Consider the following 273,458-nt stretch of genomic DNA (forward strand, 5'->3'; position numbering starts at 1 on the left):
AATATTGCACCGTTTGATATTTGATGAATTAAAATCAAGGTATTTGAATATTAAAGTTAAATTGTTAAGATAATTTGACGTAAAATCCTTTTTGGTGAAAATTTGAAATCTTTAGGTGAAAGAATTATGATGACAATATTAGCTTGTGTGGGATTTAATGTGGCCTCATAAAGATTATCTGCATTTGTAGTAAATCAGTAAAGTTTATTTCAATATATATATATTACTTCTTCAACCTTGTGTTTATTGATTACAGGTGATATTTAGTAAGGCAAAAGATAATGAAGGGTTTTTTTTTTTTTTTTTACAATTTTTCAGTTGTTGATAACTTTTTTTATTTTATAAATATAGATCTATGGGATTATTTTTGCAAGATTTGAAATTTGAATGATATTGTTTTGCAATGGGGATGAAAATCTCACCTTAAACGCTGTCTTAAAGTGTTAGTCTTTTTGACAAACCATAGTGAAGGAATAAACGAGGCATTTGTGATGGTGAAGGCTACAAATATTATTCTAATTCATCCAAATGAAAATAATCAATGGTGTTTACCGGGAGAAATTTTGGAATCTGCATGGATCATGAAATTTTAATGCACCATGTAAGACAAAGCATGAAAGCATGTAAGAAGAGATTGTGTCATGTTGAAATAAATTCATCAGATGTTTTTTAACCCTAAAATAATTATTTTGACTGGAAACCAGTAAATTATTTTCTTAATTAAAACTGAAATAAAATAAATTCAATGTCTATTGCAATTGCACTTGATGTTCCAACTCCCATCATGTCTAGAGTTTCTCTTCTAAAAAATCCCCATGAAAGGACCAATAGGTGGAGAGTCATTGTGAGGGTTATTAAGAGTTCCGAAAGGAATCATGTGCAGTATTTAATTGGTAAATTTGTTTTGCATGTTTGAACGGTTAAATTACTCTGTTTCTGCAATTGTTTATTTGTATCGTGTTCTTTCAAATGTAGTGGTTTTTGTCCAGTTAATTGCTTCTCTTGAAGAGTATAAGAATCATAATAAAACAAAACATATGTTACGGATGCTTCATTTCTCCTTTATCACTGAATCTATTAACTTATTAATTATTAATATTAAATGAAGTAATGAGAATTAGCTGGATAATAATTTTGGACGGATAATTATATATTTATATGTTATTTGCATTCATATCTACTTATATTTATGATTATAATTTAATTATAATTATAAATTATAATTTAATTATCATATAATAATATGTGTAATATTACATATTACTATTAAGTCATGCGTGTTTGTAGTTGATGTTATGAACATTAGTTATTTAGTAGCTTAGTACAATTTTTGTAGTGTTTTTTATTTTTATCGTGGATGTTCAATAGATTAGTTTAAGTTTTTGGAGATGTGACTGTGAATTAGTTATTTTGTACTATATTTTGTTTTAATATTGATTCTATTTATAAGATATTATTTATAAATTATAAATAAAATAAAATTTTATAATTAGAATTAGAGATAATATTTATAATATTTGCCTTGCTTCCCGTGCAACGCACGGGATATTTAGTGCTAGTTGCTTCCAATAACATCTTATTTGTCAGTGCTAAATAATACACAAGGCCACTGTTTAGCTCAATTCCAAACATATTTTGAACTCGAATTGTATAATCATCATTCGTCAACCACACTATGTTGCGGACCTGGGGTTGTTTGGTCCAGTTATCCTCATATTTTGGATCGTGCTTTCGCAATGAGCTCTCTTCTTAGAATTTTTCCAGACGCCGTCTTAGGAACAGCGTTGATGAATGTCACCCTTCGCAGTCTTTTGTAAGGTGCAACCTGCAAACCAAAAGCAGGACGAGTGACAGCTCACACGCACAAAAGGCAAATCGTTTATCTATAGATGATTATTTGAACACAAAAAGTGAACCCATATTTTCCTTCATTGACCAAAGAATCCGCCATAGATCAGTTCCAGTTCCAAGTAAATTTGGTTGCTTTCATGCTCATGCACAACACCAAAATTTGTAGAGGAAAAGCTTAACACTATATAACCATAAGAGATTAGAAGAGATGATCAATTTTCTTATTCTTGATAAAGCAAGCATTTCCTTAAATCCCCAAGCTAAAACTTTCAGTTCCCGGAGTTTTAACTAACATGGCGTAGTTTAGGTATCTTAATTTTCCGGCTGCTTAATGGTGACCAAGCACATTTTTCAGATTTCTCTTACCTGATCAGCAATAAACTTCTGAACGTCTTCTTCAGTCAGAGAACCATTGGGCGAACGAACAACATAGGCAACTGGGACTTCACCAGCCTCAGCATCAGGATATCTGAAGAAAAGATAAAAAGTATGCATTTCTTAATTCTTATCGCCAAGCAAATCAGGTAGAACTAAATCATAAATCTTCTATTTGTTACTTACGGGATGACAACAGCATCCAATATCTCAGGGTGAGAAACAAGAAGTCCTTCAAGTTCTGCTGGCGCAACCTGGTTATAACAGCAACTTAGATAACACAATTCATCAAGAAAGCTCATAGGAAATGAAGGAAAGAAAGAGACAAGGAAGGAAATCAAAGAGGAAAGACAAAAGAATAGAGTTTGGGTTAATTAACTGTCAAGGCATCCCCCTTACACTCTCACTCGTCCCTTATATAGCCACAGATCACTAACAGCTAACAGACAGACTAACTAAAATCATCGACATCTAACAATCATAGAAAAATAGTGCATATAATTTTTTAAAAATCAAGAGGTTAATTGATTGCCCCAACAAAATACATGCACATCATCATTAACCCCATATTTGACAGTTGACTAGACACAATTAGAGGGCTGAAACCAATTTTAATCAGACAAAACTGAATATTGACTTTCCAAATTCTGAAACTAAACTGAACCTCAAGACTTCCATCTTAGAGGAGGTTTGAGACATGTGACAGGGTATTTATGTATGCATGGCATTCAGTGTATAGTTCTCTATATTATATATACAGCTGTTGGGTTACGAACCTGAAAACCTTTATACTTGATGAGTTCTTTGATACGGTCAACAACATAAAGTTGCCCTTCCCCATCAAAATATCCCAGATCTCCAGTATGCACCCATCCCAGTTTATCTATAGTTAAGCTGGTGGCCTGGGGATTCTTGTAATAACCTGTAATTTTTTTTGTGAAACTGGTATTAATTTCATGACATCACCTACCAAATATAAAATGTCGCCAAACTGCTTTCGAAGAAAAGTGAAGAAAGTTCACAACTTGTAAATCTTGATGCAAAATAAAAGAAAACATTTAAAAGAATCCGCAAAAACCATCAAACGGGAAACGGTTAGCGCATAGGTTAGAGGAAAGACTCTCCAGCAGAGAGCAAACATTTGTGACTTCGCCGTATGGTAGTAATATGTTACCAAACAACTTAGTCATATTTTCAGAATCTCGTCAGAACCCCGGCCTTTTTTTTTTTTTTAAAGTTCTAAAATGTCAACATCCTTAGGGACCTGGGGTTGGGAACTATAATATTTCTTTACTTCTAACAAAGGAAAAGAACAGCAATGTAGAATTGAATAAAAAGGAATTAGCCTGTGTCAGCCATAAATTGTGCTAACCGAACAGATATACCACAGTTTAGAACATAATTGTTATAACAGTAGTGACAAAGCCGTCTGGCCTTAAGAATTCTCAATGCTACGGCTTAAGATTCGAGGGCAGTGAAATATAATAACATAGTGCAGCTCACTATGACACAGTAACTAACTCTACCTCGCATCATATTAGGACCCCGTACCCATATCTCACCCAACTGACGAGGAGGGAGGGGCTTCAGCGTATCCACGCTGATTATTTGAGCCTCAACTCCTGAAACAAGCATTCCTGCGGAACCACCATGACGAATACCCATTCTTGGATTCTCCACAGAAACAATGCCGCAAGTTTCCGTCATACCATAGCCCTGAAAACACAAGAATAAGTCCCAGATAAAATAAGAAGACGCAGAGAATTACATCAACCCCTGCACATCGTCAGCTATAACTTGCTAAATGCCTCGCTTTCTATATTAACGTTACCAGTTTGTTTCAACGATACATTCACGAAATATTGTCAATTGTAGTGTGTTTCATGTAATACGTAAACGAACTTCTCATCAAGTGTCCTCAAGTATTCCGTCTAATTACTCAATTAAAACATAGCTGAGTATTATGAGTTAAAAACCCAGGAGGTTTCCAGCAAAGAACAGTAACTCCATAGTCCGTTTTATAAAATATGATCTGCAAAAGATGTCGAGTTTATGATATTATAATTTCCTGTTCGAATTTAGTCGGCCAGCATAGAAGTTACCTGCATAACCAAAGCTTGAGGGAAATTTTTACCACACTCTTCCATCAATTCTTTCCCCAGAGGAGCAGCTCCGGAACCAATTTGCTTCAGTGACGAAAGATTATACTTCTTCACCACGCTCTGCTTTGCCAGAGCAAGGATGATTGGAGGCACAACCCACAAACGAGTCACGCTATACTTTTCAACTGCCCTTAACATCATCTCGAACTCAAATTTCTTCATAGACACGACTGCATTGCCCCTCTGAAGCTGCGAGTATACAATGATAGCAAGCCCGAAAATATGAAACATCGGGAGAACGCAAAGAAAGACATCGTCTCTCTCGTTAGCCAGCTCGTCATCCACGCCCACCATAAGAGAAGCGGATATGAAATTCTTATGCGTAAGAATCACACCCTTACTCACCCCCGTGGTACCCGAGGAATACAGAAGAGCCGCCGTATCGCTCTGTTTGACGTTACTTGCAGGAAGTTCCGTGGGGGACCCGGCAAGCTCAAGCAATTCATCAAAGGTGGTAATCTTCGACTCAGGCGCGACAAGGGACGGGGCTTGGGAACCCAAAATCACCGACGGGATATTGAAGCCCTTCACTTTTTCCCACAGTTCAGGAACAGTAATTACGAGCTTGGGATTGGAATCTTTCACTTGCTTGACAATCTCGGCGACCGTGTAGATAGGGTTGGCGGTGGAGGCTATGGCGCCAACCGCCGTGACCCCGAGGAAGCAGACAGGGTAGAGGATGGTGTTGGGCGCAAACAAGAGGACAACATCGTTTTTCTTGATGCCCAGGCGCAGAAAGCCATGGGAGACTTTCACTACTAAGGACTTGAGCTGAGCGAAGGACAGAGATTGGGAGGAATCAGCGTCAAACAAGGCAGGTTTGGTGGGAAAAGAGGCGACGTTTCCAAAGAGAAATGAAACGAGAGAGAGATTCTCGTCCCTGGGAAACACGGGAGAGGGCCTGAGAGACCTGTAAATTCCATCACGGCCATATCCAGATCTCTGCATCGCTCGCTCGCCCGCCCGACCGCGTGATACAGATTTAGACGGAAGGCCTATTTTGCCCCTTCGTTCTTCCGTCGAAAAATTTGGCACGCACGTCGCAAAATCTCATATGCATTTATCTCCAGCTTTAAGTGCTAAAATCGACTCGTCAAAAAAATTGCCAAAAGGGACATTTCAATGTATACTTCTAGTGTCTGAGTCCAAAAAAAAAAAATGTATACTTCTAGTGTCTAACTGCGTTGAATTTTACTATAGGACGAAATCACCTTTGGTCACGTCACATCTAGGAAACGATATTAATTTTTTTTTTTTGGTTTGCGGAAACGATATTAATATTGTTGTTATTAATAATAGTAATACTTTTCCTGAGTCGACGAGAGAGTAGAGACACTGTGAGGGAGGGAGAGGGCGCTCCAAAACGGCTGGATAGAATGAGGGAGTTAATGTGGGCATGGCGAGGAATACTTTAAAAAAAAAAAAACAAGAAAAACAATAAGAAGACGAAGAAGAAGGAAAGGAAGAAACCAAAAGGGCTGGTTCCTGAAGAAAGGAAAGGAGGAAATGGAAGAGCGAAAGAAGGAGGAAATGGAAGAGCGAAAGAAGGAGGATATGAACAAAGGGAGCACGCGGGCATGAGGCTGACAAAATGATGAACACAAATAAGTGGGCGGAGGGAGCAAAGGCACTGGGATGCTCACAACTAACAACAGTAGTTGGCACATTCCCTTGTTAAATGGCATGTGAGAAAATAATAAATAATCTAGCTTAGCATATTAAACTTTTATTTAATTACTCGTCTCACCAGTTTATCAACGGAATCCTGAACTATTGACTTTTTTATTCATTGACTTTTTAAACATTTGTATTGCAAATGGGATCAACTAAGCAATTGTGAGTTTCATTTGTAATTATTATGCATGATATGTACAGACTTAATTGAAAAAATTATCTCACCCCAAGAGAAATTAGCTTATACTACTTCCGGTCTTAATTATAAGAGCTAGTTAACTAATTTAAGAAGATTAAGAAAAGAAGTTGAGTTAGTTATTTGTAATAAATAGGTGTTGTTTTTCCTAAAATATCCTTGCTAATCAAATATATTGGCTAGAACTATTATTGTTAGAAGGACTACCTCAGAAAAAAATACATAAATATGAGAGATAAAATGAATTGAGATCTTATATTTATGATCAAAATAGAAATCAAATAAGATCTTATATTAAAGATTGGACATAATGTTATCGATGAACGAGAGACTCCTGCTTCTTTAGAAAAACAACAATTCAAAGTTTTAAATAAACTTTTTCTTTTTGGGGCCATCACACACAATTCAAAGTTTTAAATGAACTTTTTCTTTTTGGGGCCATCACACACAATTCAAAGTTTTAGACAGCAATATCATAATCATACTCTATCCGGAGCAGCCACGTAGTTTTCTTCATGATTTATAATACTGGTTATTTACTTATTTCTGATTCCATCTTTTTCAATGAAAGTGATTTGCCAATTAAGATTTGAACAATAACAGTGACAAAAACCTACTAGTATTATGATTTTTTACACTATCAAAATTTCATAATAACAAAAATATTGGTTTAATAAAAGAGTTTGCCCATATCTCATGATCTTTAGCCACAAATATAAATACTATGTTGGCGAGGGATATGAATACTCCTCTCCTCTGGTCTGTTAGAAAGAGACTTTTTTTTTTGGACATATTTACAAGTTATCTTATACTAAAATTTTAATGTAAATATACTATTTCACTGCATATTGTTGTTTTCTTAAAATTTTGATAAATTTTAAGATATAGTTAATGAGATTTATTTATTTTTTTAGTTCTTTAGTTCCGACATATTAAAATTAATTTATAAATAGAATGTGACGGAGGATACAGTGTTACTTCTGTCTCGGTGTCTCCTCTTTAAAACTCGCATCCCTTGGATTCCATTTGAATTAAAGATGCCAAGTGGTAACTATTCATTGAATATAATATTTCAATGATAATTAATACCTATGGCTTCGGATAACATCAAGTGGCGAGAACTTGAGCAAATAATGACGTAAGAGATATAATAGATCTGGGGGGCATGTGGCAGAATTATAGCAAAAGTCATGGTTGTATATAATGATAATGACATGATAATATGAAAAAGAGGCATTTCCTAAGATACCCTCTTTGATAATTCGCATTAAAAAATTTTCTTATTAATAAAAATCTCACTCCATAGCATTCGTGACTAATAGGATTGTTTTAAAAAAATTCTAAATATGCCAGATATATTAAATTGAGATTTTTATAATATATATTCATCCTAAAAGCTACCTATCAACTAGTTTTTACATTAACAATAAGAAGAAGTGCCATAGGAACTGAAAATTAACGTATTAATTCTTTTAAAAAATTTGGCATAAAAATCTACAGATAATTTCTCTTAGTTTAAGAGAATATCACATATGGCATAATTTTTAAAGCAGTTTTGCATGCAAATGACTATTTAAACAAAAATGATAATAAATTAACATATAAATTCTTATAAAATACATATGCCATGCACATAAAATAATCATAGCTAACACTACAAAGACGGATGCAAATTATCATAAACATACCAATTTAAAAACAAATCGTATTCACACATTTGCTCTATTTTTCAAAATATTTATAGTTCCAGGAGAAAATTGCTTCAACAATTTATTAAAATTACATATACTGCAGCATAGATGGTTGGTATGAATGCCTTTTAAATGTAATAATGAAAATTCAACACTAAAAAAATAGCACATGCACATATGTAACACAATATAGAGCGCTGTTTCCGGGTGGGTATTGTTTGAACTTGTTAGACTTAGCTGCACTATTGAGTTTGGTAAAAAGATTTCATTTCTAATATCATTTTTTGAAAATTGGTAACTAGATTGTTGGACTTAAAAGATCATGGCATATTATTACTACCTAAAAAAAAAAACACAGCACTGTTATATTTTTAATTTAATACTGCAGCACCAATTGAGGTGTATGATACAAAATTCATCGCCGGCCTAAAAATGCTCATCGAATCCGTTTAGTGGTTTGGGCTTCAGCCATTCACAAAGTAAAGCACTAAATTTGATTGCCTTGAGAACTGCTATGGGTACTTGGGTAGCTTGACACGTTAGCCTCCTACACGTGGCCGAACCGCGAAAGGCCCAAACCCTGCATCTGACCATGGCGGCTTTCTCTTCGTTCGCCACTGCCTTGTACCGTGTGGGTGTTTCCCGGTTTCGAATCATCGCCAAGCCCGAATCTTTTTTCCATTCGCATTCAACTCCGCTCTCATTCACTGGCAAAACAAAGGCACAACGAAAATCTCCTCTTTTACTAATTTTTTCCCCCTGTCAATCACTGGTTTAAATACTCTTACTTCAATGTCTGTGTGAACTTCCCCTTCCTGCAGAAATCGTGCGGATTCCGATTGATTTCAATGGCTGCGGAACCCAAAGAGTCACCTGCCAACAACCCCGGTCTTCAGGCGACCCCTGATGAAGCTACCAAGGGATACTTTATGCAGCAGACTGTGAGCTTATCCATTCACACCACAAATTTCTGTATGACTGTGGTTACTTCATCGGTTTTCGGTTATAACTTCAAATTTTTTTTTTTTCAAACTCTGAATTGCAGATGTTTAGAATCAGGGACCCAAAAGTCAGCCTTGATTTTTATTCTCGCGTCTTGGGAATGTCGTAAGTGATTCTTTTGAGCAAAATTTCTGAAATGATTATTAATGCGCGAAAGTAGAATCATTATCACTAACTTTAGTAGCAGTAATGGACTATAAGTATTTATTTCTCTTTTGATATTCAAGAGGCGTATCCCAGTGTACTTGCCTCTTCTCTTTTGTGCAAGTTGAACTGTAAGTAGTGTTTATTTGCTATCAGATTTTCATTCAAAATCATGGCAAACAGCGGCAAATAGAGATGTTTTTATGCCTTAGCTCTGTATGATATAACAAGCTTTACCCTAGCTCAATTCGTTTTGTGTAAATACTGATCGGAAATGTATTTAATCGTCTTATTTCCCATTTTGTTGTTATTTGCTGAGACTGCATTATACCTATGCATATTTATTTCGCGTTGCACAGAGCTTTTATGTTGTTTGAGGTGTAAGGCGTTGCATTTTTTTGATTTATATAACTGCAACCATCATATGCTCAACAACTAAACCTGGAACTTATTTGAATTCGTCAATAGTGACAGAAATGTTGTGTCATGGATGATGGTACTATTTCTCAATGATTCAGGTTGCTTAAGAGGTTGGATTTTCCTGATATGAAGTTTAGCCTGTACTTTTTGGGCTATGAGGTAAGACACATATTCCCTTTTCCTCCTTCAGTTAGGTACTGACTATTTGGCTGCATGAAGTAACTCATTAAGGTAATATGCATATGCTACCCGTTTCTATCAGTGCTTGTTGAGTAATATCAAAAATTTTAGGAGAAATTTAAGCAATTGACTGTATAGATTCTCTAAATTCAGTTGAAGAAGTCACGAGTAATCTGCATTTTCAAGTTTTAACTTTATAGAGATGTTCCTGATCTTTTTTACCTGTTTTGTGGTGTAGGATCCAGCCACAGCTCCCAGCAATTCAGTTGATAGAACTGTGTGGACTTTTGCTAAGAAAGCTACAATAGAGCTGACACAGTAGGGAATATAACTTTCTCATTCTTTTTTATCTCAGTGTTTCTTAAAATCAGCTACTAATAGAACAATGTACAGCAATTGGGGTACTGAAAGTGATCCAGAGTTCAAAGGATACCACAATGGCAATTCAGAACCTCGTGGCTTTGGTATGTAACACTTTTATCTAATCCTAAAATATCTGGACTTGTATAATTTGGCTCAAAACCTTTGGCCCTCTTTTTTTTTTTTTTTTTTTTTTGGTGAACACCTTTGGCCCTCTTTGCTTGGCCGGAACCTTGAGTCAGGAAAAGGGAGATGGAAACTAGACTTTTCGTTGTTTGATATCCATCACTGTCTTCCCAGCAAGCCTCTTGCCATCAAAATGATGGAAGAAGTCTTCCAAAGGGGTTGCTTGTGAACTTAGATGGTTTCCTCGGAAGCAATTTTTTTGGACCAATTTACCCCTATGTTCCAACTGATTTGACCAAAATGCCCTCCCACCCAAATCTTTTTCGCAAAATTTTTTATAGGTTTCACACTTTGGTTCGTGATTTCGCATTGCAATTTCATTAGCCATAACTTAACACACTCAATCTCAGTGGCCATTACGTAATTTGGGGAAAATGTGAGGCTAATGGTCATGACGGTGATTAGATTTCTTGCTCGTATACCATCAAAAATGCTTCTAACCAACCAAGCAGAGCCTTAGTCCTTATTTATTTTCTGATCGAACATTTTGAGTCAATTTTTATGAAATAACAGACTTTGATTCTTGCCCTTTTATATAGATGCAACGGTTAGGTCCTTATTTGGTGCAGGATTTGGCCCTTTTTTTAGTCGATTTTTCAGCAAATGTGCCATATGAAGCAGCTTAAGTCGTATATACCTAGTATTTAATTTCTTTCTCGCCAAGCACTCTTTTAGAGATGAGTTCAGGGGGGCATTTAAGTTAGTCAATGATTAACTTAGTCTCAAGATTGTGGTGGCGCTAGTGGGCCGTATTTTATTAATGTTTATGTTCCCTAGATGCTGGTGAGGGTTGGAACCGGAAGTTCAAAGATTTCTTGAGTTGGTATTGGTCATATCATATGACACGTTTCAGCTTGAATTCCTACACTTGGTAAAACATCATTAAAACACATCTGAACAAAAGAACATCACAGTTCCCAGCGTAAATAACCGAGAGAAAGAGAGAGGAAGAAGGACATTCAAGGATTACTACTTTTGTTTTTTTGGTTTGCATTACCCAGAAAAAATACAGAGATAGAGTGACTTTATAATCTATGCAGTTGATCTTTCATTAAATTTTCTCTGTTTCAGGACACATTGGCGTTACTGTTGATGACACATACAAGGCATGTGAAAGATTTGAGCGTCTGGGAGTTGAATTTGTTAAGAAACCAGATGATGGTAACAAGCTTCTGTTCATTTTAGAAGCGTATGGAACTCTGGATAATTGCATGGAAATAGCATCACCCTCGTAAAGTACTTTGCAAACCTGAATTTTTAGGATGATTTGTGTACATTTTGGCCAAAAAAAAAAAGGATGATTTGTGTACATGGTCTGTTAATGCAGGAAGCCAGCGCCCTCAAGTACTTGTCCATGTGGCAGTATGATAATATGATATTACCTAGGCATGGTTATCAAGTGAAATATAAGAGTAAATTAAGGATGTGGGATGGATTCTAACTATAGCAAGTTGGATCTAAATTTAGTAGGCTGGTCATTGGCCTTCGCCATGTTAATCTGTTTGGGTTTCAATAATTTCTGAGTAATAATGTGCAGGGAAAATGAAAGGGATAGCATTTATAAATGATCCGGATGGATATTGGATTGAAATCTTTGATCTAAAAACGATTGGAAATATAACTGCTGGTGGTGCTTAAGTTGGTCTCATGCCACCTACAGGTAGAGAATTTGGTTTTCCTTTCTTTCAGTATTATTATAAACATTATTGCTATGTTGCTGTTGATGATGGTAGGGATGAAAAAGAAGACGATGACATTTTTGTTGTTTGTATTAAAAGTTTATGTTCTTTGTTGCAGGTGGGAGGACTGCTTTGAGCAGATCGGGTTTCATCTTGTCTCTGCTCACATGTTGGAGTTGGGGGTTACTGCTTGGCTGTTATTGCTTCTATAGCACTTGTTTTGTGTAACTTCTTTTCGTGGGGTACGATTTGTACTCATATGAGAGATTGCCATTCTTGTATTCCTGATTTTTGAATCTGCGATTATCTATGTGACGTTTGGAGAGTCTATAATACTTCCATCTATCTTTTGACCCCAAAAAAAAAATCCCTCTGGTATTTATAAAGCTTTTATATATAAAGCTCTAGTAAAATAATTGAACATTGAAATTTGTTCACAATTTTTGGAAAGTACTTTTTCATTGTTATAGTTAATCGAGAGTAAATGGAAAAGTCATTAGTAATTTAAGAGTGAAAGAGATAAGCCCACTTTTGAAAATAAGTAATAGATATTTTATTAAATCTTGTATCAGGAGCTAATGGGTATAAGTATTGACACAAAGTGCATATTTGGCAAAATCTTACCAATTTCTTTGGATAGGGTTTTTTTTTTTTAATGATATTCTCTATATTTTATGAGTCTAATAAACCACCAAACTTGTCTGGAAAGTGGCAAGCCACTTGACCAGAGTTATCTTCACGGATTTCACTGAACACACAGAGGGGCTAAATTGGAAGGTCCAAGACTCACCTCTCACGGTCCAAGTTTGAGAGGCGCAATATATCCTGGTGGAAATCATGAAGTTGTCGTCTGTGATATGATCTGAGAAGAAGAGACAAGAATTTGGGAGGTGCAACCAGTCCCAAGAAAAACTGATTATGACATTTTTGACAATAAAGCTTGTCCGCTGTTCACAATACCTTCTTCCCTCTGCCATACCTGAAATCTAAAATGTGCTCGAATCATTCCCAAAGTCAATGCTTCAACAGCTTTGACTTCTTTTTTTGGTTTTCCAAGAAGTAAAAGTCTCCATCCATCTTTTAACTAAAAATTATGCTCTCTGATCAATTTTCTCTCTCTATCTAACCCTCGTGCTAAGCTCAGGTTAATTGCTTGCATTAGCAAGCCATGTCCATACCTGCCGCTCTATAGTGCTCACATCCATGTCAACTTTTCATATCCCTTTTTAATCTTTTCTTTAATCCAGATATCTTTGTTAATTCTTGTGAAAGATCCAGGCAACATGTAAAAAGGTCGTGCCCAACACCATTATGAGATTATCAGTCCTACATGTCGGCTATACAATTTTCAAACCCCATCGCAAATTACACAAGACTGTGTTTGGTCAGATTTTCTTAAAAAATAATATTTTTAGACTCCCTCTTCCAATGAATAATTCAAAAGACGTATTCTTTGTTATTGGGTGATCGGCAGAAATTCAAAATATACTTTTGTTCTGTTCATGGTCATAATATTATTAGCAGTGAAGCAAGACCGTAATTTTTATCGCTCGATCATTGTCACTGAAAATGCAAGGACTTGAACTGTATTAAAACAGATGGTGCAAATTCATAATTTCACAACAATAGAGGGGGCAGAGTTATCAAATTAATTAAAAAAAATGAAATCAGCTCTAATCCAATCGGACTAACTATAGATTAGTATGAAGGAAATTAATTAAATAAGCAAGGAATAGTTGTTCTCGCCGAAGCAATCTTTGTCCCAATGATATATGGAAAGTACTGTATGAACTGTTTGAAATTGGGTGGGATGAACAGGAAAAAACCAGATGACTATAGGTCGCAGACAATGGTCAATCAGAGTCCACCAGCTGGATTGGTTTTTTAGACCTAATAACACGCACTAATTAATTCATAGGCGGATCCAAGATAGAATTTCTGATTCTCTTTTTTCTTTAATTAAAAAAAAAAACTCCCAACACACTCATAATATAATACTATAATATAATGAATAAATTAAAAGCCTCCGGTGCCTATGAGGCAATTATCGAAAGGTGTACTATTCTGGTAATTTATCTGTATTTGTTGACAACTAATACAATCTTAATCATTGATTAGACCAAACAAACGTGAAGGTTATTATATACATGTATTTAATCTGTCAGACTGTACCTTGGGCCATACCTTTTGACCTTTACACTTCACTAGAAAAGACATTCCCTGAATGAAGAAAAAAATAAAACTTTTATAATATCCTATACAACCAAAGAGCAACCCTGTACATTGTTTAAGAAAATGTGACAGTACAGCATAGGATTTAACGCAGCTGGCAGCCTATAAATAGTTTTCTTTTTCCGCCAGAATGGTAATCTAAATAGTTTTATTAAGAATGGCGGGGGGATTTTGCACAGGTAGCTAATTAGTTAACACGTTATTCAACCCCGCATAGCTTGCTATTCTTGTTCACCAAATAAAAGCTAATGTATTCTCAGCCTCGTGCTTTCTTTTCAACTTCTTGCAAGACTTTCTTTGAAAATTAACTAAAGTTCATTTAATTAATACCCCAAATATATACATATAAAAGGTGAATCAAATTTAAAAGGATTTGATATCCCTTAAATAGGTTATTTACGTATGAATTTGAGAAATCATGTCAGGAAACCTTCTCTCATTTACATCTTGACGTGGTCTGAATCTTGATCATTTGATCGATGATGATAAATATATATCAAATGGCTGTAAAAAGAGTTCATTCACATCCACTAAGATGATTGGGAAAAACGCTACACAGGTTTTTTTTTTTTTTTGGTGTATTGTACGTGAGGAATAAGCTTCACAATTCACGACTGAAAAGCATCCCTGGTTATAAATTTTACATTATATATATAAGGATTAATATAAATTTTGATCCCTCAATTTTACTCTTATTTTGATTTTGGTCTTTCAAGTTTTGAATTATAGATTTTGGTCTCTTAAATTTTTTGTATCAAAAATATTGGTCTTTAGAATCTAATAAAAACTTTAACCATTTTACTACTTGAATGATCAAAACTCATGATTTGAAATTTAAGAGACTAAAAGTAAAATGAGGACAAACTTGAAGGACCAAAAATTATATTAACCCTATACATGAAATTACTTCAATGATTCATGTGGTTTTCACAATAGACAAAAATATTAATAACGACTAATCAAGAATTACAATGATTAGACGAGTCCCATTTATATTTCAGCATGCTTACATTAAATTATACATTTTTGCCGTCTGTCAAGGGAGGTTACCAGGTTGTGGCGCTATATTTGAATTAGGGTTCACGATTTTTAGTTACTTAAATGATGATCGATCAAAATTTCATTAATCTGGAATAAGAGGCCTCTTTGTTGAATATGCTCCCGGTAATATACATATTAATTATTGTTCGTTGAACTGATAACACCGTGTGTTTGACAAAGAATGATGAATGAGAAAGGAGTCGATAGAATTTGCTTTCTGAGTTGTATTGATTCTAAGAAAATTTCCCGGAGTTCACATATGATAATTTAAATTATATGGCGGGAACATTTCCTGCAGCCTTGAGCCTATGTAAATGGAAAGAAAAATGACACTTCGAATCTGGTAGGAAGAATAATGAGAGTTAATTAATTAAGAACTCTGACTGGGAAGTAACTAAATCTCAGTTCAAAATAAAATATAGTTGAAAATTATGAGAGCTCAAATGAAAATAGTTAATAATATTAACTGTCTTGATTCTTTTTTGTTTTTTTAAATAACACTATCGCTAAAGTCGCAAAGTGTTATTTTCCCCCCGCATGAAATTCCACACAAGACTCCAAAATTTTGCCAGCCACTTCATCGCTTTCTGTTTATCTAGGTTTATGTTGAAATTTGTGGCAAACAAGCTCTTGATGACTGAGTCACACAGTTCACATAAGATTCTTCCGTAAGGTCCTGGATTCGTTTTTCTGGTTCTTTTTGTATAAAAGTACCCATCGATGAAAGGGGAAAAGAGACATGCTGGGGGAAAATTAAATTACTTTATTTTCTCTAATAATAAAAGGAAGGTTTAATATATATATATATACGTGCTCATTTAGAAATTTAATTTTACGATAACTAACATTAAAGATATAATTGGTGATAACGTCTTTTCACTGTATATAATCATCTCATTGCAGTAATAGAACACACTTGCCAGACGTCAGTATTAGCATAATATTTGAATAATTATGAACTATAATTGATAAGAAAAATCATAACGTATTGTACCATTACGCTAACTTGTTTATTTAACGTGCGCAACTAAATAAAGTAAGGCACTACAGATATATGCTAAAATAATGTACGGGGCGGGGAAGGAGAGCAGGCTAATCGGCTTTGTTTCTTTCTTCGCCTTTCTTTTGCAGTTCGTACCACTAAAGATGTTAATAAAGAGAAAGGAGAAAAGTTACTCAATTGTATAGTTTTCAGAACGTAATTTGTGCTTGGGGTTTGCGCAAAAGAGGATAGTTACAAAAATCTAACATCATTGTCATGGTCACAGATTCGAGAGGGATATACACAACAATAAAAAAGGGAAGGGTATTACCATGTACTGTCACAATAATAAGATATGTTTGATTTCATCAATACACACACTTTCACACAGAACCCCAGAAACTCAAAGTCTTTTCTGAAATCTCTCCTCCCTTACCCCATCATATCTTTCTGATTTTACTACTTCCAGTCACTCATCAGTTGCGCTCAGAGACTCATCAGTAGTAGCAGTACATCATCCCCTTCTCCTCTCTCTTGTTTTCCTCAATGTTATTATATATCCCGTTATTACCACTGATCATCTGCTTTATCTCCTCAATTCCATAATCCATTAATGGGGTTTGCCCAAAGTACCCACTTGGCTTCTCTGTCCACTGGTTAATACTACTTTCACCTCCGGGCATGAACTTACTGCTCAACTGATCAAACCCACAGCCATTGGACATGTAATTGTGATGGAATTGAAAACCCATTTCTTCCGGTTTGGCGTCCCCTCGGCCATGGCTGATTTGACTGCAGCTTCCATCCGATGAGGTGCTGCAACTTCCTTCACTTCCAAACATGTAGTAATACTGCATCGGACCACCAGCCAAGGAGGCCTCTTGGTTTTGAAAATAAGGAAAATTGGTGGCTGTTGATGATGTTGAATTGTTATAAGTTGAAGGCACAAGAGAAGTGGACTCGAGGCCGTTGAAGGATATAGTTGATGATGGGCTAGGGTAGTAAGAGCTTAAGTCTCTGTATGATGATTGCCAAGTAAATGGTGGGTTTTGATCATGATGAGAGGATTGAAATAATGCTGGAGGCTTCCTGATCTGATGATTGGATGGAGGAAGCAAACCCATGAGCTTCTTCTTGAGCTTGGTGTTCCAGTAGTTCTTAATATCATTGTCTGTCCTGCCTGGCAACTGAGCTGCTATAATTGACCACCTGCAATTTAAATTATTATTTATTCAAGTTAATAACTTTCCAGAAAAGAACGAAGCCTGTTATGTTTACACCGTCTAAGCTTGAAGTTTAGAACTTTAATTAAACCCCAGCTTATGCAAGGGGATGCTGGTGTGCTAAATCTATCTAACTTGACGTGCATGCGGAAGAACTGTCCAATATATATCGGCAGGTTCTAGATAGCTATAAGGTTTCAGAATGAGGGGGGGAAACCTAGTTTATTACCGGCGTGTCTTTTCTTTTCTTTTTACCCTTTTAAGATGGATTTTATCACCATTTCACCAGCGCATGCAATTGATATAACTGAACGCACAAGGGAAAAATAATTCTCCGTGAGGTTGTTACCCAGAGAGCAAAAAACAAAGTTCGCAGATTCATACGAGTCTACTGAATAAAAATGGCAAAGTGCTAGTACCTGCTTCCGATATTAGCGTAGAGGGTGCATATTATTCTGTCTTCCTCATCGGAGAATTCTCCGTGCTTAATGTTGGGCCTCAGATAGTTGAGCCACCTCAATCTGCAACTTTTCCCACACCTTTTTAGACCTGAAAAGATCGAACACCAAAGTTAGGAGATCTCAGTGGGAGAGAAATAGAGATATTTAATTAATAAGAAAAGGCGAGAGCTTTATTTATATTTGCGTCTTTACCTGCTTTCTGAGGAAGAGCGATCCAATTGCCTCCTGTTCCGTTCTTCTCTATGTACTCCTTCAGCTTGGTGTCTTCTTCTGGTGACCATGGCCCCTTCTTCACATTTGCTTTGTCACAGCAAGGAGCTCTCCCCATCTCTCCTCCTCGTCCTCGTCTTCTGGTTCTTCTCTTCTTCTTCTTCTTCCGTTCTCTTCTCTCTCTCTCTCTCTCTCCCCCCGGCTCTCTCTCTCTCTTTCTATGATAACTTGATGTTCCGAAGCCTCGCTTTTCTAAATGAACTTTGGCGGATAGAGAGATTGTACCTTATAACAAGAGACCTGAGTTTTGGACAGTTTGAAAAAATATTTTATAATAGATGGATAGAGAGAGGCGTGCCCAAGTCAAATGAAAGCAATGGCTGGGCAAATTAATTTCAACTCTTATGGCTGTTCAGTTTGATTAGAGACAAAACTTTATATACTCACACATATAAATTTTTTGAATAAAGTTTCTAATCAAAATATATAATAAATAATTTTTATTGCAGTATATTATGATTAAGTATTTTGAAAAAATATTTAAAATATTTAAAAGAAAATATTTGATTAGAAATCTGTATCTGACTCGCTAGCTCTTTGATTAATTGGATGGAGGCAGCTAATTAAATTAATAGAACATCAAAATGTTCAACGCTGGCGCCCCATGAGAAAATTCACACCCTTCCTTCTCTCAAAAGAATCCAAAGTTTGTCATACATACTCAGAGAAAAACATAACAGGGAAATTGAATTGATAGCTACAGCTACCAGAATATGGTGACACTTTCCAAGCACAAGGCCCAAATGATGACCTAGTTTTCTTCTGCTTAGTGGCGTTCCCTTCATATTTTATTTATTTTTCTAGAATAATGCATTGACACCCTGCTAAAAAGTAACACAGCCATATATAATATATGTAGTTAAGGGAAACAGAACAAGACAAACGCAAGAGACTTTAAAGGTACGCGTAATTATACTGTAAAGTAGCCTTACACATTACTAGCTAGCTAATTAACTCCATATAATGATAATGCAAAGTTATTGAGAAAAACCGTTCTATCATGAGTCTGAAACGCAATGATTTTGAAAAAAGCAAATAATTCATCTGGGCAATTAATTATTAGACTATTCATGAATTGTTGTGGAGGCATAGTTATTTGGAAAGCACAGTAGAAAAGGAAGTAGAGTAAGCACTGTGCATGTTCTAGAGAAGGTAAGTGATGAGAATGATCATAAAGGTAGGTATATATTTGGATGGAATCAGATTCTGTGGTGGCTTTGGATTGAATATATATTTCATCTGATCAGGTGGTGGGGATTGACTAATCAATGCTGTGATGGCTTGTGCACATCATCGTTTGAGTAATGACAGATCGATGAGGGAGAGGAGATGAGAACCAGAAACATTGTGAAAATTTGGCAGAACAGTTCTCATAGATTTGGGCTGCCTCATTATGACGTTCCTTCTTGGGAGAACCTCTTGTTTGCATAGGAATAGAGACCTAAGCACTTTCTGCAACACCCTCCCATGTAGCTACTTCGGTTTCGTAGGCCATGAGATGACGAACCATTGAACTAAACCTCACCCCGTTCTATTATTATATATTCATGTATTTTTCACTCCCCCCCCCCCGGGGGGGGGGATCATATTATAATTATTTCTTTTAGAGCCTCCGTTAAAATTTTGTTGGCTGGACCATCGCTATGCCAGAGACAGGGAGGGGAGGGCGGGGGGGAGAGAGTAAAGGCTGAATAATTCTGTGGGGCATGAGGTGTCTAACTTAGATCTATGGCTGAAGTTCTCAAAATTTGCTCATAATCCATACACGCATATATATAGGTGAATTATTAGCTTCATAATCTTTTTTTTTTTGTAAGTGGATTTGCAGTTGGCAGGATCAGTGCTTAATTATTGCAAATATAACCAATCATTAAGAGTATTCTTATTTTAAAATAATAGTGTAGATGTATCCCCCGGCGGTACAGATTGGTGAAGTCAAGATCACACATGTTTATCGCCATCAATTAAATGGATTAGAATATAGAAGAGTGAGTTCCGTATACTCCTTCTCAACTGAATAAACTGTGATTTTCAAATAATCATAACTCATAATTAAGATTTGGATATTTTCAACCATCTAACATCATTATATAAGTGTGTATATATATAAGGAAATTGCTCCAACATAATCAATTACAAAGAGACAAGAATAAAAACCTCTTGTATTGTATCTATTATTTTTATCGCTTGTTCAACATCATATAACACGCGAGATAATTGAAATTCGGGACGATTTGTATAATATATAAACAATACGAACTAAATATTATTATATTTTCTCAGCTGGACAAAACTCAACAAGTGTAATAACAAGCGTGATGAATTTATATGAAATGGGATTAACTAGTAAAGATATGAATGAAATGATTGATATGTAAAAAATCAGACTACTGGATACTGTGATGGTCTTGTTTATATATTTAATTTAACTTAATGAACTTTCTTCATTAGTTGTGTCATTGCTAACGTGATCCTACATGCATAGTGCTGCCAACCACCTCTATACTGGGGCGTGCAGCTCTGTCTGAATCCTAACTTTAAAATTCCATGATAAATATTATAGACTTAATAAATACGCGATGCATATACATATTAAATTTTATCCAAATATCCAATCCCATAATATTAATTAATTCCTCGTGTGGAAACATTCTTCTTTTATTATGCTTCCCCGCTTTGTCTGTTGGACCCGCGGCGAAGTACTTCTCCAGTGACCCAGTGTAAGGTTGTATTTCCCAGGATATAATGCCAGTACGCATCAACCTTTGATCTTTCAGACATTGCATTTTTCTGATTCATCAAGTTTTATGTGGCAATCGCAGGGCCGTTCATGCATGTACGATAGCTAATTTTATCAGGGTTATTACATGGGGGGTGGGTGTCGAAACTCGAAAGGTATATAATCTATCCAGGATTTTTTTTCCTTTTTTTTTTAATAAAAAAAGAGGTTTGCTTTGGGAATATTTTTTGAACAGTTTTCTTTGTGAATCTATAATTTTATATTTATATGTAATCTCATGCCAGGATTTTGAAGTCCTCAAGCAATTGGCCCAAAGTAAGGTCGGTACAGTTAAAATTGTATATGCGTTTCCCGCATGTTTCACCTTTTATGTCTTGTTTCACTCAGAGATAATGAAAGGCAGACAGGAAGATCATTGTTGCTAAAAGGAGAATATATATAATGGTCGCATAAAGTGAACTTTAATTTATTTAGATTAAAGCAACGAACATAATCAACATTAGGAGGCAGGTTCTCGGAAGATGGAGATGTACGCTTTGCGCTTTGCATTTAATCCATCTATTCGTGTTAGCCATATAATACCTGCATATTTGTTTGCACTTTGCTATATATCACTGTGCATAGTGCTTGCTTACAGTGACATTTCCTGCTTGTTGACCACTATCTCTAATAATTATAAGGCAATGATTATCTCAAATTGAAACTTTTCGCCCTCTGCGTATAACCTTACCCGCACGATTAAACATAAAGTCACTCCATATCTTTGTGACCACTCCTAGCTCTCGTCGACTCTTCATTCTTATTTATATATTTTGTCCTTTCTTTTGCACTAGTTTTTTCAGAATATATTGCTCTTAGAATCAGCCTAGCTAGAGGTAAACTTGATTCCGCATCCAGCTGGTGAGAACTTGCGCCAACAACTGGGTTGGCGGACAGAGAAGTTGTCCTTTTTTCTTTCAGTTTCTCTCTGTCTAATGTATATATATCGGACTGAAATTTGCTTCTGCTTTTTCCCTCGACAATGTTACAAAAGAAAGATGACCAGATAATAATAAATACCCATGACACTCTATAGGTATGCGTCTACCAGGTTTAGGGTCTATATATCTGTATTGGACTAAATCTCTTGCTTGTGTACTCAAAATTTCAGTCCTTTGATAGAATGTGATGCTGTATAAAGTTGTGACAAGTAGCAGCATCAATCTGGTAGCAGGTTATGGAGCAGCGATATATATAATATTTATATTATGTATTAAATTTACATGCCCTCGGTTAATGCCGAAATTGTGATTACATATTAACTAGTAATTGTTTTTTACGACCAAGTGGGTTATTCCTATTATGTAGCTAGCCATTAGCGACCAAGAAATATTAATTAATGGGTAATTGGCTATGTACAATTAATCATAGACTTGAATAGTGCATGCATGTGCATTTAATGATGTGAATGACCAGTTCAGATACTATTGCCAATTAGTTTAATTTGCATCTTAATCAACATACACAGACAGATGAGAATGGACCCCAAATCAAATGTTTGTATCCACCGAGATATGCTGCAAAATAATAAAGAAAAGTATCTAACAGAGCACTGATTTGGCATTTATATATAACAAAAAGAAAAAGTGAGAGCTATTCTTCGTAGAGTTCTAACTCGAAGTTTTTGTCAAGCAAGCAAGTTGATCTCTGTCTTCCGTCCTTTTCCACCCCCTTGGGGAATCTTGGACTTGAAAAACACTATGGGTCTTCGTCATCCAATTCAAATATTAGACACAAATTCTTGAAATTATTACTAATAAATCGTTCCATCGTATTCACGCAAACCAGTTAATCAATTAAGTAATGAAAAGCTCAAGTGTCATAGTCATCCACATTGACTCTCGAACAGCAAACCATCGTCTCACTTTCTCAACGGTTGGCAAACTAAGCTGGACATTTTCGTAGGCTTTGATCGTTTTCCCATTATTGCAATATTAAAACTGATGAGCAGTATCATGGTCGCTTAATTTTCCCCTAGCTTGTCTCATATATTTGCATATGTGCCCTTCTTTTCTCACTTGTTTCGATCAAACTTAATCCGTAACACGGAAGACACTGGAAATTATGTCGGTTTCGTACGTATGTATAACGTATGATGAAGCTCATCATTTGGGTTGAACTTGAAGAACTTGGAAGGAGGAACCCGGTTATAGAGGGAAAGACACAGGTTGTTGGAGAGACGCGTGTAAGCAGATTTTGTGATGAAAAACAATCGTATCTGGAAATTCTGAGGTGGCATTTTGACAAAAGACAACGTTGTGGGGAAAGTTCAGATGAGATGCAAATTGCTCTTGAAACTACCCAATGTTTAGTGGGAAGATGCACATAATCCTCAGTGTGAGCGCGCGTTCACACAACTTTTAAATATAGTCTAAACAAGAGAACATCATCTATTAGAGTGCTTTTTTTTTTCCTTCATCTTCGAAAGTTTGTTCTCACATAGGAAACACGCAATAAGGATTAGTAAAAATTTAGTGGGACATAGAAAGGATGGTGGCGTTTGACAAAAGATGATGGAAAGACGGAAACTTTGTACTTCAAAAGATGGTATTTAATCAGTGGGAAGATGCACATAATAATAACCGTGTGTTCAAACGACTTTTAATGAGCAGTCTAAACAAAAGATAATGGCGAAAGGAAATAAACGCATTTGCTTTAATGCTTTTTCCACAGCAGAAGTCTGATCTCGCGTAAGAAACACGCATTACGTATTACAATCACAGATTTATAAGTTTTTTTCTTTTTGGGTAGAAGATTTAGAAATAATTTGAATTTTGAAGACCAATGTAACTTTGGAAACCAATCTTTAAAAGTCCTGGGGGCAAATACATCAAAATATACAATTTATATTACTTAGAAATTACGAGTACAATTAAGGAAGATTTTATACGGTTGAAGGAAATAACATGTAGACTCTTAGCAACTAAAAGTAGTATAACTTCTTCTTTTTTTGGGAAGAAAATATTTTGGAAACTAGAGGAGCTTTTCACCAAAAGGTTAAAAAGGGGTAGCAAGGAAGGGTCTGAACGTGAAAAATGAGACCATAGGGTAAGGTATGGGAATAAAAGACAAGGGAATGGCTTTTTTTTTTTTTTTGGAAAAAAAAAAAGAGGAAAAGGAAAAGGAGCATAGGGAGATGGGATGGTAAGAGAAGAAAGGAAAATTTCAAAAAAGTCAAAGAAGAAGCAAGTGAGATTCGCTGGCAGAGGAAGGTGACGTCATAAGTTACGCCCTGTGTCTGCCACGGAGGAGGTACTCGTCTTCCACGCCACATGTCTCACTTCCCTCCCCATCCCGCTTCCACAGCTGGTCTCTCTCTCTCTCTCTCTACCCCTAATTTAATTTGATGTTTTTTTTCTTACTTTAAAGAAATGTTAAAAGCTTGGTATCTGATTTGTTCAGGGAATTAAATGTTGGGAGTTAATAAATAATAGGCCGCACGTGCATGCACTGTAGAAGTCTCCCACCGTAAATAACAGCCACACCAAAGTACGTGTCTGGTCAGAAGTAGAAGCAAGCATAGATGAACATTGTGATGGGGCTTCTGGTTTGATTTGTTGGAGGGCATAATATATATAAACAGATCAGAGGTGGATGTGTTTGCTCTGTTTTGGGTAGTTGAGGTGAGAGGGCTTGGGGGGGGGGTGTTGATGGATGAGATGTGAGAAGAGTGAGAATGGAAAATGGACCAATCAATCAGTCACCTCAAAGTGTGGGTTTTCCTACTCCTTACCTTCACTAACGTTGTTTCTCGATATTATTCATCTGCTACCTTCTGAGTTCAACATAATTAAAGGTAAAACCCACAGCTTTGCTTGCCATACCAAACAACTTCCATTTAATCTGTTTGATGAGAGGTTGGTGAAGATTGGTTTTGCCTACTTTTGAATTTCATGCCTTCTTCCATTTGTTGCCTGCTTCCTCTTCACTATCAAACAAACACAGCATTCCTTCTCTGCACCCACTCTTTAGTACCGTCACACTAACACTGAGGTAACCTCCTCTCATCTTTTGCTAGGTGTCATCTCCACATTGTACCTCCTGTCATTTAAAAATGTTAACAACAATACATTTTTAACATGATGTCTTCTTCTACTAAACATAACTGAACTAAATTAATCATGACGTTTCGGCCAAAGAAAAACTTCAACCTTAGCTGACTTCTTTTTTTTTGGCCCAGAGTATCCTCCCATTCAAACAGTAGGAGACAAACCTCTTGGAGTACTGTCAAGTGCCATAACAAGGATCTCTCTCAACATTGGTTTTTTTCATACACCGCCCTAAAGATCAAATTCAAAATATAATGTTTAAGGTATCCAAAGTCTTTCTACTTGGACCAACACTTGTTGGTCCTAGCTGGCTTTAGTTTCAATATCATCGTTAACTAACTGTTAGCCAGCCCAGACGACTTGATCGACTCCGCAACTATAGTGTTCGCGTGGCGGGAAGCAGGCCTTATAAACAGTACTATTTTGAGCTAAAGCCCAAGCCATGTGTTCAACCATTGGGTCTATTTTCATTGTTTGAGTCCAATTGAAGCCCACATTGTGGCCCTAAATTTGCATCATAGAGCTAAAGCCCAAGCCATGTGTTCAGCCATTGGGTCTATTTTCATTGTTTGAGTCCAATTGAAGCCCACATTGTGGCCCTAAATTTGCATCATAGTCCAACGTGGCATTGCAACTCAGTCATTGGTTCTGGTTCTGGATCTGGATCGTCCCAACGTGGGCAATTCTTTCCAGTGAAATGACGCTCCAACGACCTTTTGCCTTTGACAAGTAGTTCTATGTAACTCATAGAGTTATGAGTTTGAATTCGCCGTTAGATCTTATTAGCGAATGATATGCAAATGTTCTGTAAGCCTTCTGTGAGTCTGCTGGTGATTCTCCTCCGCCACCCAATTTACCTAAAAAAACTTGTTGGGAAAAAAAAAAAAAAGACGACCTTATGCCTTGGTCAATGGCCCCCATCTAATCCAACGCCATCTCACTTCCTAGTTCATATACGACTTTCGAGCTCCATTTCACTTCAACAATGAAGAAGAAGGCGAGGACATTCTCTTGCACTGGCCACCATCCTCAGGTCAACATCTCAGATTGCTTGCTTCCAATTTTTCAAATCCCCGCCATAATACTCCTCCTTGCTATCTGTTTCGTCCCTTCATCTTCTTCTTCGACGTCGAATCGCAAGCCCGCTCCTCCTCCTCTTCCCATTTTGCCTATCCCCAATGCGTTCCAGCTCCAATGGCAGCTGGGCGAGATGGCCCTCTTCCTCCACTTTGGAATGAACACCTTCACTGACTCGGAATGGGGTACCGGTCGGGTCAACCCCTCCGTCTTCAACCCATCCAAGCTCAATGCTACTCAGTGGGTTCGAGTCGCCAAGGAATACGGATTTTCGCGAATACTTTTAACTGCGAAACACCATGACGGTTTCTGCTTGTGGCCCTCTGACTATACTGATTACTCTGTGCGGGCGAGCAAGTGGAGGAACGGGACCGGCGATGTCGTCGCCGAGTTGGCTGCCGCTGCCATGGACGCTGGCATTGGTCTTGGGCTTTACCTTTCGCCCTGGGATCGGCACGAGCCATGTTACGGGAAGACTCTGGAGTATAACGAGCATTACCTGGCGCAAATGACTGAGCTACTCACTAGGTAATTCGGTTCGAGCTTCGTTTTCGAGTTCATTCTAGTAAATTGCCCCGATTCTCGGATTCGATTTATGAGTATTGTGTTGTCTATTGGTGATTGTGGTTGTTTCTTTTATGTTGATATGTGATCCATGGTGTGCTAGTTTTGCTTTCAGTGCTAACAAAATTAGGAACACCAAGTCCGTCTAGAAGTCACCACCGTATAAATACATCAATACCTCGGACTCATTTCAATTGATACAATGTCTTTATCTTTTCATTCCTCAGTAGTTCCCGCAGGTTTTTTAATTAGGTTCTTGTTCTCCTTGTATCTGGTGATTTTATGACTTTGCAGTGGCTTTTGCCATGGTAGAATTCATATTTCATTTCATATTACGCCCCTATGAAACGACCTTTACTTTGTATTACTGGCTATTGCTTGTAAACTGCATATGACTATACGGATTATGAATTTGAGTTGTGCTTGTGTCTTAGCGTAGGTGAAATCTTATATTCGGTTCAACCTGACTAGGATTTTGATTGCCCCTCCTGAATAGTCTTTGACAATCTCCTACTCTCGTGCGTTACATTTTTTGACAAATAATTCAAATATCCAGTCCGTTTTAAACCAGGTACGGAGAGATTAAGAATGTATTTTTGGATGGTGCAAAAGGGAAAGGAGAGAAGGACATGAAATATTTATTTGAAGGTTGGTTTTCTCTGATTCATCAGCTCCAACCGGGGGCTTTGATTTTTTCTGATGCTGGTCCGGACACCAGGTGGATTGGTGATGAAGCCGGTGTTGCTGGGTCCACTTGTTGGTCTATATTCAACAAGAGTGCGATTGAAATTGGTGATTATAAACCCCAGTGAGTGCTCTTTCGCTCAACATTCCTAAATATAATTGTCTCTTCTTTACAATGGGGTATATATTTTTCTCATTTAGTTCTCCTTCTCCATTTAAATGATATGGTCATCACTTATCACTGAGCAACATAAAGTTGCCTGGTGCATGGTCGCGCCCTCTTTGTCTTCACTGAAGAGCGACAAGATGGATAGTTTTTTCGGTCAACAATAAAGATGGAGATTTAACGATTATGATTTTCACATTTAACAGATACTCTGGCAGAGGAGATCCATTTGGTCATGATTGGGTGCCTGCTGAGTGTGATGTTTCTATCAGACATGGTTGGTTTTGGCATGCTTCTGAAGTTCCAAAATCTGCAAGGACTCTACTTGACATATACTACAAATCAGTTGGTCGAAACTGTCATCTATTACTCAATTTACCCCCTAACTCTTCAGGCCTTATTTCAGATGAGGACATACAAGTGCTTCAAGAGTTCAGTGACATCCGCAGCTCCATATTTTCCCATAATTTGGCTCTGAATGCTCTTCTTCGTGCTAGCAGCACCCGAGGAGGGACTCAAGATTTTCGTTTCAGTCCTTACAATGTTCTTGAAGAAGGCATACAAACGTACTGGGCCCCTGGGGTGAATCAATCGACTTGGGTACTGTATATAGATCTTCAAAGGTTAGTATCATTCAACGTTGTGAAATTACAAGAGCCTATTCAAATGGGACAACGGGTGATTGAGTTTCACCTGGAGACGCTTGATAAAGGGGTATGGAAGAGAGTTGCAAACGGAACCACTATTGGATATCAGAGGCTGTTGCGATTTCCAGAACTAAAATCTCAGCGCTTGAAGCTTCAGATAGACAAGTCTCGTGCAGAACCATTGATTGCATATTTTGGAATTTACATGGATCGAGTATCCATATCAAGCGACATGTCTGACGGAAATTTAGTAGCCCGTTTCAATGGCAGCCAAGTTGTTCGCAGTGCCACACAAAACTATTCCCAAGTTGCAGCAACGTAGAGCTTATCCCATTTCTTTCTGTGGTTGTAATTTGTAAACATCGCACATGAAAAATATGAATTCAATTTTGCTTCTTGCACAAATCCTTAATTATGGAGAAGATAGAAGAGCATGATCTTAAAACCATGTCAACTCTCCGTCTCCTAGCTGTTTTTCTTTTTTCCGACGGGCGGATAATATACCTGGGTAACTATTTCCCAATACTTGATTTTTCTTAGGAAAAAATACTAGCGTAATCCTTATAAAGGACGAATATTTAACACTAATCTGTGCTTCATGGAACATAATTCACTCATGCATTCTCACGTCAAGTAGAAAGTTAATTTGACAAGTGCAAGGTGCTTTGGCACGGTTCAAATTTACGCAAATGCTTTCTAGTTCTGGCATGTTGAATTTTGCAGCTCCACAGAAAACAAAAATTCGGGCTCATGCGATACAAATTTGTCATTAATAATAAAACTGAGCAGACGACTCTTAGAATCATGTTATGTTTACGTCTCGCAACATCCTTGCAGCCATCGAGCCATATCTCCTGACTTCCCAGTCACTGAGTTTTGTGTTCGGGGGGATTGTCTCAACTTTTTCTCCTGCAATATCAGACCCTTTTTCTTCGGCAACATTTTCCTCATTAGTTTTGTCTTCCCCACTAGTTTCAACGCCATCAACTTTCTCGGCAGTGGTGAGAGCAGAGTTTTCTAGGCGCTCTACTGCAGGTTTTGATCCCATGATGAAGAGCTGAATACTAGGATGTTGGAACGTTTCATCCATCTGAACATATTGAACTCTTTAGTGCCACTCCAAACATTTCATTAAGGTTGAACTCACCCTATATCCATTTATCAATGCATCTGAATGCGTGGCCGCACACAGACAGTTGCACATCATTAAACTGTACAACCGAATAAATAAAATACCTTGGACTTTGGAACAGTCTTGACATCAAAGGTTTTTTTCCACATCTGAAGCATCTGCTCGTGGACAATGGTGGAACGGATCTCATAGCCCAGCTTCATGATTTAAAAAAAAAAAAAATCGCGAGCTAATAAGTGAAGAATGAATTATTCATGTCTCCATGGTGAAATAAACACATGACATCAAAATAATACCAAAACTGTAGTCCTTGGTCCAGATAAAGCAACGATTGTCTGCAGCAGAGGCTCCAACAAATGCTCTACATAAACCTAAAGAGGGTTAAGCTTTTTTTTTTTTTGGGAGGGGGGGTGTTAGAACAACAGAAAGCTAGATGAAACATTGCATGCCAAAAGAGTAAAAATAACAAGTAACAATGCCCATTTTACAGTTCGGTTATGAGACAGGTTACCTACCGAAGGGACCATGAGCCCAAGTACTCACCATAAACCCTTCCTCATCCACATTATATGCTTCAAAGTATATGACATCAACAAAGAATGAATGCTTGTGCAAGCATTATTGAACATGGAAGTGACATTTACTCTGCCTTGCATGCAGAAAGGTGAGGTTAGCACTTACAACGTCAGTACCAATAATGAAGTCAAAGGGAGGATTGACGGCCCTAATTTGATCACTGTCTCCCCACTGTAACTCTGAAACCTTGATTGAACCAAATAAATCTATAAAAGAAGTCTTCGTCAGATGCTACAATTCTAATTTGCAGGATGGTAAATAGGCTAAGACCAAGCACATGCTTGAAAAGCAACCCTTTCCAAAACGAAACACGTTGTACAAGTTCAGAAAGATATTCAACTCCCACTTTTCACAAAGCACACCACATGGCACATGGCAATGTAGATGTCTCAAAAGTTTTCAAAACATACCAGGATTTTGCTGCATAACCCTTGAAATATTTCGCTCGACATTTCTCTGTAGTATTGGCAATACCTCTTTTTGGTCAGTCAATACAACATCACACCCCAGCAAAGCCATGCCTGCAAATGAAGTACGGATCAGACCAGGCATCACCATTCCACCAAAGCAGGGGAGCTAGAACAATTCCAACCAAGGAATACAAGTAGGTAGCCTGAATTAATTCAAGGAACAGATTCTAATTTCTTGACTATAATATTAAAACCCACCAAATCCAGAAACTCCACAACCAGCTCCAAGTTCAATTACACGTTTTCCTTTTAGTTTAGCCGGGGAAAACTTTCCCTTTCTGCAATTTTTTTCCTGAATCAATACAAGATGCAGCCTGGGAGTTAAAATCATTGAAATTCAGAGATATCACTAGATGTTTCAAAATATACAATTTTCGCAGAACCAAATGGCAACATCTAAAGAAATTGAAAATTTTGATCATGCTCTAGCTTGACAGGATCTAACTTCAAATTAGGAAGACATTATTGCTCTAGTCTGACAGCTACGCAGTGTTGGTCTTCTCTCTCTATCTAGTACTTCCTCAGTTCCTCCGAGTCAAAGAGATATAACATATAGCTCCTAAAATCATAGCATCAGAAAAAGAAATTGAAGATGAAAAATGGCAGTGACCGTCATGGAGGTATTTTCCAGCCCTTTAGATATTATTAAGATCCTAGGATATATTCAATCAAGGCTTACATTTATTTCTTTACTTCATCAAAAGAGGCCCAAAAAATACACACTAAGTTTCACCAATGCTTTAGGAATCAGGAGTATGAAGAACGAAGCAACTAAGTTCCAGAAATGTCCAAAAATTAAAGATGCAACAAAAGTTATACGTTCATGGAAAGATAAAAAGGAATTCAACTTACTAGAAACTTGACAAACACAAGTGATGCATCCCATACAGTAGTTCCCAAGTGCTTGGAATTAGGATCCTACCTCAGTCACAACCCATCTACATTGTCAGAGAATTCATGGAAAGAGACACAAGAATATATAGCACCAAAGATCACACACACACACACACACACACACACACACAGAACAACCTTTGATCAAAGCATCATCAAGTTTTATAAACTTCTGTGGATGTTTATGTCTGTTTCACTGAATAAAGTATAAATGCCTCACCTGGCATTAGCCTATTAATCTACGAGCATTTCAAGCTTTAAAAAACTCAGATGCCATAGGCCTTAAACAGCAGAAATTATACCTGAGAAAACTGCAACTCATGGCCCAAAATCTCCAATGGCATTTCGAATGTTGTTGGGGAATTTAATCTGCAATGAAGATAATAGATATTAGGAAAGACAAGTTTAAGAACACAACAAATTCTAGCTAGAACAGGAAGCGGGACAATAATCTTCATAATCCCATAATCATTACAACTCTACGTTTACAAATACAAATTATTGTCTGATAAATAGGAGTAACGTTATCTATCATAATTCGTTTTAATTCATATACCTCGTTACAAAACGTACCTGTCAGGCTCCATAGGGCCACTGTCTGTAAAACAACGATCGTGCAACAAAGGCAATTCTAGAAGCTTAATCACCGAAGTGAGGTCATATTTTGCTCAGAACCGACTGCAAGAAAATAAGCAACATCGATTAGTCAGAACATAAACGCATTCCAAAAAGAGGGGAGGAGGAAACACTATATCTCTGATGGACTTGGGGTCTAGCCCCCAGTAACTTCAAGCGTGAAGATTCTTTCTTTTGATGACCTCAGATCGTTAGTAAAATAGATTCTAAGGTCGTATCCTCACTAAGTAATCCACCGTAATAACATATTCCATGACTCGCGTTTCGAACTATATGCTTAATTTATCAGAATGTTTCGTCCTACACATACGATTCCCTGACGTTAAATCCTAACTTGGTCCATTCCTGAGCACAATCGAAACCAAAGCATTAAAAGTTCACTACTTTTTTTTTCCCGGTCACTACTCATATGTCAAATTGGTATATAATACTCATATATCATTAACAGGCGACAAAATGGGAAAATACATAGAATCAACAGCGAAAACGAAAAGAAGGGAGATTAAATGAACCTTCGTGTTGCCCTAAAGCTTGAACCGCCGATTGACCTTAACGAATAAGCAAATTAGCTGTTTTTTAACTGAAACTGTGCGAAGCTTGAATGTCGTTATGGTTATCTCGGGGCATTAAAAGCAAATATCGATGTAGAAATTCAAATGAACAAGACGGTCAACCCAATCGAGATTGAAGTTTTTCACTTACTAAGGTAGGTTGGATCAGAGTCTCGGAGATGAATACTTTCCCAGTCCTGCCGTCCGATTGCTACAGTTCGCGCGCATTAATCCTTCTTTACCATATGGTATATGCTTCCATCTTCTCCATATCTTTTTTTTGACCAAAAAATCTTCTCCATATCTCATGCACTGAAAAAATGTTTTTACACAATTCAAGATAATTTTTTTTGGCCAGCTACACAATTCAAGATAAATTCCCATCACAAATTTGCCTTAATATAAGATTATTTAAAATAAGTTGATTTAAACACTATTTGCTTCTTTTAAAGTTTATAAATTCATCAATATCCTTTGTGTCCCAACAATAGTCAACACTTTTTCTTAAAATTTTTTAAACTGAAGCAACCGTAATTGAAGAATACAGCCACGAAGAAGTTGAGTTGGATCATGGATGCACCTACTTTCCCACAACCAGAAGTTGAATTTGAATATGTAATTTCACTACAAATTTTTGCTTATTTCAAGTCACATGTTTCATTGTATAAGATATTTTACCAATTTTGAAGATGATAACATTTTTTGTCACAAAAAATATAGATAATCAACGTTTTCAGCTTGATTGTTAAGGAAGGATGATATTTTTATTTAACAAATAAAACGGGTGGAACAAACAATTATATATTATGAATCTAAATTCTTTATTAGCGGCTAATGGGAGGACTAATTGCGTTGATCAAACGGCGTCGTTCCTCCCGTGTGCAGTTTGGCCCGTCGCTCTTGCTAACGGATGAGATCGCTCCTTGCTGGCCCAAACTCGCGCTTTGGAGGCAGCGGGCGCGCGGAGAAAGGAAAGGTCGGAGTCGGAGAGGGGGAGACAGACCAAATGCGAAAGGAGGGAACTTTTGATCGTCCAGAAAGTCGGAGGCATATACAACTCCCAGACAACTGAAAACAAATGCAATGGAAGGTCAAGAATCGACGACGATAATGTGCACAATTCTAGCTATAGACCACACCAATCTCACTTACAAAGCCTGCCATGTTTGTGAAAGGACTCAACTTGACTCCTCCTCTTCTTCTACTAACCTTTCGTCTGTCTGCAAATTCTGCGACTCCAAATCCCTCAACCCTTCCTCCTGCTCATCGGCCTCTTTCAAACGACTATTTCGAGTCCTGGTTCGTTAATTTTCCCTACTGATAAAAACAAAAGGAAGAAAAAAAGCATCGCTGTGGAGTTCTTATTTCGAAATTTCTTTTCTGGTTCATCTGAAAGATGGGGAGTCGCGTTCATCTGATTTAACGTTTTGGGTTTTTGTCTGTGTTTTGCAGATGTCGATTGCAACTGACACCAAGGTTATCACGGTCATTTGCTTCGATAGGGTTGCGAGGGTTCTGTTTGGATGCTCTGCCGATGAATTTTTTGACTTTGCCAAGCTTCACCCATTGTCTGGTAAATTTTTCTACATTTCGATGCTTGTTTTTACTGCTTAATATAGGTAGGAAACAGCAGTCTCTAAGAATCTAGCTCTTGTCCTGCATTTGCCTTTAGATTTGTTTTAGGTCTACTTGGCTGAGCTGCAAATGAACACAAGAAAAATGGAAAACGCCAAAATTTTGAAATGAAGATTACTCCACACTTTCTTGGCAGATTAAAAATGCAGGATCTTGTTTGGAGCAGAAAAACTTTGGGTTGAAAGTGGACAAAGTGTGCTTACTTTTTTGTTTTTGAAAACCTTATATACCTGACACCAAAACTCTGTATCTTTGTTCTTCAGTGTTATCTGCCTTGTCGGAATCACTTCTATTTATTACTGCAGGCCCGATGGTTAATGAAATTCTAGAGGGAGAGATGTTCAGAATGACACTATCAAAGCCAAAAAATGGTAATGCGCGACATTTACGAGTTGTATCAGCTATTCCTTTGAGGACTGGATTTAGGCCGGCAATTGAAGCCTTGAGAGAATACCACCGACGTTGACAAGGTCTCTATTGTCTTAGGGATCTACTTCCATCTAATCTTAGCTTCCCGGTATAGTGGTGTTATTAGATAATTCATACTCGGCTTATGAGATCTTTTCTGTTATACTACCTCCGGTCCTTAATATAAGACCATATTTGACTTTTATTTTGGTCCTAGATATAAGACTTAATTCATTTTGTCTCTCATATTTATTTTTTTTTTTTCAAAGTAGCTCTTCTAACAATGATAGTTCTAGTTAATACATTTGACTAGTAAGGGTATTTTAGGAAAAATAACATATATTTAGGACAAATAACTAACTCAACTTACTTCTTTAATCTTCTTAAATTAGTCAACTGACTCTTATAATTAAAACCGAAGGTAGTAAGTTGAAGAATGGACTCCCGAGTTATCGTTACGTAGATGCTCTGAAAAAACATCTCAAGTTAAAACATAACAGCGACATGACAAATTTTTGAGTCCTTTTTAATTTGGGTTGTGTTGGGTATATAGATTGTTTGTTTTAAACAAAATATAATTGCATGTAAAAGTGCGCGGTGAGTTAATATGCGTGGAAGATTTACAGCATAACCTTCAATACACAGTTCTCTATCCCGGAGATGATATAAGCATAGAGAAGTCAAGAAGAGCGAACTATATCAGAAATTATAAATAAATAAAAAAAGAAGTAAAAAATGAATCTTATTCCCCTCTTAAAATATCAATACACGAAGCCATGTACACATGAAGAAGCCAACAATTTCCATTCAAGAGGAGGATGGTTTTAGCTTTAGTTTAGTTTTTGGGTTTTGAAGCCATCACTTTGGAGAGGCATGATCTCCTCCTGTCGAGATTAGTTTTCCCTGCATCCAGCTTCTCAGCATTTGAAGTGCAGCTTTTGGTTGATCCATTGGGACCATATGCCCTGCCTCATGTACCTGTTTCACGGTACCCAAGTTATGAAAAAGTGAACAACTAATCATTAATGCATTTCTAAAGGGTTTCTGTCAGAATTTTAATAAAATTATACCATGCAAGGAATTTTTTAAAGAGACAACAATCTAGTTTTTGGAAAATATTCCCATGTTATATTTTTATAATTGAATCTCAACAAACCTTGAGGAAAGTGAGAGGTCCGTGGCCTTTGAGCAATCCTGCCTTGGTTCCATCAACTGTGAATGGAATTGTAGGTGATGCCCCGAATTGTTTTTGACCTGACCATTCCATGGCATGAACCCACCTTGAGTTCCCTGTTCATTCAGAAGCACATTACGAAAGTTAACTGATGATAAAATCTGGTGGCTGACACTTGAGGAATATGGGTCCAAGATGATTCCAATGGACTTACCAAGCCAATTACAGATGAGATCATCTTCTCCAGCGTACACAAGCACCTTGATTCCATCCTCAAGAAGGGAAGGAATGCCCACTTCCAGATTTCTCATCCAGTCCTTCAACATAGCATCATACACTGTGCTACTGCATGACACGAAGTCCAAGTCCCCAACTCCTAAAGCACTTCTTACTTCCTTCTTGTTCAAGAATGTCTCCATGTTTGAGAAGTCATAGCACAGATCTCCTTCACATTTCTTCTTAATGTCATAGTACTGCAGTTTGCATATCAGCATGCATTAAAACTCAGTCAATTTGGAATAAGGTATTATCATTCAGAATCAAATCTCAAATAGCCACATGATTAAGTTAAAAGCAGTGTTCTTCGTTGGTTTCTTACATTGATGTTGCCTGAGAGGGACAATATCTCATTGAATATGTTGTTGCAAACAATATATGAGGATACACAGGCTTCTCCACCATCAACGCCTGGAAATCAAACACCAAGTCACCAATCAAGAATAATGTCAATAAACATAAATAATTTATTTCATTTCTTTATTTTTTTTCACCGGAAGATATTTGGGTGAATGAGCAAGGATGTAGATACCGCAAGTTTTTATTGCATGAAGACATGGAGGGAGCAACTTGCTGATATTCTCATAATCAGCCTTGTTAATCAAACCTCTGTCTAACGCATAGTCTGTATAAGCAGGGTATTGCATTTCTGGGTTGGTTAGCCCATTTCCAATGGCAAATCCCTGTTTAAACATCACATCAGATTAGAAAAATCGATACGTTGAAGTTGAAGCAATCAGCATCTAAGACAGATGCTTGTCTGAGAAACAAGGCAAGACCTTAAGGTTTATGTGGAGTCCTTGTTTCTCTTTGTTTCCTTGGTGAACTCTGGAAGCAAGAGCTGGAATGTAATGCCCAGCATATGATTCTCCAGTGATGTAGAAGTCATTCTTAGCAAATTGAGGATGCTCCTTGAAAAATGCCTGCCACGATCGTTGCGTATTTTGAATCTTATTGCAGCATATCATACAATCTTTCTTTTTTTTCATTTATTTATCGCAGTATTTTGGTTTATAGTATTTCGCATACATGACTTCTGTTTTGGACTAAAATTAAATTTTTTGCAATTTCAAAAGTCCCCTATACATTAACTTGAGTCAAGTTAATAAATAAGATCAATAATTCCTCTTTCTCAAGCGAACGAGCTATTACACTAAAGAAAAAGAAAAGAAGAAAGGCATCTCTTGCTTTACGTTTTGATCCGAAGAAAAGGGAGAGGTTATATATATTACCTGCAAAAAGTCGTACAAGTCATTGCTAACACCATCTTCGTCGTGACGAATGTCATTTTCATCAGAAGTATAGCTAAAACCAGTCCCAACGGGTTGGTCAACGTACAAAAGATTTGAGGCCTACGAATTGAGAAAATATCAGTAAATGGGAATTAGAAAATTCAAGTTGGTTCAACAACTTTGATCCTCTTTTGACCTACAATCAATAAATCAATAAATAACAGAAAAGCTTGATTCTCTAGGCTAAGAGATTCCCATAGTGAAATATGAACAGGTATGTATATAGTAACTACCTAATTTTTTTGAGACATGCCTTTATAAAAGAGATCGTGGGCACCGCAAAACAGAGAGAAATTGTCGGAGGTGGTTATAAAGAGTGGGTAATAAAGTCCAGAAAAAAACAAGAAGAAATGATAGGGCACCTTATCCCAGCCATATTCATTCCAAGAAAGAGACAAGTTGTTTGTGATCTGAAAAGGGCCATTCTCGTAAAACATGGCCAGCTCACTGCTACATCCTGGTCCTCCAGTCAACCATATGACCACAGGATCATCCTTACTGCTCCGAGATTCGAAGAATAAGTAAAACATCCTGCAAACACACATAGAATAGATTTGTGAGGCCCCTCAAGCCTTCAATACAATCCTGGACCAAAGTATTTGCCAACAATCATGTACAAAAGGACAAATTTTACGCCTTTGTTCTGCCCCATATGTTATGTACGCACAAAGCCAAATAACTTTCTTGAGCCAATTACGCGGGCAGGATTGATGGCTATAAAATGAAAATCACATGGCCTTGTGAACGCAAGTTGTGATCATAATATGCAAATGGGACTAAAAGTAAAAGTTAAGTGCTTAGCTTTCCAAGATTCCAAGAACATCTACCTGTAAAGAAAAACAGTGGGGTTGCTAGAGTCGTTTCCGCGTTAATAATTATTAAGAGGAAGTATTTTCCTTTCTTTTCGAATATTAATGATCATTTGATATGGATTTGGGTTGTGTATGCATACTTTTGAACAGGATATTATTTGTCTTCACGCCACCTCTGTCAACTTTTCCCACCGAACTTGGAATATCTGGCCACTTTATTGATCAATTTGGATCTAAATGATCGCTTAACATCACAGAAAAGAATTCCAGAACTGTCTACCTAACTTGAACAAACAACTCTGGACTGGGGAGAATAAAACAGAGGAAATGGCAAACCAAATTTTGAACATAAAGACAAAATAAATCAGAGTAAAGTTACGGACCTGGCAGCTTTTGAATGAGGAAGACGATAATACCCTGCATGGTGACCGAGCTCTTCCGCAGAAGGCCCACCAGAAACAGCACCAAGATTAGGAAATGTGAACTTCTTCTCCACAATCTTTCCAGGGGAAAACAGAGGATCGCTAGATCGTGTGTTGACTGATTCTTTTGGGAACAAGTTAAGTTCTCTTATGAGCTTTTCTGCTTGTAGCTTTGGGAGGTAGGCCGTGGAAGATAAACGAAGGTCATTGCTAGTGGCGGTAGGAGAAGTTGCGGAGCAGAATGGTGAAATAATGAAAAGAAGAAACAGAAGAGAAGACAGAGAGGTTAAAGACGACGATTCCATTGTTGGTTTGGTGGTTTGTGAGGAGTGAGGGAATGGCTGTGGAATTTATAGTGCTTGGCCTCAAAGACCGTAAAGTTATTGACGAAAAGGTTGAGTATCAGAGGGTTAACGGTCTCCATCACCGATCACTTTTCTCCTTTGATTATTAATTAATTTTCTTTTCTTTCTACTAATAAAACCTCTCTTTTCTTCTTTTCTGCAAGCTTTTGTTCTTTTTCAAAATCTGGTTTCGCAAAATATTCCCTGGCAACTCAGAAATATTATGTCTTAATCAATCGTTATTTTTAGTCTGCCTTGTATGAGATATTGGTCTTTTTATTTATAATATTGTATTAATTTGAAGTGAGAACAAATTCAACTCCGGTCATGTCTGAACCCTGATGATGTTATGGAAGTATGATATCACGCAATCAGAGAGGAAGAAAGGAAATAAATAATATTATATAACCGAAGACAATTTAAAATACCCAGAACGATATATGAATTAAGAAGCAATGATTGTTTATTTTTATTCTGGTCATAAATTATTGAAATTAAATCATGCAGGCCATTTCTGTACTCAAGAGGTGAGATAGAAGAACTAGTTAACATGACTTGTAAGGATGGTCTTCTTCCCCACACCACATCCTTCAAAGGATCATTTGCTACACTTAACATGTCTTCCAAGGATAATGAAACGATGTAGTGTGGTGAACAATTGAAAAAACAATAATCAAAGGTTGTGCTGTCTGATATTCCTGCTTACTAAAATGAGTCACTGTATGATAGGGCAACATCCTAATTAATGTTTGGATATGCTTTTCACATTATGGCAACCTAAGACCATTTCTCTCCTGTCTGTAATGGACTAATGGTGAAAAAGCCACAATGTGCAACCCAACCTAAACCACGTGTTGCGTGTAAGATGCCACCCTAGTGCCTTGAACACATACACAACCAAATTTGACCAAATCAGAACTAAGAGAAATGAACCTACTTTGCTGCTTGGTCCACACAAACCTTATCAAACTCATTTTTGTTTCATAATAACAATGATTAAGCCTAATCAAATACAAGCACTGGGAGTTTAGTATTCTAGCTGTTATGATTATGAGTGACGTAGAAGATAACCCTTATCGTCGGCATATACTTTGAGACGTCCTTGTGCATCAATGTGCGCCACAAAATAACGTAGTGGTACCTTGCACACAGTATTTTGGTGATCTTCTTATCAAGATAAAAAGATGTCTGCTTCATATGGGATTATTGACGGTTGACATCATCCAACTCAGTTACATATTTTTTTTAGGGTCATTATTTTTTCAAAGAAAAATTAGTTATAATAATATTAATAACAGGGGGGAAAAACCAAGTGTAGTCAAACATGGGATCGTAATCTGTTGCCTCTAATATTCGAATTTATTATATGTTTTGATCCTAAACTTTGCGATACTGGGATGTAAAAGATAAGATGTATTTAATTGCTAATGGTTTCAAACTTACGCATTGTGGTTTTCTGAGGACACAAGAAATGCAAAAACAAAAAGTTTTAACCAAAACTTACGTCAACTTTTGTTGTTTTTTGCGTGTTTTCAGATAACTGCTTCTCTTTTGGTTGATTCTCCGTCACAGAAACCACTACATCATGATTTTCTGATCTGTTAAACCACTTGCTTATAGCATTTGAGATCCGTGACTGTTTATATGTTCTCTTGGCGTCATAAACCATTAAGGTACGTATTAATGCAAATTTTAGACAGCGTTCATCATTTGATCATACGAAGCTTTACCCATTAAAGGATCCCGTCGTGAACTGTGCTTCGTGCGCCACCAAGGAGTTACGATGGGTTTCCCACTTGCATATTTCTTTCAAGACGGACCTCTCATAATCAGATGTAGAAGCGGAACAAGTGATGGGGTAAATAAAACGTAGAAACGAGCGATGGATAATAATAGGTTTCACAGTTCGATATATTGATGATCCTCTGTTCCATTCATCCATTTGTTCCATTTTTATCTTCAACAAATGGATCTTGAATTGCACATTTGGTCATAGATAGGTATTAATAGATCCGCTCTTATTTACAACTCAGCTACGAACATGGTCGCACTGGGGCATTTCTTGCTTTACCAAATTGGCATAACTTTTGCACGAAGGGACTTATCAGACTTGAGGTATCTCACTGCATTAATAATAGTAAAGAATTAAAATAAAATATTCTTGATTATTGATTTGGGACGGCTCAATATCTACTCATCCGAGTTTTATGGATCAGAAAAAGCTGTGAAGGAGATTTCACATGCTGCAAACAACTATTCAGCATGTGACACCCTTTCTCCAGCAACAGCAACACTTCTTTTTATATGATAATAAGAAAGTGATACATTCAAGTCATCCCACGTTGCATGGAAGCTTGATTCTTTATATATAAAAATCAGTCTTGACCACCATTCGCGAGTCGTGGAAAATGTTAGCCGTCGGTGGCACCAAAAATAAAAGGGAACCAGCTTCTCTCCTCTGTAAAAGCGGGTCACTGGCGATTTGAGCGTTCCACGAATTAGTGAGCATGAACATTTAATTATCAAACTTAGTTTAATGCTCAATTGCAAAACACTGCAAAATATCTCAACCAAGGATAAACCAAGCTCATAAATTTTGGTGCTCTTCCAAGAACTTCAGTGTTATTTACACAAGATACCGCTGCTGCCAGGATCTTCTTTTCTAGGCGTAACTTTGGTTTTGCCCTTTTCAATCTAAATACATCAAGTAGGATACAAATCTGTCGTTATCTCCTTGTAATACACCAGATAGGCTGCAGGAATCCAGTTAAGCTTATGACCTAACTTTAGCAAGTCGAGCCCTAATTTCTTCCATTTCCTCTTCATCATCAACTCCCTCAGCTATAGCATCTTCCTGCGAAGGATAAACACATGGCATGGTTAGTTTGACTCCGAGGAAGACAAGACTTCTAGAGAAAAGAAAAACCACACAAAGCTCGTGTATTGCACATGCCTCTGTAGCTTCGACACTTTGAGCAGGTTGCTTCACCTTGTCCTTCCTGACAGCTTCTGGAAGCTGTGCAGCTGTCTCACCAGCAATTGCAGTTAAGACTTTATCAACTTCTTCTTCAATCTCATCTTCTATGTCCTCAGAATCTAGGGCTGTGTCAACAGCATCACTTACTATCTCCTCGATTACCCCTGCCTACGAATAAAATAAGTAAATTACTCACTGATCAGATAGGCACATCATCAAATTTACAATTGTTTGGTAAATAAATATAAGTAAATGACAAAAACGGAATGAAAAAAGTAACTCTGTGGACAAGAAATAACCCCTCATAGGTATTGCATATCTCTGTTTTTAACAAGAGAAGCACAGAGGCCGTTTCCCTCCCAATACTTAATATTATAAAATTAGTACAGAGTCCAAACTCGTAGCAAAATGTCATAGTCATGGTCACCTGAAATGACAATGACTATTTAGTCGCAATGAAGAACCACTAAGTTTGTAACATCGTATGCAGCTCATCAGGTCGCCTTTTATATATAAAAATGCCAGGCATCAACTAAACACTATCCTGGACTAACTGATTAATTTTGTTTAGCATCTACAGGGTGGATATAGTAGAAGCATTCACTTTTTTCAAGTCACAGGCCAGGAAAATTCTGTGTCTTGCACTCTCGTGTTCACTGTTATCATTCATAAGACTTCTTTACACACTTAGTTCTGTTGCGCATAAACAAAAGTCTCTTAATGCATTTGTGTGTAGACATTTGGGATTTGTCATGTCTGAAACCACGATTATGTTTTCCGATCTGACTTCAGCCTCCAAAGGTCCGGTATACAATCATCTATCCATAACCTATTCCTAAAGCATTTTGCGTTTGCACAGAGCTATAAAAGGATACCTAATTTTTATACCGAAAATGAAACAAGCCCTGTTTCAGTGAAGTATCATGTGTTTGCAAACAGAAAATACCAATCCATGATGCAATATATCAGGGGGAATTAATATAAGTTGATGAACCTCAAATTTACTGTGTATAGGGTACGAAAATTCTAAATCTGAGCTCAGGAAAACTATTATCGGGGCTAAGCTGAGATGGCCAAGTTCTAAAGTCAAGCAACATATTATTCATGCCAAAACATTACAACTCCTACATCAGAAAATTAAATAACACCTTTAAGTGATGAAAAAGTTCTTTGCAGCCCTTAATCTTTTATTAACCCTCAAAACTGATTCATTGAACCTAAAACTAAGCAGGTACAGGTAAGCTCCAACCAATAACATGATTAAAACTTAGCCAGTATAGACAGTTCTAGAAACAGGTGACAACAATATTATTAAAAAGTTAGTTTCTTCCAGCCAGTTACAATCATACTGGGCATTTCAGTTATTGCTCTAACAAACCCTGAAGGGAGCTATTCGATCCTGATAATTCGACACTCAAGCAAAATCCAAAACCATAACCCCCGGCCGTTTGGCCTAGTGGTATGCGTGTGTGTGTGGGGGTGTGCGTGCGGGTTCGATCCTGCCCCTTGTAACCAAAAAAAAAAAAAATCCAAAACCATAATTCACTCATCTAACTTTTCATAATAAACATTCCTCCCACTTGACTGCTTGTAAAAATATACAAGTAGAAAGAAAACAACTCAATAAAGAATTGGGTGTGACCCCGCCATGGGCAGGGGGTTACTGCCTTCCTCCATGTTAACAAGTACCACTGCTGCAAGCATACCTTTGTCATTTCTTTGCTAAATTCTTGCATTGTCACAGCCACCTCAGGAGCCTTCATGAGGTTGTTGACAAGCTTCATAACCTCAGCACTCTTGGATAAATGTCCCACAGTACGAGCAATTGCTGCCAATGCAACCAAAAAATAAAATACTCAAGTCTGTCATAATGACTCATAAAAAGAGAATTCGTGGTGAAAGGACTACTTAATTGAATTCAAATCATCAACTTATCATACTAAATTACGAAAACTATAATAGATGCAGAAAAATGTTGCATGCAAATGCAAACTAAACTAGCATGAGGGATGGTAAAAGCATGCTTATTAAATCAGGGCCACGTAAATGATCACCATATACAAGTGCCTGTATGCATGTATGCTTTGTCATACACGCCATTTAATCAGTGAATAGAAAACTACAGGTAAAACAAAAAACAAAACTTGCACCAGTCCATTGTTGATTTTTTCCCAGGTTGGTCCTCGAGTTTAGAAAGTGATAATAGCATGCACCGGGATAAGAAATAGGACAAAGAATATTTGTTTTGACATCTGTTTTATAGCTAGTGAAAGGTAGCACAGCCTACCAACACTTTCCCCAAGATGCATTGATATTGAATTCAACTGTGCTTTATTTTCGTAAAGACGATTCACTGTTTTCCTAGATCTTACAAGTTCCTTTGCAAGTGCCTGCAAATTGCAAAAACAACACAGGAAGGAAATGAGTCTTTAGTAAAAGTATGCCTTAGGTCTCAAAAGAGGAAAATCAGATGCTCAAAAGTCCTATCTGAAGGTCCCAAATTGCAGCCAATAACGGTCCGTTTCTGTTTTCACTTTTTAATACTAAGCTCATGCATCATCCTACGTGATGCTTTTTTACGTCTAGCATGGAAATACTAAAAAAGATACAATGAATTAAGTGCCCATTTCTCAAATCCAAACCCAAGCTCCCTTCCCCTGACGAGCTTGGATGGTCGAGAGGAATTCACTCTTTGTTTTACTTTCGCAAGTGGTCACGCCACAGCTCAAAAAGCACTTGGGACATGGTTAACCAACAATGACAGTAAATACTCCTCTGGTTCTATTTATAGAGCAGATAAAAAAGACATTTTTTGGTCATATTTATAAGATACTAAGAGAAATTTTTTGTATAGATGTACAATTTTACTCTACATTTATTATTGTGTTGACTTTGTTTACATGAAGTATAATATATATTAAATAGGGATAAAATTGAAAAGTTGTTGAATTTTAAATGAGAGTTAATGAAGTTTAAGATTTTTCTTGGTCTGTATGAAACATGTTGGAAGTGACTTATAAATAAGACCAGAGGAGTATTTCGAAACAATATTCACTAATAACTTGTATGTTATGGGAGCAAAACATCCCACGAAAAGGAAGGCTTTATTAGGATCTCCTCCACATCCACTCATGCTAAAAGTGAATACTATATTAGAACGTGTAAATACATCTTTCTGAGTAAGACCATACAAAATTACACAACTTTTGCAATTGGACACGGATTGCAACTTCTTCCCAAATCCTTGAAGTATAATAGCATATCTAAATTCTAGAGCTATATGGTCAAATTGATCACTGGGTAAGAGGTTTGGCCGTTTGAATAGAAGTCCTAGATTCATCTGCAATTTGTAAAAGAAAAAAAAATAACTGGCCAACAACTCATGTTAAACCCGAGATCAGAAATCACCAAATCCACTGGTACTCCCCTACAAACACGATCACACACACAGTCCTTAAAAAAACCAGATTGCTTGACATTGCCTAAACTTCCTCACTGCACTAATTACAGCAAAACAACTGCAACTAAACAGAATTAACATAACCATAAATTTCCAAATACCTTTGCTGAACCCATGTCATTTCTCTTAGCTGCCTCCCTTATCGCCTTCTGTACGTTTTTTTCTTCTCTTTGTATATCTGATCGAACCCATAATTATAAATCAATCATAACAGCAACTAGAACAACAATACAGATTCGAAAAAGACTGAGATCATCACCTCGGATTTGGCGTTCAATGTTGCGACACTCTTGACGAAGCTTGCGCTGCCAATCTCTCAATAGCTGTTGCGGATTTGGCTTCGGTCTGAGTACATTCATCACCTTCTCCATTTTCTCCACAATCCCAAATCCTCGATTTCTGCTGTCCAAGCAACGATTGCTTCAAAATCTCGTCTTTTATGTCTGCAGCCGCTAATTCAACTAGGATTATTCGTTTTCGCTGCTGGGCGTACAAATCCTCCGGGAAAAAGGATGCCCTGTGCAATTCACCGTCTGCTTTGACCTCACGCGTCTTCCGCAAAAAGGTAACTCCCAAAAAACCGAGGAAAAAAAAACTCAAAGCGGGATAATATTTATCAGCCGTAAATGCAAATTGACGTCAGATTTACACCAACAAAAACAACAGTAATAAGCGTATCTTTTTTTTAATCACCTCTTAACTCTTCAATTTGGCCTAAAAAAATTCTTCACAACTAATAAAAGTCATTGTATAACATCATTGGGTTTTAGTTTCCTTTATATCTTCGGGGGGGAAAAAAGTTAACTTTATATCTTTTTTTATAAAATTAAAGATAAAGACACTTTGCTTAACACTATCCTTTTATAGTAAAACCTCTATATTGTGTTTCTTCACAAATCTTTGAAACATATTAAACATTTTTTTAACTGAAATTTTTTTTTAAAAAAACTATTTTGTTTTATTATATTAAATGACTCCTAAGTTCAGAAGCATAAGAAATTAAGAATGATATGTTGAATTTATACATAAATAATCTTTTGATCCTAAATGCTTCTAATGCTGAACCTTGTTATTTTCCAAACAGATTCCAAACATCATTAGAGTCTAAAGGTCCTAATTCAGTTTTGGAATCCCGATTCTTATGCTGTTTGGTTGTTTTTCCTGGATTAAGGGCTGGTTTGTATAGTTTTTGGTCGGCCCAAACTATATTTGTATCCAAAAAGATAGTCATAAACTTAAAAAATGTTAAGATAGAAGTTGTTAATTAATGGTCTTTCGTCAAAACATTAGTTAATTTTAAAGCTGATTTGACTTTGGTAGCTTTTTGGTCCGTTGTAGTAATTGGCAAAAAAAAAAAATTCAGGCCAAAAAAAAAAATTGGCCAAAATTCAATATATTTTAAAAAATTTTAACAACCCAAATTATCCTTCCCTTCCTGCATATGCCTAGTTAGTTCAAAATGAGATTTTTACCATCGGCAATTTATATGTATTAAATACAACTAATTATATTTTGTTTAATATTTAAACATATCTTTTTCAATAATATGCTGAATATTTTTTATAATTATATTTTTTAATTTTAAGAATTTTTTTAAAAAATAAATCACATGCATATAATATATATTATAAAATTTATATCCTTTTCTGTCATTATATATTTAATTTTATTTTAATCACAAATTTCAATTGGTCAAACCGTGAAAGCACATAATCACACTATGTTGATTTAGTTTCGGCCCAATTTTAATTTGTAAAAAGTAATTTATGAAAATTTCAGGTTTATAAATATTAATCCGAAATATTTACTAGGGAAAAACCTGCCACAACAGTCTTGAGTCACGGAAGATGGAAGGAAGCAGTTGGAAGAGGCGATTCGATTCGATTCGGTAGCTCCACTTCTCCACTCCCGAGTAGGAAACTAATCCCTTTGCTTCATGGACTCGCAACCTTCTTCTGCCTTTGCCATCAGGAAGCCGCTCAGAATTTTCTTTCTTTTTCTCGGGTTAGGTTTTTCTCTTATACAAATCAACCAAAAGATGGAAGTAGCTTCATTTTAGATTCATAAAGGAAAGAAGTATGAGATGATGATAGAGTCAGTTCAAGTGAGAAGGTATTTAACGACTTACCGCAGACTCGAGAACAGAGTTTATAACTTACGGTAACAAATTACAAACCTTAAACAAGACAGAGTCTGTGATGCAAATATCATTGCTAAGCGGTGGTTAAGATCACCACGTGATCACTAAAACCATCAAACACAACATTAAACAACATATATATAATTCAAGTTACTCTGAACATCATTAGGTAACAGTTATTTCAGTATTATTATTTGCCAGTAACATAGCTGTGGATGCGTCCTATTCCGAATGCCACTGTCACAGATTAGAATGCGGAAACAGAGGCAAGCCTCACCTCCTATACGTAGGGTCACAGATAGGCTTCAAGCCATACACAACGCTTATATGCAATAGAAAAATCTGAGCAGAAGAATGAGGACATGGATCCAATCGGAACTAGTTTCGGAGCACCATCTGATGAGCTTGTGGTGCTCATCAAAATGATGAGTACCGAAACTGATGCTTGTTTAAAATCGCTGGCTTGGCTTCTAGAAAGCTAAGCACTAATATGAACTATGCCTATCTCCATGAAGCGAACTCAGCTCAATACCGTTTTATTCACTTGTGAGGAAATATTAATGCGATTCCTCTCTTTCTTTGACGAGTTGTTGAGTGTTCAACAGGTTTGAAGTTTCATTGTGTTTGTGTTTTCCTTTTCTCTTCTTTAAATTCTCTGCACCAATGAATTATACTTGCATTGCCTTTTTTTTTTGCTCTTTTTTTTATGTTCTTTGCATGAAAATATTGGAGAATGGAATGGAAATCTGAATTATGATCTGTAACGTACTTAAATGTTTGAAATGATCATTAACAACCCCCTCCTAATGCATTGGATTATATCAGAAAATGCGAATATAAAGAATGCCAGGTAAAAATGGAACATAAAACAATTGCCACCAGCTTCTATTGTTTCTATATCTTACTGGTTATTTAATTTAATTTCAATTTTTGTTTATCTTCCCGTTTCATCTAGGTTGAAGCTTTTAATCATATGCTTATTTTGAGTGATGAAAAAACTCGATGTATTCAAAATTTCTGGTGCAGGGGCCCTATCAAAACTGTCGGCAGAGGGCAGCTAAGGAGGAGAGTTCCGAGTAGAGTGGAAGGGCCATTCATTTCTTTATTCAGCTTTCATTACGCATATAGTGACCGTTCGTTCGAATAATTGAACTCCAAAACTTTCTATGATTGGATTACTCCGAATGGTCTGTGCTCTGTAGCTCACAATATCAAACTAGAGTCCAAAATGAATGCAGAGAATGTACTATTGATGTGGAGGAATCACCTTCTTCAATTAGTTGAAATGTTCTGGTCAGGATCTACAGTGTTCGTGGACTTCAAATCCCGTTCAAAATAAAGATTTCAAATCATGAGATCTTTTAGAAGATATGGTTAATGATATGTACTTCACAGGCAAAATTCTCATTTCATATTCAGCAGAGAACACTAACGTCAACGTGGCGGGGAGGATGGCTTTTTATTTCCTTTTTTGTATAATGATTCGGACTCTAACGCAATTATGTAACCAATTATTGCTATTCTTCTTTTCCCATTAGTGATGTAATAAAAAGGTTTCTTTTCTTCAATAATGTGTCTATAGATTAGTGGGAATATAATCCTGCAACGAAATAAACAAATTTGAGATAATGTGGTTCAATTATAGAAACGCCCGACACTAATTTGTCTTTAGAAGTTTTGATGCTTTGTGCTGGCCCACTCCTAAATTAGCATTAACCAATAGTTTTGCAATTTTCTGCATTCGGTTTACGCTAAGATTTTCCCCTTTTCTTTGGAGTTTTATGTCAAGCTTCTTTTTCTCTTATTGGTTTAGATTATGATTAGATCCTACCAATCATATATTACCCCCAACTCAATCTCTTCTTTCTTGCCGGTAATCTTAATCGCTCTATTTTAAGGCTCTAAATCTTTATCTCAAATAGTCTTTGCAAATTGCACTTAATTGTTGCAAACTTGAAAACGCAACCTATCCAAAATCGTAAGCAAGCTTGCTTTCTGTCTTCTTGCTTCTTCCCCGCACACATCTCCACATACAGAACAGGGAAATCTAATATGGATCGAACTCTTATCTTCTTGTCTGCTCTCTGATATATCTTCTCCGTCATTAAGGGAAGAGATATGAATGACTGAAAATTGGAGGAGGGAAAAAGGTAAGATAATGATAATGACTAGATTGCTTGCTTAGCTAAAACACAACATTTATCCATGAAAATGCGATTGCCCTATTGCTAACCATTACATACATTCAATGTAATTTTGATGCCACAGAATAACGTTGCAGAGAGTTAATTGTCTCTGTGGCCTGACGGCTCCATGATGCGAACCAAAACAGGGGCATTAAATCGACAACTCCACAAGCCCTTTTGTCCCATCTTCACAGTGAAGTCTAAAAAAGAGGCTGAGTCATTGAACACTTCAATATTGATTCTAAATACTACTTCCTCCTATTCTAAATATGAGACTTACTTAAGAGATTTGTCTTGATCCTACCTTAATCTTCTTTAGCTTTCGTAACTTAGTTAACTAAATTCTATATTTAAGACAAAAAAAGGGCTATTGATGTCTAATTTGGATAACAATGGAATACCTTTCGCTTAGGGATACCATAATCTTTGTTTTTTCTCACGTCCTTTCAGTTAGCTTCACATTTTGATGTCCACTTTGAGACAAGCTTCCTTTGGAAATCACGCCATAAGTTGAACCGTTAATTTCAACAGCTAAGCTAGTATTGGTTAAGATTTGATCCTGATTGCTTTCTTTTAGTTAAAGGGCAGTTAGGTACAGTTGATTAGCCGTGCAGTTAGATAGCTAACTCCCAGGGAAATTGATTTTGCAGACAACACAGTCATGAAGTCATGGGTTTAAGTAACTGTAGCCACTAACCATGACCGTGAAAGGTGCTTCAAATAGTTTTTCCAAATCTCGAAATAGTCAGACAGGCAAAATAATACTACCTCCTGTTCTTAATATAAGACCCTGTTTGACTTTTATTTTGGTCCTAAATATAAGACCCCAATCCATTTTGTCTCTCACATTTATTCAATTTTTTCCAAGATAATCCTTCTAATAATTATAGTTATAGTTAATACACTTGATTAGTAAGGATATTTTAAGAAAGACAACACATATTTAGGACAAATAACTAACTCAACTTACTTCCTTAATCTTTTCAAATTAATCAACTGGCTCTTATAAATAGAACCGGAGGTAGTAAAAGAACACGATCTGGTTGTTCTGGTTGTTGCAAGTTGTTGAATAAGTTTTGACAAAAAAACATCAATATATTTTATCAATACTTCCTCTCTCCATAATACAAGTCATTTTCTTTCAAGTTGGCCTAGTGAGTTACCAAAAAAAAAAAGCACATCTATGTTTATGAAACAAAATTATATATATTTATATATCTCATATATCACAAAATCACTTAAAATAACTTCAATTTGATAATAAATTTAGAATATTGAGCGTTTGTTTTCTTATTTTGTAATTCTATACCATTAAACTTTATAAGGAATTACATTATAAGACTTTTTTAAGGGCAAATAGCTCCTTATTCTGTGTGATTTTGGCAATTGCCTTCTATATTTAGGGGAGAGGGGAGTATGCTATATTGTTATGTGTCCATAATTACATATGTAACCATCTTCTCCTTCGCCGGGATCAATGCAAATTGCTTTAATGGCTTAACAACCTTAATTGTATTAACTGCATCTGGAGAATTAAATGGAACGATGACAGTCTTGAATTGTTACGAGTTATCATTTCCCATCACATTTCTCAAAGAAAACAATGAGATAGAATGAGATGAGCTTCCACGTTGTTCTTTTCAACATATCCCTTGTCCAATTGTACTATGATCATGTTTATGATTTGGAAAGGTTCACTGAACCATAAACATTTCCCAAGTTGTGTGTCCACCCTCTCTGTTACATTGTCAGAGGTAACTAGAATGATGTCATACAAAGAGGAAACAGGTAAAGGTTACAACTTTACAGAACTAATGTGAAACAGACGTCAAGCATCACAGATTGAAAAAGAAAAAAATAAAGACAAAGCTAGCTTGTTAACCACTTCCTAAGAGCTATATGACTGCACGTATCTACTAATAATAATTCTTTTCCTTAATTCAAAATTCACGTCAAGAGCTGTATATGGAATAGAGGGAGAGTTGATGGCTGCTGATTTGACAGTAATGAGGACGAATAAAATGCACGCTCCATAAATTAAATTAATTTTCCGTATTGTTTATCTCAAATGTGAAAAATTTTTGTTGCGTTAATAACTCTGCCATCAACTGAATTCCTATATATATATCAACTTCGTATAGCCTTGCCTGGTCATGATCTCCAAGTGGCACTGATCTTCCACTATAGCAGAGTCACTCTGTTTTCGTTTCGCTTCAATGCCATCATCATCGCTTTCCTCTTTCCTCCTCATGTCTCCTTTCTTCTCTTTTCTTCTGCTTCCTCTCATAATTTCTTCAAGTAATGCTCAGGGTCCACCTTCACCAGATTACTTCCCAAGTTCCCAAATTAGCCCTCTTGGCTTTGATCAAGGGTTCAGAAACCTCTGGGGTCCTCAGCATCAGAGACTTGACCAGGGTTCATTAACAATCTGGCTTGACTCTAAATCAGGTATTCCATATTTTATAGTGCCAGTGTCTGCTTTCCTGTGTCTCTTTATCAGTATTTGGTCTTCTCAGCTCTTATTTGTGCATTTTTGAACTTAGGGAGTGGATTCAAGTCACTGCAATCTTATCAATCTGGGTACTTTGGTGCTGCAATTAAGCTGCAACCAGGTTATACTGCAGGAGTCATTACATCATTCTATGTGAGGATTATTATTACTCTGTATATGTCTTTAATGAATGTTGAAGACTTAGTTCATTAGTTTTCGAGAGAATTTATTCAGACTCTTTTTCTTGTTTGTGACATTTGGGATTTGTAGTTATCAAACAACCAAGACCACCCCGGAAACCATGATGAAATTGATATTGAGTTCCTTGGTACTACGCCGGATAAGCCCTACGTCTTGCAGACAAACGTATATATCAGGGGCAGTGGGGATGGAAATATCATAGGCAGAGAATTGAGGTTTCATCTTTGGTTCGACCCAACAGAAGATTTTCACAACTACGCTATTCTATGGAAACCCAGTGAGATCATGTAATTTTATTCATTCAAAATCGTGCTCAATTTTACCCGTCCGTCAATAGCCATGTCTGCATTATTAAACTGACTTTTATTGGCAAGGATAATTTTTTCCCTCATAAGATAATAATTAAGTAATTAACATATGTCACTTTAAAGTTGATGCCGATGGCATACGTGAATCCCTTTTAATGTTAAGTTGAAAAGCTAATTTCATACAATAATTGCATGTGGTCCCCCTCTTGCAATTACTTTTTACTTTATTTCTGAACAGAGTCAGAAAACTCATTCATAGTTTTGTTGCTTCTGTTCTGTATGAGCAACCTGCTCACTCATAATGAGAAAATCTTGCCTTTGTGGTGCGGTATTTGGTTTGGTATGTAGCTTAGTAGCTTACGAGTTTGTCTTATAATGGAAAAACTGTCATGCAGATTCCTAGTTGACGATATCCCCATAAGGAGGTATCCTAGGAAGAACGATGCCACATACCCTACCAGACCAATGTATGTGTACGGATCAATATGGGATGCTTCGTCCTGGGCTACAGAGGATGGAAAATACAAAGCTGATTACAAATACCAACCCTTTGTTGGTAGGTACAAAAACTTCAAGCTCAAAGGTTGCACCAGTAATGGCCCTTCCTCCTGCCAACCACCCTCTGTCTCCCCTTCTGGCTATAGCAGCCTGACACCTCAGCAATACGCCACCATGCAATGGGTCCAAAATAACTACTTGGTCTATAACTATTGCCATGACCCTAAGAGAGATCATACGCTCATTCCAGAGTGCTAAGGTCAAGATTCTCACATGCATTGTTTGTATCAGCTCGCTGAACAAGAGCAAGTAAGATCGTAAAAGTCAGCTTTTTTTATTCACGGTTTAAAGTCTTTTGTGAGATCAAAGTGTTTATATCACGAGGGGTGGTTTTATGAGATGGTCCCACTGTGCAAGTGTAGTTTGCAAGAGCAGCTGAGCGTCCAGCACTACCCCGCACAAAAGATTGGAATGTTTTTGTTGTCTATGTGATTTGTGTAATTGTGATGTACTATTGCTTTTGATTTTATTAATGATGAAATAAAATGGTTAAAGTGTTTTCTAATACGTGTCTGGATTCTGCTGTGGACGAGTGCGACCTTGTCCCCTAGTGCGCAATATGGCTGAATTAACTTCCTCCAGATAGAGCTTTGTTGCTCATTTTTGGACCACCAGAACAATTATGGTTCGGATTTGATGCTATTAGAATGGTTAAGTAGTGTGCTGATATTATCACGGAAATGACCCCTTGCCAGGGACAGTTCATCAGCAACAATGATAGGAGAACGTGACCCACTAACTTATTGCGCGTCATACATGTTTTACAGTTTTCTGGATTCATGAGCCAATTGCAGAGGTCGAGTTGATGAGTAACGGCCTACCATTTCTTTGCGTAAAAGAATAAACTATGAACAGATGCATAAAGCAGACACATGAACAGAAGAGACGGAAGAAAGAATATACTACCTCATGTCCTAAATATAAGAGCTAGTTAACTAATTTAAGTGGATTAAGAAAACAAGTTAAATTAGTTATTTGTAATAAATAGATGTTGTTTTTTCTAAAATATCCTTGCTAATAAGTGTATTAGCTAGAATTATTATTATTATTAGATGGAGTACCTTAAAAAAATAGATAAATATGAGAAACAAAGTAGATTGGAGTTATATATTTAAGACCAAAATAAAAATTAAACTAGGTCTTATATTAAGAACCGGAGATAATAAGAAATAAGGATAAGGCAAACAAAAGGACGAAGGGAACACCATGCACAAAAGGCCAATTTGTTAAGAGACGTTAGAGAATAGAGCCTCATGAAGTTACAGTGTTTTCCAGAGACTGTTTAAAATCTCACGTGATTGAAGCTTCTGCAGTAAGTGGGTTCATGAACTCAAAAAAGATGCCTTAATGGAGTATAGTCGTGGAATTTAAAATTGTTAGGCAGCCATACTTTACGTAAAGAACCTCGGTGAAAGGTATCTAACCCTATACTTTCGGCTCTCCTTGAATCACGTCTTACAGTATGGTGGTGTCAAATTCGATTTCATCTCGTGAATGATCTGAAACAGTATGTGTTGTCGTCTTCTTCCTTGGCTACGCACGGTATTGGTCAAAATGAAATCACAGGGTGAACAGGGAATACAAACTGGGGAGAATATTTTGGAATTTTACGAGAAAACAACCCTAATAGTTTTATATTTACATGCATAAGAAAGTTCAAGTGGGGCCTTTCACTCACATGAATGCATCTGTATAATTGTAACATTAATTCAATTTCCGTGATGTATTGTTTTCCGCCTCCGAAATTTGACGGCTATCAAACTTTTCATTCTTACCTCAGTCCCTCAATTCATTAGGGAGCTGGACAGACAAAAGTGGATGATGGTAACAACATAGTGTCAAGTTCGGTGATGACAAGCTAAACCACAACCTTGAAAATTAACTCTGGTAATTAAGTTTAATCAGGGCCCCCACCTTTCTTTTTCATCTTGTGATGTTAGATTATGAATTCGATGACAAGAACATACCTTCGGTAACCAACCAAATAATAATAATAATAATAGAATAAAAGGGAAGTTGGAAGAAATTGATTAAAATATCTTGAAACTTGAAGGTACGAACGTGAAAACGAGATGAAGGGGAAGAAATCGATGATCCCAAATACGGGAGGAAAGAGGACAGACAAGTTACTGTGTTGGTGAAAGTAGTTATCATGTGACGGTACAGGGCAGATTCTTATCAAATTGACATGTAAACCCAGACCAACACAGAAAAACCAGCTCTAATATTCACAGCAATTCTATTAAAATTGGCTCGTCTCTTGTATTCATATACCACTAATTGGTTCATGCCAAAAGGGATCGCACATCTCATCCCCCTCCCCCCCCAAAAAAAAAAAGCTCATATACACCCATGTTTACAACATTTGACAAATGATATAAATGACATGTATAGGTTAATGACACATAATTAAGAGGTTATCTTCATTTTAGATTTGTTCCATATTAAAATAATTATCTTGAACAAATAAAAAAAATCAAATCCTAACCATCCAAATGAGAGATGAATAGTTCAGAGTGCTTATCACTTAAACTGGTTCCAATATGTACTTGCTGTGTTCACGTGGCTGTAATAATTCCAGAACGTAAAATTGAAGGACATAACTCATTAACTATGGAACCCTTATTTTCGGCGTGTTATAATGTTCTGGTAACAGCCATGTCAAATTAAATGTTCATCCGTCCTACTGAAAGTAATTGATGTAAAATTGAAATGCAGCAATTATGCTTAATCAAAGGGCCTATCCCACTAAATTTAATGGGCAACAGCGGTCTTCAAAATTCTTAGATATTCAAAGATCGGCAATGAGTTCCGGCGGCAGTGTCACGCGTCATCAAAAATATGTTTATGACCGGTTTCAGAAATTTGTGACATTATTATTGATTTTTCATGGGAAAATATTTGTTTTTGTCCGATGGAAAAAAAATCTGGAAATTGGGAAACAAGAATAAGAATTTAGTCAGGAAGAACGAGAGTTTGGGCCTAGAATTCCGCAGAATGACGTGGCCCATTAAAAACCATCTTTTGTAAATCGCGAATCTCCTGGTCTTAAGAGGGCACGCATAAGCCCAAAAAAACATAAGCGTTGACAAGTGAAAGTTTGCAGTTATGAAGAAGCTGAGCCAGCGCCTGTGTGGTACAGTGTTAGGGTTCGCAAGCAATGCTTGCATCCCCCCCAAAAAAAAGAAAAAAAAAAAAGAAGTTATGAAGGAGCTAAATGTAAATTGGCAAAAATAAAAATAAAGAAGGATCCTAAACAATAGATAGAATTATAAATTCAAGTTTGAAAAGGAGTAGAATTATAAGTCTGATCCCTCCCCTGACAATGATTCACGTCTACCTGCTGATGCTCCCAGCGATTCAAGAGGCATGAAAGTTAAGAGGGAAAATAATTATTAGAATTGAGGGGGAAAGAAAACGTGAGTAAACAAGTGGTGATCATCATAATTCACGAGTATATTATTATAACTTAATGGTCATCGTAGTTTACCCAAGGTCGTTGCCAGTACCAGGATACATGACTTGTGAATAATAATAATAATGATGATACTTTTATTCTCACAGAAAGAGGATGTCAACCTTCAATTTTGAGTCGCAGTTCAGCCATCCCCACCTTTACGGTTTGGTTAGAGTTGAAGGGGCCAGGATTATAGGAGGGGATGAATAGGGAGAATAATTGGATAAAATAAGGTGCCAGTAAGAAACAAAATTAGTTTGTTGTATTATGTTAATAAAATTAAAGTGGGGGGGGGGGGACGATGAGATGGAAGAAGGACGAAAGGCTCCATAAAAGCTGCTCTTGAATGGTTGGAGTGTGTGTTGGCCTTATGAGCCCTATACCGTACCCGTGACCCCTGACACCTGAGCCCTCCCACTTCCTCCCAAATAATCACTCCCCCCGTTTTATATCATTCTCCTCAGTTTTCACACTCTTCGCTCCTCTCCTGCGCCCTCTTACCCACCCTGCACCCAAACACATCACAAGCCAACACTGCCATTTCACCCACGTCTTCATCTTATTCCCATGTCCAAAAGAATTTCACCTTTCCTCTTTTTAAAAAATTATTTACATCACGTATCAAAGAATAATTAATAAAAAAAAATCTTCTTTACAGTTTACACCTTTTACCCATATCTCCATGCCCGTATTTCCACTCCGGTCAACTTTCGCTCTGACACACCGCCTGTCCCACCAATGAATGTTACCCCCCTCCCCTTTCAAATCTCCATTCCTCTGCTCTTCTGGGGCCCACCTCCCCCCGCCTATCAGATTCCTTCTCCCCCCTCCCCCCTCCCAATCCAGCTGTCTTCCATTGTGCCACCCGCCGAGGCCCGGTCCACGTCGGAAACACCCTGCTCCCCCTCTTACGTGTCGCTCTCTAATTGGCCCGAAACCCTCGACCTCCTGTACGACCTGTCCAGCTTCTTGCTCAGCGCTGTCAGCACCTGCCATGTGGCGTCGCCTTCCTCCATCTCATTGTTGAACAGCAGGGCCCGCTTCGTGCGCGGGTCCCACAGCTTCCTCTGTATCGCGCTCAGATTGGTCGCCGCCACCTCCTCCAGTATCTCCCCCAGCCTCTCCACGTCCTTCTCCGCCACGGTCACCGAGATCTCCCCCCACCCCACCTCCGATCCGAATGGCAGCCGGATCCCGTCAGCGATTATCACCGGCACGCACCCCAATGCCACTGATTCCACCAGCCGTGGGCTCCACGGGGCCCACCCCAGCGGGCACAGGCAGAACACTGACCGAGCTATCTCTGACTGGTAGCCCGCAAACCTATGCCTCCGCAGGTAAAATCTCCGGTCGCCGTTGTATCTCCTCCATATCGCCGTCCGCACCCTCCTTCAAACAAGAACAACACGGGGTCAAGGTCAACTCAGGAAGGAAGGGCAATGCGGTAAAATTAACCACAAATGAAAGCAAGATAATCCGACAGTTTCCAAAAGTGCTAAGCATGATTACGATTTTGATTACAAGGGAGTTAAATTCAATGATGGGATTCATTACTTGCTGTAAAACCGTCCGCTGACATTCTTCGGATGGACCTCCATTTTCCCCCTGAAAAACACCCAAATGTCTCGCCCTCCGTCCACCGGAGCTTTCTCCAGCGTGTTCTGCAAGCTTTCCGGCGACACGTAGGGTGGTATCACCACATTCTCAACGTCTTGACACGGGTGCTTTTGCTGGACACCGAATGTCTGTAATATAACCGAATTCTTCAATACTTCTGGTATCCCGTCTGCAATCGCCGCGTCCTCCTATTCAGACCAAAAAGAAAACAAAATGAGTTTCAAATGAGAGAAAGTGTCGTGATTTAGAACTCTGGAAGAAACATCAGAACGCTGGGGAGCGAAGGATAAGAAACTAAAATATCAAACTCACCAGGGTGTGAAAACAGGCCCCAAAGTCGTGCGAAGCGACGAATACGTGGTCGGACCCCCTGCTTCGATTCCAAAAATGGTATTCGGAGGAGATGAGTTTAACGGCGGAAGCGATAAGGGAGCGAGCGTGACCAATCGCCGGGAAGCCATTGACTGTACTGAAGTTGCAGGAGACGTAAACGGGCACGAAGAAGAAGTCAGCTTCGTATGGGTCAAATGTGCGCACGTCGCTCGTCAACAGGGCTCTGTGAATGGCCACTTCGGACGCAAACAAGTGACTGCTGCACCTCTCGTTGGAGAGCCAATCGGTATTATATTTCGGAGGCAAATCGTACACAAAAATCTTCAAATTCTTCAATCCACCTGTGATAATATGAACAGCCTTTGAGCAAAATTTGGCATTGTTAGAGGCAAATATACAGAGCAGAAAAGGTTGAAAATTTGGGCTTACCCAGCGAGGTTTGAGGCTTCTGGGGAGCCATGAAGGAGGACTCAAAAAGAGCACGAGACAGACGAGTGGATTGGGGATTGGAGACATGGGTTGTGTGGAGAGAGCTGAGCTGAGGGTGGGGATCACTGCCGATGAGATCGAAGAAAGAAGTAAAGGGAAAAGGAAAACCAGAGAAGCCATGAAATAAGGTGAAAGCAGCTGCGTTCTTGTTGCGAAGTAAGAGCTTCATGAGCACCCGGTTCTTGTGGGTCGTTCCGCCATTGCATTTAAAGATCAAAGAAAGAAACGGCAGAGAATGTGAGAGGTGAGAAGGGTGTAGAAGTAGGAGTAGTTGAGGGAGAGCTTTCGGATTCTGGTCAGGAAGGAGGAGGAGAAGAAGTAGGAAGTAAGGAAGAGTGAAAGGAATGTGAAGGAGGAGGGAGAGAATTTGTTAGGACTTCGTTTTTGCACCAAGAATAAACAAAAGGGTGGTAGAGTGTATTTTATGTAATGAAAAAAACTAATGGAACGAAAATCGGTAAAGCATTTGAGAGGGAGGGGCGTGGTAGGATGAGGTCGAGTAATGGGAAATGCTGGCCAATTATTGAAGCAGCATTTTAAAATGGGGGATTCAGAAAAGCGAAGAAGAAAATGTCGCGCAAAGAGAAGAGAGAGATAGAAGCAAGTTTCAGAGGTCACATGGCGATGGATCAGAATGGACTTCGGCGGGGCTCTCGGCTACTATGCCTTTGCTTTTCTCAGTCCTCTCACAGTTTGTCCTTTTTAACCCCCTCACATCAATTGGCCCCCATTGTTCCGTTGTCTTTTGTCCCTGTTAAAATTATTTCCCCAACTTATTAAACAGTACAGTCATTCAAGTTCAAGTAATTCAAATAATTATATAACCAAATCAAATTCATATTCAGAGTAAATTCTAATTCTACTTAATGAAATAATACATTTATTTTGTGTAGCGAAAATAAATAAACAAGCGTGGCTCTTCGTTTTCATAAGTCAGTTATGCAAAGTGTGAAAAATCTTAATCAAATGCAAATGCCCCTAACACAAAATTTAATAAGTCATACTACATGTATCCATAAATTTTTAATTAGCAGGTTAATGGCGTCTCATTTTCTTCAAGAGGATCTGAGGAGCTTGCATGTGAGATTTTCTTTGTTTTGCGTGAATAAAAAAAATAAACGTTCTCCCAAAAGTAGTTTGGGCTTTGGAGTTCGAGCGTAGGTTTCATATTTTCTGGGTGGTTGGTTTCATGTGAATGCTCTTGCGATTTTCAGTTATGTGTTGGTAGTATTACTAATAACGTCTGTTGTCCCGCCCCCCCCCCTCCCCCTCCCCCTCCCCTTCCTTCAAGTCCTGTAGTAGTTTGGCATAAAAATGGGTGTGGTGGAGTGAATAGGAGGCATATTTTGGTCGGGGCAATGAATGTGGCAAGCCAATGATGTGAGAAGTAGATATGACGTAAAACATGGTATTCATAAGAATGAGTATAGGATGTGTCTACCCATTGTTGACGAAGACAACGCACATACATCTTGCTGACTAAACTGGTTTCGAAGCACGTGATGCTCCGCAGTGGTTTTAATCCACTGTTCATTTGTTTTATTTTCCCAGTGGCTCTCTGATCGGGATAAGAGGATAAAGTACAAGTGATTACTAGTTGGCAACCCATGTGGATTAATAAAATAGTGGGGTGAAGACATGGGATGGAATTTGAAAGTAATGAACGAATGATGTGATATAATATAATATAATGGTGATGGAATTGGAAGGGGAAGAACACAAAAGGTTTGAACGGAAAAAGTGAACAATAAATTATTGAGATGGTGGGACTTCTGCACTTAGCATTTTTGTAAAGTTATTGATTAAATAGCCACTTTAATCGGTCTGGAAACACTCTTCTCGCCACTTAGCCTCGCCCACCGCTCGTATCAAATGAGACCCTGTTGCTGTGCGCACAATAATGAGATTTTTTTACGAATGTGACCACAATTTTGCTAGTGACGATATCAATGGGTGAAAATAGAGACGGGAAAACGGGCCGAGCCCGTCGGGCTGGTCCGTTTTTAAAGCCCGTTTAAGTCGAGGGCGGGCTTGTGTTTGGAGTCTGAAAGAGAAGTCGGGCTTAAAAGGGCCAACCCTGTAGGGCCGAAAAATAAACGGGCTGGCCCTATAGGGCCGCGGGCCGGCCCGTTTAGGCCCGCCAATTTTTTAAAATTTTTATATTTTTTTCTAACTAAAAAAAAGAAACCCTAACATTTTAGACATAGCATAATCTTAATTTTACTTATTCCAACCGTTCACATAGATAGCATTCACAAAAAAAAAAAAGAATCATTATAGTTGTGGGAAAAATAACCAAAAAAACGTGAAAATTGTAAAATAAAAACTAAACATATTCACAAAAATATATGTTATTTATAAGTTGTCAAAACTTGTTAAAATACTGTATGTGAATTTTTATGGTCTTTATTTGTTATTCTCCCATATTTTTATACTTGAAATATAATTGATCAAAAAATCTTTTGAACTAAATAAAGATCTATATCATTTTTATAGTTAGAAACAAATTTAGAACTAAGATGATAGACTTTTTTCTTTTTTATCGGTATGACAAATGATTATTCTTTATGTATACTATGTTTGTTAGTTAAACTTTTTTGTTAATTATTTATAATTAAACCAGATCATCTACATTGTAATTATCTACTGAACTTAGTGCTTATTTAATTGTTTACGTCTGTCCTCTATTTAGTTTGTTTATTCAATAGACTCTATTACACTGTGATATATGTTTAGACATGATGATATTTATATTTGTGAGTTAATTTATTTATATTTATATCTTTTATTAGTAACTTTATGTTTTTTTATTTTTATATTTGATAATAAAATATGCAAAAAAATTTTAAAATTTCATTTTAGTTAAAAGGGCTAAAAACCCGCGGGCCGGCCCGAGCCCGTTATCTCACGGGCCGGGCTTAAAAAATGAGTGATTTTTGGAACTCAAGCTTAAACGGGCCGGCCCGTTTAAGCCCGAGCCCGTGACGGGCCGGCCCGTTTTTCCGTACTGGTGAAAAAGGGTGGTAGAAACTAGAAAGTGATGGGATTGATTTCTGTTTTAATTAAGATCTTTCGTACACGGCAAAGCAGTGAGTGTATTTCACCTGAGGATGCACGCTTGCATGTATGCTGGGTGAAAAAGGAAGTAAAAAGTGGACATATATGGGAAATCCTCAGGTTAAGAAAATGCTATATGAAAACAACCAAGGTCTTTCCGACGCATGAATTGCCAGCGTGCCGTTACCATCGTACACCAAGTTGCAAGTTTCCACATTTCTGCGAGTAGAAAAGTATATAATTTGCTTTATAATTTTTCGTTTGGCATCTATCTTCCAGTAAAATAACTGCAGCTTATCTTGAAGTCATAATTATAACTGGACAAACAAAACGGCGTTTGGTCAAGGCAGTAAGATTGCACGGATGACCGTAGAGGGAGCGAAGTAGGTTATGATCTTCTTGGATGATTAGAGGTTAGGATGGAAAGGCACGGACACCGAGGTTGCAGTAAATAAAAGAACCAATAATTGGAAAATATAAGGTCCCAGTCTCCCACTATGCCCATTAAGTTCGCCTATTAATCATTCCTTCATAATTCCATTGCGGGGATACTGATTGTTTTCACCGTCTTTGATGATTTTTAGTTTGACAAGACTTGCCAATTCCGCCGTCACTCCATAAATCATCTCCGACACGGCGAATCGGTGATGCTGCTGAATTCTGATGCAATTGTGTCCGTTACTTATAACATTGCTTAGGGTGGCAAACTAGGAAGCTTCTCCCGCCCAATCAAAACAGCCACCTTGCAATGGTTAGAACGTTTTACCACCTTATTCACCATAAATTACTGTTTATTTAGTACTCACCAAACCCAATTTATATTTTTTCGCTCCGTTTTTTCTTCTTCTCCAACTCTCCAAGTAATGAATCTTCTTCGATAAGCAGCCGGGAGGTCATAATCTGTGTTAACAAATCCAAATTCTTAAACTTATAAAATAGAAAAGTAGTTGAATAAATAAAATAGATTAAAAAAAACCAATTAAGTTAGTTAACTGTAATAAAAAAATGTTATCTTCTTAAATATACTTACTAATCAAGTATATATTAATGAGAATTATCATGTCACGAAATTTGATATATATAAATTACTATAAAGATTACTATAAAACAAAATCAATAAATATAAGAGATAAAATAAAATAAAATCTTATATTTATAATCAAATTAAAAATCAAAATTTTTTATACTAACAAACAACTTTATCGATTCTTACATCGCACTCTCATTCTCATTTACTCACAGCGCCAGCGTGGCTAATATTGCTGCTAAAATATCTGTCTATCTATCCGTGTTCGCTTTGTGGTATTAGCTGTGGACGAGAGGGGACGACCCTACTTTTAAATTACACGACTGCTACGCTGTCCCCACCTGTCAAGACGTAAGCTTTGAAAAGGACACATGCCCTCTCCACTTTTAACTTTTTAACCCCCACTTCACAATCTTACCGAGTGACGTTCTTTACTGTGACGCAAACCCCGAAGAAAAGAAAGCACTCGGTCAAGATTTTACTCAATAAACGAATTAAAGAACTAGGCATACATTAGTATCGTCAAATTTATACCGAATCTTAAAACTGTAATCGTTTTCAAGTCCCTCCCCCCCCCCTCTCTCTCTACCATCGGACATGAGAAGAATCTCTAAAGGAGGTTATTTCTTTCTTCTGCAATCTTTTGTTCTTCCGGGTTCCGGCTTAAGTAGGACCACGGGGGAAGGGGCCCATAATTGCACGGTCTGACCAGGTACTTTTTAAGTTTTCATCTAATAATAAGGCTGCAGATCCAGACAGATTGGGAATCCCTTCAAGCATGATCTGTGGGACCCTTGCTTGTTTTCATTTTTCACTGCTCATGATTCATGAACCAGAGGGAATTGAACAGGGTCATTATTTGTAAGCCATTCAAGCAAACACAAGTTCGGCTGTGTCTCTATGAGTGAAGTATGGGAAGAAGTTTTTGTTTCTTGAAAACCCCACGAGAGTTTTTTCTTTCAAGTGATTATAGGGGTTTGCCAAACAAACAACTCTGTGAGCAATAAATCTCTGCACTGCGACATGGGTATTAGGTAACGTGGCATCTAAGCCGTAATGGTTCTGATGCTCTTGGTGTGTGTGATGAGGGGGCGATCTTTGGAACGTCCTCGTGATAAATTTGGGACCAAAAAATCTAGATAGAATGCAAATATTGCGGAGAATGGACAAAAAAATGGATGATAAAAAACGCCGCATAACAACACTGAAAAAGTGAAGAAGGGAGGGGGGGGGGGGGACCATGCGTAATAAAAACTGGAGGTGAAGTTAGGAGGCTCTCGATCATAAAAGACACCAGCATTTGGATATGACTTTAATATGAGGGCAAATGTGGGGTTGGCATGAGCTGGGTGAGCACATGCTTGCGCCGGAACAAAGACACGATGGGGCCCTAAAGTTAGAATCTGGGCAATTATTGGGCATGGAAAGGTGAAATTGTAAATCGGCTTTGGCTTTGGCTTTGGGAACATGTTCCCATGTGCTCCTCGCAGTATATGCAGTGATCACCTTCTTTATAGCCACTCTTCCATATTTCCATTGGCGTCGCCTGTATCTAAGGTCAATCAAAGATACAATCATACAAAGAAAGATGCGTGCATTCGCTTATCAACAATCGTGTTTTTGGGTGTCAGCCTTCAATCTTCGTAGCTGTGACCGAAACACTCTTTGTCAATTATCTATCATTATAGAGAATACGATGCTCATGGTTCAGGCATATGTGCTGCCCAAAGATAGGCTCCTTTTTATTATTATTTGTTGGTGTTTCCTTCTCTCGTAAGAAAAACACGAGAATATATTCACTCGGCTCCATCAAAGATTCATCTCTCGGCAAAAACGGTCTTTTTAATTCCAGTGTGCTATTCCGGTTTTTGAAATAAAAGCTAGTTAACTAATTTGAGTAGATCAAGAAAACTAATTAAGTTAATTATGTTTGATAAACAGATGTTGTTTTTTCAAAAATATCTTTGTTAATCAAATGTATTTGCTAGAATTACTATCATTAGAAGGACTATATTAAGGAAAAAAATAAATATAAAAAACAAAAATAAAAGTCAAACGAACTCTTATATTAAGAAGTGGAGGTAGTATTAAAAGTACCTCCTCCCCTATGGAATTTAGGACATCTTTCAGGGGATTAGTTTCGTCCACGTTATAAAAAACAATGAGCGCGCGTTCGTTATATATCATTTTAATGACACATTGTGTTAGATTTAGGTGATGACTCATAATCATTAAATATAGTAAAATAGAAGTTTCATTATATTAAACTGAGAATATTAATTTATGAGAACCTCTTTCAATCTGCAATGCACATATAAAAGCAGTAACTGTTTTTCTTAACATCTGATACAAGCAGTAGAGGGGGCTATATACGCGTATTAAGAAATGATTTTCTGTTTTCTGATTTTTTTTTTTTGGCGCATGGAATAGTTGAACAATGACAATAATCACAATATATCATGAAAGAAAGAGAAAACGAAGAATTAAATGGATAATTATAAAAGGTTTTTTTTTTGTCAATTTTTTTTTCCGTAAACATCTAAATGTTCATGAAAATTTATAATGAGGAGCAAATATTTATCGCATTTTAATTTGCCGAGGATGTTAGGAGTTAGAACTTGAACGAATGCACGTATCTTCATTCTTGAAGAGTCAAAGACGATATGGGCCCACAAACAAGAGTTGAAATTATCCATGGAAGATGGCACACATGTCGAGTGAAAACCATTAACGGCTGGTTGGTCTCAGCGAAGAGCTAATTGCCATGACCCTGTACTAAAGCCGAAGTGGCGGCTAATCGGCTATAATTTCATCGAAAGATAATTCTCAGCAATTCTGTACCATGTTGCAGGCTCATTAACTTCCACATGATATCTTCTGCTAAATTTGTGTCCGTTTATGATGTGTTATGGGGAAGAGACTGACTGCAGAGAGACGAGTCAGGTTTTGACTGTGTTTGCGAGTGTTGGCCGGCCTGCTTTATACCACTCACCACCAACACAAACCTTAGTGGGCTTAGGTCCAAACACTTTTTATTCCCCAGCTCACTGTGGATCAAATGGGCCCATTCTATCTTTTCCAAAGGGATAAAAAAATATCAGTAAATGCAAATTCCTCCTAGCTAAATTGTACATCCAATCTCAGTTCGTCAACGCATGGCGTGAATAAACTTTGAAGTGAGCATTTCAGTGTAGGCCCACGGAAGCCACATAATGCCCAATCGGTACCAAAAGATTGTAAAATTTCAGTAGAGTATTAAAAGGCTAAAATGAAATTATGCTTCCATATTAAATTACCAAAATGCCTAACCAAAAAATTATACTAAAATTCTCCCGTTAAAAAAGACGTTTCCTCTCCAACACCATCATCACTAGCGGCCTACTTCTTCATTTAAAAAAGCGTCCTTTCCGTTTGTTTTTTTTTTTTAGAGAATTACAGTAAAGTCCTGATAAAAAAAATTACAAAATAAGTTTCAGAAGTTATCATTATTTACTTTAAAACTTATCATTACAAACTGTTTAGGTTCTTATTGAAACCTTTTAATAATTATTTTTTCACTGGACTTGATTATAATTCTCCTTTGTGTTTTCTTTCCCCTCCAACATCAAATATAGACATATGAAAAACTAGATTTAGAAAACAAAGATCAAATTGTAGTTTTCATCAGCTTTGTGTATCGTTCTTTTTCCTCCCCAACACATCGAAGAAAACAAATATGAAAAAATAGATTTTGAAACCCAAAAACCATATTTGAAAAAAAAAAAAAAAAAGAATAGATCTTGCGCAATGACAAGCCATGACAACTTGCTAAGGGAGGGAGACAAAGGTGAAGGTAGATGAGCAAACAGAAGATGGCGAGAAAGAGGAAGAGAGATGAAAGAGAAGCCTTTGGCGAGGGAGAGAGTTCATGGATGCCATCAACAAAGAAGAATCCGGTGGATTCTGAGAAGAAGAAAGTTACCAATGTCGTTAGTCGTCAGCAATAACGGTGCAGAGAGGATGCTTGTTTTTTGGAGGGGAAGGGAAAAAAAAATCAGAAAGGGCATTTTGGTAATTTAATATTGAAGCATGATTTCATTTTAGCCTTTTAATACTTTATTGAAATTTCACAGCCTCAGGGGACCTATTGGGAATTGTGTGGCTTCTATGGGACTATACTGAAATTCTCCCAACTTTAAAACATATATTAAAAAAGAGAAGTAATTTGTAACAACATATTTAACTACTATCAATTTGATATGAAATAATTTCCCAATCCAAAGTGTTTCACTTGTTAGATTAAAGTATACATTTAGTTCTTTAAGTTTTGGTTAAGTTTTACTTTAGTTCCTTAGTTTATAAAGTGCATTTTCAATCCTATGATATTAACACTGTTAACTTTTACTAACGAAAAATGCTGACATAGTAAATTTAATGCTGACTCAATAATAAAATGCTTATTAAGGTATAATTAATTTTTTCCATGTTTAGATTTTAATTATTTTTTATATTTCATTGGCACCACGGGGGCCACACAGAAAGAGAACAATGAAACCCTAAATTAACAAAAGGACCTAATTCTAAGTTAAGAAAAGCATGCAACATCAATAAGAGTAAGGGTTATTGGTTGAAGAAAAAGCGAGGAGCGCTCATGGTGAACGAGATTATCCTATAACATATGTTAAATGGCCAAGTCACTAGTTGTTTTTTCAGGAGGTGCGTGGCGACGCTCGCGGAACTTGCAGGAGTTCTCAGTTGCGAAATTGCGTCCCCATATTACATATGTTTTTTGTTAGCAAAAGGAATAATGTTCGCATTATAATTTAAACAGTATCGAAATGAGTCTCCAACATTTATATAGAGTTTACTTATATTTTACTAGTTCTGGTCCTTCATATAAAAATGAGATTTACATTTAATTTGACATTAAACATAAGACTCCAATTCACTCTGTATCTCACATTTATTCATTTTTTATCAATTTAGTTCTTATAGTAGCTACACATATTAAATATTAACTAAAATGTTAGTTTTAACTAATACACATTCTGGCAAAAAAAAAAATGATAAGTAATGATGTTTTAGAAAAAATAATATATATTTATTATAAATAACTAATCTACCAAATTTTTAATATATTTAAATTAGTTAACTAGTTTTTGTATTAAGATTGGAGGTTGTATTTTTTTTCGTTTTGTTTTTCCAACGTTTATTTATGTATATGTTTTTTTTTTAATTATTTGTTGGCCAACGCTTTTCTATTTTCTTGTACGAGGACCAAGAAGATTTCCCCGCCAAAATGACAAGCAGAAGGCAATGGTTTCCGGCTTGGCCCGGCCCGAACTCTTATCCCCTATAAAATGCCACCAGTTTTTGAAGCGCTTTAACGGTTTGGCGCCTCTGAAACCTAAAAATACACTCTTTATTCAACTCAAATGATCGATATGGACGATCCTCTGGATTTCGAGAGAGAGGACCAGCTTCTCAAGGTTCCCTCCATCAACAAGAAAAGGTCTTAGCCTCGCTCACCCCCTCTCCCTCTTTTGGCTGCTGAAACTGGGTTTCAGGGGTTTCCCGTTTTGGTTTCCAGTTTCCTCACAGTGACGAACCATTCTCCTAATAAAGAACTTGCTCTGTTAGGGTTTCATTGCTGGAGTGTTTTTTTTTTTTTTAATTACGCTTCACCGACTAAAAAATTTAAACTTTGATGCTATTTCATTTATAGTGGTTTTGATAAATTGCACGCAAGTTCCCATCATCTCTGTTTTGTCGCTTTTACGCTAGCAAGTTATTAACACTTGAATTTTGACCAGGAAGAAGGTTATTGGGTTGGATGATCTTCTGAATGATCATTACATAGAGCAAAATAAGCTTAAAGAGAAGCAATCCAAAAAGGCCAAAGCCCGGAAGTACAGCCATGAGGATGATGACGAATGTGGCAATGAAGCTATGCTGTCTAAGATTGTTGAGAAATGTGAAAAGCAGGCAGAATAAATTTCTCTTATTTGTTTCTATTTCGCTGACATTTTAAGGTTGCCCTTGTCTGTTATGATGACTTGCTGTCCTATCTAGCGTAGATGAATGAATTAGGCGGTGAAGAAGAAATCTCCCACTGGGGAGTGCCAGCTTTTGGAGACCAGGTCATCAAACTGCGTCAAAACTCATTCCTTTCTTATATTTGGTTTACTACTTTATTTCTTAAGTTGTTTTCGTATTTGTGATGAATTAAATCTCATTTCTATGACTTGCAGAAAGCCTTTCCTCCTCTGGATTTCTCTGAACTTGAAAGTTGCAACCTCTTACAATCATTTGTGGACAACAAGCTTAATTCTGTAGTGGAATTGGCCGTAGAGAAAGGTTTCTCTGATGTCTATCTGCCGAAGCCATTAATATGCTAGTTTAACCAACGTATATTGTCGATTACTCGTATCTCGAGTCTTGCTAAATGCTGGTTTCAGCTGGTCTTATATCAGTATATCTCTTATATGCTAGTGCCTGAAATAAAAAAGCCTGTTTTAAGCATTACTTCAGTTAACCTGTTGTATTCCTTCGGGATACATCTTTTTTTAAGTTTCCTTTGACCAAATTCTTGAAGGTTTAATAATCGGTGGGTGGCTTCCATTTTTTCCCCCCTGTGCTGCCTTGCCGAAAATCAGTAGCTACTTGGGCCTGTTTTAAGCAGTGACTCAGTTGATCTCTTTTATTTCTTCACGAGACATATTTCTTAAAGGGTTATTAACCAATGGCTATTGGCTGGCTTGCAAAATTGGTTTTCTTGTGTCGCATGTAGAAAAATCAGTGGCTACTTGGGTCTGTCTTAACCATTGACTCGTTTACCATTTTGTATTACTTCAGCAGATATATTTCTTGAAGGTTTATTAATCAATGGGTGGCTTACACAATTGGTTTTCTTGTGTCACCATGTAGAGAAATCAGTAGCTACTTGGGCCTTCAATACAAGTGAGTAGAAGAATGGCATAGTGATTTTATTGGTATTATACATTGGGACAATGTTATCTTATGTCTGTGTAACACTGCTCTTTCAGTGTTATATTCAACAAAAGAAGAGCTGCAAACTTGTACCTGTGATTTTTGGTGTGCAATTCTTTCATCTACTGGAGGGGTAAACTTGTTTATGTATTTACTCAGATAAGGGATGATTACACTGTCGATTAAAAAAGACTCCAGAACACTTGTTTTCCTTATTCTTGGATGCTTTTGCATATTTGTGATTAATCATCATTCCTTACTAGGATGGCCAATTAACTGTCAAGATTGATTGGTTTCCCAATTATAAAGATTTGAGAAGAGCTCTTGACATCTATGGATTTCTCTTCAACTTTTCATCAAGTGCTGAAACTATGGATACAGGTAGCTCTTAAATTTGCTTTAGCTATCCAGGTTGATCAATCTTAGGTGATATATAACTCTTCTAAGTGAGACCTTTTAGCACTGTTGAATGCTATAGGCATCTAAGATATCAAAATATCTGGTTAATTGGCAGTTTATCTGGATAGTAGACACAAGTTTAATGATAATAATCACCTTTGTTCTCCAATCTCACTTGATTTAAAGGTGACTGTACTTCTGTGGCATGTCATGTGGAATTGCAAATATTGTACTGCATTTACTTGTGCTTCTGACAATGGTAGTCTTCAACTTTTCTAGATTCTAGTCCTGGAGGACCACCCCAAAATATCAGGGCTTGGGTCAGATTTGTAACCGCTTGTTGTCTGGGGTTAGATTCATGATGATGCCAGTGCTAGTCACTATGGGTTCTGACTATGATGGTGGCGATTTTCCTATATTAGTGATGTAATATGTATTTGAGAATCGAGAATTTTTTTTTTTTTTTTTTTTGGGGTATAGCAGATGCTTAATTCTTACTCTTAATATCCTACATTTTATTACATTCTCAAGTTTCTTATTGGAGTATTATTGGTGTTAATGGTTCCCCTTAGATGACTATGATCGAGCTTATTTTCTAATTTATGCTTGTTTTTGCCTTTCTTGCTCTTTTTTGTGCTCTGTTTAATATGCAGCGTCTCAAAGGATTTGAATTGCATTCAAGCTGTCGAATGCATTTCAGAAGTCAGCTCTCGTGGTAAACGACTCAGGAGTGCTGTTGCTTATGAAAGTCTGCTTCCTTGTTTTGATGGAGTATGTTACTTGCCTTCTTCTGCCAAGGTTAATGGTGCTTGTGCATATAAAGTGTAAAACGAGGTGCAAGTTACTGAAAGATAGCATATGGCTAGCAAGCTATTGATGGTGCATCTATTTTTACCGTTCTTTGTTTGTTGTTTTAATGCCTCACTATTCTTTGCTAACTGGTTACAAGTGTAACATAATTTAGAACACAATCCTTCTTGGTTTATTTTATAGTTGAGAAGTCATCTTTTGTGACATAAAATATATACAAATCATGAATTTTATTTTTCAATTTCCCTACCTCATCTATTTAAGCATTCATGCAAGTAAATGAATATTCGTGTCTATTATTAGTGACTGAATATTGGTCATTTTATTATAAACTGAAAGAGAATGAATAACTCAAACTGGAAGATTATGCACTCTGGCTAAATGCTAGAATATGTTGGAGGCTGCAATAGATACTAGCAAATTAATTCTGCAAGTGTGTTAGCAATTTGGTCCTAATTTCTTTAGATATTGACGCTAACTATTTGCATTTTTCCTCAGGTCAACAGTGGAGAGGAGATACTCAAATCACTAGCTTCAATTAATTTGAAAGACAAGAGTTGTGATCTCTTTAATATGTACATATACTTAGTTTTGGCAGAGAATTGGATCCTGTCTTGCCCAGAGTTTGAAGACAATCCAGTACTTTATGAGATGTTCTGTCGTTACCTTAAAAATTGTTCATGTTTAATCTCCAGCACAGACCTGCGCTCCTACGCATCTAAGGTTTGTAATCGAACTGTTTCTTATCTTTGGCCAATGATTTACTGACTTAATGATCTAATTAGAGAAATAAATCTTGGCCCTGCAGATTCGTAATAGAGCTGCATATCTTCTTCACTTCTTCATCCATAAATAATCAGTTTCAGGTATCTTCAGGACTCTATCCCCAGGAGACTTGCATATTCTTTTTGGCATAATTTGCTGAGATTAGCGTGGGAATAATATATTTGAATGAAAAGCATCAAATGATATAGTTCATTTAACAGAAGTCTTGCAGGCATTGGTGCACGATTTTCTTTTGTTTTTTGTTTTCCTTCCTTTTTTCAGCCAAGGATCAGATTGAGTCAGCAAAATTACCAGTCTCCTCCTGGCTATTTTTAGGAGATGTAACGTGAAGAAATATTCAGTATTTTCTCTTGGTTCATAGAGTGTGGAAGTACAAGACTATATATAGAGGAGGAAGAATAACCTACCAACTACATGAGTGAACGCTAATAGGGTAAATGCATAAATCTACCACCCAAGACTAATTTACTAACAAATGCATCAACTACCAACTAATAGTTTAACAATATTCAATAAGATATTTGAAGATGCCATTTACAAATGATCAGGTGATGTTGATACACTGGAATGGCGTCATCTGAACTGAATAGTTAGCATCTTGGACAGACCTTCAGAGGGAAAATTTAGAGGCTGTTTATTTCCATCATAACATAGGGTTCATCATCTGACTGTCCTTATAGTTCAACATCGCTGCCTTGCATGCCATGATTTCTTGTAACTTTTGCTATATGGTACTTTTAGAGTGCATCGCTTAATACTGCTGTTTATTTGTGGCTAAGGTAGAATGGACTACGTCAGAAAAATTATGTCATTTTGTTTTGGGTGTGGCATGAGATAACCAAATGTCAGACAGCGAAAACTTGGAGTTCGCCACATTGCGTCTGCGTGCAGCACTTTGCACCTCATTTGATCTTGACTGCCAAAAAAATGCATGCCTCTTTCTTCTTGCAGCTTGAGATGTTGGCGTGCCAATCTAAAGTCAAAGATGGTGCTTTACGAATATTTTTGCTTTTTGCCTGAGCTGTAGTTAAAAACGGTTGCTCATCCTAGATTGCAAATTTGTAATATGCAAGCATATCTACCTTTATCTTTTTCCTTTATCTTTTATTTTTATTTATGCCTACTAATTGTAACTGCTGTTTTGCTCGTGGTTTGATGCAATGGAGAAACTCTCACACTCAATCGACGATGACTGTCTGAGGTTGTTTTGTAAGCATTAAGTACGACTTCTGTAAAGTCATCAAGCTGAATCGATGCGTTAGCTGACACCTTGCAAATTGCAATATCGTCTGGCGCAAGAAATTGTTAGATTTCGTAATTCGTTTGATCAATCTGGGATTACCATGGCATACGAAGAACTGAGTTTGACAATATAATTGTAGTTTTGAGTTTGTTCTTCTAGAAGGTTCAATAACTGGTGCACCTATTCCTTCTAAAGAAATTGAAAATAAAGAGGCTGATGGGCCTAGATTCATACAAATTTCTCAGTGTTGGGGTGAAAAGTTTCATGCCTGCGCAAGCCCGCTCAAATTTTAACTAAAGTCGGAAACGCTTTGAAATATTTAAAATTTCCATTGGCCTACAGAACCTGCGTCTCTTCTTTATCTTTTTCTTCTTTTCTTTTCTTTGTTGTATTCCTTTTCCACATCATATTACAATCCTACCGTGATCTGCAATCCATGGATTCAAAGAACGATAGCAGCGGGAGTGAAGAATCGAAAGAAGCACATAGATTCCATCCAGTCTTGTTTTCATCTTTTCTCTTTTATCCATCTATATCCAGCGATTCCCATCTTTCTTTTTATAAAGTACAATCACTGGTCATCTTTTTTATATCTTTTTCTTGAACGCCAGTTACTAGTATGTCTTTCGCTTCAACTTCAACTCCATCTATATTTAAACCCCACTTCACATAACCTGGAAACGAAGTCCTATCTCTTTAAATTCTTTCACTTTCTATGAATCAACCGCTTAGGGTAAGTGAAGCTAAATTTGGTTCTGCATAGAGTTGAGTAGTGTGGGAATAGTAGGGGAGAGAATGTTGATGAAGAGATCTATTGCAAAGTTAGTGCGGAAGAAGCTTTCTGATATTACCAACGCACAAATGCAACCCAAACTACATAACCAAGCAGAAAAGCCTGCCGATAAAAACTGCAATGAGGAACTCTTGAAGGTGCTTCTTCTTCTTCTTCTTGCTGTTCTATTGGTTTTTGAAGTATCAGTAACCGTTATTTATTTAGTCTTTCAACATGAATTGCTGATGCAGGAAAAAGCTACTCTGATGCAGCTCCTAGCAGAAAGAGAGTATCCTGAATAATTTTTATAGCAAGATTTCTTACTATCTTTGTTATTGTGAGTGTGAGATTGCCCGTTGGGACTCGTGGTTTGACATGTGAACAGCAAATCACTTTCGCCACCAAGCTACAAGTTCGATTGGCAGATTTCTTACTATCTTTGATATTGTGTATGTTTTATCTCCATATATTTCAATTTTCGTCAAGATAGGAGTGAGTTTGTTTTGCTTGTATGATTGGTCAAATTTACTACCTTCGATTTATCCTTTCTGATTCGGAAGTTTAGTTTAGCCCTCAATGTTTTTTTGTCCTAGTTTCATTGTGTGCTTTTAATAACACATCATTCATTCCAATTCATGAAGTTAACTAACTCAAGGAGCATTGCATGACGCATATGTGAATAGATTTCACTCCGTCGTGCACCTTTATTACGCTTTTTTTTCCCCTTTAACTTGGAAAGTAAAATTATTGAACTCACTGGAGCTGAGCTGCTGAGGCTGCGAGCCAATGTAGAGAATCTAAAACAACAGAACTGGAATCTTGCTCAATCAAACAGCCAGATACTGGCGGTCTGTTTCTAAGCTGCATTGTGAATATCTGTCATTCATAATTAAGATATGTCATAACGGTATATATTGCTGATTTTGCAGGAGCTTAATTTAGGAAGGGAAACGGTAAGCCAAAAGCTTCTTGTTTCTTCCGCTACTTTGGAAGCTAAAGCCATGGTAAATGTGAACTCCGGTTCAAACTGCATTACCTTACAAATTATTTCTGGGATAATCCTTTCAGATGAAAGCTCTGCAGCATGAAATGTTATGTAAGGCTGCCTTGCTTCGAGGAAAGAACTCTGAAGTGAGGGTACGCTTCAAATCTAGGCTCGTATTCTATAGTCAGTCATAATTAACAACTTTCTTAATAGATTTGTATGTTGTAGTTAGCAGATGGTCTGTTTAGTTACAAATCTTATTTCCAGGGAATTGAAGATATGGACTATAAAAATGGTGGATCACTGTTAAAGGTGCCTAGGCTCTACCCTTGAGTTGCGTGTTCTTTGAGATCACTGGTGTGGGTTTTCTAGCATTGGTTTTAATGTAAATTGTTTTGATTGGCTTCAGGGAGGAGTCGAAAAGGCGGAGCAGCCATTGGTGAAAGCCAGCAATGTGGAAAAGCTTTGCAATAGGAACAGAAAACCAGCTAAAAGGAGTCGATGTAAATGCTTGCAACTTTGTTCTTCATCGACTGCCTCCCCCTCTCACAATCTGGTTTAACATTGCTATGCAACTGTTCAGCTACAGGTTCTGTTACTGCATCTGTAAAGGATCCAACTGAGAGCAAAGAGAAGAAAGAACTCAGGTTATGATGAATGCAATGTCATTACTGAGAGAACTTTGACATTTGAAAAGACTTTGGTGTGATAACTCCTTTTCTTCGGTTCTCAGGACGCAACTGAGGAGGCGCTCGACAAGCTTCAAAGCACACGAATACAAGCCTATGAAGAAGTCATCTGAAACAGAGAATGCTCGATCTCATCTCAGCATACTGAATTCACTTTGCAGAGAAGACGAAAAGTTTGGAAAACCCCTGAGAAAAACAGAAGAGAAGGTTCAACCACCCAAGGAGATTCCTCCGAAAGTCAAACTACGGAGATTAGAATAAATTCACCAACAGAGAGGGCTCCTGTAGAACCATATAGGTCGTCAAGTTTGATGTTTTTGAATCATTTGTGAGAGTTGTGTGTCCCATGTTCTTGTGTTGTTAACCCTTGTGTGTTGAAAAACCCAAAGTTTATCACTGGCTGAAGTGTAAAAAGTCCAAGTGCTACAGAATGACCAAACACGGTCCAGAGCCAAGCCCATGGAATGCTTAAGGGCTGTTAATATAGGCCATTGAAGTCCAACTTGAGGCTCAGACCCAAAAAAAAAGAGAGAGAGAGAGCGGTGAGATTGAAAAATAGAGAGGGAGGTTGGAGCGGAAAAAGAAGGAAAAGATTGGGAAGAAAAGGACAGGTGAAATGATATTAAACTTTAAGAGGGTGGGAAAGGCATGTGAGGTTATGTGATCATGTTTGGTTGTAATGACAAAGTGAGATGTGACGGAAGTGTGCGGCCATGTGAGGAGAGAGTTATAGTCAAGAGGAGAATCGTTGCGAGCAGAGAGCAGCAAGTCGAGTGTGGTTTGTTGTATGAACCAATGAGGGATTGCGTTACTAGATAAAACCGCGTGGGTCCCCTGCTCTGTCTTAACAATTTTTATCAACATGATGAGCAAGCAACGGTTTCCTTGAAGGCAATGATGTGCATCATGGTCCCTGCACTCACACCACTTTGATTCTGCTTCTTGCTTCGTCTTTAATCCCTCTTCCTATATATCCACAACCACACTCGCATCCTACTGTTTTCGATCCTTTGTTTAAAAAAAAAAAACATTTTTTGTGGGGAGATTTTACGGATTTTGTTTGGTACATTCACGGGTGGATTGAACAAATGATTGATTTGATTGTATTGGGTGATGAGGAGAGTAAACTGAAAACAGAGGAAGAGGGGGGTAAATTGAAAAACAGGGGAGAAAGCTGAAAGAAGCGTGCCTCTGCCGCCCTCTGTTTTGGGAATCATTCTGCCGCGCGTCTCCAGCTAACTATCCAAATCCATCTCCCACATGCTCTTGTTCCTTCTTCCCTCTATTCCATTTCATATCATCTCATTTCTCACAAAAACCCATTCTTAATGTTAATTTACGTGTATATTAATTTAAGCTGATCGATCCCCCGAAAAATTACCGTGGAAAGGATGTCACATAACAACGAGATATCAAAGTTGAAATTATAGGAAAAAGGAGAAGCATTAACGTTAAAGTTTGAAACTACAAAAATCTATTTTTGCTTCTGTACGTCTTGCATGGCGTCCAGATTGAGTAAAGGGTAAGTGTGAAGATCGTATCGGATCTTTTGGAAGATGGCGTTGTTGAAGTCACTGTCCTAATAGAGTTTTCGTCCATGGGGATGGGGCAGGCTCTCATTAAATTTAATTCACCATTTGAAATATCTGTTCATAAAATTCATATTAAAATCAAGATTTTTTTTTTGCCAAAAAAGAAAGACTCTTTTTTGGGAGGAGGGGGCCTGAGTCTTGGGTTAACGCCCGCTTGGGATTCCAAAGATCTGCAAAAACATGATATGATTGGGGGTTGGAATTGACGACCCACCTAAATGACTTTAATAAAAAAGGTTTGCCCCTAACTGAGCCTCCCTTTTTCCCTTTCTTAATTATTATTATTATTATTATTATTAGTACTATTTATTCCTTTATTTTCTTCCCTCCTTGTAGTTAATGGAGCCCACACGGTTTCTCAGTAAAGTTGACGCCTATGATTCTCCCTTCCGACAGGTAGTAGCCGTTACGACCCCACTTTTGTCACTTCATCAAAACTTAATTTCCCGCATAATCACTTGTATTTAGGTAATTATCCCTTACTTGTACTTAAGTAGTTAAGTTACAACTTGTTTATATATATATTCTATAAACTTTGAATCCCTGTAAGCAAGTAACCTCATGACATTCTCGTGTAAACAAGGGCTTGTTTATATTGGATCATTACATGCATTTACTGTAATCTTTTTATCAATTTGATTTGATTTCTGATATACACATCCATAATAATTCAGAGCCATTTGTGGGGGTCATGCATTAATTAAGATTGTGTAAAGATATGATCCGTATCGCTTGAAAGTAACCCGTGTCATTTAGCAGTTTGCGGATCATATAATGTATTTGAACAAGATCTGGAAGGCCAGGATTCTTATGCATAACATTTATTTAGATACGCATGCTGATGAATTCAAAGATTTGTCTGCCCCCATAAGCTCAAGTTTCTCTTCATTTGTCACTTCCACGCTATATATATACATATATAGCTAGATAGGTAGATACACAGGATCCACTTATATACACATATAAGCTTTATTAATTATAACAGGTCGTTATTTAACATCATTTATATACTATATATACACAAATGAATATAGAGGTCTGAGTTATATATACCCTTTTAACTTCCCAAAAGTTTTCATGCAAATTATAGAATATATTTGCAGTTTAATGTCAAATTTTTTTTAGTAATAAGGGTAAGAAACACCGTTTCCACAGAAACTATAAATATATATAAAAAGAATAACCAAGGGAATTATCAAGCTGATACCTAAGATTTGATGTGTGTGTGAGACGCATAATGTTTTTTTTTTTTTTTTGCTTATGGTGTGTGTAAAAACTAAAAAGTGGAAGGGTCAAAAGTGTAGAATATGATCCTTTTTTTTTCGGTGACAAGATTAAGAATATGACCTTTCCATAGTATAAGACTAGCTCTACTGGTCAAAAAAAAAAAAGGACTAGCTCTATAGGTTATATCAAAAAAAAAAAAAAGTCTAGCTCTATAGGTATATGTGACTCTCCTTTAACTGTCCCCAAAAAGAAATTCGTTAATTCTTTTTCAAGTGTCATTGTTCTCACAAGAGAGACAGTGTATGTCTTTGAGATCACTTTGGTGCTTAAAGCAATGATTCCAACTAAATCCCTCAGTTAATTATAACTATTTACTCTACACACACACACTCTCTAACTGTTGTCTTCCGCCCAACACAAGCAAGTGTGTAATTAAATTAAAGTGCCATTCCATTCCTTGTATCCTTAACTCAAGCACGCACCAATAAAGAGGGAAAAGGTAGCCCATATATGACATTAAAGCAAAGAAATTAGTTAACCACTGGAATATATTCACAGGGATATTGTAAATTTAATTATGTAGGGTTAAGTTGTCAAGTGGTTGGCAAGTACTGAAATGGGAGGTGATGGACAAAAGAGATGATACTGTGCCACCAACCCAATCTCTTTGGGTACCAACATTTCCCAACTAACCACTTTGTACTACATATATGGTCAGCAAAGCCAGTCCAAGTTAAAGCAACAAGATTCCTCAACAACTATTCTTCATTATTCCACTGTTTTTTGAGGACGTTCTCTTCTCTTCTTCCTTCACCTACGCCTGTTTTGTAGTATTGCTATACGAAGGAATGCTTATAGTAGAATTTTGATTCGTTTAAAAAGCTGATAAGGAAACTAGATGATAATGCAATGATGGAAGCTAGAAGCAGTTAAGGAAAACAGAAATAACTGTATGTGGGATATCCATAAATAGTAAAGTAAGAATGCAAGAGAGTGAAACATACAAGAAAGGAAAAATACCGAAATGTTGTACTTTTGAGGGACAGAAAACAAAAATATAACTGAGATGGCCGGGGGAGGTGAAGTGAAGGTTACTCCTAAGACAAAAGAAAATGGAGATGCCAAAATAAAAGCAGGTTGAAGCATGCACACTCATTCTTCATAATACTCATTTATATATATACACACACCCACACCCAGAGAGAGAGGCACCCTCACGTGCTCCTGTCTAATTTGGAATCAAACTCCTACACCATACCTTAACCTCCACAATTACCTTATATTTGGCCGACAATCAACTGCTAACCATATCTCAATTTGTATCCTAAGTGGGGAAGCCCCATATATCTATATGCCCTTTTTCTTAATTAGTTCATTTTCCTTTCTTTCTTTTCTTCTTTATATTTCAGATAAAGTTGTTGATTCTGTTAATAATTAACAATAATTCGAAAGCGTATTATCGAATAGCCTTTGTAGGCATGTAAAGGGTTCAAACTCATTGCCTCTGATCACTCCCATTACAAATCTGCACTCCACAATGACAACCAGATCATGTGTATGCTGTCTTTTGCTCTCAGCTTACATTTGTGTGTGTTGGTGGTCACTGAAGGGCACCACAAATACCAGACTGTGGGGCCTATCAGCAATGAATTGGTCCCCCCAGGTTAAGATTGATTTGAGAAGCTAATGTTAGCTTATAAAAGTGTACATGTTTATTATAATATTATAGTAGTACTATATATGATCACTACTGGGTGCTAAAATATTCATAACTTGGCGTAGAGCGGGCAATTATTCCTGTAATTAAACACATACAAGATAGTGCCCCATCATGTCTCCTTCTTTTCTTTATGCTCCCTTATATATATATTGTTTGCCTTTTCCCTTGACATTTCTTCTGCCCTTCTACAAATAACGCCAACCACATAATTAATCACTCTCTCTCACACACACACATCAGGCCATGCTATCATTATTATATCCAAGTTATATATATAATGGCTTCATAACATGCTTAAGGCAAACAATTATATAAGACTGAATGGACAATCCATAAGATTGTTCAATCTGATTCCTTTATCGTGTTCTCTTTTTTTTTAAGAGCACAATGAGTGTTTTAAAAGGTAAAGAAACATTTTTTTTAATTAAAACAAAAAGAGAGAGATGGGAAGGTTTAGGATAAGACGGCGTGCATTTTCTATATATAATTTTCCAAAGTACCATGGGATATATACTTTAAAAGTAAGAATGCAAGTAGGATGCTAGCTGCACGCTTGCTGGAACCTCTCTCTCTCTCTCTCTTGGGGGGGGGGGTATCGTATATGTTGACGAAGATTAAAAAAAATTGAGTAAAAATGATATCATGCATGTTGAGGTACTTTTAATAAAATTACTTCAATTTGACAATGTTTTGATATGACGTGATATAATTAGATTTCCGTTAATTTTTTTTCCAATTATGTCCATGCCTTCACTAGTTAACTCTATTTATATTACTGGATCAAGAGAGATAACAATGAAAATTAGATGAAGTATATGAATGGGTTGGTTTGTCGGGGTGATTGATCCTGCCAAAAATATTTAAAACTAAAAAGTTCTCAAATACTACCTCTGGTCCTCGCTATAAGACATTATTTATAATTTACAAATAAGATTTTATAATTAAAACTGAAAGTATTATTAGTTGCACTACTTGTTACTCCTCCTCAGTTCTTAAATTCCACAAGTGTGCAATGCATTAACGAGAAGAACACAAGGAGTCTCTCGAGCATGAAAACTGTAATTGAAACGTAATTAACAGTATTCACATAACAAAGAGTTTGAGGAATTCCTGGACTCTCAAAACCAGAGTTTAGAATTCAAAAATTATGAGGAGTCACCAGTCAAATATATAATTCAATGGTTTTCTACAATTACCGACATTCTAAATTATTTCTGACATATTACTGTATTCCATGAAGGACTTTCTGCGTTTATATTAGTTCATGGAGGTAATCGATTTAAACGTAACAGTAATACTTCAATCTGCATCACAAAAATAATAAACACAGATGACAATTTCGACGTTGATCAAAACTAAGTGACAGACATAAATAGTCTGCATGTGTTATTTTTGCAGGGAAATCTCATTTTGCTCGATCCTCTCCTTCGCATCGATAGATTGATTACGATTTCTGTTTTTGCTCTTTCATCTTTTTTCTTTCTATCTTCTTCTGAGTTATTTGTTCATAGTTGTTTTTTGTAAAAGCAAAAAAAAAAAAATTGGTCGCATCTATGGTAGGCGGGGAACGGTGATTTTATGGTGGGGAGGATTTTTCAGACGACGGCATATGGATATTTTCACATTGTAAATTAATTAATACGTTAATTAAAAATTATATTATATTTCTGCGGCTGTACCAAACAACGGAAACCGAACACGTGTCCTACGCTACGCCAGGATAAAACTTGTAGGGGTAGCCCTTCATTCTAATTCTAATAATTACTTAAATATATTAAATATGAAATATCATTGTTGGTCAAACAGCAGCCTCCGCGTGTTGGCAAAATTATATCTAACTGCTAAAGACCAAAGTTATGGGAAATTTGAATTAAACTCATAAAATCCACACTTATTTTAAAATTTTATGCTTACTATAAATACATCTTACTTGTTTTGGAATCCACCATTCTTCAGGGGGGAAAAAAAGAAATCCACGATTCTTAACTAATTTTAAAATAATATTTTCGTATTTTGTGATACTTTTTATTAATAAAAACATATCTGTAAATTAGTTGTAATTTAAAAGGGTTATGTTGGATATATTTTGGTTCAATACCATATGTTTAGTCTCTGAAATCTCTATGCGGGTCAAGATAAGATCAAATTTTAGGTGCTAAAATTACTGATCTTACCAAACTAAAATTATGTCAAATTTTAGAATTACAAATGATATTAACTCATATATATATATCATTATCTCTAGTTTTAATTATAAGACCTTATTTATAGTTTACAGACGAGATTTTATAATTAAAATGAGAGATAGTAAAAAAGATCCTTGATATTAGAAGGGTACATGACCATTCTTTGAGGGCAAACACTAATGGCGGAAAAGTTTGGCCACCAGCTCCTTTTTCTGACCAATTATCAGACCCATCCGCTTGACCCTTTCAGACAACTCATGTTGACATGTTCAGTGAGACCGGCCAAAGTTCCATACATGTTTAAAGGGTTATCTTTATTTTTTTTTTTATATATATATAATTCTATTTCTCATCAATTTTAAATACCATTCATCAAACTCAAAATGCACATGCAGGTACGTATGGCTTGTTTGGCTCATCCGGAATAATGAGCTGGAGAAAACTACGTTTCGTTTTTATTATTATTATTTGGAGGAGAAACTCGATGGGAGTATATATCCCTAGTCCAAAACGAACGTCAGGGAAGGGAACGTCACCAATTTGTGTTTTAATTAATTACTTCATTAATACGAGAACCATAAAATCCATTCCCAGGGCACGCTCTCATGATACGATATTTGAAATTATAACGTAATTTTCATCCTATTTAATTAACCAATTAATTAATCAAGCGACTTTTTTGTGTCTCTCCATGATTGCCCCTCCCACAAATGACTGCATTTCTAGAAGCGTGTTACCAATTGTCTAATATGCAAACATTCCGTTCAGATAATTTTGATTTAATCAGCCGTGCTTCCGAATTCATTATTATTGTTAAGTTATTCTGCCATTCTTTTCGTCGTGTCAATGCCAATGATGTCATTTTAATTTATTGAAACAAACCATATCATCAAGTGCGGATAAACTCACTAAAGTAAAATCATGATAAAATATAAAGTTTAAGTTACATCCAAATATATATCTTAGAAGTATTTTTCAGTACTATTTCAATACTTTAAAGTGTCGATATCTTAAAATAATTTTGGGTGCAATTTACCCATGAACGGCGGTCGTATACATTGCGCTAGCTAGCTAGCAGCCATGATCTGTTTTTGACAATAGGAACGGTATACGCGTTAAGAATAAATAACAACATGGAAGTAGCTTTTTGATTGAGTGGCTTGACGCTGCTTCTGGACAGCCAAGTTGTTTGATTGAATTGAGAGAGCCATTCTCGAATTATTCAAAGCATGAAAGACAAACGAGCGAATGAAGAGACGATCTCCCAACTTGTTTTTTCAACGGGGAACCAATTATTTAAGCTAGCAAACAAAAATTCCCCCCCAAATTTCCAGCAAAAGTTAAAATTAACTCACCTAATTAATTAAACTTCTTAAGAACAGCTTAACACGATTTTGTTGCTAATTAGTGATAAGCACAAGATGTCCGAGAGACCCAAGTTGCTCCGTTCCGATCTCGCTGTGAATACAATGCCAATAATGCATTTTCAATTCCGGCAAAATCAAACGACCTGTCTGGAACTCCCCAATTTACCAAGGGATTTATGAGAAATTACTTATAGTCCCAAATAGATATTTTTTTTAATAAAAATTTTATTTTTTATATAAGGTTTACAAATTATAAATGACACGATTCAATTTGTAAATATAAAAGTCTTATTACTTATAAATATAAAATTTTAAATTTAACTTGTAAATATGCAAATTTAATTTATAAATATGAACTTTTCGAGACTTCTTAATATTTGTTTAATTTTTTTCACTCAGAGAACTCAGGAATAATTTTCACAAATAACTCATGAGGCAGGATAATTCGCAAGGATAAGCATGCCTACCCAAAAATGGCTAAATATATCAAAGATATAGGAGCAAAATAACCGAAATTCTAAAAAATCCAATCAAGTCCCTTTTTTTTTTTTCCTCCTTTCTTGAAGACGAAAAGGACGAAGAAAAAGATGATTTGAGTGTAATGACTAGTGAGTGATGAGCGATGAGTCATTTTTGGGCATGCGGATGTCCAGTGCAGGTCTTGACATATTTTTGTTGTTATTGGCCCGTACTGATATTTGAGTCCAAAGCGGACACTGCAGTTTAATTAAGGCCACTTTCTGGAATTTTCTTAAGCTACAGTCAGCGCAAGTAACTGGAAAAAAGCAGAAAAATACAGGGATTAAGGAGACGACTTGCAAAAAAGCTTTAACCCAACGCCGCTAGTTTCGTATCTCCCTCCCGCTTTTATCGCGGGACTCGGTTTCCTCGCGCCAGTCTGAGGAGAGAGTTATATAGGGGTCCAGGAGATACACATATGGTGCAACGAAAACACACAGTGAGAGAGAGCGCGCGAGCGTAAGGACGTAGGAATTAGGAAATAGAAATTGCCTCCTTTTTTTGGCCTTTTGGCTTTTTGTGCTTTTTCTCTACCCCTCCGTGAGAAAGCAATCCAGTCTCTTCAATAGTATCTTGGACTTGTTCTTATAAAAGAGCTTCAACCTCCTCTCATAATCCCCCTAACTCTCTCTTTCCTTTCCTTCTGTCTCTCCCTTGCTCCCTCCCTCTCTCTCATATTATAAGAAGGAAGAATATCTTTGTTTCTCTGTTGTCCTGGAAACGCCATGGATACTCAGCGAAGTCCTCTTCTAAGTTGGGCCTACTACTGCCAGGGAAAGGTGGAAGCTTTCTCCTCAACTTCATCCTTTGCCGTTAAGTTTCATAGATGCGTATAATGTTGTTCGTTATATCTGGAATTTTAGGACTAATTCTTCGTGGTATTGTGAAACTTTGATTTTACAGCCAACGGAGGAGTTAAGGCAGTCGCTTTTGTACACCACTCTGGAGCTTGAGCAAACGAGGGCTGCAGTACAAGAGGAGCTCAAGAAGAGGGATGATCAGCTGCTCAATCTCAAGGATCTGCTCGACAAAGCCGTCAGAGAAAGAGACGAAGCTCACGAGAAATGCCAGAGACTTCTCTTGGAGAAGTTCGTCTTCCAGCAGCAGCAACACCAAACGGCTCCTCTGTCTGGAGTTTCTAGCATTGAAGATGAACCCAGAAGAGGAATTGACTCCAACAATGGCCTCTCATCATCCGACTGTGAAGAAAGCATTGTCTCTTCTCCGGTCATTGACCATGTGCCTCAGCCCCAATTGCCCCCTCCGCCGGCACCGGCGCCACCGTCTGTCACGCAATCCATGATTGAGCTTACGCCGGACAGGCCATTACCGGAAAAAGGCAAGCTTCTGCAGGCTGTGATGAAAGCCGGGCCTCTGCTTCAGACTCTGCTCCTGGCAGGACCACTTCCTCAATGGAGACACCCACCCCCACCGCTAGAAACCTCAGAGATTCCTCCGGTGACCATCCCGTCACCACCTCCGCCACCCCCGGCACCGGCTCCACCGCAGCTCCTCCATCAAGATTCCTTCATTAATGCTACCAACTGCGGAAGAATCAGTAGAAAAAGGGTATTGTGTGACGGCTCTGACTCTCCTACGGACACCAAGTACCAAAGGGTTGTACTTCACTGACCGCAACGAAGTCAGATTTACCCACATAGCTTTTTTGAAATTCATATATATATTTACAAGTTGATAGGATTAAAGGGTTAGAGCGACTGATCTAGCATGTGTACAGTGGATTGTTCTAGAAAGGAAGTTAACTGAGTGCTTTGATTTAGGCTTTCTAGCAATATTGTGGGAAGTTTGAAGAATGAAGAATTGATCATCGGCATTTTCTCTTCTTTCACCCTCAACTTTTGGCTCTTGAGGTGAAAGGGCGAGTTTGGAACTTGGGAGGTTTGATTTATCTATGAAAGTGTAATGTAACTAGGATACTGAAGTTCAGTAAGTGATGTGAGAGTGTGTGTGTGTGAGAAAGTGAGAGAAAGATTGATCTAATTAAGATCACATCAAACAATTAAGAAGGATATGGGTGTGGTTGTGGAGTCGTTGGGGTTGGGAGATTGGGTGTGACCAACAACTGGAGGGAAAGCCGGGAAGGTAGTTGAGCTCTGCATGTCGGGTCGGGTGGACCCACAAATCGGAGCATGGACTCAATACTGGCGTGATGTATGATTTATATATATAAATATATTAAACCCGATTCTCGGGGGATTCATAACCATTAATGTTTCATCTTTTACTATTTTGTGTATTATAGCTTCTCTCTTCCATCTGCCCCCACTGAGCAAAAAGAAAGAAAGCATAGATGGTACCAACAAACCCCCCGGAGGGGGGGGGGGGAACGATGATATAAACAAAAGGGAAAGCATATAGAAAAGAAGAATAAATAATTTATCCCTCAAAGCAGCTGATGTGTCCCGCAGCACATGGGCTCTGTTATTCGTCCCTCACATTCATCACTCGTTACTTCAGTACAATTCTCAACTAAAAAACATGCCGTTGCCAAACTTTTCCTTTTTGTTGTGTCTTCTCTCGTGATTGGAGAAGACAATTAAACTTGAGGCACTTAAAAGGCGAACAGCAAATATCCTAGTTTCAATGCCGAAGCTTTTTGAGTGGTAACAAAATTAGAATATGATGGCAATCGGACCAGAAGATTACCAATGGGAAGACGATGACAGCTAAAGAAGAAAAGATTGGGCGAATAGGAAGTGTGAATTGAAGAAATAGTGAAAATGATGTGAAGTGGAGAAAGGGTATTAGAAAAGAAAGAAGCGAGGTTGGTTCTATGGAGAGGCGAAAACAGAGAGAGCATGCAAGAGACGGCAAGGGAGGAACTAGGAAGAAGTCAGAGAGAACAGGGGACAGCCATGTTCGGGGCAGGGGACGAGTCCGCTGATGGCGCGACCCGTATCCCACAAGACAAAAGATGTGGAAACTCTGGTCAATTGGAGGCTTTCAACCCTAAAGCCCCACCATGTGACATCGCTATCACAGTCTTTTAGTCAGTTTACCCAACAAGCCCAGTCCATTGTTACAGCGGCCCATCTCTGAAATTACAATTCCTGCCTGTCCCCCTCTAAATTGTGCCATTTTTATCTCGTCACCATGAGATATCAAAGTCTACAACAAGCTTTGGTATTTTTGAATTTGGGAAGATTCGAACTATTTCAAATTTCACATAATGTAAATTTTTTTTTAATCTAATTACAACATATAAGTGGATCTCTTGCAAATGTTTACATACGAACAAAATTAAATTAAAAGGAGCTGAGGATGTCATGTGCTTTAAAAAAAAAATACATGGTTGCATCACAAAAGGTTTAACATATTTAAAGCTCATTCTTTTAAGTTGAAGGAGTGGGGATTATATTCGCGACCTCCCGAATATTCATGAATTACAAAACTTTTACTCATTCTCGACCATCCAACTATGTCAAAATTTTCAATTATTGTACAAAATCTCACAACATCATTGAAAGATTTATTGCGTGTTTGATTTGGTGTCTGGTTATAAGCAAAAAAGTTTTTTTTTTGCCAAAAAAAAAAGTCCATCATGTGACGTATATTTGGGTTCAGCTCAAGCAAAAACAAATGAAGTCTGAAGGCGGGTGGATTTTTTGTTTTATTTAATTAAAACTTAATAAAAATGGGAAAATGTCCGAGTTTGTAAGAGAACTTGAATATTGACTCGTTTTAATATCCGCTCGAATGTCATATCAAATAATAAATGTGACAAAATTTATTATTGAAGTCAAGCATATGAGATGATGAGTAGGATCGAATTGAGTTGTGATGATGGTTAATACTAGCTCCGGTCCTTAATATAAAAGCTCATTTGATTTTTATTTTGATCCTAAATATAAGATCCCAATTCATTTTGTCTCTAATATTTATATTTTTTTTCCTAAGGTAGTCCTTCTAATAATAATAGTTCTCACCAACACCTTTGATTAGCAAGAATATTTTTGGAAAAACAACACCTATTTATTACAAAGAATTAACTTAACTTACTTTCTTAATCTCCTTAAATTAATCAACTAGCTTTTATAATTAAGATTGGAGCTAGTAGTACACAAGGAAAGAGGTGAGGGCATTCCAGAAAATGGGGAAGCTTGAAGAAGAACACATGCTAGCTATGTAAGCGTTGACTGGTGGATTTGCCCCTCAATTCATAGTTCAAAGCAATTAGGCAAAGAGCCACTTTTGCATTTGAGGACAATGCGTCTTTTTTACGTCAGTCTTTCTGCCGCCTTCCCCAACACTCCATCCCTTCCCATGATCCTGATCCTATCCTATCCTATGAAATTCCAGTTTCACTCGTGCTTCATCCTATTATTACTCCTTTCATCCCCTTCACTGTATTCCTCTGCTCTGCTCTGGTCCACTTTCTTCACTGTTCTTTCAACACTTACTATAACATTACTCGCTTAATAACCTGTTGGTTATTCTTCTTAATTTGACCGCTCATTCCCTGTTGAGTTCAATCTCTACATTCTTTTATGCCCAAAAAGGGAGTTACTTGTCTCGGCCCTGCTTCATAAGTAATGACACTTGTATCTATATTCAGTCAAACCCCATCAATTATTATCAGTTTTTGCCTTACGAGAAGGGTAATTGAGTGGTCTCCCTCTCTGTCCTAACTCCTCGGATTCTTGTCTCTGTCTCCCACTTGCTTCACTTGCCTTGAAGAACGGAAACTGGTATATCAAGGATCCATGCATACCCTACTAGTGCAAGTGTATTCTTAATTAAGCATGCCCCATAAAACTGATGACCCTCACCTACGCAAAAACTCTGCTGGCAGGAGAGACTTCCAGCAGAAAAATTCTATAAAACCATATAAATCATGCACTTGGGTCCTGCTGCTTCAGAATCTTCATTAGAAAAGTAGAGTTCTTTGTGGACCTTAAATCAGGAAAAATAAGAACTTTCTACTCTGACTCCATTTTGAGCGCTCTGGTGAATTGGCCACATTCATATAATCAAATCAGAACCAAGCTATTCCATATTTCCAGGAACATCATTTTGATTGGCGACGATCTCATGTGCATTTAATGATTAGCATGACGTGTCTATAGCATACAGAGATCGTGGATTACCCTCAAAGTGAAGGTGTCCACTTTCTTGTCTCTTCAATTAATCATGACAGTTTGAATATTTAAAGTCTGGATGAAGAATTTTGTAATACGTGTGGCAACGGCAACCCCTTTGTGACCGATTAATTTGTTGACGTTGGAATGGTTTTTTATGTGAAACCAATCGAATAATCAATAAAATATGTCTCATTAAGTTGCACAAAGAGGCTTGTTTATATAATTTGATGTTCACATGTAGTTGAGAACCAGTTGCTGGACGTAGAATTAATGTATGGATATTCGGCCATGGATCATTAATGCGCAAGCAGCTAAGCAGTATTCAATGATTTTAGCTGTGTTCCAACATTAAATTGCTTATCCATGCTTATACAGATTGAAACCCTCAAGTTCTAAACTTTTATCGCCTCCTCTTCTTGGGATTTATAGTCACATAAACAATATTTCTGACATAATTACTATCTGCAAAATATGAACCCTCGTTAATTTGCTGGGATCGTAAATGAATACCACCCTAAGATGCATGGATATTGACACACCACATGATATAGTAACAGTTTGAAGCGCTGTGAGTATCAAATTTGAATATCAAAACAAGTTCATACACAAAAAATTCGATACTGTATTATTTTAATAATCTGGCTTCATGGTTTTCCACTATAGCACGTTTTGCATATGCTTCATGCAAGTAAATAGTATTATCGGTTAATTGGGATGCTTAGATTTGTTCAATTTTGACTTCAGATCAGCCCGACATTGCATTTAACTGGTTTCATTTCTGATTTAGTAACCTTGGCGGCTTTTATGACAAGTCAGTGAATGCATGAGCACAAGTCGGGGAAAAGATTAAACTTGTTTTGCCCCTTAATATTGTAGTAGTGAACAAGAAAGTGAATGAAGTTGGTAGGTTCACCGTGAGATTCATCCGAAAATTAAAACAGAAAAAAAAAAGATCATGCTTTGAAGCTGTATATTAATTCTTTTAACTAATCATTAATAATAAAATTCTCCTTCCCTCATTAGTCACCCTAGTGATCGGAACTTGCCAACAACGTAACAAAAAGAAGCTGCAAGTTGAAATCTGTATCCAATGTGCTCGTATGCAACACGACTTATCGCAAATTACATGCAATTAACTTGGACTCAGTGTCTTCCAATTAACCTTTGTACTTGAAGCAAACCTAGTCACACAATTAAGGATACAGCTATGTTGGTAACTAACTAATATTAGTTCATGTACATTATGCAAAGCATCCACCTTGCACTTGTGCACTATTACGGCATTGTCAGTGTCTGTGCGTCCAACGCAATGTATTCATACCAGGTGACAAAGGAAGAGAAAGAAAACTAATTTTATTGTTTTTAATTATCGATTGGGCCTGCTTTTAATTTCATTGGATGAAGTAAATGGAGCGAACCTATTCATCCAATGGAGATGGCAATTAAGGTGATGCAACTATGTCGTTTTTGGACAGTTAGGTGTTCTGTATATTTTCATCTGGTTAGGTGAGTTAAAAGAGTGTCATCGTATCATGATATTCTCACTTACCAATTCTGCATTTTGCTTCTTCTTTGTTTGGATTCCACACAGCTTACTTAAGGCAGTTTAACTCAGTTGCAGTTTCTGGTCGCTTTTAATGCCCCTTCGTTTTCTCACCACTCACGTTTTCTCTTAGAAAGTGATTTTCACTTTCAATCTGTATAATATATGGACTCCAGTCTGGCCAGTGTTTGGTGATCATTAATGAAGAGAAAATGGTAGGGAAAAAAGATGAGAAGACAATAAACAGAGTAGGTGAGGGAAGGAAAACCCTACTTGAGATGTCGTAAGTAAAATCATGAGGTTTTTATTATATAAAAGTCATCGGAGAATAATAGCACCGGAACCTTAAAAATTAGTCCAAAACAAAACTTCAACTAAATGTTCCACAGAGGAACCATAAACTGCAAAGAATGTGACCAAGCGGGAAGGTGCCTCTCACGGAACAGCCTTTTAAAAACAAAGCGACAAGCAAACCATGGCTTTCAGAAAATTCTTTAGTTTGAAGTTTCTTTTGCTTGGAATTTCAAATATAAAGTGGAGAAAGCAAATGAAGGTAAAAGAAAGATATCTCTGCAAGATATCCTTTAACTAAAAGGAAGGCAGTGTTCTTTCTCATTCACGAACTGGTCTGCACTAACTCAATATTCTTCCCATGTTATCAACTTAAAGGAGAAAAAAAAAAAGGAATTTCCGCAGTTGCAGAAGCAGGTTCTGATATGGATTTCTTACAAAGAAGGAAAGGGAAGTTAGGTTCGTGTCATTAGATCTCTGGCACGTGGCTTGCTCCGCACAAGTTATGCTAATTCGTCTGAGTCTCTTTCGGTCACGTTACTAGTGCAAAAGCTCATGGGACTTACTCTTAATAATGCATTTCAATGTTTTATGATGGCTTTGGTATATATGAACATGGTCAGAAATGAAATGGTATATTGAATACTATAAACAATAATTTCTTTGCAAGAAGAGAAGGCCGGCAACTTTATTCCTCCACAAAATAATGAATCATGTATGAAGGTATCAGGCTTTTGGGGCCAAAAAAAAGAAAAGAAGAAAAGAAGGGATAAAAGCAATTTAAAACCATGGCATGTGAGGCATTTGCCGTTAATTCAGCATGGGAATCTTTTTGAGAATTTTATAAGCTGCTTCTGCTTTGGAGGGATATTTTGAGATCAAGTAGTTCATCGGGGATGGATATTTAAAAGAATTCAACTCCTTGTGTGAAGTGGATGTTTGTACCTGATATTTGTTTGAGAGCTGTGCTCCCCTTTCTATATGGGAAGAGAATATAGAAGATCGTTATTTAATATTTAATGGATCTGGGTCCATGCAAATAATCAAAGAAGAAAAGGATTTAACATAGAGGGTGTGAGTTGGCCTCGCTGGCAGCAAATCAAAATCCCCATTCCTTGTAAACAAAACTCAATTATTTCTGTTTTCTCTGAGAGGGAATAATTTCAAAGAAACTTACTGCATCGGATTCTAAATCATTGTTTATAGGCTGTAATGATGCTTGTCCATGCTTCTATTCACAATATAAGTTTTCTTCTTCTTCTTCTCAACTTAACTTGATTTAAAATTTAAATACGGTTTGATAACATTTAAAGCATTTAATATTTATTTTTCCGTTTTGCTTTTCTATATCATCAAAGTTTCTAAATAATTAATTTATTATAGGAAATGTTAAGAGTATGTTCAGAAAGCTCTGTGAATTTTTTTTTGCATATTTAATGTTTTAATTAATATTTTTTTATTTACGTGAGATGAGTTAGAGTTACATTGTGCACGGGAAAATTATATAATTAGGCCATACTTGGCAATTATCTTATTCATCACAACTTTAAAAAAACTCGAATTTAAATAATAACTAAAGCAATAATTCATGCGTATAATTACACAAGAATAGGGAGTATATATTGCTCTTTAATAATTGAATATCTATATCCGCTATGAGTGTTCGGTGCCTTGGTTCCATCAAAACCCGAAGAAAAATAGAAAAGTGTGATAAATTCAGTAACATGAAAGGAGAAGCTGGACTTAATTATTATTTAATAAAAGTAAAAAGGTTGTTAATGTATTCAATTACTCCATCGGTTTGTGCGTCAGACAAAATTTATTTATGTTCAATAATAACATTATGTTTTATCACAGATTTTATATTAATATATCAGTGGTCTAATTTAAGTAAAGAATTTCAAAAAAAGGAGGATGAGCTATCAAGGAGGAGTGAGAATGGAGAGACAAAACGAGCTGTCTTGTTTGATATGATTTTGATAAATACTTGAAGTCAAAAACTTGGGGGATCAAGCGCGCGATTTGAAGTAGGATGGGCAAAGGTAGAAGCTTGTGAAAAAACAAGAAGACCGAAAAGTAACATAAAAGCGGGGAAAAGGGCAAAAAGCAGAACAAGACTTGAAAAGACTGAGCTTCTCACACAGTCACACTTCTCCCAGCACTTACAAAGCAAAATCTGCCAAAATTATTTGTAAGCTTCTCTCTTTCGTCTCTCTCTCTCTCTGTTTCATCGCCTTCTGTACCCATTCCCACCACACTACCACACTGTACTGTCTTTATCTCAATGCTTTAAATGCGGGCGTCCGTTTCTCAACCTCTCCTCCCACTGGTAACGGCTTCTCTCCTTTCTTGCTTTCGGCATTCTTCCCCGCTTCTTCTCTCCATAATCTCTATCGTACCATCGCAACTCCTTTACCCCAACTTCGAATTTTTTTGCCCCAATTAGTGAGAAAGGTGGAATTTTCAACTCAGTGACGTTTCTCTTCGAATTGAAGATAAGTGAACAGTAGGGTTCTTCTTCAGGTCCAAAGAAAACATAGAGGAAAAGAAGACTGTGGGGCTTTGATCGAGGAATCGCAGCTGAGAGGTTTGAGTTTTTAAACGAGATTCCAATCTGCGACGACTGGTCCGGCTGCGGTTCTGGATGAGGTAATGGACGCGCGAATGAAGAAGTACCGTCAAGTGAGCCCGGAGAGGGCTAAAGTATGGACGGAGAAGTCACCAAAATACCACCAGAATCGGAAAGTACCGGTAATTTACTACCTGTGTCGGAACAGGCAACTAGAGCATCCTCATTTCATGGAGGTCCCGCTTTCCTCTCCGGAAGGACTATACTTGAGAGGTACTAAAGAAATGAATGACCAACATGCTTTTTGGCTTTATTCTCGTCCGTTTTTGGTACCGGTGTATGGTTTTGAGGAATTTTTTGCTTGCAGATGTGATTGATAAGCTCAACGCTTTGAGAGGTCGAGGAATGGCTTCCTTGTATTCATGGTCATGTAAGAGGTAAGAAAAATGCAATATTTCTTTTTTCCTGGTGTTTAATTTACATGATGCGAACCCTCTTGTAAAACATATACTGAGGACGTGTAAGCTCTATCCTTCATCCGTCTTAATTTAGGACTTGGGATGAAACTATCAAGGTTGTGATGACTTGAGCTTTTAAGTTTTTTCCAACTCTACGGCCGAGTCATTTAATATCGTTCTCATCATAGACTTATATCTCAATGATGTATTTCAGAAGCTACAAGAATGGATTTGTGTGGCATGATCTCTGTGAAGATGATCTAATTCTGCCAGCCCATGGCAATGAGTATGTCCTCAAAGGGTCAGAGCTCTTTGAGGAATCCAATTCAGGTAAATATGATAGCTGCTTTATGTAGGTTGTTAATGAACCAATGCGTGAGACATTAAACATTGTGATTTGTCTTACAGATCGTTACAGTCCCATTGGCAATGTCAAACTGCAAAGCCTGAAGCAGTTGCCGGAGCCAGCTTCTTCTAGGAGCCATGATGAAGCTTCCTCCTCCTCTAGCTTGAACGGGAAAGAGACAAGACAGTCCCAGGATGACGAGCTTTCCCCAGGACAACATACTGGTTCCTCTGATGCTTCTCCAGAGTCTAGGGCTGGAAAGAGTGGCACTCTTAGCTTGACAGAGTACAAAATCTACAAGACTGATGGATCGGCTGATGCATCAACTCAAACCGAAGAAGGTGGTGGCAGACATAAAACACTGGAAACATGCACAAGAGGCGTGTCAACAGATGATGGGCTGTTAGAACCTGAATGCTATAAAACTGGTCAAGCCCAAGCATCACAAGCGAAAGATAATTCAGAAATCTGTAGGGATACAGTTTCTCCTCCTCCCTCAACTTCTAGTCCACTGTCTTCTGGTGGTAAAACTGAAACTTTGGAATCCTTAATTAGAGCTGATGCTAGTAAGATGAACAGCTTTAGGATTCTGGAACATGAAGATATTCGGGTTCCGACTAACACAAGACTGAAGGCCTCAAATGTGCTGATGCAGCTGATCTCTTGTGGTTCAATATCTGTGAAAAATCACAGCTTTGGTCTTATCCCATCCTATAAGCCTCGGTTTTCCCATTCAAAGTTCCCTTCTCCGCTGTTTTCAACTTCTATCATGTTGGGTGAACTTGATTGCCTAGCAGAGAATCCAAGGCTCATGGCTCTGAGATTGGAGGACAAAGAATATTTTAGTGGGAGCTTAATTGAGACCAAAATACCGAAGGAAGAAGCAGATGGACGTAATGTTCTGAAACGCTCTTCTTCCTACAATGATGAGAGGTAGGCTTTGCCTTCAACTCTTTTGTTGCAAAATTACAAATTAGCACGTAGAAGAGTTATTGCTTCCTTCCCTACAAATTATGGTTCCGGCAAATCAATCCAATCTTACAACACTGGACGGTGTATTCCATGTTTAGTTACTTATACCACTGATTGCACTAGCATGCTCATTTGAAGCTGAGCTCCCGAGGGATGATATATCATATATAGAATGATTGATTTCTGTTGGGTTGGCAGTACTGATTTTTGGATCGTAGTCAAGATTCATGATAAATAGTGGATGAGGGTAGACTAGGCTATAAACCCAGGTGAGTTGCAGCTTGTGCAATAACCCCCCACCATTAAGTGACTGTTTATGCAAAAACAAAAAATATATTGAATTGCATCCTTTTCGCAGTCCAAAGCTTTGTTTCAGTGAGAAGACTTATTGTTGCGCTTTACTTTAAAATTTGTGTTGATGCTTTTCAATGATTTTTTATTTATTTAATTCTATTAAGATTTGAAATTTAAAATTTGAATGGTTGAACATCTCATACTTCGGATCACTGTGTTTGAATCTGTTCAAGGTGTGAAATGGAGAAACTTTTATTACGACCTATTCTTCTTTTTTCTTTTGTCAATGCCTTGTCAGAGGTAAAGATACTTTATGGTATGGTAGAACGTCACTGGACATGGATCCTTCAGAGGCTAAAAACTGCGGCTTCCTCCTGTTCTATAAGTTATGATAAATGAATGGTACAAGTCCTTCAAGATTCTAGTATTATCATGCCCCCATAGCCCCTCCCCGTTCTTTCAAAGGAAAACAATGCAAAGGAAAACTAAACAAAATATACAACAATAGAAAGAAAAAGAGAGGAACAGAGGATCTCTGGAATTAGAGCATAGGAGGCCCTTTGTTATCAGGTTATATAGCTTGCCTCTCAGAAACTACACTAGCCAATTGGATGATATCCACTGTACCAGGAGTTGATATTTTAAACCTCATAGAGTAAGAAATTGACTTCTCTAAAATAAAGTAGATATTTTATTTGCACTTGAAGAAATTCTCAAGTCGGGGGCAGATTTTCCATTCAAGTGTCTATAACTGTTTTGAAAGACAAATGAATTGATGGAGATTTCTCTTAAAAGACAATGGACCAGTAATTATTACGACTGGCTTAGTAAATTCTTGCTTCAGACTTTCCTAATTGGTTTGGGTTGTTATCTGAAATGGTTCCTCCATAACAAATCTAGACTTCCCTAATTGGCTTAGATTGTCATCTGATTTATTTATCATATCCTGATAAATGTTCCTCTGTAACTAATCTTAGCATGCAATTGTGCAGCAGTGCTTGCAGAGAACTCAATTCACAAGATGACAAGGAGGAATCATCCGCAGGACATTCGAAATGTATTCTACGATCAATCAAGGCTTCACTGAGCAAACATCCACGAAGTGAATCCATGAGATCCCCTGTTTCTGATGGACCAAGAAACTCCTCGGATAGAATTGATGGCAAAAGCATATCCCCTGTGACATCAAATGGCAGCAGCAAGAGGATAACTGAACCCTTAACGGGCAAAAAGCTGTCGAAGAGGACAGATTCATGTAAGGAAGAGGAGGTGGTCAAAATTGAAGAAAGTTAAGTGTTGACTCTATCTTGTTTCTCTTGACGTTATTCATTGTTGGTATGTTTTCCAGGTTTTCTGCAATATTGATTGATAATTTTAAGTTTAACACAACAGGCTTGCTTCAGGAGCTCGGATTATAATCCACTCTAAACCATCTTGCGAGACAGCACCAAGCAGCTCTTGAATTTAAAGTTTCACGGGTGAGGCAAGGGGAAAACTGCTCGTTTTCAGCTTTATTTTGAATTTAGCATGATGGTAAATATGTTGGTAGGTCCACTTGACAGTCTTGTAAAATCTATATAGTAGATACCTCGGTGCAAAGGAAGGTTATAAGGCCGGCGTGGTCCTGGTGGTCCATTTCCTGTAAATTTTTTGAGCAGGTTTAAGGGTGATCGCTCACTTTGTAGTAACCTCACATTTTTTCCCCTCCCACTTGAACAACATTTCCAATATTCTCCTATTAGGCTGTTGCCACCTTTAGTTTTATTGCATTACCAAGGTTCCAACATGTCAGAAAGCGTTGGTTCATTTTCGAACCCCTCTCTGGGCATTGGTGCTGATCTTGCCAAACATGAGTTAACCCTCTGTCAGCATCACTCGGATAACGACGCTATTACAAAAAGTTTTTAAAAGCTCGTAAAAAAGTTCTGTATTTTTATATGTTTTGGAATCAAAGTCGCTGTAGACGATTTGAACTTGACACTTTGCTGTTTGTGGTCGAGTGAGTGGCCCAATGAAATGATCGGCAATGATGACCAAGAAGATGATTGGAGTGACCAAGTCCATTTCCATGATGCTACTTTCTAAGTCCTTTCTTTTAAGTAATAAGTTAATGTTTTCTTCTAAATTGAGAGAAGGTTTAGGATTTTCTATGTAAGCTGAGAACGAAAAGTAAACGAAATCAGGTGTAACAGAGACAATAAGTAATATATTAGTTCATAGACAACATGTACAGAAAACTTTATTCGATTGAAGCAGAGCAACAACGTCAGGGGATTCTGAACGGAGGCTTGATGGGTTCCTTTTCTCTGTCCTCTTGCACCCCAGAGATAGAGAGAGAGAGAGTAGGGCTGTGTCTAAACTCTAAAAGTGTGGCTGACTTGGTACTTTCATGCTTTTGTCTGGTCATTGAGATCTTGAAGAGCTGAAGACCTACAGAAATTACTCTGTGGTTGGTTTTGCTTTTACTTGAAGGGCACGTAGGCCACGTGGTCCCTGGGGTTTGATTCTCTCGCTTTAGCATTCTTTTTCACCTGATGAAAGGCTTTTCTTGGAGGGGCCCTGGGACGATGCTGTAGAAGCGAGGCAGTGTCCTTTCGCCCTATATATTAGATGCACCTTTAATGTTGAAGGACGCAAATTCAACTTTCAATCAAATCTTATATTGCAACGAGCTTCCGTCAGAATAAACGTATTTATGTTTTTTTTTATTTTAATAGATGCAAAGTTTAAAATAGAAATAATCCTGCAAGTGCCATTTAAAAAAAAAAACAAATTTTTTATTCTAAAAATAACAAAGTAATAACTTTAAATCCGGACAACCCCAACTTAACATAGATGGGTTAAATCTCATCATCATGGTAATAAGCACAGATTGAATAATAACGTAAGATTGCATTAGCCAGTTTTTGTCTTGAGGTGAAATATTAATATCGTAGCATAAGCATTCCAACTCTGGAGGAGGTACAAGAATTTAAAGGTCCACGGCACACTGTTTTTCTTTTCTTTAATTTTTTTTTAAAACAAATGAAAGCCCTCGTGTTTTAAACTAAAAATGGGAGTCTCTGCCTGAGCTGAGCCCTTCCCATCCAAATTCCTAAGCTATAAAATGAACCAACAGTTGCCAAAAACCAAAAAAAAAAAAAAAAAGAACCAACAGAATCCAACGCGTAGATGGTTGGTTCTCTTAAGTATGATATCTTAGGTTTGTAACTGAGGCGTATGCATGGAAAATGCTTTGTTGAGAGAGAGATACCTCACTCTGGTAATCTCTATATTTTAGAAGGACTAGTCTCTTTTTTTTTTAGCTAAAGCATAAGTATCTTTTTATTAGAGACAATCCTATTCGAGGCACTATTAACACTAAATGTGGACACTTTTTCCAACGAGGATTTGAACTTTTGTTTGTCACGTTGCGGGACTAACCCCTTCCGTTAGACCCAACTCAATTGGTAGACTAGTCTCTATTTATTGTTACTGCCCGATTTACTGTGAACAAATGGAAAGGGCTGGGAAACTAGGTTGAAGCGAACACAGCCCATCAAACTTGTATTAAGTACAACTGCCGTTTTTTTCATTGCTGCTTTTGTACGCATGCAATGACTCATAAGCAGATGCACATGCTTCTATCTTTCTACATTTTGCACAATTTCTCAAATAATCACAATGCCACCACATCATATGCTCTTCTTCGTAATTTCCAGATTTGGAGACTTCAGTTCCAAATGATTATTATTGTTGTACCCTCGCGCATCAGTATTTTGATACTTATACGTCGGACACAGCGGCCAAGAAGAAAAAACTTGAGCTCCATGGTGGGTTTTCGGCCATTCAACAATCATCAATTTCTTCCTCCGGCATCCGATGAAGGCAAACGAAGACAAAGAATAACGAATTGCATTAAGAAACAAGACCTTATGCACAAAACTTCCCGACTTGCCCACTTTTTCAAGCAAGCTTACTACCCTGTTTTTCAGTATGCATCAAAACAGATCCAATAAAGCCAAAAAAATTAAGAAACTCCCGCCCCAGCTGAGCATTTTCGCCAGGTCCTCCCCGTTTCTTCCCAACCCAAAAGCTTCATCTCACCATCTCCGCCACCGAAGAAGTGCATGCAGTGGTAGGGCTTCCCTGTATCTGTCTTGTGTTGTATGAATTGCAACTCTGACACTTATGAGCGACGACGTGAAACTGCACTTGAGAGTTCACCCCACAATCATTGCACAATATCCAGACCTGATACCACATAACAACCTCATCACTTCAATTACAGAATTAACTCGTCATTTCTTAATTGTTCAGAGGTTGTATTGATTGTTACTTACCATCTTGTCTTTGTAAGCTTCAGGCATTGGCGTTGAAGCGATCTATCACAAAGTTTCAATAATACCAGAAAGTCAGTTTATGAACGCCCAGAACCGTCACTAATATCGACTAATGTGATCGCCAGAAAAAAAACACGCATACCACTTGGTCAAGCTTCTTCCACAGGCTTGACATGTCACAGATGGATTTTGAACAAACAGGGCATGAATACCTGAAAGGTCAAAACAAAATGAATTAGTAGCTTTCAAGATGTTTTTTTTTTTGGTTTTTAGTACAAGAGTAGCTTCCAAGATTTGCTGAAGGGATATGTAAATGAACAGGGGCCTCGTGGAATAAGTTGGGCCAAAGCCCAACAAACTTATTTAGGATCAGGCTTGACAGGCCCAGATCAAACCTATTGGACCTTGAAGTTATACAAGCCGAATCCTTGAACTGTAATCTAAATTAATTATTGGTCCAAATACTAGCCTACCCCAAAAAGTATAGGCACAAATTAGTCTCACTAAAAAATACTTGCACGAGAGGGATTACAAATAGCTTTACCTGCAATGTTTCTCCATCTCTCTAACACACTCCAAATGTATAGTATGGCCGCAAGGCAAGACGGTGATGTCTCTCAAGGTATCAAACAGATACTACAAATTGTTGGGGGGGAGGGGGTTGGAATTGAAATCATGTCAGTAACTATCAGAGAGCTTTCTTCTCTAAATAATTGAGAAATGAATTTAATTTCTCTTTGCCTTACCTCAATACAAACAGGGCAATTGTGATGCATTGCTCGTTCCACACACCGGTGTCCTTCTTTCATCACATTGGAGTAGCAACAGCCTAAAAGAAGCATAGGCAAATTCAAGTAGACAATAAGCCAAAGGAGAAATGAGAAGCTGGAATTTTTGTGTTTGGGGTTATGGAAGAAGCCTTCATGTATTCAGACGGTGAACTCACCACATCTCTTGCAGTGGAAGAAGTTATCCTTGCCTCCAGTTCTGTGAAAATTAAAAGATGACAATAATTTTTAGCGATCGCAGTTTTGGGGAAATAAAAAGACAGGCCAAGAACCGAACGAAGATGTCACCTGCAGATGCCACATTCATCACAGTGGTATTGGTTCTTCGAAATCTGGAAGATGCAGTGGGGCACTATTTTAATACATAATTCGAGAAACCAAAACATGAAAACAGACACAGTGACATTGGGGAACTAACATCATCGTCGAAGAATTTGCAAGCAGCACAAAAGTACTCCCCCATGCACATTCCACAGTTGATGCAATACTGTTGAACCTGACAAAGTGAGACAAATAAAGGATCAATAACCGCCGTCCCAGTCTCATTTGCGTTCATTTTGTTTCGATCACAATGATCAAGTTATGAAAACGCTTGTCCAAAGAAGTTTTGAGAACTCACATCTTGCTCTGTTTCACATGAAGAACAGATGACCTGTAAGAAAAATAGTTTAAAAAAAAGAAAGAAAGCCAGGGGTAAAATTAATAACCACAATTCGGATGTATATAACAAAGGGAGACTAAAATAACAAGAATTGGGAATGAAGAAAAACGCGAACCTTTATAATGTCGTGGCGGGGGACATCGTGACGATGGACGGGATTGACGTCGTCGGAGTTCTGTTGACATAAACAAAAGGGCAAGGCAGATTGAAGTATGGGGTAAACAAATGAGAACAATGGGAGAGGGGAAAGAAGAAAGAAGGATACCTTAGCTTCATTATGGCAATGGCGACAGTAAAAGATTTCGTTGCAACAGGGCGCTCTGATTTTGCACCTCCTTCTGTAGTGTTTGCAGCTAACAGAGGGGGAAAAGCGTTAGAGAGAGACCGAGAGGAGAGAAGAAGAAGATAGAGGTTAAAAGAGAGAGGGGGGAAGCATACCCGAATTGAGAGGATTGAGCCATGGGAGATGAAGATGGATAATGAGAATGAAAGGGGGGGAGGAAGGAAGAGAATTTATAAAGAAAGGTGGGAGGGAAAGACGGGGAGAGAGAGGGGGAAATCCATGAGTTATAGAGGAGAGGGAGGATGCTGACAGGGCAACACGTAAGAGCGGATAAGATAGAGCTCCATTTGCGAGTTGAGGCAAGGCCTGGCAAGCACAAAAGTAGTAAAAACTCAGGAACATAGGGAATGCGGTCAACGATGGGAGTTTGGAATCTAGTGTGGCCACGCCCACGCCACTCTGAACTTGGCAGCATATATCCATTCTAAACAAAACAACGGCTGGTTTGACCCTGCCGCCCCCAGGAACCATGAGTTTTGTTCCCCCTCTTTAATTTTTTCTTGTCTCCATACAATCCTTATTTTCGACACGCCACAGTTTAGTGTCAGGATGTCTGCCCGGTTTATGCTCAGTTCCTCTATCTAACTCCCTCTCAACTCTCAGCGTCCAACCAATTCTTTTCCTAATTTCAAAGAGCGTGTATGTGCCTGGTATAATTTTAGAATGAAAAGAAAATACTACTCTGTAATCAATAACGAATGGGGTGGTCCCCGAAAAAGGCAAGTGAGGGAGAAGTGGATGAGGAACAGCTCGGGAATGGAGCGGTGAAGCAGATAACTGTGCAACCCCGTCTGATAGTGATATGGACATACTCTACCTACTTGCTTCGGTCCCACTCCTCATGAAACACACCCCACCCCCGCCTTCATAATTTAATTCCATTTAATGCCCCCGTGTTTTTGGACAAGGTCCTCCCCGTGTCTGTGCCCAGATTTATTGGAACTTATTTAAATTTCTGAATTTTTAATTCATTTATAACTCTCTGCTTTAATCATATCTCTACATAACTAACTAGTCCTTGATTCGCCCAGTCCCTTGTCTTTTTTTTAACATAGTTATCCACCGCATCTCCAACTCATTTTGAGTCATCCTACTTGGCAAGAATTGGGTAAGAAAATTGCTTCCGCGTCATCAATGAAATGAGGACCTGAGAAGGCTTTTTTTGGGGGGGGGGGTGGAGGCGATAGAGAATATGACTGACGTGGGATGCATATGAGATTGAGGGCAGCTCGTACCCAAGTTCGTGAAAGTGGGCATTCAGTTCCTTTGGTATATAACTTGAGGAAAAGGAAACACGGATACTGGAAGGAGATGGTTTCTTTGGAAGCAAGACGGCGTCGATATTTGGCAACACCCAGCTAGAAATGGTTACTACTTGCAGAAGCTTTCCCAACAATCTGTAAATATGTTAAACGTTGTTTCTTACTCCATCCCGTTGCAGGAAAACCATACAGAATTTTTTAAAAAAAATCAAACAAAAATGCTCAGCCTCGAGTCTATCATGAAACCAGAAGGCACTGGAGAGCGATTGGGTAATGAAATAAACACGATAACTCGGCTGTTGATCGCCGCTCCGGTGCCCAGTCTCTTAGAATAGCGGCCTCTCATCATGATCCTGAGTCCTGACTACACAAGCCGCCGAAAACTGAAGGCCCCCACGGACTTTGATGCGAGACACTTCCAGCTTCATATGCATACCACATCCTCAACTTCGTTTCGTTGCTGATGTGGAAGCAATTTTCTTACCACATATCTAAAGAAGTGAAAACACGAAGGATTGAGTCAGTGTTAGAATTGCAAGTGAGTTCAAAATTGAAGAATTAAAAGGTTAATTTTTTCTAAATTTTTTTTCACTTTGTCATTTTCTTCAAAAACACGTTTAAGCACTTTTTTTCTTTTCCAAAAACTTACACCCAGGATGGTGTATCAAGTATGAAGCATGAACTCCTTATCACCCATCACCCTAAAAAGAAAAAAAGAAAAAAAAAAAACTGCAATGCAAATATACCTACGACCTTGAAATTCACGAAATCAATACAATAATCCCAATGGAGCTAATCCGCATCCCCTTGGGCCGCCGGATTTAATATATGCCCGCTTGATCACATTCCCCTTAAAACAGAGACTAGCAATGAATGTATGCCCACTTGATCATACACCCCTTAAAACAGAGACCCCCATTTATGCCCGTAAGTTATAAGCCATAACTATAGAAACTTGCGAGTTGCGAGCATCAGAAAGCGACCCGCCAGGGGAGGCTTCTGGTTCTATATGGATCATTCAAGTTCTGAAATGACGGCGCCAGGCTTATTTCTGCGTGCGCGTGCATACTATGTATACCAATCCAGCTATTATTCAAGACGCTGAAGCCATATACATGTATGCAGCAACGGCATTCTTTTACCCCAACCAGCATGGTGACGGTGAAATCGGTGACTCCATGTGCTTAAATCGTTTAAATTCCTCGCATGCTCCACTGAACTGGGTTCATATGAACAGTATCTTTTTATAAAACTGCATATCACAACAGATAAGAACCACAGATTTGAACCCAACTATTTGTATTAAAAGTCAGAAACTTTAACAAACATTTATATACATGTTAAGGATCGCAAGGATTAGAGCTTTCGCAGCATCCAAACTATGTCCGAAGCTTGGAATGTTAATAACCAGGACACGGTGCTAAACACGAATAAGTTTGGGGTGCACGACTTCCCCGACGACCCAAACTTTGATCAGTTCATCTTGATTCGGGGCGGGGAGAGCCAAGGCCCACTTCCTTCTACCTTCGATCCTATTCCTGATCTCTTCTTCAATTGCCGATTCCTTCCATGCCCCTGCGCTGCGCTGCAGACCCGTTTGTCTGCTCTAACACTTGCTTTGCTGTTAATGATCTAATCCCATACTCTCCACTCAGCTCCTTCTAGTGTTTTCATAGTAGCGTTCGGGCCAAGGCAGAAAGATCCGCAGATCATCGGGAAGACGATGACGATGGGGATGATTCTTCTGCAATCGGTGTTAATAATTCAAAACAGAGGTCGAAAGCTGATAGGTCCATCATTTTGATCTCTGAAAGGAGGAGGAGAGGACGAATGAAGCAAGCCCTGTGCACATTGCGTTCTTTGGTTCCCAACATAACTAATGTACGTGTCAAGTTAACCTTTTGAGCTTTAATTTTGGCGACAAAACTGTTTTCCGATTCAATGGTGGCAAGGTTTAATGCGATTGTATATATGCAGATGGACAAGGCAAGTATTCTGGGAGATGCAGCAACATATGTGCAGGAGCTGCAAGCACAAGCCAAGAAGCTGAGGGCTGAGGTTGAAGATCTTGAAGTATCCTACATACTAGCCTCATCACAAGACTACAATCAAGGATGAGATCAAAGCCCCACGAGGATACATGATGTTCAAGGCGCACGCAACCATTTATTATTCTGCAAGAAGATCCTGCAGGTTAATCTGTTTGCTTGGTATATTGAAGAATTAAGTTCATATATACTACCTCCGGTCCTTAATATAAACCCTATTTGACTTTTATTTTGGTTCTAAATATAAGACTCCAATCCACTTATCTCTCGTATTTATATTTTTTTTTCAAAGTAGCCCTTCTAACAATGATAGTTCTAGTCAATACACTTGATTCGCAAGGATATTTTAAGAAAGACAACACCTATTTAGGACAAATAACTAACTCAACTTACTTCTTTAATCTTCTCAAATTAGTCAACTCACTTATAATTATGACGGGAAGCAGTATTATATATTAGCGTGTGACAGCAGCATTTATGTGTAGATGGAGGTGATACAGGTGGAGGAAAGGGAGTTTTAAGTGAAAGTATTGACCAACAAAGGTGAAGGTGTGGCTTCCTCACTCTACAGGGCTCTCGAGTCTCTGTCAGGGCACAGTGTTCGCACTTCACAGCTGGCCACGCCTCGTGACTCATTTCAACTTTCGCTAACACTGAAAGTAAGCGAGCTCTGTCCTACTTCTATGTATGTATGTATTTAGATTTAGTTCGATTTGAAACCGGTTGTGATTGCAAATGGTTATGCTGCTCTGCTGTTTTGGGATATGTATATTATGTAAATAATAGCCATGTTCGTCTTGTAGTTTAAAGAGTAGAATAAGATGAAATTGATATTAGAACAATGTTTAAAATCTTAAAAAGAACAAGAATCAAATGGTTTTATAATGAGTTTACAAGAAATCCAACTTTTACACATTTGGATGAATTTTGGCCAGACCTAGGGCTCTTTCTAAGGTTAGATTTTGATACTTCTAATGAGTTTAAAATAAAAAAATTATGTGAGATAGAGATGAGAAAGCAAATTTGGAAACATTAGAATTGAAAATGAAATTTAATCTCTGAAAATTCTTTAACTTTCCTTTTATATTTTCAAAACTTCAGCTCATAAGAACTTAGTAGTTTGTTCATTTTAAGCTATTCCTTACATTTCTAGCCCAAAATTTTCAATGCTACATTTTAGATTTAATTTGATTCATGCTTTGTATTGATTAAGGAAAAAAATTAATGATGTTACAAGGCCGACCAAGGTTGTGAGCCAGTAACCAACCTGACGATCTGAAGCTGTGGATGACAGACGCTCTTCTCAACCAAGGATTCGGGTCCATGACATAATTTCTTCAGCTTGAGTGTTCGCTTCTGTTTTATTGTAATGTAAGCCTGTGATGAAACTATTATGAAGAGCTGTGTCACACATGTCCAGATTACAGAATAGATAACATCATGATTGAGAGAAAAAGAGGCGTGTCATCATGTGTGAGAATCCAGGATACAAATCCAAACCGTGTCACGAGCAAACCAGTCTATACGAGAACATGCAATTAATGTCTGTCACAAGCAGTATGATTTTACAGGACACATGCTTGGAAGGTTTTTTCTGCAGAAAAAATACCGTTCCCGAATCAACCACCCCCCCTTTTTTTTTTCAATTTTCGTGCATTAATCATCAAAGAGTAGACTAGATATACTTGGTGCTAATTAAATTGGTAATCGCGACACAGCTGCGTGTCATGTTTATTACTGGGCTAAGCCCAGCACCTCACGGATTTCACACTGGGGAGGGTTATTGTCCCTCTCCTCTTTGCCGGCTTCTTTGTGTTTCATGTTGTTGTCACGCATGCGTCCCCTCTTCAAAATTACTACCTTTGGTTTTAATATTATAAGAACTTATTTTATTTTATTTTGATCTTAAATATAAGATCTCAATTTATATTGTCTCTCATATTTTTTTCAAGATAATCTTTGTAATAATGATAGGTTTAACCAATATACTTTATTAGCAAAGATATTTTAGAGAAGACAATATTTATTTATTACAAATAATAAACTTAACTAAATTTTAATCTATTCAAATTAATTAATTAGCTCTTATAGTAAAGATCCGAAGTAATACTGTTTCAGATTAGTGCTGTTTACCGTTGTTGTAGCTTGAATTCGTGCTTCCATCGCCATTCATCCAAGCAAACTCAACAATTGATATCAGGTAATCTTAGCAACCATGTGATGGTCACCGGCACTGAATGGGCTTTTACATGCTTAGTAAATTTTAGATTTTTTTTTAAGAAGAGAATTTTTAAAAAAATGATAGAATATGAATAATATCTTTGACGACTTCAACTGAATGATCCGAAACTCATGGCATAAACTTGGCAGGTGGGACGTACTACAGCAAAGGCGTTATCGGCTTCAGGCGGTCAACTCGTGTCATCCATTACACACTTCGGACAGAGACTACATTTAACCTCAAATAAAAATACCCCCTCCCAAAAAAAAAAAAGAAAAGGACGCAGGCATGCGCACACGCACACACATGGGCCCATATATAGCAGGGAAGGTTTTAATTAGGCAGATGTATGCGCCGATTGAAGTTGTGGAGAGGGGAAGGCTTATGAGCCACACAATCTATTATCCTATTGCCCTCACTCTGACTTCTTCGTCGTGCAAACGCGCATGCATGGTTAATACACTACTACCCGTGTATCTGTGCGTACTTCACAATACAATCTTGTTTAATTTTAAGCTCCACTGAAATTTTCCCTCACTCATTAATTACCTTATCTGCTCTTTCAAGGGCTGTCCCATTATCAACATTATTGAACATTATATTATTCAACTCTTCACACTCTGCCTTCTCATATAATGTTGCATTCCCTTCTGTCTTTTCACTTAATTTTCATTCCTTATTATCAGGTCACCCCGAAAATTAAAAATCAATTTGGGGAGATAAATGTTCCCGTTCATACCCATACCATTTTATGATTGATATTATACTACTTTTGGTCTTTAATATAAAAACTAGTTGACTGATTTGAGTGAATTAAAGAAACTAGTTAAGTTAGTTATTTATAATAAATAGATATCGTGTTTCCTAAAATGTTTTTGCTAAGCAAATGTATTAGCCAGAACTATTATTAATGTAAGGACAACCTTGCGAAAAAATAGATAAAGATGTGACATAAAATGGGTTGAGGTCTTACATTTAGGATAAAAATAAAAATCAAAATCAAACAAGCTCTTATATTAAAAATTAAAAGTAGTATTGTCTTAGCTAATATAGCGAATTAATTTTATTGGGTCTGAGGTGAGTGCTTGAGCAAATTACGTAAGGCATGAGTTCATGTATGTGTGCGCGCGGCTCAAGTGGATTTTTAATAATACATGTGAAATTATAACGGTTTGAGCTATTTTGCGTCACTACTCACACACACACATGCTTCGTCCTTTGGAATGACTTGACATAAGATTGTGTGGCGAAGGTCAGGGTTGCTTCGCCGGCAACCAATGAAGAAGAAGGATATTAATGGAATAAAATTAAGAAATTAGTGGGCGCACCGTTTATTAGTTACGGGTTGTGAATGCGAGTGTGACTATATACGGTGGTTAGTTGCAAACAGAAGCGGCGGAGGGAGCATTATTCGGCTTTCTTGTTTATACTGCCTCCTATTCTAAATATAAGAGTTAGTTTACTGATTTAAATAGATTAAGAAAATAAATTAAATAAATTATTTGTAATAAATAGGTGTTGTCTTTTCTAAAAGATCACTGCTAATCAAGTTTATTAGCCAGAACTATTATTATTAGAAGGACTATCTTGAAAAAATAAATAAATATAAGAAAAAAATAGTTTAAGATCTTATACTTAGAATTAAAATAATAGTTAAATGTCGGAGCTAATATTTATGTTTGTGCGGCCTTCACCATGGCTTTCATCACCACATCACTAAGTAACCCACCCTCTCCTTCTCAACTATGCATCCCATCCAAAGCCGTTTTTGTTTCTGGTTTTTTCTAACCCTCCTAAGGGTACGGTTGACCTTTTCATTCAATTATATACATCTCCCACCATGCAGATCAGTAGTATTATATAACAACAACAAACCAACACGTCTGCCCACACCTCCTCTCCCTCTCTCTATGTATAATTTTCTGTTCTAATTACTTTCATGCATCAAGCAGTTGATCATGATGTAGATTTTATTAGCAGCAACGTTGCTCAATTCGATTAGGAAATAAAACTAGATGGATTTTTCTGGGGCATGTCATAATGTCATTGTCTCGGATCCCCTTTAATTAGCGTGGTCCGGTCGTTGATACTGAAGGGGAAAGCATTGGAAATATTCATTTGCAAATAATAATTGCCAACACCGAGAGGACCACACAAAATATTAGTAAATGAGCGCTTCAGCACTTCTGATTTTATCATTATCGTGTTAGATTTGAAGAGAATTGTCTGTTTCCATTATTACAGATATTTTTCTCAACACAATTTATATGATCTTTGAGATTTGTTTATAAATCATGTCCCACCAAAAAGGAGGAAAATTGTTATGAAATTCTAAGCAAGTAACGTAATTATTAAAAAGTTTTAATTACAACAAAGCGGTTTGTAATGAAAAATTTCAATATAATAAATGATAATTACTCACTTATTAGTAAGACTTATTGGTTTTTTTTTTTGAGATCTCATTCTAATTCTTAAAAAAAAAATCTGGTTATTACAAGTAGATGAGTGAAGTTTGTTACCTAAATTATATGTTGTAAAAATGAGTGGCGCTTTCCGTGAGTAGTTACAAAGTGGAGACGGAGTATTGAGTCCACAACTTGAGCGTTTTTACTGGTTACGTTCCTTATAATTTATACTATCTCCGTTCCTAATTATAAAACCAGTTGACTAATTTGATGAATTTAAAAAAAAAACAAGTTAGTTATTTGTCATAAATAGATGTCGTCTTTCCTAAAATATCCTTGTTAATCAAGTGTATTGGCTAGAATTACTATTGTTAGAAGGACTATCTTAGAAAAAAATATATAAATATTATAGACGAAATAGATTGGGGTTTTATATTAGAACTAAAATAAAAGTCAAATGAAATCCTATATTAGAACAAAATGTAGTATATATACTAGATAGATACCAATACCCAAGTTTATGTATCCCCCCAAAACAAAAAAAAAAAGGTGTATTCAATCATCCATAATATAACAGCAGAGCCCACTCGAGCTTTCAACGTCGTGTTCTCCAATATATATCACTATTTATGTCCACGTCAAAAATTAATGAATCCTATTAATCCGTTATTGTCATTATTTTCACTCTAGCTGTATATTTCTAATTTCCGTTGCGTCTGCATTAGCGTTGCTAGCACAAGAGTACTCTAGTCTCACCCTCCATGCATGTTGCAATTAAGTATACATAATAAGTTTGTCAATGGGGACCATATATATTATGTACAATTGTTGAGTGCGTGTGAATACGTAATGAAATGATTGCGGTGTAGCCTGAATCGTGAGGACCCATCCCAACAGGTGAGTGCAAAGAGGAAGGAATCTAGAGAAAGTACCATCTCTGGTTGTTGATATAAGAGCTAGTTTGACTTTTAATTTTGTCTTAAATACAAGAACTCAATTCACCTTGTGTTTCATATTTATCTATTTTTTTTAAGTAATCCTCATAGTAATTGTACGTGATAAAGATTCTATCAAATGGTACTTCTAGCTAATACACATGATTAGCAAGGGTATTTTAGGAAAGACAACATTTATTTATTATAAATAACGAATTTAGCAAAATTTTTTAATCTACTCAAATTAGTTAACTAGCTCTTACATTAAGAATCTGAGGTAGTATTATAGTTTCTGTGATCATGATTCTTGTTATGAATACAATATTACATATTTCAGGAAGCTGCCAAATTAAGGGTGTGTTTGGGTTACACCCCAAACCATGGTTTGGGGACCCAACCATGGTTTGGGGAATAATCTACCCAAACACCCCCTCCAAAAACCAAAACCATGGTTTTGGGTCAAAAACCATGGTTTTGACTCCAAAACCATGGTTTTGGAAAAAAAAAAGCAAAATTTTTTTGCTTTTTGAGAGAAAAAAGGGAGAGAGGGTGAGGGCCTATATGATATGTATCTTGTTATTTTTTTTATAAACAATTTTTATATAAATATATTTAATCTTATATGTTATAAATATATATACACATTATATTATTTATTAATTATATTATCATGTATATATATTATGTTTTAGTTTTTGGTAAAAAACATATTATAACAATTTTATTCATTCAAATTAAAAATATATCATAAAATCTATTTTTCTGTAATTATCATATTAACTTATGTCTTTTTTTTAGTAATTTGTATATATATAAAAGTGCTTCTGATAACAACTATCCAAACACTCTCACTTCTCAGAATCACTTTTTTACAAAATCTATTCTTCACAGAATCTATTTTCCCCAGAATCTATTCTCCAGAATCACTTTTCCAAACCACGGTTTGGTTTCATCCAAACACACATTAGAAAAGGGAAATGGGGAAATGGATGGACCAGTAGTTTTGGATTTTAATAAAGTAATAAAATAATGGGAGGAAGTATCCAATCCTGGGGGTATTACGTGACTCATACAACACATACAGCTTACCACATTCAATTTGCTACGCCAACAGTCTCCCGCCCTCCCTTTCTCCCCAGGTCCTTTTCTTTTCTTTTCTCTTTTTTTTTGGTGCTCATCCCAAATAACATCGGAATACTCATTCTTGCAGTGACATCTAGATAGGAAACATATCTTAAAAGAATAACGATCAGAAAATTATTCTTATTTCAAATTTTAGACAAAAAAAAGCTATTAAGAATGTAAAATTAATGAAATATTAAATATCAATCATTCAATTTTATTCTCAATCCATCACCCAACTCACAAGTACTGCTTTCCTTTTTTCCCCCTCACCCGTCCGTATATTTTTCTTACTTCTCCGCAGTACATTGAACCACCCTCTTTCCTGGGTTCGTCGGATGAATAATTAATTGGTACGCGTACATTTCAAAATAAATCGGCTCATATCCCGAATCCGATATGTAGTACTCCTCCGGTCCTAATCTTATTTATTATAAATAATCAACTTAACTTGCTTCCTTAATCTCCTCAAATAAGTCAATTGGGTCTTATAATTAGGACCGGAGGAGTATATTAATGAATTTCTTCAGCGTGGACACAAAATTGGGTCAACGCGTGGCACACGAAACACATAGCGCAATACTTTAGATCCAAGCTTAACCAAAAGAAGATCCTGCCACCAAATGTGAGATATCGTGCTGGAGGGAAGAAGAAGAATGGGTCTTCATATCATCGCACTAGCTAAAAGCCTAAAAGACCGGCTAGCTAGCTAGTTATTAGCGACACCCCCAATGTTCCTATTGTCCACTAATTTATAAGGAATCGACATATACATATTTATGATCAATAATAATAGTAATAATAATTAGGCACTCATGACTTATATAATTGCGGGGATGTGAAGTTATTAGAGAAGTAGAGGTGTTGGTGGATCTACCAATGGGTGGGAAATTTTCTTTCAGGTTGGTGCATGTAGATCTTTTCAGGTTCTGTGGAGGGTTATATACAGATTAAGGGGGTAACTCAATGGCTCACCTACTAGTGGACCATATCTTAATGGAGACGCTCCATTTGGTCAATGATTTTGGATACGCTTTTCATCACTAACTAACATTTTAATAGTGTCATCGAGGCAACTCCCATCCAAGAGAATCCCCGAAAAAAAGTCTAATCTTACCAGTTACCAGTAATGTCACAACAACATATACAAGCCATCCATCTTAACTACCATTTTTCTTGCGGTTTGGTTTTAATCAAGTTGGGATTAGATCTACGTATGTACACATATTAATTAACCATTGACATCATGTGATCTGTTCCCTTCCGTCAAATAAATGCTAGTTTGTTAGTTCGGAGTGTTGGGTGGGTGAGTTTTAGAACTATCATGTTCCAAAGATGAGCACTGTGTGTGTGTGTGAGTGTGTGTGTGTCAATGGACCCATATCGTCTAGAATTCGAATACATATTATTTATATGCGCATCACATTAATTCATTAATTCCTCCCGTTCACATTATTCAGAGATCATCAAACAATAATTACGGTGACAGATGCAACCTCCTCAACCTATCGTGCTTTGAAAATTAAGAAGCAATATATATGAGAGGAACTAAGGAGTACTCCCAAGTAGGATAGTGTAAAATATAATTTTGGAATATAATCGCTTATCATCGATCATATGGAATTAATAAGATGTGAGAGAGAGAGAGAGTGTGTGTGTGTGAGTGAGTGATTGGTTGGTGAGAGAAGAGGGACATGCTTTTAACGTGGAGGGCCACTATGGTTTGCAATGGGACGTGCAAATTGTACACAATTAGCTTCATTGACCTAATAATAATAATAACTTCATCCCAAACCTAAACCCCAAACAACAGCGTGTGAAGTCGATTACTCTCAACGTAACGTTAACAGCACCAAACCCCCCTCTTTAACTTTCACTTCCAATTCCATCTCTCACTCTCTTCTTCATCTGCTTGTAGTGTTTGGATGGAATTAAAATTATGGTTTTAAAAGTGCTTTTATAGCATACGAAGTAAATATGTGAAAGAGTTTATCTCGATTTACAGAAAAGTACTTTTTAGAAGCACTTCTAGTGCTATCCAAACACTCCGATAGCACCCACTATATGTGCTCACACTAATCAACTAATTAATCACATCTTCTATTTCTTCGTCTCCCTAGCCAGCTAATTTTAACCTAATTTCGTTCCCTTCCATCATGCATGCTCAACTCATCTCAACCCGCTGCTTGTTTCGTCACTGACACGACCACCAAAATGATGAATTACTTATTCCTTCGTAAACGCTTCAATTGCTAATCAGTGATTCAGTTCAAGCAATATTTTTCAATCCCAACAAATCATCAATCACTTATATTATATTATGCCTACCCACCTTACGATTATCGCCTCTAATTGCAACCCCCCCCCCCCCCCAAATCTTTAAATATTTCTTTCTTTCAGTGATCCTTATTTACTACTTTCATTTTAATATGTCATCCTGTCTAAATCACCTTAAAACTGAATTGAGTAGAAACTGTGTATCACGCACCCTTCTCTCCCAAAAAAAAGAAAATGTCTTTCTTGCCCCTCCTAGCCAATTAAGCGTCTATACTATTTTGCCAACTAATTCATTTTAAATTATAAATAAAAATAGGTAGAAATACCTAATGTGTCACATAATGATAGATAACAACGTTATGGATATTATAAATACCTATGCCAATATGATACGTAACATAACATTCATTTTAAAAAATTATAGAATTTCAGCGTGCAGATAATTAAGCTTTACACAATGCCCATAATCTAGCCATATTAATGTGCATTATATAAAACTTAAAATAAATTATACTAGTACTATTCAAAAATTAAAAAATAATATTTTCGGCAAAAAGGTCAAAAAATAAATTACTTAAACTTATGTACAACTCGGCTCAAATACGCAGAAAATTCTGGTTAAATATATGGAACGAGTAAAGACAACATCACATGGGAAAAAAAGTGCGGCGAGAAACGAAGCGTGGAGTGAAAGCGCGTGAGGAAAGAAGGTAGGCGGGTTCTGTTTTTTTATTTGGTGAGGACACAGTGACATCCATACAAGTTTGGAAACGCAAGGAAGATTTGGGGTGGCAGGCTGTTTCAGAGTTAGTACCTGTTTGGAAAGAGAACAGCGACGCCTCCTTTCATCTATAACAAACCCATTAACCCACTCCGTCCCAATTCACTCTCTCCCATGTATCTCTCTCTATATAAATATATGTGAACCCCTCACTCTCTCTTTAAACCATCCTCTTCTGGTATTCCCTCTTTCTCAAAGTACTCCTCTGGCCCCAGAAATGGACATGGATGCCGCAGAGCAGCTTGTGGGGTCGTCCACCTCTCTTAGCGTCGCCAAAGGCAAACGCACCAAACGCCACAGGCCCTTGTCCGCCGCTCTTGCCCACTCCACCTCCTCCTCTGCTTCTGCCGATGATTATACTTCCTTTAATTCCTCCGCCTCCACCACTTTTGACGGCGCCGAAGATGATGACGCAAGACATGGCTAATTGTTTGATTCTCTTGGCTCAGAGCGGTGATGCTCCTCATAAGGAGCATCCCGCCACCAAGAACATCAGTGGCTTCTACGTCTACGAGTGCAAAACTTGTAGCAAATCCTTCCCTTCCTTCCAAGCCTTGGGTGGACACAGAGCAAGCCACAAGAAACCTAAGGTTGAGCCCCCGCAACCACTCACCGCCCAAGTCATGAGTTTTGAGTCTGAAGAAGGAGGGGAAGATCAGTTCAAAAGCACTCTCAGATTTCTCTTCAATTAGCGCCCAACAAGGCTTTCCACAGCAACAAGGCAAAGATTCATGAGTGTTCCATATGTGGGTCGGAGTTTACGTCTGGGCAAGCACTGGGCGGCCATATGAGGAGGCACAGAGCATCGGCCAACACCGCCGCCGTGGAAGTGAAGCCCAGGAGCGTCCTCGAATTAGATCTTAATTTGCCGGCGCCGGAGGACGATCTGCGGGATTCCAAGTTTCAGTTTTCACCCGCGCCGAAATCTCTGGTGCCGTCGGCTCCGGCTCTGGTGGACTGTCATTATTGAAAATGAGAGAAGGAAGTTTTCTTTTTTTTTTTTTTTTTATAAAAAAACTGGGAAGATGCGGGGGGCGAATGATCAATGTGAATTATGAAATAGAGCGTTTGTTTTAAATTCAGAATCATCAGTTAGCATGGATAATTATGGATTCTTTGGACGATTCATTCAGTTTATATTTAATAGATGACACAGTGTGTTGTTGGAGTTAGAATACTTTGAGTAAGTAAGTTGGCCAGAGCTGTTGTTGGGTTGCCTTTGATTCACGAAAAGGGAGTGATGGGCGTCTTTTTTCTTTTTTACGGTGTCCTCACAGAGTTGCAATATTCTTCATTCGTAAACATTTTTTATCGACAAGAAAGAGAGAAATATATTTAAAGAAAAACAGGGAGAATAATAAGGAAGGAAGCAGGGGAAAAGAGAGAGAGAGAGAAGGCACGACATAGCCAGGGCATGGCGCATCCACAGCCACAGCCACAGCCAAAAGTGGTGGATTAGGTTCCCTTTGTGTGCTCTTCATTTGATTTAATATGTGAAATAATGCAAACAGATCTCTTTCTCTCACCCTCAGTCCCTCTCACTCACACACACTCTGTTTCATTCAATGGCAAGAAAGAATAAAAAGCACAAGCAAACTGCATTCATAAATGCCAGACCCCCCTTCCCACCTCTCTCTGTTTTTTTTCTTTTAGCTCATTATTCTATGGGTGGCTAACTACGTGCTGCTCAGCGGATAATATGAAGATGAAAGTGAGAGGTGAAATGGAAATAGATGTGGGGGGGGGGGGGGGTTCGGGGGTACAATTGTAAAATGGGAGGTACAGAGATAGGAGGATGAAGTGGTGGTGAGTGAGAGTGTAAAAAGGTAGAAGTTAGTTAAGTGCACGTTATGGAGAGTGGGTGGCAAGCGAAGCATGTGGACACATAGCCATTGCGTGAGCTGCAGGATTTTGCAAAAAAACAATCACTCACTTCACTTCCTTGCTTACACATTACTCCTTCGCATTACCACCCACCATGTACTTTTTGGGAGAGCTTCCCTTCTTCTCATGTAACCGCCCTTTTACTCCTCGTCTCGCTGTTGTAATTTGTTATCCTAATTGTTAGATTTTTGGGTTTGGATCCGCCCTTGATGAGCCGGATTATTTGACCCGGTATAAAGAGAATATATCAGTCAAATATCCAAGCGATATCATGATATGTTTGACTTGGTCAAACATTCTGAATCATATCCAATCGGTTACGATATAAATCTAATTAATTTATATTAAATTAATTAATTTATATTGTATAGATTAAATAATATTAAGTATATATATTTAGAATTAATTAAGATTGATTCTGGATTTGAATTCAAAATATCATGATATTATGAGATAAGGATATATTATATCTTATCTCAGATTTATCTGATGGGCTCAGTGGATATTTTTATGCTACCCAAAATATCCCTGACAAAAGCTATAAATAGAGGCTTCCCCCCATCAGTTCAAATCACTCCAGTAGTAGAGCTTTCCTACTATCTCTCTCTCTCTTAATTTTCTTTCTTGCAAAAGTGGTGCTCTGCTGTGCACTTAAAAGCTCAGACTTTTATAGTCTAGCTTAAGCGTGAGCTAAGGAGATCTGATCGACCCGACCCGAGATCCGACCCGGTATGTTTTCGATCCATTCTCATATTTATCTTACACTAATTATCCTCAAACCCAACTTACCCCCAACAACCTAAGGACCCCCCATTTTTGTGGGATAAGGAAGAGCAAGTCATGCAAGTGTGGTGTGTGACGTGTTTTCCAAACTGGACAGCTGTCGTGTGTGGAAGAGCGACAGGTGGGTGTGAGCATTAATTAATAAATAAGGCTAACAACTCAGGGAGGGAGGGAGAGAGGGAAAGAAAGAAAGAATATAGTGAATGTGGGGAGTCCGATGTGGGGGGGTGATTGGTGAAAGGGACGAGACAGATGGCTCGTATATGTGCACGAGACATGGATGAGTTGGCTCCAAGTGGGCCCAGTGTCTTGTTCGGAAGCCCAATCACGAGCAGGCATTCGCCGGCTTTTCTACTTCCAACGCATCCCTTTCATTTTCCATTTCCTCCTTCGCTGCCTTTATCCCCTTCATTTAACGTTGTTCGGTTCCTAGCTGGTTGGGCTAATGAAAATAATTTACGTGCTGGACTTCACTTCTAGCCTTCTTTAACCTTTTCTTTTTTTAACAAAATAAAAAGACAGTGGTTCTTATTTTTCATTCGCTCCGGTCCGGTATATCCTCCCTAAAATCTACTCGCACGTGGACCCCTAATTTCTCACATGCACATCAATAACAACGAGAGGCACGTTAATGCGGATATTTCAAATTTCTGAATCAATTTATTTTAAGTGTACAAGATAAATATATGAAAATGAAAAATGGGCTAGATAAGCAAGCTCAATTTAATGAAAAGGTCAGAATAAGAACAGAAAGGAGTTTGTATCGAGTTAGTGAGTTGGGCCCAATTCCAATCCCACGCCAGGCCCAAGTATGTGTTGGCTCTGAGGTTTCGCTAAGACCAACGATGATGATTTAGATGCTGACTGGCTGAAGAACCAATGAAAGTGAAAATGAAAAACCAAGGGAAAGGGGAGAAAAAAGAAAAGAAAAAGCAAATCAACATAACTTATTGCCCAGGGTTATTCGAGATCTTGAGCAGCTAATGGGGTTTGAATCGAGTTGATTTCTGCCTTAACGTGTCTTGGTTGACGTGAAATTAGTAATTGAAGAAAATCAGTGAATAAAATTATATTTTCAAACAGCGATCCAGGCGCGGGGGCTGGGGACAACTGGACAAGTAGCAGTGACCGAGGGTTGAGGGCCGCTAAAAACTCCTGTGCAGATGCTCATTTCCTTGGTTGATCTCTGGATTAAAAAGGAACAATCCTTGTGGAACTAAAGAAGACAAAGCAGGGCATCCGGTTGCTGTGGTGTAGTGGTTATCACGTCAGTCTTACACACTGAAGGTCCCCAGTTCGATCCTGGGCAGCAACATTTCCGTTCGTTTTTTGTTATGAACCTGAAATGTTGCATTAAAAGACCAAAAATGTTTGAGGCCATTTTGCATTAAAACGCTAGGACAACCTTTTTTTTTGGCCAGAATATGGCAGCTTAATTTTTAATAATATAGATCTGTGACTTGCCATGAACCAAAATATATAATTGTCTGTAAAATAAAAATTGAGTTATATTTAAAAGAATAAAATGCTGAACATTTAGATGGCTCCTAGCAAAACCGGCTCTAAAAAGGTTATTTATCTTTGATTAACATATCAATATGCATTAGTGTTGTATTCAAGAGAATATTGACTTCAGAGAAGTTTGATAAAATAATATTAAATTTTACTTTTTATTAATTTGAAAGACTTTAAAACAAAGTTAATTTTAAAACAGAGGGAGTATACTATAAATTATAGAGAAAACCATAAAATTAATAAATCATAACTATTAAATCATTGACTTCATTTAAAGACGGGCTCAATAATCATTCAAATTTATTTCAACTTCTGCGTTTTTTGCAAACATTTCCGGATCCCGCCTTCATCCTTCCCGCCAAGCAGAACAAAAGATTCACAAAAAATGACGAATGATTCCAATCCGTCCGCTATGGAAATCAAAGATCTAACCCTCCACGTCACCGATCCGAACTTATCCCACCAACGAATCAAATCTCTTGGCCATCTCCCATATATACGCGTGAACATTCCACTCCTTTCACCAAACAGCGTTCCGTTTCTCGGATTGATCATCGTTGTTGTTGAAAATCAACTTTCTGACAATGGCAAAGGCAGAGAAAAAGCCGGCAGAGAAGAAGCCTGCGGAGGAGAAGAAGACCGCTGACAAGTCTCCGGCGGCTGCGGAGAAGAAACCCAGGGCGGAGAAGAAGATAGCTAAAGAAGGTGGTGCTGATAAGAAAAAGAAGAGGTCGAAGAAGAGCGTGGAGACTTACAAGATTTACATCTTCAAGGTGTTGAAGCAGGTTCACCCGGACATAGGAATTTCCAGCAAGGCCATGGGAATAATGAACAGCTTCATCAACGACATATTTGAGAAGTTAGCTCAAGAGTCTTCGCGCCTAGCGCGCTACAACAAGAAGCCGACCATCACTTCCAGGGAGATCCAGACCGCAGTGAGACTGGTTCTTCCCGGAGAGCTGGCGAAGCATGCTGTTTCTGAGGGTACCAAGGCTGTTACCAAATTCACAAGTTCTTAGGATTTTCTCTGTTATGTATTTTCTCTTGTTAGGGGTTGTTTAGGTATTAGATGTACGAATCCAATGTTTCACTACACTTGTAAACTGTGGACATGTTAGGCCAAGTAATTTCTTTCTCCTTGATGCAAATGAAGCTCTAAGTTGTTAGTTCCCTTATTTTCAATATTTTCTGTTCTTATTCTCGGCCTTTTTCCCTTTCGGAGCAACGGGGCGATCAATTTCGACGCGCAAATGTCGAGTATTTGACTAATGGCCTGTTAGTTTTGGTTCCAGACTTCAAATTTTGCAGTTGTATGTAGTTCAAGTACTGATCCTTGTTGAGGAATCATATGCCACAATCATCAACAGAAGGGACCATGGACTTATATTGCGTTTAAGTGAAAGCTGAGGTTGAGCCAATCGTGTTTAATGAGCGCATTCGCATAGACCTATCAGATCACTCTGGCCTTTAATGGCTTATGATTGTCTCTTATCATTGAAACTGGAACTAGTAAATTCAATAAATGAAATGAACAAAATTGCTAGAAGCATACTGCATTCGCCTTCATAGGAGGCTTAGCCCCTAAGGTGGGAGGCAGAGTATTCTTCATTCCTTATTTAAAACGTAACGAGCTTTAACTAGAACATCTGTTCGCTCATAATTTTATTCTTCCCGGAGGGGATTCAATTCCTTAAAAAGATCGCGGTGGCTCAGCTCCAGTATAAACTCGACAAACGGTGGCTAAAAGGAAAACTAAATATGAGAAAACAAAATCAGAATCACGTTACCTTAAGTCTTATACCCGTATATTTTGCAAAATCCTCCTCCTGGGTGCTATTCTTGGCTGCAGGCGGATCTGATGTAGTTGTTCTAGTTTGCTCTCTTTCTCTGTAATTTTAAAGTTATGATCTTGCCATCTTTAAAAAAAAAAAAGAAGGGATCACGTTGCCTAATGAACAGCAAAATGTTTATAACAAGTAACTATGAAGTATGAAACTATTGAACACACTAGATTAGTACACCAAGTGTATACACATAACATGTCTCAGAAAACTCGTGTCTTTAGAACACAGCTCGAATGATAATGGAAACCCATCTCAGCTATTACAAAGAGGTCCACCGTTGTGCTAGGTTTTACAACATGTGTTCGAGCAGACTCCAAAATACAGATAATTTTGAGATCTGCTTTCAGATATTGCCTGAAGGCTAATCACTTGGCAAGCATGTTTTGCTGAGCCTGGTTTTCCAGCTGCTGTTGATAGTTCAGCGGCCTCCTGAAAAGCATTATGTGAGGCTCAGGACGATGAATCGCATAATGAACCCAACCGCGGCTCTGCTGAACTCCAATTGCCCGCCACTCATTCTGTTCCAGAAAACAAATATAACGTTTGAAGTTTCACAAAATGTGCAAGCTAGTTGATGGAAACCAGTTAAAAAGAATAGTAGCAGAAATGAGAAAATATGATCCAGCATACAACAGAACCCAATAACACGTTCTGACGTATGCTTGAATAGTCAAGGTTAAAAATAAATAAATAAATAAATAAAACAGAATCACAGGATATATCGCCTGATATCTGCAGTACATGTTAACTAATACAAAGTTACATTAGAGAAGATTATATGAATAGCCCAAGAGACATCAATTTATTAAATTATATAAATCATCAAAACGCATTATTTCCTTTATCATAAAAATAAATAGCCTAGGTCTGTCACTGTCCTCATCAATCCATCCCAATAACCCTAAATCTTTACAGGATAAAAAGCTAAACTAAGTCCTTTGCATTTGTATATTTACAGATTCAAAGAAGGAAAAGAAAGTGGGGAACCAAAGAAAGTTGCACAAGAATGCATAATACATAGGATCCACATCAAACCATTTTCCTCATCATCTCTTTACTCTCTACATCTTACGGAATACACTAAGTATATTCACTCAGGATCTCTAGATCGACGAAAAGCCTGCCAATCATCAGTTTTGAAAGCTGACGCAAGATCTTAATCAATCTTCAGCGTGAATAATGGCTCACGTATTAAGACTTGAGCATTTATCTGACCTCAACACAAGAAGATTTTGTTGTCTTTAGATTCTTTAAAATTGTCAATCAAAGTTGAGTTGCGAGAACTTATCAATCTAGACTACGCAATGCTGGCTGTGAACTGAGCGATACGGAATATGCAATAACTATATCAAGGCAAATCATAAAACAAGCATATCAATGAGAGAACACTAATCACATACTTCAGAAAGAAGACGATTCTTGGGAAGAAGTTTAGCGACTTCGGGAGGTAGAACCACATGCCTGAACAATCCATTGTGACGAGTCACGACGGTGAAATTTACAGCTGATCATGATAAGTAAATGAAAATGGACGAAGAAATTATTTAAATGTGGTTACCTATACTCATAAGTATCATCGAAATACTTCTCAGAGTATTGGATCTGACCCATTTCTCACTCTAGGGTTTGTCAATTCGTACTTTAACCCTGCGCAGATAGAAAACTTTGAGAGGGAAAATTCTCCGAGATGAGATTCTTGGAAAAACTGATATTGATGCGAAAGAAAATGGACTGTGACTAACTACCAGAAGGAGAGAAACGGAGAACGCGGCGAGAGGAAAGGAGGGGTCAAGAGTTGGGGCTTTCGGCACTACTTGAGTAGAGAACCGTAGTCGGAAATGGGAAGCATGTGGACCGGTTAAGAAGAAAAAGGGGAAGACCGAGAAGATAGTGTTAGAGGGGTCAGGTGGTCAATTCGCAAGGAAAAAAATACTTCTGTTATTAATATAAAATTTTATTTGATTTTTATTTTAATTCTAAATATAAGATATCAATCAATTTTATCTCCAATATTAATTTATTTATTTTTAAGATAGTCTTTCTAATAATGGTAGTGCTAACGAATAAATTTGATTGGTAAGAATATTTTAGGAAAAACAACACCTATTTATTACAAATAACTAACTACTACCTCCGGTCCTTATTATAAGACCCCGTTTGACTTTTTGTTTGGTCCTAATTATAAGACCCCAATCCATTTTGTCTCTCATATTTATGCATTTTTTTCCAAGATAATCCTTCTAATAATGATAGTTCTAGTCAATACACTTAATTAGCAAAGATATTTTAGGAATGACAACACTTATTTATTACAAATAACTTACTTAATTTACTTCCTTAATCTCCTCAAATAAGTCAACTAGGTCTTATAATTAAGACCGGAGGTAGTAACTTGTTTTATTAATCTACTCAAATTAGTCAACTAGCTCTTATATTTAAGACTGAAGGTAGTGTCTTATTAAATTAAATAATAATAATTATTTTGGAAACAATTAAATTAAATGAACAACTATAATTTTAATAGTAATTCTATGATATACAAAGTAAATATACAAATATATATATAAAAAATTATCTTGATTTACGTAAAAATATTTTCTCAAAAAACCAAACACCCTCTGAAACATGTTTAAAACACATAAGAAAAGAGGAAAGTGGTTCAGACGGCGTAAAATGGGGAAAGAAGGAAAAAAAGTTCAAAAATTTAAGAATCTCCTTCTTTTAGCAAAAACTACTTTTGGCTTTAATTATAAAAATTAATTGACTAACTTAAAAAAATTTAAAATTAATTAAATTAGTTATTTGTAATAAATAAATATTGTCTTTTTTGAAACATTTTTACTAATTAAATATATTAACTAGAACTACTATTATTATAAAACGACTACTTTAAAAAAAATTACATAAATATTAAACAAAATAAATTAAAATTTTATATTTAAGAACAAAATAAAAATCAAATAAAATTTTATATTAAAAACCAAAGTCAGTAGCAAAAAGATTCAAATTTATACGAACCACGGAGAGGAGTCTCTTCCCTACGGTCTTCCCTTCCCATCCTCCTCTCTCCTGTTACAACTTAGGACTCACGAGAGAACCCTTTCCCGCATTGTGCAGGAACAAAGGTGAATGTGATTTGTAACAGCACATTTTAATTTTAATTGTGTTAAATGAAATAATTCAGGATTCTAACATGAATGCATATAAATATATTCAACGGCAGTGAAAGGCATCTCGCTGTATCTTTGTAAGGTTCAACGCCACATTTTCTTACGAAATGCGGCTCACACAACGTCAGGCGGAAAGAATTGTAGGGACAGGTGCTGCTCAGATACCTTAAATACACATCATTCTATTCAAATAAAAAAGAAAACAGCCATAGAAAACTTTAAACGACTTTTTTCCATTTTAATTTGAAGTTGCGTTGTCCTAGCTTCCTCTATCTCCCAATTCTATCCTCCTCCATTTCTGTGCTACAAAAAATATCATTACAGCTAGAGGTGTATTTGCCTGTTTCATCTGTACACCGAAAAAAGATAAATCCCCCCCTGTACATGCAGTAAAATGAAATGCGTTAAGCACCCGGGTAAAAAACAAAAAGATGAAAAGGACAGTGCTCGAAAGCCCCCCACAAAATTTTCCTCATTTACACCGCATTGGCACACAATTCGGGTGGTGCCGGAACTGACTTCCTCAGCACTGAGGTCCCTTGAAATATCATCATGTGATAATATCTCTTGTAAATGTTTACCTGCAACATTATACAGTTGTTAGCCTAATAGCATTATACAGTTGTTAGCCTAATATCACTACCGAATCTCCAGAAAGCATGGGAATACACATACCTCATCTTGTTCTAGCTTCGTAAAACCGAATTTACTCGTCCATATAGATTCCGCTTCTTCAGCAGCTGGTAGGACGAACTGTTTCACATTCAAAGATCCCAGCAGCCTTTCAATGCACGAAAACAAAGACTGGAAGTAACCCTACAAAAATAACAACAACATCCGGTCAGACTAGAATATGTATGGTCATCCATAGAATGTTCTCTAACTTCTAATATTTCCACAAACTCAGAACTCGCAAGATTTATGGCTCGAGCGAAACCACCTGTCCTTGGCAATCTGCAATTGTTGCCACTAAGGGAAGCTCTGCCACCTCTGCCCCAAATATACGAAATATGCCAGCAGAAACAACCACTTTACTGCAAAGACACAACATGAACAGCAGAATCAGATATCCCTTCAAATGAACAAGTACTCAGTCAGCAAGAGAATATTCCACCCGCATGCTTACTTCACTGTTAGCACTGCACAATACATCCCACCAAAATCCTGACCCCTGATGTTCCTCCTGTAAAGATCCAACAGAGATAAAAAAATTCACAAATCTTGTAATTTTAAGAAAATTCGATGTGAAGAAAATCCTGCTCACCCATAGAGCATTGTTGGAATGAAATCACGGCCTGAAGTCGAATCAACTATTGGATCAAACCGCTCCTACAAAACAACAAAATATAGTTAGTGTTAACATACAATCGGCATATCAGGACTGAAGCATCGTTAACACAAGTGATGAAAGATGTAAAGAAAAGGAAGCAGTAACTACTAAAAGATGAAAAATTAAGAATAAGATTTGTTTATAAATATAAAAAACAAGATTATAATTAAAGTAGAAATAGGATTTTGTACTTTAATACAATTTTTTAAATAATGAATTATTTTAAAGTTATCATCGTGTTCCCTATATTAAATAGTCAGTGTAGTCTGGGACTTAATTCATCAGGCCATTTTGGACCTAGCCCTACTTCCGCCTCACAGCGTTTTCTGATTCACCCACTTTCTTCCTCCCCCATCCCCTAACTTTGTCCCCATTTTTCAGCCCCTCCGCCACCCCCGTATGGTTACAGCCTCCAAAGGACAACTAACTCTCAAACAAAATAGATTTCATAGGAAAGCCAAAACAAAAATGAAGTGTACATCGAGTAAAACAACACAAATACTTACATGGAAAATTGCAACAGCCTTCGAAAGCAGTTGCCTAGTTTCATCAGAAGCAGCCAGTTTCCAGTTTAAGATTCTCCATTTTATATCTAGACCATCCCCATTTTCCAGGCCCTTTTCTTCATGCTTCTTTTGTATCATACTTAATAGAGAATCCGGAAGATTCTCTGCCCCACAAGAGACCAGATTAAGCAGAGCAGAATGAATCCGACTGCAATCAGTGCAGCAGAACCAATTTCCTTCAGGCAATTCCTGGTAAAAATAACCTCCATTAAAACCACATAAATGTTATTTTATTTTATTTTTTAGGTGAAGTAAAGGCTTCAACTGTGGCTAACAATGAAAGTTTTAAAACAAAAATTTCTGGCACCTCTAAGTTCTGCATGTTATGCTCCTTCAAACAGCCTACATGATATTCCCTTTCACACTGCAACATATAAAAAGGTATTTGGATAGAATAGCGGCATAAAAATTTGAACAACCATATATCAAAACATGGTGAGCAATTACGCACAAAAGCAATACCTGATCACATATAATCACTGTTCGAGGACCAAAGTTTTTGCTGAAATCATGGCTTCTGTGAACATGACATCAGAAGAATATCAGAAGTTTATCATAGTGTGAACCAGCTGGCCAACTGACGACATGGGTCAAACGTGATGATGAAGAAAGTTACACTTCAGTAAAATATAAATATTTAAGGCACAGAAACAGTGGTGTCATATTGAGGCTCTCCTAGGGAAGAAAACATTTCTGGTGAACTGGAGTCTTGCGTCCAGAGATTTTTATTGCTCATCACAATAATGGTGGTTCCAAGGGAAGTGAAGATTACAAAAATTTAGTTTGAAAATGAAAGCACTCCAAGAATGCTGGGGATCACCTGCATAATGCACATCCACCATGGTCAACCTCTACAGTTTTGACAATGCGAATGCATCTTTGGTTTATCTGTTCTAAAGGATCAACCCCCGCAATCCTTCCTGCTGCCAATGCATTCATGTTATGCTCCACATATCTGTCCTTCTGGAACAGGTTCTGGCAATATTTACAATACCAAGTGCCAGTCGGAATGTATGGCAGAGGAACACAGTCTGTAATTTAGACCAACAAAATTAAAAACGTTGATATGGTACTCATCCAAAGTAAAGCATTAAACATAAACCATTGAGCATGACCCAAAAAAAAAAAAAAAACAAGTCCAACTCCGGCTTAACAGGAACAGGAAGAAAAAGGATCAAAGCTAAATATTGTCAAATGTACACAACATTCAGTCCAAAAATTGACTTTACCTATGTGAAAAGCCCTTGGGCATCCGTCACAACACAGAAGACTCCCTCCATCTGAGCAGATGCTGCAGAGGTCATCATTTTCATTGGTGGAAAACCTCCGGCCTTTTGATAGAGAAAGGGACAATTCGTGGAGAGAGACTCCATTGGATGTGTATATGTGCAGATAACTGCAACACAGATAACATGTTAAATGAAAACGAAATTAATTTTAAAAAACACATCACATCAAATAACAGACTAAAAAAAAAACTCACGGCTTGCGTCGCGATGCCCAGCCAGCATGAGCTTCAAATTGTGAGGGGCTTACCTGCTCATCAAAACGAGCAGAGTTAAGATATAGCTCAAACCAAAGGCCAACAGCACAGTTGATAATGTATATCAAAATATAAACAACCTCAGAGTCACAGCAACTACAAACAATTCCAAACCCCTTTTTGTAGCCCACCAACAGTTTCTGGACCCAAAAAAAAAATTAGGTCAGACCAGTCAGAAAAGTTGCCAATGATAAACCTAGTCAAAGGCAAAGCATAGACGATGTCAATAAAAATAACCTGTCCACGAGCATAGTAGGCAACTTCAGTCCCATCTGGCAACACATCTTCCTCAAAAACCAATTTGTGCAACCGCAAATCCCTATTCAAGCACAAAACAAAAAAGAAAAAGATTTTAAAAAAAAATTCCATTAAGACTTAACCATAACCGCACCAAGTGTCTTAGATATGTTAGCCAAAACTTACTTCCTAGTTATTCTTCCCTGACTCTTGCCTCGAGAAGCTGTGTGCTTCATCCCACTGTTTAACGTCGAAGGAACAGCAACCGGTTCTGGAGACCTGGGATAGTTGGAATATCTGGATGTCATAAAAAAGAAACTGTACCAGTTTGCAATAAGCTTTAGTATTCGTAGATTGGTCCACACAAAAAAGTCCACTGGAAGAACTAAAAGATGTAACCAAAAAAACATCTGATCAAAACCCCTAGTACGTTTGTACGCTTCATATTTTCACATGCGAAAAATAGGAGAGAAAAAGGTAAGAATTAATCTCATAAAACATAGAAAAAGCTAAGGTCTTCACAGTATGAACTCTCCAGACTGAAAATCCAACAAATAAGTAAACAAATTAACTAATAAATGAGGTAAACGCTTCTCTGGTCCTTATGAGATGCATACGTGCTAATTCTATTTAACAAAACAAACGAAAAAACACCTGAGAGTAACCGCAGGTGAAGAACAGGAATTGCTAGCCTCAGTTACTTGAATAGGGCTAGGTTGAGGCTCCTTTAGGACCACGCATCTATCGCAAAGGAGTCTTGAGCATCCCTTGCCATCTTGAGATATGGCCGCTACAATGCAACACAATCACCATTTAAATTTACTGGGAACATGCAAGCATATGGACAATGAGAAATCATCGTAAGGACTTCAAACCTCTGCACTTCAAACAGGTTGCAGATTTCTTAAAGCTGAAGCCCCCAAGGATTTTCTGCACTGATTCCTCCAAAACATCCCTTGCAACGCTCGAACATGTATTCATGACATCACGGAGCGTATTCCCATTCTCAAGGTATATGTACTCAGGGGGGCGTTTGTTTGCACTACCAGCATGCAGCTCAAACACCGTGGGTGTTACAACCTACTTTCAGCAAAAACAAAAAATCACCAAGTTATCCAACGAATATTAAAGGAATTTTGTTATCAAGCATATCCTCCGATTAATACCTCAACCCCGTTACAAACTTCGCAATAGCACAAAATCCCTGAGCCTCTAATCTCTCCTCGGAGCCCTGTATCTCCAGGCCTTCGTGCCTAAAAATTTCTCAAACGCATTACACATATACCTGAAATTACAATTCCCGAATAACAATAATCAGAACTACAATAGTGAGACGAGATCATACCTTCACTCCCCGAACATATTTTACTGGTAGTCCTTCAAGGATCCCCGTAGCTAGTAGGTCCTTTAGCTTCGTCGGGAACTTCTTCGAGGCACTATTCTTCGACATTTTTGTTTGAGTTGGCGTAGTGATTAATGAAGCATCCTCACTTTCCATCTTAACATCACCAAATCTAATGGCTCTATCACAAGCTTCTTTCCCATCATTGTAGAGCTTCGAATCATCTTGCTGTTGTCTCAGAGCCGACCGCGTAAACCGCCTCGTTGGCCCCCCTATCATTGCCTTCACCCTATTGTCATCATTAAGCGTAACAGGAGCAGTCACAATGACCTCCTTTTCTTCTGGAGAACATGACTCTCCCCCGCTTAAGTTCTCAGTCGTTAAAGACTTCTGTAAATCGTCTTCATTCGTTTGATGTTCCTTGGGCTCGGGTTGACAAATGGGTTGCACTATATCATCCATTGTTACTTCCTTCAGTGGTTCTGACACTGGAGTACTTTTCGGCTCATCGTCGCTTACGGTTTCTACATCATCGCCCTTGGGCTCTTCATCACAGATGGGCACTGAAGCCTCACCCATGGGTTCCCTCTTGCCCGTCGGCTCACCCACCAGGTTCTTGGGTTCGTCGTCACCCGATAGATCCACCACATCGCTTTTTGCCTCCTCCTCGCTCATGACATCCTCCATATCCTCTACAGCCTTTACCTCCTTTCCCTTGACATCTTCCAACACAATGGGTTCAACAACATCCTCCGGCACCGGCTTCGCACCATTCTGTTCATCTCTCTTAGCCCTAGACGAACCAGATTTCTTGGACCTCTTGTTGCTGGGACTATCTTGAACCCCATTCTTGTTTTTGCTGGCACGGGTCCGTCCAAGAGATCCACAGATCTCGGATTGAGCCTTCATAGCGAATGCGAACTCCCTCTTCAGCCCCGTCCGGACCCTCGATAACACCAGGAACTCGTCGGAATCCTTACCGTTCGCCATAGCCCCGCACGGGTTGATTGAATCACAGGAACCACGATTGAAGAGGAATAGGAATTAAAACCCAGATCCCGGAAATAAATCGCATACGCCTCAGATTGAAAGGGAAAGGCACGAATTGAAAGAAAAGAAATAGAATTTTTCTTCGGAGTCTGCGAGTGAGAACGGGGTCCCAAAAAAAAGGGTAGGGTTTGCGGAAGAGGTTGGAAGATTAGAGAGATTTGGGCTGGAGACACGACTTGGGGAATAGGTCGGTTTCTTTGGAGAAGGCGAAAGAAGAGAAACGCATTGTTCTTTTTCCCCCTCGGATGACGAAATTACCCTGCGATGGTGATCCCTTGTCTTTTTTCCTCTCCTCCCCATTTATGCCTTAGCCCTCGTGCTTTGTGTATTTGTACTCTGTGCTCTTTTTTATTACGCCCATATGGACGCTCTGGCTTCTTGCATGATTTCTATCAATCTAGTCGGGTATCTTTCCTTTTTTCTTTTTGGGTTAAAAATCCCATCAAATATATTAATATCAATACTAATAGTATCAATATAATCCGTAAAAAATATCAAATTTTTACTTGGTAACAAATATAATTATTTTTTTGTATTTGATAAAATTTACACTACATAACATAAATAGTTAATAGTAAGCTTAACCTCAGGCCAAAAAGAAGTAAGCTTAAACGAAATAAAAATTGTAAGCTTAAGAAGATAATGATTATAATTTGGTAAAAAGGTGGACAGCAATTTTAACAAAGGGAAAATTACGTTTAGAACCCCTCTAGAAAATTAATTATACGTAGAGACCACTAATTTATGAAATTAAAAACGTACTAAAGATTTTTAATAAGAAAGTGACTGAACGAAAATGCGCTCAAGCAATAACAACATGTATGACCAACTTATAGTTAATTGTGACTAACTTTTTTTAAATACAATAGAACATCCAAGATTTGTAACAATTTGCGACTTACAATATTTTCACACTTTACACTTAATTTATAATTCATTTTTTAAAATTTGTAAGCAAATATCTTATATTTTTAACTCAGCTGTGCTGATAACTATAAGACTGTTTAGAATAATTTTTAAATGAATCTTCAGTTATATTTTATCTCAATTTATATAAAAAATATTTATAAATAATTTTTAATGTTTTGTGAAGCATATTTTAATACATTTTGTCTTATGTGCTTTATTTCACATTCCAGTTTCAACAATCTGTGGTCTTAATTGTAATTATGATGTAATGGTGGCCTTCGGTGTCATTTCCCCCATAAAGAAAGGGGAAAGTAATTTGAAATGGACGAAATTTCGCGGGTTGGGCAAGGATGGAGGAGGACGGGAATCGAGAGACTTCGGAACATAGGGGCAGTGCAGGAATTTCGGTGCGGTTTGTTTAAGATTTTGCTGAGCTGGATGGATCTGCCCCACGTCCAATTCCAAATTTCAAATATGCCCGGTCATGAACATCACGTTCCTCTTCCTCTACTAAACGCTTGTAACGTTTACCTTTTTTTGTTTTTGATGATACTCCTATTATCATTAAAAAAAATTTCCGAAATTGTGGTCCCATCTTTGGCTTCTGAATTTTGGTATGACAATAAACATGTTGAATAAATCCTACACATAATATTAAAGTTAATTTTTTTAACTAAATCATACATTAAGGACAGAAAAAATATTTCGGATGATCACATTTAATTATAGGGTTAAAGTGCGTCCAGCACTCCGAACTATTTATCTAGGTGCGTCCAGTGGCCTAAAGTAATTTTGGGTGCATCCAGTATCCTAAACTAATTAAAATGATGCGTCCATATCCTAGGCTAACAGAAATGTTATGTTTAACCGTTACTTTCCTGACTTAGCTTAAAGTTGATCCTAGATATTCTACATGGTAGACATATGAACACCCGATGTGTATTATTTCTTACTCAAAAGTCAATTTATTTAGAAGAAGATGAAGGAAATAAATTAAATTTTGAGTAAGAATAATACACATCAAATGTCCATATGTCTACCATTTAGAATATCTGGGGTCAATTTTAAACTGAATCAAGAAAGTAACAGTTAAACATAACATTTCTGTTAGCCTAGAATATGGACGCACCATTTTAATTAGTCTAGGACACTGGATGCATCCAAAATTACTTTAGGCCACTGGACGCACTTGGATAAATAGTTCGGGGTGCTGGGCGCACTGTAACCCTTAACTATATAATATTTGTTTATATTAAAGTATTTCGTACCTGGTACTCCTACTAATTACGTTTTGTTAAGGCCACATGGATGTTGAAATCAGCACGGCCCATACTATGATGGGATGAATTTGAATTTTTTTTCCCTTTGGGCTAGGATTTGATTTTTCTGAACTTCATCCTCTTGGTCCTCGGATAGGTTGGGATCAAGGAATAAAAAATCAGGCCGGACACTAAACCAGTTGAGGTAGTGGTTCAAGGGTCAATGGGTCAGATCGGAATCAAACCGGGATCAAACCGGTCACATTAAAATGATAAAATTTAATTAAAAATAACAAAGTATAGCAATATTAATAATCACTAATAACAAAATGTAAGGAAATACAACAATAATTTGATTGTAATTAAAACAAAATACAATAACATTAAGGATTTTGATCTTTATGATTTCTTAATAACTAAAATTAATAATTATTAATACCAAAATTATTATTAAAATTCATTTAAATATATAGTGATTGAAATATTAGGAGTTGAATAAGAAAAAATAAGATAAATAGCAAAATATCATTCAAACCGGTTCATTACCGGTTTATACCGGTTTTTGCCGGTTTGCACCGGTTTATCCCGGTTTGACCGGGTTGATGCCGGTTCATTTTATGACCGGTTCATTACTTTAACCGAATCGGACCACTGGCCGGTTCACCGGTTGAACCGGCCGGTTTGGTCCGGTTTTTTTTTCACTGGTTGGGATGACCCACTTTGCTCATTGCATATTCATAAAAAGATTATGAAAATTCATCAGATATTCATACGTCAAAGCATAGCGAAAATGAATCTGATAAGAGAAAGGCACGCATTTATATTTGATCCCTCGTCATTATCTCCATTATTTGCAACAGGTAATTAAGAAAAAACACATATTATTAATATTTAATAGTTATTAATCATACATAAAAAGGGAATGAACGGATTAGAGTTTTAGCCTTTAGACCTTACGAGGTTTTTTTTCAATCAAAAAGTCGGGCATACTCCCCCCCCCCCCAAAATCCAACCCGTTTTCAGAGCAAATGAATCCAGGAGGCTCAACTCAAAACAGAGGAGCCTAAGTCACATCATCTATGGTCTATGATCTATCATCTAATGAAAAGAAATCACAGCATTGATGAAAACAGGTGAATCAAAAGATTTAGAAGTGAAGAGTAGAAATGTCCAACAAAAGCCCCCATTTGATTCATTCGGTCTTGTACAGAGTTCGCCTTTCATCTTTGTTCATGTAAACTCAACAAAGTATAACAAGGGAAGAAAGCTGAGAAGGACTATTACCACAATGGAATTGTCGGAGTACCAAGATTCGGACGAATCATATCAAGACATAAAAACCTGAAATCTGTCGATAAAAGGGCCCAAATATGTAAAGAAAGAAGGTTTTGCAAGACTGATATGCTTAACAGCTTAAGTTGAAACAAACTTCATCGTCTCTTACTTTTTCACAGGTACATGATTCATAAAGAATCCGTTCTTCTGCCTCAATGAAAATCCGCCCTGAACCTATGAAACTAAATGAAGAAGGATGGATTATCACAATGCAAAGATATAAATTTAGAAGGAAGCTATGTGTAGAACTTGGATATGCTACCGATGACAATTAGCACAGAGAATTCTTTAAACAAAATCCTCCAATCATTAACTCTTATTTAGGTCTCAAATGTTCCATATCAAACTTAAATTAGACCATAAATTCTCCTTTTTCATTCAATACAGAACCGTAAAGATTACAAATTTAATGTGTCAAAAAGCAGTTCATTTCAAGACATAGTGCCGACAAGTTTTCAGCCAACAAATTACATCAAGACATGTTTTGCTCTTTTTTTCCTCTCATTTTCCTATGTTAAATTAGCATACATAATAGAATTGAAGGATCTTGTATTGGATCCATTTGGAACAGCTTACAAGTAGCTTATAAGTAACTTTTTAACTGTGATTTATAAAATACGAAGTAAGTATGTGAGCAAAGTTTTGTCTCATCTTACATGAAATGTGTTTTTAGAGAATTTCCACCATAATCCCAAACAGGCACATTGTTTAACTTTTATTCCTTATTTTTAGGTATTGTAACTTGATATTTTTACTTTTATTATTTTTTTAAAAAATTATACTTCACAAAACTGATTTCTTAAAAATATATAGCTCTCCTCACAATTCACCGTGCAAACAAGCATAGCAGAGCTTTTTCCCCCCCCCCCCCTTCCCCGTTGTTTTTGACCGGAAGCCCCCTTCCCCGTTGTTGGTAATACAAAGGAGTAGACATGTAATATTTGATCCCCAAGCATCTTGTTGTATTAAGGTGGCACAAGATGATAGTTTTGGTGGACACATGTAACCTTTTGGACTGTCACTCCTTCATTATGAGAACCCAAAAAAAAAAAAAGATGTCTCACAAAAGAAAATGTTGGGGCATATCCCATGCCCCACCATGTCTGCCCTTGCTCTACTTTAAATTTTAAATTCATGCTTTTGCCCTACCTAACAAGAAGATGACGAGTTTAATGGTTTAAAGCTCTCTCTCTCTCTCTCTCTCTCCCCCCCCCATATATATATATATATATATATATTTAAAGCAATTATCATGTCATGGATGCTAATATTATGATCATTGATACTAGCAAGAGTTTATGTTCAAGTTAGGTTATCTACCTCCCTCTCTCCCTGCTGTAATTTTATTCATATAATTATTATAATATCCCGTAAAAAAACACAAAGTCTGTGGGCCTTAATTGTTGTGGCTTCCTGCTATCATCCTGCCTAACCATTCCTCCCTTCGGAGCCAAAAGAGAGGGGCTTATCGGTGGTAGTTGAAAACTTTTGAACTACCATTTTAACCTGTGTACGATAGTGCCGTTTCAATTTTTCTCATGACAAAGACACCACGTGTCCTGGCTTTACTTATTTTAATCGCTTCCCCCCCCCCCCCCCCGGGGGCCCGGGGAACTGGATTGAGTCTTCCCCTCAAAACGTACACATGGTTTCAATTGTTACATTCTGAATCTGCAGAAGCAATCGATAATCCATATTTTCAATATCTCAGTGACTAACCCACTCTATAAATACAGCAGAAACATAGCGATCCGATATCTTTTAATTTCTTGAAAAATGAACTTATTGAAAGAGACCCCTTTCGGGTAGGCAAATCGAACTACATCCGCTCAATACTGTGCAAGTTAAACCGACGACGCAGAAGTGAATGTTATAATTTGCGAAGTTTAAAACTTAAAGCAAATATCGATTTACAGAAATCCTCCTTCAAATACGGAGTTAATTTACTGTTGTGATTCTAACATGCATGTAGATGCCAATACAAAAAAAAAGATGCTATTACATAGTTCTGGTCTCTTCAACATGACCCAGTAATGCTCATCCAGAAGACTGCATGACGCAGATAAAGCCACAAAACGAAACCACATCAAAATCACCGACAAACAGATTCTAGTTTCTAACTCGGTCAAGCATCAATACCCTACTAGATAAGCTGAAACAGGAACAGAACAAGATTATAATGCCAAAGAGTTGAAGTTGCCCTGTGGAAGAAAAAGAGATTATGATGATCCCATTTTCTCCAAATGACTGATCTGATCTCCTTCAGCCACCTCCCATAGTCCCACCATCCCCCAGCCACCGAAATTGTACCCAAGTTCTGTCCGTCTCGAAATTTCGGTGGTGGGGGAGGCAGGGGAGAAGTCGCCGGCGTGCTCAACTAGAGGGAAAAACTGACACTCATGGCTGAGAATTGGGTAGAAGGGGATGAGAAAATCATAAAGCATGTGAGAGTTTAAAAAGGAGAGGCAGCTTCGGCATTCAATGGGCGCTTCCTTCTCTCAAAGGGTTTGTAAAACTCGCATCTTCCAAGGTATATGCGACGACCACCTTCGTTGCTCCACACATTTCACTACTCGTTTCTTCTTTTCCCAAACCTTTTGCGTCCCACTCCCACCCTATAAATGATCCCTCCCTCCAACCCCACGCGCTAAAGCCTTCAAAATCAACGTGGCAGCACCAGGTTTCAACTCTGAATCAGTCCTAGCGCGATCTGAAGCGCGTTAAGTATACTTTCTGGAGGTTGCAGTTTTGGGTGCAAGCCCCTCTTTCCTTTGCCATCAAATCTAAACTAATATCTTTTTTACTGTTCAAAATATAAAATTAAGTTTAATCTTTAAAAAGGGGGCTTTCAGCAGAAGTTTCATCCCACGTTGTGATTAAGAATAGTGTCCGGAGGCTTGGCTGGCATGTGCAAGTCACCATCCATGTAAGGAAAAGAATGAGGTGTGGGTGCTCTTTTTGGGTCAGGGTCAGGGGCTCAGGCACTCTGGAGCAGCAAGAACCTTAGAAATGGATATGCTTCGTTCTCATCATAGGGGCTCGGAATTTTTATGTGTTTTACAGTTAGGACTGGATGATCATGGCCTACATATTTTCACCATGTTTTTTGTCTAATTTGAACCCAGTAATGTATATAACACTCATGGCTTAGCCAACTGCTGGGATTTCAACATAGGTGTACGCCATCCTCATATATTTGCCATCGAGAACTTATCCTACCAGATGCGGAAATGAAGAAGACATTATCATTTATAATCCTCATATGATGCTACACTTTCCGTTGTTAATTTAGGTTAAAAGTAGAAATAAGCAGTTTGATTGTCTTAACATTTGAAATTGAGATGCAGACAATTAGAACTGATGAAAGGAGATGCATGCACAGGTCCTAAATTTTTCTGACCCAATAAATTGAACTTGAGAGGTAGGAGACAGATAGGGCTCTAGATTCAATCACTTGCACGGCAAAGGGAAAACAAAATTTTCAACATTTTGTGCTCTCAATGACACTAGTGGCGGGATTTCGGGGAAAGGCAGGCACCAATGTGTTTATAAAGTGAAAAGTTGAAGAAGAAGCAAGACATAGGCATACAGGAACCAGTAAAAACTTGAAAGTGTTAGCTCCCTTCTCGGATTCAATCAACGTACATACACTAACAAAATTGATTTTGGAATGCAAGAGGTGATATAATATGTAATATGTTATGGCATCCACTGGTTATAATACCTTATGGTGTGCTTAACCTAGGAAGAAAGGAAAGGCATCAACTTATGGTGGTGATTTTGGAATCCCTTGCAGGCAAAGGCAGAATCCATACATAATCCAAAAATTAAGCTTCTCTGAAGGAATCAAATAGATCCTTCCTAATGATGGTAGCATATTCCATTCCCCATTCTGTCCCTAATTCATGCACTCCCAAAGTTACATTAATCTCAAGATGCTCGGTTTATTACCTTTTCGATTTTGTTTTTATTAGCTCGTCACACCAAGCTTGGAAAATTTCTCCGTTCTATCCCACCTTACAACTGGAATACGTGATATCGCTTTATCCTTAACACAGCTGTGCTGTTTGTGATACTCTGTAAGTAATACTTGAATCTGAAGAAAAGAACAATTCTGGGCCTTGACTAATCCCTTAGATTTCTTGAGTTTCAAACACGAAATTCTAAAGGAGAAAAGCGTTCAATAAAAATTAAAAAAAGACGGGGAAGAGACAACCGAGAGATATCTTACATGGCGTTCCTCACGATATATGCACATCATTTGCTTCTTCAACATATCATTCCTTTCTTTGCTTTCTAGCATTAGTACAGTACAATTCCGAAACAGAATTCCTGGAGCCAACCTTAGAAATGGCCCCTCCCCCTCCTCCTCCCCCCTCACGAAAACGCTCGGGCCTCCTTCGTTGCATCGCCATTGGAATTTTAGCGTTGATAATCCTATTGGGCCTCGCTGTGCTCATAACCTGGCTGGTTCTCAAACCCAAAGGTTTGGTCTACACAGTAGAAAATGCTTCAATCCACAATTTCAACTTAACCGACGCAAATCACCTCTACGCCAATTTCGATCTTACCATAAGATCTTACAACCCCAACCACAGGGTCTCATTTTACTATGATTCCGTGGAGATTTCTGTGAAGTACGAGGACCAGACGCTAGCTACCAATAGGGTTCAGCCATTTTTCCAACCACATAAAAATGTGACTCGTTTGCAGGCGAGGCTCACTTCTCAGACGGTGGCCTTATATGGGTCCGTGCCTAAAGACCTCAGGCAGGAAAGGCGATCTGGGGATATTGAATTGGATGTGCTGATGAAGGCAAGAATACGGTTCAAGGTAGGGCTGTGGAAATCAGAGGATCGAACCATGAGAATCTTTTGTTCCCCTGTTCTGGTGCACTTCTCTGAGTCCAAGGGCTTTGAGAGGGTCTACTGCGACGTAGAACTTTGAATTCAATCTCAGTTATTATGTTCTGACAGAATTCTCATGGCTTAGTGTCCTCGTTATTTACTTTCTCCAAGTTTTTGTTGGTTTGTTCTTTTGCTTTGTATTAGGAGATTGATGCTCTGTATTCTTTGGAATCGTCATTCTTGATTCTTGTTTTTCTTTTTATGAGTTTTGGTTTCTGTTCCCTTTCGGCCTTTCCTCTTGGATTTGTGGGTATCAAATATTTGTGTTCACACGACATGGATAATATATGTATGTCTGTTTTATTATGTTGATTATGTCGTTATTGTTACGGTTACTTGGCAGGGGACCCTAACGTGAATAAACCACCCTTCAACACTATTGGGCTGCATTTTTGGTGAAGCATGATATTGGGCTTTTATTAACGCACCATTCTATTTCTTTGTTAAGACCATTTATGAATTTTGATGCATGATTCATAAGCCTAATATTACTCCTAACTCTGGTCTTTAATATAAAAATTAATTAAAAATTTAATTTAATTTTAAATATAAGAGCTTAATTTATTTTTTCTCTCATTTTTTCATAAAATATTCTTATTAATTGTAAGAAATTCTTCTCAAGGAATAATTCTAATAATTCAATGTACATGATTGAAGAGGATATTTTAGAAATATTAAAATAAATAATTAACTTAACTAATTTTCTTAATATCTCTAAATTAGTTTATTTAGCTCTTATATTAAATACCAGGGTATTATTTAGGATGGCAAAACAATTAAAAGAAAGAAAGAAAGAAAGAAACCCTTTGGGGGGGGGGAAAATTATGTCTGGCTCCTTTAACTAGGGCCATGCATAAAATTATTAAATTAACTTTGAAAACAACATAACACCCATAAACTCTGAATCAAAATGAAAATAGTGAATCCAAATTAAAACCATCCATTGTAAGAGATACTATATATAGTTTTGATTGTCATCAACGCCAAAGTATTGGTTAAGGTGGATCTTGCAAATAATCTTGTATTTTCAATTAATTTAGATTGAAGTTTCATTTCCGAACTCTCTATTTCTGGGAAAAAGTCTTGTCATACAGATAAACCCAACCCCACTATTTATGGATAAGTGAGTGATAAGTGGAATCAAGACTGCTGATTTGCTGGTGTACTACGTCTACGGTGTCAGTGGTTGGTGGTGTATTTCAATTTTCCACCAACCATTCAAGTAAATGCTGAGGATCGGAGGAAACTACTTCTCTAAGTAAAGCAAACACAAGTATGCTATGCTTAAGGAGAATTACTCGATCTCTGGCATTCGCATCTTCCAACAAAGTAAACATTGTAACGTACGTGTACAATTAGTACCACTTGTTTCTGTTTTCTTGGCGTTTTCTCTGAGGACAACAATTACATAGAAAGATCATCATGCGATGATTGGAGTGTGATATAGTTTCCAAAAGAGAGTGAGGCAAGAGATGTTCAATCAAGGCAAAAACTTAAAAAACAACGTGACAAGTTGGTGGTTGGGCTCTAATTTGGTGAGCTTAATTATGTGTACATGAGGTGTAAAGCATGGAGGGGGTGAAATTGAAAATATGTGAAAATTTGGCATGTTCTTGATGGCTTTTCAGGAACAATAAGAAAAAGGCACTTGCATAAATATAACACATATCCCACTAATTGGACCCAAGTGGATTGGAGTGTTGCAGAAGGAGACCTTTGATGCAGGGGAGCAGTTAATATACATGGTCCCAAATGACACACACATGCAAAAACCTCATTACACGTTTAAACACTATGCCTTTAATTTCTTTCTCAGTGCTATCAATCGTTTGTTTGCTTATTGTTGTGTATGTCTCTACGTGCTCCCCTTCCTTTTGATCTATCTTGAGATTTTATGGGTGTGAAAAAATAATGCCAACCTTTACACTCTACTTGTTGTTTCTTTTTTTCAAGATTATGTTCTAACGACACGTACATGATCTATGTTAATGTTAAAAGTGAATATAATAACACAAATATTTATATACATCTAGCTGCCCTTTAAATATTAGAACAACCTGCAAGAGTTATCAATAAGATGAGCTTTAAGCATTTAATTCATGATGAGGAATTGCCTAACTTTATTGTCGAGCACAGATGGAAAAGAACAAACCCCTCAACTCGTTCGTTTTTTCTTTTTGAACAGATAAAGAAATTTTAATCAGCAATAGTAAAGACACACTGGCACACATATTAACCGCACATATGTAAAGCATCGCCTACGATTTGCACGATTGCACTTATGGATCGGGAAAGCCATGAGCGTCCTCTGTGTCGAAGAACGTGTGGAGAACCATCAAGGTATTAAATAAACAAATACTAGAAACACAATGTACATTAAAAAACAACAATTTTTTGTGCATTATTTATTTGGTTTCATCTGGGTAAGCAAATGCACCGCCTTAATTCGTGGGATATCTCATTTTCGGGGCGACAATTAATGGGACGAGGATAATGGATGTGATCTGATGAGGCAACGACGACGTCTCAGGGCAAACCTGCCATGTGCATGAACAAGATTAGAAGACTTTTATTGGTTAGGGAGAAGGAACATAGATAAGTGTGAGATGTGTTTCGAGCCAATCAAACAGTCTCTGGCATGGCCTTTCCTTTATGGATATTTGTGGCCCATAATGCAGCATTTCCAAAATTAGAACACCCTGGATCCGCAGGAATATGAACACTGAATATCATTTCTGATTTATATGATATTAAAGAAAAACTAACACTAAACATTTTATTTATGCATCTAAACCTACAGACTAAAATAAGGATAAACAAGAATAATGGCCATTTAAAAATAAAGGGTGTTGGTAAAAGATGACAAAGGGAAGAGACAGGGGTCCGTGGGGTTCGTAGGTTGATGTGATGAGAATCTAAATGCATAGATTCAAATCAACTTAGAGAGCAATATGTATACTTGTGTTTGTCCAACTCCCAACTGTCTCATCACCATGATTAAGCCTCCTTTTATGGAAATAAATGTCTAGAACAGCAACGGGGTTCGCTGTAGATGAGGATGATGTGGGCTTCATTTCACAACTAATCTGTCCAACTTGATATAACATCCATCATCAAACACTTCTTCTTTCCCTTACTTCTCGTGAAATGTCGGCAATGTTTCAAGTCTCGATCGAGTTCGTAATGAATTCCCTTTAATTACCTTGCTTAATCGTTATTAAGAGGCCAGCCAATTAGATCATATCAGATCGGCCTTTGGGTTAAAAACGTTTTTCGTTTTCCTTTTCACTTGCTTATCTTCTTCGCATGCCCCTGCAAACTCTCGTGTTTTTGGAATTTCTTTGACTCTAAGAAAGAAACGCTGGCTGCAATCAAAATCACACCTTTGCTTACCCTTTTCAATCATTCATTTTCCTTTACAAATGTAGCAGTTTTGCTCTTGTTGTTGAGTTGATTACAGTCAATATTGTTTTTTTTTTTTCCAGTTGCTCTATTAAGTATTCTGATTCATATTCAGTTCCATTTTACGTGTCATTCAAAATATTACATCGCTAGAACTATTATTATTAGAAGAACTATCTTGAAAAAAATACATAAATATTAGAAACAAAGTAGATTTGGGTCTTATATTTAGAACTAAAATAAAAGTTAAATGAGGTCTCATATTAAGGATCAGAGGTAGTATAACATAAAAATAATATCACGTCAGATCAATGTCCTTTTCAATGATGCTTTGACATGCTAATATATATTACTCCCTCTCGAGTCTTTTTAACCAATACATAAAATTAAAAAGTAATTAAGATGGTTATTTTTAATTAATATTGAGATAATATATTACACTTTTTAAAAATACTCATGTGCAAAGATAAAGAGGGATACTATGGGAAATAAGATAATTAAGATAAAATTGACTCTTATGTCTACAACAACATCGAAACTCTTAAATAGATCTTATACTTTATGATTGAAGAGAGGGAGTACAGCATTTTAGCGATGCTATGTCATCGTTAATTATACAACAAGAATATAACAGTCATCAGTCATCACCTTTTTATAATCACAAAATCCGATATACATACATACATATATATGTGTGTGTGTGTGTGTGTGTATTATTATTATGCGTGAGATAGTATGATTAGGATCCTATACCAAACGCCGAAAACATGCGTCTAATTCAATTAACTTTTACAAAACAATATTTATAATCCTTTCTCTGATAAATTTTAATCATTATACTAAATATATACACGATGATAGCTAGCTACCACTTTAGTGAGGAAAAGGTTATGATATCCAAAATAGTATAAAATATGATGGAAAACATTTTTTAAATCGTGGTTTTTTCAAACAAGTCAAAGTTAGCCGATTGACAATTCTTCTTATATATACAAGTCCGCGCAAAAATTTAAAAATGCATACAGAATCATAAAGTCGTAATAAAGTTAAAGAGTACTTGTGGTATATAAATATATATAGATACAATGTTGCATATAAAAGGAGGCTGATGATTAAACTGAGGCAGCTTTAGGCGGACATAGTGATGAACGTCAGGTTCCCACTGATAAAAAACTTGATCCTCGAACTTGTTAAATTTGAGTTTTAGATTAAGATATCCAAATCTGTATAGGGTTTAGAGGGACTCAAATGCACCAATTAAGGACGATCGTGAAGGGACCAGCTGGGAGTTGGGAGAACACACATAGGCATGCCGTGTGGTGGAGTCAGCCTTTTTGAGAACTTTAATGATGACGTTACTTTAATTTCTATATAAGCAGCCAACCGCTTCATTACTTAATTGGAACCCACTTTATCAGTGTTTTCGTTAGAGGGATGTAGGATAATAAACATATTGCTCAGTCAGTTGTTCTGAAAATATTATTTTAATTTGCTCCATGAATAAAACAAGAAAAATGATATTAAATGTTGTTCTGGAACGGAGAAAGGACAGGCAACATGAAAAAAAAATTCCTGAAAAGATAAATATGAGGAGACATAGGAGCAGTAGTAGTAACAATAATGATCAAATTTAATCTGCAAGTTAGCTCATTCACTATAATGATCATTTAAGTCCAATAAGTTAATTGCCTTGCTTTTTGGCTGTGTTTGATTTTATAGTCTAAAGAAAGAGAATAACTTACTGTAGAGATGGATGAGATTCATAAACAATGATTATGCACACTTGAATAACTTTTCTTCTTTTAGACGGGGTTTGGGTGTTTCGCAAAAGAAAAAATAATTTTAATAGAATTTAAAAGACACATATAACTAAATAGTAAACACTAATGCATTATTATATCAATCAATTGTTAATGTTAATATTGGTGTAATCATATCAATACATGGCCACATAATTCAATGCGTTTGATAATTAATCATATTAAATATTGATGTTTCAATGGTATTTTTTAGATTGCAAGCCGTCGCATGATGGTTATATATACAAACAACGTATACTGTATAGCATCGTTCGAAGTTCGAAAGCAAAGAATAATATTAATAATCAAAGAAGTATCATGAAAGATTCACATCTCATCAATTTATATTCATTCATTACCCAAGAGATCAGTATCCCCACTGTCCGAATCTAAGATGAATTATTATTTTATTTGTTACCTTAAAAGTATAACATATTTCTTCTTAAACTACATTAAACAGTCGCTAGAAAGAAGCAACACTGGATAGAACTCCGTTAATGCCGTCTGTTTTGCGCCAACATCTTGCTCCCTTCGCTTCTCGTTTTCATTAATTTCTTTGGATTAATCTCAGAGTTTACTTGAAAACTCACAGCAAAGAAAACTCATGGGAAGAATAAACCACAACATCAGATTACGCAAACTTGACGTTCAATTTACGATCGGTAAGATATGCTTCAATGGGCAGGAAGACCGCCACGTGTCACGAGATCATAATGCGTTTGATCAAAATATCGAGACGTTAAGAGTGGTGCATCTGTTTATATATGTATGAAAATGCCACACAGCCCATGACGTGTCCGCATTTATTATTTGTAAATTGCCGCTTTCCTACTTTCCCTCTTCCCCCCCTGATGCCTTCCTTCTTCACGCTCCTTCCCTCCCTGTCTCCCTCTTAAAAGTACTGCACACTTCCCATCTTAGTTTTCGGTTCCTTTACTTCTAAACAAAAGACCGCAACTTTACTGGTATGATTCACTTTCACTCAGCCTTTTCGCTTAAATATTTGTTTTGAATCACACTCTTAAATTCTGGGTTACTTTTTGGCTTTGGGTGTCTTAAGAGCATTGTGGTTTCTATTTTCCCCCAAGAAATGGAGTTATCTGTTTCTTGTTTTAGAGACCAGTTGAAGAACTCCATCTCTCTGAATGCAGTGAGCCGGATGGCTGCTTTCTGCTCAGTTTCCCTGAGCTTGTACAATCCGAGGTTCACATTGGAATCATGAGATTCAATGTGTTGGCAAACTTTCAAACAGAGTATTAACAATTGAATAATATACCCGTGTTTCCTGGAGAGTTTGAGGAATTTTATCAATCTTTTTGACGAGTCTCTGTTGTGGGACAGAAACTCAAGTCAGTCAATTTTATCAATTTTCGAGTCTATATGCCTGGCTGGGAAGTACGGACTGGAAATAAAATTGATGTAACTGATCCTTTCTTTCTTTTGCAGGCTAAGGTATAGTTATAAAGCCAAATAAAATGACCTGTTTGTGAAAGGAGTGCTTTGATTTTCCAGCACCCTGTTACCTAATGCGAATTTTAGTGCATCGAGCAGATGGGTTGTAAAGATTTGTTTTGTTGTTAGGAAAAGAATACAAATTATGGCTATTGTTGGTGTGCACAATGTGTCAGTGCTTGACTCTTCTTTCCTTAGGGACTCCCATTCTCAATCATCGAGTAGACGTGGAGGTGGAGGCAGGAGAAGCACCCAGTCATCTTCACTTTTGCAACTATGGCAAGAGATTGAGGATGAGCATATGGTGAGTCGTCAAGCTCAAGCAAGACCTGGGGAATTATTGCTTCAAGGATCTCATGGTAGGCAAGAGGAGTTAAACAATTCTAGCTGTGAGAACTCTTCTGATCTTGGAGATCTTGAAAGGGAAAGAGTAAGGAAAATTTTTAGAGAATGGATGAAGAGTGGCGCTAGAGATGAAGCGTCCAGCATTTCCATCAGAAACAACAGTCCTAGGGACGAGTGGCTTGGCGAAACAGAGCAGGAGAGAGTGAGAATCATAAGGGAGTGGGTACAAATGAGTAGCCAGCAGCAGAGCGGTATTTCTTCTGGGGAAAATAGAGAGGAGCAATCTGCAGAAATTGAACGTGTTCGTAATGGATTTGTTAGAAACAAAAATGAAGGCCAGAGTGAGCAAACTCGCAGGGGGATTCGAAAACTATGTGGCAGACAGGTTTTGCTTGATATGCTAAACAAGGCTGAGAGAGAAAGGCAGAGAGAAGTTCAGGAGTTGTTAGACCAACGGGCAGTATCTCATTTTCCTCATCGCAATCGCATTCAGGTTTGTCCTTGCCAAATTTATTTCTTCGTGGCGAGAATATTTGCTACTTGTCTGTATTAGTGAGTAAATATAGCAGCTGATGATGGGTTATTAAATGTCTGTAGGCATTGCTAAGAGGCAGGTTTCTGAGAAATGATAGGGTTGCTGATAAGAAAAGGACCGCTTCTGTGTCGGACAGTGAATTAGGTTTATTGAGGCAAAAGCAGACTGTATCAGGTTTAAGGTACCGAGTTCTTTCTGCCATTAATTAAGGAGATAATTTCCTATTTCTTTTAATGTGAAGTTTCTCTAGATCTCCTGTTCTTTTGCTTTCCCTTTTTAGAAGGTACGTGGGAAAGAATTGTCTTTGAACTCTGCAACCTTTATTTGGTGTTTTTATATGAATATTGCATAGGATACTGCATTGAATTTCTAAAATGCCACCCGCAACTAATTTACTATTGTTTTTAATTTAATGTTAATGTTATTAAGTTATGTCATAACCATTTGATCTTACTATATATGCTTTTCTGTGCTTTGCATAGATAAATTATACTGTTCAAAGCTACACACACTAGTTTATGTTTGGTGTTCTTGTATCCCATTTCTGTTTCGTAAATCAGTACATAAAATTGCAACCTATTGCCAGAGTTATACCTGTCAATCATTGGAAGATGTCTACATATCGGAAGAAGCAACAAAAGCAAAAATAAATAAATAAATAAATGTGTGGTTATTTTCTAGCGGGCTTTCCCCATGACATCAACTTGTTCTCTGATCAGGGAAGGATTTTTCTCTAGAAAGAACATTTCTGGTTGCAGTTTAGAAAGCAACAATGTACCTGATACCTCATCAAGCAGTGATATGGATGATGCCAGCAGTTCACAACGCTCCCCAAATGTACAGCCCAAACTATCTGAGTTCAATTATCGGGGAACTGATGGAACTCAGATATCAGGTAACGAGGTTTGTCTGCAGGACTCTCCAGCTCATGTTGAAGCAGAAGAACCAAAGGATTTGAAAATTGAATCAAGAGATTTACAGTCATCAATCAATGTTGCGATCGAAAGAATAGATGACACTCCACAAAGTGTTCATGTGGGGTCAACCGAAGACACGTCTAAGGAACTTTCCCAACCACGCTTGCCAGTTGAAGATACAGAGCATTGCTCTGCGCAGGTATTCAGCGAGGACCATAACGAACAGTCTGATCATGGATATTATTCAGAGGGAAATATCATTGATGACGATAACGTGAATGAGCCAGTTGCTCTGGAAGGAGAGCTGCCCATAGATTTTGGAAATGATCGAAGTGATAGTCTTCCACTTGATGTTGAACAGAGAGACAACCCTGAGGGAAGTATGGATCTTGATCATCCAACTTCTCCAGCAAACGACAGGTCCCAACATATGTTGGACTACGAAGATGGCGAAGACCCTCATGTTCAAGAAGCATCTGAATTGCGGTCACAAGATGATGGCGCTCAAGAACCGATTATTGAAAATTTTTCGGGAGGATCTTCTGATCATGAAGGTGCTGCTACAGTTAGCGGAACTCACGTGATTTATTTTTCTGATGATGACAGTGCTTATAGCGGAGAACTCAGTGAACTGTTAAATAGGTATATGTAAATATTCCTGAAGAACTTTACGCTTTTCAACATGATTTGGGATAGGAAAAAAATGTAATCTTAGAGCTAAGAGATTGTTGTTGATGTGGCAGGAGACGTGTTTCTAATCTCCTTAGCGGCGGTTTTCGGGAGAATCTGGAGCAATTGGTACGATCATACGTTGAAAGGCAGAACCATGCCCAATTAGAGTGGGAGCTGCAAGAGGAAGGAGAAGGAGACGACCTGGAGCAGCATGCTATGGATCAGACTGGGGGCCAAGATGGTCCTTATGACAGTTCAATTTACTTGCCCTCATCACCACTTCAATCTTCTCGACCTCTTTGGGACCAACAGAATGAAATGAACAGTCAACACACTGGAATTGTACGTTCATGTTTTTCTAGGCAATAATAGATGATGTTTAAGTTGCTCCATCGTTCACTCCTGGTTTTAGTCTTCTGAAGATACATTCAATATATAATGTGAGCATGCTGTTTTGCAGGAGTGGGAGATTATTAATGGTTTGAGGATTGACATGGCTGTGCTGCAGCAGAGGATGAATGAAATGCAGAGAATGCTGGAGGCCTGCATGGATATGCAGCTTGAGCTCCAACGCTCATTGAAGCAAGAAGTTTCTGCAGCATTGCTTAATTGTTCAGATGATGGGTCAACGAGTATGCAATTTCTTTCCTTATCTCGTGCCCTTCACAGTTCAAATTGTAATGCTTTGTGAAGAATCATAATTAACAAGTTGAAGGTTCATTGATCACAGGATTGCAAGACCCTGATTCCCAAGATGATAACTCTAAGTGGGAGTGTGTGAGGAAAGGAGTCTGCTGCATATGTTGTAAAAGCAATATTGATTCTTTACTGTACAGGTATTCCACCTCAACCCCTCACCCAAATTTGCTATTACTATCAGTTTGGTATTGAGAATTATTATGACTTGAATACTGAATTGATCTTTCAAAATTGCAGATGTGGGCACATGTGTATGTGTTCAAAGTGTGCGAATGAATTGTTGGAGAGCAAGAAAAAGTGCCCAATGTGCGAAGCACCTGTGGTGGAGGTCATACATGCTTATTCCATACTTTAATGTCGACATGATAAAGTCACACTTACAACTGATAAGTCTAGGACTCTAACAAGTTCCATTTTCTCTGGATCTTTCTTTCTTTGATTCCTGTACCTATGTATGATAGGCGCCGCCATGGAACACCCAATGGCATATTTTTGGGCCATTGATTCTAATTCTAATAAATTATCTGTTGTTCTGAATTGAACAACAATAATAATATTGCTAGTAGCTTAATGTTCTTCGCAAAACTGCGGCGTCTCTAAAGCTTGAGCAACTACGGCTTCGTCTCTGGTTACACGTTCCCCTCGCTGTACCTTCTCGCCACGTTACACCATTCTCGACCGTTGACGCTACCGGCTCGCGTCTGACAATCTGATCGCTAGTCGGCTCCACCTTAGCCGACTCTGCCTGCCGTTCCACCGCAATAAATTTGCTGCCCCGGCAAATCGGGCACGTCACGTGCGAGGATAGCCACGTGTCGACGCACTCCCGGTGGAACACGTGCTTACAGTTCGGGATCACCTTAACGGTCTCACCGGTCTCGAATTCGCTAAGGCAAATGGTGCAGTCCTCCTGGTGCTTTCCTTCTGCGTTGTACCGAAACACCGGCAGGGATTGGACGGTGGCACGGTCGAGACCACCGCACGAGGATGACGGAGAATGGTAATAAGAAGACGCCGGTGGCGAGTGCTGGGCGGATGCGGGGGAGTGGTCGGCGAACCTTCGGATGAACAGAAAGATGAAAGCTACTAAGAGCAGGACGATGATGACGATGTAAGCAACGTCAGAATTGAAGGGTACAGGCGCTGATAGTTTCAGAGGTGTTACGAACAGTGAAGACGACAGGGGTGCGGCCGTTAACCGAGGTGGTGAAGAGGCGTCGGAGAAGGAAGGCTCATCTTCGTTCAGTAGAAGCAGTCTCCGGTTGTAGAGTTCCATTTTCTCTGGAATCAGAAAGCAGAAAAAACAGAGTGCTGTCCTTTGTTCCCTTTGGGAGAGGATTGAGGGAATCAATGCGATGAATGATGATGAAAAGCAGAGTAGTGGGGTTTATAAGGTCAGGTTATTTAATGTTTAAGGGGTGGAGATGATGGGGACTAGGATTGATTGTGGGAGCCACCATATCTGGTCGCTGACTCTGGAGTTTACAAGAACTTTACCGCTGAAACATCTTCTCAACTCTCAACTCTTCTTCTTACCATCGCCATACTCTCATATTGCTCAATGGATAAGATAGAAATTTGTTTTCCACATCCCGAATCCACTCCATTATTCAACTTTTTCCCACTCTACGATTTATGGAAAACCCATTCGCCTCTTCTGCGCTTATTTATCCCATACTCAAACCTGAAGCGGTGGAACAAGGCTCGATATTCTGCTAACTTTGTTTGTCAGCGGCAGGGACTGGCTATTTCGTGGTCATTACAAAACCAATAACCTTATCCCCCCATCACCCATTTTTATTGAACAAACGAGGAAGGAGAGAGTCAAAGAAAAACACACCACCGCATATTGTAGCATCCAGTTCAAATCCTAATTCATGGAATATAAAGGACCTAAGCCTCGTGCATGTGATGGAACACCGGTGGATATCAGAATATTCGGCTTCTTTGTATTCTCTTTTCCTTGACTGCTCACGTGTAGTAATTCTTGTTCACTTCAAGATATTGCAGCGATTATATCGCGGCGGACGAGCTAAAACTAAATAGAAGAATCTCGTATATCGAGAATACAATTAGGCCAAGGCAATTAGCCCCGTTTCGGCCAACACTGTCGATAAATCACAGGGCAAAGCATGCATATTTTCATATCAACAAGAAACATAGAACTAACATTACCGACTTAATTACACCATCGCACATTTCCTACATTGCCCTTCCCACAAACTCAGTCCTAGTCCAAGTGGAGAATTCTGGGAATAGCAAACTACCGAACTTAAAATTCAACTAATCTACTACAAGGAGACAACCTAAAAATAAACAAAACCTACACTAATATCCGCTCACAACAACTGATGACTAAAACATGAAAGTAGTTGAAAGTCTAAAGGCCTAGTAATGAAACTACTGACGAGCATCTTCGCTGGACATATAATTGGTGACAGCTTTGGCACCCTCAGCGATGGCATGCCTTCCAAGCTCTCCGGGAAGAACCAGCTTGACAGCCCCTTGGATCTCCCTGGAAGACAATGTCACGCGTCCCGTGTACGTCTTCAGCCTCGTAGCTTCATCCGCAAGCCTCTCAAACATATCAGTCATGAGATTGTTGAGAATGGTCATGGCCTGAAACGAAATCCCCAGCTCTGGGTGAACTTGCTTCAGCACTCTGTACACGTACCTCCTGTACCCTTCCCCACCTTTTCCCGCCTTCTTTCTCTTCCTTCTCGTCCCTTTATTTCCACCACCTTTGCCTTCGTCGGTTCCTTCCTTAATTGGCTTTTCGGCAATTTGGGTATTTCTTGTGTTTTCTGTTCAGGAGTTCAGGAGTCACTTCTTGACAGGAATGGTTCTAACATGGTCTTTGGTCGAAGTGTTTCCTCCTTCCAATTCGGTGTCTTTGTTTGCCCTCGTTGATCTTTTAACAACAGAAACTTCAACCGTTCTTTCTTGGACGACTTTTCTGGTGGATCTGACCACGATATTCTCAGCACGCTTTGGAGCCATTAGACCGTGAATGCTCGGCTGGAGCTTGGTTGTGACGGAAAACTGATGATTTAAACAAGGAGGAGCCTGTTGGAGCAGCAGAGGTTGACGTGTGTGAGGGGTACGTGTCAAGGGTGCACGAATAGAGTAGACTACGTGTGGTTAAAAAGTGAATGGTAACTTAGAGATACTTCTGGTGGATATTGGAGAATGGGTCCCCATGAAATTTCTGGCATTAGTGGCATATCGTCTTTTCCTTTTCTTTTTTCAAATAAGGACCCAAAAAAAAAAAAATCCTTTCCATCTCTATCTGCAGTTATATTAATAATCAATGATAAAATGACCAATCAATATCAAAATTGCGATACATAGGATTGTTTTCTTTTGTGGAGTGGTGGGTTGTATCTTTAGGTCTTTTTGGAGTGTTTTTCTCTTTTCGGATTTTAATTGGCTATTAGGGTGTGTATTTGTTTTTTTGGTTGATTAATAAAATTGACTGTTTTTTGCCCAAAAAAAAATCAAAATTGCGATACTCTATCTATTTTCTGCATTAATACTATTTTTAATTGTACTTTCATCTTTTTGCACTATTGTGTTTAACTGTGCTCATACGCGTTTGCCTTTAGCAGCATGTTATTAAAGCAGCCATATTTAAGCGGACGTTAAGAAAATGAACACTTGGACACTTTTGAAGAATTAACAGGGCGGATAACACCAGATTATCAAATAAAAAAGGATGAAAAAAAATCATAAGAAATTAGACTAAAATTATAAATAAACTCTAATGCTTGGTAAGCGCCTAAGCTGGATGAGGAGTGCACTCACTGGCGGGTGAGAGTCGTATCTCGTATGGGAGTGGCACTTAATTAGGTGGTTCCCACCCAATAAAGAGACAGCAATAATATGGTCGTCGTGCTGTTCTAAATATGACATTCACTTTGTAATATAAATTACATCGGTCTTGTATTTAGAACCGGTAAAGTGATATAGCATTTACTTTTCAATATTCATTATTAGTACTTAATATTTAGTGTGTGCTCCCTCCGATTCCGGCAGCCACCTATGTTATGCATGTTCCTGTCATCTTGGTATTAAGATTATTAAGAGATCATTAAATTCCCTTGATTTATCAATACATCTAATCGAGCTGCGGCAAAAGAAAAAGGAAATCAATACATCTAATCAAAATTTATAGCGCGTTTCGCCTCATTCGGGAATCCTATGGGATGAACAACGCATTCGTCATATATTATTTACTTTATTTGTATGTTTTTTTTTTTATATGCACACGCTCGTTTAATTATAAATTAATTTTGAATGTGGATTTCGTACATGCTTTTAGATGTCTTCCATAACATTCTTTGAAAGAAAAATACGCTAATTAATTAAATAAAATCAATTTTCTTATGAAGTTGATGATATGCATAATGTTCTTTTCTAAATACTAGACTGAAACGAGAGTACCCTTTTCAACCTTGTGTGGATATCCTATTCCTTGTCATTTCATTAGAAGGATCGGAACTACGAACTGGAGAAGTATGTGATGAATAGATATTCAAGAAACATCAAATTTAGAAAATATCGATAATTAATTAACCAGAAATAAAATTAAATGAGGAAGAAAAAAGTAGCTAGCAATGCTAATACGCAGTAGTCATCTGTGTATTTAATTTGATCTTGAAATTATTGAGAGAAGGGGGGAGATGACGTTCCTATATTTACATGATCGTGCTTGTCCGAAAGAGGAGGGAAGAACCAAAATTTTCACACGCACGTGGAATCAACAATTAGAAAAATTGAAATTGCTAATTCATTTGTAGTTGAAATCAAGTTCCATATAATGTTCTCTATATATGCACATATATAGAAGTTATCATGCATCCGTGGAGACCCTTAGGAAAAGAAAGAAGAGATCATGTATGTGTGAAACTACGAGCCACAATCATCCGCCAAATGAAAATTTAAGGAATCAAACACTTCTGCATCTCTTTTGAAGCTTAGAAAAGTCATTCACAGTCACAGAGACGGATTGAAAGAAAGAGTCTACCTCCTGAAGCCTGGTTTCCTCGAAGAAGTGCAACTCGTGATCTGTGAATGATGATCTCCTCGTCAACGTCGAAGATGATGATGATGATGATGGCGATCGTCTTCTCTTTCTTGGAGCAGGAGGGCAATTCTTAATTTCTGGTATTCGATTCCCTGAACCGGTTGGCGTACTACAGTACTCACCCTCTTCTTCCTTCTTCGCTTTCTCTCCTCCTCCTCCTTCTTCCTCCTTATGCTTCCCCTCTGACTCCATTGTCACGAAGCAGATTGCAGCTCCAAGACTCAAAGTTTCAAATTAAGCATCAGAAAGCGTTAACAGTGGAGGTGTGGACGGAAGGAAAACCTAGAGAGAGAAAAAGAAAAGTTTTTTGGAATGAGTTTGGAAACTTTCGGTTCTCTTGGGATAGATTTTGGAGTGAAGCATGAAACTCAGAAGAATGACAGTGCCGTGCGGTTATAGTCGCCCATGACAGCCCCATGTGAGAAACCCCTCATCCTTTCGTTTTCATTACGAGGCCCTTCGTTTCCTACTATTCTCCCCCTTGTCCCTATCTCACTCAATGTTCATCACTTTTATCTTTTCTTTTCCTTTCACACTGATGCTTTCTTTATTAATGGATATATACCCTCTCATTTATTTTACGGCTCAATTATATTATGCCCTTTTTTAGCCAAAACAAATCAATCGGTTTTATTAGTATAAACTCAACAATAATACAATCATCGATGATAAGCAATGCCACATACAGAACCAAAACCTAAACATTTACGACCTAATCCACCAAAAGCTCATCCAAAAAGCAAAAAATTAAAAGCTATCGTCCAACCTAAAGCAAAAAATTAAAACAAATCAACAGCAGAGAACCAATACCGATCTCAATCAACAAATTCATATTGCTGAACTTCTGATGATTCAGTTTTTCGTGCTTTGTTTCTCGTGTGATTTTAGTATGACCCTTTTCTAACTATATATATTTTTGCTGACTTTTATTTTATTTTTACTAACGGTTTCATTACTTATATGTAATTTCTCATTGAGTTTATTTACTTGCTAAAATATATATGCCTAATTTGAATTTTTCAGCTCCCAAGGAAGAAATGCCATCGTAAATTGAAGAGCCGGCAACAGTTCAGATTTGATACATGGCATCGTCAACTAACTTAAGCACTGTCAAACTCAAACGATAATGGCGCTTAATCTTTTCATTCGTGAGATTCAAAATTTTAATCTTCTTATGGGGTCTGTTATATTTACAAGACTACTCACAGTTGATTCATTTTTATCGTGACGAATCTTTTCAATTTCCTTTAATTGAATTCAAGCATCTGATGCATTAGTCAAGTTGAAGTTGATTAATTATCTGCACGTGACGAATCCATTGTCTGATACTTACAAAAAAATTGACAGAAAAGACGTCGCCTTAGGCCTACCAATATCCGTAATCAATAAATTAAACATTTGCTCGCTTATTCATTAATCAGTGGTGCATTTCTTGAAAAATCGCTCGCAATGATATGAAACATCAACCATTTGCACGATTAATGTGTTAAATCTTTCTCAATTTTTTTTTTGCTAAAACATATAAGTATCTTCCTATTGAAGACAATTTTATTCGAGATATTGTTGGTTACTTAACAAGAATTCAAACCTTAGTTCGTTATATTGTAAAAAATTAGCCTCTTTCATTAAGCCCAACTCCTATTAGTTCTCAATTTTCTTATTATATATAGTAAAAGTGACTAAGATTTTAATTTCTTTATTACCCATGACCAAATTATCTTGGAGGAATAATTGGCATTGGGGAGTGGGGACCAGTATTTCCCTCCAGGGAGGGGCTTCCGTTGTCTTCTCACATATAAGTTATTTTGGGTATTTAAATTACAAGCACTCCTATTTAGGAGTGTTTGGGTGAAAACAAAATTATAATTTTAGAAATATTTTTTCAGTGTATAAAGTAAATATGTGAAATAACTTTGCTTTGATTTATAGAAAAGTACTTTTCAGTAATCCAAACAGCCCCTTAGATCTCAAACTATTAGTATATGTTTTTCTAATTTGAAAAAAAAAAACTGCATCGGACACGTGGAGACCCATGAGTGGGAGATTTCGTAGCGAGGCTTTTTTTAAAAAAAAAAAGCAAATTGGTGCCATAGAACAAGTCAGAGGGATGGACTACAAAGGATAGAAACGGGCCAAAAATTCCAACAAGTCAACATCCGAAGAAGATTTTCAATTTTTCTAATGAAAGCGGTGCCTTCACTTTGGGACTTCCGCCGTTATTTTTCCCTCCCTTTTCAAATTTTCATTGGTAATAGGTTGGATAAAGAGTACCATACTTTCTAAACGTAATTTTGTATTTCTTTAATATAAGTTATAGTATTCTATCCTTTAATATCGTTGTCAACTAGAAAACGAGACTTTGTTGCTGGAAGGCTGCACCGAAGCACTGAAATTTAATTCTCCATTCCACTATAGATATAGAAATTATGAAATTATATATGTAAATTGAAATGTTTGTTAAAATTCGTTTAAAACAATAAATATATAAAAACACAATTGGTTTTTCAAAACATCCTTATTTATAGAGTAAGTAGAGAGAGTGTGGGCAATGCAGTGAGAGTAACTACACGACAACTAATTCATGGGGAACAATTTTTTTTTTTAAAATACTGTACTAAAAATATCACATGGTCTGTTACTCTGTCAGTATTTCGTATAAATAAGAATAAATCATCTTAGGAAAAATTCTCACATAGATAATAGATAGATGGGAAAATCACATTAAAAGTACCTATATTTTTTTTCTCAATTTTTAATTTGGTACCTATGTGTTTTTTTCCTCTCTTAATTAAGTCTTTAATTTTACTCTATCAACATCATTAACTCTTGAATAGAGATTGATAATGCCAGTAGAGAAAAGCTACAAAAGTTAATGTCAGTGAAAAAAATAAAATTAAATAATTTAATTAAAAGAAAAGCATATGGATATCAAATTAAAAATCGAGAAAAAGTATAAGTACTTCCAATGTGATTTTACCTCACTGAATAAACAGTGACAACAAAAACCATAGTGTAGTTTTTTTTTTTTTTTAAGAATACTACTGCAATCTTCGTTATTTCTGTTTGTCATGTTCATAGTTTTTTATTAAAAAAAAATCATGACATGCACTACTAGCCAACGTTAAAAGAATATTCTTATATTATTTTTTTTACCAAAATTATATTTTATAATATCATATTACATGCTCTTTTGTTTGTTTAGTTTTTCAAATTAGTTTATAATCTTTACATAGGTAATAGGTTCATAAATAAAATAAGATGATTGTTAAAAAAAGATATTCGCATCACTTTTAGTATGCACAAAAATAATACTACATCCGGTCCTAATTATAGGAGCTAGTTGACTAATTTGAGAAGAAAAAAAGTTAAATTTGTTATTTGTAACAAATATGTGTTGTCTTTTCTAAAATATCCTTATTAATCAAGTATATTGGCTAGAACTACCATTATTAGAAGTATTATTGAGAAAAAATGCATAAATATGAGAGATAAGGTGGATTGAGATCTTATATTTAGGACCAAAATAAAAGTCAAACAAAGTCTTATATTAAAGATCGGAGGTAGTAAATTATAAAAATCGGTAAGTTGTTATTAAGATAACTTATAAAGTCATAATACATGAGCGCATGGGGTAAGGGATTATGAACCACAAAGATGGAATGATGATAAGAATGCTGGACCAAAAAGTAAGGGGTGTATTAATATGCTAATAAAGTAGACTATGTGAGAAATAATTAACGAAGGGAGTATATATTTGCCACTTACTTGAATTTTTAAAAAATCTAACAAATATGCCCTGCGCATGGCGGGGGTTAAAATCTAGTTATATATATGGATATTTGAGAACCATATATATGTTGAAATATAATATCGACATTATCAAAAAAAAAAACATATAATATGAAAAGAAAATAGAGTCTGAATACGATTCAAATGAGCCTGGTTTATTATTGTTAACAATATGAATTAAAGTCATGTACCAATTATCATTTGTATCAACATAATTCACAATTATTAGCTGCAACATGAAATAAGCAGTCTTAGGGTTGATGAGATTGTAAAAGGCCTATACAAAAGTATAGTTGGCACTGGGAGGGACTTTAAAAACACAAATATTGAATCAAAGTATTTAATAAAAATAAAAGGTTAATCATCATTAACATCTAATTCACGCACACATATGTATAAATACATTTATATTGTATTTGAGAGGTGGATCAGATCATGAAAGAAAGAAGGGGACGACATGTGTAAGCGAGATATGAGACAAAAAGGATAATGAGAGCACGAGAACAGATAAGCAATTGTTCCCAGAACGCCTACATTATTCATATACATACATATGTGTATAAAGCAATGATATGGAAAGGAAATTAGGATAGGAGGGTGTATTTACACCTAGCACCCATGTTCTCTCATATCATTATGCAAATGTAAAGTAACAGCATTGTGTGTGCATTTGCAAGCACATCCAGGCTATTATATCCCTCAAAAGTAATATACCTAAACTCTCTGACTTTTTTTTTGCCCACATGGGCGGGGGGGAATCTCAAGCCATGAGCTGGATATTATTATTAACGATTAAGAAAACCAATAAAACGAAGCTTTAACTTAAACACATATCTGTAACGTTAAAATTAAATAAGTAAAAGAAAAACAAAACATATCTTAATTTAACTCATTGTTATGGCCCTAATGGTGCCCTCTGAGGGATTCCCTTCCTTCTTCTTGAATTTGAGTAAGCTTGCTGTGCAGGAGGCCGCGTGTTGCTTTCATATTCTTTGTTATCGTCATTTCCTTCCTCAAATTCATCTTCTTCCCTCGATGATCCCAATAATCTTCTCTGTTCTTCCTGATCTTTCTTCCCTGCCGATGACCCCAGCTTCTTATAATTACTCTCCACATTCTTCTTCTTTATTCCTGCAAGCTGTTATATTAAATTCATCCTTCATTAGTCAAATTCTTTGGTTGCGCATCAACATCACACGTATGGTTGTTTATCTAATGAATCTTCTTGACAAGAATTTTAAGTTTTTTAAGATAAAAAACATTTGATATAATTAAGATTGATCCTTGACTGAAATCTTGACAAATAATTATTTCTTAATTTTTTTCATGGTTTAACACTTGAGTAGGTTTAAGTAACGTTTTGGACAAACTTGTTGGCATCGTAATTGTCTCATAACAAACAGCTTTTCTAACGTACAATTGGGGATTATTATTAAAGTTCGGGGATCATAATTAATGGCATTCTTAATAACGATCGTTGTTAAGAAAGCTACTGATGTTTCTTTGTTCCACTTGCAAAAAACGAAAGAAAACCAAAACAACAAAAGAACCAGAGAGAGAGAGAGAGAGAGAGAGAGAGAGAGAGAGAGAGAAATGCAGAAAGAGCAGTTAGTTCAAGGATGAAAGACCAACCTTACAGCCCAAAGAACAGAAGCAAAAAGGGTCCAAAAGGCTTCTTCTGCATATTTTGCAGAAATGTGGACTGCCTTTACCACCATAACTGGTCTTCGGCTGAGGTCTCTCGTTCAGAAAAATGACCTTGGCACTGTTAATCACGTACGTCTGAACCCCACTTATGTCCAAAACCTTGTCAATCTCTGACACTCTGACAACATCGTGATACGAAGACCTCCTTATCTGCATTTCATTCCCCACAAATTACTCCCACCTGAATTCCTCCGAAAAGAAAATTAACAAACACAGAAACTGGAAGAACCCGACAAGATGATCGCTTTATTATGACCCACCTGAATTACTCGGTGGTGTTGATGCCAAATCGACCTGCAATAAAAGCAAAAACCTGATCGGTGGGTGCAATCGATGCAGAACATGTTGCACTCGTTTCTGGGCAAGCTGATATGTGTCTGGCATATCGTGAAGAATGTGGTCGATAATAGTGGTTCCAGCCATGGCGGCACCAACATTGCTTCCTCCTGACACAGAACGAAACCAGCAAGAAATTCATTAAAAGGACAAAACATTACACAACTGACGTTAAAAGGTTGGCGTTGTTGGTATGGGTATGCATCGCCATTACCGAGGTCGATTGTAACGGTTGGTAATGATGTCCAGACACGCAGAGAAGGACAGGACATACAGGGGGGGGGGAGAGAGACAGGGATAGAAAGAGAGGGAGGGAGGGAGAGGGCGATTAACCAAACTAAAAGCAGGCGAAGGAGTAACATATATAAGGATTGTGAAGGAAACAGTATATTAAGTAATGTGGAAAACAGGGTGCTGGGGAGGGACGGTGGACATTGGAGGGTAGGGTAGGTTAGGTGAATCTTGGGTCGTTGGATTTGGAGGAGAGTTGGGGCGTGTTTGGGAGGTTACATGCTCGAAGCCACCTCTTGTTTTAGTTACACATATTTCTTCTCAGTGGGTGAATCTATAATGCATTTGGTTTGAGAATTGAGATGCGGGGTAAAAGGGAAAAATGGAGAGTGATGTGTAGAGAGGGTGAAATATCGTCAATGTCTGAAAGTTAAAATTCTAGATAGGCCACGTGCAATACAAGGTTAGGCCACACCAAACCCACGCGCACCTTAGCAGCTTAGATCCTCCAATCACCCTTACAAATAATGCAATCACTATATTCACACATCATATAAATTTATGATATGCTGTATTCTTGTTTTTTAAAAAAATATGAACAATATGATTCATTTTTCAGATCTCATGAAATAGATGAAATTCAGCTATCCAGTTTATAATAATATAATTAGGATGAACCTTTTTTTAGCCAAAGACAAAGTGATATTAAAATGAAGCAAGGTTTACAGATTACATGCCGAAAGGAGACAAACAAAAAATGAAGAAAATCATCTTTAAAAACAACATTAAACTTATAAAAATAATAATTTCGAAGAGGAACGAATTTCCTGTTAAGTAATAATTAAATGGCTGATATAATTAGCTAGGACGAACTAATTACGTGTATCCTCCAAATTTTTTGCTCTGCATTTTTTGGGGATACACGTGAAAAAATGGCCATCAAGTTTGGGGATACTTTCGAACCATTTTAATTATTTGTAAATAAATTTCTCACTCAGTAACATCTAATGAGGGGAATATTCGTTGTTGATAAATCAATGGGAAGAGCAGGTAATCCCTCAAACTTCATCAAAAGGCCAGATGTCTAATACCGTGTTCTCTTCCCTCTCGTGTTTTTTTTTTGGCACATTTTTTTTTCGGTGTTGACGCAAACTGCTTAAACACTATTGACACGGAGGGTGAAAATCCAATTTTCCTTTTTCAAGTGACAAGGGTGAAGTGAAGATCCAATTTGCTGCCATCTACGAAGGGAAAAAGGCTGCCAAGTGGCCCAAGAATTGGAACTATTAATGCCCAGGCCCAAATCAAACGTGGCTACATTAGTTGGTTTATAAAGCGATGCATGTCTCTTGGGTTGGTCTCCTCCAAAGCTCAGTGTTTATTACTCCCATAAACCAACAAGTATTGGTCCATATAAAAAAAACTCAAGGCATTTTAAACATCATGTCTTGAATTTGATTTTTGGGATGGTGTGTATAAAAAAAAAAAGCATTGTTGGGAGGAGTCCTCACTATGGCGCTTCACAGTACTTCGAAAGATTAGTCTCTTACCGTTCGGGTGAGAGGATACTCTGAGCAGCCCAAAAAATATATATATATACTCCCATAATTAGTTGTGAAGAAGGTGTGCATGCATGTGTTGGCATGTGATATACAGGACGTGAGATGTGAACGACGTTCATAATTTACAAATAGCATGGCTTGGCATTAATTTTGGATTGTAGAGAGGAGTAGTAAAAGGAAGACGAAACAAGAGATAGGGTTGATATGATGAAGGTGTGGGAAGGCATTTAAGGAAGGTAGACTTTGTGTGACGGGGACGAGGGACAAACAACTCAAGTAGCTATCGAAGACGCTCGTGGCCAACAACATTAAGGATAAAGCCCACATATTCACAGACATATACATACTTGCTCATTCGTTCTTTTACCACGCACACTTCTCTTTTTCTCTTTTCCCTAACACCTTTATATAAAATACTCACATCCCTAATGTTGCTTGCAAATGTCATGTTCACCATTAGATCATTAATACCGTCAAAATTCAAAATTCAAAATACAACGTGTCTTTTTAAATTAGAAAGATAAATACTAACAACTTGAAATTACACGAGGAATTCTTTCTACATCCCCTCACTCATAGAAAATTTTCTATACCAATAAATTGCTCACATTTTGTTTCTTTTCTTTCTTGATATTCATGTTTGTTATTCTTTTCTTTTTTTTTGTTCTAGAACCATTACGTGTTCCCCCGATCGGGCTGCGTCAACCACTTTGGCACTTGAACTTGAAAACGATAAAGCCAAGGTGGTGAATTTTTCTTCTTCTTTTTGGGGGTAATCATGGAATTTTTTGTTGACCACATGGCCTCGCAATCAACACCAAATCTCCAAACACTTCATCAATGTGTCCCCATATTTGGCCCATTAACAATGATCACTCCATAGCCCAGCCAGCTGTATTTGATGTCTTTCCCATTAATCTTTTGAATCAAAATGTCACATTTTATTTATTCTAGAACGGGTTAATTCACTTTTAACCTCACTCTTGTGTTTTCACGTTCTTGATAAATTAAAAAAAAGTCAATATCAATATATGTCAAACATTAAAAAGTTGAGTTCCCTGGAGAATAAAGTGATACACCAACCATAACTGTTCTGTTTGTTCAGCTACATCCAACATAATGATCTTTTGTAATTTTTTATAGCCTGATTATGAATGCCGACTCTGATGGGCTTTGGCTTTGGCATCACCCAACCACCCCTGCTTGAAACTTGTCACTTCATATACTGATTAAATACATTATCTCAAATCTCAATTTTTAATCTTAACAGATTGTTAGTCGAACTACAAACTTTTAAAACATGTCACTTCATATACTGATTGGAAGTCCTTCCTTGTCTCAAAGTTGTTGTCTCCAATCCACCTCCTCTGTCTCCTGTGTTTCAGTGCTTTGCCGAGTTGTTAAAACCAAAGACTTCCCTGGTCCCATGTTTCAAGATTTGACTCAAAATATTGAGAATTCAACCCCTCATCTTGACCTTGGTGACTGATTTTATGATACTTAATCTGCAGAAAAAAAATGCCAAGTTGTGAATTGCCCAATAACAAGGCAGTTGAACTCCAAGTCTAAACTAGAAAGAGTTGAACAACCTTCGTATCTCTGTTTTTCTTGCCGTCTTATTTCTACGAGTAGGTTTATTGGACATTCTTGATTCTTTCGTCGTTGGCTGGTAGGTATAATCATATATTATCTTACATTAAAGGTCCTGTCATGTTTAATAAAAACCACAAGACCCCCTAGTCTTTTTTTCCAAAATTATTGTTCTATGTTAACGTCAGCAGGACCACGAGAAAGATCCATTCTGGGAATGTTATTTTCGTGAGAAAATTTCAAAGTGTGTAAATCTGTTTTACCTTATTGAATCTCACCAGGTTGGTTGATGCCTTAATGGTTTTATTAACACCAACCACTAAAGTAAGCAAATTAAACAATTATGCGGTTGCCACCATTTATGACTAATGATTATCCTCATTTCTTTCCCCAGCTATTATTATCCTTAACTTTTTCCATGCTCCAGAGAGTCGCAAATTCTCCTCTTCCAAATGAAATAATATCTAGCATTGCCATTTCTTTGAAATATACTCTACTAGTAAAACTTGTACACAAAGATTTCCCCCGCGGAAAAAACGGTTATAATATGAGCTAAAACATCTAATCACTTTAATAATATCTCAACTTCCCTTTTTAATGGGATATAAGTACGCCAGATTAGAAATTCAAGGAGTGTGTGCGTGGATATCATACTCACACACGCACACTCACATAGGTATCTTTTGTACAGGTCAGATCACACCCTCGTTCTTCAAATAAAACAGAGCAACCCACAGCACATGAGAATTTATGTGTTTCAGTGCAAGACTTTTGGCTCAAGTAATACCTTTTTTATACAAGGGATTTCAATGTTTCAGTATCACCCTGTCTCTTTTCTCGCTCTATTCCTGGGTTAGTATAACTTACTTGCAGGATGGAAATAGTAATTCACTTCCAATATTCATCACACAAATATATGATAGCAAACAGAGAGTAGACTATTTCTCACAACGACTTTGAGGAAGGAGTCAACTTTTTCATTGAAATTCCCTGCATGCCATGTCCTGATTCCCACTTTGTACCTAACCATTCCAAGCCCTATCTACTTTCAGTTAACTCTTCCTTCATGTTAGGTTTCTCCTTTTGAACCCGTCGCAGAATCTGATATACTCTCTCTATATATATTTAATAAAAAATACTCCTCCTAAATATAAGACCCTTATACTAGTGTATATAAGGGTCTTATATTTAGGACCGGAGGAATATGTTGGCTAAACAGTGGTGGTGTTGGCAGTAATAATAATAATAATACAGTAGATTAATATTTTCTTTGTATAACTTTGTTCCCTGAAGAAAATTGTGTTTTTTTTTTTAAATCCTTCGCGGGTTGCCACAAAAGGGACGTATGAACGAATTCTTTCACTTTTACATCAGAACGAGAAACTTGCTTTTGAGTAGTAATCTCAACTTCTGAAAGAAGGACGCGTTATTTTGCCTCCTATTTTTGGTTTTATTTTATTCTTTATTTCTTCTTTTTTATATAACGCATATCCACGGCTTCCATATTTTACGAGGATTCTGTTACAGGCAATGACAAAACATCCTTCCTATTCGAATAAGCTTCTCGTGTATATAACTCTGCGACCTCATTTCCTGCTAGTTCATTGATTCCTCTGTTCTCGTTTCATATTCATCAAATGGAAAATCTCCGGGTCCTTGTTGTCCCTCTTCTGTTCTTTGGTCTCCTTCTCCATGGAGGAACTGTCACAGCTTTTGGAAACCGAGATGGATCAGAGGAATGGGGATATGTTCAAGTCAGACCCAGTAAGCCAAAATGCATTACGCTGATAATTCACTTTAGTCATTTTGCATCTTCTGTTTGCATAAAAGGATCATCACTTTTGACTTCAATATGTTATATTACAGAAGCCCACATGTTCTGGTGGCTTTACAGAAGTCCCTACAGAGTTCAACATCCCTCCAAGCCATGGCCTATCATTCTTTGGTTGCAGGGAGGACCTGTAAGTATCATTGGATTCAGCCAGAAACTGATCAAGGCTCTGTTTTTACCCAGGAATTTCGATTTTGAAATGATCCCTAAAAGCTTACAATTTCCAAATTCTGATGGCCGATGAAATGGTTAGCTCAATAGATAACAAGTCATAGTATCTCTCCATGATTAACTATCTAGACTAGATTCCGTTTCTCTGAGTATCCTTTAAGAAAAATTTTGAGTTGACCAAACTAATATAGTAGAATATACCCTTGAAATTACCAGCATTGATGATAATGACATCAAGAAATTCCTTAATTGGTGTCAACGATGAACAGGGTGCTTCAGGAGTTGGGATTGGAAACTTTGAGGAGGTTGGGCCTTTAGATACCAATTTGAAGCCGAGGAACTCTACATGGCTTCGAAAAGCAGATCTCCTATTTGTGGTGAGTGTTAAGGCTCTAGTGTTTTCAAGAGAGGCATTTGGTTTATCTTTGGCGTGGCTTTTTTGGGTCAATTCTTTTTGGTTCTGTTATAATGCAGGACAACCCAGTTGGGACAGGGTTCAGCTTTGTGGAAGATAAGGGCCTCTTTGTGAAAACAGACGAAGAAGCAGCCACTGACTTGACGACATTGTTGATTGAGATATTTAATCGAAATGCTAGCCTCCAAAAGAGTCCTCTCTTCCTCGTAGCAGAGTCATATGGTGGAAAATATGCTGTCACTCTTGGCTTATCTGTTCTAAAAGCTATTGAAGCTGGAAAATTGAAGCTCAAATTTGGAGGTAATCCCTTGTTCAAAGTGGTTCTGAATCTATGAATGAGATTACTATGTCATTGCGATTTTAGAAATTGCTGCATCGTATACTAACGTGAGAAAGCCGTATGCAGGTGTGGCATTAGGGGACAGTTGGATCTCCCCTGAAGATTTTGTGGTAAGTACAGGAATAGGTTTGGCCACGAGTTTTTGTTGGTAAAATAATTTATTACAATGGACATAAATGTTATCCAGCTCTACTCAACAGTCCAATATAAGAATTTCTCATCTTTTTCTTGTTCTTCTTTACCATTAAACCCCACAATTTCAGTTCGCATGGGGCCCTCTTCTTAAAGACGTCTCAAGACTTGATGACAATGGGCTGCAAAAATCAAACCGGTGCGTCTGTTTCATTTTCTCTCTCAGATAGTTTGCGTGTATGTGTAAACGGTTATTGTACCTTTTTTTTTTTTTTGGGAAAAAATTAACTAAGAAATTTCGGAGAACAGTTTAGCTCAGAAGATCAAGAAACATATTGAGAAGGGCCAATTTGTTAACGCAACCAGCTCATGGGGCGAACTTGAGAATGTCATTATGAAAAACAGCAACAATGTGGTGGGTATTTATGATTTTTCAATGGGATAGATATCGTGTAATCCAAAAAGAGCCAAGTTTCTGAAAGGTGTTAATATTTTACGTTTTTCCAGGACTTCTACAATTTTTTGCAGGATTCTGGAAGCAATTCTCCAACTTTGTCTGCAACGGCAGGGCTGGGGTCATACAGAGAAACAGCACTGAAACGATACTCCAATTATCTAACTTCAAAGAGGTCATCTTCCAATAGTGGTGACCTAAGAAGCTTGTTAAATGGTGTCATCAGGAAAAAGTTAAAGATTATCCCTGAAAATGTTACGTAAGTGTGTCCCTACACTAGAAAAGAGAACTGTACCCATGAGTTCACTTTCAACTATTGACTTGATCACCTTCACATGGCTACTGCGATGACAGATGGGGAGGACAGGGCAGTGAGGTTTTCGCAAATCTTCAAGGCGATTTCATGAAACCAAGAATTAATGAGGTAAGGATGTAAGTGTAAAGCTTGGAACTTTTTTGGTTTTAACTTCTAACCCTATTCAGAAATTCACGTGTTTATTCTATTAATTACTTAATTTAGGTTTTTTGGGCCAGAAACACGTAATTTATATTCATATAATACTGAAAATAGTCGTTGATGCTAATAAACATCGAACATATTTCTCCTAGACGTTTCAAAAGCTTTCTTATTACATAATTGCGATTCTTTTGATCTGAATCTTTCAGGTTGATGCGTTGCTAGCTAAGGGAGTCAAAGTGACTGTGTACAACGGACAAGTAAGATTTTTTGTTTTTTCCACCGCATTTAGTAACGCGATGATAAATGGGTTTATTATGAAGACTTTTGTTACGTAAGACATATAACTACGCACAAATTTTAAATTTTTTTTTGCGCATAAATAAATATTTTATGGACAAAATGTTTCTGATACCCTGATCTGATATAGGTTGATCTGATCTGTGCAACCAAGGGAACTGAAGCTTGGCTTAAGAAACTCAAGTAAATCTTTTTCCCTCTCTAGCTCTCCGTATGATTCTTCCCTTCAAGATTGATAAAAGAAGACGGGTTTTCCCGTATAGGTGGAAAGGGCTTAAAAGCTTCCTGAAGAAGGACAGAAAACCTCTCTACTGTAAAAATGAGCGAGGCACGAAAGGCTTTTTGAAGTCACACAAAAACCTGCACTTTTATTGGATTCTCGGAGCTGGTCATTTTGTAAGTCACAATCACCTTCGATTCCAATCCCATTATCGATAACATATTGCTGACTGGTCAAGCATTTCTTTCCATCCATGCCATAATCACGTAAATTCCGAGATTATAAGAATAAAAATATCACTGCTCATGCAAACACTCTAAAAGGGTTGGTGTTTATCTCGAACAAATGAAATGAGCTTTCGTCCTGTAACATCTTCTAGGAATCCAGGTTTTGTAATTTCAAAGGGAGCAATGTCTTAAAAACGCAGAAAGTCTATTTTTTGATAGGGGTGGGAGGTTAGCCTGCTAGGCATTTATGAAGGGAATACTAAGAGGTCAGGCGAAGTGGAATGGGGGATACTTTGAACGTTGAAACTGGAAACATAAATGGAGACAGGAAGCGAGTCATAAGGAGTGAAGAAGGGACATGTTAATGGAAAAGCAGGGGCACTTGTTTGTTTGAGTCACCTCACAATTTATTTGGTGCAGGTACCAACTGATCAGCCTTGTGTAGCATTAAACATGGTGGGTGCGATTACACAGTCACCAGCCGCTTCTTAACTTGCAAGACACAGCAAAATAAGAAACAATAAGCGTACAAGAAACTGAATTCCTTCATCAGTACTATTCAACAGAAGCGAGACCCCACAAGCAAACTACGTCGACAACAGTACCATACAACTGCAAAACTAGTCATGAAAAACAGAGCTACCGCTTACACAGATGATATTTATTGTTTACATTACAGTCTCATTTTTTAGAGCATACATAGTTCTCTACTTTTTTTTTTCCTCTCCCTTTTAATTGAGCAGACCTGTACCGTGCTGGTCACCCATTTGCCACAGTTGAATTCGGTTCTGTGAATAGATTGATGGTGGATTGGGTTTCTCTCTCATTACCCAGATTATAGACCTAAAAGCTAAGCCCTAGTCTAGGATTACCTAACCGGATCAAACAAATTCGGCAATTTACGGGAAACAAGCACAAAAAGGAAAATCGACGATCGATCCAAACCATAAAATGTCTTGTTTTAGACTACATGCACAACCAAGCTTGTTCACCCAAAACGAAAAAAAATTAAATTAAAAATTATAGTTCCCATTAAAAATGATTAAAATTATTATCTTGGTCACTTTTTTAATTTTCATCCTAAAACAAAACATATTCTCACGTCAGACTACATAGTGTCATTTTGTACATTCATACTAGCTTCATATATAAGGAAAAATGACCATGAAGTTCCCGAGAAAGAAGATTTTCAATTCTTCCATGCTCTAGTCTATTATTAAACATGTTTCCTTTCGTCATGATTACATATTTTTGGACGGAAATTATTTATTTAATTTTTTTGTTCTATTGTTATTGTTCCTCGCGATCGTATATTATTGACAAATAACAATATCACACTAAGCTCCCTTACAAAATACACTACATAAAATTTTTTCAATATTTCAATCCAATGGAATCACATAAACAACGTCTAACAATGGCATCATAAATTTCTTCGTATACCTGTGGAAGAATTTCACTATACTGATTTAAAACTCATTATATCATGAGATTCAAGGCTACAATTACAGCTTATTTTGACAAGATTATTATATATTACAGGGCACCGAAGATACACGACTCGGAAAGTACTCCAAAACCTTGCAATTAAATAACATCCAATATACACTGCTCTCACAAACAGCTGCCGAAATGAAAAGATAAGGGGAAAAGGAACAAGATCTTCTAACATAAGCTTTGCCCAAAACCAAAACCTTTTTTTTTTTGGGAAAAAAAAAAACCTCACTCAATCTTTTCCAAGACTTCCAACCTGGTTTTTCTCTTCCAACCTTTCATCGAAGCAACAAGGTTTATCAACCCAATAATCTGACTTTTCGTGTATTCCTGCAAAGAAGAGGTGTTTCGGTAAAGCTCAAGCAATCAGAAAGTCTAATGATGCAATGGACATGTAATGTTCTTACGGGGTGTGCGCGAGCCCAGTGCACAAATTCTGTCTCTGGAAGATAGTAAGCCTGCATTAAGAGTGAAAGGCAAAGATGAATCCTCAAGTAATAATACATCTTTATTCGCATAAATTTCATGCTCCTGAGGTGCAAAATCATATGATAAGGCATCATCACAGAACATCAGAATGTTTTGTCATGCTTATTCATACCTTAATGAAGGTTTCAACCATTTGCAGCTTGGGCTTCACATTCATGGACACAAAATGATGCAGTCCATTAATTAAAACCTGCAAGGTGGAAAAACAACAAACCTAACACATCATGTAAACTGAGTAATTTTGGCACTATGAAATGAAAATTCATATTTATTCACAAAAGAAATTCAATGACCTTCAAATTTGATTACCATTCAGATCCTAAAATAGAATATAGTCTTGAAAGATTAACAATTAAAAGAAAAAGAGGCATTTGTATACAACTTGTCTGCTTCTGGTCAAACATGAAAAAGGGAGTTTTTTTTTTTTTTTTGAGCTGAAGAAAAAGGGAGGTTTGCAATTTAGGTTTTGAAGAGCAAATCAGACACCAGCAACCTTTTTCATAACCATTGATTATGTAAAACTCTATGGAAGATTAAGATTGAATCAACATAATTATCAAACCTCCCATTAGCACCAAATCCAATCTTTCCAGAGCACTAACAAATATGGTCATAGTTCAGAAATAACCTGCAGATCCAATGACATTAAAGCTCGGCCTTCGTCACTACATCTCTTTACCCGTGAAAGTCCTTCTACAAGAGTTTCCGCCACAATATCAAGCCCATATTCTAAGAGTAGGTCTTGAACCTACATTTACAGAAGCACTTGCAAATTTAATGCTCACACGTTTACACATTCTGTAAGCAATGCGATCCATGCATGAATTATGCTAATAACTCCATTGGCCAAAGTAGAAAATGCGGCTGCATACAAGTTTCATATAGAAAGTTTAAGTAATACTTTGAATCACACTGCAATGTTTGCAGTTGTATCCAGTCGTGACTTTAATGTTGTGTAAGTAGCCTTACTTTACATGTAACAATATAGGATGCACATGCATAATGAGTATGGGTATGAGCAGTACCTCTTGACGAATTCCCCCATGAGCAAGACGTGTTTTATAGTGCTTAAATTCTCCAAGCAGCAAATCAACATACCTATATGTACAACAAGTCAAGTCAGAAGCGAAGAAAGAATGTAGAATGTTCTCAAGGGACAATAACACTTTTGGGGGGAAAAAAACACTACAGCTTTGCATTGATAAACAATATAAGCAATGCTGGCATCAAATTCAACCGGAAGTAAAAACTGGTTTAAATTAATGACACATTGGATGCAGTCAATTTGATTGGATTAATTGGTTAACTGTTGTCAAGAGACTTGGTACGATTGGACTCTGTCTAGACCAAACCAATAAAAATCCCTAATCTTTAGACTTGCTGTGGGAAGAACAGTCCCTTTGGCACCCATCTGATGCTCAACTCATGATTTTACTCATGAAATCTCCTCAAAATAAACAGCACTGGAGAGATCTTTTACTGCCAACTTCTTGATTAAGGAGGTTATCTCATCGTCCTCATTGAATTCCTTCTTCCTATTTTATAATGACCTTCTTCTAACGTAGAAAAACAGGGTAAATAAATTTAACAGCCACTCTCCAGATTTGGTGTCCCTTGATTCAAGACCTTCCAGTCGCACTTCTTTTAGTTTTTGAGTAAAAACTTCATGCTCTCCAAACAGTTCAAGACTAAGTTTTTAACTTTTCGTCTGTTGAATAATTAGGACTTCATCCAAAAGACTAAAACAGAACAAAGTGAACCCCAGACCAGATATCTAGCCAGAAAAGATCAGACCTAGAAAAAGGAGTACTGAAAGGCAAGAAAACTAAAGGGGTAAAGAAAGTATTCTCCAAAGAAAAGTAGGAGTCCGACACCAACAGGAAAAAAAAGCTCTAAATAGCAGATTCTTCTCCCATGAAAAGATAGGGCAAAGGCCCAAAAATAGATTTAAAAAATAACATATTGAAATCAATTGTCAATTAATATATGAAAAAGAAAACCAAGTGCTCATTATAAAATAATAAAGGTAACACAAGAAATCCATAGTAAAAAATTCTCTATGTGCTTACCATTCGGGGGACATACTCAGCAGCTAATTCCACAGATCACAATGGACAAGTGATACAAGCAAGTATATAAATAAATATAAAACATAACGATGATCCAAAATTACAAACCCATTATGCTCTAGCCCAAGCTCTTTTACTTCCCATCTACAATTGGCAACACGTTCAACATACCTGAAAAACGTTAGCTATTACATTAAAAATTCATAACCCTAGAAAGGCAAAAGTGCTAGTTTAAGATTATCAAAATACCATCTCATCCCAAAAACTTAAACTGACAGAAGAACGCCCAAGAATTTTTTTATTTATTGTCTCTAAGATGCCTGCAAAAGCTATTTTGGAACATCCCCATCAAAAGAAAAGAAAAGAAAAGAAAGAGACAACCCCCAAGAGAAAAGCTATTTGCACTTTGAAGCCCCAAATTCAAATATTATTTACTTCATTCAAACCGATAGCAGATTTAACCATATTGACACTTGACCTTTTTGGTAAGACATCATATGTTGACTTATTGCTGTTAATGGCCGCATCTAGACACACAGATAAATATGATCATGTGGGTGCATTATAGTTATTTCATTTTCCACACACATGCACATGAATTTATTTATTTATTTATACATTTATCTTTAATAAGCTCCAATGCAGTGAGATTAATGAAGGATTTTATTATAAAATAAAAACTCTGGATGGCAACCACTGCAGTTTTCCTCCTTCACAAGTACCAGAAAATTTATCCAAGCTATTAAAAGCTCAACATGGAAACTACATTTTTGCCATGTCTATTAGATAATCTAAAAATTATATTTACCAAGATTATTTCCAAAGTAAACTCATAGCATCTAGCATGGTAAATATTCTCCTACCCATTGATATGCAGTAGTTGTCTTGCTGTTGTCTTATGAATATGCTCTGCAAGATCTGGTACGGCGTCCACCTAAAGAAATCGATTAATCAAGGACACCGGCATCCATACTAAAGCCTTTCCATATAAAAATGATATTAAACAATTCAATAAATTAGATATAAGAAAAGCTCATGAAAACAACATCCTAACAATCAAACCATTAAAATCTTCAACTGCAACAAGGTAATCCAAATATGATCTCCCACTGGTAGTTGGTATGTTATATTATACAGGTATAAATATGCCAAATAAGGCTTAGACAAAATGAGGTTGAATAATCCTAGCTCTCTCTCCTAATCCATGAAAAATAACATTTAAAAGTGTGTAGTGTTATACAACCATGATCAAATGCATGAAGAAGCGCTAGACAGTGCTTTAACTTGAAACAATTGTAGATATCATTATAAGCAGAAAATATATTTTCTTTATGTGAAAAAAAAAAAAAGTGGCATTCCCATTTCTTAAGGATTTCTGCTTTATCTAATCCATAACATTCACATCCTTATGATTGGGTCCCATTCCATTGTGTCATGTCAACAAAGATTAATCTAGTTGGTAAAAACTCGGTCCATCCCCACAAGGGCACAAGATCAAATTCTGCTATTAATATGAGAACCCAGTTAATCGTAATCTGTAGATTCCTCTATAAGTACTATGAGGTAAGAGGCTTGTCCTAGCTCTAATATGCCCTGGAAACCCAACTACCAAAACTTTCTTTGAAGAAGGAAAAAATTGATTGGATAGGTTATATGCTGACTTAACGATCTACCCAACTAATGCAGCTAAGTTACAGATATGCCACATACCAGATGCTGATAGAAATCCTCAAGTACAGTAGCGTTACTTTGCAAAAGCATTGATTGGAGATGAGCTTTGGATCTATTCAATATTCGAGCAACAAGTGATATAGTGTCAGCAGCCACACATCTTTCCTGCACACACAATATCACACAGTTTAATCTTCGATTCAAAACCAAAACTCCACAGACCAAGGGATAAAAACAGAGTTTACAAGCCACCGCAGACTTATCACAGACAGCATCACAATATAGAAATAAAAATCTTTCCAGATAACAAATACATTGGCCTCGCACCTTTTTTTTTTTTTTTTTGCAACATGATGTAACCAGAACAGGTAAACTTGAAACACAAAGATGTGGGAGGAGTTGCAATGTAAGTCAAATAAAAGCCATATAACAGATCTACTGAACCAAAGTTGCAATGTCAAAGTAGTATTATTTCTGAACCCAAAATATAATAACTTTCACTCAGCTTCCACAAGGCATTTTTTTAATCATCGTAAAAAATACTTTAACCCTCAGATTGAAGAAAGTCATATCCAGTAAAAAAAATTAGACAATTCTAGTAAAATGAGAATGTTTTTCCAGAAATAGCTTCACATGCATACCTTAAGGCCCAAAGTTGTCATTGCAGAGTTGCCCAAATTTGTGCTGGGAGGGCCAGCAGGTGTTACCTCTGAATGTACAAATGAGGAAGTAGGTGAAGATGACATGGGCTTTATCCACTGATCGCAATCTTGTGTTATTTTAGATAAGGCAGTCCTTAGCCGATCTACTTGTTATGATTAGATATGATCACTAAATATTAATATCAATGAACTCAAAATCGAATGTAGATACCAATGTTTGAGCAGGCAGTATAGAATGACATTGCCACTTACAGTTAAGAGAATCAGCTGAACCTTTTCCATTGAAACCAGTGTTATACTGACCAAATGTTTCATATACAAAATTGAAAAAAATCCCAAATAATTGGCAAATTCCCTGCAACAATGTACTGAATCAGGAAAAAGAATTTAGAGGAAAAATGAAAATGCCAATGAGATTTTATCTGTAACCAAAACAAAGCAAGGTAAAGAGGGCGATCACTTAAGGGTAGAGAGAGCACACCTTAAAGAATTCAACATTTACTACTTCTAATTTCTGCATAAGCCTTGCATATTTATCCATAGATCTAACATGTTTAAGATATGATGTCAATACATCCAGTATAAAACACGGTCAACTTTATAAGTAGGGTAATAATTGCTCTTACCAATGTGAAATGTAAAGTGACTCACCTTAAAAGACTTAGAGAAGAACCAGTTTGTACTGTATTTTCTTCATCATTACAATGTAACGACTTTCTTCTTGGATGATTGGGTTTTGAACTTCGGCTTGGAAGTTGACTGTCTTCATCAATAAAGTCTGCCAGAAGATCCTCATTTTCATCATCTGAAATTGAATTAGCACCATTCATTTCACTGGAATCATTCTTTCCAGGCAAGACTTTATCACCATAAAAATTGGGGCTTGAATTCCCATCAACTTCACCATAAATCGATCCGTTAGATGGGGGGAGACAATGGCCTTCTCTGGAGGTTGATAATTTCTGCAAAAATGGGTTTCCACTTTGAAGCCAATAAGAGAAACCACTTATCCTAGAGCTTTGATGACTGTGAATCAAGTTTACTGATTTATCAGAGTCAATTGCATTGCGATTAATTGATTTGGGGTTAGACAAGGAAATTAAAGGTGCTCCATCACCAACTAGTCCGGAAAAACTGATCATTTGCACTGTATCTGGCGGTAATTTTAACCACATCTCTTTCTCCAAAACCATTTTGAGTGCCTGAAAAGTGATGGCAACCAAAATAATTTATTTATATAAATTATCATGAATAAGAAAAGTTTTGAGTAGAAATTGGCATATAAACAGCCACAAACAATTTAGAAACCATAAAGCTCCACATTTAAAGACCATGTGAAAAATGCCGAAAGTAGCGCAACTAATTTATCTAAAGGAAAAAGCTCAGTGATGCATATCTTACTTTCCTGCATTTTGCACCAGTTTTCCCCCCTTATTCAGAAACATTTTGTATCATGGAACAAAATGATAACACAGTAAACTCTGAATCCAAACAATCCAAAAATATCCGCAATAATGACAACTTTACATTCTATTGCATTCATTCCAATAATTCTGATCTGCAAAGAAGAATATCTATGTACTTGAAGAAAAACCTAATCATTGAAAGATCCAGGACTCAAAAAAGAGAGAGCAAAGTTACCTACTCAATAAAGGAAAAATGGACCTAAGACCTCAAGGCTAAAAAAACACAAGCCCATACAAATGAAAGTGGGCCCAAATGATTACTAGACTCAGAAAAAAAGTGAGCCAGGTTTAGTTACATTTGAGAGGAAGGGTAGGAAAATAGATGTCCCATATCTAAAATTAATAAGAGAAATAAATGGTATATATGCTTGTCACAATTATAACCACGCGGCTTAAGCTATTTCAGTGAAATGAGCAAGCCTAAGCACAAGCCCATACCAAAAGTCAACAGCAACTTATCATCCCGTATTCTGCATTCAACATACCACACAAGGCACTGTATTTGCTGTGCATAACGCAAGAAACTATCCACTCACAATCAACATTATGTGACTGTTGCAATCAAGTCAGGTGAGAAGCCTAAAGGTCACTTACATGAATGTTTTGTCGATGAAAAGCTATGAAATAGTTTTCACAAACCACCTTCAACTTCTGCCTAAATTCAACTGCTTCAATACCACAAAAGGCTTCCCCAGCCAAAATGAAGACGCTGAGATCTTCATAGTTTTTCAAGAATTGGTGAATGCTTGTGGTACAAGCTGCATCAGAAGAGAGCAATACTGAAACACGGCTAGTAGTGAGATGCCAAAGATTCTTGCGCCCTCGTTTAAGGGTCTGTGAAACAAATTCTGTAGCTTCTCTGCGCAGATGGTACCAAGGGGACTCAATGCTTGACGCTGTGTTATCTGCCTTTCTTGCCTCATTAACTGGATCATGAGAATCTCTACATGGTAAAGGAGAAGAGTTGGAAGTTTCAACCAGTGAGCTGGCTGTTTCAGATACTTCTCTTGAAGAAGAACCATGAATTTCATCTCCAGAGCCGGTAAAAGAGACGCTGTGAAATCTTACATCTGCATCAACCTCCCCAACCCCACCTGGACTGCAGGAAAAATCATCATTGCCTTTACTTGAAGTTTGGCCTGCTGCGTCCTGGGGATAAAATTCACAATTTTTACCGGACTGAATAACATCTATCAGAGAATTATAGACCCCACAATCATGAAAGTATCAGATATAGTTAGCTTCTATCCAGCCTAAAAAATAGATGCATATTTATTTTTATCTTTTGTCTTCTAATCATAAGCAAGATGAAATTTAACAATTTCATTTCACATTCCCCAACCATGGCATAGGATAGAGGCTCCATATTTTTATCTGTTGTCTACTAATTTTATTCTCAGTGTACATGTGAAATTTCAAGTCACATCTAGATGGACAAATAACTTTATTAATTTCCCGTCAGGTAGAACGTATCTTCGCTTTATCCCCTGTTTCTGCATTTTTTAATCTTCTTGCACAGGCTTCAAAAATTAAGCTGCTATTAATCAGTTGCCCTTTGCCCTGTCTTATAAAAAGCTTTACACCAATCAGCACAAGAAATCTCTGAAGTACTCTAGAATACTATAAAGTTCATAGGCTCAACGGATGCCAAAATTGATCTAACTAGTTCAAGGGGGGGGTTTAAAATGATCAGATTAGGGGGTACAAAATTACCTGTCTATCCAGCTGAAACTCCATGATTTCATGATAAGAACGCAAAAGCTCAAATAGTACAGCTAATGTTCTTAATAAGCATGGCCTAAACTTAGACTCGGATATTTGAAGGCATAAGTCACTGTAAGTGAGCCTGTCATCAAAGTAACAAATATGAAGCTGAGTGAAAGTAGAGATCTACCACTAGCAGCCAGAGGATGGTAAATACGCTTGCAGAGGAAAAAAGTACCTACTATTTTGCCAAGGTGCCTCCTCATCCTGCAAAGAGGATCAACATCCTAATTTTACCCAAGTCTTTCAGCAAGATAATCAAACGAAAAGGGAAAATATCATGCTTTAAATCAAGCAAACAAGAGTTCCACGGTATTCCATCCTTCTGACCAATATCCTTTGTTTTTAACCACACTTTCTATCATGACAAGCAATTAAGCATTTATATTATTCTTACCAACTTTAAGGACTTTGAGTAGTTCCTCCAGTTCTCACTTAGAACAATATAGGCATACTATGAATAATTCCATCAGGCTACATGAGTCACGTGTTCATATAAAGATGCTTAATTGAAGAGTCAAGTGGTAACAAGAATAATGTCTAGAGGGCAGGTACAATCAGTATCATCAACGCAAAATAACAACTATGTATTCATTTGACATATGAGCAAACTGCAAGAAGGGGAAATGTCCAATTTAGGGCACAACTTGAACTTTTGTGCAAGTGTGGACCTGCGCATGCTCACATACAGGGCAGAAAAAGGAACACATTTTGACGATAAAGTGGGGTGAGAAGTGTGTGAACTCCACTATGTATATTTTCAACTCTATAGAACCACATCAGATATATTCACACATCAATCAAGCAAAAGACATTGTTAAATACCTAAATTCACATTCTCAATGCTCTTTGGCTTACTATTCCCAAAAAAATAATCACATTCTCACTTCCCAAATTATTTCAAAAACTAGGTGATAATAGAGAGAAGCAGAGAAGATGGGCAAGGAAGACCCATTGGCATACCTGATACACAACAGCCTTCAACACAGAGTGGGTTTCTGAGATAACTTCTTGCATGTAGAAACTTTGTATCTTTTCAGCCAGACCAGTGACATCCCCGATTAATGCGTAGGCATCAATTACCTGTATTGGTTAATTTTATGTTAAATTTTCAGTGTATGATGCTGGAATATGCATGTATCATAAAGTGTATCATACTCCAAGAATATTTTTGCCTTTCTGCATTCCTTGACTTGGTATGCGTTAGTGTTTTGGCATCAGTTTCTTATATTTTAGCTAAAACAGTGGCATTGGAGTTTGTATGACTTGGGATTCTCTGACACTGTTTTCTGTATACCTTGTTACATGACATATAATACAAACATATAGCCAATATCTGTATACCTGTACTGCATTCAAAAGTAATGATGAATGATGCCAAGTTTGTGGCGGTAATTAATTACATCCAATAACGTCTTAAAGCTTTGGCTTTGAATCAAACCACATATGGAAATCAACAGTATATCTTGGAGCATGCTGACATACATACATTTTCATGAACATGCCCATTGTGAGAACACAAACACAATTTTTTTGAGGACAGACAGACTAAGTATTCTTGATGGAGCACAAGGGCATAATGCATCTATGTTACTGATCCCACCTAGTAGGATAAGACTCGTAAAAAGACAAACTGAGAAGTGTGCATGCCAAGCATAGACACCAACAACTTTAAACTTGCTCTATACGACAAAGAATGACCCATTTCCCTGCCAAAACTAACTGAAACTCACAGTTATATAGCTATCTTCCTTGAATTCCTGACACACTCCCAACAAAAGAGCATCCAGCTTTTGTAGAGTTTTTCCCAGCCAAACCTACATCAATAATGAAATGGAGAATGATGAAACAGTTAAAGAAGTGCTCAGCTAAACACAGACAAGAAATTATGTGAATGGTTTCTCTTTCAAGACATTAATTTAATAATCACCTCCACACCACGAGTCATCTCTTGTATTGCTGAAAGTTCCGACAAACTATCTAAGAGTTGCAGAAACTCAGATAGAACTTGAAATGCCTACAAATCAATGCCAAAAGGATACAAATGAAGATCTTAGTGATATCAAAAGCAAAGGAGGGGGATGGAAAATTGACTGATATGAAGTGGGTAATTGGCTCAAAATTGATAAAGTAACCCACCTTGCAATAATTCCCCTCCTCAGCAAGCGATTCAAGTGTTGATTGCATGTCCAATGCACGTTGAAGCTCAGTCAAAATTGGAAGCATGTCCTATGAAGTAAAAGTGCATATCCAAAACATTAAACTACAGTTATCCCCCACAACTTGAGTAACGAGTTTGGAAAAACAGAAAAATCGGAGCATAAATTTCAAGAAAAATCATTACTACCAGTGTTGGTACATAAAGAAAGGAAAATACCAGAAGAGCTTGCTTCTTTTTGGAATAAGAATTTACAATAAGATCCCTTGAAACTTCATTCATAGATGAGGTCAAGTGTCTTCTTCCATTCTAAAAGAAAAAACATTAAGATGAATATATAAGAAACAGATAGAGCAAAAATTAACAGTCACATTTGCTGACACCTTTTCAATGCTTACCATGCAGATGACATTGGCAATCCTCAAGTCTTTTTCCAGTTCCCTAACCAAATTCATCCCCTTCACTGACCAAAAGTAAATATCAGCACCTTATTTTAAAAAAACTAAATATGTTTTTCCGTGCATTGTATAAAGTCTAAGATGAGTCACACTACTCATTCTTAAAATAGTGCAACTGAATACTGCAAATTGTTATGGATTTTATATTTTATAGTGAATGGATATTGAATACATATGTGCTAAAAAATACTACATTCGGTCCTAATTATAAAAACTAGTTGGCTAATTTGAAAAAATTAAGAAAATAAATTTAGTTATTTGTAATAAATAGATATTGTTTTTTCCCTAAAATATCCTTACTAATCAAATGTATTAGTTAGAACTACCATTATTAGAAGGATTACCTTAGAAAAAATGGATAAATATGAGAGACAAAATGGATTGGAGTCTTATATTTAGGACCAAAATAAAAGTCAAACGAGGTTTTATATTAACGACCGGAGGTAGTATGAGACAAGAACAGCAACTGCAAACAAGCCTGCACTTATCTCCTCCAACACGGGCCACTAGGTGCAAGTTGTAGCAATGTAGAGACAAAAGATCAAGGTAAGCCAATAGTGGGGCTAAGACCAACCATTGATTCTTAATTATGTCAAACAGAAGATGACATTATTTCAGATATTTTGAAATTGAAGGATCAGATGCAAACATATGGAATCAATCAATGAGTTATTTGAAAAATAAAAAATTAACTTAATCAGATGAATGCAAAATGAAATAAGAAACATTCATGATTTCATTCACTGAAACTTGAACAGAGGAGGAGATGAATTCTGAGATCACATTCCTTTATCTTACCCATTACTTCATGATTCTTCATAACATGGCGAGATAAACACTCTGCTACTCTATCCAACTGTGCCAATCTAAGAGCGGCCTAAGAAAAAGGTGAAATGGTCATGTAGTGTCAAGAATTTCAACCAAATCTTATGCTAACTCATGAACCATGCAACAAAGTAAAAAACGAAGCACCTTACCAAGTGACAAGATATTAAGAACTAAACAAATCAGATAAAAGGCTTCAACTCAATCAGATATCACCATTTAGCTTGTCTTGCAACTAACAAGAATCAGACAGGCAAAAATTTTAACAATTCTCTTGGCATGCATGGCGGCAGCATAAATATAATTATATAAGCACTTTTAAAAGAAGGAATGAGGATCAAAATACTAATTAAATTACAAGACAATTGATAAGTCTAGAACCAAAGCTCTCCCATCCAGAAGATGAAGAATTAAAAATAGGCTCTAGAATTAGTAAAAGAGCCTCAAATTCATGACTACCCTTACCAAGGATTATGTAACCCTCATTTAGATTACCAGCTACCTTTATCCTCACTAAACACCAAATGAAGTCCATAGGATTTTAGTCTAAAGTATGCCAATCCTACTTCAGCAACCTTTTCCAATGTATTAATCAAAGCCTCCACCCACAGGACAAGAACCCCCACTCTCTTTATAGCATGCACCTGGCTTCTAGATATCAGCTCAGTCACTCATGTTTACCATCACCAAAGGAGGATAGAATGTGCAGCATTAGATAAGCAAGACAAACCAGTCCAGGAGAGGAAAAAAGGATAGTGTGAACAGGACCAAGCTAGGGTTACGAATTGCATTAATTAGAATGATAGAAGCAATTACAAGGGCCAATATACATACATCTGTCAGTCAATTTAGGCAAATGATTGCAAGGAAACTGGAATTGAGTGCCACTCTACAAAACCTTGAGTCGATGGGTGTTCTACACCCCCACTAATTTTCATGATCAGAAGAGTGACTTAACAGTGAACCAAGAAAATATTTCACCCTAAATGATAAGATATATTTAAAAACATGCTTCACTACTAGAAGGATCGAAGAACAGAAATCCTACCTGCCGCTCAAAATGTGCAAGCTCATTCTCTTCAGCAGGAGCATGCTCTAAAACATACTTGACTGGATCAAAATCCTGCAAAAGATATCTTCTTAAGAATATAACTTCTCAAATATCCCGACCTTAACAGGGAGAAGCATGAGAGCAAAAGAACAGAAAAGAACAATAAGGAGTACAAAATGTATTTCTCTCTAATTAAGCTAAAGAAAGTTTTTCAAAACAGGTGTGCTCTCTGCTGGATACACAAATTCCAAACAACTCATATTCTAATGATGGGCTAATCAAAGTCAAACAAATTCTAAACATTCCAGGAACGTGAATCACGTAGCATAGACAATTTTTAAATGGAACTTCAAGAATAAAAGGGTATAGTATTAGAAATTCTATCAAGCTAATTGAGTTGACATTTTTTTCTCCGGTTATAATTTAGTTGACAATTGAAAATGTTTCATCAAGTTACACTTGAGACAGAAAGAGTCCTTCACCTCTGAAGAATGATTTCCATTCAAAGATTCAGAAAGGTCTACGAGAATATTTTTCATTTCCAATAAGGTTAAGGAACACAACCTCCACAAAACAAATAATCTATCTATCATTCAGCAAAAGGTGGAGTACAAGGAAATAGTAGTCTGTAATTAGATCAAAACTGATCAAGCAAGTAACACCTCCTCATAGAATTCATCCTCAAGCTCCTCTACTTCTCGACCATGATTTCGGCTTCCATATATAGAATTCAGTTCTTCTGAACTTGATGAGAGACTGTACTGCTGATGAGGAGGCAGTCCTGCAAGAGCACGAGCAACAGCTGCAGCGGCAGCTGCTCTAGCTGGAACCTGTACAACAACATTTATAAAAAAACATGATATATCAATCTAGCACATACACTTAACTCACATAGAATATGTAGCTAGACTGAAAATATATCTCAAACAGGTTCCTGCCAGGATTTCCTCACAATATTAAAGTGTTGATCATTTTATTGTTTTATTTGCATCTAACAGCAAGAATTACACATTATTAATGCCATCCAAAGCCCCATTGGATGTCCAACACTCCCTTTAGGTCGATTTTTGGTTGTGAACAATGGAACTTAATAATTTTACCACTGTTAACATGTTTCAGTCTTGCCTCCTTATAGCTGTGTGACATGATGCTCTAATTATGAAACGGTCCGCGTATTAGTTTTTACATTGCAAGCAGCTAGTTACATTAATTATAGCTGGAGGGGCAGGGATAATGTTAGAGAACTCATTAAAGGGTCACTTATGGGATTGTAATTTGCTTCTGTTTTCTATGATTGCTGGGTCATCAAAATATACATATAGCCTTTCTTGAAATTTTGGTGAAAGTTTGTATGCAAGCAGAGCTTCTTATCAAACAATATCATTCCTCTTATGCAGTATATGAGAAGATATGTCTAGTTGATCAAATCCAGAGATCAAGCGGTAGTGAGAAGGAAAAATGTTATGGCAGCTTCCTACGCTTCAGTGGCATCTTCAGTGAGATATATGGTCCCAAGAATCATCAAACTTCAAAACCACCTCACTATACATGCCAAATAATGTCGCAATGCATTATCCTTAGCTATCCCCAGAGTAGGCTGTTCTTTCTTGAACATAAAACCATGGAAGCACACACTCGAATATTTTTGTTTTTTTTTCCATAGTGAGAACATCATGCATGCCCTCTAACTAAACCAGTCCGACAAATTTTCAATTATTTATCAAAACATTTGCTACATATGATGTGCTTTCATTTTTAACCCTCAAAATGACATCTCTCTGGACATTCCTATTCAACTGATTCACTATTCCACTGGAATCATAGAACAGCGGGTAGCCAAAGTAATGGTATAATATTTCTTCATTGCTTCAGAAAAGGAAACGTTAGGAGTAAGCTTTAAGTAAAAGCCTTGAAAAAAGCAAATTGACTACTAGATAATAAGACATTATACTCTGACAACTGTCTAATTAGCACATTTTTCCCAACATCAGTTTACCTAGAGCATTAACTAGAACAAAAGGCAAGCATTCAAATGATAAAATAAAATCACTGGGATAAGTACGGTGACTACACATGATATACAAGATCATTTACCTCGGGCCGATCAGAAACAGAGGGGAGCAGTCCAAGCGATCTCGCAGACCTGACAGAGCTCAGGATCTTTTCTCCGACCTTGGACAAATCCATTCCCCCTCCCTGGAAGAGCAAGAAAGGAACTAAGAAGAAAACCCTAGAGCTCTCAAACCCCTCACTCAAATCACCATTGAATATGAACGGATTTCCCTGAAAGCTTCCAAAGGGGAACAAATTGGGCTGCATTTCAACTCAAGCCCCCGAGATCAAGCGGAACAATCCCATCTCAAGGGATCAGGACAGGTGAATTAATCGGTGGTTGCGACCCTTTGGTCAAAATATGAGATTTGCCAAATTTTAATGGTAAATCTGCCTTCTTTTTTTTTTTGCAGACTCAAGAACAGGAATGGAGATGGCTATGAGATGCGACTTCTGTGTTTCACGCAGTTATTGCCTTCGTAGACTTTCGGGTCTTCAGTCTTCACTCATGGAGCCGCTACTGCGTGATTGTGATTGTTTTGATAACGAACTGGGTTGGAAACTAGAATTTTGTCATGGAAGGCTAGCAAGGAGAGGATCAGAAAACTATAGTATGTAACTTTTTTTATAGTTAGCTGAGAAAATAACCAAATTACCCGCTGTGCTTCTATTCTAAATTCAATTGCACTGGTTTGGTACTTTGGTCAGTAGCTCGCCATAAGTAATTTGAGAAGGATAATTCTTAATTACACTTTTACAGATTTTACCATGAACATCCCACCTCACGCAAGTTCACGTTATCCTTTCTGTTAGCCACGGGCCAAATTACGGAATTAGGCAGAATTGAAGATTCCGAAAATTAGAAGTCAATAATAAATAAAAAAAATTTCAATAATTTTTTCAATAAAATAAAAGGGTTAATATAATTTTGGGGAAATATTTCAAAAAGACACTCTAATAACTTAAATTCTTATTCCTACAGTTGGGAATGGCCTTGCAAGGCTGGTGGGCTTAAAAGAGCCAGCCTTACAAAGCCAAAATTTCAAAAAGATCTCAATTTATTAGGCTAACCCTTAAGTTAATGGACTCGCGGCCGGCTCACGGGCTTTCGGCCGGTTTAAAAAAAAGATCCTATTTTTTATATTTCTCATATTTTTATCAAAAAAATGAAAATAAATTTCGTTTATTGATAAATGACATAAATGTGAATAAAATAAAGTTACAAATACAAAATATTATCATATATAAATATCCATCAACATCCAAGAACATCTAAAACATTTATTAATAAGATACAACATCCAAAAGTTTTATCTATAGTATAAATGTGCAATAAACAAACACTATCATTAATCTTTTGAAACTTCATCATCACTATAACCAATTACTCTTCTTCATAAGTATGATTTTCTTTTGTAACAAAATATCAAGCTTTTCTTCTTTATAGGAATTTTATTTTTAAATTTTGTAATATAGCTATTATTTTACTTTAGTTTAAGAAATATTGTTGTTGAAACTCATAAATTTCTAATTCAAATTATAGAATTACAAGTTATATAAATATAAAAATACTCTCTTATCAAATATATATTTTAAAAATATCAACACATGTAATATAAATCAAATTATTATTAAAATCTAAATTAACCAATTTTTTTTAAATTTAATTAGACAAATTATTGTCTAAAACTAAATAAATCAAACCATTCTGTGAAATTTAATTTTAAAATGATAATAATTACTAAATATTTAAAATATCATTAGCAATATAAAAAGTTAATAATATTAGAATTACACACAAAAAATTTAAAAAAACAAAAAAAAAATAAAAATGGCCTAAACTGGCCGGCCCTTTTAGGGCCTGTTTCCTATTTAAGAGGAAAAATTTCAAGTTTGGCTCTTGTAATTTTTGGGCCTAAATAGGCCAGTTCGACTGGCTCGACCCGTTTTTCCGGCTCTACTTATTTAGGTCATTAAATTTGTTAGACCACATGATCTAAAGAGGAATTTTAAAATTTTATGAAATGACTAATGTCCATTTCATTAGAAACCAAGAGAGAATTCTAAATTACTCCTCCGGTCCTTAATATAAAACTTATTTAACTAATTTGATTATATTAAGGAAGTTAAGTAAGCTAGTTAATTATAAGAAATATGATATGTTTTTTCTAAAGTATCATAATCATTTTTCTTAATATCATTCCTCTCTCACTTACTTGATTATGGTTGAGGGAGTATCCATAGTGGTAATTTAAGAAAAATTGATAAATACGAGAAATACGTCTTATATTTAGAATCAAAATTAATTTAGTAATTAGGTCAAATATTAAAGATTGAAGGAGTAATATTTTCCATTTTGCATTTAATACATTTCAATTCTAAATTAACAATTTTTTGTCTCCATAACACACTTGCAATAAATTTTTAAATAAAATTTGATCACAATATAACCTTAAAAATTAATAAGTTCAATTAGGTAATTAACAAGTTTTAGTTTTAAATTAACAGTTTTAGATCCTCGTAACATTGTAATAAGTATTTAAATAAAATTTGATCACAATATAATCTTAAAACGTAACATGTTGCATTTCACAGTTAATATATTTCAATTATAAATTAACAATTTTGTTTCCAAAACATACTTGCAATAAGTCTTTGGATAAAAAATAATCACAATACAACTTTAAAAATTAACAAGTTCAATTTTAAATTAACAACTTGAGAATGATAGAAAATTGAAAATTTTCATTCCTCTAGGTTTTTAATAAAAAAGGCATTAGAGTCATTTCACAAAATTTAAAAATTCCTCTTGAGATCATGTGACCTAATTAGGAATTTAATAAATTTAATAATCCAAATAAGAATTTATATCCCCTTTTTTTATAATCATCCTGTTATTTGCACAAGATCTAATTAGGTGTCATCTAGTGAGTCATTATCATTACTTTAATACCATTTACAATATTCCAACAAATTTTAACACTGTTACATTTTTAGAAACTAAGGTTTTAAAATAGACTAAAACCACATGTTTGAAATTTTAGAAACTAAAATCAAAACAACTCAAATTTCATGGATGAAAAATTATATTAAAAGAAAAATAGAAGGGCAATATGACAAAAGAATCCCTCACGCAACATATTGTCAATCATTTTTTATCACCATCATATGAATGGTCCCGCGACGCGTCGACACACACGAACCCATTTCCATATCTTCTGTGCCACTGGAAATTGAAGTGTCCAATATGTGTCCAGACAATTCTCCATTTCTCGGTGGATTCTTTTTCTTTTTCATTACTTTTGTTCCATTGTGTTTTGGTTTTTTCAGATTTTCATACTACGGTGGCTTTCTGTTTTCTTAGTTATGGTCCTTTGTTTTATCTTACGATTCTTTTTTCAGCTGTCATGGTAAGTTTGTAGTCAATGTCAAGCTTTACATGAGGCTTCTCTGGCTTTTATGCCACTTTCTTTGGCTCTGGAAAAGTTTTCCTACGCATAGCGGTTCCAATATCCGCCGAGATACCCTTGAGCATAATGGCGTGGGGACCGGAGAAGAATAACGTCTCGGTTCCTGCACTTGTTGGGTGGGAAATCATCGCATGGAAAACCAGATCGGATCGATTGGGTAGATCCAGAAACCGGAGACCAAACCATGCACTTGTTTGGTTCAGTTGACGGGCAAAACCGATGGAGACTTGATCCCAGGCGATCCCGTGTAAACTGTGAGCAGTCCACTACAACCGGTCCAGTTTTTATATCTCGTCGAAGATGACCTTCGCTTGCTGCTGAGGTATGCCTGTCGTGTTCGTCTAATCTGGACTGCAATAACTCTGTAATTGCTTGTTTGCAGTACATTGGTTGTTTGTGTTTTCATCACCAATCAACTTGGGCTCCAGGTATTTTTATGATCTTCTGTCGTTGGTCCTTTTTGTGATTAGTCTCAGCTTGATGTAATGCGGCCTAAGTTTGTATTGTATGGTTTCACTTTTTAATATATCATTCTTTATAACAAAAAATAATGTGACTTTAGTAATTTTTTAAATATACAGAATTTTAATGATTAAGATATACATAATATTTGCCACAGTCATGAGTTTGTGCAAAATGACCCTTGACTGTTAATCAAGGTCAAGAGTCAAGACAAACATTACAACTTGAACTCTAAAAAAAAAAAAAATACTATATCCGGTCCTAATTATAAAAGCTAGTTGACTAGTTTAAGGAGATTAAAGGAAGAAGTTAAGTTAGTTATCTATAATAAATATTTGTTGTTTTTCCTAAAATATCCTTACTAATCAAGTATATTGGCTAGAATTACTATTGTTAGAATAACTACCTTGAAAAAAAATGCATAAATATGATAGATAAGATGGATTGGAGTTTTATATTTAAAACCAAAATAAAAGTTAAATAAGGTTTTATATCAAAGGCCGAAGGAGGTAGTACTTACCAAAATACCGAATGCATCCATATCAGTTAAAGTGACTAATAATGAATATCATGAGCTATAACTTATAATATGGATTGCTCTCCGATAATGTGATTCTCTTGCTAAGAAATCACCTCCTTGCAACTTTAAAAGAATTAGAGATTGATTTAGCCATATTTATTGATTTTTTTTTTTTTATGTATTTGAATTGCCTTTGCTTCTCATGCCCCATCATGACGGCGTCCATGTCAAAGTGCTTGCAATTTTTGAAACTCAAAAGATGAAAAGACCCATAACTGAGCATTAAGGAATACACCATGTTGCACGCCCAGACAGCCATATTTGCAAAGTCGTGATAGCGCAACGGATCCTCAAGACTGTCGTCAGGACAATCATCGGCAGCCTTGTGCACTGAATTACCTGGACTGGTGACCGGAGACGGGCCAGTGGTGATAGCCAATGAACCTGCTGAACAACAGCCTTTTCTTTTCACATTCATGGCCACACATGTATACTTGTATTTATTCCACTCTCCACACGCTCATACATATATTCATACAATTTTTTTCTTTGTCGGATGAATCAGATTCGAGCATTGTTGATCAAATGAGAGTGATTCTCTTAAAAACACTTCTTGCATTTATTTTAACTCGAGATTTCTAGCCTTTTTACTAAAATCAATGCTTATAGGTTATGCATGCAATTTTATATGTTATATTTCATTCTAATTATAACATCTTATTCATAGCTTAAAATAAGATTTTATAAATAGAATATGAGGAAGTACTCAACAGCTCGTATGTGTTGGAATACCTCTAGTCGTGTAGATAAAAGCTCCCTCGCTGCTAAACGAATCGAAACGCGCCGGGGAATCTGAAACTGTCTCGCAGTGCAGCAAATCTGGTCACGGGAGGGGTACGAGGGAGTTGGGGCGGTGAGGTAGCTAATATTTTAGGACAGAAGATTGCCGCGTAAAACGTGATTGGGGACAGCTGACCAGCAGGTCAACCTCACGTGCTGTCCCTCCCATGGTCAACTCTGAAAGCAGCCTATTTCATTTATATATGCCGTTTTATTCGCCTGAAAAAAAAAAAAAAGGTTTCAACCTCCAAAATAAACATAAAATAAATTCAGTTTAGCTGACTATTGGTTGATCGTTGATATAACATACGCTTGCGTGTTAAAATGTAAAGAAGTACTCTTAAACATACACACAAAAAGATATTCAACATTAAAAATTATGCTTTGTTTAAGCGAAGACCATTTTCTGGAACCACTGAAGTGAACAAAACTTTTTTGTTCTCTCAACGTCGAATTTTGTCTGCGGAAAAAAGTTGGGTCATTTGGTGTTTTTACTTTTTTGGCCTGCACCTCGTGACAGTCGTGGCGGGGGGCTGTTAATAAGATCCTGAGGCTGGTCCCACAGCTTATTTCGTGATATCTGCAAGCCCCTTCATTTTGTTTCCCACTCTACAACGAACACTAACGCCGGGATAGATCTCTCTGTCTTCGGGCTATTCCAGTTTGTACTTCACACTCTCATAAATCATCTCCGGGACTCACTTATACTTCTCACAGGCCTAAAGCCCAGAAGGAGACCGACAAAAAACAATCGTTGTTCTCGGAGACCAACCACGAAGCCGCCGGGCATAATTATAAGAATGGCTCCTTTTCCGTCTGGGAACGGCGCTGAAGGAGACGATGAAAGAGAGGAGGACGACGAGGAAGAAGAAGAGGATGAGGAAGAGGAAGAGGAGCCGAGGCTTAAGTACCAGAGAGTGGGAGGCAGCATCCCTTCGCTGCTAGCCAGTGATCCGGCGTCGTGTGTTGCTGTTGCTGAGCGGATGATTGCCATAGGCACTCATTGTGGCACCGTCCATATCCTTGATTTTCTTGGGAATCAGGTGAGCTACCACTTACTTGATTTATATAACTTGTGTAAATTCGAGCTGTCGTGGTTCAAATGGCACCTTGCTATTTCTTACTCTGTTTGGGGACTTCCTTTTTTCCCGCTTAAAAAATTATGATGTATCAAGTATCTGAGCTGAAGTGAGAGGGATAATTGAGCCGGTTCTTGGAATCACAAGAGTCAGGATATGACCGTAGTCTACAGGCTTGCCATTGGTAGCCTTCCCCGAGCTGGGAATATGATTAAGCACTTTTTTTGAGGCGCCACGTTGTTGAACTGTATGTCATGTCTCCAATTATGGGTATCATCTGGACTACAGTGGCTTGGTCCTTTGAGTTGACACCGTAGGGACTGTACTATCTTATACAATAGGTGGTTGCTATTTTCCTCGGTTGAGACGGCCAATAACAGGTCTTAGGAATCCCAACACCCCTCCTCCTCTGGTGGGGAGCATTTTTCTTTTTTCTTTTTTGAGGCCTTATAATTGCGTTTCTCCTTTACAGGTGAAGGAGTTTGTTGCTCATGCTGCTGTTGTTAATGACCTTAGCTTTGACCTAGAAGGTGAATATATTGGAAGCTGTTCTGATGATGGATCCGTGGTAATAAACAGCCTATTTACTGGTGAGAAAATGAAACTTGAGTATCGTCGTCCAATGAAGGCTATTGCTCTGGACCCAAATTATGCAAGAAAAACATCAAGGAGATTTGTTGCAGGTGGTTTAGTTGGCCATTTACATCTCAATTCAAAAACATGGTTGGGCCATCGTGATCAGGTTTGTAGGCTTCTATTGACCCTTAGAACATAACTTAATACTTTTTTCCTGATATATGCTTGTAAAAATGTTTCCCCTTCTGGGGAGAAAAGGTTTTGCACTATGGTGAGGGTCCAATACATGCTGTGAAATGGAGAACAAGTCTTGTTGCTTGGGCCAATGATGCAGGAGTGAAGGTTTATGATACAGCCAATAATCAGCGTGTAACATTTATTGAAAAACCACGAGGGAGCCCAAACATGGAGCTTCTGTGTCCTTACTTGGTTTGGCAGGTTAGTCAAATATTTAAGAGGACATGCTGTTGGGACATGTTACTCTGGCAATTAGCATCCACTGCTGCAATTAAATTGAAAGGTTGTTTGAGTTCTCTGAACAGTTGCAATAACATTTTGTTTGTCATCAATGTACCATTTCTTAATGCAACTTCTTTAGCCTGATGTAATTCCATCATTCAGGATGATACCCTGTTGGTGATAGCTTGGGGAACATCTATCAAAATTGTATCAATAAGAATGAATCTCTATAAACAAGTCAATGGGATGAACAGGCCAGTCCCAATATCTAGTATGAACCAGGTGGATATCGTGGCATCTTTTCAAACCTCCTATTTAATCTCAGGAATTGCTCCATTCGGTGATGCTTTGGTTGTTCTTGCTTATATTCCTGGAGAAGACGGAGAACAGGATTTTAGTGGAACTTCTCCATCTCAGCAGGTATCTCATGTGCATGCTGAAGGCGTTGTGGCTATTGTACTTTTCTCCCTCTACCTCTTTCTTTTCCTAAGCTACAATGATTTACTTTGTCTTTTCTTCTCTCTCTTCTTTCTTGGACATAATGGGATTTTATTTAATTTAATTTAATTTTTTGTTGTATATTGTCAACACTGAGTTGGCTAAATTGGAACTTTTAATGATTTCATATTTTGCATAAGCCAAAGTAGCAAACCGGCTTCCTGCTGCTGCTTACAAAATAATCAAATTCAAATAAATTTTCCCATTACATTGTTCAGTTTGGGATGCCTCATTGTGGTAGGGTCCGTATTCTTTGATTATATTCCTATCTGGCATTAGTTCTGTTAAAGCTCGTTTAACGCTAGCTGTGCAACATGTCCACTACATTTAAAAATGGAAGCAATAATTGCTAATTGTATATCATAATATGCGAGAAAGATGGAGCAATTGTTTTGTTGTCTTTTTTATAAATCTGAAAAACTTCATTTTTTTAAGGCTTGCAAATATATTTTAAACAGGGCAATGCACAAAGACCAGAAGTACATGTAGTAACATGGAACAATGATGAACTTTCAACAGATGCTCTACCATTACATGGCTTTGAACATTACAGGGCAAATGATTATTCACTTGCCCATGCTCCCTTCTCAGGTTAACATTCGGTTAGTGTTATTCAGGATCTACGTTTTATGCACAAAGCGGTCTTGTACAAAAACGATGATAACTTTTTATTCATATGTAGGTAGCAGTTATGCTGGTGGTCAATGGGCTGCAGGTGATGAACCTCTTTACTACATTGTGTCCCCAAAAGATGTCGTCATTGCAAAGCCAAGGTTAATTTCGATTTCTTTATTTAAGTTTTCTCTGTGATTGAAGCATTTATACATGAAACTAAACATATTTGATGTGAAGCAAGCATGGATGGGAAACATGAATCACATGTTCATGGCAAGCATGGAGTATGGGAGGTGAATCACCGCCCCTCCCCCCGCCCCCGCCCCTCCCCCCGGGGGGTGAATAGAAGTTTTACTTATGGGTCAATTTTGTTTGATTTTATGTACTTTCTTTTCTTTTCTTTCTTATTTTTTTGGCCCCTTGGTTGTGGGGGAGCCCTGCAGAAATAATAGAAGTGATAAGGCTTTTTTCCCCCTCCAAAGAAAGTTGAAACATGATCATTTGCAGCATAATTGGGATTCTAGTAATTGGTGATTTGTATTCAAAGATATCCTTCACTGCAGATTGCTGGGCATGGAAGACTGTTCTGATTCTGTGTTTTAATTTGGGGGATCATTGTTCTTATGTTAAAAAAGAAACGTGGTAGAGGTTAAAAGGTTTGAGGACAGAATAATATCGTTAAGAGTAATTGTTGGAAAAGATACTATCAATATCATTAGTGCCTATACACCTCAGGTTGGGACAAAGACACACCTTAAAGATAAGTTCTGGGAAGATATGGAGGGGTTGTTCAAAGTATACCACTCGAAGAAAAAGTTTTTATCGGTGGGGACCTTAATGGACATGTCGGTAAGGAAACAGGACAATTCAGCAGGGCCCATGGTGGTTTTGTTTTTGGGGAGCTTAATAGTGGAGGACAATCTATTCTCGACTTTTCTCTTGCATATAATCTTAAGATTGTCAACACTCGTTTTAAGAAGCGAGAGGAGCATTTAATCACGTACAAAAGTGGTGTCTCAAAATCACATATTGATTTCTTTTTGGTTAAGAATCCAGACAGAAGATTGTGTACTAATTGCAAAGTGATTCCAGGAGATGGGGTGACTGCCCAACATAGAGTACTTATTCTTAATGTACGTTTTAAGAGTACCAGGCAAAAGTACCATCAAGTGGTAAAACCCAGGGTTAGGTGGTGGCAGTTGAAGAGTGAGAAATGAGAGTTATTCAAAAGTACCCTTTTGGAGGAAGGGATTTGGGAGTCGCAGGGAAATGCAAACATGATGTGGGAAGAGATAGCTACAAGGGTTAAGAAATTTTGGGAGAATCCAAAGGTCCTGGTCAGAGAGATAAGGAGACTTGGTGGTGGGGTAAGAGTGTGCAAGAGAAAGTCAAACAGAAAAGAGATTGTTTTAAGGCCATGCACTCGTGCAATAGTGTAGAAAACCGGAAAAAGTATCAGTTGGCTAAAAAAGAGACGAAGAAAGCAGTGAGTGAAACTCGTACTAAAGCTTATGAATGGTTTTATCAAGAGTTAGGAACAAAGACGGGAGAAAGAAATATTTACAAGATTGCGAAGCAAAAGGAGAGGAAAAAGAGAGATCTGGACCAAGTAAAGTGTATAAAGGATGAAGATGATAAAGTGTTAGTTATTGATGGTGATATTAAGGACAGATGGGAGGCTTATTTTTATAAGTTGTTTAATGAGGGAAGCAATTATGCGACTCAGGACTTACAGGACTTGCTAATTAACGAAGATGATCAGAATTTGGCTTTCTATCGCAGGATCCGTATCGGAGAGGTTAAGGCAGCTCTCAAGAAAATGGACAATGGAAAAGCCGTTGGACCTGATGGTATTGAAGTTTGGAAATGTCTGGGAGATGAGGGTGAGGTGTGGCTAACCAAGCTTTTTAATGAAATTTTACGCTCTAAGAATATGCCAAATGAGTGGAGGAGAAGCATTTTAGTTCCTATTTACAAGAATAAAGGAGACATTCAAAACTATACAAGCTACAGAGGGATAAAACTTATGAGTCATGCAATGAAATTGTGGGAAAAAGTGATAGAATATAGGTTGATGCTGGAGATTTCTATTTCAAAAAACCAATTTGGATATATGCCAGGGAGATCCACTTCAGAAGCAATCTATTTACTAAGAGGATTAATGGAAAGATATAGAAGTAAAAGAAGTGATTTACATATGATCTTTATTGACCTGGAAAAAGCTTACGATCGTGTGTCAAGAGAAGTAATGTGGAAGGTTTTGGAAAAAAAAAAATGTACGGGTTGCTTATATCAAAACCATACAAGATATGTATGAGGGGGTAACTACTAGTGTAAGGACGCCTAGAGGTGAGACAAAGGACTTCCCTATTCGGATTGGCCTATATCAGGGATCTTCTTTGAGTCCGTACTTGTTCAACATTGTTCTGGATGTTCTAACTGAACCTATTCAAGAAAGAATCCCTAAGTCCATGCTTTTCGCGGATGATGTAGTTCTCATGGCAAAATCAAAAGAAGAGATTAACACTAGATTGGAGTTATGGAGAAGGGCTTTGGAGTCGAAAGGTTTCCGCTTGAACAGGAACAAAACAGAATATATGCATTGTGATTTTAGGTGGAAGCAAGGCAATGGGGATTTGGAGGTGAAGATGGGGGAACAAATCATTCCTCAAGTATCAAAGTTTAAATACCTAAGATGCATTATACAGGAGGATGGGGAAATTGATAGAGACGTTTCTCATAGAATACAAACTGGCTGGTTAAAATAGAGGAAAGCTACCAGAGTTATTTGCGATAAGAAGGTACCTGAGAAACTTAAAGGAAAATTTTATCGGACTGCTATAAGACCGGTTATGTTGTATGGTAGTGAATGTTGGGCAATAAAGGAAAAACAAGAGCACAAAGTTGGGGTAGTAGAAATGAGGATATTGAGATGGATGTGTGGTCATATAAGAAAAGATAGGATTCGAAATGAAAATATCAGAGTAAGAGTCGGTGTGGCACCTATCCAAGAAAAAATAGTTGAAAATCGCTTAAGATGGTTTGGACATGTGCAGAGAAGGCCATTGGAGGCCCCGGTGAAGAGGGTGGATCAGATAAGATGGAGTCCCATAAAAAAGAACAGAGGAAGACCAAGAAGAACGCTTAATGAGGTCATTGAACGAGACTTCTTAGTCAACAACATATCTAAAGACTGGGTTGTTGACAGAACACGATGGCGTCGTGTGATTTATATAGCCGATCCCACCTAGTGGGATAAGGCTTGTTGTTGTTGTTGTATTGTTCTTATGTTCAAAAGTAATTGTGTTATCAATGTCATGTTGTTTGACAAAAATTAAAATTATTTGAGTAACTGTCATTTGTTTCTCATTTTTGTTTGTTATCATACAAATTAGAAAGCATGGATAAATTAATGTGTTTTGATTTTAGGGATACTGAAGATCATATTGCATGGCTTCTTGAACATGGGTGGCATGAAAAAGCTTTGGCTGTAGTTGAATCTGGTCAAGGAAGGAGTGAACTTCTTGATGAGGTACGTATGTTAATTCATCCGTTGAGATATAAGATATTCCTCAATCCTAGTATTTCCAAATGACATTATCCCTATATTGTACTCCATTACTAACCGATAGCTGTGAAATGAGGTTTCCATAACAAATTGAAGCCATTGTTTGTTAACACTATATAATAGAAGACTTACGAGATGCAAGCTCAGAGGGGAAACTATTAGATCACTGTGACTATACGATCTACGGAGAAACTTGAAATTGACTGGATTAGTCTTGCTGCGTAATTGGTCCCATACCTTCTAGAAAAATCTGCGCATACTTGGGACTTATTATTATTATTATTATTATTATTATTCTATTCCATTTTTGGTGCAATCCCTGTAGGTTGGATCCCGGTACCTTGATCATTTAATTGTGGAAAGAAAATATTCTGTAGCAGCTTCTTTGTGTCCCAAGTTGCTGCGAGGATCAGCTTCAGCATGGGAAAGGTACTGCATGCGTTTTTTACTAGTCTGTTGAATAATTCTCATTTATAGACTGACAATGGACTGCTGTCAACAGATGGGTTTTCCACTTTGCACACCTTCGTCAACTTCCTGTATTGGTCCCCTATATGCCCACCGAAAACCCTAGACTGCGAGATACTGCTTATGAGGTTAGCTTGGATGAAATAGACTTTGTCACAAATAATGTCTTTGCATAGTATCTGTAATGAACTAAGTTGGGGTGAAATACTTTTTATTCTGTGTTTGGCCTACAGGTTGCTCTTGTTGCATTGGCTACAAATCCATCTTTTCACAGGGATCTCCTTTCCATTGTGAAATCCTGGCCTTCTGTTATTTATAGCGCATTGCCAGTTATTTCAGCAATTGAACCTCAGCTCAATACGTCATCCATGACTGATTCACTGAAGGAGGTTAGTCTGATATGTTGGAATAGCATTTTGAATTTGTGAACCATCTTTTCATTTTAACATGTTCCTTTTTTCTTGGGCAGGCGTTGGCTGAGTTATATGTAATCAACGGGCAATATGGGGAAGCCTTTTCATTGTATGCTGATGTAAGTGGTGTTAGTGCACTTTTCTTGTGTTCAGATATCTATTACATTCATTGATTATCATGCAAATGCTTTAGCTCTGAGGTCTTTTGTCTTTATTGTGATTGGCTGTTAATTTCCTTAACTTTTCTCTGTCTTGCTTGAAATTTTCAGCTTATGAAACCAGAAATATTTGACTTCATTGATGAACATAATCTACATGAAGCAGTCCGAGAAAAGGTGTGATTCTAATCTATAAAATTTTGATTTATCTGGGAATTCTGTGTTTCTGCGTATTCTTATCTGACGATCGAATTCACATCTTGTTTCTCTTTGTTGGCATCCGACATTATGCATTGTTACACCTGAATAATCTTCTTTAGAAGTTTAGCTGCAGTATACTAGGATCTGATCATTCATGTTTGTCAATATCGCATAAACTTATTGAATGCATATGACGAAATGGATGAACAATAGAATCCCAATACACATCTAAAATCGGGTCTCCAGATGTAAAACATACTGTTCATCAAAGGGGAGTTGTTGACTTTTATTCTTGCAATGGCATACAAGTGCGTGTTTTCTAAGAGACTCCGAACATTTGGAATTCAGAAGTTTGTTTTGGTCCTTTTTTGTTTTGGAGTAGGAGCAGTACATATGAAGGAGATAATTGATCTAGGAGTCTGCCACCCGATCTCATGAGTGAAGGAGGCAAGCAATGCATGATAAATATAGCTCTATACATAAAAAGGAAAGAAATAAGTTGATTATAATGTTAAAATCTCATGTAATGAACAACGGCTGATCTGAAAACAAATGAATTCATAATGAACCCCATACCTACGAGATTCCGAAATAGATTTTTAAAATGTGTATGGCAAAATGGATGAATTAATAGATTCCCATCCTTGGAGAAGTAGCATGAACTGGTTGCAGATATAAACATGATTGTTGTTCTTAAAAGAGAATAGTCGTTGATTTATCAACTTGAAGTGGCATATGAGCTCATATTCTGTTTGCACTTTTATTTCATTTTCAATTTTTTATATGATCCCCGGATTCTTCTTGGTCTATGCTGTGCTTTTTCAGGTTGTCCAACTGATGATGCTGGATGGGAAGCGTGCAGTTGCTCTATTTACTCAAAACAGGGACTTGATAAGTTCACCTGAAGTTGTGAAGCAACTTCTGAATGCTGATAAGAAACGTGACTACAGATATTTTGTACATTTATACCTTCATTCATTATTTGAAGTAGACCCACATGCTGGGAAGGAATTTCATGATATGCAGGTAGGTTTTATTTCTTTCACTTGACCTTTGCAGGCTTCCTTTTGTTTTGGATTCTTTGTCGGGGTCCAGTTGTATCATTGCAGGCTATTACAGTATTAGTGCTTAGTGTTGTATTCTTCTCCAGTTCACCTTGAATTGGTGTCTTATTATTGCAGAATCCATCTTATGTAGCTTAACATTAATAGTGATTCGTAAGTTGGTGCATGTGCATAGACACTTTATTTTTTGGTGCTAATATTGCCATTTTGTCTGCCGTGTACCAGGTAGAACTTTATGCAGATTATGACCCAAAGATGCTGCTCCCATTTCTTCGCAGTAGTCAACATTATACCCTTGAGAAGGTTTGACGTCAACCTGTGAATATTGTCGACAGTTATATTTATGTAAAATTTAAATCAAATTCTTGACATTGTATTCAGGCCTATGAAATTTGCATCAAAAGAGATCTATTGAGGGAGCAAATCTTCATCCTAGGAAGGATGGGCAACTCAAAGCAAGCCCTATCTATGATTATAGATAAATTAGGGGATATAGAGGAGGTACTTTTATCTTCATCAATGGAAGTGGTTTTTGGTTTCAACCATCTTCCAAATCTTGACTTAGAACGTAAGGGATTTTAAAGTTTAAGGTCATGGTTATAAGGAGACCATTCTGGTTTGGTACAGGCTGTAGAGTTTGTCACAATGCAGCATGATGATGAACTTTGGGAAGAACTGATCAAGCAATGCCTACACAAACCTGAAATGGTATTTCAAAATTAAATTGATGTATAGGATATTTTAGTCACTTCTTTTACCCACCCACACACACACACAACACCTGCCTTTTATCAACCCGTTCTAAACTTGATGCTTTTATTTAATAGGTGGGTATTCTATTGGAACACACTGTTGGGAATCTTGATCCCCTCTACATAGTAAATAAGGTTCCCAATGGCATGGAAATACCCCGGTAACTAATATCTCTTCATAACCTATTATTTATTAGCAGGCATATACAATGAATCAGTATTATTATTGTAATTATTATATCTGATAATATCAATGCTTATCTCGCTAGTTCTGGTTGTGAATATGCATTTTATGGACCGTTCTCAGAATTTCAACCGATTGGTCTTATCAATCTCATTCTGGCTTCTAATTCCAACTTAGCATGGGAGCATTTTTTTCTTCAGTAGCCATAAAATCTCTATCTGTTTTTCTTGCAGACTTAGGGATCGGCTGGTTAAAATTACCACCGATTACAGGACTGAAACATCACTCAGACATGGGTGCAATGATATCCTGAAGGTAATATTCTTCCCTGGCCCTCCCCTGCCTGTACCCTTCCTGGGTACAAGGGAAAATCATCAAATTTTAGTTAATCGGAACAACAATACATCTTTGCTGATTTTCCGTCATTGAAATAGGCCGACTGTGTCAACCTGTTGGTTAAGTATTACAAAGAGGCGAGGCATGGAGTTTATCTAAGTAATGAGGTCGAGCCACGGTCTAAAAGAACTGAAAATCATGATTCTCAGGTGGTTGAGAAATCTACAATTTTGAGAAACGTTGAAGTAAAGTCGAAGAATCGGGGAGGTGGAAGATGCTGTATATGTTTTGACCCTTTTTCCATTCAGAGTGTGTCAGACTCGGTCGTTGTTTTCTTTTGCTGTCATGCTTATCACACAACCTGTCTAATGGATTCCACTGACACTAGCAGTAGCAATAAAGAGATTGAAGTCACTAACGGAAAGGCTGAACATTATGATTATAATGGTTATGTGGATGAAGAAGAATCCGAGATGGATGGTCATCGTATGCGTTGTATATTATGTACTACTGCTGCCGGTTGAGTTGCGGGTCAAGTGTCCTAGGTCAACTGCCTGTGCTTCCGTGGTTGATATTCTATTGTGGTTGCTTGCACTTAGTGCATGGGCCTCACTCGCATCAATTCGTTGTCAATATAGTTTACAGATTCTTCTAGTTAGAAACTTGTAGTTTTTCTTCAAAATTAGTTTTCCTTGTGCTTAGTCACAATTTTTTGTACTGGGAAATGTTAGGATGCTTATACCCGAACAGATCATGGAACTGAGAGGAGTAATATCAAGTCTATTAATATTTCAAACTTCTGCGAAATCTTCAGCCAACTCTCTCTCACACACGAACACTCTCTCTGTCTCTCACTCACACACACACACACACTTTTTGTGGTGAATCTGACATGAAATAAAGAAAGAAAAACCACTCTGACCGTTTAAACACATATTTGCATGAGATATGTTCATTGAGCAATTATAAAACCTGTCTCCTAGAAGACTGTTAATTTGACCTTGACGGTCATTACGCATCAAGCTATATGATGCAAGAAAGAATTGATAACTATTAACAATGAGGAATTTACTCTCTTCATCCCTCCCTGTGCCCCGTTTTCACAAGCATATATACGTGTGTGTGTGTGTGTGTGTGTGTGTGTGTGTGTGTGTGTGTGTGTGTGTGACCGCCAATATGTAATTAACTAATTATCCAAAATTTACTCTTTGCACGAGGCTAGCATAAATGCATAATATATTCGAAGGTAACCTTTTTCTCATTGGAAAACTCTAATCGGACAGTTATTTTGATTGAACCGATTTACAGCTCTAAAATTAAATCCTTGCAGTCAATGGGCGGCGAGCATTACTAAGAAATAATAATGAAGGGGAAACATTCACTCTGTCTAACGTGTTCGCATGAGATTTGGTTACGGAGCAACTATAAAAACTTGTCTCCGAAAAAGTGCTACTGTGACCTTGATGGTCATCAAGCATTAAGCTATATCCTTGTGGACAATCCTGTTAACCAATCAAGAATATTCAATCACCTTTTTTCCATCGAAATAAACTCCGGGTCAAACATAGTTACTCTGATTAAACCGATTCACAGCTCTACATTTGATTGAATATTCTTGCGAGTATTACTATGATCTAAAAGAAGACTGATCGCTCTTTTCTTACATCGAAGTACACCCCCTCGTACGTATCCATAAGTTATTACACATTGAAAAATACAAACACAACCTTCTGAGCATCATATGCTATATAAAAAGGACGTCTTTGAATTCCTTGTCTGAAACACAAGAGAAACCTCAAGGAGTGAAAGCCATTTTGCTACTTTTAACACAATGAAACACTCTTCCTTGCCATTTCAATGGCTCCTATTCGTTTTTCTGATACACATAACGTGTCTCTCTGAAACTCAATCCATCACAATTCCTGGGTTGAGCGCAATTGAAGGAACAACCTTAAAAGACCAAGAAACATTAATAGCTGCATCAGATACTGGGGACTTCAAAACATTCTATTACAACCAGACTCTGGATCACTTCAACTACGGGCATGAAAGCTACACAGATTTTCAACAAAGATATCTCATCAATTTCAAGTATTGGGGTGGTGCCAATTCCAGTGCTCCTATATTTGCTTACTTTGGTGCTGAAGCTCCTTTAGATCTTATCCTCAGCGTAGTAGGATTTCCAACTGATAATGCCGCTGCCTTTAGCGCTCTAGTGGTATTCATCGAAGTAAGATTTTGGCGTAATTTGAAGTATACTGTCATGTTTCATCCGAATATTCTCATATACTGTGATCCATTCAACTCAAAATCGTCTAAAGATTTTGCATGTTTTGATCCCAATTATTATTTCTCACCAGCATCGATACTATGGGGAATCAGTCCCATTTGGATCAAGGGAAGAAGCGATGAACACAAGCACTATTGGGTATTTCAACTCAGCTCAAGCCCTTGCTGATTACGCAGAAATTCTCATACATATTAAGGAAACTTTACAGGCCCAGCAGTCCCCCATGATCGTATTTGGAGGATCATATGGTGGAAGTTAGTTCCTCAAACAGTCTTCTTTAACTACGTTTCAATTATATTCTGACATAAATATTTATTTCTTAAAATATGTTTGTTCTGCAGTGCTTGCTTCATGGTTTAGACTGAAATATCCCCACGTGGCTCTTGGGGCGCTAGCATCCTTTGCTCCAATCCTCTATTTTGATAATATCACCCCACAAAACGGTTACATCTCTATTGTCTCGAAGGATTTTCGAGTAAGTAAACCATAGTTTGACGTTTGATCTTCTTTTGTCCTTATCATAGAATATGTCCTTATCATCATAATAATTAACATACACTCGATTATCATATTAAAGTAATACAAAAAATTAAATATATGAAATGAAACCTGCCGACGAATGAAAATGAGTTATATATGCAGGAAGCTAGTGAAACATGCCATGAAACTATTCTAAACTCCTGGCCTGAAATAGACAGAGTAGCTTCCGAGCCAAATGGTCTTTCCATCCTTAGCCAGAGATTCAACACTTGCCGGTAAAAATACTAACTTTTTCTATCACCTTTTTGTTGCTTTTAGGCTTCAGCTTAATAATAAAGTCATCTCATCACTCACCCTGTAATAATATGATTTTTGCATTTCATTACTGTCTCCGTGTCTTTTTTTTTTTTTTTAAATTCTTCTTATTAGGCCCTTAAATTCGTCTTCTGAGTTGAGGCGGCACTTGGAGGACATGTATGCTCGTGCAGCTCAATATAATCATCCACCATTATATCCAGTTAGTGGAATCTGTGGTGCCATTGATGGAGCATCATCAGGAAGTGATATACTCAGTAAGATATACGAAGGCGTTGTTGCTTATTATAAATATAAAGGTAATGACTCATGCAAATTTAATGGCCCTGCTAATGCAATTGAGAAGGAGACAGCTGAAGGCTGGGGATGGCAGGTATGGGCGCGCGCGCGCGTGCATATATAATTACATTTAATCAGGATGACAACTAGTGATTGATGTTTGAATTTGATCCGTGTGTTTATTCTATTTCATTACTATTTAATAGCCTCATTTGGTGTAATAGCATTCTCTACCGTACATATGAAGAAGACAGAAATCTATTTGTTTAAAAAAAAAGGAAAAAAAAAAAAAAGCAAACTGCTATTATGTGTACGCATGTAATGCCTGCTGGGAACTGATCATCATATATAGATAACCCTTTTTTTATTAAAAAAAAAAAAAGAATCATTAATTGCAAGCTGCTAGCTAGTTATATAAGCAGTTGTCCTTTTTTTGATGTTAAAATGAAAAGATATTTGGCTTGTAATTTTAGCGTTGTAGTGAGATGGTGATGCAAATTGAGCGTGGAAATGGTACGATGTTCCCTCCCGAACCTTTCGACCTAAGGAGCTTTATGGAGCAATGCGAGCGTGACTATGGTGTCTTACCTCGTCCCCATTGGGTCACTACTTACTATGGAGGTCATGTAAGCCTTCTTAATTAATTTGTTTATCATACACTCATTAATTCTCAAAAGGGTTTTCATGAGAAATTATGCATCTGTCTAGTTCATATATATACATATAGATATATGAAAGAACAAGAACACACATTACTTTTGTTTTATGAAAGAACAAGAACACACATTGCTTTTGTTTCGCATGCAATAATTATTTTCAATAGATCTTAGTGTCATTAATTAAGATATTGATGATTTTTCATCTGGTAATCACCGTACGTACGTCCACGACAACAGGATATAAAACTGATCCTTCAAAGGTTTGCTAGCAACATTATTTTCTCAAATGGGTTGAGAGATCCTTTCAGTGCTGGCGGGTAAGCATCCTTGAAATGATCTATTATTCAGAATCAGACATAAATATAACTTCAAAACAGACTTATGCGAATCTTTCAATGTATTTCAGGGTCCTCCACAACATATCAGATAGTGTGATCGCCATCTCCACAGTCAATGGTACTTTATATTCATATAATATGCATACATACGCACAAATATATGTATGAAGAGAAGAGAAAAGAGAAAAGAGAAAAGAAAGAAACTGATCACTTTGAAATAATTTTCTGGGTCGCATTGCTTGGATATGCTGCGTGCAAACCAAAGCGATCCCGACTGGCTGATCCAACAACGAAGACAAGAGGTTGACATTATCAAAAGTTGGATAGCTCAGTATTCTGCTGATCTTCGCCTCCTGAACCGCACCCAAAGCTGATGATGCCACTGACGAACGAAGCATTTGGTTTTTGTCACAATAACATATATATCTACATAAGAATGATGGATCAAATAACGATCATCAGGAGTAATTAACTTAATGATAGATTCATTAAGTTGTTATGATGAGGCTTTAATTATAAAGTAAAACATCTCATATCTCTCTCTCTCTCTCTCTCTCTCTAACAATCCAATTGAACCTATGCATCAAAGGACATAGTATATAGTTAATGAGACTCTGCATAATCACGTTTATACTATCACTTGACTTGGAAATCATATTGCCCAGTGGCATGCTTATACAATTGCGTACGCGCGCGTACACACATATATAACTCTCAAAATTTAACGAGATGCAGTTTGAAACGAACCAATCAATCAGTAGTTAAAATTGTTATTAGAGCAAATGAATTGCGGACAAAACTCGTGGATCTTAACAATGGTCTTCTTTTCCAAATATCAATCCTCTTCATCCGGGGTAGGATTAGAATAGAAGTTAATTAATATTGGACCTCAATCTTGGAAAAGACCAAGCACAAATTTACAATAAGGAGCAGTTTTAACCACACGTACGCTTTGGAATTCTTGAAGATGATTTAAAGACTTCCAAAAAAGAGAATGCTCTTCTCAACCTTCTTTCCTCTTCATTTCTACTATATCTTCCTCATTCTCATTTCTTCACTTTCTTGTTCGCAGTTTTTATAATTCATATGCCAACCATAAAACTCCCGGAAAGATTTTCGACTGGTCTCCATAGATTTGCATACATAGCCAAAATACGACTTGGTTATAAAATTCAAATGATCATTTATTATTATTAAAGCAAGGCCGATCCTCTCCCGTGATAGTAACGGAAATAGCTGTGAAAAAGAGAGTTTCTTTTGCGCCTTCCAAGTTCTAATTATGTTTTGATAAGTATGCATAGTTGTCATTTACCGGGAGCATTTAGATGAATTGAATTTGCAGACTCATTTTTGGATACCTAATAGTGAGGTTAGAACTTCATCCTTTAGGCTTGCAAGGGAATGGGATGCAAGCATAACTTGGAGCAACCGTGATGCCAATATGGTGGCAGATTTATGGCTAGAGTTCGCTTACTGCTGCTGAGGAATAAGTGTTCTTTATTCTCCTCCAGATTTTGTTGTTAGTTATATGTTGTCTGATATAGGATAGTTTCTTTTTACTGGTTGTCATCAAAAAAAAAGAACTCCATCCTTATGAAGCATAGTTAAGTTTGCATCCTTATCAATTAAACTAATTTTTTCCCATCATTAATTTTTTTTACTAAAGTATAAGTATCTTTCTATTGGAAGTAATTTTATTTGAAGTACGGTTAGACACTAAATAAAATTAGTTGTTAAATATAAAATGCTTATGGACTGATTTCGACAGAGGTGGGCTGGATAGTTAAAATGTCCAAATTATCGGCAGATCCATATCTAAGCCCGAATGACCAACGAACATGTTGCCATTTTTTTGTCAAAAAAAGGGGGGACCATGGGCGCTTCTAATGAATCAGTCTCTGTCTGGCTGACGGTGGAGAAATTCACCGGAGAACACTAAGAAATGAGCGGAAAGCTGCAAATATGGCGACACGGATCAATTGCAGTCAAATTCTGCCCTCCTTGTGCCTGCGTGCATAGTAAGCGCTTCTTGCACCATGGCCCAGACACCATAGAGGAGCTTCTCGATAGGCATCTGGTCAAGAAGGATAATCCCCTTGACGATGAAGAAGAAGAATTGATTAATCGGAGGAGACTTACCAGTACTCGTCGTGAAGCACTCAGCCTTTACCATGACATTCTTCGCGCCACCCGATTCTTTATGTGGCCTGACTGCAATGGCATCCTCCGGCGTGATATTCTTCGACACAACGCCCGAAAAGAGTTTGAAGAGGCCCGCTTCGAGACCGACCCGGAGATCGTCACCCGATTACTTATTGGTGGTCGTTAGGCTATTCAATCTGCTCTTGAAAAGCTCGCCAATCAGATTCAGAAGGATCGTGGCGGTGGAGATCCACGCTGACCTATCATCATCTTCCCATCTTTCATATGTTACATTGACTGAACAAATATGTTATACTTTATCAATCTTCAAAGCCAATGAATTTGTTTATGTCTTTTTTCTTCACTTAATATATGGTTTTGTACTGAAAACTACCACAGAGTAGCAAATATTATTCAAATTTGACAAATGATATGATAGTCAAAAAAAGAATAATCGAAATGCTTTCTTATTATGCAATCTTTCGTCCTTTGCCTGTCATATCATCTGGTTTTTTTTTTTTTTTTATATCTTCTATCTATTTTCCCACCGTATATGTTCTCTGGTTGTTTGGGGCATTCTCTAGTTAGTGGAAAAAAGGCGATGTTTATGCAATTAGCGTCTGATGCATCACTGAGTATCAATGCTGATAAGGATGTTGTAATGACTAGTTCCTGAGGAATAGGACGTCTTGAACTTACCACTTATCAGCACAGTCCTTAAACTAGATTATGATCTCCTAAAATCTAATGCTCGCTAGGTGCAAGCTTGGGCTTTAAATTATATCATAAATTATACTCTTCCGATCTTAAGTATAAGATCTATTTTGTAATGTAAATTACACAATAAAATGGATCTTATATTTAGGATTTATATTACAAAATGAATTTTATATTTATATTTAGGATCGGAGTAGTATTTTTCTTTTCTTTGGTCATGTTCTCGAATGCTTCGTAGCGTGCTGTTTTTCACATCAGACTCTTGGCTAAATCGGTTCTGGTGGTGCCCCACGTTTTTCCCTTCACCATGTGCCCTTGTTTGATGGTTATCCGGATTCGTGCCTCCATTCTTTGCGTGTCGCCCTTTGACTTGTCAATTCTTGTGGTATTGCACGAAAATTATTGTCAACCATTGCCTGATCTTCTTGGTCTATTCTTACTCAACCCTTCATCTTATTCTTATTGATGCATGAAGGAGAACAGAAAATAACTAATACGTAATTTGCACACAGCCCATGTTAAATTTGATAATTCAGATCCTGGGGTGGAAGCCATTTTGGCACGTGTTTGAGACTTGGGATTTTTTTGACTTTATATTTATTCTTTTCCAATTAAGGATACTTGTGAGTTGCGTGGTGTTATCTTTCTTTTGTATCCTTGGGTTTTACTAAATTTTTAACGATTGGTCTTTAAGGAGCTTGTAATGCTACTTACATTCACCTGTAACACTCGAGACATTCAATATCTCTTTCAATGTTAGTTCCTCCGTGCACTTGTTCTTCTGATTTAAGTTTCTAAAGTGCTCACACGTTTGCAAGATGGATCGTTTTTTGTATAAATTCCCTTGGTGCCAAATCTTTTCTCTTTCCTGATTGGTTTTCCAGTTTTCCCCTCAGTTCATCGGGTTCTTGCCAGTTGGGTCTTCTGAGATTTTGCTCCCAGACAGGAATAACTAAGAAGCACCTTCGGGTGTTACAAGGACAGAATATTTTTTCCATGATTTTATATTGTGTTCGGATTCTGTTGGCGGTGGATTGTGTTTTCATATTATGTTTACTGTTGCTTGACATTATTTAATGTTGATAAAGATATTTCACTTCCTCATTGATGTAATATAAGGAACTGATTTAGGCATCAGGAACCAGTTTTGAGTTCTCTCTGTTCTACTTAAAGGAAGATGTTGATTACATGAGTTGAGAATATGTTGATTATATATAAAATCCATGTTTTATAGCAGTTCTGACCGTTCAAACGAAAGCATGTACATTTAGCAGGTCTCACCAAGCTAAATGCTTAGATGCTTCCTCTATTTGTATCTTTGCCATTGCGTGTATATATCTGACATGTGCATTTGTAAGCCGTCACCACATTCAATAAGATTTAATAAGAGATTTAATGAAACTTAAAATGCAAGGAATTGTAATTAAGATTCTTAATTTTAGATAAGAATATTTTGGAGAATATTTTGGCACGTGATCATGTGCGAAATATTTCTTTTCCATGTCTTTTTAACATTTAAATCTTAAAAAGAATATGTAAAGGAATATTAAAAAATAAAAATAAGTTGTATAAAGCATAAAAACTGCATAAAAATATTGAAAGAATATTTTAAGAAATATTAAAAGAGTAAAAAATTACTCAAGTAATCACATTTATATTTTATATGATTTTCAATGCACTCGTAAAAAATGTAAACCTTACAAAAATGAGAGAAGAAGGAGTGTTAAATAAAAACTCTAATTGAAATTTCTTTTTTCAACAAATGGCTGTTTGAGTGGAAATCAAATCATGGTTTTAAAAGTGATTTTGTAGTATATGAAATATATATGTAAAAGAAGTTTTGTCTTAACTTACGTGAAAGTAATTTTTAAAAGTGTTTTATGAGTCATCCAAACACCCCTGCCAAAGTAATTAAAACAAGAATTAATATAATTTTTAGTCTTTCAACTTTGTTTTTATTTTATTTTTTGTCCTTAAGTTGAAAACTATTAGTTTTAGTTTTTCAAATTTCTTTTCATTTAAAATATTGATCTTGATAATTCAATAAAAAATTTAATAATTTTGTACTTTGAAGGACCAAAACCTATTGTTTAAAATTTGAGAAACTAAAATTAAAATGAAAACAAATTCAAGAAAGTAAAGATTATATTAACTTTTAAAAGAATTTCACGCATTGCCTTTCCTCTTAAGCTGTTTCGTCCGAAAATAATATAAAGGCCCAAAAATGTCCGTCAAGTTATGTCAGCTGAAGAAAACGTCTCTTCAATGTCTTCACTCATGTTTGGCAATGATTAACAGAACGAAAGAGGCTTATTAGTTAGCAAGGAGACAATAATGAGGCGGCAAACCTCGATTTTATGAAACTGCTCGTCATGAAATTCAAGGCTGCAAGAAAGATAGCCTCTCACAGCCCAATTATGCGAAGCTGGCTCAAAATCTCATCAAAGTCTGCAGGAGGTTGGCATGAAAATTAAAGTGTGACTGCTCTCCCGTACGGGGATGCCAAAACCTACATAATAACTTTGATTGTCTCTTTTCATTGCAAGTTGAACGAGAAATTGAGAGCCTTTAATTAGTTTGAAAGATGGCTTTATCCTCTCACCCAAGAGTCAAAACATGAAGGCAAGGTCTACCTAGCTAGCCCAGAAACCATTTGCACAATTCTGGCACGCAAGTTCGTCGGTGCTCTGGGCTGGAGTAGAGATAAGGCCATGCTCCCCGTCCCTCCATACACCTCGTCACCAGCAGAGGGATTACTAGATACTCTGAGTGTGCACGTATCTAAAATAACCATGAGAACGTCGGCTACAACTTACAAGGCTTCCCCTTTCTTTCAGGTAGGGGAGGGCGCTGTAATTCAGCGGAGTAACATTCAAAATAGACTTAAAACCCAACAGTGTTCTTTATTTTAGGTAAGAAGATAGGTAGCCGTTGATAGATGGACAACGGACACATCAATTTCATAAATCATCATATTCATCAAAATTCAGTGTTTGGGAATATCCAAAAGTGTTTTTAAAAGATTTTTTTTTTATAAATTGAGATAAACTTCTTCACGTATTTACTTCATATATCGCAAAATTACTTTTAAAATTATGATTTAGTTTCCATCTAAATACCTCCTGAATTCATTACTTAGATGATATCTTCAACTATCAAGCTAAGGCCTTGAAGAAGGGGGGGATCCTGCAAAAGCTTCAATCCAACACTTCTTTTGCTATGTTGCTCAGTTGTCCCCTCAAATTATCCAAAGATCCCACCAACATGATGGTATCATGAACCAATAACACCAAATCTTCAAAATATCTGATGAGTACGTCCGCTTTCTAGTTCCCATTCAACCAATGCACAAGCACCATTAGCAAGTATCTCAATTACTTTGCACCTGACAGTGAAAAGCAGGGAATTAACACCATGATCAGCACCTTAAATAGATCGCACAAGGTAAGAGTTTTGCCAGTTCCATTCAGTTTTAATCACTTAATCACAAAACGCAAAATTCCCAAAAATAGAACATCCAGCTGTTTTTTCAATGTAGTTGGAGAGGGAACCCCGATGATGAGACTGACAGATCTGTTTTCGTAAAATAACCCTGAACTCTTTCACCCTTTTTTCAGTTCATGGGTTCGTCGTCTCAATTGCCACGTGTGAGACAATATTCTGAGCATGGAATTGGTTTACGTTGATTTCGGATTGGCCGGATATTTTAATTAGGTTTTTCATTTAGGTAACTCATCAATATCCCATTAATTAGATTGACAATTGAAGGGCGCGTCTAGTCATTCATGTCTAAATTTTAGTAGTCTACTCATAAGTATGCAAGTGCTTCCATAATACAATCCGGATTTGCATTTCGTACATATGTCCTGCCCCTCTCCTCTTTTATTGTTGTTTACAATTTGGGCATCTATATTTAAAATTATTATAAATTTTAAATTAAGTTAATCTTTTGATTATACCGCTTTCTAGAAGCATGAAATTATTGATAAAAATCATAGATATAAAACTTTAAATTTTAACCATTGGAACTCTAAAATTTTTCATGTACTCAAGTAACTCGATAGAATCTTTGATATGCTATCATTTATATGACAGTAACATCAATTATTTATAAATTACACACGCACACACACACACACACATATATATATATATGAATTCATATACATAAATAATACTGAAGTCAAATTGCTAATAGCGGTCAATCATTATACAAAAAATAAAAACTGTTTCGCGTCTCTCCCGTTCGCAGTACGTTGCATATATTTTCTCCTTAATTACGAATGCACATTTTCCAATGGGCAAATTAAATGAGGTCTCGCAGGGGCCACTGAATGGCGATTTTGGCTTCGCAATTGGTCGTTCCTTGCCGATTCTCTTTCACTTCCCTCCCCGGCTCCGCGAAAACCCTTCAGAGGCGTTTTCTCCCGCCAAGGCCCCAAATCTTCCTCGGTCCCATCCTCTTAAGGGCCTGTTTGGTTTGAGGGGAGGGTAGGAGAGGGGAGGGAAGGGAAGGGAAGGGAAGGGAGGGAGGGGTAGGGGAGGGGAAGAGAGGTTTCATCCTCATCTTGATGGTTTGATTAAAAAGGAAGGGAGGAAAAGATATTTAACGATCTCTTGTTTGGTTCAAGGAGGGGAGGGGAGGGATAGTAATAATCAATTTACCATTTTACCCTTACATATTAGTTTATGTTTTTTATTGATATATTATATAAATTAATTTACATCTTAATTTAAATCATATAATTTAATAAAAATTCAGTCTTATCATATTAATATGTGTATTAAAAAATTGGTACAGTAATTTTTTATTCTAATTAATATAATAATATATTTAAATAATCAAATTAACAAATTTTATATGCTCTAAGAAAAATGAAATTTTATTCTCTTTAGGCTATCTTTTTTCCAGCTTTAAAATATATTTAATAAATAATATATTTATAAAAAATTAATTTTATAATTTTATAATTTTTTATTTAAATAATTTTTTATAATATATTTTTAATTATAATAATGTATATATTTTTTATTTTTTTTACTTAGGATAATATATTTTTTATTTAAAATAAATATTATAATAATATATTTTATGGGTAGAAGTAGAATATTAAAAAAATTATAAAAACATAATGGTCTAAAAATTTGGCTCCCCTCCAAAAACTCCCAATTTGGAGGAGAGCCAAAATGGGGGGGAGGGGAGGGAATATTTTAGCTCCTCTACCCTCCAAAATTTTTAACCAGATGAGGGGAGGGGCTTATTTCCCATCTGGTCCCCTCCCCTCCCCTTCTCTCCAACCAAACAAACCCTAACTGTCGAGTGTTCAAAATTTTTAACCTCTTGGTGGCAGATTTTGATCGTCCTTATTTGCGTGTTAGTTAGGGTTTGTCGAGCATAGCAATTAGAGTTGAGTTTTTTTTTTTCCTTCTTAGGGTTTTCGATTGCGGTAGATACAAGAGCTGGTGTTTAGGTTCTGTTAGTTGGAAATGGCGAACGTGGATGGGGTAAATGACGGGACATTCAAGGCTAATTTCACGGTTGACGGGGAGTTGAAGCTCAGAGAAAGAGTGAAGGAGAAGCTGGAGGAGCTGATCGGGGATTCCACCGATGGCATTCTTGTTGATTACGTCATCATGTGATTGAGGAATGGCAGGCGCAAAAAAGAAGCAAGGAATGAGTTGAATCATATCTCAGGGGATGACAGTGGTTCATTTGTATGCTGGCTGTGGGATCACTTGACTCTGAACATTGATTTGTATTTACAGCCGAAAGATTTGCAAGACGATCGATCTCCCAAAAGAACGATATCAAAGGTCCAAGCTGACGACAATCGGCGTTTAAATTCAGAATCTGAAGGAGGGACTTCTCATAAGCTATGTAGAAGCCGCCGGAACAAAGGTTGGAAAGAATTAGCGAGGAGGGAAGCTGAGCCACCTACACTGCGGAGCTCTGAGGTTTTTGACAATTTGGAGGACAAAAGCAGAACCAAAGTTGATAATAGTGGTCCAAGATCATCATCATCATCTTCACTTGCAAATCGTAGAATGAATAGAGGTCATCTGGGGAAACGAAAGACGAAGAAAGGTGAGGTTGCGCCGAAACTATCAATCATCCACGACGGCTTCTTCAGTTTGCTCCGCGAGACGCACTGCATTTGCCTACTTAAAGGCCATCTTTTTCGGGCCCACCTGTTCAGCCTTCCGTGAAGCGTCTTCGTTCTCCAGTTTTCAAATCCCATGGACGATGAAAATAAATTCAAAAATAATATTGTTTAAATTTTTTTCATAGGAAAGTTAAAACTTGAAAAAAAAAAAAACAGAAAAACGAAATAACAAACTAGAAAAGAAGACTCCCTTATATCCTGCGGGTGAAAATCTTGCAAGATCAACATGTCTTGAGTCAGTTGGTGAGCTTCTTTAGCCAGGTAATCTGCAAAAAATTTTCCACATAATCTCTATGCCAGCTAAGGTTTGTTTGATTCGCCTTTAACAGAAAATTAAATCAGATGGGATTAATTCCCAAGCTCTCCTTTTCCACCATAACCCTCAGATCAGGAGGGCAAACATCAAATCACTGCGAAGTATTATCAGCATTTCTTTTCCCACCATTTAGTCATTCATTTAATTTATAAATGAAATATTCATTACCTAACCCAATACGTTCCTCCCCGTCCTCCTCTTAACTCCATTCTTTGGGCCTGTTACAAATTTTCAACGTTTTGTGCATATATCCATCATCCAAGGGGGGAAAAAAAAGAAGCTTTAAGCATATCCCTTCAGTTAACGTATTCCTGATCATGCCCCCCATCATCCACTTTCTTAGTGATTTCCCTGAAATCACCGTCTTTAACACCAAAAGTTACTTTCATCATTACCGTAAAGAAAAAATCGAAGCTTTGATTGATGGGTTTGTTCGCATAAAGTGGAAAAAGTCAGCTTCCTTGTCTAATCCTGTTGGCATAAGTTCAGCTTTTCACCGCATAAATGGGCGTCCACTTGGAGATCAATTAATTGAATAATAATCCCTAATTATATATTCGATCGTGTGTGTCTGGTGACCTTGCGGGTCTATTCACACCAGAGAATAACTCCACATAGCTCAAAATTAACTATGTTCACTGGTGCTGTCATAATGCTATCAAAATGGACTGAATTTGCCACAAAATGCCAGACAATGTAAAATACAGGATTTTGTACTTTTGGTATTTGATGATCCATGAATAAAAGGTAATCTTTTGTCTTTATATTGGCAAAGGTAATTCACCCAAAGGAAAAACAATGATATATGGCCAAATACTCATATACATGGTTTACCGTCCAAACTTTTCCTTAAGCTAATTAAAATACGCGAACCTGAACATAGCAGTTTATGTTATTTCATTATTCCCTCAATGCCCTCTTCATTTCCCTTACGTTTTCCCCTCGACATGTGTATTTTCTTCAGTACTAAATATTAATCAAGGAATTTATGAGTCATTGATACATATGTATCCACTTTTCTCTGCTTCCTGATGAAACTGCAACGCACTCAGGTTTGTAAGGTCTCAATTAATCTTTCATTGCGACTTGCAAGTTCATGACTCAGAAAAAGTTTATTAGTGTGTGCGCGTGTGTATATCATGGTTTACTATTTTATATAACTCAGTAGCATCACTAGTTTGTCCTCTTATTTTGTTTGGTTCATGATATGTATTTGTATTTCATGAATCATTACCAAGTCCAGCTTTCTGTGCTTCCTAAAACTGCAATGCACACTAGTTTGTAAGGCCTTAACCATTACAAGTTTTTGCAAGTTGATATAGACACAGAAAAAGTTGATGGTGACCACTACCGGGAAAAACAAAAATTGATGGTAAAGGCCACGTGGTTTAGCCTTCTGGATTATTCTATTTCCATCAGTAGCATGGTTTCCTATTTTATAAACTGAGAAGCACCATTATAATGACATGTAGTTTATCTTCTTAATTTTTTAAATAATGCCCTCTTTATGTAATTAATTCGAATATAATGTGTGATATTGGCTTGCACATTGTCAGATCATCTAGTATATATATGTACATATGGGCATACAACCTTAAAACATTCAAGCTAATTAGTAGAAATTAAATACTCACGACTACTCTTAGCCATGAGATCCCTTGTGTGCTCCTACCAATGGTTTTCTCTTTCCTTCTTTGTTTTCTCTCTTGGTGTTTCTGCTTTCAACATTCCAAGGTTGGGGACTGTGCAGAGAACACATCAACATGAACCCCGAACCATTTCTTCCTCATCAAATCTACCTGAGGATCTCAAGACATTTTATTACACCCAAAGGCTCGATCACTTCAACTATAGGCCGGACAGCTACGCCACTTTTCATCAAAGGTACTTCGTAAATTTTAAGTACTGGGGTGGCGCTAAATCAGGTGCACCGATTTTTGCATACCTCGGAGCAGAAGCACCTGTGGATCCAGATATAAATTTTATTGGATTTCTCAGAGAAAACGCCCCTCATTTCAATGCTCTCATTGTTTATATTGAGGTAATAAATTACCCACTGTGTCAGTGATCATCTCAGAGAGATTAATTATTAACTTTGTTACATGCCTTTAATTTTAACAGCATAGGTATTATGGGAAATCAATACCCTTTGGTTCATGGAAAGAAGCTATGAGAAATGCGAGTACTCGTGGCTATTTCAACTCAGCCCAAGCTATAGCAGACTATGCTTCTGTGCTTTTACACTTGAAGAAAAGCTTGTCTGCTCGAAATTCTCCCGTCATCGTTATTGGAGGCTCCTATGGTGGAAGTAAGTCATGACCCCATCGATATATTTTAACAATTAATATATCTAATAAATTTTAGTATTTATTGCACACCTATCTAATTAAGTATATATTTAACTCTCCTAATTAATTGCGCAGTGCTTGCATCATGGTTCAGGCTAAAGTATCCTCATGTTGCTCTTGGGGCTCTGGCTTCATCAGCACCGATTCTTTATTTCAACGGCGTCGCCCCACGAGCAGGATACTACTATATTGTTACCAAGGACTTTCAAGTAATTTAATCTATTCCAAATTTAAAACTGTTTAAGAAAGTACGTACTGATCATACCATTAAATTAATCCTTGAAGAACAATTAATTATTGCAAACGGCGCATATATGAGTGATGCAGGAAACTAGTATGAGTTGCTACCAAACTATACGGAGATCATGGTCTGAAATTGACAGGGTAGCAAAGAAGCCTAATGGCCTTTCAATTCTCAGCACCATGTTTAGAACTTGCAAGTAAGTCTTGTTTTGTTTTATCTTGATGCATGAAAACAGATTTTCTACTATTAGTAAGGTTGGTTTTCAAGGTGAGACATTGCCAGATTAAGGTCAAATGCTGCTGATACCATCATACTGATGATGAAAGTATGCAGATTATTATTTATTGTTAGGTCAAATTAATTTGATGAAATAAAATTACACTAATCTCTATTTCTTGTTCAGAAAACTGAGGCACAGTTCTGAGCTCAAGGACTACTTAGACTCAGTATATGCCGAGGCAGCTCAGTATGATCACCCTGCTTCCTATCCAGTAAAGGCCATCTGTGGAGCCATTGATGCGGCAGCTAAGAAAACCAATAATATTCTTGATCAAATATTTGAAGGTGTTGTCGCCTTTATGAAAAATAAATCATGCTATGACTTGAATATATTCAATTATCCTAGTCAAACTAATATGGGATGGAGATGGCAGGTGCGTAACTTACATATGGCTGGTCTGAAACTAATCACATTCTATCTACTCCTCCGGTCCTAATTATAAGACCCAATTGACTTATTTGAGGAGATTAAGGAAGTAAGTTAAGTTGGTTATTTGTAATAAATAAGTGTTATTATTCCTAAAATATCCTTGCTAATTAAGTATATTGGCTAAAACTATCATTATTAGAAGGATTATCTTGGAAAAAAATACATAAATATAAGTAACAAAATGGATTGGGGTCTTATAATTAGGACCAAATAAAAAGTCAAATGGAGTCTTATAATAAGGACCGGAGGAATATCAAATATCAAGCTTAATCTCATCCTACTTGGAATCTTTTGTCGAGAGTTGATAATGAATTGACTTTTTATAAACAGACTTGTAGCGAAATGGTTATGCCAATCGGACACGAAGAGAGCGATTCAATGTTCCCACCAGCACCTTTCAATATGAAAACGTTTGTCAAAGAGTGTAGGAGCTTGTATGGCGTCCTTCCACAGCCTCACTGGGTGACTACTTATTATGGGGGTCCTGTATGTATATCATTTATTCAACTTCATGAAACGTAGTTTCCAATATATTTATCACAAATATTCCTTCTTTGTGCCATAAATAGATCCAAAAAAAATTTTCTTTTTGATTTATATGATATTGCAGGGTTTGAAACTGAAACTCCGTAGGTTTGCAAGCAACATCATCTTCTCCAATGGTCTTAGAGATCCCTATAGTTCTGGCGGGTAAAACAAGTTATATTGAAGTGCAAATTCATTTTTATATGTTACTTTATTACCATAATCACTTTTTTTTGCTTTTGTTTATCCTAAAACGGATCGCAGGGTGTTGGAGAGTATATCAGATAGTGTCGTTGCTGTATCAACAGTCAACGGTACGTCATCTTTATTACCGTTATATGCATTTCTTTGTTATTATTGAGTATCCCGAGTTATATGATGCGTAAATTGTTAACGCTTTTTAACATGATTGTTTTTGAAAAATTGCAGGATCTCATTGCCTGGACATTCTTGAAGCAACACCAAATGATCCTCAGTGGTTAGTCATGCAGAGAAAATCTGAGGTCAAGATAATCAAAGGCTGGATTGCTAAGTACCAAGCTGACCTACGAGCATTAAATAACCAAAATATTTCATATAACTAAAAAGCTGGTCCACAATGGTGAAGAAAGACTATGATCTCCACAATAATGTATTCACCAGTGTTCAATGAGATCATTAAGATTGTGCTGAAACTAAAGCTGGCAGGAAAATTATAATCTATAATTCGCAGGCGCTCTTGTGAGTGCTGAATAATGGGTATTGATGATATATATATACTGATAATATAGAAAATAAAACTAGCCTAGCGAAATAATACTACTACCTCTGGTCCTTAATATAAAACTTTGTTTGACTTTTATTTTGATTCTAAATATAAGACCTCAATCTATTTTGTCTCTTATATTTATTTATTCTTTTCCAAGATAGTCTTTTAATAATGATAGTTTTAGATAACAAACTTAATTAGCAAGGATATTTTAGAAAAAACAATATATATTCATTACAAATAACTAACTTAACTAAGTTTTTTAATATCTCCAAATTAGTCAATTGGGTCTTATAATTAGGACCGGAGGTAGTATTAATTATAATCATTTTGACATTGTGTTTGTGTCTTACGCGGAATCCACCAATGGTTAATGAACGGATTCTGTAAATGGATCATCATGTATCCACGTTGCTGGTGTTTGTGAGAGAAACAGTGAGCAATTGTGCTCCCCATAAGCAAACACACGATGCCATGGTGCCGCCTCTTGTCAAGACAACAGATATTTGTCCTTTTATTTTATGTGTGGCATTGTGAGGTACATCCAAGAATTTTTTATCATCCAAAGGAAGTGGGATTACTGAAATGTTCCGTTATACAGGTCAACTCCGTTAGTGGGAAATAGTTTTAATTAAATGAGACACCCACAACAGTTCAATATTATTAATTAATTAATTGGTGCTGCTATTTCAAGGTCTAAGGATTGGGGCATGTCAATGACGAACGAATGATAAGATTATTGTCTGGAAGGAATTAAAGAGGTAAGAAGGGGAAAAAATATAAATGACACACAGATGCAAGGGTGAGACCTGAGATCTTCTTCATATATTATTGGCACCGAAAGAAAAAAGAAAATACTACCTTCAGTCCTTAATATAAGATCTTGTTTGACTTTTTATTTTGATCTTAAATATAAGACCTCAATTCACTTTGTCTCTTATATTTATGTATTTTTTTCTAAGATAGTCCTTTTAACAATGATAATTCTAACCAATACACTTGCTTAGCAAAGATATTTTAGAAAGGGGAACACCTATTTATTACAAATAACTAACTTAACTTCTTTCTTTAATTTTCTCAAATTAATCAACTAGCTCTTATAATTAGAATCGAAGGTAGTAATTGAGAAGGATAAGAACATAGATGGAGGAGTTGTCTTCTAGCAACCTCTTTATTATTAGATAAATTTAAGGAAAGAAAATGCAGAATGCTCATGCTCCTCTAGCAATATTTGATATTAATATCTAACTTAAGTTGATGAGAGTATTAGTGACTGTTGAGACTTCAAATTCCAACCTTCATGCACATGTTAATAACCTAAATACGAGAGATCGACTCCTTTACCCTCCGTAGTTTGAGAGAGATATATATTTCTCATATCTTTTACAGATACATACATAATATATGCATATGTATTACTTTTCGTCCTTAACATAAGACCCAATTAATAAATTTAAAAAATTAAAATAACTATTAAATTATTTAATTATAGTATATATTACATGATTTTTTTAAAATACTTATTCATATCATTGAATTGTATATTAATTTATAAGTAATCTAAATTAGTTTAAAAAAACGATATATATAAATATTTTAAGGTAATTTAATATTTTTCTTATTTTTTTAAATTAATCAATTGGGCAGGAGGCACTGTGTGTGCGTGTGCATTTTTTTATTTTGTATTTTTCCCCGTTGCTCGGTGCGTCTCTCCTACGTGCGTATCTAATCATGGAGCTCCCTTGCGCCACAACTTCCCGTCTACGGACAGGAGAGGACTGCATGATTTGGCGACGTTCGAGGATTGGATTATCGGGAGCCATTGGATCTAGGGCATGGCCCAGAAAAACAAATCTGGATCAATCCCTTTTGCATGGCAGGTCGACGTTTGATTTCCAGACAAGTTAAGTGGCTGTTTGGCATCACTTATAAACAGCTTATAAGCAGCTTATTTTTATTATAAGTCCGATTGGAAAATTTTGAGTATTTGGTTGGGCTTTTTTGCAATCGGGCTTCTGTATAAAAAGCTGTAATAAGCTATAAGCTAAAATTAACAGCTTATGGCTTATAGCTTATGACTTATGACTTTTGAAATATGGAGAGAGAAAAAGTTAAGAAATTTATTACCTTATTTGGTTCTTATTATAAGCCTCAAATAACTAATTTGTAGATAATAAAAAATCAGTTAAAATTAGTTGAAAGTAATAAATAAGTTATAAGTATACTTTTATTTTTAAATATGCTTCTAAAAATATACTTTTATTTTTTCACGTTTCACTTTATATGTAAAATGTTTTTTATGACTTCTTCATATTAAATTATTTTAATTTCATTATATTACGTGAAATCATTTTTTAATCATGTTTTGTTATTTATTAAAACTCATATCTATTTTGGTCATTTTACAACCAAACTTACTTTTACTCAATCATAATCCAAACAACCTTTTACCAATCTCACTTTTACAAGCTAACTTTCCTGAACTTCAATCCAAACACAATTCAGCTTATCCAATTTAACTTTTATCCAATTTCACTTTTCCATAAGCTACTTTTTTAATAAGCTGCTTTTTCAATCGCTGATCCAAACGGACCCTAAGTTCGCAGGTTGAACCTCATCACTAATTTTATGGTTGCTGGCTTTGAAACTTCACTAACTGATTAGCTTTTAAAACCCCGAAGTTATTTAACTCGTGACTGCGTGAGTTAAAAATTATGGTGAGTTGAGCAGGCCATGTTTAATTAATCCAACATAATTTTTTTTAAAAAAAAATAACCTCATTTTTTTTAATTTCTCAAATGAATTATTTGAAGGTTGGCAGAAAAAAATGAATTATTTGAAGAAAGGTTTAGAAAACACTACATGTCCTTAATATAAAAATAGTTAAAAATTTAATTTAATTCTAAATATAAGGTCTTAATTCACTTTGTTTTTAATATTTATGTATTTTGTTACCAAATAAGCCTGTGGTGATTACATATGTTAAGAAATAATATTTCAATACACATAATTCATGAGAATATTTTAGGAAAAAATAATATCTATTTATTATAAATAATTAGATTGACAAATTTTTTAAATATTTATAAATGAGTTATCTAACTCATAAATCAGAAGTAATATTATAGTACCCAGACTATATTTCTTGAAATTGACACGTCCTCCTATTTTGTATCAATACATCCTCCTATTTTATTATTAGCTAATCCTCTCAAAATATAAATTAAATTAATTCATGTAGTGTGGGTCTATCTCTACGCACATATGCTAAAAAACAATAAGATGCAGATTAACGATAGGAAGAAAGCTAAGGTCCCTGCCTCACGGGGCGAACCCCTTGACGCGTCCCGCCTTGACCCTGGTGCTCTGTTTAATTTTCCTGATACGTTGAAAGGCCTCGAACCTGAAATCAATCAATCAAATTAAATTGCATGAGAGATATATGTTATCACTAAATTTAACCACAAATATAAATTTTATTATCTAGATTTCTATTATATTTGACTTTCTTTTAGTCTACAACACAAAAGCCTTGACTTCTTCATTATATATATGTGCATTAATATAATTAATAAAAATTTAGAGAAAACTCACAGTCATAGTCAGCCCATCCAATACGTTGACCAGCCAGATCATAAACAATTATTCTATCTTTTAATACTATATCTGCCAGGAAAAACAAAAAAAAAAAAAATTGCCACATGAGTACATATATATATATATCCTAAAAGATAATTAATTTCATGTACCATCTGGCGAAAGGAAAAAAAAAAAGTAATTCCATGAAGTATTGCTATACATAATTAAATAAACTAATTAAAAACAGTACTTGCAATCAGAGTTGGAATTAAAATTTGCAAATTAAATATACCTCCTAAAATAGTGAACGCTTGAGAACCTTCCATTTTCTGAATGCCAATACACCACCCCTTTTCGCCGTCAGTCTATATATAACACGTATTTCACCCATCTCAGTAGGAGACCAATACATAAAGGATCACCTCTATACGCTTAACTTTTCGAAAAATGATATGTACATATAATAAAAATAACGAAGCTTGAATTTAATATATACTTACTAAAGTTATGTGAAGTACAAGGTAGTCCTTGGGTTTAAGAACCATAGATGCGCCGCCCGCAAAGTTCAAACTTACGTTAGGGAAAACTTCAGAGATGCTAAACAACACCAAATCATCAAACATACAAAAAGAGACAAATCGAGAGAGAGTCAAGCTCAATTCATCTGTAATACTATCTAAGGTATTTAATATAAGCTCTAGTTTATAGTCCAATCCTAATATATATAAGATCTTAGTTTCTAGTTTAAATTGATCTACAAACTAGAACTTATATTCATGATCGAAAATAGTATATATTAATTTCAGAAAGCAATCAATTGAAAACATGGATGCATAGCCCAGAAAACCTCTTCTTAGCCCAGAAACATTGGGAATATCCATCTGCAACGTAAGTGCCTGTAAGCGATTCTACTGGAGTAGCAGCCGAAATCTGCACATCAAAAGAACATATCAACTTCTTTTTTTTCAAATCAATGAAGAGTTACGTTAAAAAGAGCCTTCAAAATGTATGTGTATGAATTTGATACGCATCGATCATTCAGTTCCAGTAAAAACGATATGAAATACGCACCGCGTTGAGGAAGGAGTCGTAAACCACATCAGGAAGGTACGCCATAGTTGTTCCAGAATCAACAACGGTGCCTTGGTTCTCTAATGCTTGTAAAACCGATGAATCAATCTCTAAGTTTTGGCCTTTCACCTCGATGCCCTTGAGGTCTAAATTGTAATGCGTCCTGAAATATATGGGTGTATACACCCACACCGACACACCCAGATCTTTAAAACAACAATAATAATACTGGGTCGTGTATATAACAAGTTGTTGATGAAGATCAAAGTATTATACCTGGAAGGAACGAGAGGAGTAAAAACAATATGGGGGTCCACAATCTCACCAAGAACCAAGGTGCCTCCGCCCTGATCATCTCCTCGGAGGCAGTGAGAGAATACTTTTGGCACCAACCTTTTTGACGAGAGCTGTGATATAACTGAAGTGTCCCCTCGCCCAAATCCTATTATCCCATCCACTCCTCTACTGTTATTCGTCGCCAAGTTTCCCGTCAACTCCGTGCTACATCTGCTCTACATACATAACACAGACAAGGTAACAGTACAGTATATTAATAATTAATGTATGTTTGAAAGAGTAAAAATTACAATGGAGGGTTATTAATTATTATTATGATCATATATACCCGAAGATGACAGGTGAAGATCCGTTGGAAACTGGGGTGGCAAAATGAATGAGATCAGTAACATAGTAACCAGCAGAGGCACTATCATCGGCGTACTGGAATGTGTAAGTGCAGCGATTATTTTTGGAACACATGGCTTCTGGGGACTGATATTCGCTGTTACATATGGAGTCTGTACAAGTTACTGGTGTGTGTGTGGATGATTTCCCAGGATCGAAAGAACTGAGCTCGATCTGTACGCACGTATAACAATTAATGATCTTGATCATGAACATAGAACTATATATTAGTCTACAGCCATCAGAAAACAAAGAAAGAGGAATTCAATTACTTACTTGAAGTTCGGTTTTGTTGGGGCAGCCAGAACAGGAGCTGCAGGTGACCCAGAGAGGGTCGCTGCCTGTGTCTACTTGCAAATGAAAATCTCTTGGGGGAGAACCCAATTGCACCTTTGTATAATAAATCCTGCCGATAAAACATATAATTTATTATGATCGAATTTGGTCCTTTATGTTCTTCGCAAATGAAGTCAATCAATGCATGAAACGTTAAAGGATGAGATAAATACGAACAAACCTCAGATCCCGGGTCAGAAAAGAAATTTAAGAAAAAAAATTTACCCGGCTCCGTAAGGATCATATGTGCCCTCAAGAGTGAAACCAGTATCATTGGAAGATTGAATCAACCTGCGATGTCTAGCACTGTCCCTAGCTTTGAGTTCACTCAATTTCATTTTATTATTCAGCGGAATTGCCCTTTCAAGAGATAGGGTCATCGGAAATAATTCACATGTCACCGTCCTCGTCGTCCGACATAAAAATAATGCAATAATGGCCGCCGTGAGAATCCCTCCCGGAAGAGTCGCCGCCATTTCTATTGGAGGAGTTATATAGATAATCCTCCTTGCTAATTAGCTATTCATATAAAAAATCAGATCTGGAATGATATATATATATATATATATATATATATATATATATGAGAATGTGACCAGAACGTACTCATCATGGCAAAGACTGAGCTTTTGTCTCGCCTTTTTCGTTCTAGTTCCAGATGTCAGATACAGGAGATGCCACATGCATCCTTGGTCTACGTAGAATTTCTATTTTTATGGTAGCATATCCTTTTTTTTTTTTTTTCATTCTTCTCGTTTTCAAAATACAATACAGATTCAAAAATAGTTTTTTTGGCTAAAAAAACAGTTTTTTGAATTTTGTCAAATGTAAATAACTTCTTTTTACGAATAAATTCTAAAAGTAAAAAAAGTTCATATCTACTAAGTTAAAACTTAAAAAGCTTAATAATTAAATTTATTTTTTATGCAAATATAACTTAAAAAGCTTAATAATTAAATTTATTTTTTATGCAAATATAATTAAATTTATTTATTGAGCAAGGTGAGCATTTGCAGCTGGTTTTCCGTTTTTGACACATTTTCACATGCTATGAAGCTTTCTTTCTTTTCTTTTAACTTGACAAACATATTTTCCATGAACTTCGGTTTGTACTTTGTACATTCATATTCAGGGCCTGTTTTATTTTTTTTATTCATATTAATATTCTGGAAAAATATTTCTTAAAATAAACTTATGTTTGGTATCATATGATGAAGAGGAAAAAAAAAGAACATTTCTTTTTTGGTCAAACCTTGTGGCTCTGTTGAACCAAAAAAAAATGTGTTGACATATGATTAGCTTATTTGTTACTATCTCCGGTCCTAATTATAAGAGCTAATTGATTAATTTGAAAAAATTAAAAAAATAAGTTAAATTAATTATATATAATAAATAAATATTGTTTTCTTAAAATATCTTTACTAATCAAATGTGTTGGCTAAAACTATTATTATTAAAAAGATTATTTAAAAAAAATACATAAATATTAGAGACAAAATCAAATGAGGTCTTATATATATTTAGGACGGGAGGCAGTATTACTTTTTTTTTAATTATGTTGCTGTGAGAACTTCAATCCTTTACTTCTATTCATATTTATTCTAATTTTATCATAAATAGTCATCTATTTATTAATACAGAGAAGAAGTTTTTTTTTTTGGCGAAAGAAGATTTTTTCCATATTTTCTTGAAAATAAATTTAACACAGGCAAACGCAAGTACATGTTTAGAACTGCTCATCATGAGGGGGAAGGTTTTTGTGCCCCAGAACAAGGGAATTTAAAAGGAGGGGCTTCCTGCATAGCTTCACTTCTTGTCACTGTATCTCACATTCTTTTCTTTTTTTGTTTGGGGGGAACAACTCACACATTCTTTATTTTCCCGGCAAGAATCGCTCAAGAACCCTAATCTCACTCAACGGTTTATAGTTCCCGCTAGCGCCAATATTGACTTGTCATCGAAACCCTCCTGTTTAGATAGCTGCTACAGTGCATAGTGGCTTTTGCGTTCTTTGATGGCGGAGGATCGGAACGGTGATGGCAATGAGGTAAGTGATTATACTTCGGAGGACGAAGGGACCGAGGACTACAGACGAGGAGGTTATCACGCCGTTCGAATTGGTGACACTTTCAAAAATGGGTGCTACGTGGTGCAAAGCAAACTCGGCTGGGGTCATTTTTCTACTGTCTGGCTCGCTTGGGATACCCAGAGATCGGTACGTGGACCTCATCAACTTTCTGAAAAAAGTTATTGGAAAAATAAATGATATTGAACCTAAGCCAATTCTTGCTTTCTAGGCCTGTGCGAAATGTGGCCATCTGGGTGGTAAAGTTTAATGTTTGGGGCAAAATATTTTTCCAAGCTTAATGTGCTTTTTAGTCCATTCTCCCTTTTCCATGGATAGAACCTGTCTTGGTTGAACCTCTTGGCGTCGTTGTTCATATAAGATTTAGAATGGAATTTATGTTGTTTTTATATAGGATATCATTTGGTGTCTCGATCTCATGTTAGGAGATAGGCCCTATGTACTTGTGATAATATTGTTTTCAGAACCTAAATAACGCAAGTTCACGATGTAAATTTATTTTGTAGTCCTCTAAACTTTGGAGAATTTCTTTTGTAGCGTTATGTAGCCCTAAAAATTCAAAAGAGTGCCCAGCGCTACACCGAAGCTGCAATGGATGAAATAAAGATTCTCAAACAGATTGCTGAAGGGGATTTGGATGACAAGAAAAGTGTCGTCAAGCTTTTGGATCACTTCAAGCATTCAGGACCTAATGGCCAGCATGTGTGTATGGTTTTTGAATTCTTGGGCGACAATCTGCTGACCCTTATAAAGTATAGTGATTACCGGGGGATTCCTATCTCATTGGTTAAAGAAATTTGTTTCCATATTCTGGTGGGATTGGATTACTTGCATCGTGAGCTATCTGTAATACACACAGATTTGAAGCCAGAGAATGTCTTGCTTCTGTCAATGATAGATCCATCCAAAGATCCTAGAAAATCAGGTGTTCCGCTTATCCTTCCAAATACCAAGGATAAGGCCATTTCCAAACATGGGGCCGCAAAAGACAGTAATAGTTCAAAAGGGGATTTGACCAGGAACCAGAAAAAGAAATTGCGGAAAAAGGCTAAAAAGGCTGCTCAAAGTTGTGTTGAGAAGGAGAGTCCCAAGGAAGGTGAAGAGGATTCTAAACCACCTGAAGTAAAAGATTGTGGTGATGATGGGGAACTGATTGTGGAATCTTTTGAAGATAAATCTAGTAGTCTTGTAACCAAAGATGAATCAATTGAACTTGTTGAAACCAAGGACATCCCAAAAGGTATTCATGGTCAACTGAGAGTTAGTCGTTCCATGAAAAAAAAGTTGCTTGCTGCTGTTGATCTTAAATGCAAGCTGGTTGATTTTGGAAATGCCTGTTGGACTTATAAGCAATTCACGAATGATATTCAGACAAGGCAGTATAGGTGTCCTGAGGTTATTCTTGGGTGCAAATATTCAACTCCGGCTGATTTATGGTCTTTTGCTTGCATTTGCTTTGAGCTTTCCACAGGTGATGTTCTTTTTGATCCCCACAGTGGTGACAACTATTCAAGGGATGAGGTAATTCTTCCATTCAAATTGCATTTTTCCTTTTCCTTTTTTCTTTTTCCCAGAACTGGTTTCCTATTGAGCTTTTCTGTTTAAGTATAGAATGCAAGTTCCTCTGTTCCGTTCACTTTGTGTTTGCCTGGCTGCCAATTTGCTGTACGCTTCTGTTTCTTGTCATGCTCTTATGGTTGCATAATGACAGTTCCAGGGAAGTTTGCTTCTGTTGCTTTCTTGCTTGCATCATTTTTCTCAACTATGAGCATAGTTGGTAGACTAATTCTTAACTGCGTTTTTTAGTATTTAAGAAAAGAAGCAAAAACCCATCTTTTGATAACATCTTTCTTTCTTGGGACGTAGGAAGATTGTTTGAAATATAGATTCATTGATTCAAACAGAGATTTGAAAATTGTCTCGCTTAGTACTGTAGAATTGTTGATTGGATGATGAAAAATGTATTTTGGACAGGGCCAATGGTAGAAATAGAAGATATGCCCAATAATTGGTAGAAAATAGAAAATCCCTTACTCAGTCTTTGTAGTATTACTTGTATGTGAAAAATAAAATTGAGTAGGTCTTCCTCTTAAAATGCCTCATACTGTTGAACTTTTAATGTAGGTCTTTTTATTTGATATCTGTGGTGTATGGAGACTAGTTGAGTAAAGAGTGGTTTCTATTCTGACTACAGATTTAACTACTCTGTACTCAACATTCTCTTATGAAAGTTGAAATAAAGCCTTTTCCTCGAAGTCAATACCCATATGCTAACAGATTGCCAGAACACAACTTAAACGTCCCTTCAAAGAAATTTGCTTGTTTCAATGACATTTTGAAATTATAAATCAGCTATACAAAGAACCAAGAGTGGTATTTCTCTGTCTAAAGTTTCCCCACTTTTCATTCATGGGTGAAAGCTTATAGAGTGGTAGGTGAAATGATCACTTGAACTATAATGCTCAGACACCACCTTTCATAAATAACTTCATATATTCTTAAACTTGTTGTCCTTGCTTCATACCTGCTAAAAATGCACAAATCTATACCAGTGGTAAAGCTGAACTTTTTACTACGGTTTGATAACAATTTCTTCTGTTTGGATCAATAATTTAAAATGTCGTCGGTGATTGAAATTCAACCTCAGTGAATGGTCTTTTGATGATACTGTACTTCTTACTTTTCAGGATCATTTGGCATTGATGATGGAACTTCTTGGAATGATGCCTCGCAAGGTAGGAATGCTTTTTCTTGCTGAAAAATATCAAAGTTATTTTATTAGTTTGTGTGACCATCATGTGTTCAAGAAACAACGTGGTAGTTTACAGCAAATAATTCTTCATTATTGTCAACACTTTAGTTATTCTAATTTGCAAAACTGAAGTAATATTTCCTTTAGATTGCTCTAGGCGGTCGCTATTCTCTCGAGTTTTTTAATAGACATGGTGATTTAAGGCACATCCGCCGGTTGCGTTTCTGGCCTCTTAGTAAGGTGCTGATGGAGAAGTATGATTTTGGTGAGCAAGATGCAAATGACATGGCTGACTTCCTTGTTCCGATGCTTGATTTTACCCCCGAAAAGAGGCCAACAGCTGCTCAGTGCCTTAATCATCCATGGATCTCTGCAGGTCCTCGGACTCTTGAACCCTCAGTGACTACTGTCCAGTCTGATGCCACAGACAAGGTAGTGCCTGAAAAGATGGAGGAAAAGGCTGAGTTGGGGGCAGTTGAAGCTGGTGTGCGGAATATAACTATTGATGGATCTCCAAAGGCACTCAAAGATTCATAGGCTACATGGTTAGCAGAATAGATGCGAAGTAGCGCATGTCATAACAACTCCTGTGGCGCACTATGTTATGGGATTGAGATTCTCTAAATTTCCGAAAGAAGTTTACTGTTTGGAGTCAAATATAATGGGCTTAATTCCCGCTTATTTCTAACGCGAGTCACATCAATGATCTTTTTCAGAGGAACTTGGATGATCTCAATCCTCGAATGTGGGAGTTATATTTGACTTCACATTTACATAGAATGGACTACGTGAAGAAGGTTTTGATTTTGGTAGCCCGTCATAGGGTGAGGACAACACGACCGCTGCTACGGACTTGTTAGGGGATTGCAGGTTGTCTAACTCGGCCATCACCACATTCAATAGATCTGGCACAGTACGTTTTACAATTTGTTTCTGGAGGTTGAGATGGGAATGCCTCTCCAGATTATTGAGATTTTTTTTTTCTTTTACGAATGCTGTGTTTTAAGGCTTTGAGTTGTACTTGAATGCATTTTTCAAATGTGAAAACCCTGTGAATTTTTGGTATTCTTCTATCTTTAATATAAGATCTATTTAATTAATTTGATTAGATTAAGAAAATTAGGTAAATTAGTTAATTGTAAGAAATATAACATGTTTTTTCTAAAATATCATAATCATCCTCCTTAATATCTTTTTTCCCTCTTCTACTTGATTATAATTGATAAAATATTTATAGGGATAATTTAGAAAAAATTAATAAATATGATAAATAAGTTTTATATTTAGAGTCAAAATCAACTCAATAATTAAGTCTTATATTAAAAACTAGAAGAGTATATTGAAAGGTGGCAACCTATTATCCAACTCAAGCTAATCAGTCATACCACTTTCATTGAGCAGAAATTACGCTAAAAGTATGAGGCTGATACTGATAAAAGTTAGTAAATAAACTGTGTTCACACACACACAGGCCGTTTAATCCAAATAAACTGTGTTCACACACACGTAGAGGCCGTTTAATTCCATAAAATTAAAAAGAAAGTACTTCCTCCAAATAGCTAAGCTGTTCAGTTTAAGAAAAGTATCAAAATTAATTAAAAGCAATAAATAAGTAGAAAATAAATTTTTTATTTTAGATATGTCCTTGTATATAAGTGGGTAGATAAGGTTGAAGAATGGGAAAAATATAACAAAGAGAGTATATTAATTAAAATAAAATAGGTAAAATTTTATTTAATGTTTAGACAAATTTATTGTGAATCTTATAAATAGAAACGAATTAATTTGAAAATTTAGATATCATAAATTACGGAGGAAACATGAGAACGTAAAGTATCATTAAGGACTAGACGCAGAGACTCCATGGACTCTGAGATGGTGCTCCATGTCAGAACGCAGTACACTGTTTTTAGGGCAAAGGCGTATGATGCATAATCTTCACAATAATTTTCTTCTTTATGACTGATTTTATTCAATTCATTCATTGATCACGAATGTTACAGCCATAGTCAGCTCCACGAATAAATAAGCATTGGCTAATACAGACGCTTAAAAATACAACCCAGGGATACGAGTCACGTGAATCCCGTCACATGATCTCATGACCATTTTGAATAACCCTTGTGTACAATGACCGCATATGTCGAGCGCTGAATTATTCTGTTTTTTGGATGATGCCTGCCAAATGAATTCGATTCCCTTCAGATATCGAAGAGTTAATACTGTCTGGAACTACGTGCAATGCAGGGAGCCCATAGTTTAGTTGCTTAGATATCTTGGAACTTGGGTCAAGACAATACTTGGATAATATATCATTAGAGAATTTCCACAGCTCTCCATCAAATACTAAATAAATAATATGAGAAAGAAAATAATTTCTTTTTTTAGAAGTATTGCAAGGAAATAAGATAAAAACAAATAGACATTGGTACCCGAGTTTGAAGTTTCTTCCGGTCAAAGTATTTTCCTTGCCTTGAGATAGTAATACATAAGGAAAAAACCAATAACCGCGCCAACTATAATCCCACCTGTTGTCAGCCAAAAGGCAAACTGCAACAAACCCAAAAATGTGGCAATTTAACGAAGTTTTATATTGAACAATGTCCAAGAAGAACGAAAACAAGACATGCAGGTAATAAGACAGCAAACCATATCTCACCACATGTTCTTCAAGATATGACTTAAGGTTCATGCCAAATATACCTGAAATCAAGAAAGTTTATCATAGTATCAGGCAAGGTGCATAATACCTTCCCAGCTATAAATCAGTTCTATGCACTTGACTTTTATATTCATATCTTATTGACAGATATGAAATTTGCATGACATTGAAGTGAAAGCTCGAGTAATCGAGATGGCTCCAAGCTTTTCCCTAGTAACAAATTCCGTTCAAAACCGTATTGAGTAATGAGTAGCTTCCATGTTCACAAGACATTAAATGTAAGGCATATTTCACATGATTTGAAGGTTGAATCAGAAATTAGTAACATGAGAAGTCCCCTTTCTCACTCGTTGTCAGCAGTTTTATGATTACTACAAACAAGATTTGCATATAATGCTTGGCAGGCTTGGCTTCTTTCAGCAAAAAGGAGCCTCTTGAAAACGAAAACAAAGAGATGCAAAAAATAACATTTAGAAAAGTCCGAAAATTGGATGTGACACTTCAACGAATCTCTACTTTTCTACATCTTAGCAGTCGCAGAGAACAACTTAAGTTTCACCAGTAACTCTCGCGCTCTGTTAAAGCTAAGCTTGCCTTAGCTTCAGCTTCTGACATCTAGAAGTCCTTTACGGTTCACCACATCAAAATAACTACGTTGCATTAAGATTATGACAGTAGCAGCTTATTATTGCATGTAACTTGGTTGTCAAACAAGGCACTAAGTTCATATATTTCAGACATAGCTGCTGATAAAAGAAATGATAAAATAACTATACCGGCAACCAGGGCACCGACTGCCACACAGAATGTCCCAACCTGAAGAAGCAGCTCTACTCTGCTAACCTCAAGCCTCCGTGAGCTGATAAAAGAAGATAATTTATTAAAAATAACCGGATTATAAACAAAGTCTCTTGATATTTTTTCAAGCAGCTAAACTAAACTATGGCATCTCCTGTATGCATGAGCTCTTAGGAGAACTTGTGTTCCATCATTTTACGAAGTTGGCAGACAAGATTTTGTGCATTCTTTCTTGGATTACTTCTAAATAATGAATTTTAAAATCTATATTGATGTCCGGGCTAGTTTGCAACCCTTGTATATGAATACTACCTCCGGTCCTAATTATAAGACCCAGTTGACTTATTTGAGGAGATTAATAAAGTATGTTAAGTTAGTTATTTGTAATAAATAAGTGTTGTTATTCCTAAAATATCCTTGCTAATTAAGTGTATTAGCTAGAACTATCATTATTAGAAGGACTATCTTGGAAAAAAATGCATAAATATGAGAGAAAAAATGAATTGGGGTCTTATAATTAGAACCAAACAAAAGTCAACGGGGTCTTATATTAAGGATCGGAGGTAGTATATCATATCATGTTTTGACTTAAATAATAACGCCAATTTTTAAGCTTACTCCAGATGTACAGGGTTAACTTTAGAGCCCATTCTATTGCATCCAAAGTTAGTCAACCAGATCAAAGGGTGTGTTTGGGTGACACCCCAAACCATGGTTTGGGGACCCAAACCATGGTTTGGGGTGTCAATCACCCAAACACCCCCTCTAAAAACCAAAACCATGGTTTTGACTCCAAAACCATGGTTTTGACTCCAAAACCATGGTTTTGGAAAAAGCAAAATTTTTTTGCTTTTGGAGAAAAAAGGAAGAGTGTGAGAGCCTATATGATATGTATCTTGTTATTTTTTTTATAAACATATTTTTTGATAAACATATTTAATCTTATATTTTATAAATATATATACACATTAATTATTTATTAATTATATTATCTTATATATTATTAATTATGTTGGTAAAAAATATATTATTAACAATTTTATTCCTTCAAATTAAAATATATCATAAAATCTATTTTTTCTGTAATTATCATATTAACTTATGTCTTTTTTTTTAATAATTTGTATATATAAAAAGTGCTTCTGATAACAACTATCCAAACACTCTCACTTCTCAGAATCACTTTTTTACAAAATCTATTTTTCACAGAATCTATTCTCCAGAATCACTTTTCTAAACCACGATTTGGTTTCATCCAAACACACCCAAAAACTGAGGAATACAAGCACAGTCACTAGCATAAGTTCACCTTCAGAAGAACAATAAAGTATCAGTTTGCTATTTCAGATATGAAGCACTTCTCTTTCTGGGGTAAATAATTAAACATCGAATGAACAACTAAGCAATCCTCCAGATGAGGGAAGATGGTTCTGGCAGGTTGACTTTGTTCGCTTTTAGCTATTAAGATCAATTTTCAAAATTGTCTCTCAATAACCCGATGATACAGCAAGCGTATCTCACAGGAACAATCCCCCGGGGAGGGGGGGGGTGCGCTCTGCTACCACAGCCCCCCCAACCAAAAAAAAAAAAAAACACATGCGCGCACACTCAAAGATTCAAACCTCAAATTGACAGCTATAGAATCTTCCATTTCCCTCGCAGAATCAAGAAGCCTTTCAGCTTGACCATGACAAGATTCACATCTGCAATGTAACAAGGTAAATAAGTCAACTTTGAGATAAAAATCGTTGTTTAATATATGAATCTCCTGTAATTACTGGTAGTACATAGAATATTAAAATTAAAATATCAACAAAAACAAATGATTTTTTGTTTTAATATGTTTCCCGGCATGAAATAATGGACCAATATCAGTATTAATCCTCAGAATTGGACCAAAAATAAGGGGGGAAAACTCAAGCCCACACAATCAAAATAAGTAGTTCTCTCTAAGAATAACCTTTGAAGATAATTTTCCAGAAGCATCTCAATTTCTTCCTCTTCTTCTGCAGATAATGAGGAAAAAGAAGCAAATGAGACTATGTGACAGGTCATTTGAGAGTCAGGATCTGTATTGGAAGACTTCAAATAGCTTACCCTCAGCAATCTGCTTTTCTAAGGGCACTGAGCACTCCACAACATCACTTCCTCTCTTAAGAGTGCAATTTCTTCCCATAATACATATACGGCGTATTTCATGAGGGTCTTCCAGAAGATCAAGCAGCATTTGTCTGAGAGCTCCTGCTCTGGAACCTAACTCAACCTACCAATTTGACAGAGAAGCAAATATATAACTATATGGCATTTCCAGTACCACCAAATATTGCAAATTTATTGGAAGAGAACTTCCAACATACCAAAGTTTGTTTACTAATACGTAGTTGCTCCAATATGTCACCAGTTAATCGATTAGGCAAGACCTCAAGAAGAGCTTGAACCTGGAGCGAAAAGGAAGTAGGAGGGGGGGGGGAGGCGCACAGAGATAGAAAGAGTTGAAGAAACTGTGAGTCAAATCAGGATATTGAATTAGAGACAAAAAAAATCTTCGCCCAGAATTAAAATGAAAAAGATAAATCAAATAAGTAAATATCTTGATGAGAAAGAGTTCCCCATTCACGCATAGACTATACTTATAGAATCTTATTAAATGACTGGAGATCAACAGAAGATGATGCTTTGAAGACCTAATGAAATGCGAGGACAAAGATAGTCAGAGGAAGATATCGCACTAAAAGTAGTAAAGCTGAGGAATTCCCATGACATTTGGTTCATAGGTAGGTTTACAAACAACTATTTGTCAAAGTCAAGGTAAATCTATTAAGTTAAAAAAGTAACATGCTTGGGACCAGCGCGGGCATACAATGGACCAGCATAAATATATTCAGTCACTCACTATGTTTACATACTCACACGGGGTTCTAAATCCATTAATCTCTGCTCTAACCGCTGTATTCTTGATAGCAACGCTGCTTCAACAACCTGAAAGTTTGACCAAATGACGAAGGGAAAAACAGTTCACAACCATATTTCTACGATGAGAAGTCTAATCGGATGTGTCAACAGATTTTGAAAATGAAAATAAAGCCAAAGGTCTCGCACCAATGTGGCAGGTATAGGCATGCTCATTTAACAATTGACGTTCAAATTGATGAGAGCACCTTCTTTAAGGAATCTTATTTTTCCCCTTAACTAGAGAAGGCATATAACATGACATAAATAGTATGCCTTAAGCTTAAAGACTTGGAGTAACCATCTGAAAATCTAAATTATTAAAGGACCTCTGTGGTTTTTCCTTTCGCCACCCAATCTTATCAAAGGCATGCCTATTGTTTTCATTACTTCCATCAATGTCCTCCTCAGCTATTCTTTCTTCTTATTGGATCGAGTTCATTTTGGCCTTGAGTATTGGCTTTGTCACGATTTAATGTCATTATGCCCAATCCTTTTTTCTTGAAGTTACCATTTTCTTTCGCATAATTTCTTGTTCAGTAACATTTCAATCCAAAGGTTTCAGTCACTAGTAAAAAGCATATTAGTAGTTTTACTGATGACTCTGATGTCATGTCAAAAACTATTTGAACATAAACCAATTTAGCAAAGACCCATGAACAGCTTTAGTAATATCTCTGTTCTTTAACAATCTTTAGTTCGCCACCACTTAATCCATCCTTCGTTGTATTCCTTAACATCTTCAATTATTGCTACCTCTACCAGGGCTTGGGCCACAATTATGAACCCAAAAACAATGTTTATACTTTTTTTTATCATTATGAAATCAACCAAAAAAGGGCCAGCAGTAGATTTCAAGTAATTTCAGCTATCAATTCCGAGGATTCTCCAGTAAAATAAAATCAGTAGTATGTATATCAGTGTTTCTATACAACCGCCTTCAAATGCCCAACTACAGGGAAGCTTGAACATATGTTGGACAGCCACGGGAATGTAAAATGCCATGCTCTTCAGGTTTGTTTCACCCAATTGCTTTCTCAGAAGGACCAAATAAACAAACTACGCTTTATTCCATGGGACTAGGATTGAGATATTTCCCATCCTTCCCAAGTACTTGTCATCTGATATTACTTCTGCTCCCTCTCAACCTCTTCCTCTCCTGCCGCTAAAAGTAAAGCTCTTTCACTTTCACATGCAAGTATAAAACCGCAAATCCAAATAAGATAAAGAAAAGACTACTTGCCAAGTATACCACGCCTCTTCTAACATATTTGACAATGACGGTTGTGCTGACTTGCAAAACTACAATTGTGGCACTTACATTGAGCGGAAGTCCAAAGTAAATATAGCACTAGTGCAATAGAGTTCATCAAACTCAGTTTTGTGTTTCATCAAGTCAAACACGTGATACGTATTTTAGACTAACCTCAAGCTCAAACGGCATAGACGGCCCACCATTGCCGTTCTTTGAGTTCAACCGAGGCAGCAATGACTCAAGAAAAGCCTTCCCACCTTTACTGATTTAACATAAAAAGATGCAGAAAGTTGTGTTTAGTTCATTTGATACATTGTTATAGAATTAAGATAAAGAAGCAGCACGCAACTATACCGATTATAGTCAAAAATAAGTACACGCTCCTGCATTGCAATTGCTCGCAATGAACCCAGATTTAGAAGCAGAGCATACTCACGGACCTGATACATGAAGTAGAATATTGCAAAGATCACAAAACACTATAGATGATCAATAATATACACTAGAGATAGCATAATTGTCTTTGCCAGAAAACAAGGAAGTAATAAACTGTCGAGAACGAAAAAATGTTGCCATTATAAATTGGTAACAAGAAATGTCAGATGACCATAAATCATTTCATTTTTAGGAGCCGTGAAAATTCTGACTGAGTTTTGACTAATAACACTAATGACACCATATCAGGGAACGGCTCAACAAAAGCTTTTCTGTCTGCCTTCGTAATTAAATTAGTGAATATGTAAACATTGCCACTCTCCATCACTTCTGGTTTAGAACGGAATCTTACTTTCCATTTTACTTATTTATTTGCTTGATTGTACTTAGAAACTCTACATTGCATGAGTGCAAACTAAAGTAAGAGAACGAAGCTCAAATGTTCAAATTCCATTTTTACTTTAATGTAATGCAACACATATATGCCAGGACGAAGACAAACCATGCGAATTACCGACTAGTTGTAGACTAAAAACAGGAAGAAGGCTCCGTAAGCATTTTCAAGAAAGTACTATACAACCGCACACATCTTCCATTGGAAAAAAAATTTAAATATAAAATAAATATAGCAATGAGTAACTATAATGAGTATCTAGTTATTAAATAATACCTAATTCATCTTATCATTAGAGCAGTGCTGACTAAATAACGCAATGGAACTTAAAACTCTAATCGATGGAAATTACTCAAGTAAGACACACAACATTTTACCAGGAGATGGTGGAATATTATAAAAGAAATTATACCAGCAACGAAGGCATTGAATTCGTCAAAAACAATGATGGATCCACACTTCGAATGTCTCTTGGACGAAGACCTGATAATTAATAGCATATAAGACAATACAGTATAAATAAGAAGACCAAATTAATTTTAGGAGGTCTACTGAATTCTATAGGCATGGAGAGAGGCAGCAAATTATTGTGGGACAGCGAAAGAGAAGTGGAAAGGACATGAGGTAGGCTGCAAACATCAAAGAGAAATGTTTATGCGACATGCACTACGGAAAGAACCTCAATATAAGCATAACATTGAACATGATAGATAACTAGCTGCATGGGGTCTTTACAAGTCTAGTCATGAAAATTTAGTTACCACTCATCCTTAACAGTTCTCTCCTGTTGATTTTTCTGGTTGATACCGCCCCATTTGACTTTACTTCTACAACCTTAGAAATTTGAATATAACAAAGTAAGAGATAATGAGTAAACAACAATGATACGGGGAAAATGAACGCCACGATTGAAGTGATGGAACGGGGTAACAGAACCAAACCTCATAAACTGGTTCCCGAATTCCCAAGGAGACAGAATCACCAAACGTGGTGGTCGCAGTTCTCTGGGATAGGGAGTCAACCCGCCCATTATTGGCACCAGAAATCTGGCTGCGAGCATCATTCTCCTCGTCTCTGCCCTCAGCATCGGAATCTGAAACAACAGTTTCCGCTTCAGTCCACTGCTTATCCTCCGTGGATTTGCTGAAGCATCCGAGTGTGAGCCTCAAAGTCTTGGCCGTCAACGTGATGTTTCTCCGGCGAACTAGAGTCGAAGTGGGCCATAGCGTTTCACAGGAGTGAGGTCCGGTGAGATCGGAGAAGATATCAAAGTTGGTGCTAGACCGAAAAAGCAGATGGTTAGGCCAAGTTAAAGCCATGTTCTGGTATGGCTTGTGATGTTCATGAATGTATTGTAACAGGAAATTCGAATGGGAAGAAGGGAGCTTGGAGCCTGGGCCCTGGGGGAGTCTCGCTCTGCAGCAATGAAAAATTGTCTATTCTGGATAAAGCATAATAATATTAATTAATTAATTCATGCTGTGCAATTTAAAGCACACGTGTTTGTGAAAAATATGTGTGTGGCTGAAATTTGACTGCTACGTAACTTTGCTCTCAGCCCACTCGAATTAATTATCATTTTACAAAGCTTTCTTTTTTCCCAGTAAGAATGCACCCCGCTCATGTGCGCGCGCTTTCGCGCTTTTTTTCATATAATCACTAATATTTATGATAGATGAAAAATTTTAATTTAATGACATTTTTTTCCAACAAAAAATGGGTACATATATTTGATAACCAATGTTTATAAGTTCTGGCCGGGGAAAAAAAAAAAAACTAAGCGATGAGTCTCATACATTGTACAGGATCTTATAATGATCTACTGTCGGCAGTTTGGCTTGTAAATAGGACAAGTAACTATTATTTAAATATATAAATATTAAATAGTAATATTCAGGGAGAATTGTTATGAATTCTAGGGAGCGAAGAAAATTGCTAAAGCGTCTGTAGTAACGACATAGTAGCATATAATAAGTACAGAAAATAACAATTTCTCACTTGTTATTAAAACCTTTTTATGGTAATTTTTTTTCCTTTGGGAATGCATTCTCTCTAATTATATACTCCTCCGGTCCTAATTATAAGACCCAATTGACTTATTTGAGGAGATTAAGGAAGTAAGTTAAATTGGTTATTTATAATAAATAAGTGTTGTTATTCCTAAAATATCCTTGCTAATTAAGTGTATTGGCTAAAACTATCATTATTAGAAGGATTATCTTAGAAAAAAATACATAAATATAAGAGAGAAAATGGATTGGGTCTTATAATTAGGACCAAATAAAAAGTCAAATTGGGTCTTATAATAAGGACCGGAGGAGTATATAGGTATGCGAGAGCATTGCTACAACTTTTATTTGTGAAAATTGTTTTATTATTTGTTAAGCGAACCTTGCAAGAAAAATTAAGTTGATACAAGTTTTTATTTGTAAAAATTGTTTTATTATTTGTTAAACGAACCTTGCAAGAAAAATTAAAACCCCTCGTTGCCCAGTTAATACTTAATACAGATGTGGAAAAGAAACGTTGGATTGCTCATGGTAGCGATAAATACTCGAAGGCCTGCCAAGGTTATCCAGATCTCTTCCGTGATTTCTTCATTTGAATATCATCATTTTACATGCTTTCAGAAACTATAGATGATGAAGAGTTTAGCAGGTCATGGTTAGATTGCCCATCTAAAGTTTTGTGCTGAGGGGCATCTCAGAAAGGGATCCCTATACGGCTATGCCTGTGTAATCCGTTCTGCAGAAAAACACAGTGGTATTGGAACAATCTCTTTGTTTTCTTTGAATCATCATCAGCCTCTCTTTCAAGCATTCAGGAAATCTGAAAGAGAGAGAGATGTGTTTCCACAGCCCCGTTCTATCCTCGGAATCCAGAAATATACTTTACTTTGTTGATAACGTCATTTTCCCAATGGATAAAACCATAACGGAGCATATAGCTTCCAATTTCATATTCAAGATGATCTGAAATCAGAGTAGCTGAAAGAAAGTCTTTTTCAGGAGAATCATAAAAGAAAAAATGGATAGGTATCACAAGTGTGCCAAATTCAAAATGATAGTATTTATCATGATTCATGAATAAGGATAATGGCAACGAATTTCTCATATACACAACACTATCAAAGCAGCCTTATCTCAAAGTTTCACATGAGACGGCAAGTTTCTTGGATGTCAGATGGCAACCTCAATTGCTCTTCCCTCCAATCAATCATGTAACAAAATCATGTGAATTCTTCAATAAGAGGCTGATAGAACAGTTTGTATGCTTCCAAAACTTCAAGATACCACATTGCCTCTCGGTCAGGGAATGATGAAAGGTCGACCATCTTATGAACCTGCAATTATATCATAATTTCACTTCCAGTAGATAATTTTCTTTCACTTCAAGAAAGAAGTCGCATAAAGGATGCTTGCATACGAAATTTTGAAGCCTTACCAAAAGATAAGAACTTATCAAATAGGAATAGTGCAGAAATTATGTAGGGAAGAAAAGAAAAGGCCAAGTACCTTAATCATGGGAGGTTCACCGGTCCGAGCAAGGTATCCTCCGACTACCATTACATACATCCCTAGCACAAACAAAGATAAATTTCAAAGCGTAAGAATCGATTCAATGCAGTAAGTTGACCAGTTAAGAAAATTGCACATTGAATAATATAACGCGGTGATAAAAGCTCAGATCATTAAAGGCTGAAATACCAACATGTGCGAGGGTTGGAAAACTAGAAGAGCACTGAGTTAGAAAAACTTACCAACTCTCCATGGCTGGAGACGGAAATCGCCGGAGAGGGAGAGTTCGATGAGACCGGAACCATCGTCCAAAATCAAAGGACCGGCGTCGCCGTCCGGGGCCGACACTAAAACGCCCTGCGACGTGGCAAGGGAGGTTGTTAGGAATAAGCGAAAACAGTAGGAGCGTTTAGGGGATAGAAGAGGAGAGAATAGGGGAATTTGAAAGCTGAAACCTGCAACCAAGCGCGTTGGAAGAGGATGCCGCCGAGGATGAAGCCATTCCGGGAAGGGACTTCTCTGGCGTCTTTCAGCTGTGCGCATAGTAACTTCAACGCCGCTAGACTGTAATCCATCTCACCCTCCCCCTCTCTCTCTCCCCGTCTGCCTCTAATGCTGCAAAACAAATTCTCCCCGTTTTTCCACTCCCTATCGGCCGCCCATTTTTTGCTCTCTTGAACGACAATGTATTGAACTGAGTAGCAAGGAAGAAGCGGGGAAACGGAAGAAAAATATCGAGAGACCGTGAGAGTAAATAAATGCAATAGAACATGTGTCTTACAGATACAGTTACAGCTTTGGTGGTTATTTTCAGAAAAAAATTATTTCAGCTATACTTTTTTTTAAAAAAAATTTGAATTTTTTAATTTACGTCTTTTTTTTTCTTGATTAAATCTTTTAACTTTGTATTAACCTCCATAACTTTATTCTCTCACACAAAGGTTAATGGTGCTAGCAGAGAGCCGGTCAAACAAAAAAAAAATGGTGCTAGCAGAGAAAATTTAAATGATTTAATAAGAGAGAAAAACTTATAAATACCAAATTAAAAATTAAAAGAAAGTAGAGGTAATTGTAAAATTATTTCCCCTTTATATATATATATATATATATATATATTCCTACTAATGACATGGCTGAATTTTGCGTTTTTCTATTTTTTTTAACATTGTAAATAATTTGTGCTCATAATTTAATTTAATGTGCGACTGTATTTTTATTTTAAAAGACACTGATAAAACTTCAACTGTTCAACATTCTTGACTTTTACATTAGATGATTAGTGAGTTGCTTCAGGTAAACAACCTTACTCTCAATTTTGCCAATTTCTTCTTCACTAGTCAGTGAATTAATCATGGTCATAACTGAACCATGAACTCCAAATCAAAAATTAGAAGTTAGAACCAAACAAAAATATTCAGTTCTGTGTCTTTTGGCGCAAGAAGTTAGCTAGTTCTATGACTTAACGGTCACATAAATTCACTGAACACAAACTCTTAAAGGGCAAAGCAGAACATCTTTGATCACCCAAAAGGGAAACTTTATAAAAGATGAAATCTTACACAACCATACAAAGCACGATTATTAGTCATAATTCAACGAGACAGACCTGAGAACCCACATTGAACTTTCCAATTCAACACATTAAACCTCCTTCCATGTGAATCTCAAACTCTTTCACAAATAGCATAATCAAGTACAAACAGAACATGAGCCCAAAAGTGGTTGAATTAGGAGATGAGAGAGAGGCCAGCGGCGAGCAAATTATCTGCCAAGATCTTGTTTGCGGCTTCTGAAGGATGAAAACTATCCCAAAATACATACTCAGTTGCATTAGCACATGTCCCTATGGACTTGCGATTGCACAGTATAGAGGTCTCCAGCAAGCCCGTTCCACAGCAAGCCTTTCTTGCTTCAAAGAAACCTATGATATGTCACCAGTAAAATATTTTGAGATTCAAACAAAATGAGCATATATAAAAATTGACACTTCATAGGATCATGACACTAATCTTTTTACCATTATCAGAAGGCTTAGAGACAAGCTGATAGAGAGGCTGGTAGATATCAAGGACGACCAAATTGAGGTTTGGAAGCTGTTTCTGCAAGCTCTGAGATGTGCTGTTTAGCTTTTTATTGAAGTTGATAGCATCATTATTGATCCTTTCCACGCATTGGTTGCTTTCAAAACCAAACAGAGTGATGGCTGCTGGAAGGCAACCCATAGGAGGTAATGTAGTAACCCCAATCCTCCTTGCTCCCATTGCATACAGTTTCTGTCAACCCACATTTGAAAATAAGGTTGAAGGTTAAGCCTTGTGTTTTAGATCCAAGGAAAGAGGTTAAGTGTGAGAAATAGACGTGCCTGAATGAAACTGGAATAGGCTCGCAAGAGTATGTCTGAGAATTGATCTGCCGTATAAACCTTATAAAGTAAAGGATTGATGTAATAATTCTGAAGGAAATCGCTGTTCCCTGAACTGATAAGATGTATAGCCCCAGATATAATTGATGAAGCATTTGATTGTCCTGCTACTTCCGCCAATATGTTCTGGCATTCTCTGTAGTTCTCCAGCTGCTGACTTAAAGGGATTGCATGCTACAACCAAAAATAATATAATTATGACAATAACCTACCATTAAAATGAGAAGTAACCAAGGAAAAGGAGGGTTTCGAGTTATGTAGTTGTGGATACATATAATTTCGCCGTAGGTTCATAGTATCCAGATGCACCCGATGCAAAGTTGGTACCATTCAATAGGTTTTTCCCTTTGGTCTTTAGGTTCACATAAGCTGGTGGATAAGAGGTGAACCCAAGGTTTTCAGCTGCAAAAAAATTACACAAGATAGATTAATTGCCAGTTCAAAGGCTACAAGAGATAATTTCAAGTCATGAATAATAATAATGATAATAATATCCTTCTATCTCAGTTCTGCCAATATGGTCAATTAATATGACACATGAAGCTTTTTCCCCCCTTCTATGAGGATATACTACACACCAAATTATTCAAACTTTATCAGAAAAAACATTCAACCTACATTCTGCAGTGAATTAAAGTTGGAAGAAAGTTTCAAGGTGGGTAACACAGAAGGTTCAGACCAAAGAAAATAAGCCGCATGGCAACTGAATGAACCCTAAATAACATCGGGGTCATCTGTTCTGGCAAAAACACTTAAAAAGAAGGATCTAAATCTTACAAATGACTTTAACTGAAGGTCAAAATGATTATATTTTCTTTCCATAATAATGATAAAGAAAAAGATACTCGTATTACCAGTGAAGTCAGAGGCGAGTTTTCCATTACAGAATCTCCCGGTTGGAATGTGATTCATGAAGTCCCTTCCATAGGGAGGGAAGTTTGCTTTAACAATGGTCTTTATGTTGTTATTATTGCCCGCATCAACTACAGAGTCTCCAAATATGAACAATGCAGGAACCAGAGGCTGCCCATAGCTCACACTTAGCACTGCAATTAGAAGACTGAAAGTCAAGAAGAAAGAACTTGAACAGCCCATTCTTTCAATTTCTGTTCAGCGAAGAGATTTTTTTCCCAATAGAGAAATAGACAGAGGAAGTCTTAAAGATGAGTTATGGAGGCTGTGATTCCAAGAAATTTATAAATGTAGCAACATTACTGTTTACTCTCAGAATCATGTCAGTGTCAAAGACACTAATTGCTAGTGGTATTCTTCTTCATTTGGGAAATCGGAGAAACAAGTGAAAGCAATTGTGTAACTAAAATTGACGAGTCTAAGGTGGTGAAGTTTGAGGCCTCAGTTGCCTGCATGCGGATAAACATTCTTAGCTGTATTCCTCTTGAAGCTTTTACTTGATGTCTCTCACTTCATTCTAAAATAGAATTACCCTTCTCCTGCCATCAATATAATATGGAGCTCAAATAACCTCCAGCTCTAATCAATTCTCTGAACATTTCTTGCATTAACTATAGGCCCCTCCTATTGGAGGAGAATTATTGAAGACACTGTAAGACATTAAATATAAGCACATTTTGGGAATTTAAATTCAAATATTAGTTTAACATTTCATGAGAAACTAGCCTATTCTATTTAATTCAAGTCTCAGTGGTTATGCTTTGCCTTTCAAAATACAATTTAGAACCAACAAAAGTTAATCCAATTAATAAGGAGTCGGCTCATAATTTACAAGGTTATGAGTTTGAATCTTAGTACCAATATAAAAATCTTGTTGATGGGCAATCTGTAAATATCTCTATGTGCGCTCTTTGAGTTTAAAGTATGCTCTAACCCTGGCGAGTCCCCAAAATCCAACTCACCTTGACAAATATATATATATGTAATTTAGAAAGATTATCATAATAATTAACATTCCCAAATGGTTTGAGTCTATGTCAATTTTTTTATATAAAAAAATCCAGCTTTTATTCTTGTACTTGGTTATAATGCGTTGTTTTTTATTTAAAAATGTTTTCGTGTGAAAAATGACGTAAAAGAGAAATTGATTGAAAACCTTAATAGTTTGAAGTACAAATTTTGGTAGAAAATTAAACATGTAAATATATAATCATTGTAATTTTTTTTTTAATTTGTTCGCCTAACTCTATTTTTTAATTAAAAAAGACGGAATGGCTGATAGTAATAAAGGAGGTTGGTTGTTGTCACTGAATAGGAGTAGTAACGAACAAGGTTGACCCAAACAAAATTAAAAAGAAAAATTAAAATACTAGTAAATAACAAGTATTTGGTATGGAGTTTTTTTTTTTTTTGGGCAGCATTTGGTATGGAGTTGAATCTTGATGCCAGGTGTTTTCAGCTGTCCTAACTTGTGCTTCCACAAGCCCACCTTTCAATTCCACCACATGTCCAACAGTGCCTAATACACGCTTAATAAGTGTCGGAAGGAGAAAATATTTAGACAGGGGGTTGAGAGGTAAATAATAATAATAAGAGGATAGATTTAGGATTTTGTTAAAATAAATATCAAAGGGAAAGGCACTAAGATTACGTTTGGTAGCAAATATTAAAAATGAGGGATTGGGATTGGGATTGCAATTGAAAAAATCTATTAAAAAAATATTTAGTATAAGAGATTGCTTGTTATATGGGATTAGCCAAACTTATATATGTTGGATTAGAGAATACTATGCGAAGAAGTGGTATTCCCCAATCTCATCTCTATGGGTTTGCTTAATCTCATATAAAAGTAATTACTTATATTAAATACTATTTTAATGATTTTTTTAATTATAATCCCAATCTCAATTCTTCATTTTCAATGCTTCATGGAGAACTAAAAGGAAAAGAGACGTCACGGAACTTGCATTTGGTTATTAGTCAATGCAGTTGCAGATGGATTCATCAGTTTTGTAAAGTGTGCCCTATTTACTTCTTCTATCAGTGGCACTGTTCACAACCTCCTTCATTAACTTTTCTCTGATGCCTTTCTGGATTACTACAACAATACTCCTTTTTTGTACAAATTATTTTGTTGCATTAGCCTTTCTTATGGACAACACGTTGCTGTTTCTTGTTGCATTCGTCTTTCACGATTAACAGCTCGTAATAGACTTCTATAGTGAGTGGCAAAAAGCCGAGAAAACCAAACCAAAGAAAAACTTCGCCTTCCTTCACAAGCAATTTTTCCAGTCGGAAGAACCTTGCCAAGACTTTCCCTTTCAATTATTTTATTCTTCCGTAATATCTGATCCACCTTTCGGCTATACCTTATTTTTCTTGTATCATAGAAGGAAAACCTTTCCCACTCTAAATATCACGTACCAAACATTCCACACCGAACCTAATTTTTTCTGGCTAAAAATACATAGAACCAAATTTTCGGTGCCGAACGCAACGGCGAGAGTTCAATTCCTCATAAAGTAGAGCCTTCCTCCTGCCTTTTAGTAATGTGGGCTCCCATAGAAAAGAACCAATTATGGGCCCTTTTTCAATGCTTATTGAGAGCCACATAAAGAACTTGATCCAAAAAAAATCTCCATCCTGGACTTGAAAGTCGAAACTTCATAATCCATAAATCCTTTTAAACGTGTTCTTCGCACTTTTGTTCACTGACACAGAGCTTAGACGAGTTAGGTTTAACGAGTTTATTAAGATGGGGTGTACTTTAATGATCAAATAACCTTTACAAAGACATTTATAAATTATTCACTGTACTTCTAAGTGAGAATGTTTGAGACAAATTTATATCTTAACTGGTGTTTTAACACTAATCATCACTATCAATCAATCATCATCAATTTTATATTTTAAATCTTGTAATACCCGTTTCATTTTAAAGTTGACTGAGTCGGGTTAAGAATATTTTCAAAGACATTGAGGTTGTATTATCTTCTACTCTTCTGGTCCTTAATATAAAACCTAATTATTGAGTTAGTCTTGATCCTAAATATAAGACCCATTTTTCATGTTTATCAGTTTTCTCTAAATTACCCCTATGGATACTCCCTCAATCATAATCAAGTACTCCTCCGGTCCTTAATATAGGACCCAATTCTTAAGTTGGTTTTGGTCCTAAATATAAGACCCATTTCTCATATTTATCAATTTTCTCTAAATTACCCCTATAGATACCCCTCAACCATAGTCAAATAGAAGAGGAAGATGAGGTATTAAGAAAGATGATTATGGTGTTTTAGAAAAAATGTGTCATTTTTCTTATAATTAACTAACTTACCTAACTTCCTTAATCTAATCAAATTAGTTAAGTGGGTCTTATATTAAGGACCGGAAGAGTATAAGAGGAAGAAGGAGTATTAAAAAAGATGATTATGATATTTTAGGTAAAACATGTCACATTTCTTATAATTAACTTACCTAACTTTCTTAATCTAATCAAATTAGTTAAATAAATCTTATGTTAAGGATCGAAAGAATATATTGCACATAGAGAAGTTTCTAGTTTTTCTAATAGTAAAAAAAAAAAAAAAATCAAATGTACTTGATTTGCTTACAAGAGGAGTTGGGGCGGAGGGGCACATGCCACGGAATATGTGCCTTGTTCCGCTGCCTCTTTTCAAATGCACTGTTTTCGGAAAGCTATAAACTGCAAAGCACAGAGTACGAATCAATGCAGCCCTTAAACTTGAGACATGGTACAAATTCGGATGAGGAGAATCCAACAAAGAAGAAACAAGCGGGTAAATTAAGATTAGTGTTCAACGCATATATTCGTTCAGTCATTGTAGATGTAGATTCACATGCAAAAGAACGAGAAGGCTCCAGTGATTAAAAAAAATAGGAGATATGGTCCTACTACAATTAGTATACTGATTGCCATTGAATATCAAATATGACTTCCGATCCTAATTATAAAATATTATTTGTAGTTTATAAATAAGGTTTTATAATTAAGATCAGAAGTGGTATTAAAATTTCAAAGGAATTCAATGTTTCCACAAATTTGACGCATAAATACATAAAGATTTAACTTATAAATGTAAATTGTTAAATTTGACTTGTTGCTCATAAACATGCAAACCTGGTGTTAGTATATTCTATAACTTACAAAGTTTACATGTAAACCCACGTCAGTCCGGGCTGATGTTGGGTTGTGATGTTCTCAAATCCACCTATTGCTTTTTGTGGACTATTATTCTCGTAAAAAACAAAAAACGCCCATTTATTATTAATAGAACTGTCTTATTATTCCCAAAAAAAAAAAGTGGGGGTACAGGTCAACTTTTGCATACGAAAAAGTCCAAAGTGACACGTGTTTACTTAAATGGCCAATTTCTGGCTACCAAGGAGAGGTCCCACAGTGCTTAATATAAAATTTATTTAACTAATTTAATTAAATTAAAAAAATTAGATATGTTAAGTAATTATAAAAAATATAACATTTTTTAAAAATATCATAACCATTTTTTAAATTTATTTCATTCCCTTCTTACTTGATTATAGTTAAGAAAATATTCATAAAAATAATTTTAAAAAAATAATAAATATGAAAAATATTTTTCATATTTAGAATTAAAATCAATTCAACAATTAAATATTATATTAAATATAAAAATGATTTGGTAGACATCATACGGCCACGAGCATAAAATTTAAAAAGGAATAATTACCGTGAAAGGAAAACACTGGAAAGGCCTCGCCCCACAACCTGATACAAGGTTACTGGTGTTGGAGAGACTGGAACGAAACAAAACAAGGTGCATGAAGGATTTGGGTGAACACTCAAAACTCCATATGTATTTTTATTAGCATTCTTTTTTAATAAAAAGTTGTCCAGTTGCAAAAACACGTACCACGTGAGAATGAAATATCACAATAAAAATGACTGATAATTTATGATAAAATTAATAGAATGTGATTGCCCGATTTATTCATGTACTTTTTGAATAAAATTGGCGCTTTATAAAAAAAGTAATGTAAAAAATAATTTATTTATTTATAAATATTAAAAATTAGTTAAATTATATATTTGTAATAAATATGTCTTGTTTTCTCTCAAGTTATATACAACTAATAGAGATATTTTAAGCAAAAAATTATAAATTTAAAAAACAAAATAGATTGAGGTATTATATTTAAAATCAAGATAAACTTCTTATCTAACTCTTATATTTAGGGAATGTCTGGGTAAAAATGAAACCATAATTTTAAAAGTGATATTATGATATACGGAATAAATATATAAAAAAGTTTATCTCAATTTATTAAAAAAACATTTTTTAAAAGTACTTTTATAATAAACACTTTTTTAGATGGGAGTGTTTGGATGGAAACCAAACCATAGTTTCAAAAGTGCTTTTACGGTTTACGAAGTAAATATGTGAAAAAATTTACCTTGTTTTACGGAAAAGTGTTTCTGAGAAGCACTTTTTGCGGTTACCAAATACCCCCGTTAGATTATTCATAGCACGGCTCTCACCAATCACTTTCTCCGTAACTTAAGATTTTTGAAGTAGAATAATATGATCATTAGGTACATGTATCATTTGTCAATATGCAATTCATTAACTTATTGTTTAGGTTAACGTTTGCAGTGACTTTTATTTTATTTAAGTTAGAAGTATGATATAATTTATGTTTGATAAACTTTTATTAAAAGAATCAATTTGACAAAACACCTACTTAGTGTATCAAAAAAACACCTACTTAAATAATATATTAAAAAACCAGATTAAAAAACCTCCAATATTAAAAAGGTAAAAGTCAAAAGCAATAAGCTTCAAATCTTACTTCCAACCTAATAAATTTTTTAAAGAAAAATTCATTTGCTCTCAAGACTAAACCAAACTTGATTTTAAGTTTGTTTGGAATAATTTATAAGTAGCTTATAAACTGTTTTTTAATAGTGATTTATAAAATACGAGATAAATATGTAAGAAAAGTTTTGTCTCGACTTATATAAAACATGCTTATGGAGAATTTCTACCGCTCTGTCAAACGGGTTTTTTTTTCCTCCTTCAGCGAGCTTTTAGAAGTTTGAAAATCAATTAGAATGAGCTTTCCAACTGTACCCCAAACAAGCGTAATTGTATTTCAGGTAGTTGTATATGTAAAATTTCTCTTGGATGATAATATTCCCCTTTTCACTTAAAAAGGGGAGGAAGAAACCACATATATTTTTCTTTCTTTTTGGCCAAAGAAACCACATATCACCTGCTCATGCAATGTATTTTGCTACCGCACTATGGTCATGGGAATAAGAATGAAACTCCTTTAATATGATTAAAAAAAACTTTTCTATTCTCCAACATTTTTAACGCGGTCAAGGGGATGGATGGCGAAAAGGTAAACAACGCGGAAAAACTAAAAAGGTCAATGCCATGTCATCAGTACACGTGTGAGAAAAAGACAGCGAGTAGAGAAGTCATTACGCGCGGGCTGGCGGAAACCCATTGGCCGCTGCTCAATGAAATGAATGTACGATCGTAAAGCGGGTCACATCCCCTCGGAAACATCTCCCTCACTTTTTTAGTCCCCCTTCTTTGAATCAAATACTTCACCAGTTCATCTTCGCCTCTCCACTTCGATTTTCCGCTTCCACGGTCTTCCCTTGCGTCTCCAAATTCTCTTCCATCTCCTCTTACCGTCGCATACTTGGCACTATCCTAACTCGCATCCTTTTCAATCAAGAAAATGGCGTCGCCCACCAGGCTAGATCTGGATGGCAACCCCATTAAGCCCATCACCATTTGCATGATCGGCGCCGGAGGGTTCATTGGCTCCCACCTCTGCGAGAAGCTCATGGCCGAGACGCCGCACAAGGTCTTTGCCCTGGACGTTTACAATGACAAGATCAAGCACCTCCTGGAGCCCGACACGCTCCCATGGGCTGGCCGAATTCAGTTTCACCGCCTTAACATTAAGCAAGATTCTAGGCTCGAAGGCCTCATCAGGTTGGCGGATCTGGTATCGTTCTTCATCCTTTCATATGGGTGTTTGGTGGGGTTTCTTGGATTTGTACTTATTTTTTGCGTTTCTCTCTGTCTAGACAATCAATTTGGCGGCCATCTGTACTCCTGCCGATTATAATACCCGCCCTCTGGATACTATCTATAGCAATTTCATTGATGCGCTTCCGGTGGTATATGTGATTCATTTCATTGTCGTTTCTCTAGTAGTTATACTATAACTCAAGAATGATTCTCTCTGCCCGTTGCTCCATTTTATGGCAGAATTGATTCAAGTGGATATTTGATTTGATGTGGGTTTCTTTTTGGGTCTCAGGTGAAGTATTGTTCGGAGAATAACAAACGTCTCATTCATTTCTCTACTTGTGAAGTTTATGGGAAAACGATTGGAAGCTTTCTCCCGAAGGACAGCCCGCTTCGTCAGGTAAGTTTTCATTTTCACATTCGGCTTCCTCAAAGGAAGCCATCCAGATCTGTCCATCATTTTGAATGATAGTTTGACATTAGTATAATTTGAACCGTTGGATCACAAGCATCCGCTGCTTGGAAACTGTCGGTGTTAGTCTTATCTCATCCCGGTTTAAAGCATGAAGTTGTCTGATTGAATTAAATCACCAAGACTTCAGTCTAAATTGAGTTTCGTTATACAATATGTTGTATTTATGTTATTTCCCTCTAGAGTGTGGATGGAAGTTGAGATCTTATGGTTTCAGAGATAGCCCTCGTCTGGTTCTTTCTAATTTCTATCAAGAAAGATCTTTTTTTTTTTCTGGTGGAATGCTAATAATCAATTTTGACTTCGCTGGTACAATACCTTGTAACTTATGCACATTGTTCTTCCTGGTCTTTATAAGACTGGGTTATATAACCTCACCTCTTGCGTCTTTCTCTTTCTTTCACATACCAAGTTCCTTCTGCATCAGTATTGGAAGATAGTGTTTGGTTGGTTATAAGAGGGTCTTGGGAGAGTACGTTTTGGTTGTTGTTGGTGGAACTAACATGTGGGATTCTAAAATGGTGTCACCATAATCATCCCTGCAATCCAATCATGTGACAGAATTCTAGTGTTTCAAAACTGCCTCCTTTATCAACGTCTTCTTTGCTGCCTTGTTTTTGTACTGAGCATTTTGTTTTCCTCTTATGTAAGGATCCCTCATTCTATGTTCTCAAAGAAGATGCCTCTCCATGCATATTTGGTCCAATTGAAAAGCAGAGATGGTCCTATGCTTGTGCAAAGCAATTGATTGAGAGGCTGATTTATGGTGAGCTACCCTTTCTTTATTGCCTTCGTATTCATCAATATTGACTCATCTCACTGACTTTTTTAATTGTTGACAGCTGAGGGTGCTGAGAATGGCCTGGAGTTCACAATTGTAAGACCTTTTAACTGGATTGGACCACGAATGGATTTCATTCCTGGCATTGATGGTCCAAGTGAGGGTGTTCCTCGGGTTCTTGCATGCTTTAGCAATGTCAGTCTCCTTTTTGATACAATTTTCAATGAAACTTGTTGACACATTAGCCGAGTTTTTTTTAATATCTTCTTAATATTGATTTCCTTTGGTCAGAATCTCCTCCGTCGGGAGCCCCTCAAGCTTGTGGATGGTGGCCAGTCCCAAAGAACTTTTGTTTACATCAAGGATGCTATTGAAGCTGTCTTGTTGATGATTGTAGGTCCCATTTCCAGCCTTTTAAGCAGAATTATAACGTGATTACTATGAGATATAAGATTAGTGCTGTTGTTGGCTGATCTGCTAAATGCTTGACCCTTTAACAGGAAAATCCTGCCAGGGCAAATGGGCATGTATTTAATGTGGGAAATCCAAACAATGAGGTTACAGTTAAGCAGCTTGGTGAAATGATGACTCAGGTGAGAGGATTGAATTTGATTTATTGACCATACTGTTAGAATTAAGATATGTTGCTTGGGACTGTAGAATTATTCTTTTATACTCTGCAGATCTATGCAAAGGTAAGTGGCGAACCGGCTCTGGAAAAACCTACTATTGATGTGAGCTCCAAGGAGTTTTATGGTGTGGGATATGATGATAGTGACAAGAGAATTCCTGATATGACCATAATCAACAAGCAACTTGGTAGGTTTTACTCATTGGCATTGCCTCACCTGATTTGAGCTTGTAAGATTACTGTATTTAAACAAAGACCTATGCTAATGGATCATTGCATCTCTGTCAGGTTGGAATCCCAAGACATCACTTTGGGACCTTCTTGAATCAACCCTCACCTACCAGCATAGGACATATGCAGAAGCCATTAAGAAAGCCATTGCGAAACCAGTTGCAAGTTAAACTAACATATGCTGATGGTGTTGTAATGCTACTCCCTGTTCTTGCTTTAGTGGTTGACTTACTCATCCTATGAAATGTCATTTCTCCTTTGTTTCTTTAGCCAATAGCCATTGCAAGGTTTTTGAAGAAAGAGGGCCATGTGTGGTATTAACGTAGAGCTCTGCGCTCCTGGATATGATAGGGAAACATGTTTTTGTGTTCTGGGGGCCCCTAGTCATTCCTTTATTCTGGCTCCCAGGTTCATTTGTATTATTTTGTTTGCCCCACGAAGGCAAGGCATATGTTTCTATATTGCTATTGTATTATTTGCCAGTAATTTATGGATTGCCTTTGTTGCACTATTTGACTCTTTAGTAAGACGCTACTCACAACGGATGTACATCAAAAGACACAAGAAAAGTTTATTGGTTTTATACTTCCTCTCTTATAGCCTGAGACTGTATATAATCATGGCGATCGCTCGAGTTCATGGTCCCCTGTAGGGAAAAATCACTTTGGTTTACAATTCCTTTTGGGTAATTCGGTTACGAAAAGGGTAATCGTCGTTAATATCTGTTTCAGCAGGTACATATATTTAGTAAAGGAGCAAATGTTGCGGCCTTGCGCGTAGTTGTTTTTGGTTTCATTCAGTGACCAGAAACGGATGCAGCGGGAGTCATTGGGAAGCTTAAAAGTTCATTTACTACCGAAAACAGGCCCACGCCCGGTGGGACTCGAAACCAGTCGCCTTATCCGTTGGGCCACGGGCGCTGTGATGGTCTACCCATGTAATCTAATGATGCTCCAAAGTAAATACTCCCGCTTATTTTAATTATAAATTTTAAATAACTAATTTGTAAATAATAAACAATTAGTTAAAATTAGTTAAAAGTAATAAATAAGTTATAAATATGTTTTTGTTTTCAAATATATCTTTACATTAAATGAAGAAAAAAAGGAGAATGTATGAAAAAATGTGATAAGAGATATTATGACAGAGAGAAAATAAATAATTAAAGGTAAAATTAAAAAATATATTAAATGTGAAGACAAACACTAAATTGAAGTTTGTAAAATGAATCATACTATTTCTTAAATTTAAAATTTATATATAGGAGGTGAGGGAGTAATGAATAAACGAAGAATCACTAGTTCCTTCCTTTGTTTTTTTTTTTTTTCCTTCCTGTTTTTGGCCATTAATTCAATTTTTTCAACCAAGATCAAAAGGTGTTATCAATGAGTGTAGACATGCTTGACGACGATAATTACTGAAATACTCGAATCATTACTTTTTATGCACTCATGATCAATTTAGAGTTCAATACATTGTGCTCCGGCGGGTCCCAAAAAAAAATCGTTGTATTACAATTTTTTTGGGATAAAATGCACTACATTATTTTAATTTAAATGTGTAGAAATTTTTGGTGGTTAGTTAAATCACCGGTCGTGGTCGGTGCTCGAGTTTCTCTCTGGGAACCAACAACAGGCGAATTTATGAGCGTTTAAAAGGCATTAGCTCTCGAGTTCAAAACTGAGACTTTGCCTCGCGATAATCTAAAGCCAGTCATGAAAAGCGTGAAAACTTTAGTGATTTGATGAAGCCTACGGCTACGATTGGGACTCTCTCTCTCCCCCTCCCTCGCTGGGTGACGTCAAAGGAAATGTATAAACATAAAAAAAAATTTATGTTACTTTTGGTTCATAATACAAGAGTTTATTTGACTATTAATTTAATCTTAAATATAAGATTTTAAATCCATTTTATTTTTTATATTTATTTATTTTTCTCAAGATAGTCATTATAGTAGTTGCACGTGTTAAATACTCTTCTTGGCCTTTATTATAAGTTTTAAATAACTAATTTACGAATAACAACCAATTAGTTAAAATTAGTTAAAAGCAATAAATAAGTTAGAGTATACTTTTATTTTCAAATATGTCCTTATAATAAATGAGAAAAAGAATAGAAGAGAATGTATAGGAAAATGTGATGAGAGAAAAATAATTAAGAATAACATTAGAAAAAAATACATTAAATGTTAAGACAGATCCAAATTAAAACTTACAAAATGGATCATATTTCTTCCTAAATTTGAAACTTATAAATAGGACCGGAAGAAGTATTTTATCAAATAATACTTGATTAGCAAGGGTAGTTAAGAAAAAATAACACATATTTATTACAAATAACTAACTTAACTATTTTTTTTTAATCTATTCAAATTAGTTAACTAACTCTTATATTAAGAACACGAGATAATATATAGGATAAATTATCATTAGATTGTAAGTTATCTCGTTCCTAATTATAAAAAAAAAATTTAAAGGGTTGATCGTTCCTATTTATAAAAAAAAAAGGTTATGAACTTTTGAGGAGTAGTTAATATGCTTTTTTAGTATACCCCTAATAAATATTCATTTGGTCCCATTTATAAATCACTTATAACATGTTTTATACAGAGCAAGAAAAATCTTAAATTTTATTAACTCTCATTTAAAATTCAACAACTTTTTAACTTTATCCCTATTTAATATATTATACCTCATGTAAACAAAATCAATATAATAATAAATAAAAGGTGAAATTGTATATCCATACCAAAAATTTCTTAGTGCCTTATAAATAAGACCAAAAAAATGCTTTCTTTCTCTATGAAAGGATTTGCTCAGATTGTGGTATAAAACATTTAAACATTAAATAAGGGTAAAACTAAAAAAAAATGAAATCAGGTTTGAGATATAAATTAATTTTATTGGAATGTGAGTAGGAGTTAATTTTATTATTTTACGATTATTAGGAAGAGCATGCTTTTATTATTTTACTTAACATTAACTTAAAAACACATTATCATTTCACATTCATTTTATTAACTTGTGTATCAAATGTAGTCTCTAAATTAGGGAGCGTTTGTGGATTCCGTTATTAATGCACGATGGGCAGAGTCAATCTAAAAAGGTGTGATGAGTGGTCTGGCACTTGACAATAACCAATCAGTCTAGATAATCTCAATTGAGAGCATCAAACCCGTCGCTTTGGCCGAGTGGTTAAGGCGTGTGCCTGCTAAGTACATGGGCTCTGCCCGCGAGAGTTCGAATCTCTCAGGCGACGTTTCTAACTTTTTTCAATTTTTTATTTCTTCTCCTTCTCATTTTCTTGTTCTTTTCCATTTTTATTCTGACGAGGCTCCTTCTCAGTTTCTCCTTTTTTCAACCACTGCTGCCTGTTAGACTTTCCAGCAGAGGGGGATAATCTGAAGTAAAACAAAAAATAGGAAAAGAAAAAAAAAAAGGGAAGGCAATTTTTGGCTACAGCCAAATAAGAAATGAGTGTTTTCATGTACTGAGTATTGGTTTTTATTGTTTTTCTTTTCATGTCTACATGACGCTTCCATTGTGGGGATAGGAGGAAAAGTTCAGGTTATGGAAATGATTCATGATTTTTAATTAACTCGTGGGATATAGTTTTTCTTTTTTTTTTTTTTTGTGCGCTAGGCATAGATATCTTTCATTAAAAACAATTCTGTTCGAGATATTGTTATATACAAAATATGAATATCTCTTTTAGTGAGAATTCAAATCTCAATTTACCATATCTCCTGCTTGACTCAACACATAGAGTAAGTAGTTGATTTCACACAGACGTGAAATGACGTTCAAATACGAATTGAAACTGATCCAGTGGACAGAACCCAGCTGCCACTGACAGTTACCGCAGGCCTCGAGGAACACGAACACTACCAATCGGCTCCAAAGACATTGCAGACAAATCTGATTATCTGATTTTCAGGTTCTAAGAATTTTAGGAACAATTAGTTTGTATGCCAATAACCAAGCGATCGATTGCACGCTTGTAGATCTGGTTCACACAAACCGAAAGGGAAATCGTTTGGGCTTTTACGGGCAACGTGGCTATACCTTGAGCAAGTGTTTATAGTATACTTATATTCATGTTCTAATACTTTAGGTGTTACAGGTCCAAAATAATCGTAACGCTGAGTAGGGCTCTTGGTCATTAATCCTCAACCACGTCCCATTATTAATTTTCTAAACACAGTCGAAAGGGTTATGGGATGCATTCTACAAAATAAGAGCAAATACACCATGAATTTTGAAGAAGAGGAGCCTCTAACTTTGAACTCCTAGAATTGAGTTTATCTATACAAAATTCTAAATCAGATAAGCACTATAAAAACCTGCTTATCTCACTAATATTGGAGCAAATTTCTGTGAGTCGTCAAATGAAAAATCAAAGCTGGAACAGTTCAGCCACGTTATATGCCACCGATCCAGTGCATCACCCTAACTTCTTTGCAAGTTAAGGTTGTGCTGAACGTACTCTATGAAAACTATCGGTTTATCTAATCACCGAGTCTCCGAGGAAACAGCAATTAATGTGGGCAGTCACAGAATTACTCAATGAAAAATATTGGTCTACTCAATGACCAAGTCTCTGGGGAAACAACAGTCGCTGAGCAGTCACCAAGAAAGCCATTGCAACAACGGAGAAGCCAACTAACCTCTTGCAGCGCACAAATACACATAACGGAGGAGCTCCACAGCCATGATTCAAGCGTTGACGGTGAGACACATGCAGCAATTAACGCAGCATGCACTGAGCCAGCCAGCAAGATTATTGATGAAATTGTCTCAGGTTTCAATTTGCAAGCACCTCTGCCGAAGAAGACATCATCCAAAATTCAGTACACAAATCAGCTATTGCCATTCCCGACAACTACCACACCTCCAGCTTCCTAACCTAGAAGGTGATCCAATCCAGGGTGAACATTGGCTGTGAATCCAAAGCCCACAAATCTCACAAGAGAGATCAGGAACTGGTTCCATCCGCATGCATTGGCAACAATGATAACCACTGCCTGGTAAATAAGCCGCAGGTTCTGATTTATTAACTAAACCAAGAGCTCCAGATTCTTCAGGAATGCCATCCATATTTGTAGTGGAAACATTTTCCAAGTATCCAGAAAAGTTCTCAGATCCATCAGCTCCCTCAAACTGATTATCATCTGGCTGCAGCAATTCTGTTACAGAGAAGTAGGTATGGGGTTCAAAGTCCATGAATTCATAATTTTCACTTCCACAGTCATTCAGAAGACTACTATCTAGGCAGACAGCAGGGTCATATTCCACAGGAGATGATGCCTTCTCTGCAGCTGACAGACCACCAGTTCCATTTTGTGTTAAGATTTCAACCTGCGAAAGTCTAGTTCCAAAGGATTCATCACCATCCCCCTCATGCTTAACATGTCTCCTCACTGGCAGTTTCCGAAGCCCTAGACCAGAGACAGCACTCCTCTCAACATCCACTTCTGCATTAGGGTCTGTTATTAAATTGGCACTTGAAAGAGAGTAAAGCAGAGGGTCATTGTCTTGTCTCAACCCATCATCTCCTACAGGAAAGTTAGGGGTAGCAGGCTCACACTCTTTTGGTTCAAGAATAACTCCAAAATTGTCTGTGCTAGAATTATCCTTCTTGGAAGGTCTCCGGTGTTTCTTAGTGCCCTCCTGCATCTTGGGCTTCTTATCAGAGTAAGGACACTCTGGAGATTTGATCCTGCGACACTTACAGCATTTGAAGCCTAACACTTCAAAAATTTTTGACTCTTCCAGTTCAAGTGCATCAGCATGATACCAATCTGTGAAAACCACATACAAAGACTGCATAAATATGAGTGTTTAAGCACTTTAAACTTTCACTCAATTGCTAAATACTTACTTTTGCATGTCTCACAGCGAACATACATCAGATCAGACCTATATGGCTTACGGCACAAGTGACAAACAGGTTGTAATTGAGGTGCACCTGACCCGCCCTTTAGAAGTATGTTTTTAAGCCTAAAATCAATGCCTGTATCCTCGCCACTCTTCTTATTCCATATAATACCCCAAGAAGAATTCCTGCGACGGCTTTTTGCTGCCAGAGCAGAATCAGGAGTGCCTTGTTTCGTGTCAGGATAACTATCCTTGATACTGGTAGATTTCAAGGCTTGATCATAACACTTAGGTCTAGATCCCTTCAAAACAGTCACAGAGCTATGTTCTTGTCCTTGCAAGAGTAAGGGACTGGTTGGAGATTCGTCACTGGTCCTTCTTTGAGCAAGCAATTTGGCATAACAGCGCTTGCATGTGGTTAAGAACTCAACCTCCTTGTTTGTAGGGAACGTTGAACTTATAGAACAGCCCTCATGGCAATAACCTAATAACCAGTAGGTACAAAACATTAAAGATACATGTTGAATATAGCTAATCTAAAGGAAAGAAAGAAAATGTGGTTTACGAAGGACAAAACATCCTTACCGCGTCCAAAATTTCAACATTAAACATGCGGAAAATGTGTACGTTTTCTCTTGTGTAAAGAATATACGTGACTTATTTCATAAGAAACTAATAGGCATTTCAGTAGTATCTTAAGAAATTAGGCCAACATAACATAATGAGAGAACGGATCATGCATGAAGTACCTTGACATGCATTGCACTTGAGAGCATTCCTGAAATTATAGCAGAGAAAGAGCACAAGTTAGGGAAAAAAGTTTCGTAAAAGAAATTGGAGCAACGGATCCTATGAAAATGTTGATGACGCTGATAGATAATCAAGTTAAGGCAATTACCCGGCTAAAACATCCATCTGACACACAGCACATGAAAATATATCCCAGTTGTCTCTCTTGCAGGTAAGGTATAAAAATATATCCTTGCAAGCAGCTTTCAACCGCCTTCTTCGCAGCTGAGATTCCAACTTCAAGTTCTCTTGGTGAGATGGCATTTTTCCTATACCTGCTTCATACTCTTTTACCAAATATAATGGAACACGTGCTTCAGAAAACCAATACTTCTCCTTTCCTTCTTGGCCTTGCTCTACTTCAACAATGTTTTTCATTATACGAGAAGGAAGATGTTTTTGGTTCCTAAAAACAACCCCATACAAAAGCTTTCCCCCCAATTCTTTCTTATCACAGATATTAGCATTTCTGAATGCAGAAGATTCAGTCTCCTGACCTTTCCCATCCTGGAGATTTTGCTCAGGACAAATCAGATCACTCCATCTAAGATTAAAATCAAGGTACCTGACCTGATGCAAATAATTAAAAATAACATCAATTTAGACTTGGCGATTTCATTATTATGACAGCAGAATAAAATTTACAAAGCAACGAACAAGCTAATAAAGTGAAAGGACAAAACCTGAAGTGCAAGCTGTGACGCATTCCTACTCATTTGTACTGCAGCTCTCCAAACCATCTGTCTGCTTCTTTTAGGAATTTCACAGCCATCAGCATAGGAAATACCAGAAATTTTCTCCAACCCACCTGTTATTCGCAAACATCAGGACACAATATTTGATTCTCTCTGAAAAATATTACCAATAGAAAAAAAAATGCAAGTAGTTATAATTTGTAAGCTAAAATATCATACAATAAAAAAAAAATACCTTGGCGAGCTGCTTTCCTGACCACATTATTTGGCAAAACTGCTTTTAGAAATAATATTTTCATGGATTTGCCACCATACCACCAGTCAAAGTTTCTTTCATGAGAAACATCAGCTGCAACTTCATCAGTAGCTGATTGTTTCCTGAGGCGCCTTCCACTTGTTGCACGTGTCTGTATTGTTCCAACAGAATTTGCAGCACCTTGAATAATAGAAGATTCAACCAACCAATCATCCATCAGCTTAACCCAGTCGCCGGTAAAAGATATTATGCGAATATTTTCCTCAAGCTGGGAAAAGAATTTCCAGTCAGTGACTAAATGAAAAATACAATACACATTCACAACTTAGACATAGCAGTTAGCAGAATCAAGTTATTAGGTTGAACATAAACTCATCCACAAACTTGCAAGTATAACACAAGACCTATTTGTGTTTAATGCAACTTTGAACTCTAATACAACATCATATTCCAGAGAAAATTACAAAAAACAAATAGATAACCGACCAAATAACAGAGCAATCTTTTATGAAGCACATATGCACACATCATGAAGTATAATGACCAAAAAAAAATTTTACTACTTGAGACAGTTAAATAAATATAACATTGAAATATTTAAATGAATTGTCAATTAATTGCATAAAAGTACTCACTTCAAGCAAAAGAGGCTTTATAGCTTTAAATGTTCTAGCCTGTTCAACTCGTTTACGCCATTGTTTTCTGTAGTTTCCATTCAGAAAAGGCCCAACTATTAAACCATGTAAACTTTCCTCCAAATACATGACATATGTTGCAATGCTTGGAAGAATTCCCTCTCCACTCCTTACGGCAGATAGGCCACTTAAAACTTTTATAGCACTTTTGGTGGCACTCAGGGCAGCATGATTTAGCATGCAACCTCTCTTGCTTGAGGCTGAGGCTTTACAAGAAAGGCACCAGCCACACCTCTCTCTTGGAACTTCCACAGGCTTCTTTTCAGAACTCGGCCAAAAGAAGCGTGAAACTGTCATTGAAAATGCTTTTGCTTGCAAAGATGCACCTTCAGCTGTGAATTTCCTCAAATTATCTATAACATGACCCTCCGACCTAGAATCCTCGGAAGAAAGAATGGCCAATTTAGCAGCAGCAGATGCAGCAAAATCACCATGCATATAGTGATTAACATAAGACTGAGGCTTAAAAGAAAAACCCATGTATGAAAAATCCTTAGTTGAATTATGTTCAACCTTTCCAGAGCTAGCTTGGTTGCCTTCTTTAAATTGCAAGGATGGAGCAAAGGGTAGCTGCTTATCACTTGCATGTCCATGACTGTTGGTCATATCAAAGTGACTGCGCTGATGGCCACCAGGACCATCAGAGATGACAGGCTCCATTCTAGTCTCCTTATGAAACATAGTGTTCATGGTAAAGTACTCTCTAGTTCTAATGTCATTGCTGCTTTCAAAAGCACAGGCCTCTCTAGTAGTGGTGACCAACGAGTTAGATCGAACCATGTAATCACCATGACTTACAATCCCACTGGTTGCAGGGTATTCTGTCTTCACTGACTTAATTGCTGTATACTCTTTTTCACCCAAAGGAGTGGTTGATAAACTAGAGGACTTTGCATCTTCCTCTGTACTTGAATTGTTAGCATCTGTTCCGCTTCCAACAGATACATGCAAGAAACTTTCTGGAATATTCCAATAATGTAACACAGCCATACAAATTCCATAATATAGGGGCCTATGGTCGACTGAAGCATAAAGCAATTGGAGAACTTTTAAAATGTCATTCTGGTTGTAATATCTGAGACAAAGTTCACTGTTAACAGTGAGTCTGCAATAATACATGAGAAAAGATCAAAAGGATGATAACCAAGAAACTGAAAGCATTTATAGTATAAAAGATTCAAAAGAATAAAAGGCGGATAACCAGAGCACAGATTTTAGAATGTCAAGAAGATGGACTATACATATCACACATCATAATTCAGTGAAAGCACTGATTCCGCAAAACAAATGATAGAGGTGAAAAGAAACATTAGAAAGACGCTGAACATACACCAGTAAGTGGTCGCAAGTACCCATGAAGAGTTGTCCATACAGATCCATTCCAAATAATTCAGCCCCTCTAAGTGATGTTCCCCGCGCAATGCTTAACCCATTCATATTAATTTTGCACTCCGGACAATACCATGGCCCTTCTGGTATAAACATTTTCATCACTCCAATACACCTAGAGTGATATGCAGACGGACATCCATCACAACAAAGCAAGGTCCCATCCATGCCACAGAGACGGCATTCATCTCCATTTCTGTCAACATCGGCATCCTCAGTCCTTCTAGTGTCTCTGAAATCTAGAAGAGAGTTACCAAGTGGCTTCACAGCATTAGATTCTAAAACAAACTTTGTAGCTTCTTTATCCTTGCAAGCATTTTTTGCATTTCTTGGATGGAATCTAGGCCAATTTTCTTCTGGAAGGGTATCTTGAGCATCATACTCCATCCCAACTTCCAATTCTTCACGAATGCCCATTTCAGTTTTCATTTCCTCAGATTCCAAAACATCATCACAAAGAATTTGCAGTATTGTCAACTTCCTACTTACAGGTAATAAATAATATTCACCATTAAAAGTCTCCTCATAAAATCCTTTCCACCCAGGTCCTCTTGTGTATCCATAAATTGCTAGATATTGAATAACAAAAACAGGCCAAGTCAATGCATCAATCAACCCCCAATCATTACACCTGCAAGCACATTACCAAAGTAAAGTGAACATTGTGTACATGGTTGAGCATACATGAAGCACAAATACTAAATTTTGAGATGGTGAGCCCATCAAGGCATGTATCCTCAAATGTTACAATTACATTAGGGCAAGGAATTTTTTGCCCTTCAGTCAATATATCAAAACATCCCATGTTCAATTGCTTAAAATGGAATGAAAGTAGTAGTAGTAGTAGTAGTATGCCTCTGCTTCATTCAAAGGCGATCTCCCCTAAATACCTCTCCAAAAAAAAAAATTAAAGAAAATAAATCAAATCCAAAATTGCGTTCCTCATCAATTTTTTTTTCTTTTAGAAAAAGAGCACAATTGATAATTACTCGTATGTTGAATGTCCATAAGTTGTGAAGTTTAACGCTGCAGCAAAAAATCAAATGAGAAAAACAAAATCATCAAACTCAAAAGTAGGTAGAGAATCACCTCAAGCATTTTGATGCATGCTCTGAGCCCTCAGATGAAAGAGCTTCAAGGTGACGCCTCAATGCACGCATCAGAGAAACATGAATGGAATCAAACAAAGTATTTGAAACTTGGCAGTTAAGAGAACCGACAAAATCATCCAGAGAAAACGGACTTAAAAACAGGCGAATGCTGAAGGACCGTAAAAATCCATAGACTGCAAGAAGATGAGAAACATATGGCTCTGGCACTCCAATAGTCCCTGAAGACGGTGGCAACTGCAGCGGAGGAGGTAGAGAAGGTATCTCTGCATCAGATGTGGAATCTCTTTCGTCACTTGATGAATGAGCATCTTCCTCAACATCTACCTCGTCGTGTTCAATCAATAACCCACCAGGCAATTCGCTTGACGCAGGAGCCTCAAGCCCCGTGACATCTTTGTTTAAATCAGCGGAACTACTTCCAGTGCCATCTGTTTTCTTGGCGCTATACTTCAACACCAATTGATCCAATTCATTCCTCCTTTTAGTCAACTCATCATCAAGATCACAGTCGTTGAGAAGCATTCCACGAATCTCGCTGCTGTCTAAATCCTCATAATCACCGTCCTCGTAATTGACTCTATATAAACCACACTCGTAATACACAACTTTCCCAAGATAGACGCCACTTCCCTTGAACTCTTTAATTATATATCGTCCAACCAGTTCTATCGGTCTTCTCGTCCCAACAGCTTGCCTTTTCAAATCGGGAACCAATCTCCCACCATCCGTCCCATTTTCATCCTCTTTTCTCCGTTTCCTCGGCCGACCCCTCGATCTGATGACAGGGGCCTCCATAGTCTAAATAGAACCAAATTTGAGAGGCGCTTGAGGACCCTTAAGAGTAAGTGTGATTTCAGAAACTTATCACTCAAAGTCCATCCTAGATACAAAGCTAGGGCTTCTTAAGATCCTACAGAACCATCGGGGAAAAAAAAATAGAATGTTGTTGATAAAAACAGAGTCAACACGGAAGTCCAAATACAAACGAGAGAAGACAGCAGTTCGATAAACGAATATGGATTTTGGATCGCTTTTGTTATGCAATAGGAAGCAGCAGATAGGAGTACGGAGAGGGAATGAGATTGCGCACGTATTCAGAGTTCGAAAACCGCCATTGAAGATGAAACTCCGCTGTTTCAAAGATTAGAGAGAAGAGCCGGTCGAAATGGCAGAGATAACCCTAGGGGAGAGATAACGAAGGTATCTTCATCTCTGTTACCGAGTTGTGTTATTATCATAACGAGTCATGCCGTCGTCGACACGAAACTCGTGTCCGAGTTATTGGCCCCACTCCTCCGAGTTCTGGTTTATCAGGGGTAGGCAGTCTGGTAATTTCAATAAATTTTCTTTTTATTGTTGATTAACATTTATAACAGTATTATAAGTGTTCATATTCTATTTATCATTTGGCCAAAAAAATTCTATTTATCAAGAAAATGTTCATTTACTTGGCCGGTTGAAAATGTTCATATTCTTCATTTTTTTAAATAAATGTATGATTAGAGTAACTCGATCATATAAGTTGGCAGCAAATTTTTTTTTTAAAAAAAACAACTCGGTCATGTGATATTATGTTTTAAAATTTATATTATTGTCATCGTAGCATGAGAACACTTGATAGATACATCAAAATTTTATATTAATTTGATAGAGATAATAAGATTGGGTGCTCAATATTTTTTATCAATTTGCAAATTTCAAAGTAAAGCAAGTTTAGACATATAACAAGAAAAAATATAACATGTCTTCTGTTTTGTCTTCTTAATGAGTAAGGAGAGGGGAAAAAAAAAGAGCATACCTAATATAGTGACGTGAATATAAACATGCATTTTATATTTTTTAATTTGATTTAATAGTTGAGAAAATAAAATCTTCATAATAATTTTTGCAGCTTAAAATATGAGTTATGTCTCAGATAATCACTATATGATGCGGGTGTGCTATAAGAAATTTTGTAGTTTTAGGAAATAACAATAGCACACATATAATTATTTATAGATATAATTAAAAAATTAATTCAATGAAAAATAAGAGACTATTAGATATTTTTAAAATATATGATCAGTTCAAAATAAATTACCTACTAGATAAAATATTTATAAAAACTTATGAATGGATGTTGTGTTGATACGAAAATATTATTAGAGTGGAAAGGAAGTATTATATCACCCCAAAGATTGACCATACTCCTTTCTTAACCTTGCTTTAAAACTGTATGCCAATTTTCCTATTAAAATCTGAATTGATATGGAAAGGGGTGATGTGATATGGATTGATAAGTATCCATGCATGGAACAAATATCGTATGGTATCACATTTATGTAAATTATTGGTAAATATACTCTTCCGGTTCTTATTATAAGACTCAATTTGACTTTTTATTTTGTCCTAATTATAAGACCCAATCCATTTTGTCTCTTATATTTATGTATTTTTTTTCAAGATAATTCTTCTAATAATGATAGTTTTAGCTAATATACTTAATTAACAAGGATATTTTAGGAATGACAACACTTATTTATTATAAATAACCAATTTAACTGATTTCCTTAATCTCCTCAAATAAGTCAATTGGGTCTTATAATTAGGACCGGAGGAGTACTTTTTTTCAAAGTATGAGTGCTGTAAATCTAAAATTTGCAAGCAGTTTTAAAAAATGCATGACCAAAAAATATACTCCCTCCGTTCCTTATTATAAGAGACGAATAATCGAATTACGTTGATCAAAAAAACAGTTAAAATTAGTTAAGAACAATTAATGTGCAAAAAGTATAATTTTTTTTCCAAAAATGCCCTCTTTAATAAGGAGAGAGAGCATGAGAGAGAACAATAGTAAATTCTTAAAAGAAAGAGAAGTGGGAAGAAGAGAGAGTGTGAGTTGGAGACAATAAATATGGGTAAAATAGGAAATCAACACAAAAAAGTAGAGACAACTTTTAAATGTCTCTTATATTTAGGAACATACTATAAGCATCAAATGTCTCTTATAATAAGGAACGGAGGGAGTATTTCTTAATGTCAAATCTGTGGATGAACAACTATGAGTAATTATTATGTATCGAAAAAAAATGTACAGATACTGTTATATGTTTCAGCACGATGATTGACTTTTTTCCTCGTACATGAGGGAGTACGAGGGAAAATGGTTAAGAATAAATAAAAGGACAATCGGGGGATAGTCCGGGGGTCACGAGTTGAATCGGGGGGGAAAATGGGCGAGTCAACCCAGGGCGTGTTGGTGATCGGGGCATGGCGGTGGAAGTTTTTATTTGGACCTGGAGGCGTCTCTTCCAAAAGTTGAAACGGAAATCAAAAGGGCGAATTAGAGGGAACTTTGGCGGGAACAATCATTCTCCTAAGTGGAATTTCCCGCTAATTTCCCCCGAAAAATAAAAAAGAATTCTTTATTGTAGCATGCAACGGTCACGCAAGCAAATGTACATAGCCCGCCCAGTTGGGGCGGCCAGTTGTTAGATTGTACGTTTGGGAGTATTGCTCTGGCACCAAGCTGTGTTCCTATTGGATTTTTTTTTTTTTAAAGCATGACTTGTATGAAAAATTTAAAAAATTTAAATGTTGGGTCGTTTCCTTTTCATTTTTGTAAATGGGTATTTCGCATCAATGTTGAGGGTTGAAAAAGTTAATTGAACAAAATTTATGATGTCCCCTTATTGCAATTTATATGATTATGCTTCTTTTCGCCCACGATTGATTTTGGGGCACCCTCCCGAAGTGTGACTAGCACATTTGGAGGAGGAGGGACGCATGGAATGAACTAGAAGTGTGTGAGGAGAAAAAGATGTTGATCTCATCAATGGCAGACATGGACGACGTGGAGTGAGTTTAGAGAATCATAGAATGCTTTATTTCTTTATTTGCTTGGTTTATTTGATAGATATTGGTGTCGGATGTAACGCATTAACCAACTAGTTATATTGTTCATAAATTAGGAAATTAACACGGTAGATAATGATTGGTACTTTTTTAGGCGGAGAGACCATAAAGGTGAGTCTCATCTGTTTTAATCAAATATTTTTCATATATATAATAATCGCAATATTAAAGCACAGAAGACGCATTTATTAAAAAAAAATCCAACAAAAAAGTGGTCGATCTCTGTTATTAATCGATGTTCTCATCTTGCAAAATTTTATTGGGTTTGAGTTCAAACCCTGCCTTGTTAATTTTAGCATTTTATAAAACCACTCAGTCTAAACTTTCACCTGTTTAGTTAGCTCGGGGTATATGCACACGTATTTTAAGACCTGCCTCTACCAAAGCCCGTTATTGTCGTGCATTGTTGCATGAAGTTTAAAATTTACTATATTATTTACAACTTATAAATGACACATTCTATCAAAAGCCTTGATATTGTATTCAACACGATAGGTATAAGCTAAACATTGATAATAATTGACTGCTTGTGTTGATAATTGAATATCACGACGACTTGCATACAAAATCAATATTGATGGATCTTGCTTGGCCTTAATTTCTAGTTTCTGTAAACGAAGCTACCGTTTTTATTCCAATACCATCCATACCAACCTATATTTTTTTGATGATGCCTGAATAAGTAAATATATCAGCATAAAATACCAATTTCCACATGGGTAAAATTTACACATCTTGGCTTCGTCACCACGGGATGACAGAAAAGTTGCTAATCTTCACATCTAACATTGTTGGTGTGAAATGCACTGCGATATGTGTGCTGCAGACATGGTCAGCTTCACAGTGAAAAATGACTCATAATCAGATGAAAATGGTTGCCAGGATCCCTTCATTGTTTTCTCAGATGATAAGATGCATGCTGACGTGTTAATGGGAGTAAGTGGGAACACAGAGATGTGGGCCAATGACCAGTGTTTTGCTGCCATGGTATCATCTGTCTCAGAGGATCTCAAATGCACCAGTTCACCCGCGGGTAAGGGAAATTTGTTAGTTCTCCTTTGTTCGTTATTCTGGTCGTGCAGCGCCTAACTGGATGTACAGAGCTAGTATCTCCCTGGTCTCCGATTCTCTGGAACTCATCATGATCAGCAAGCCTATACTCGTCTATAAGCAAACTGGCTTCTCTCCTCCAAGAACTCTACGGGATGATATATTTCACTCGAAGCACAAATTTTCTTCCATTTCTTTTAAGACTTGTCGCAGGAATTTGTTATTCTCCCTAATTGTGTAGTCAACGTCTTTATCCTATTTCTTACCTTGTATTTTAACCCATTTTATTATTATAAATTATTATTATTTATTTAAAAACGAAATAAATTCGTACTGGGAACATTGGAATAACAGTGAGGAACTAATAATGAGAATAAAGGACCTGATTTATGAATTGTGAATGGAGGCGAGCAATAAATGCCCTGACAAAGAGAATAAGTTGTGATTAGGGACCCTGATGAGCATCCTAAGCTTATCAGACGTGCTGAATAGTCCTGATCTGATTTTTTTTATTTGTTTAGAATAATTATTTTACTATGTATAGAATCTAAAATAGAGGTAATATCTTAACTCTCATATTTTTAAAAAATAATTTTTTCTATTTAAGAATAATTAATTAAAGATTTTAAATCCAAACTGTCCAAATGAGACTAGAGCCGATGAGTTTCAGGTGCTCACTAAGGTGATAAGTATTGAAACTGGTTCCTTATTATTATTAGTGGGCTTTTACGTGATAATTGTGTAACCTCCCTACACGCAATGCCTCCTATTTATAGGTAATGGTGGCAGAGGCTCGCCACATTCCACGTTTATGGAGCTTCGGTCACAGCCCACCGTGTTTATGCCCTCCTCTCATTAAATTGTCTATTTGGGAAATTGGTTTTAAGACTTGCTGACTTTATGTTGTTAGCACATTATTTATGTAAGTCAAGGCAATATATTTTATATCCGCTTTATTTACGCCTACAAATTAAAAAGCACAAAGCTTCCATATGATGCCAGAATATTAATATTTCGCACTAGACTCAACTTTCACATACACTAGTACTACTTACTGGTCATGGCTCAATTTAGTTGAAGAGGTTAAGAAATTCTGAAATTAAGTTCTGAAAGCTTTCTTAAAATCGTCAAAAGATTTATTCAAGATACATGCTAACGACATTGAGATTTATCACAGCTGATAGAGTAATTTTAAAGGAAAAATTATAATGAGGTTTTAAAGAAAAAAAATAATTATTATTAAGTTCTAATAATAAGTGAGCAGTCGTCACTTATTATTTTAAAACTTATCATTATGAGTTGTTCTGTTGTTATTGAGACAGAGCAATTGTCACTTACTTATCCTGTTCTAAATATAAGACCTTTATATATATAAAGGTCTTATATTTAGGACCGGATGAGTATTATTCTAAAACTTGTTATTACAAATTATTTTGTTGTTATTGAGAATTTTTAATAGTTATATTATTTATTTAGGTTTTTATAACAATTATCCCAATCTGAAATTTCAAATCACTACCAACAATAGAGAAAAAGTTTAACTCTGTCCCTGTTGAGGCGGAAAAAAAATGGCCTTGATGCCCAAACAAAACGCCGCGTTTCAGCGCCGCACTGGAGATGGCGGGAAGCAGGAAGGCGTGAAACGAATGTGTCAGGCGCGAACTCCCGCCATACACTGAAGTGGCCTCGAGCCTCATTGATGCATTCATCAATTTGAAAACTTCACCAATTCATTCAAACTCCGTTCTAACTTCTACGCGAGCCTCAACACTCCTGGCTTTCTCATACTCAGCTTCGGTTCTCGGCTGCTGGCATCTCTCAATCGCTCTGGAACGCTTAGAACCAGGTTAGGGTTAGGGCTCTGCAACATGAGGAATAATAAGGTTGTAGACCAACAATTATCTACTGTCCGATCCATCGTTGGCGCTGAGTATTCTGACATGGATATCATTAGAGCCCTGCACATGGCTAACAATGACCTCACCGCCGCCATTAACATCATCTTTGATACCCCCAAGTTCAAATTGAAAGAGAGGTTAAGTGTGGGGACTCAGAGGAATTCACAAGTTTCGCATCGAAGTTCAAGCTCTGATGCTGGAATTGGAGGTGGAAGTGTCACGGTGAAGTCCAAGCCAACTGCTTCTGAGGACAATAATCGATCTCTGGGGTCGGAAGCAAATGTTGCCGACTCGGTTTCCAACTCAGGTGATTGTACCGCCGAGGATGTGGGAGGGCCTTCAAGTTCAGCTGCAAGTGATTGGTGGTTCGTGGGTTGTGGGGAAATGGCGGGTCTTTCGACCAGTAAAGGGAGGAGTATGAATCCTGGTGATCAAGTATTGTTCAAGTTCCCGCTGAAGATAGGGTCAACTACGCCATCTCCAGGTAAGGGTTTTGGACGGGGACGACCGGCAGCAACAGCTTGTTCGGAGATAGTGCGGTTCTATACCAAGGAAACAGGAGAGGTGATGCACAAGACGGTTAAAAACTTTTTAATATTGCAATTACAGTTTCTGAATTGACTGTCTTTTGGCAGATTGGTAGAATACCGAATGAATGGGCTAGGTGTCTCTTGCCCCTTGTACGGGATAAGAAAGTTAGGATTGATGGGCATTGCAAACATGCTCCTAATAATTTGAGCATCATGGACACCATTATTTTGTCAATTAGGTATGTTCAATAAGTGGGAAAAACCCTTTTGTTGGTATGCATTTATTGTATATGATTGTAAGTAATTACTATATCTTGCTTTTGGTTTCAGAGTATTCATCAATAGCTCAATGTTTCGCAAACGTCACCAGGTTTCTCTCAAGGACGCCACAAATTCCACTGATGAATCAGTATTTCATCCTCTTCCAACCTTGTTTAGGTTGCTAGGCTTGAGCCCTTTCAAAAAGGTGATTGCTGATCTTATGTTATCTGAATCTTTTACCAAGGTTCTTCTGCATGAATGTGACTTATGTGTAAGGAATGAGTTAGCTTCAATGTCATAAAAAGTAATGTATGAGCACAAATAAAGCCGTGCTGAATCTTATACTATTACCTGATTTTTAGGCAGAGTTCACTCCTGGTGACTTGTACTCAAAGAAGCGCCCTTTCAATGAAAAGGTGAAAACTTATCTATATCTGTCTTATGGCCTTGTCTGCCAACATTTTAACATATTACTTTTCATTTACAGGAGGACTCTTCTCTTCAGGCAACATTACTGCACATCAAATCCAACCGTCCTTCTGTGAATGATAATGAGGTAGACAGTGAGGAATCAATATCTGATACTGATCTTGACAAGATTGTTGGTGTTGGAGCTTGCTCAGAGCTAGAGGTGCTTCATTCTAAGAGTATTATCCACTGTTTTGCCTTCATTGTGCTTATAGAAAATTAGATTGTGTAATTACCTGATTGTATTTTTCAGGAAATGGATCCCCCTGGTAGTCTTCAGTGTGAATTGCGGCCCTATCAAAAGCAAGCTCTTCATTGGATGATCCAGCTGGAGAAGGGACGGCCTATGGATGAGGCAGCAACAACACTTCATCCATGCTGGGAGGCATATCGCCTGGCAGACGAGTATGCTTATGGTCATGCTGACTAATCTATGTTTGTGTGGGTATGTAGGCGTGTGTATGTATGACTTATTGATTACCTTTCATTGGATTCTTTGTGATAATACTTTGTAGGAGGGAGCTGGTTATTTATTTGAATGTTTTCTCTGGAGAAGCCACAATAGAATTTCCAAGCACACTTCAGATGGCTAGAGGAGGAGTATGTTTGTTGATTTGTTAATTATGGAGAATGGATCCTCTGAAATTGAAACCCATTAATTTCTCTAAAGTTTACCCTTTTTTTGAGTATTTTCATTATTTCATCTCAAATTTTTTTTAATAAAACACAACACCTTCTCTCTCTTGAAAAGGCAAACTTCAGTATATTCTTGGCCTCAACTTTAGGGGATCCACTCTCTGGATTATTCTGAGTTTCACATATTTGCTTAACATCCGCAACGTATTGATTTTATTGTAATTTTGAAGATTTTGGCAGATGCTATGGGGCTTGGAAAGACCATTATGACCATAGCACTCCTCGTTGCCCATTCAGGCACTGGTGGTTCATCAAGTAGTCAACTCATGGATCAACCCTTGTCTGAAAGTGAAGTTAATGACATGGTGCAAAACTCTTCAAATGTACCTAAGAAGGCAAACAAGTTTTCTAGTTTTGATAAACTGAGGAAGCAAAGGAATGCTCTAACAAATGGTGGCAGTCTGATAATATGTCCCATGACACTTCTAGGACAATGGAAGGTAATCTGTAATTAATTTGTCAATTTTTTAGGATTTTTTTAATAAAAAAAACTGACTTATTATGTAGGTTAGCGGATCACTGCAGGTCTGCATCTTCTTAATTGGTTCTTTGCAGTAGTTGACTTTAATATGTGGGACTATATGCTTTCCTTACCGTTCTGAACATTTAATTTTGTCTTCAGGCAGAGATTGAAACTCATGTGCAGCCTGGATCTCTGTCTTTATATGTTCATTATGGACAGAGTAGACCAAAAGATGCAAAAACTCTGGCTCAGAGTGATGTTGTAATTACTACATATGGAATTGTAGCCTCTGAGTTTTCCGGCGAGGTAGATAAAACATGTTTATTCTAAAAGTTGTCAGCCTCTTTTAAGCATCGTCTTTAAAGTTTTAGCCAATGCATATTTATATTCGTCTTATCTATAGAATGCAGAGGATAATGGTGGACTTTTCTCAATTCGATGGTTTAGGGTGGTTCTAGACGAGGCACATACTATAAAATCTTCCAAAAGCCAAATATCGATGGCTACTTCAGCTTTAATTGCTGACAGACGTTGGTGTCTTACTGGCACTCCTATCCAGGTGAGATATCCTAATTATGGCCTATTGCATGGTGCCAAATTTTTTTGTGGTATTTGTGTAGATTTACGAATTAGTGTACCAGGAATGAGCAAGCTTACTCTAATTTCAAGGTCTCACCTTTCATCTAGTCTTTTTATTCACTATTCGTTTGTTTTATGTCCCAAAGAATATGAAGAGCTCAACATATTCTGTATCTTTATTAGCATATATTTGTGTAGTCACTGTAAAATTCTATATATGCATAACTAGTCCTTATTCAAAATCCAATTTAATGTATGATCTCCACTGGGTTGATGTATTGAGCCTTTAGTGGGGATAACACTGCAATTTATGTTGTCATTGTGGA

General features: G+C 36.8%; 38 protein-coding genes, 1 long non-coding RNA gene, 2 other non-coding genes and 2 pseudogenes across 66 annotated transcripts in view; 24 read left to right on the top strand and 19 right to left on the bottom strand.

The window, feature by feature from the left end:
- Nucleotides 1–1,559: 1,559 nt before the first annotated feature.
- On the bottom strand, nt 1,560–5,431 carry LOC114762728 (4-coumarate--CoA ligase-like 7). Of its 2 annotated transcripts, XM_028952285.1 has the most exons (6): nt 4,329–5,427; nt 3,753–3,942; nt 3,003–3,148; nt 2,413–2,480; nt 2,218–2,320; nt 1,560–1,825 (listed from the first exon to the last, which is right to left on the bottom strand). In XM_028952285.1, the coding sequence occupies exons 1-6, from the start codon at nt 5,334–5,336 to the stop codon at nt 1,712–1,714; spliced, it is 1,629 nt and encodes a 542-aa protein (XP_028808118.1). In that variant the 5' UTR covers nt 5,337–5,427; the 3' UTR covers nt 1,560–1,711. The 2 variants fall into 2 exon arrangements, with proteins under 2 accessions (XP_028808118.1, XP_028808119.1); XM_028952286.1 differs by lacking the exons at nt 1,560–1,825; nt 2,413–2,480 and having other exon boundaries at nt 2,243–2,320; nt 4,329–5,431.
- A 3,112-nt stretch (nt 5,432–8,543) lies between these two features.
- LOC114762730 (lactoylglutathione lyase) lies at nt 8,544–12,276 on the top strand. 2 transcript variants are annotated; one of them, XR_003742281.1, is made up of 9 exons: nt 8,544–8,670; nt 8,771–8,890; nt 8,995–9,056; nt 9,614–9,674; nt 9,934–10,013; nt 10,089–10,159; nt 11,313–11,415; nt 11,779–11,901; nt 12,039–12,276. XR_003742281.1 is itself a non-coding variant. In XM_028952288.1 (9 exons), exons 2-8 carry the CDS (start codon nt 8,798–8,800, stop codon nt 11,877–11,879), a joined length of 558 nt encoding a protein of 185 aa, XP_028808121.1. In that variant the 5' UTR covers nt 8,545–8,670; nt 8,771–8,797; the 3' UTR covers nt 11,880–11,901; nt 12,039–12,276. The 2 variants fall into 2 exon arrangements, 1 of the variants encoding a protein (XP_028808121.1); XM_028952288.1 differs by having other exon boundaries at nt 8,545–8,670; nt 11,313–11,402.
- Nucleotides 12,277–16,381: 4,105 nt separating this feature from the next.
- On the bottom strand, nt 16,382–18,265 carry LOC114762739 (transcription factor RAX2-like). Its single transcript, XM_028952305.1, has 3 exons — nt 18,052–18,265; nt 17,818–17,947; nt 16,382–17,384 (listed from the first exon to the last, which is right to left on the bottom strand). Exons 1-3 carry the CDS (start codon nt 18,185–18,187, stop codon nt 16,673–16,675), a joined length of 978 nt encoding a protein of 325 aa, XP_028808138.1. The 5' UTR covers nt 18,188–18,265; the 3' UTR covers nt 16,382–16,672.
- A 7,481-nt stretch (nt 18,266–25,746) lies between these two features.
- On the top strand, nt 25,747–28,543 carry LOC114762738 (alpha-L-fucosidase 1). 3 transcript variants are annotated; one of them, XM_028952301.1, is made up of 3 exons: nt 25,747–26,562; nt 27,170–27,406; nt 27,655–28,543. In XM_028952301.1, the coding sequence occupies exons 1-3, from the start codon at nt 25,943–25,945 to the stop codon at nt 28,415–28,417; spliced, it is 1,620 nt and encodes a 539-aa protein (XP_028808134.1). In that variant the 5' UTR covers nt 25,747–25,942; the 3' UTR covers nt 28,418–28,543. The 3 variants fall into 3 exon arrangements, with proteins under 3 accessions (XP_028808134.1, XP_028808135.1, XP_028808137.1); XM_028952302.1 differs by having other exon boundaries at nt 27,317–27,406; XM_028952304.1 differs by lacking the exon at nt 27,170–27,406.
- Nucleotides 28,544–28,625: 82 nt separating this feature from the next.
- Nucleotides 28,626–32,611, bottom strand: LOC114762740 (protein N-lysine methyltransferase METTL21A). Of its 2 annotated transcripts, none has more exons than XM_028952306.1 (10): nt 32,506–32,611; nt 31,741–31,845; nt 31,470–31,536; nt 31,126–31,191; nt 30,472–30,565; nt 30,214–30,324; nt 29,909–30,009; nt 29,524–29,598; nt 29,332–29,424; nt 28,626–29,185 (listed from the first exon to the last, which is right to left on the bottom strand). In XM_028952306.1, the coding sequence occupies exons 2-10, from the start codon at nt 31,752–31,754 to the stop codon at nt 28,898–28,900; spliced, it is 909 nt and encodes a 302-aa protein (XP_028808139.1). In that variant the 5' UTR covers nt 31,755–31,845; nt 32,506–32,611; the 3' UTR covers nt 28,626–28,897. The 2 variants fall into 2 exon arrangements, with proteins under 2 accessions (XP_028808139.1, XP_028808140.1); XM_028952307.1 differs by lacking the exon at nt 32,506–32,611 and adding an exon at nt 32,316–32,459.
- Nucleotides 32,612–33,340: 729 nt separating this feature from the next.
- LOC114762770 (uncharacterized) lies at nt 33,341–34,562 on the top strand. The gene is made up of 3 exons (XM_028952347.1): nt 33,341–33,653; nt 33,807–33,927; nt 34,295–34,562. Exons 1-3 carry the CDS (start codon nt 33,438–33,440, stop codon nt 34,453–34,455), a joined length of 498 nt encoding a protein of 165 aa, XP_028808180.1. The 5' UTR covers nt 33,341–33,437; the 3' UTR covers nt 34,456–34,562.
- A 541-nt stretch (nt 34,563–35,103) lies between these two features.
- LOC114762769 (serine carboxypeptidase-like 48) lies at nt 35,104–38,698 on the bottom strand. Its single transcript, XM_028952346.1, has 9 exons — nt 38,335–38,698; nt 37,502–37,670; nt 37,080–37,199; nt 36,627–36,770; nt 36,380–36,530; nt 36,170–36,258; nt 35,786–36,044; nt 35,554–35,687; nt 35,104–35,375 (listed from the first exon to the last, which is right to left on the bottom strand). Exons 1-9 carry the CDS (start codon nt 38,676–38,678, stop codon nt 35,256–35,258), a joined length of 1,530 nt encoding a protein of 509 aa, XP_028808179.1. The 5' UTR covers nt 38,679–38,698; the 3' UTR covers nt 35,104–35,255.
- Nucleotides 38,699–41,231: 2,533 nt separating this feature from the next.
- On the bottom strand, nt 41,232–45,720 carry LOC114762719 (vacuolar protein sorting-associated protein 24 homolog 1). Its single transcript, XM_028952274.1, has 6 exons — nt 45,414–45,720; nt 45,256–45,332; nt 43,982–44,084; nt 43,401–43,522; nt 41,671–41,862; nt 41,232–41,571 (listed from the first exon to the last, which is right to left on the bottom strand). Exons 1-6 carry the CDS (start codon nt 45,523–45,525, stop codon nt 41,491–41,493), a joined length of 687 nt encoding a protein of 228 aa, XP_028808107.1. The 5' UTR covers nt 45,526–45,720; the 3' UTR covers nt 41,232–41,490.
- Nucleotides 45,721–47,008: 1,288 nt separating this feature from the next.
- LOC114762720 (uncharacterized) lies at nt 47,009–48,862 on the top strand. The gene is made up of 2 exons (XR_003742277.1): nt 47,009–47,266; nt 48,321–48,862. It is a non-coding gene; the product is annotated as an uncharacterized LOC114762720 (long non-coding RNA).
- Nucleotides 48,863–51,626: 2,764 nt separating this feature from the next.
- LOC114762718 (xyloglucan endotransglucosylase/hydrolase protein 31) lies at nt 51,627–53,545 on the top strand. The gene is made up of 4 exons (XM_028952273.1): nt 51,627–51,928; nt 52,024–52,124; nt 52,242–52,459; nt 52,876–53,545. The coding sequence occupies exons 1-4, from the start codon at nt 51,697–51,699 to the stop codon at nt 53,234–53,236; spliced, it is 912 nt and encodes a 303-aa protein (XP_028808106.1). The 5' UTR covers nt 51,627–51,696; the 3' UTR covers nt 53,237–53,545.
- A 3,755-nt stretch (nt 53,546–57,300) lies between these two features.
- LOC114762741 (probable glucuronoxylan glucuronosyltransferase IRX7) lies at nt 57,301–59,103 on the bottom strand. The gene is made up of 4 exons (XM_028952308.1): nt 58,875–59,103; nt 58,425–58,786; nt 58,050–58,300; nt 57,301–57,884 (listed from the first exon to the last, which is right to left on the bottom strand). Exons 1-4 carry the CDS (start codon nt 59,101–59,103, stop codon nt 57,404–57,406), a joined length of 1,323 nt encoding a protein of 440 aa, XP_028808141.1. The 3' UTR covers nt 57,301–57,403.
- Nucleotides 59,104–68,427: 9,324 nt separating this feature from the next.
- On the top strand, nt 68,428–73,255 carry LOC114762742 (uncharacterized). The gene is made up of 12 exons (XM_028952309.1): nt 68,428–68,509; nt 68,811–68,982; nt 69,075–69,137; nt 69,249–69,354; nt 69,853–69,957; nt 70,044–70,120; nt 70,251–70,368; nt 70,666–70,735; nt 70,974–71,157; nt 71,695–71,919; nt 72,005–72,062; nt 72,762–73,255. The coding sequence occupies exons 1-11, from the start codon at nt 68,433–68,435 to the stop codon at nt 72,050–72,052; spliced, it is 1,245 nt and encodes a 414-aa protein (XP_028808142.1). The 5' UTR covers nt 68,428–68,432; the 3' UTR covers nt 72,053–72,062; nt 72,762–73,255.
- A 386-nt stretch (nt 73,256–73,641) lies between these two features.
- On the top strand, nt 73,642–76,650 carry LOC114762768 (shugoshin-1-like). Of its 3 annotated transcripts, none has more exons than XM_028952342.1 (9): nt 73,642–74,155; nt 74,249–74,286; nt 74,737–74,845; nt 74,927–74,950; nt 75,066–75,128; nt 75,211–75,294; nt 75,392–75,485; nt 75,566–75,629; nt 75,716–76,650. In XM_028952342.1, exons 1-9 carry the CDS (start codon nt 74,021–74,023, stop codon nt 75,930–75,932), a joined length of 828 nt encoding a protein of 275 aa, XP_028808175.1. In that variant the 5' UTR covers nt 73,642–74,020; the 3' UTR covers nt 75,933–76,650. The 3 variants fall into 3 exon arrangements, with proteins under 3 accessions (XP_028808175.1, XP_028808176.1, XP_028808177.1); XM_028952343.1 differs by having other exon boundaries at nt 73,643–74,155; nt 75,066–75,134; nt 75,250–75,294; XM_028952344.1 differs by having other exon boundaries at nt 73,643–74,155; nt 75,250–75,294.
- Nucleotides 76,651–84,673: 8,023 nt separating this feature from the next.
- Nucleotides 84,674–86,509, top strand: LOC114762751 (actin cytoskeleton-regulatory complex protein PAN1). The gene is made up of 2 exons (XM_028952319.1): nt 84,674–85,061; nt 85,186–86,509. Exons 1-2 carry the CDS (start codon nt 85,008–85,010, stop codon nt 85,912–85,914), a joined length of 783 nt encoding a protein of 260 aa, XP_028808152.1. The 5' UTR covers nt 84,674–85,007; the 3' UTR covers nt 85,915–86,509.
- A 6,859-nt stretch (nt 86,510–93,368) lies between these two features.
- Nucleotides 93,369–97,835, top strand: LOC114762750 (protein UPSTREAM OF FLC). Of its 4 annotated transcripts, none has more exons than XM_028952315.1 (7): nt 93,369–93,547; nt 93,665–94,060; nt 94,155–94,224; nt 94,460–94,575; nt 94,654–95,524; nt 96,850–97,146; nt 97,250–97,835. In XM_028952315.1, exons 2-7 carry the CDS (start codon nt 93,871–93,873, stop codon nt 97,317–97,319), a joined length of 1,614 nt encoding a protein of 537 aa, XP_028808148.1. In that variant the 5' UTR covers nt 93,369–93,547; nt 93,665–93,870; the 3' UTR covers nt 97,320–97,835. The 4 variants fall into 4 exon arrangements, with proteins under 4 accessions (XP_028808148.1, XP_028808150.1, XP_028808149.1 ...); XM_028952317.1 differs by having other exon boundaries at nt 96,853–97,146; XM_028952316.1 differs by having other exon boundaries at nt 93,742–94,060.
- Nucleotides 97,836–99,647: 1,812 nt separating this feature from the next.
- LOC114762755 (E3 ubiquitin-protein ligase RZFP34) lies at nt 99,648–102,146 on the bottom strand. Of its 2 annotated transcripts, none has more exons than XM_028952327.1 (12): nt 102,067–102,146; nt 101,894–101,981; nt 101,744–101,803; nt 101,587–101,619; nt 101,386–101,454; nt 101,256–101,299; nt 101,126–101,166; nt 100,926–101,008; nt 100,724–100,815; nt 100,322–100,391; nt 100,180–100,221; nt 99,648–100,090 (listed from the first exon to the last, which is right to left on the bottom strand). In XM_028952327.1, exons 1-12 carry the CDS (start codon nt 102,087–102,089, stop codon nt 99,935–99,937), a joined length of 801 nt encoding a protein of 266 aa, XP_028808160.1. In that variant the 5' UTR covers nt 102,090–102,146; the 3' UTR covers nt 99,648–99,934. The 2 variants fall into 2 exon arrangements, with proteins under 2 accessions (XP_028808160.1, XP_028808159.1); XM_028952326.1 differs by having other exon boundaries at nt 101,386–101,463.
- A 2,468-nt stretch (nt 102,147–104,614) lies between these two features.
- LOC114762743 (transcription factor FER-LIKE IRON DEFICIENCY-INDUCED TRANSCRIPTION FACTOR-like) lies at nt 104,615–106,726 on the top strand (annotated as a pseudogene).
- Nucleotides 106,727–115,042: 8,316 nt separating this feature from the next.
- On the top strand, nt 115,043–116,197 carry LOC114762759 (zinc finger protein ZAT5). The gene is given in 3 exon segments (XM_028952330.1): nt 115,043–115,425; nt 115,427–115,694; nt 115,697–116,197. Coding segments are annotated over 3 exon segments (750 nt in total). The 5' UTR covers nt 115,043–115,239; the 3' UTR covers nt 115,993–116,197.
- Nucleotides 116,198–118,931: 2,734 nt separating this feature from the next.
- Nucleotides 118,932–119,004, top strand: TRNAV-UAC (transfer RNA valine (anticodon UAC)). The gene has a single exon. It is a non-coding gene; the product is annotated as a tRNA-Val (tRNA).
- Nucleotides 119,005–119,735: 731 nt separating this feature from the next.
- On the top strand, nt 119,736–120,386 carry LOC114762758 (probable histone H2B.3). The gene has a single exon (XM_028952329.1). The coding sequence runs from the start codon at nt 119,789–119,791 to the stop codon at nt 120,221–120,223; it is 435 nt and encodes a 144-aa protein (XP_028808162.1). The 5' UTR covers nt 119,736–119,788; the 3' UTR covers nt 120,224–120,386.
- A 740-nt stretch (nt 120,387–121,126) lies between these two features.
- Nucleotides 121,127–122,897, bottom strand: LOC114762760 (cyclin-dependent kinases regulatory subunit 1). Of its 2 annotated transcripts, none has more exons than XM_028952331.1 (4): nt 122,794–122,897; nt 122,607–122,695; nt 122,449–122,509; nt 121,127–121,566 (listed from the first exon to the last, which is right to left on the bottom strand). In XM_028952331.1, exons 2-4 carry the CDS (start codon nt 122,657–122,659, stop codon nt 121,414–121,416), a joined length of 267 nt encoding a protein of 88 aa, XP_028808164.1. In that variant the 5' UTR covers nt 122,660–122,695; nt 122,794–122,897; the 3' UTR covers nt 121,127–121,413. The 2 variants fall into 2 exon arrangements, with proteins under 2 accessions (XP_028808164.1, XP_028808166.1); XM_028952333.1 differs by having other exon boundaries at nt 122,607–122,711; nt 122,794–122,885.
- Nucleotides 122,898–124,380: 1,483 nt separating this feature from the next.
- LOC114762754 (uncharacterized) lies at nt 124,381–130,482 on the bottom strand. 3 transcript variants are annotated; one of them, XM_028952325.1, is made up of 18 exons: nt 129,240–130,482; nt 129,061–129,147; nt 128,770–128,974; nt 128,549–128,684; nt 128,081–128,191; nt 127,895–127,976; nt 127,738–127,797; nt 127,598–127,650; nt 127,344–127,510; nt 126,935–127,145; nt 126,577–126,631; nt 126,422–126,478; nt 126,055–126,303; nt 125,483–125,547; nt 125,345–125,401; nt 125,159–125,252; nt 124,894–124,971; nt 124,381–124,799 (listed from the first exon to the last, which is right to left on the bottom strand). In XM_028952325.1, exons 1-18 carry the CDS (start codon nt 130,224–130,226, stop codon nt 124,695–124,697), a joined length of 2,859 nt encoding a protein of 952 aa, XP_028808158.1. In that variant the 5' UTR covers nt 130,227–130,482; the 3' UTR covers nt 124,381–124,694. The 3 variants fall into 3 exon arrangements, with proteins under 3 accessions (XP_028808158.1, XP_028808157.1, XP_028808156.1); XM_028952324.1 differs by having other exon boundaries at nt 124,894–125,034; nt 128,081–128,173; nt 129,240–130,481; XM_028952323.1 differs by having other exon boundaries at nt 124,894–125,034; nt 129,240–130,481.
- A 7,516-nt stretch (nt 130,483–137,998) lies between these two features.
- On the top strand, nt 137,999–139,002 carry LOC114762756 (uncharacterized protein At1g08160-like). The gene has a single exon (XM_028952328.1). The coding sequence runs from the start codon at nt 138,140–138,142 to the stop codon at nt 138,734–138,736; it is 597 nt and encodes a 198-aa protein (XP_028808161.1). The 5' UTR covers nt 137,999–138,139; the 3' UTR covers nt 138,737–139,002.
- A 5,754-nt stretch (nt 139,003–144,756) lies between these two features.
- Nucleotides 144,757–149,054, top strand: LOC114762764 (uncharacterized). 3 transcript variants are annotated; one of them, XM_028952337.1, is made up of 8 exons: nt 144,757–144,862; nt 145,344–146,187; nt 146,292–146,410; nt 146,949–147,788; nt 147,890–148,160; nt 148,279–148,450; nt 148,549–148,654; nt 148,755–149,054. In XM_028952337.1, exons 2-8 carry the CDS (start codon nt 145,495–145,497, stop codon nt 148,870–148,872), a joined length of 2,319 nt encoding a protein of 772 aa, XP_028808170.1. In that variant the 5' UTR covers nt 144,757–144,862; nt 145,344–145,494; the 3' UTR covers nt 148,873–149,054. The 3 variants fall into 3 exon arrangements, with proteins under 3 accessions (XP_028808170.1, XP_028808172.1, XP_028808171.1); XM_028952339.1 differs by having other exon boundaries at nt 144,758–144,862; nt 145,548–146,187; XM_028952338.1 differs by lacking the exon at nt 144,757–144,862 and adding an exon at nt 144,975–145,246.
- Nucleotide 149,055: 1 nt separating this feature from the next.
- LOC114762765 (RING-H2 finger protein ATL57) lies at nt 149,056–149,972 on the bottom strand. The gene has a single exon (XM_028952340.1). It carries the CDS (start codon nt 149,791–149,793, stop codon nt 149,077–149,079), a length of 717 nt encoding a protein of 238 aa, XP_028808173.1. The 5' UTR covers nt 149,794–149,972; the 3' UTR covers nt 149,056–149,076.
- A 699-nt stretch (nt 149,973–150,671) lies between these two features.
- LOC114762773 (late histone H2B.L4-like) lies at nt 150,672–151,325 on the bottom strand (the record flags this gene model as incomplete). The annotated part of the gene is made up of 1 exon (XM_028952351.1): nt 150,672–151,325. A coding segment is annotated over one exon (408 nt), but the record flags the coding sequence as incomplete, so codon positions are not given.
- LOC114762772 (cyclin-dependent protein kinase inhibitor SMR2-like) lies at nt 151,325–153,867 on the bottom strand. 2 transcript variants are annotated; one of them, XM_028952349.1, is made up of 2 exons: nt 153,544–153,867; nt 151,325–151,559 (listed from the first exon to the last, which is right to left on the bottom strand). In XM_028952349.1, the coding sequence occupies exons 1-2, from the start codon at nt 153,793–153,795 to the stop codon at nt 151,341–151,343; spliced, it is 471 nt and encodes a 156-aa protein (XP_028808182.1). In that variant the 5' UTR covers nt 153,796–153,867; the 3' UTR covers nt 151,325–151,340. The 2 variants fall into 2 exon arrangements, with proteins under 2 accessions (XP_028808182.1, XP_028808183.1); XM_028952350.1 differs by lacking the exon at nt 151,325–151,559 and adding an exon at nt 152,835–153,024.
- Nucleotides 153,868–158,096: 4,229 nt separating this feature from the next.
- LOC114762710 (uncharacterized) lies at nt 158,097–159,696 on the bottom strand. Its single transcript, XM_028952260.1, has 4 exons — nt 159,650–159,696; nt 159,360–159,545; nt 159,025–159,249; nt 158,097–158,530 (listed from the first exon to the last, which is right to left on the bottom strand). The coding sequence occupies exons 2-4, from the start codon at nt 159,534–159,536 to the stop codon at nt 158,288–158,290; spliced, it is 645 nt and encodes a 214-aa protein (XP_028808093.1). The 5' UTR covers nt 159,537–159,545; nt 159,650–159,696; the 3' UTR covers nt 158,097–158,287.
- Nucleotides 159,697–164,269: 4,573 nt separating this feature from the next.
- Nucleotides 164,270–168,191, top strand: LOC114762763 (serine carboxypeptidase-like 51). Its single transcript, XM_028952336.1, has 13 exons — nt 164,270–164,582; nt 164,685–164,779; nt 165,090–165,197; nt 165,295–165,535; nt 165,642–165,685; nt 165,839–165,906; nt 166,017–166,122; nt 166,215–166,420; nt 166,516–166,585; nt 166,828–166,878; nt 167,049–167,101; nt 167,182–167,314; nt 167,786–168,191. The coding sequence occupies exons 1-13, from the start codon at nt 164,456–164,458 to the stop codon at nt 167,855–167,857; spliced, it is 1,374 nt and encodes a 457-aa protein (XP_028808169.1). The 5' UTR covers nt 164,270–164,455; the 3' UTR covers nt 167,858–168,191.
- A 594-nt stretch (nt 168,192–168,785) lies between these two features.
- LOC114762737 (syndetin) lies at nt 168,786–184,146 on the bottom strand. 5 transcript variants are annotated; one of them, XM_028952296.1, is made up of 25 exons: nt 183,567–184,142; nt 182,135–182,302; nt 181,470–181,544; nt 180,395–180,473; nt 179,537–179,601; nt 179,358–179,447; nt 179,120–179,209; nt 178,911–178,997; nt 178,714–178,797; nt 177,944–178,063; nt 177,159–177,187; nt 176,930–177,062; nt 175,811–176,365; nt 174,402–174,952; nt 174,232–174,295; nt 174,003–174,105; nt 173,730–173,896; nt 173,128–173,253; nt 172,281–172,351; nt 171,526–171,588; nt 170,374–170,446; nt 169,977–170,096; nt 169,461–169,538; nt 169,267–169,317; nt 168,786–169,189 (listed from the first exon to the last, which is right to left on the bottom strand). In XM_028952296.1, the coding sequence occupies exons 1-25, from the start codon at nt 183,789–183,791 to the stop codon at nt 169,088–169,090; spliced, it is 3,369 nt and encodes a 1,122-aa protein (XP_028808129.1). In that variant the 5' UTR covers nt 183,792–184,142; the 3' UTR covers nt 168,786–169,087. The 5 variants fall into 5 exon arrangements, with proteins under 5 accessions (XP_028808129.1, XP_028808130.1, XP_028808131.1 ...); XM_028952297.1 differs by having other exon boundaries at nt 173,730–173,893; nt 183,567–184,141; XM_028952298.1 differs by lacking the exons at nt 181,470–181,544; nt 182,135–182,302; nt 183,567–184,142 and having other exon boundaries at nt 179,537–179,596.
- Nucleotides 184,147–189,428: 5,282 nt separating this feature from the next.
- Nucleotides 189,429–199,994, top strand: LOC114762752 (vacuolar protein sorting-associated protein 41 homolog). 3 transcript variants are annotated; one of them, XM_028952322.1, is made up of 20 exons: nt 189,429–189,859; nt 190,368–190,485; nt 190,579–190,637; nt 190,730–190,909; nt 191,093–191,386; nt 191,887–192,019; nt 192,111–192,201; nt 195,473–195,575; nt 195,937–196,040; nt 196,114–196,207; nt 196,313–196,468; nt 196,549–196,611; nt 196,762–196,827; nt 197,677–197,877; nt 198,141–198,218; nt 198,297–198,416; nt 198,543–198,623; nt 198,743–198,828; nt 199,085–199,166; nt 199,286–199,994. In XM_028952322.1, exons 1-20 carry the CDS (start codon nt 189,617–189,619, stop codon nt 199,709–199,711), a joined length of 2,778 nt encoding a protein of 925 aa, XP_028808155.1. In that variant the 5' UTR covers nt 189,429–189,616; the 3' UTR covers nt 199,712–199,994. The 3 variants fall into 3 exon arrangements, with proteins under 3 accessions (XP_028808155.1, XP_028808153.1, XP_028808154.1); XM_028952320.1 differs by having other exon boundaries at nt 190,368–190,637; XM_028952321.1 differs by having other exon boundaries at nt 189,430–189,859; nt 190,368–190,637; nt 191,093–191,350.
- Nucleotides 199,995–201,018: 1,024 nt separating this feature from the next.
- Nucleotides 201,019–203,922, top strand: LOC114762745 (lysosomal Pro-X carboxypeptidase-like). The gene is made up of 9 exons (XM_028952310.1): nt 201,019–201,417; nt 201,548–201,731; nt 201,819–201,952; nt 202,120–202,232; nt 202,387–202,645; nt 203,025–203,177; nt 203,448–203,527; nt 203,617–203,664; nt 203,775–203,922. Exons 1-9 carry the CDS (start codon nt 201,019–201,021, stop codon nt 203,920–203,922), a joined length of 1,518 nt encoding a protein of 505 aa, XP_028808143.1.
- A 1,568-nt stretch (nt 203,923–205,490) lies between these two features.
- Nucleotides 205,491–206,016, top strand: LOC114762746 (uncharacterized; annotated as a pseudogene).
- An 8,519-nt stretch (nt 206,017–214,535) lies between these two features.
- On the top strand, nt 214,536–217,297 carry LOC114762747 (lysosomal Pro-X carboxypeptidase-like). Its single transcript, XM_028952311.1, has 9 exons — nt 214,536–214,928; nt 215,009–215,195; nt 215,311–215,444; nt 215,563–215,675; nt 215,883–216,132; nt 216,519–216,674; nt 216,799–216,878; nt 216,978–217,027; nt 217,143–217,297. Exons 1-9 carry the CDS (start codon nt 214,536–214,538, stop codon nt 217,295–217,297), a joined length of 1,518 nt encoding a protein of 505 aa, XP_028808144.1.
- Nucleotides 217,298–220,715: 3,418 nt separating this feature from the next.
- Nucleotides 220,716–223,607, bottom strand: LOC114762748 (aspartic proteinase-like protein 2). The gene is made up of 10 exons (XM_028952313.1): nt 223,357–223,607; nt 223,072–223,201; nt 222,737–222,969; nt 222,388–222,618; nt 222,112–222,274; nt 221,888–221,970; nt 221,559–221,637; nt 221,333–221,405; nt 221,056–221,127; nt 220,716–220,864 (listed from the first exon to the last, which is right to left on the bottom strand). Exons 1-10 carry the CDS (start codon nt 223,605–223,607, stop codon nt 220,716–220,718), a joined length of 1,464 nt encoding a protein of 487 aa, XP_028808146.1.
- A 1,380-nt stretch (nt 223,608–224,987) lies between these two features.
- Nucleotides 224,988–229,065, top strand: LOC114762717 (SRSF protein kinase 1). Of its 2 annotated transcripts, XM_028952272.1 has the most exons (5): nt 224,988–225,346; nt 225,755–226,738; nt 227,905–227,952; nt 228,117–228,514; nt 228,686–229,065. In XM_028952272.1, exons 1-4 carry the CDS (start codon nt 225,146–225,148, stop codon nt 228,504–228,506), a joined length of 1,623 nt encoding a protein of 540 aa, XP_028808105.1. In that variant the 5' UTR covers nt 224,988–225,145; the 3' UTR covers nt 228,507–228,514; nt 228,686–229,065. The 2 variants fall into 2 exon arrangements, with proteins under 2 accessions (XP_028808105.1, XP_028808103.1); XM_028952270.1 differs by having other exon boundaries at nt 228,117–229,065.
- An 829-nt stretch (nt 229,066–229,894) lies between these two features.
- LOC114762731 (magnesium transporter MRS2-11, chloroplastic) lies at nt 229,895–237,895 on the bottom strand. 2 transcript variants are annotated; one of them, XM_028952289.1, is made up of 14 exons: nt 237,404–237,895; nt 237,224–237,296; nt 236,875–236,945; nt 235,988–236,073; nt 235,805–235,895; nt 234,340–234,408; nt 233,787–233,867; nt 233,527–233,692; nt 233,390–233,435; nt 233,052–233,132; nt 231,408–231,490; nt 230,629–230,672; nt 230,402–230,519; nt 229,895–230,147 (listed from the first exon to the last, which is right to left on the bottom strand). In XM_028952289.1, exons 1-13 carry the CDS (start codon nt 237,779–237,781, stop codon nt 230,424–230,426), a joined length of 1,365 nt encoding a protein of 454 aa, XP_028808122.1. In that variant the 5' UTR covers nt 237,782–237,895; the 3' UTR covers nt 229,895–230,147; nt 230,402–230,423. The 2 variants fall into 2 exon arrangements, with proteins under 2 accessions (XP_028808122.1, XP_028808123.1); XM_028952290.1 differs by lacking the exon at nt 229,895–230,147 and adding an exon at nt 230,184–230,201.
- A 1,698-nt stretch (nt 237,896–239,593) lies between these two features.
- Nucleotides 239,594–240,653, bottom strand: LOC114762735 (recQ-mediated genome instability protein 2-like). The gene is made up of 4 exons (XM_028952293.1): nt 240,436–240,653; nt 240,223–240,337; nt 239,978–240,039; nt 239,594–239,805 (listed from the first exon to the last, which is right to left on the bottom strand). The coding sequence occupies exons 1-4, from the start codon at nt 240,553–240,555 to the stop codon at nt 239,692–239,694; spliced, it is 411 nt and encodes a 136-aa protein (XP_028808126.1). The 5' UTR covers nt 240,556–240,653; the 3' UTR covers nt 239,594–239,691.
- An 842-nt stretch (nt 240,654–241,495) lies between these two features.
- LOC114762734 (GDSL esterase/lipase At5g22810-like) lies at nt 241,496–243,538 on the bottom strand. The gene is made up of 5 exons (XM_028952292.1): nt 243,257–243,538; nt 242,674–242,804; nt 242,343–242,576; nt 241,998–242,253; nt 241,496–241,901 (listed from the first exon to the last, which is right to left on the bottom strand). The coding sequence occupies exons 1-5, from the start codon at nt 243,495–243,497 to the stop codon at nt 241,708–241,710; spliced, it is 1,056 nt and encodes a 351-aa protein (XP_028808125.1). The 5' UTR covers nt 243,498–243,538; the 3' UTR covers nt 241,496–241,707.
- Nucleotides 243,539–249,876: 6,338 nt separating this feature from the next.
- LOC114762733 (UDP-D-apiose/UDP-D-xylose synthase 2-like) lies at nt 249,877–253,066 on the top strand. The gene is made up of 9 exons (XM_028952291.1): nt 249,877–250,340; nt 250,423–250,515; nt 250,659–250,766; nt 251,490–251,604; nt 251,681–251,814; nt 251,911–252,012; nt 252,120–252,212; nt 252,303–252,438; nt 252,539–253,066. Exons 1-9 carry the CDS (start codon nt 250,068–250,070, stop codon nt 252,649–252,651), a joined length of 1,167 nt encoding a protein of 388 aa, XP_028808124.1. The 5' UTR covers nt 249,877–250,067; the 3' UTR covers nt 252,652–253,066.
- Nucleotides 253,067–255,657: 2,591 nt separating this feature from the next.
- Nucleotides 255,658–255,739, top strand: TRNAS-GCU (transfer RNA serine (anticodon GCU)). The gene has a single exon. It is a non-coding gene; the product is annotated as a tRNA-Ser (tRNA).
- Nucleotides 255,740–256,635: 896 nt separating this feature from the next.
- Nucleotides 256,636–264,483, bottom strand: LOC114762736 (DDT domain-containing protein PTM). Its single transcript, XM_028952295.1, has 10 exons — nt 264,384–264,483; nt 263,271–264,203; nt 262,123–262,812; nt 260,733–261,897; nt 260,077–260,365; nt 259,830–259,954; nt 259,256–259,716; nt 259,107–259,135; nt 258,362–258,841; nt 256,636–258,281 (listed from the first exon to the last, which is right to left on the bottom strand). The coding sequence occupies exons 2-10, from the start codon at nt 264,086–264,088 to the stop codon at nt 257,344–257,346; spliced, it is 4,995 nt and encodes a 1,664-aa protein (XP_028808128.1). The 5' UTR covers nt 264,089–264,203; nt 264,384–264,483; the 3' UTR covers nt 256,636–257,343.
- Nucleotides 264,484–269,910: 5,427 nt separating this feature from the next.
- The window catches only part of LOC114762762 (DNA repair protein RAD5A), a 9,654-nt gene continuing 6,106 nt past the window's right edge, over nt 269,911–273,458 (top strand). Inside the window, exons 1-10 of the mRNA XM_028952335.1 lie at nt 269,911–270,699; nt 270,771–270,904; nt 270,996–271,131; nt 271,289–271,342; nt 271,414–271,557; nt 271,648–271,799; nt 271,910–271,994; nt 272,261–272,530; nt 272,713–272,859; nt 272,957–273,112. Coding sequence (XP_028808168.1) covers nt 270,106–270,699; nt 270,771–270,904; nt 270,996–271,131; nt 271,289–271,342; nt 271,414–271,557; nt 271,648–271,799; nt 271,910–271,994; nt 272,261–272,530; nt 272,713–272,859; nt 272,957–273,112 — 1,872 coding nt within the window. The 5' untranslated portion in view covers nt 269,911–270,105. The remainder of the gene's footprint in view (nt 270,700–270,770; nt 270,905–270,995; nt 271,132–271,288; nt 271,343–271,413; nt 271,558–271,647; nt 271,800–271,909; nt 271,995–272,260; nt 272,531–272,712; nt 272,860–272,956; nt 273,113–273,458) is intronic.

The sequence above is a fragment of the Neltuma alba genome, unplaced genomic scaffold, assembly GCF_004799145.2.
Source record: "Neltuma alba isolate B1F8T4 unplaced genomic scaffold, ASM479914v2 tig00011241_pilon, whole genome shotgun sequence".
NCBI lineage: Eukaryota > Viridiplantae > Streptophyta > Magnoliopsida > Fabales > Fabaceae > Neltuma > Neltuma alba.

What these genes read in the sequence shown, in the direction of transcription:
- LOC114762710 (XM_028952260.1), bottom strand. Translation starts at nt 159,536, where the DNA reads ATGTTGGTGCCGCCATGGCTGGAACCACTATTATCGACCACATTCTTC. An exon ending in AACACCACCGAGTAATTCAG is followed by an intron (nt 159,250 to 159,359) that starts GTGGGTCATAAT and finishes AATGAAATGCAG; the next exon opens with ATAAGGAGGTCTTCGTATCA. An exon ending in TCTGTTCTTTGGGCTGTAAG is followed by an intron (nt 158,531 to 159,024) that starts GTTGGTCTTTCA and finishes TTAATATAACAG; the next exon opens with CTTGCAGGAATAAAGAAGAA.
- LOC114762772 (XM_028952349.1), bottom strand. Translation starts at nt 153,795, where the DNA reads ATGGAGTCAGAGGGGAAGCATAAGGAGGAAGAAGGAGGAGGAGGAGAG. An exon ending in AGGAAACCAGGCTTCAGGAG is followed by an intron (nt 151,560 to 153,543) that starts GTAGACTCTTTC and finishes TTAAATCATCAG; the next exon opens with TTTTCCGTCACAACCAAGCT.
- LOC114762751 (XM_028952319.1), top strand. Translation starts at nt 85,008, where the DNA reads ATGGATACTCAGCGAAGTCCTCTTCTAAGTTGGGCCTACTACTGCCAG. An exon ending in CCTACTACTGCCAGGGAAAG is followed by an intron (nt 85,062 to 85,185) that starts GTGGAAGCTTTC and finishes TTGATTTTACAG; the next exon opens with CCAACGGAGGAGTTAAGGCA.
- LOC114762752 (XM_028952320.1), top strand. Translation starts at nt 189,617, where the DNA reads ATGGCTCCTTTTCCGTCTGGGAACGGCGCTGAAGGAGACGATGAAAGA. An exon ending in TGCCCATGCTCCCTTCTCAG is followed by an intron (nt 192,020 to 192,110) that starts GTTAACATTCGG and finishes ATTCATATGTAG; the next exon opens with GTAGCAGTTATGCTGGTGGT. An exon ending in ATGAAGCAGTCCGAGAAAAG is followed by an intron (nt 196,828 to 197,676) that starts GTGTGATTCTAA and finishes GTGCTTTTTCAG; the next exon opens with GTTGTCCAACTGATGATGCT.
- LOC114762738 (XM_028952301.1), top strand. Translation starts at nt 25,943, where the DNA reads ATGAAGAAGAAGGCGAGGACATTCTCTTGCACTGGCCACCATCCTCAG. An exon ending in ATGACTGAGCTACTCACTAG is followed by an intron (nt 26,563 to 27,169) that starts GTAATTCGGTTC and finishes GTTTTAAACCAG; the next exon opens with GTACGGAGAGATTAAGAATG. An exon ending in ATTGGTGATTATAAACCCCA is followed by an intron (nt 27,407 to 27,654) that starts GTGAGTGCTCTT and finishes CACATTTAACAG; the next exon opens with ATACTCTGGCAGAGGAGATC.
- LOC114762768 (XM_028952342.1), top strand. Translation starts at nt 74,021, where the DNA reads ATGTTGATGAAGAGATCTATTGCAAAGTTAGTGCGGAAGAAGCTTTCT. An exon ending in TTAATTTAGGAAGGGAAACG is followed by an intron (nt 74,951 to 75,065) that starts GTAAGCCAAAAG and finishes TAATCCTTTCAG; the next exon opens with ATGAAAGCTCTGCAGCATGA. An exon ending in TTCGAGGAAAGAACTCTGAA is followed by an intron (nt 75,129 to 75,210) that starts GTGAGGGTACGC and finishes TGTATGTTGTAG; the next exon opens with TTAGCAGATGGTCTGTTTAG.
- LOC114762750 (XM_028952315.1), top strand. Translation starts at nt 93,871, where the DNA reads ATGGACGCGCGAATGAAGAAGTACCGTCAAGTGAGCCCGGAGAGGGCT. An exon ending in GGAAGGACTATACTTGAGAG is followed by an intron (nt 94,061 to 94,154) that starts GTACTAAAGAAA and finishes TTTTGCTTGCAG; the next exon opens with ATGTGATTGATAAGCTCAAC. An exon ending in TCTTCCTACAATGATGAGAG is followed by an intron (nt 95,525 to 96,849) that starts GTAGGCTTTGCC and finishes GCAATTGTGCAG; the next exon opens with CAGTGCTTGCAGAGAACTCA.
- LOC114762770 (XM_028952347.1), top strand. Translation starts at nt 33,438, where the DNA reads ATGGAAGGTCAAGAATCGACGACGATAATGTGCACAATTCTAGCTATA. An exon ending in AACGACTATTTCGAGTCCTG is followed by an intron (nt 33,654 to 33,806) that starts GTTCGTTAATTT and finishes TGTGTTTTGCAG; the next exon opens with ATGTCGATTGCAACTGACAC. An exon ending in CAAGCTTCACCCATTGTCTG is followed by an intron (nt 33,928 to 34,294) that starts GTAAATTTTTCT and finishes TTATTACTGCAG; the next exon opens with GCCCGATGGTTAATGAAATT.
- LOC114762730 (XM_028952288.1), top strand. Translation starts at nt 8,798, where the DNA reads ATGGCTGCGGAACCCAAAGAGTCACCTGCCAACAACCCCGGTCTTCAG. An exon ending in TGTACTTTTTGGGCTATGAG is followed by an intron (nt 9,675 to 9,933) that starts GTAAGACACATA and finishes TTTGTGGTGTAG; the next exon opens with GATCCAGCCACAGCTCCCAG. An exon ending in GCTACAATAGAGCTGACACA is followed by an intron (nt 10,014 to 10,088) that starts GTAGGGAATATA and finishes AACAATGTACAG; the next exon opens with CAATTGGGGTACTGAAAGTG.
- LOC114762739 (XM_028952305.1), bottom strand. Translation starts at nt 18,187, where the DNA reads ATGGGGAGAGCTCCTTGCTGTGACAAAGCAAATGTGAAGAAGGGGCCA. An exon ending in CGCTCTTCCTCAGAAAGCAG is followed by an intron (nt 17,948 to 18,051) that starts GTAAAGACGCAA and finishes CGATCTTTTCAG; the next exon opens with GTCTAAAAAGGTGTGGGAAA. An exon ending in TACGCTAATATCGGAAGCAG is followed by an intron (nt 17,385 to 17,817) that starts GTACTAGCACTT and finishes TTTAAATTGCAG; the next exon opens with GTGGTCAATTATAGCAGCTC.
- LOC114762734 (XM_028952292.1), bottom strand. Translation starts at nt 243,497, where the DNA reads ATGGGCTGTTCAAGTTCTTTCTTCTTGACTTTCAGTCTTCTAATTGCA. An exon ending in CCTATTCCAGTTTCATTCAG is followed by an intron (nt 242,254 to 242,342) that starts GCACGTCTATTT and finishes GTGGGTTGACAG; the next exon opens with AAACTGTATGCAATGGGAGC. An exon ending in CTCTAAGCCTTCTGATAATG is followed by an intron (nt 241,902 to 241,997) that starts GTAAAAAGATTA and finishes GACATATCATAG; the next exon opens with GTTTCTTTGAAGCAAGAAAG.
- LOC114762741 (XM_028952308.1), bottom strand. Translation starts at nt 59,103, where the DNA reads ATGAAGCTCTTACTTCGCAACAAGAACGCAGCTGCTTTCACCTTATTT. An exon ending in GAAGCCTCAAACCTCGCTGG is followed by an intron (nt 58,787 to 58,874) that starts GTAAGCCCAAAT and finishes ATATTATCACAG; the next exon opens with GTGGATTGAAGAATTTGAAG. An exon ending in AGCGGACGGTTTTACAGCAA is followed by an intron (nt 57,885 to 58,049) that starts GTAATGAATCCC and finishes TCTTGTTTGAAG; the next exon opens with GAGGGTGCGGACGGCGATAT.
- LOC114762754 (XM_028952323.1), bottom strand. Translation starts at nt 130,226, where the DNA reads ATGGCGAACGGTAAGGATTCCGACGAGTTCCTGGTGTTATCGAGGGTC. An exon ending in AACCTGTTTGAAGTGCAGAG is followed by an intron (nt 128,685 to 128,769) that starts GTTTGAAGTCCT and finishes GTTGCATTGTAG; the next exon opens with CGGCCATATCTCAAGATGGC. An exon ending in AGGCTGTTGCAATTTTCCAT is followed by an intron (nt 125,548 to 126,054) that starts GTAAGTATTTGT and finishes GTTGTTTTGTAG; the next exon opens with GAGCGGTTTGATCCAATAGT.
- LOC114762719 (XM_028952274.1), bottom strand. Translation starts at nt 45,525, where the DNA reads ATGGAGAAGGTGATGAATGTACTCAGACCGAAGCCAAATCCGCAACAG. An exon ending in CATTGAACGCCAAATCCGAG is followed by an intron (nt 45,333 to 45,413) that starts GTGATGATCTCA and finishes GGGTTCGATCAG; the next exon opens with ATATACAAAGAGAAGAAAAA. An exon ending in AAAGTGTCGAAGCTACAGAG is followed by an intron (nt 41,572 to 41,670) that starts GCATGTGCAATA and finishes TATCCTTCGCAG; the next exon opens with GAAGATGCTATAGCTGAGGG.
- LOC114762756 (XM_028952328.1), top strand. Translation starts at nt 138,140, where the DNA reads ATGGCCCCTCCCCCTCCTCCTCCCCCCTCACGAAAACGCTCGGGCCTC.
- LOC114762765 (XM_028952340.1), bottom strand. Translation starts at nt 149,793, where the DNA reads ATGGAACTCTACAACCGGAGACTGCTTCTACTGAACGAAGATGAGCCT.
- LOC114762760 (XM_028952331.1), bottom strand. Translation starts at nt 122,659, where the DNA reads ATGGGTCAGATCCAATACTCTGAGAAGTATTTCGATGATACTTATGAG. An exon ending in GATGATACTTATGAGTATAG is followed by an intron (nt 122,510 to 122,606) that starts GTAACCACATTT and finishes TGGATTGTTCAG; the next exon opens with GCATGTGGTTCTACCTCCCG. An exon ending in AGAATCGTCTTCTTTCTGAA is followed by an intron (nt 121,567 to 122,448) that starts GTATGTGATTAG and finishes TTTCTGGAACAG; the next exon opens with AATGAGTGGCGGGCAATTGG.
- LOC114762769 (XM_028952346.1), bottom strand. Translation starts at nt 38,678, where the DNA reads ATGGAATCGTCGTCTTTAACCTCTCTGTCTTCTCTTCTGTTTCTTCTT. An exon ending in CCCTCTCAGGCAACATCAAT is followed by an intron (nt 36,045 to 36,169) that starts GTAAGAAACCAA and finishes TGCAAACTGCAG; the next exon opens with TACTATGACATTAAGAAGAA. An exon ending in TCTCATCTGTAATTGGCTTG is followed by an intron (nt 35,688 to 35,785) that starts GTAAGTCCATTG and finishes CTGAATGAACAG; the next exon opens with GGAACTCAAGGTGGGTTCAT.
- LOC114762717 (XM_028952270.1), top strand. Translation starts at nt 225,146, where the DNA reads ATGGCGGAGGATCGGAACGGTGATGGCAATGAGGTAAGTGATTATACT. An exon ending in CTTGGGATACCCAGAGATCG is followed by an intron (nt 225,347 to 225,754) that starts GTACGTGGACCT and finishes TTTCTTTTGTAG; the next exon opens with CGTTATGTAGCCCTAAAAAT. An exon ending in TTGGAATGATGCCTCGCAAG is followed by an intron (nt 227,953 to 228,116) that starts GTAGGAATGCTT and finishes TATTTCCTTTAG; the next exon opens with ATTGCTCTAGGCGGTCGCTA.
- LOC114762718 (XM_028952273.1), top strand. Translation starts at nt 51,697, where the DNA reads ATGCCATCATCATCGCTTTCCTCTTTCCTCCTCATGTCTCCTTTCTTC. An exon ending in GAGTCATTACATCATTCTAT is followed by an intron (nt 52,125 to 52,241) that starts GTGAGGATTATT and finishes TGGGATTTGTAG; the next exon opens with TTATCAAACAACCAAGACCA. An exon ending in TGGAAACCCAGTGAGATCAT is followed by an intron (nt 52,460 to 52,875) that starts GTAATTTTATTC and finishes ACTGTCATGCAG; the next exon opens with ATTCCTAGTTGACGATATCC.
- LOC114762737 (XM_028952296.1), bottom strand. Translation starts at nt 183,791, where the DNA reads ATGCAGCCCAATTTGTTCCCCTTTGGAAGCTTTCAGGGAAATCCGTTC. An exon ending in CTGTTTCTGATCGGCCCGAG is followed by an intron (nt 182,303 to 183,566) that starts GTAAATGATCTT and finishes GTTGTTGTACAG; the next exon opens with GTTCCAGCTAGAGCAGCTGC. An exon ending in ACTGGGCTCGCGCACACCCC is followed by an intron (nt 169,190 to 169,266) that starts GTAAGAACATTA and finishes TCTTCTTTGCAG; the next exon opens with GAATACACGAAAAGTCAGAT.
- LOC114762763 (XM_028952336.1), top strand. Translation starts at nt 164,456, where the DNA reads ATGGAAAATCTCCGGGTCCTTGTTGTCCCTCTTCTGTTCTTTGGTCTC. An exon ending in ATTATCCCTGAAAATGTTAC is followed by an intron (nt 166,421 to 166,515) that starts GTAAGTGTGTCC and finishes CTGCGATGACAG; the next exon opens with ATGGGGAGGACAGGGCAGTG. An exon ending in TTCTCGGAGCTGGTCATTTT is followed by an intron (nt 167,315 to 167,785) that starts GTAAGTCACAAT and finishes TATTTGGTGCAG; the next exon opens with GTACCAACTGATCAGCCTTG.
- LOC114762728 (XM_028952285.1), bottom strand. Translation starts at nt 5,336, where the DNA reads ATGCAGAGATCTGGATATGGCCGTGATGGAATTTACAGGTCTCTCAGG. An exon ending in CTCAAGCTTTGGTTATGCAG is followed by an intron (nt 3,943 to 4,328) that starts GTAACTTCTATG and finishes TTGTGTTTTCAG; the next exon opens with GGCTATGGTATGACGGAAAC. An exon ending in GGGTCCTAATATGATGCGAG is followed by an intron (nt 3,149 to 3,752) that starts GTAGAGTTAGTT and finishes AAAAAATTACAG; the next exon opens with GTTATTACAAGAATCCCCAG.
- LOC114762764 (XM_028952337.1), top strand. Translation starts at nt 145,495, where the DNA reads ATGGCTATTGTTGGTGTGCACAATGTGTCAGTGCTTGACTCTTCTTTC. An exon ending in CAGACTGTATCAGGTTTAAG is followed by an intron (nt 146,411 to 146,948) that starts GTACCGAGTTCT and finishes TTCTCTGATCAG; the next exon opens with GGAAGGATTTTTCTCTAGAA. An exon ending in CTCAGTGAACTGTTAAATAG is followed by an intron (nt 147,789 to 147,889) that starts GTATATGTAAAT and finishes TTGATGTGGCAG; the next exon opens with GAGACGTGTTTCTAATCTCC.
- LOC114762755 (XM_028952326.1), bottom strand. Translation starts at nt 102,089, where the DNA reads ATGGCTCAATCCTCTCAATTCGG. An exon ending in GCTCAATCCTCTCAATTCGG is followed by an intron (nt 101,982 to 102,066) that starts GTATGCTTCCCC and finishes CCCCTCTGTTAG; the next exon opens with CTGCAAACACTACAGAAGGA. An exon ending in AAGCTTACAAAGACAAGATG is followed by an intron (nt 100,091 to 100,179) that starts GTAAGTAACAAT and finishes ATGTGGTATCAG; the next exon opens with GTCTGGATATTGTGCAATGA.
- LOC114762742 (XM_028952309.1), top strand. Translation starts at nt 68,433, where the DNA reads ATGATCGATATGGACGATCCTCTGGATTTCGAGAGAGAGGACCAGCTT. An exon ending in GTAACCGCTTGTTGTCTGGG is followed by an intron (nt 70,736 to 70,973) that starts GTTAGATTCATG and finishes ACTATGATCGAG; the next exon opens with CTTATTTTCTAATTTATGCT. An exon ending in TGCGCTCCTACGCATCTAAG is followed by an intron (nt 71,920 to 72,004) that starts GTTTGTAATCGA and finishes TTGGCCCTGCAG; the next exon opens with ATTCGTAATAGAGCTGCATA.
- LOC114762758 (XM_028952329.1), top strand. Translation starts at nt 119,789, where the DNA reads ATGGCAAAGGCAGAGAAAAAGCCGGCAGAGAAGAAGCCTGCGGAGGAG.
- LOC114762733 (XM_028952291.1), top strand. Translation starts at nt 250,068, where the DNA reads ATGGCGTCGCCCACCAGGCTAGATCTGGATGGCAACCCCATTAAGCCC. An exon ending in TCATTGATGCGCTTCCGGTG is followed by an intron (nt 250,516 to 250,658) that starts GTATATGTGATT and finishes TTTGGGTCTCAG; the next exon opens with GTGAAGTATTGTTCGGAGAA. An exon ending in TTCTTGCATGCTTTAGCAAT is followed by an intron (nt 251,815 to 251,910) that starts GTCAGTCTCCTT and finishes TCCTTTGGTCAG; the next exon opens with AATCTCCTCCGTCGGGAGCC.
- LOC114762745 (XM_028952310.1), top strand. Translation starts at nt 201,019, where the DNA reads ATGAAACACTCTTCCTTGCCATTTCAATGGCTCCTATTCGTTTTTCTG. An exon ending in CTCTAGTGGTATTCATCGAA is followed by an intron (nt 201,418 to 201,547) that starts GTAAGATTTTGG and finishes ATTTCTCACCAG; the next exon opens with CATCGATACTATGGGGAATC. An exon ending in GATCCTTTCAGTGCTGGCGG is followed by an intron (nt 203,528 to 203,616) that starts GTAAGCATCCTT and finishes AATGTATTTCAG; the next exon opens with GGTCCTCCACAACATATCAG.
- LOC114762731 (XM_028952289.1), bottom strand. Translation starts at nt 237,781, where the DNA reads ATGGCTTTAACTTGGCCTAACCATCTGCTTTTTCGGTCTAGCACCAAC. An exon ending in ATTCAATGCCTTCGTTGCTG is followed by an intron (nt 236,074 to 236,874) that starts GTATAATTTCTT and finishes TTCATGTATCAG; the next exon opens with GTCCGTGAGTATGCTCTGCT. An exon ending in CATATCTTGAAGAACATGTG is followed by an intron (nt 230,520 to 230,628) that starts GTGAGATATGGT and finishes GGTTTGTTGCAG; the next exon opens with TTTGCCTTTTGGCTGACAAC.
- LOC114762748 (XM_028952313.1), bottom strand. Translation starts at nt 223,607, where the DNA reads ATGGCGGCGACTCTTCCGGGAGGGATTCTCACGGCGGCCATTATTGCA. An exon ending in ACGACTCCTTCCTCAACGCG is followed by an intron (nt 221,971 to 222,111) that starts GTGCGTATTTCA and finishes TTTGATGTGCAG; the next exon opens with ATTTCGGCTGCTACTCCAGT. An exon ending in TGGATGGGCTGACTATGACT is followed by an intron (nt 220,865 to 221,055) that starts GTGAGTTTTCTC and finishes GATTGATTTCAG; the next exon opens with GTTCGAGGCCTTTCAACGTA.
- LOC114762747 (XM_028952311.1), top strand. Translation starts at nt 214,536, where the DNA reads ATGAGATCCCTTGTGTGCTCCTACCAATGGTTTTCTCTTTCCTTCTTT. An exon ending in TGGAGGCTCCTATGGTGGAA is followed by an intron (nt 215,196 to 215,310) that starts GTAAGTCATGAC and finishes TTAATTGCGCAG; the next exon opens with TGCTTGCATCATGGTTCAGG. An exon ending in ACCATGTTTAGAACTTGCAA is followed by an intron (nt 215,676 to 215,882) that starts GTAAGTCTTGTT and finishes TTTCTTGTTCAG; the next exon opens with AAAACTGAGGCACAGTTCTG.
- LOC114762740 (XM_028952306.1), bottom strand. An exon ending in TCATTATTGGTACTGACGTT is followed by an intron (nt 29,599 to 29,908) that starts GTAAGTGCTAAC and finishes AACCCTCTTTAG; the next exon opens with GTTTATGTAGAGCATTTGTT. An exon ending in GACCAAGGACTACAGTTTTG is followed by an intron (nt 29,425 to 29,523) that starts GTATTATTTTGA and finishes TAAATCATGAAG; the next exon opens with CTGGGCTATGAGATCCGTTC.
- LOC114762735 (XM_028952293.1), bottom strand. Translation starts at nt 240,555, where the DNA reads ATGGATTACAGTCTAGCGGCGTTGAAGTTACTATGCGCACAGCTGAAA. An exon ending in TCCAACGCGCTTGGTTGCAG is followed by an intron (nt 240,338 to 240,435) that starts GTTTCAGCTTTC and finishes GCCACGTCGCAG; the next exon opens with GGCGTTTTAGTGTCGGCCCC. An exon ending in TCTCCAGCCATGGAGAGTTG is followed by an intron (nt 240,040 to 240,222) that starts GTAAGTTTTTCT and finishes TGTTTGTGCTAG; the next exon opens with GGATGTATGTAATGGTAGTC.
- LOC114762736 (XM_028952295.1), bottom strand. Translation starts at nt 264,088, where the DNA reads ATGGAGGCCCCTGTCATCAGATCGAGGGGTCGGCCGAGGAAACGGAGA. An exon ending in TAAAGCCTCTTTTGCTTGAA is followed by an intron (nt 260,366 to 260,732) that starts GTGAGTACTTTT and finishes TTCTTTTCCCAG; the next exon opens with CTTGAGGAAAATATTCGCAT. An exon ending in CAGATGGATGTTTTAGCCGG is followed by an intron (nt 259,136 to 259,255) that starts GTAATTGCCTTA and finishes CTATAATTTCAG; the next exon opens with GAATGCTCTCAAGTGCAATG.